The following is a 269,150-nucleotide window of genomic DNA, read 5'->3' as shown; positions in this document are numbered from 1 at the left end:
AAAAGATCCGAGAGAAATTTAATGAGTTTCACCGATTCAATAAATATTTTCGTTCTTTCAACCCATATAAGATTTTATGCAAAAATACACGATATGAGATAAATGCAGTAGTAATGTTTCAATGCAAAATTCATTTATTATTTTCACAATTTTCACATGTTTCTGATCGATTTTTTGAATTTCACTCGAATATCATTCATAATTCTCGAAACATGATCACATACTCTCGAAAGAACACATGTACACTCGAAAAATATACATAAAGAGCAACTTTTTACACGTTTTACTCATCTGACAGTAGTTATACTTTTTCTTTCTCTTCTAAAAAATATCAGGGTAAAATTTAATGAGTTTTACTAACTCAATAAATATTTTCGTTCTTTCAATCCAAATAAAATTTTATGTAAAACACATAATATGAGACAAATGTAATAGTAATATTTCAATGCAAAATTCATTTATTATTTTCACCATTTTCACATGTTTCTGATTGAATTTCTAAATTTAACTTGAATATCATTTACAATTATCAAAATATAATCGCATACTCTCGAAAGAACATATGTACAATCGAAAAATATACATAAATAGGAACCTTTTTACATGTTCTACTCATCTGACAGCGGTTCTGCCTTTTCTTCCTCATCTGAAAAATATCAAGGTGAAATTTAATGAATTTCACCGACTCAATAAGTATTTCTGTTCTTTCAACTCAGATAAGATTTTATGCAAAACACACAATATGAGACAAATACAGTAGTAATGTTTCAATGCAAAATTTATTTATTATTTTCACTATTTCCACATATTTCTAATCAAATTTCTGAATTTCACTCAAATATCATTTACAATTCTAGAAACATAATCATACTATTGAAAGAACATATGTACACTCAAACAATATACATAAACAAGAACCTTTTTACAGGTTCTACTCATCTGACAGCGGTTATGCACTTTCTTTCTTCTCTGAAAAATATCAGGGTGAAATTTAATGAATTTCACCGACTCAATAAGTATTTTCTTTCTTTCAACCCATATAAGATTTTATGCAAAACATATAATATGAGACGAATGCAATAGTAATGTTTCAATGCAAAATTCATTTATTATTTTCACCATTTTCACATGTTTCTGATCGAATTTCTAAATTTAACTCGAATATCATTTATAATTCTCGAAACATAATCGCATACTCTCGAAAGAACATATGTATACTCGAAAAATATACATAAACATGAACTTTTTTACAGATTCTACTTATCTGACAGTGGTTCTACATTTTCTTTCTCATCTGAAAAATATCGGGGGTGAAATTTAATGATTTTTACCGACTCAATAAGTATTTCTACTCTTTCAACCCAGATAAGATATTATGCAAAACACACAATATGAGACAAATGCAGTAACAATATTTCAATGCAAAATTCATTTATTATTTTCACTATTTTCACATGTTTCTGATCGAATTTCTGAATTTCACTCGAATATCATTTATAATTCTCGAAATATAATCACATACTCTCGAAAGAACATACGTACACTCGAAAAATATACATAAATATGAACTTTTTTACAGTTCTACTAATCTGATAGCGGTTATGCATTTTCTTTATCATCTGAAAAATATCAGGGTGAAATTTAACGAGTCTTACCGACCCAATAAGTATTTGCAACGGCCCCGAAAATATTAAAATGGAGTGAGTATTTAAACACATAAAATGCGGAAGCGAGATCAAAATTTCAGTTAACATCCCTTACACGAAAACCAAAAACGTACTTAAAATATAAAAGATTAAACTAACTAAAAGAGAAACTCGAAAATAAAACTATGAGTATGACTACAGAGTCTCTAGGCATCCCCTTCGTCGTCCTCCTGCAGAACGGGCTCGGGAACCATGTCTTCCTGATCTGAAATGGTTAAATAAGGAGTGAGCTACACTAGCCCAGTAAGAACATCACGATATCTCACCGTCACGGAGGTAAAGGTGGGTAGAAAAACACAAAAGACCAATGGAGCATGATTTACAACAAATTCTTTTATTTATGATAAAACCTTTACCATCCACTTAACTCGGTGGAATTCATGAAACAATATAAGAAAAACAATAACATTATCACAATCATGGAATAATATAAGCTGTAAAACATAGCACTTATCACGCCTTTTGTAATTCAATCATTATACAACATATCCTTTTCTCATTTACCAGCCTACTAGTATCCATGGGGGTCCATAGGGGTCCCGCTACCCGTTAACCTTTAACATTCATAATCAGTTTCCAGGGCCGTCCCCATACCCCGTCCGGTATGGGCGCCAAAACCATAAACCTCAATACCCCGTCCGGTATGAGGGTTAAACGGGCCGTCCCCATACCCCGTCCGGTATGGGCGCCAAAACCATAAACCTCAATACCCCGTCCGGTATGAGGGTGAAACGGGCCGTCCCCATACCCCGTCCGGTATGGGCGCCAAAACATATAAGATCTCCATACCCCGTCCGGCATGTGAGACCACAATCCCGGTAGGGTTCCCTACGGACCCGGTCCGTCCACCATCTCCCGGGATATCTAGTCAGGCTGACCCCATCATACAATTATCAGTCTACACAATCTTTCATTTTTCTCTTCCTCAGTAAGCATTATCAATTCACATTTTAAACAAGCAAATCGTAATTCATGCCAAACAGACAACATACAGTATCAGTTTTTCAGTCATTCAACCCACAATTAATAAAGACGTAATATATGCACACGAAACTATAAAATAAACACATCAAACCTCATACTGCATTTAAAGCTGTAAAACAGGCCAAATAACAGTAAATCATCAATCACACTAGACTCGGGCTCCATTAGCAACCTTAAGCAATTTCACACATTAGTTAATTCAAGAAATACCGTTTTATCATTTTGAACTTTAATACCGTGATAGAAAATAGGGTGAGGGGTCTTTACCTGTTTTCGGAATCCGAATACGATTCACAGTGCACCTACAGGCCGTCCTTAATTTTTCCTGAATTTTTCCTGGGGAACTGAAACACACTAACGGTACCTACACGTGTTCCAAAAAATCTCAAATTAGGCTCAGGGCCCCTTTTTGGCCAATATCGCAACTCCGGCACGGCGGCTACGCCGTGCTCCGGCGACGGCGCCGCCGCTTGCGGCGGCGATTCGCCTCGGGTTGGCTGTTTTTGGCCGTTTCTGGCCGAATTCGGCCACACTCGCATCGGTCCCTGCGAGAAAACAACCCTAGGGCCCTCGGGGGGCCAAAAAATCACGGAGAACCGGAGCTTACCGGCGGCGGCGCTCTCGGGTGCAGCGGCTCTCCGGCGAGGTTCGGGGTTTGGTGATTTGGCTCCGGTCAACCTGTAGAGAAAAGAATGGTGATCACGGTGATATAAAAATTGCATCAAACGGAGGCCGGGAAGGGCCTCGTCGGAGGCAAAAACTGAGAGGGGGCGCGGCGGCGCCGCTGGTCTTCGGCCGTTTGGCTGGGATTTTGGCTTCGATTTGGTCACAGGAGGAATCAGCGTGGAAAAACGAGTCGGGGGTATGAAATTTACCTCGATCGACGGTCGGAAATTTCCCCAGTGCGGCGGCGGGTGGCGGCGGTCGGCCTCTGGTTCGTCTTCTCCGGCGAGCGGCAGGCGGCTAGGGTTTGTGGTCTGGTGTGGGGGTTCTATTTATAACCCCTTGCCTTTTGATCTCAGCCGTCCATTTCGTTTTAATCTGGGCCGTCCGTGCGATTGCATCTGGGCCGTCCGATCGCGCGATTGATCTGGGCCGTCCGATCGCACCCACGCGGATCGCCAACGTGGCCCCTTTTTGGAGCGACGTGGTCTTGCCACGTGGCAGGCCCCGGTTGGCCGGGACTACTGATCGGGCCTGCTGACGTGGCTGCCGACGTGGTTTTTTTTTTTTTTTCTCATTCTCGGTCCGGGCGCTACAACTCTCCCCCCCATAAAGAAATTTGGTCCCCAAATTTGCCTCATTACTCTTGATCAAACAGATGGGGATACTGAGCCCTAAATTCTGATTCCAGTTCCCAAGTCGCCTCCTTGGGCGTGTGGTTCTGCCACATGACTTTTACAAATGATATTTTTCGGTTGCGGAGTATTCTGCTTTCTCGGTCCGTGATACTGACCGGTACTTCTTCATAAGACAAGTCCTCTCGGAGTGGAAGCGGTTCGTGAGCCAAGACATGAGAAGGGTCCGGATTGTACTTACGTAGCATAGATACATGAAACACATTATGAACCCGGGAGAGCTCAGGAGGCAGTGCAAGTCTGTAGGCAGTGGTACCAATCTTGTCTAAGATTTCAAAGGGTCCAATATATATGGGGTTTAATTTTCCCCTCCTGCCGAACCTGCTAATTCCCTTGAGGGGGGTGACTTTAAGAAACACCCGGTCACCTTTCTCAAAGGCCAGGTCCCTTCTCCGGGTATCGGCATAACTCTTCTGCCTACTCTGAGCTGTCTGGAGTTTCTTCTTGATCTTAAATATCTTGGACGTGGTTTCTTCTACCAAATCCGGGCCAAACAATCTTCTATCGCCCACTTCCTCCCAACAGATCGGCGACCTACACGGACGCCCGTATAGCGCCTCGTATAGGGCCATGCCGATGCTTGCTTGGTAGCTGTTGTTGTAAGCAAACTCTATCAGGGGTAGGTGGTCGTCCCAATGGCCCCCGGAGTCAAGGACACAAGCTCGGAGCATATCCTCCAGCGTACGAATTGTCCTCTCTGATTGTCCATCGGTTTGGGGGTGGAAGGCAGTACTAAGAGACAGCTTTATTCCTATAGCTTGCTGGAAACTATTCCAAAACCGAGAAGTGAATCTGGGATCCCTGTCGGATATCACTGTTACTGGAACTCCATGTAGTCTGACTACCTCCCGGATATACATTCTTGCCAACTTGTCCAAGGGATCAGTCATTCTGATGGCCAGAAAGTGGGAAGACTTAGTGAGTCGGTCAACAATTACCCATATAGCATCATGTCCCGATCGTGCCTTGGGTAGTCCCGATACGAAGTCCATGGTGATATGTTCCCACTTCCACTTTGAAATCGGTAAAGGCTGAAGTAACCCGCCCGGGCGTTGATGTTCTGCTTTAACCTGCTGACATACCAAGCATTTAGATACAAAGTCGGCTATATCTCTCTTCATCCCATTCCACCAGAACCGAGGTCGCATAGTTTGGTACATTTTCGTACTTCCTGGATGCATGGCGAACCTTGAACTATGGGACTCTGTCATGATGTCTCTTCTTAACTCACTGTCGTCTGGGACGCACACTCTGTCCCTGAAATGAATCAATCCGTCGGCGGAGATCTGAAATTCTGAGTTCACTCCCTGTCCTGCATCCTTCTTGCGGGTTACTAGGGCGGGGTCGATTGACTGGGCTTCCTTTATTCTTTGGATTAACTCGGGTTGGACTGCTAGGTGGCTCAAACATGTGGCCCTCTTCAGATCTCGCAGTCGAACCTGCTGCGTGGCCCCAATGGACCTGCATTCTGAAACCATCAGATGGGCTAGGGTGCCTGCACTTTTCCTGCTGAGGGCATCGGCTACTACGTTGCCCTTACCTGGATGGTATAGGATGTCACAATCATAGTCCTTGAGGAGTTCCATCCACCTTCTCTGACGCATGTTGAGATCCTTCTGAGTGAAGATGTGCTTCAAACTCTTATGATCGGTGTAGATCTGAAAGGTCTCTCCATACAAATAATGGCGCCAGATTTTCAGGGCGTGTATGATTGCGGCAAGCTCCAAGTCATGGGTAGGATAGTTCTTCTCATGATTCTTTAGCTGTCTAGACCCATATGCTATAACCTTTCCATGCTGCATCAGGACACAACCCAGGCCCAGATAGGAGGCATCACTATAAACTGTATACCCTCCTGATCCACTCGGTAGAGCCAGCACGGGTGCAGTAGTCAGTCGTTTCTTTAATTTTGAAAAACTCCTTTCGCAGTTCTCATTCCAATCAAACCTTGCATTCTTCTTTGTGAGTCGGGTTAGAGGAGCCGCTAGACTGGAGAACCCTTCGACAAACTGGCGGTAATAACCTGCCATCCCTAGGAAACTGCGAATTTCCTTAACTGTTGTCAGCCTTTCCCAACCAAGTACCGTTTCAACCTTTTCGGGGTTCACTGACACCCCTTCCTTCGATATAACATGTCCTAGGAAGGCGGTTTGCTCGAGCCAAAATCCACACTTGCTCAATTTTGCATACAACTTCTTTTCCCTGAGTACTTGTAGGACTTGGGCAAGATGATGAGCATGTTCTTCCCTACTTTTTGAGTAGACTAAGATATCATCGATGAACACGATGACAAATTGGTCCAAGAATTCTCTGAAGATTCTGTTCATTAGATCCATAAAGATGGCCGGGGCGTTGGTTAGCCCAAACGGCATAACCAGGAACTCATAGTGTCCGTACCTGGTTCGTAATGCCGTCTTGGGGATGTCTTCTGCTCTCACTTTTACCTGATGGTAACTTGATCGTAGATCTATTTTAGAAAAGACCTGTGCACCCTGCAACTGATCGAAAAGGTCATCAATCCGGGGAAGAGGGTACTTGTTCTTAATTGTTACCTTGTTTATCCTTCTATAATCAATGCACAGTCTCAACGTTCCATCCCCTTTCTTTGCAAAAGTAACCCCGGCACCCCATGGGGAAATGTTGTGTCTAATGAAGCCACTGTTTTGTAGCTCAGTGATTTGTTTCCTTAGCTCTTCCATCTCGATGCGGCTCATTCGGTAAGGAGCTACCGAGATGGGCTGGGTTCCTGGCTGTAAGTCTATGGTGAACTCGACCTCTCTGTCCCCTGGTAGACCGGGCAGTTCATCCGGAAATACGTCTGAAAAGTCTCGGACTACTGGAATCTCTTGGATACAAACTTCTTTCTTGGGTTTACCTAGTTAGGGAAAAATACAATATTAAGGCACTGGGAATTAAGAAGAAAAGAGTTTGTCATTAGGAAAAATCAGTACCGAATAATTTTATTAACTTGTGAATGGCTCCTCGTTGGGAGGATTAAATACAATCTTTTTATTAAAGCAGTCTATGGTGGCGTGATACGCTGCTAGCCAATCCATTCCTAGGATTACATCAAAATCCCCTATGTCTAACCCTATCAGGTCTACCCTCAGTTTCCTATCTGCTATCTCCACGGCACATGCCCTGTAGACAACCTCTCCTAGCAATGTCTCCCCCCCAGCGGTAGATACAAGCAATAATGAATCAAGTCTATCAGGTGATACACAAATTTTGGAAGCAAGAACATGTGAAATAAAAGAATGTGATGCACCAGTATCAAACAAAATATGAGCAATGTGGCCAGAGATAGTATACATACCATGTACCACGTCCGGGTCTACGTCGGCATCCTTCTGGGTAAGGTTGTAAACTCTGCCCTGGATTGGAGGCCTCCCTTGATTCTGGTTTCTAGGGCACTCCCTCGCATAGTGCTGGGCACTGCCGCATATGCGACAGGTGTTGTTGAGGCGGTAGGAGGGTCGGTCCCCATGATCCCTGCCGCAGTACTGGCAGATCTTCCTACGTGCTGCCCCCATAACCTGAGGAGGGGCCTGAACGGCAGGCCTGGGCCTCTTACTGGGTTGGACAGGCATGGTAGGCGCTGGCCTGCGGAGCGGGGCTGAGGGTCGGAAACTTCCCGCTAGCTGAGGGCGGGTGTCGAAGCTCCTTTCTATGATCTGCGCCTTTGCCAGGACTGCCGAATATGTCTCGAGCTCCATCACCAATAAGTGCTGTCTGATCGCCGGGCGGAGGCCCCACTGGAATTTCCTGGCCTTTCGGCCCTCATCCAACAATGTCTCCGGGGCATGTCGGCCCAGCTCCAGGAACTTGTGGGCATACTCCGACACTGTCATATTACCCTGGACCAATTGAGCAAATTCTATTTCCTTTAAATGTTGGATGTGTTTAGGGAGATACTCCGCATGGAAGGCCGCTAGGAACTGCTCCCAAGTAACTGGTACAGGCAGGGTGGCCCGCTTGAGCTCCCACCAGCGTACCGCTTCCCCTACCAGCATGTAGGAGGCAATGGCAGCCCTCTGCTCAGGAATTACTCCCAGGGTCTCAAAAGCTCTCTCAGTCTCTGCCAGCCAGAATTGGGCCTCTTCGAACGAGGATCCCCCTGAAAAGGTAGAAGGGTTCAGTCTCCTGTACCTCTCTATGAAGCCGGGGTCGATCAAGGAGGGAGCGGGGTCCCGAGGTAGAGGGACTGGGACCGGCTGAGGGTGAACTGGGGGACCCTGTGGTGGCGCCTGCTGATGTGGTGGGGGCACCGGAATGTGCTGTGGCGGCACCTGTTGGTACTGTGGCTGTGGTACCGGATCGTACCGCGGCTGTGGTGCCGGGTGGTATCGTGGAGGAACAGGCTCCTGCCGGGGTGGCTCGGGATCAGCCTGCTGTAGCGGGGGCTCAACCTGCACTAACGGAGGAGGTCCCGGTAACTCCCTTCTCTCCTCTTGCCTTCGCTGGGCAGCTGCGAGAGCCTCCACCATCTCGAATAGTCTATCTAAATCCTCCCGAATTGAATTATCTGGGGCCGCTCGGTTTAGTGGGGGCCTTCCTCTCCTCATTCCTGTGTACCTACATTCACAAGGAATGATTGAGTAACAATATATCGGTGAGTATTTCTCTAAGGCACATTAGTGTAAGTGATGGGTCCGAGGAAACGCGGCTCTGATACCAACTGTAACGGCCCCGGAAATGTTAAAATGGAGTGAGTATTTAAACACATAAAATGCGGAAGCGAGATCAAAATTTCAGTTAACATCCCTTACACGAAAACCAAAAACGTACTTAAAATATAAAATATTAAACTAACTAAAAGAGAAACTCGAAAATAAAACTATGAGTATGACTACAGAGTCTCTAGGCATCCCCTTCGTCGTCCTCCTGCGGAATGGCCTCGGGAACCATGTCTTCCTGATCTGAAATGGTTAAATAAAGAGTGAGCTACACTAGCCCAGTAAGAACATCACGATATCTTACCGTCACGGAGGTAAAGGTGGGTAGAAAAACACAAAAGACCAATGGAGCATGATTTACAACAAATCCTTTTATTTATGATAAAACCTTTACCATCCACTTACCTCGGTGGAACTCATGAAACAATATAAGAAAAACAATAACATTATCACAATCATGGAATAATATAAGCTATAAAACATAGCACTTATCACGCCTTTTGTAATTCAATTATTATACAACATATCATTTTCTCATTTACTAGCCTACTAGTATCCATGGGGGTCCATAGGGGTCCCGCTACCCGTTAACCTTTAACATTCATAATCAGTTTCCAGGGCCGTCCCCATACCCCGTCCGGTATGGGTGCCAAAACCATAAACCTCAATACCCCGTCCGGTATGAGGGTGAAACGGGCCGTCCCCATACCCCGTCCGGTATGGGCGCCAAAACCATAAACCTCAATACCCCGTCCGGTATGAGGGTGAAACGGGTCGTCCCCATACCCCGTCCGGTATGGGCGCCAAAACACATAAGATCTCCATACCCCGTCCGGCATGTGAGACCACAATCCCGGTAAGGTTCCCTACGGACCCGGTCCGTCCACCATCTCCCAGGATATCTAGTCAGGCTGACCCCATCATACAATTATCAGTCTACACAATCTTTCATTTTCCTCTTCCTCAGTAAGCATTATCAATTCACATTTTAAACAAGCAAATCGTAATTCATGCCAAACAGACAACATACAGTATCAGTTTTTCAGTCATTCAACCCATAATTAATAAAGAGGTAATATATGCACACGAAACTATAAAATAAACACATCGAACCTCATACTGCATTTAAAGCTGTAAAACAGGCCAAATAACAGTAAATCATCAATCACACTAGACTCGGGCTCCATTAGCAACCTTAAGCAATTTCACACATTCGTTAACTCAAGAAATACCGTTTTATCACTTTGAACTTTAATACCGTGATAGGAAATAGGGTGAGGGGTCCTTACCTGTTTTCGGGATCCGAATACGATTCACAGTGCGCCTACAGGCCGTCCCTAATTTTCCCTGAATTTTTCTCGGGGAACTGAAACACACTAACAGTACCTGCACGTGTTCCAAAAAATCTCAAATTAGGCTCAGGGCCCCTTTTTGGCCAATATCGCAACTCCGGCACGGCGGCTCTGCCGTGTTCCGGCGACGGCGCCGCCGCAAGCGGCGGCGATTCGCCTCGGGTTGGCTGTTTTCGGCCGTTTCTGGCCGAATTCGGCCACACTCGCATCGGTCCCTGCGAGAAAACAACCCTAGGGCCCTCGGGGGGCCAAAAAATCACGGAGAACCGGAGCTTACCGGCGGCGGCGCTCTCGGGTGCGGCGGCTCTCTGGCGAGGTTCGGGGTTTGGTGATTCGACTCTGGTCAACCTGTGAGAAAAGAATGGTGATCACGGTGATATAAAAATTGCATCAAACGGAGGCCGGGAAGGGCCTCGTCGGAGGCAAAAACCGAGAGGGGGCGCGGCGGCGCCGCTGGTCTTCGGCCGCGTATTTCGGCCGTTTGGCCAGGATTTTGGCTTCGATTTGGCCACATGAGGAATCAGCGTGGAAAAACGAGTCAGGGGTATGAAATTTACCTCGATCGGCGGTCGGAAATTTCCCCGGTGCGGCGGCGGGTGGCGGCGGTCGGCCTCTGGTTCGTCTTCTCCGGCGAGCGGCAGGCGGCTAGGGTTTGTGGTCTGGTGTAGGGGTTCTATTTATAACCCCTTGCCTTTTGATCTCAGCCGTCCATTTCGTTTTAATCTGGGCCGTTCGTTTTTGATTGAATCTGGGCCGTCCGTGCGATTGCATCTGGGCCGTCCGATCGCACGATTGATCTGGGCCATCCGATCGCACCCACGCAGATCGCCAACGTGGCCCCTTTTTGGAGCGATGTGGTCTTGCCACGTGGCAGGCCCCGGTTGGCCGGGACTGCTGACCGGGCCTGCTGACGTGGCTGCCGACGTGGCTTTTTTTTTTTTTTTCTCCTTCTCGGTCCGGGCACTACAGTATTTCCATTCTTTCAACCCAGATAAGATTTTATACAAAACACACAATATGAGACAAATGCAATAGTAATGTTTCAATACAAAATTCGTTTATTATTTCACAATTTTTACATGTTTCTGATCGAATTTCTGATTTTCACTCAAATATCATTTACAATTTTCGAAACATAATCGCATACTCTCGAAAGAACATATGTACATTCAAAAAATATACATAAACAAGAATTTTTTTACATGTTCTATTCATCTAACAACGATTATGTCTTTTCTTTCTCATCTGAAAAATATCATTGTGAAATTTAATGAGTTTTACCAAGTCAATAAGTATTTCTGTTCTTTCAATCCAAAATTCATTTATTATTTTCACCATTTTCACATATTTCTGATCGAATTTCTGAATTACACTCGAATATCGTTTATAATTCTCAAAAGATAATCGCATACTCTCGAAAGAACATATGTACACTTGAAAATATATATAAACAACAATTCTTTTACAAGTTCTACTCATCTGACAGCGGTTATGTCTTTTTTTTTTCATCTAAAAAATATCATGGTGAAAATTAATAACTTTTACCGACTCAATAAGTATTTACATTCTTTCAACCTAAATAAGATTTTATGCAAAACACACAATATGCGACAAATACAGTAGTAATGTTTCAATACAAAATCCATTTATTCACTATTTTCACATATTTTTGATCGAATTTCTAAATTTTACTCGAAGATCATTTACAATTCTCGAAACATAATTGCATACTCTCGAAAGAATATATGTGCACTCGAATATTAATCATAACCTCAAAATATACACCACATACACGAAATATCACATATACCATCGAAAAGTCATTTATAAGGTTTCATTGCGCGGTGTCATTTATGTTGTCATCGATGAGAGGTATAATGAATCCCTCCATCGCATGGATAGCATACACACAAAAAATTTTACAATAGCCACAACAAGTACGTTTGCTAGGTGATCCACACTCACAAATACCTATCCACGCTTGGATTTATTTTTAAACTCTATCCATGTGCAGGTTCACCATGCTCGTTAAGCTTCAATCACACACACACACTCCCTTCCTCAATTCAGACTAAACGAAAAGGACACTCAGAGTCTATACCCTAATCACTCACAAATTTTCGTTTCCAATTCCTTATTTGGTTTCCTCACATTCTATTTTTCTCTTAAATTTTATTTAAATTGATCGTTCCATAATCATAATTATTCATTTTTGTTTTTATTTTTATTTCTATTTCTTTATATTATTTTATTTTCTTTCTCATCCTTTCACTTAATTAAGAATTTCTTTTAGGTTTAAATTCATTTCTCATCACAGTCTAAATATTCCTCAGTTTTTGTGTTTGTTTTCTGATTCCATCTCTTAAATTCCCATAGTTTAGGGTTCATTCATTATAAATCCAGGTTATGTTCTTCATCAAAAATTAGGTCAGTATCCATTCTAATTTTAAAATACATAAAATTAGTAAAATTTGTGCAAATTTCCAAAAATTCTATCTAAGTTCAGAATTGAAAATACTTACACTTCTTTATGCACATTCTTCCCAGATTCGCCTGAACCTCCTAATTTATTGTACATACGATACAGGTTAATTAATATAATTTTAAATATTAAACATAAACTAATTTAATCAAAATCATGGATCTCAATGACAACCGACGGAATACCTGAAAATATCAGGTTCCGTACCCTAGGAAGACTCTTCAGCTTTATGTGTGGTCGATCGGATTTCTGTACTCGAGGAAGACTTTTCAGCTTCCTGAGTGGTGAATCGAATCTTAAGTGGGTGAATCGAGTTCCCATTCCCAAAGAAGGCCCCGCGGCTTTCACTAGTGGGTCGGTTTCCCACACCCGAGGAAGGCTCCTCGGTTCTCGCACGGGTGGATGACCCAGTCGAGCTAGCACAGTCAGCCTGACACCAACACCCCCCCCCCACCCCACCCCCCTCCCCCCGTCGCTCAACAACCAACCAAAACACTAAAAAAAAGTTTATCTTTCTAGCATGGTGCGATTTGACCTCGATTCAGCTCTGGATGATTTCCTCTCAGCAACCCCATGCTTCCTTACTTGCTTGGATTGGAATGATGATTTTCACGCCTAAAAATTTGTTAGTATAAAATAGAAAAATATTGAAGGAAAATAGGGGAAGAAGAGACGAAAAAATGAAACCTTTTTACCGTGCTCGAGTCGGTCTTCGCCGTGGCACGACGTCTTGAGCTGATTCCTCTTCCTCCTTCTTCCTTTCAGCTCGCTTCCACCATTTTCCTTTTTTCCCTTGCGGCGGCCGTTCTCGGCTCCCCCTTCCCTCTCCTGCTCAGCTACTCCCTTTTTTTTCTTTTTTCTTTTATCATTTTCCGTCTTTCTTCTCTGACCTCCCTCTTTTTTTCCTCTGTTTTTTTCTTCCTCTCGACTCCCCCACTCGACACAACTTCTGCCTTCTCTCTCACTCGATCGGCTCCCTTTTGTCGCCCCCTCTTTTTTTCGGCTACTCACCCAAATGAAAACAAATCCTAAACTTTTTTTATACTCGTTCCCCCAGCCGTTGGATCTCACTAACTCGATTTAGGCCGTTCATTTTTCATAAAATCTCAGTCATTTGATATTCTCAAACAGTTCGATCAGGACCGTTCGTTCCCTAATTTCTTTTTACCCCCTTCCACTCCCAGTTATTTATACTTTCACCCCTCATTTTTTCTTATTTGTTTTCATTTAAGTTCTTGAAATTAAATAAACTCCTAAAATTTTTAAAACTCTTTCATTTAAATCTAAATTTTAATTTTTATTTACTTTTCACGTATTTTTATTTATTTATTTTAGGGGTTGGATGTTACAATGTTCATCCAATTTTAAAATAATTATAGTATTTATAGTAATTATATAGTTAAGTAAAGACCATAACTTTGATAATAATGGTATAAGTATAACTTTGATAACAAATAATTTCAAATATTAATAATTAAACATGTGTGACTAGATTTGTCTTATACTTGATTATGTTAGAGAGACTTAACTGATTTAGTTGTTAGGTGTTTTCTTATCACTTAGATCATTTATCATTATTTTTATATTAAGTGCCTCGTAATTTATTACTTATATCACATGTTATTTGTTTATTCGATAATTAATGTGAGTATAATTTAAAAAATTATTCTCTAACCTTATGAGTTATTATTCTTATAAATTTTTTCTTTAGTATCAAATGTATTCTCCAAAAAATTTTTCAAAAATAATATTTTAAATTTTTTTTGGGTTATTTATCAGCCAACCATGGGGAGACAATTGTTGGCTATCTATCCTTGATCGGTCCATCTCTCACTAGGTTTTATCTATAGAAATAGACTAAAGTGGTCCTCAAACTACTCCACTTTTTATTGGAACTAATATTTTATTTTTAGTTAAAGATAATATATATACATGATGATATTACTTTTTTACAGAAATTATATGATTTTTTTAACTTATTTATTCAAATAGTAGGTTTTTAGGTTGTTTTATGAAGTCATTTTATTTTAAAAAATTTTATTTCGTTTTTTGTAAAAATTAGTAGAGTATTTTATACGTCCATCAATAGCATATTTATTTTTGTTAAACCAAAAATGGAGATTGAACTTTTCATATGAATTCAACTATAATATTCTCCTTAAAATTGGTTAGCTTGTGGGTAGAAGAAATAATGTAAAAGTCCAAAACTTAAAAGAAATGAATATATATTGTAAGGTAGAAGCAATTAAGAGTTTAAGGTTTACATTCCTCACACAATAAATCGAAATGCCCAATAGGGTTACGATAATATCCCTTTAAGGAAGTTTTCAATAATGGAATAAATAAATAAAAGAAAATACAACTAAAAATCTTATGGAGTTAGCCTCTGCTGGGCAACCATGATGAGATGCGGGAAGCAACTTTATTCGCAACCTTCTTTTTGCTGTTCAGGATATGAATCTTGGTCTTCCTGATATGAAAATGGTTAAATAATGAATGAACTACACGAGTCCAATAAGAATATCATACTTAACACCGATACAGAAAACTAAATATTGGTAAAAATCGTAAATGAAGCTATTATCTCTTTTAAAATAATTCATTTAACATAAAAATCATTATTCCCATACTTACCCTTATGATTTTTCAAAATTGACCTATGAAAATAATAATCAGTATAGCATTTTACTTCACATTTAAATGAATAATAACAGTAAGTTACCTTCTTACCCGCTCACTAATACCTTTGGGGGTCTATAGTGATCCCCTCTACGCATAGATCCAATATCCAATTTATCATTTAATCGGACATCCCCATATCTCATCCAGTAATGGGCGCCAAATATACTACTGCCTCAATATCCCGTCTGGTATGAGGATGAAGTATACCTTCCAACCCTTTCCAATATGAGAATTTTCAATATGTTCGATTGAAGTAATGTCCAAGGTAGGGTTTTTCTATGCACTGGGTCGTACACCCTTCCCCAGGGTACCCGATAAACCTTTCATGCATATATCCATATCATCAATCAATCAATAATTACATACCAATATTTTATATTTACATATCAACAATAAGTTATGTAAATAGGTAATATGAAAATCAAGAAAATGTTATTAGAGCATTTGCTTCGAATGAGTCGATATGTGAGAATAATCAGCCAAACAAGTAATGAATAAGAAAATAATTAAAATAAATAAACAATAGCAATTTAGACAATATAGGAGGACATAAATAACACAGGTAGGGCAATTATATACTGACTAGTTCTGGCTCTATTGATGACCTATAATTAAATCAGGGATTTCTAAGTTTTTATAAAACACATTGTTATTAGTTATTAGACTTTAATTTACTGTAATGGGAAAAAATGGTGAGGGATTCTTACCCCAGATTAGCATTCAAAATACCATCTTTTTCACTGCGCCTTTTGGCAGTTCTCGAATTTCTTGAGTTTTTTCTGCAGAAATAAAAACATGCGTCACGTATCCCAAAATACCCTAAAAAAAGCCAAATAGAGCATTTTTGAATTTTTTCGGCTGATTTAGGGTTCCGGCACGACGATGCTTCCTCTCGGTTTGGCCGTTTTTGGCCAGTTTGACCGGTTTTACATGAAAACCTACAAAAAATAGGATTATGGGGCCTTTGTCTGTCAAAAAACAGGAAAATCGAGACCCTACTGGTGGAGGAATTTTTTTCGATGTAGCGACTTTCACTGTTCGTCTCTTGCGGTCAGAGTTTTTCTTTGGCTAACATGCACTAAAAAGAGACAATGAACACATTGATCAAAGAATTGAAGGAAACAGGAACCAGGAAGGGGCTCATCGAAGGAGTTTTCGGGTTGCGGCTGCGGTGACTCAGTCGAGCTCCACTCGCGATTTTCGGCTCACCATTTGGCCTTTTAGCTCCGATATGGGTGTGGCGAGGTGTGAAATCCAATTTCGAGTAGAAAAAGAGAAAATTTTACCTTTTCAGCATCGTAGTGGCTCTGGTGCGACGGTGACGGTTGCCGGTCTCCTCCTCTAGTGACCAGTTCACTTTCCAGCCGCCCTTCTTCTTCTTCTTCTTATTCGATCTCCTATCTGGTGGCTAGGGTTAGGATTCCCCGTGAAGAGGAGTTTCAATACTCCTCTTCATTAAATCTGTATCGTTTGTTCGAGGAGACATGGCTCCTCTTCAGCCATTGGATCGTTCTTATTTGAAAAATCAATCTACACCTTTCGATCAAAAATGTGTGGGCCGTCTGATCATGTTTATCCAGGAAATCAATTCGGACCGTTCGTGCGTGCAGGAGTAAGCACGAGCAATTGGATCACCTAGGGACGTGAATCACCCACGTGGAACCCATGTCAGCGTGTCTGCTATGCAGCGCGTTCTGATTTGTCGTGCGACTGACGTGACCATCCCACATGGCCCACATTTCTCCTTTTTGTGATTTGACCCTTTATTTTTAATTTTTCTTTCAAATACACCCCTCTTTATTCACAATTTCACCATATTTTCCAAAATTAATTTTAATTTTATCTAAAAATCCATATTTCTTAAAACATTAATAAAAAAATTAAAAATTAAATTATCTTAATTTATTATTTTAATAATATTAAATTATCCATACCAAATTTTTGGGTCCGAGTATTACAAATCTCTCCCCCTCCTTAAGAAAGAAATTTGCCCCCTCAAATTTATCGTTCTCTCACTAGTCATTTTATTGGAGGTACTGAGTCCTGAAGTTTGATTCTAGCTCCCAAGTGGTCTCGTCCTTCGAGTGATTTTACCATAAGACCTTGACGAAAAGAATTTCTCTATTGTGAAGCACTCTGTTCTTTCGGTCCAAAATATCTACCGATACCTATTCATAGGATAGATCCTCCTGGAGTGGAAGTGGCTCATGAGAGAACATATGCGAGGGGTGTGGGTTGTATTTGCGTAGCATAAACACATGAAATACATCATGGACCCTGTATAACTCTGGAGGTAGGGCTAGTTTGTAGGTGGATGTACTAACCCTATGTAAGATCTGAAACGGTCTAATAAACTGGGGGTTTAACTTTTATCTCTTTCCAAACCTGTTGATACCCTTAAAGGGGGTGATCTTAAGAAATACTCGATCGCTCCTCTCAAATTTCAAGTCTTTCTTTCGGGTGTTCGCATAAATTTTTTGTCTACTCTAGGCTATTTGGATGTTCTTCCTGATTTTAACTATCTTTGTTGTTGTCTCATCTACAAGGTCGGACTAATAAATTTTCTATTATCCACCTCTTCCCAATGGAGCCATGTCGATACTTGCTTGATAATTGTTATTGTATGCGAGCTTTATTAGGGGTAGGTGATCATCCCAATGCCCTCCAAAGTCTAAAACACTGGACCAGAGCATATACTCTAGTGTGTGAATGGTTCATTCTGATTATCCATCTGTTTAAGGGTGAAATGTTGTGCTAAGGGACAATTTTGTTTCCATTACTTGCTGAAAACTTAACCAAAACCGAGAGGTGAACCTGGGATCTTTGTCTGATACCACTATCACTAAAACTCCATGTAGCCTCACTATATCCCATATATTAATTTTTACTACCTTGTTTAAGGGGTCAGTCATTCTGATGGCCAAGAATTGAGAGGACTTGGTGAGTTGTTTAACAATTATCCATATTGCTTCATGCCCCGAGCGTGTATTAGGCAACCCTGTTACAAAATTCATAACAATATGTTCTCATTTCCACTCCGGTATTAGTAAAGACTGAAGTAGTCCATTTGTGCATTCATGTTATGCCTTAACATGTTGACATACAAGACACTTAAAAACGAAATCAGCAATTTCTATTTTCATCTCGCTCCACCAAAATCGGGATTGCATACTTTGATATATCTTAGTACTTTCGAAATGCATAATGAACTTTGAACTGTGAACCTCTGTCATGATATATATTTTTAGTTCACTATTATTTAGAACACACACCTTGTTCTGAAACTTAAGAAACTCATCGACAAAGACTCAAAATTTTGTGTTTGTGCCTTATTCTATATTATTTATGAGAGTTACTAGAGTGGAATCAATCAATTAGGCTTCCTTTATTGTCTGAATTAGTTCGAGTTGAACAGTTAGATGGGTTAGGCATGTGGCCCTTTTCAAATCCTGAATTTATATATGTTGCGCAGCCCTTATTACTCTGCATTTAGAAATAATTATGTGAGCCAATATACATGCATTTTTCCTGCTGAGCGTGTCAGCTACCACATTGCCCTTACCTGAGTGATATAAGATATTACAATCGTAGTCCTTGAAGAGCTCTATCCAACGCCTCTGACTAATGTTGAGATCATTCTGGGTGAATATATACTTGAAGCACTTATGGTCTGTGTAAATATCAAAAGTCTCTCCATACAAGTAATGACGCTAGGTATTTAAGGCGTGGATAATAACAACAAGTTCCAAGTCGTGAGTGGGTTAATTCTTTTTATGATTTTCCAACTAGCTGGACCCATAAGGCATGAGCTTTTTGTGCTATATCAGAACACAGCTCAACCCTAGGTAAGAGGCATCACTGTACATTGTGTATTTATCTGTCCTATTGGTGGAGTTAAAACTTACACGGTAGTCAACTGCTTCTTGAGTTCTGTAAAGCTCATTTTATAATCATCATTCATCTCAAACTTGACGTTTTTCTTCGTAAGTCGGGTCAAGGTGGCGGCTAAGCTCAAAAACCTTTCCATAAATCTGCAGTAATAATCTGTCATCCTTAAAAAGTTATGAATTTTCTTAACCGAAGTCAATTTTTCCCAACCTATTGCTGTCTCAACCTTCTCGGGATTCACTAACACCTCATCCTTTGATATTATGTACTCTAAGAAGGTAGTCTGCTCAAGGTAAAACCCACATTTGCTCAGTTTTGCATAAAGTTTCTTTTCCCTAAGAACTTATAAAACCTAAGTCAAGTACTGAGCGTGTTCCTCTCTGCTCTTCGAATAGACCAAGATATCATCGATAAATATTATGACGAACTGATCTAAGAACTGCCTGAAGATCCTGTTCATCAAGTCCATAAAAATGGCTAGTGTATTGGTTAACCCAAATAGCATGAGTAGGAACTTATAAAACCCGTACCAGATTTTGAAGAACGTCTTGGGGATCTCCTATGTCCTAATTTTTACCTGATGCTAACTCGAACGCAAATTAATCTTGGAGAAATCTTAAGCACCCTGTAACTGATCAAAAATATCATCAATCCTATGGGGGTACTTGCTCTTAATTGTGACATTGTTCAATCCCCTGTAATCAATACACAATCTCAAATATCCATCCTATTTTCTTACAAACATGACTCTAGCACCCCAGGGAGATATACTGTGTCAGATGAACCTATTATCTTGTAACTCTTTGATCTATTTTCTCTGTTCTTCCATCTCAACACGACTTATCTATTTTCTCTTGAAGGCAAATTTATTTCTTAGGCTTGCCTAATGTAAAAAAGAGCAACTGAGTTAAAGTATCATATAAATAATACAGTTACCATGAAGGAATAATGTCTAAAACTTTTATTAATTTGTAAAGAATTCTTCGTTAAGAAGATTGAATACAAGTATCATATGAAAATAATTTACGGTGATGTGATACGCTGCTAGCCAATTCATCTCAAGAATTATATCAAAATCTCTCATGTTTAGTGCTATCAAGTCTACACTCAATTTCATATATGCTATTTCTATAATACAAGTTTTGTATATTACATTTCCTAGTAGTATCTCATTCTCACGAGTAGACACAAACAGCACAGAATCAAGATTTTCAGAATATACATTCAAATTTTTTTACTTTTATAAAATAAATGAATGTGAAGTACTAGTATCAATTAAAATACGTATAAGGTGAATACAGATAGTGTACATATCCTGTATCATGTTCGGGTTGGCTTTAGCTATACTAGGTGAGGATTTAGACTCTACCATAGATTGGAGGTCTAGCTTGATTTTGATTCTGTGGGCACTCTCTCGCATAGTGCTGGGCACTTCTACATATATGCGGTAAGTATTGTTGAGACAATAGCAGGGTCGGTCCTCATGATCTTTACCACAGTGCTGGTAAGTCCTACTGCGTCCAGTTACCGAGATCTGAGAAGGAGCTTGAATCGCGAGTCTAGGTCTCTTGTTCTGCTCAATCAATACAGTAGGTGTTGGTCTGTGGTGTGGAACCGGGGGTCTGAAATTGCTCACTGCTGGAGGAAAGATGCGAAAGCTCTTCTCTATTAGTTTTGCCTTAGCTAGAACTGCTGAGTAGGTGCTGAGCTACCAAGATCCAGATCCTGAACAGCAAGAAAAAGGTTGTGAATAAAGCTGCTCCCGTATCCCATCATATTTGCCCAGCAGAGGTTAACTCCATAAGATCTTTAGTTGTGTTTTCTTTTATTTATTTATTCTGTTATTGAAATCTTACTTAAAGGGACATTCATATAACCTATTGAACATCCCAATTTATTGTATGAGAAATATAAACTTTAAACTCTTAATTGCTTCCTCCTTTACAATATATATTCATCTCCTTTAAGTTTTGGGCTTTTACAATTGGTATTATAGCCAGATTGGATCGTCCAAGCACGCGAATCACCTGCGTGGCTCCTGCGTGGAACCCATGCCAACGTGTCTATTACACGGCGCGTTATGACCCTCTGTTTTAAGCTTTTCTTTCAAATACACACCTTTTTATTCACAATTTCATCCTGTTTTCCAAAATTAATTTCAATTTCATTCAAAAATCCATATTTCTTTAAAAGTTAACAAAAAAATTAAAATTTAATTTAATTTAATTTATTATTTCATTAATATTAAATTATTCCGGACTAAATTTTTTGGTCTGAGTATTACAACTAATATTGTAAGTTAATCCATTTGTTGTGAAATTATTATATGTGAAGTAGAACTGCCGAAACCCTATGTCGAAACCCTGTTCTGGTGCAACCCAATCGAAGTCCGAAACCTTTCTCTGGGCTGGTGTGGAAAAATCAGTTTTTGAAGATGAAAATATGGTGGATGCTATGATTGGGGATGGGTCCTATGGAATGGGCGGAGAGGCAGTGAAGCTTTGGTAAATGACAGGCAAGAAATCACAAACCACACATCTTGAGAAATCTCCTCCGACATAGGGAGCACCGAATGTAAAAGCATTCTTTGGAGATAAACTAATCAATAATCATTAGACTGCTAACAGCTGAGATGAAATTGAGATCAGGGATGGGGATGTTAAGGGAGAATGAAATACCGAGAATCAGTTTTTTTGATAAAGTGCATAACCTCCTAGCGCAAAATATGAAACTTACCGTGATTATTTGACTGCTTCGAAAGTCGATTGGGTATAAATCACTTTAGACAAAACTTCATAGCCTATGGAAGCCTAATGATCGGCTACACCTAATTGCCTAGATGATGATTACTACATGTTCAAGTTCCACTCGATAGAGGACTAATTGTATGTTCTTACGAATGGCTCGTGTGAAGTTATATATGGCCACTACCTCACAATTCACCTTGGTCCCCCAGTTTTTCTACTGAAATCCGGATGTCACTAATGTGGTGGCCTGGGTGCGATTTCCTAGTCTCTCCATCTAGTACTACCACAAGAGTATGCTCAGAGCTATCTTTAGGGTAATAAGGAAGGTGTTTCGCATTAACTACAACATTAAATCTACTGAACGAGGCAAGTTTGCCCGGTTGATGGTTGGAATTGATTTGACCAAACCACTCATCTCTAAGTTCATGTTAGATGGGCGCCTATAGAGAGTGGAATATGAGGGCTTGCCTACCATATGCTTCAACTACGAAGTATATAGACACCTTAAAGACCAGTGTAAAAAAAATGTTGAGACGAAGATTGAGTTAGTCAAGAGCGGAAACACAGATCCCAGTGAACAGGATAAAGTGGCAGTGCTAGATAAAAGTTATGGTCCCTGGATGCAAGTCCAACGCAAGGGGAGGAAAATTGCAAGGAAGGGTCCATGTACTTCGCAAGCAAAGGCTCAGGCATTTCAAGAGAGAATAATAAGAATGGATCAAGATTTAATATAATTGTGGACATAGATTGAGCTTTAGAATGACCAAATTGGCTGGTGGTGAAAATCTCTAAACATGTAGGGGTCTCAAATGAGAGATAACCCCCAAGGAACAAAAGAAAAGTACTGGTGGTGGAAACAATTATCAGAAGACAATGGATGCCCTCCTTGAAATCACGGGTTCTATCATGCTGGCTAATGTTAAGACCACCATTAGACGTGTGATTCCTATGAATAAGATGGCCAGAAAAAATAGCAGGACACATAGATGCATCAGCCCCTGTGGCGCATGAAGGACCTAAAATGAGAAGATTAAAATAAGTCAGGCTACTACTATGCTTAAATCTTCAAAGAATACAGCTGTAATAATTAAAGATAGGGTGGGCCAAGACCACAATCTCAATCAGGCCTCCTCTCCTAGCCCCATGTCACCAACAATCTCTTTTAGGGATCACTTCAGGATGGTAGTCAAACCGTCAGATAGACTTGGTATCAGCAAAGGCATAAAAATCAATAAGACTTTTAAAAAATAAATCGATGCTAAAAAAAGAGATGAGGCACCTATATCCAGTACTTCCTCTATGATCAACCCCCTTATATCTAAAATCTAAGAGCTTATCAACAAGGATGTAAGTCTTGTCTCGAGCACTGTTGAAGCCCTTCAGAAAGAGCAAACATAGTCTTTCCTTTTGAGCATTAGCTCATCTTTTCCTTTATCTAAACCCTATGGATTACTCATTTTTTGTCTGAAACTGTTAAAGTGCAGCAAAAGCTAGTCTCATGTGTGTCCTTAAATCCTTTTTTAATATCGACAACTCAGCATTGGTCGCGTTGTTGAAGCCTAAGACGACAAGCGAAAAAGCGGATAAAGTGATCAAGAACATGGGATTCGACTACTCTCACAGAATTGAGGCGGTGTGATTTTTGAATGCAATTTGGATGATGTAAAAAAAGTTTATCTAGGTAAATGTGAAACACAATCACCATCAGTTTATCCATTCGAGGATTAGCAGGAAAGATGGTCGAGAGGACTTCTCCCTCTCCATTGTCTATGGGAGCCTGAATCCTCAAAAACATAAAGACCTTTGAGAGGAGCTCACCATTATCGGGCATTACATAGATTGCCCTTGGCTCCTTGTTGGGGACTTCAATGTCATCTTGGATGTGGACGATCGAGAGGAGAGGGGGTGGCTAAACAGTCTAAAGATTGCACTCTCTTTAACCACTTTATTAATGTCAATTCCTTGCAGTAGTGTGATTATGTAGAACTGAACTTTACATGGCGATATAGGACCCATTTCAATGGCTTGATAGAGCCATCTATAACCAGAGATGGTTCAACCAATTCCTGGAGGCCATTGTCCACCATCTTCCAAAAGTGCAGTTAGATCATAGGCCTCTCTTAATTATCCCTTACACCTGTCACACTCACAATAAGAACCCCAAGCCTTTTTGATTTTTAGTTGCCTGGTTATCTCATCCTGATTTCCCTAACTTGGTTAAGAGAAATTGGCAAAACCATCTTCCCATCCAGGAGAACATTAATAATTTTAACTAGAATGTGCAAGACTAGAATATAAATGTATTTAGCTATATGACTAAGAGAAAATGCATCCTTTTAGCAAGACTAAATGGGATCCAATGGGCATTAGAAAGACACTACTCTGTTAGGTTCTAAGAGCTAAAGAAATCCTTGAAAAAGAAATTAGATGAGGTGTTACTGTAAGAAGAAATGGTCTAGAAGCAAAAATCCTTGTGTAATTGGATTTCTCTGGGGGATATGAACACCAAATACTTTCATGTTCAAACCATCTCTAAAAGAAAAAAGAACAAAATTAGTATGCTTAAGGATGGGGATGGTAATTGGCGTACCAATGAAGGCCAACTTCGGATTACAGCTTCCACTTTCTTTAAGAACCTTTATACGGGAAAAGAGGGACCCCTATCGCATTACCATGTAAGAGGTTTGCTCCCGAAGTTAACAGCTACAATGATTGCTTAGTTAGACTTTAAGATAACAAACCATGAGATTCATGACGCTTTATTTAGCATGCACCCGCTGAAGGCCCCCGGTGTGGATGGTCTTCACACGACATTCTTCCAAAACTAATAGAAGACTGTAGGCAAGTCGATTTGTGTAATGGTCAAGAGTATCTTTCATGGAAAACAGTTACCTGCTGGGATTAAAAAGACCTTTATTACCCTCATCCCTAAAGTTGCAAGACTATAGACTATTAAAGAATTTCGCCTGATCAGTTTATTAATGTTTTTATATAAGATCATTACTAAACTCATTGCCAATAGACTCAAGAACCTAATGTCTTTTTTTATTGGCCCTACCTAAGCTAGTTTTGTAACCAGTACGAATATTATGGATAACATTATTATTGCCCAAGAAGTGGTCCACTCTATGCAGCATTTGCGAGGGAAAGACAAATTGATGACCATTAAGATGGACTTAAATCTTATTATCACATCCGATGGGAATATGTGGAGGACACTCTGCTTGATGTTGGTCTCCCTCTTAACCTTATCAAAGTCATCATGTATTGTATCTTCTCTTGCTCCATGCAATTGTTATGAAATGGTTATCTCACCCAGGAGTTTCAGCCTACTAGAGATATTCGACAAGGGGACCGGCTTTCACCCTATATATTTGTGTTATGCATAGAACGACTATCCCATTGCATCAACACCTTGGTAAAAAATGATAGATGGAAGCTGATCCGTCTTAGTAAAAAGAGTCCTGCCCTCTCACACCTCTTTTTTACAGATGACCTAGTAATCTTTGGGAAAGTCACTGATGACTAGACTCGAGTTGGCCGTTTTCGGCCGCACTTGCATTGGTCCCTGTGATAAAACAACCCTAGGGCCCTCGGGGGGCCAAAAAATTACGAAAAATCGAAGCTTACCGGCGGCGGTGCTCTCGGGTGCGGCGGCTCTCCGGCGAGGTTCGTGTTTTGGTGATTTGGCTCTGATCAACCTGTAGAGAAAAGAATGGTGATCACGATGATATAAAAATTGTATCAAACGGAGGCCGGGAAGGGCCTCATCGGAGGCAAAAATCGAGGAGGGGCGCGGCAGCACCGCTGGGTTTCGGCCGTTTGGCCGGGATTTTGGCTCCGATTTGGCCACAGGGGAACTCAGCGTTGAAAAATGAACCGGGGGTATGAAATTTACCTTGATCGGCGGTCGAAAAACTCCCCGGCGTCTGGTTCGTCTTCTCTAGCGAGGGCAGGCGGCTAGGATTTTTGTGGTCAGGTGTGGGGGTTCTATTTATACCCTTTTGCCTTTTGATCACAGCCGTCCATTTTGATTAAATCTGGGCCGTCCGTGTGCGTGCATCTGGGTCGTCCGTGCGCTTGCATCTGGGTCGTCCGTGCGCACGCTTAATATGGGTCGTCCGTGCCCGCGGGGACGCATCTGGGCCGTCCGATCGCGCGCACGCGGATCGCCCACGTGGCCCATTCCTGGGTCGACGTGGTCTTGCCACGCGGCAGTTCCTGGTTGGCCAGGGCTGCTGACTGGGCCGCTGACGTGGCTGCTGACGTGGCGCTGACAGGGCACAATTTTTTTTAAATTACATTTTGACCCCCGGTTTCCGATTTTCTTTTCAAAAATACCCCCAGAATCCTAATTTTCACCCCTTTTTCCCAAAATCAATTTCAATTAAGTCCAAATAATATTTTTACCCAATTTAATCATTATTATTATTTTTATTCTTATTAAATTATATTAAATTAAATTAAATAAATCAATTAAAATTCAAAAATTATAAAATAAACACAATAAAATAAATTCAAAAATTAATTAAAAATAATAATAATAAATGGCAAAATTAATGGGTGTTACACATTCAATCTATCTTAAACAAAACCAAGCATTCTTGATGAAATTGGGCTTTGCTATGGTTGCGAAGCTCGACCTCCTATGGGTCCATGTCCTCACCCACAAGTATAGATGACCTGATTTATCATGGAGCTACAAGCCGATGGGACCAATCTCCCATCTTTGCGGCAACCTTAACCATCACTGGATGGACCTTCGAGTTTGCATCAAATGGTCCTTTGGTTAAGGGAGAAATGTTATATTTTGGGAATACTATTGGTTAGAGGATCTGGGGCTACTTAAGTTTTTGGCTTTTGGGCCTATTGAGGAGCGGGATCTCTATAGATGTGTCCAGGACTATGTGGTGCCGTCCGACCAATGGGATTGGGAGGCCCTTCACCAGGTGTTGCCAATGACAATATTTCAGACTCCTGTTTTTGGGGTATGACGAGCTGTGGGTACTTCTTGGTTAGCTCAGTTTACGCCCTCATAGAGAGCAATCATTGACATCTAGTTGATAGGAACTAAAGAGACATTGGGTGTTGGCCAAGTGCTCAATGGGTGCGTACGTTCCTCTGGTTGGCCTCTAAGGGGAAGCTTTTGACGAATTGAGAGAGATACTAATGTCACATGTCCTCTACTGCGGAATGTAGTAAGCGTGGCGGCTCTATTGAGAGTGTGGATCATGTCCTCTGTAATTATAACATGACCAAACTACTATGGTTGAAGATCATATTTGCTAAAGCCCAATCAACTTTTTTCAGTGATGCTATGGATGAGTGGTTAGTGCTGAACCTTAAAAATAATTGGCTCTAGTGCAAGATATTTCAAAATTAGAGAGTGACCTTTGACCTTACTTGCTGGAGCTTATGGAACTATAGAAATAAATTTATTTTTCAAGAGAGTGAGAGCAGTATCGACGAGCTTGCTGAGAATGTGTCTCTCATGATTGATTATATTTTTATGACTAATAATATGAATCTTTGTTTTCTTTCAGGTATGACACACAGATCGGATGAACTTATTGCTTAGCAGAAACCATCCAAGGGTTGGTTGTAAGTGAACACTGATGGTGCTTTTTGTGTTGCAATTAATCTTGCATGCTGTGGCAGACTTATTAGAGATGAAGATGGTGCTTGCCTGAGAAGCTTCAACTGAAAAATTGGTAGATGCTCTGTTCTTCATATCGAGCTTTGAGGTGCCTTCGATGGTCTTCAACCCGCTTGAAATGTCAGGTTCAGTAGTATCATTTTAAAAATGAATAGTGCTCTGACAGTGCAGTTACTCACTAAGGAGGATTACTATACTAATATGCATACCGTTCTCGTTTGTACAATCAAACACTTAATACTGTAGGATTGGCAGGTCCGGATCCAACATGTCTATCGCGAAGGGAATAAATGTGCTGACTAGTTGACGAATGCTGACTTCTCTCTATTGGTAGGTCTATATTCTCACGTTCAAGTACCGAATGATCTCTAACAGCTCCTTACTTACGGTATCATGGGTGTTTCTTAATTCATGATGTGCACGACGATCTCTTGAATTTTTTTTTGTTTTTGACTTTACTTATACCAATATATATATATATATATGTGTGTGTGAAGTAAATGCATTTAATCAAGAAATTAAACTTGTCATGTCTTGACGCGATTGTTAGAGTCAGTTAGAGTTTTAATTCATTATTATTATTTTAAATAGTAATTTTTTTAATACATTAACAAATTAAATTATTTATTTATTTATTTATTTATTTTATATTACTTATTTAATAATTTTATATGTCTCGTTAAATGAAAAAAATAGTTGTATATATATGTACGACTCTTAATTATTATTTCACTAATTCAATAGCTGGTACATAATTATTATAATACAATTTTTAACCAAACACAAAAATAATTTTATTATATCTTGAAGTAGCGTTACTTGCTTTTCCTTCTCTTTCTCAATCTACAATGACCAACTATTTGTAGTTGACACAGAATTTACACCTCTTTTCTGCGTAGCTAAATTGAATACCAATGTTCACTTGTTTTGGATGGATAAATGGCTTAGAAGCGGTTTGCCCGGATTGGAATGTGCAAACAATTTTTGTTGCTCGAAATAGAGTCCCCTGTCAATCTTCTCTTAATATTGCAGAGGCGACCATGCTTGTTCGCCTTAAAATAATAATAATAATAATAAATGGACCGAAACTGCATTTGCCAACTTACCATAATAATATGAACAATCCAAAAACTATCTCCTTTCCCTTCCCGCGTCTATATAAACGCCTCGTACTATAAATCAAATTCAGACGGGCTCAGAACTCCACCACATCCAACCCAAAAGGATTCAGAAATGTCTGACGGCGACAGCACTCACCATCAACACACAAAACCAGAAGAAGAAGAAGAAGAAGAAAATCCGGTTCATGGAGACATACTAGAGTCCGTGCTCTCGCATGTGCCGCTCGTGGATCTACTCCCTGCTTCTCACGTCTCCAAGTCATGGAACGTCGCCGTTTCCTCCTCTCTCCGCAACTTGAACCCAGTCAAGCCGTGGCTGGTCGTCCACGCCCAATCCAGACGGCCACCGTTCGCCACAACCACGCACGCTTACGATCCTCGCTCGCACGTGTGGGTAGAACTCAAGCAACACCCCGTCAAACACCAATCCCCACTTCGATCCTCCCACTCCACCATCCTCTACACACTCTCCACCTCTAAATTCTCTTTCTCCGTTGACCCCCTCCATCTTACCTGGCACCACGTTGACGGCCCGAAAGTCTGGCGAACCGACCCGGTCGTGGCTGCTGTTGGTGAGGTCGTGGTGCTAGCCGGAGGAACGTGCGACTTCGAGGAGAATCCCCTGGCGGTGGAGATCTTTGACTTGCAGACCCGAAGTTGGGAAACTTGCGAGTCAATGCCTGAGATCTTGAAGGACTCGGCCTCCTCGACATGGGTCTCGGTGGCGGTGAAGTCGAGAAAGATGTACGTTGTGGAGAAGAGATCTGGTAAGGGGTTCGCGTTTGATACGGAGACGAAGAGGTGGGAAGGACCGTACGATGTTATAAAACCAGATGATGGGGTGTTCTCGTGCGCGATTACGTTCGTGGAGGAGCGTATGGTGGTGGTGGGGATTATGGGGGAAGAAGGGAATGTGAGAGGCGTTAAGATGTGGGAAGTGAAAGGGAAGTTGTTGGAGGAGATGAGGGAGATGGGGGAGATGCCGGAGGCGTGTTTGGAGACATTGAAGGGAGAGGAAGATGAGTGGAGGGGAATGGCGTCGGTGTCATTGGAGTCGGCGGAGGAAATGGTTTATATTTACAACCCGGCGGAAGGTGAAGAGTTGGTCGTGTGCGAGGTGGTGGGTGGAGTGGTGGGTCGATGGCGGAGCGTACGGAACGCGGTGGTGAAAGATAGGAGTGGCGCGGTGGGGGAGAGGGTTGTGGTTTCGTGTTCGAGCGTCAGCATGGCTGATTTACGGCTGGCTTTGGGCAATGACACCGGCAGATTCTCGGTCAAGGGAATGGAATTCTGATGTCGTTTCTGGTTTATTCTTGCTGCGTTTCGTGGGATTTTATTATTGTTTTTCAATTTAATTGAGTAAGAGAAGTAGGTCGTCCAAACATGCAATCGCTCTTTTAAGTATTTGAAGTAGTTGATTTAACTCCAAATTAAAGCATATAAATTGCATAAAAATAATTATTTAAGTCAAAATATATTTCTATTATGGGTTGAAAAATTACAAAATTAACTAACTTAACGTAGATAGAAACATTATTTATATTTAATTTTTATATCATTGTGTCCATCTCTTCCATTTGCTCCAAAAGATATCTGAGACCGAGGAGCGAGAGAAGAATGATAAAATCTAGTAGAGAAGATAAAGGAAAGAAAATTAAGGCAGTGCAGTTGGTAGAAAGCAACGGCACATAAATGCAGCACCATCCACGCAGAGATACTACATCAATTCCAATTATTTGCTTATACGCTCCCCAAATCATATAATATAATATAATAGCCAAAATTCCTCCCATCACTCGTTCACATTTCGAATTTTCTATTTTCTCTTTTTTTTTTAGAAAATAGAAAATAATAATAATCAGGTGGTCAGAAATTGACAAGAATGGATGATTTTGAAATGGGTAAGTAGATCTTAGTTTCCTTTTTTGTGGAGCCAACAGTTCACATTCACTTCACTACCAGTCTATATGGGTGGCGTAGTTAAGACCCAAATTCTTAAACCAAACTGAACAGGAAACTTTTGTTTTTCAGAAAATATTTTTCATAAAACCATCAGTTTTCCCAAAAGAAAATCATAAACAGGAGGAAAAATCCAGAGATAAATAGACAAGTAAAAGTCATAAGAGAACTTCTGATTTCTCTATTTTGTTTGGATTATAATTGGCCAAAATCATACTACAAATTATTGTTCATTGTCATACATATTGTTTGTCACATAAATTTAACTTTTTATGAGATTCCCTATCTCTGGGCCTTTATTGTACATCCCATGACCCAACAACCAAATATCTCGTTTTCTACTAAATAGTATAGTAAAACTGAGTAGATTAATTATTAGCAAAAATAAATTTAAAATCTAGTCCGATTTTAGAATAATAAAAATTAAATTTCTAAATATTTTCACAATTTTAGAATTAAAATAAGTAGGGATTTCCGAATGAGTTACGCAAATAAATTATTTTGTGAGAAAACCACAAATTTGGAACTTTATAAGTAATTAGAATTCATTTGTTATAGTTTTTAATTAATAGAAATTTAAATATATTTTTTTTTTTTAAAAAAAAAATGGTGATTCTTTTTAATTATGGCCTTAAAAAGATAGAATCTGTACACGGGCAATTTAAGACGTACCTCACTAATTAAAACAAAAGACAACAATTCCATGTGATTTTCAACAAGTATTTGGTCGGCGGAGTGGTTTGGTTTTTGGTCTTACACAACTACCCACCCCAAAGAAGAAGAAGAAGAAGAAGAAGAAGAAGAAAAAAAAAAACCTATATTAGTTGAGACTAACATCAGCTTAAAATAAATAAATACGAGTGCTGAAAAGAAGATAATTTAAGGCCCAGTTGGTATGGGGCTGGCGGTCCGGAGAAGGACCCACAGCCCCATAAAAAATAGGAAACATGTCCTTAACCCTGGCCCCATATCCTTTTAAAAAAAAAAGAAGCCCTTTTTGGTCAAAGAAAAGTTGAAAGAGGAATAACTATCATATTTGTACCAATAAGAATTTGCCACGTCATTGGTAGGCAGTAAGTAGAATGATGATTTATTCAGTCAAAATTCTCTTTTAATCTTCTCGGATTTGGTATTTTGCTGGGTCCCCTCCAGTTTCATCACTTCCGGCTTTTGCTTTTTTTTTTTTTTTAATTTTTTTCTTTCATCCTGTTCATGATAACAAACAGGCGTCAGATATCTTCTTACTTTTGAAAATACTAGCACTAATTTTCCCGTAAAAATTAACATTTGTTTAATATAATAGAGTGGATGAGAGAGTCCATGTTCATCTGGCATTAACAGTCCAATAAAACTACAAATTGAAGTCGTGAATTTTGACTTTTAATAATATCAAACACCAATAATTTATCTTGTTTTCTAATGATGGTCTTTTGTTTGAGTAAAAAAATAAAGTTACTCGACCCATGCCTTCCCCACTCAATCATTTAGGTGGAATCATTCGGATTCTTTTACCACTATTCTTTTTTTTTTTTACAAATAAAGGGTCGGTAAAAGTTTCTCCCGTAATCATTTCTAATGAGTTAAAAAAAAAAAAAAAAAAAAAAAAAAAAAAAGGTACAAATTTAATTAAAAATGTGGAATTTAAAATGTTTTTAAGTTAATATTTTGAAAAATTATTATATATGAATAATTTAATTAAAGATATGAGGTGGAGGAATATTTCAGTTCTCCCAGAAACGACAAAAATACTCATATGGCATTGGGTTTGGGATTTCCAGTTTCCCAAACACAACCAAATCAAGGCATTATTCTTATTAAACTCCACAAACACTCACACTTGCCTCTTTAAATCAACCATTAATCACATCCCAAATTTTCTTTTCCACTTTTACCCCTACTTTTTATATATATAAATAAAATAAATATGTTGGTAATTACGATAAGTAGAAAAAGTATATAAATAAATTCCTCATTCACTTGAATTTTTTAAAAAATTGAAAGAATATTCTCCATTCAGCAAGCCGTTAAGCAGAAAGAACATCTTACAATTTGTGTAGAGGATTAAAAAAAAAAAAAAAAGAGAAAGAGAGAGAGGGTAAACTTCAGTTTCATCTCACGTTGGTATTTTATATTTTAATATATTATTTCTTTTTACAAATCTTAGTACACATAGTTTGGTATTTTATATTAATTACTAGTCGGACAATGACTTGTATTTTTTTTTTTTAAATCTTTATTAATTTTATAAGTTTTCGAATATAATCTAAATTTGAAGTTATTTATATTAAAAAATAAAAAATTAAATATTTGAAACAAATAAAAAATATTAAAAATTAAATTATATATTTTTTGAAGACTAAAGTAAAAAAGTTCCATTACATACGTAAAATATACATAGTAAGAAACAATGCTACAAAATATTGTATGTAAAAACTATTATTAAGCTAAAAAATATAAGAAAATGGAGGAAAGTTTATTTGAAATTAGAGTGAGAAGATAAATAAAATTGGAAAAAGCATATTATACCTTTTTTGTAAAAAATAAAAAATAGAGAAAAGAACATGTCTGAATAAAGAGAAAACAGGCAAAAAGGCATCTTTTATGATTTTTGAAACTTAATAACCTTATATTAATAAATGACAAAATAATATAAATATCTTTTTTTCAGCTTTCTAAAATTATTTTCTATTTTTTGACAAATTACAAAAAAAAAAAAACAGAAGTACTATTATTTTAACAAATTAATTTTGATTTTATTAATTTATTTCTTGTCAGAATGATTGGTTTTTCTTGTTCACTATAAAAATTAAAGTATGTAAAAAGAAATTATATTTGTCAATTAAATTTAAATTTATTATTATTTTTTTTTTTATTAAAAAAAAAAATTTCGGTTGAGAGAGAAAGGCAAAACCCAACAAGAGGATGGCCAATACACAGTAAGGCACGTGACCTGCCAAAAGCTCAACCTGCAAATCTCTTCTTTTTTCAAAGACATCCGGCTCTCCTTCTCTCTTATCAACTCCTTCAGTCCAATCACTGAAATTTCGAATATCTTTGCTATTCCTTAAAACAAAAAAATTATATTGCTTTTGGGTTTCTAAAATTAATTTCCCCCCCCCCCCCCTAAATTATATCTTTTCTTTTCGTTACAGTGTCTGCATCTGTATCTGTGTCCAGTGTCCACTTTGGCATTTTGTCTTCGCCTTGGCTTGTATGGTTCCTTCTTGCGTGAGTGATTTCATTCATCTTTTTGGTTTGTTTATGTACTATAAACAGCAAAAGAAAAGAGAGAGAAAGAGGTGAAGAAGATAATGGTGGTATGGAATCGCAGTGAAGCAACTAGGCAAAGGTAGAAACCAACAACAAGTCCACATGGAATTTGTTGGGATCATCCAAACACATTTGGAAATCAGACACCGACATTCTCAGATCTCTAGGATCTCAGAATTTTAAGCTCCTCGCTGCTTGTTTCTCGAGAAAACTCTCTCCTTCTTGCTATTGCTATTTCTCTTACCTCATTTGGTCCTCATCCTCCCTACTTCCGTTAAAATTCTCTGCATTTGAGTTGGGTATCCTCTGAGACGTTAGTTTAAGCTTCTGGGTCTTTGTTTATCACTCGGTTTAGTTGGAAAGCGACACGGTTTTGTTCTTTTGAGGCTAAAAAGTAGGGAAGAAAAGGAACCCTTCCTGTTATGGTAATTCTGGTTCTGATTCTGGGAACGAATCTTTTCTGGATAAGGCACAGTTAACAGGCAACTTATGTGAGAATGGGTTACGGAATTATTAGTTGTAATGGCGTTGATAAGCTGATACTGATTTTGCAAAGTAAAAGCTATTAAAAGTGAGAAAATGGAATATAATTGCTCCATGGTGCTGAGAGTGGGATTAGTGGTTTTGGCATTCATTGGGTCTTCTCTCGCTACTCTTTCTCCATCTGGTATCAACTATGAAGGTTGGGTCTTCTGGAGATCTTTACTCATCTCTGTCTCTCTCGCAAATTTATTCTCTGTCATGTATCTTCAATTCACTTCCACAACAAAAATGCATCTGTTACTTTGTTCTCTTCCACAGTTTATTTTTAGCTTTTAAAAACATTTCTTAAAAAGTCTCACTTCATTGTTCCTATTATCTCTGTTATACCATTCAGTTTTGTCTGCAAAAGTTAAGTCCATTCTTTTTAGCTTGAGGACAGCTTCTTTATATACTTTATGGGTTCAGAAGAAGTTTTCTCAGTTTTTTTTCTTCTTTTGAATTGAGTGCTTTAATGCCCTGCAAACATATTTCAACTCTTATGGATAAAAATTCTACTGCAACTGTTAAAACTTTGTGTTTGGGGTCCATGTCTTTGGATTCTTCTCTTTTACTCCTGCAACAAATTCAATGGAATTATCTGATTTTTCTCAAATGGAATTGGAGCAGTGGTAGCTCTAATGGCCATTAAAAACGCGTTAAACGACCAACACAATCTTTTGGAGAACTGGGATAGCAATTCTGTGGACCCTTGTAGCTGGAGTATGGTTACTTGTTCGGCTGATGGCTATGTTTCCGCTTTGTAAGTTTCTTAGCTCTCTCTATCTGTTTCTTGTGTTTAATCTTGCATGAAGGTGAAGGCTTCATGAAAACCATCTGCTTAGTGTTTGAAGCCTATTTTTTGAGTGGATGATTCTTTACCCCATAAACAGGGGACTTCCTAGTCTGAGCTTGTCCGGGACTCTTTCTCCAGGGATTGGAAACCTTACAAACTTGCAGTCAGTGTAAGCGATCATCTCATTTCTGCTTCTTGTTTTAAGTTGGCTTTGTTGTCTCCTCTGTTTATTAATTTGTTGACAAGGATTGCCTTTATTTTGCAGTAGTGATAAGTTAGAAGTTTCAAGTTCACTTAATATTCTTTATATATGATTCTGTTAACATCTATTTGTAGATTGCTCCAAAATAATACTATTTCTGGTCCTATTCCGGATACAATTGGGAAGTTAGAAAAACTTCAAACGCTTGATGTCTCGAACAATTTATTTACTGGAGAAATACCAACCTCCTTGGGAGCACTACAGAACCTTAATTATTTGTAAGTTTCAGGGTGTTTGCCGCTTACCAAAGATTCTGCAAGCTGCTTTCTCATTGTAGGAAACATATCTTGCCATAGACATTGTTCTTATTGATTTATATTGACTGTCCAGCGCAAAATCTAAGCCTTTCTTGTTACTTTGTTGTACTAAGTCAGGCGTTTAAATAACAACAGCCTTACTGGATCCTGCCCTGAGTCTCTGTCCAACATTGAAGGTCTCACACTTGTGTATGTTTTCCATCTTTTTGTCCATGGTTTACCATGTAACTAGAAGTAATATGTAAATTGCTGGTGATTTTATCTAATTCTTATTCACCATTAGAAGTAAAATATGCACACAGGGATCTTTCATACAATAATCTGAGTGGTACCATTCCGAAAATATCAGCAAGAACATTCAAGTAAGATATTTCTTTTATCTTAAATCTGCCATGCAAATAAAGTCTTTTGTTTTTTGAGAGAAGCCATCCATGTAAATTATTACTATATTATTTATTGAAAAGTGGTGCATTCTTTTTCCCCCAGAGTTGTTGGTAATCCTTTAATCTGTGGGCCCAAGGCCGGCGACAACTGTTCTGCTGTCTTCCCGGAGCCTCTTTCACTCCCACCAGATGGTAAGAGGTTTTTCTCTTTGCAGGTTTAATTTTTTGTTCTCAAAGTTCTATGCTTGGAAATTTGATGACATTTATGAACTTTTATCTTTGTTTTCTTAGCTGCATCAGATTCTGGAACAAATGGCCATCATGTTGTTGTTGCTTTTGGTGCAAGTTTTGGTGCTGCTTTTTTCGTCATACTTCTTATTGGTTTATTTTTTTGGTGGCGATATAGACACAATCAGCAGATATTCTTTGATGTCAATGGTTAGTCCTTTAAATTTAGTCTTCTTTTTATATTTGGTATTTTTTTCTTGCTTTGAAATGAGAGTTTTATGGTGTAAGCAGTAGTTGTTTTCATCTTTGAGAGTTGGGAGTTCTAGTTCATTTGTTGTGCTATGGTTGTCTTTGTGGGTTTTTTCTTGAGTATCCTGCTTGGTTTGAAATTTTAATTTCTAGATTCTGCAGGTATGCACATGAATAATTAGACATGCTTTTCTTTTGGCAAACATTCTACAGTTCCAGAAGTTTTTCTCGCATTTTAGTGATGGTACTAACATTTATATGGGACAAGAAGAGGAAATAATAACGGAGAATGGGAGACAAAGAGAAGTATGAGAGAGGAAAGAGAAGAAAAAAGTTAGAATGGAAGAGAATGCCAGGAGGAGAAATGTACTGAAGCCAGTAGTAAAATTAACAATGCAGGCAAAGTAGCAATCAAATAAGGAAAGGAAATGAAACTGAAAATCCTCAAATTCCTAGAAAGAATCAGATCCTAGATAACGTTAATTCTATTTGACCTACTATCAGAATACTTCTTGATGTTTTTCCCTTTTAATTTGTTTAAAATTGGATTGCTAATTGGCAGTTGGATTCTGCTTGAAAGTTTTTAAATTCAGTAAGAACAATATTTGAAGAAGCTGACTTTAGTTTCGTACAGATACTTCTGATTTCAGAAGAATAAATAATTTAGTTATCAATAAGATGGACAAAGAAATATATGTTACTTCTGGATAAGTCATGAAAGGGTGCATTTGATTGTTTTAAGGTTGAAGGCAAAAGCATTATTTTTAATTTGTTACTTTCCTTGTTTTGCTTCTATTATCCCTGCTTTCTGAGTCTTGATTCTTGGGCAGATCAATATGACCCTGATGTAAGATTGGGCCATTTGAAGAGGTATACATTTAAGGAGCTTCGGGCTGCAACAGACCATTTCAACTCAAAAAACATTCTTGGAAGAGGTGGGTTTGGCATTGTATACAAAGGGTGCTTGAATGATGGAAATTTGGTGGCTGTTAAAAGGTTGAAGGACTTCAATATAGCAGGTGGTGAAATCCAATTTCAGACAGAAGTGGAGACTATAAGTTTAGCAGTTCATCGCAACCTTCTTAGGCTCAGTGGCTTTTGCTCTACTGAGAATGAAAGGCTGCTTGTTTACCCTTATATGCCAAATGGAAGTGTAGCTTCCCGCTTACGAGGTTTGTCAATGCACTTCTAGCTGCTAATAATTCTTACTAGTCCAAAAATCTGGGAATTTTTTCTCTCACCCAAAATTTATCCAAACCTCCATAACTTCCTACAAGTCTGCAGATTCCATCCTCAGAAATCTATAGACATAAAAGTAAAGGAATATTAGTCACTTCATGACCATCTCATAACTTTATGCTAATAACCCAAATGAAAAGACTCCTGCTTGTTTGACATGGATGGTTTTAGTTGACTCCTTCCATCATTCTTGTTAACTTGTTGATGCCCGTTTCTGTTTTGGCCAAACTCAAAATCTTACAAGCACTCAGATATTCGAGTTTCCTACAGCTTGCAAATGAATTAAAATATTTTGTCTGCTAGTATGATTTCTTTTTCATACTCAAATCATACTACCTCAAATTCGGTTCATATAATAACATGGCCATTCTTTGGCTTTTTTCTTTTGGCATCAGATCATATCAATAGTAGGCCAGCTTTAGACTGGACAAGGCGTAAGAGGATTGCCTTGGGTACAGCTAGAGGTCTACTTTATCTGCATGAACAGTGTGACCCCAAGATTATCCACCGTGATGTCAAAGCAGCCAACATCTTGTTGGATGAAGATTTTGAGGCAGTTGTCGGAGATTTTGGGTTAGCCAAGCTCTTGGATCACAGAGATTCCCATGTGACTACAGCTGTGCGTGGCACTGTTGGCCACATTGCCCCTGAGTACTTGTCGACAGGTCAGTCATCAGAAAAAACTGATGTCTTTGGTTTTGGGATCTTGCTTCTTGAGCTGATAACTGGTCAGAGAGCCTTAGATTTTGGACGAGCAGCAAACCAGAAAGGTGTTATGCTTGATTGGGTACATTCTCTTGCTCCAAACTTTGCACAAACCAGCAACTTGATTTGCTAATACGTTATTATACAGTTTCCTATTTACCAAGAGACTGAAGAAAGTTATTCAATCAACATAGAGGAATGTTCTAATTCACATTTACGATTAACTTTTCTCTTCCATTTTTATGCAGGTAAAGAAGCTCCATCATGAAGGAAAGTTGAACCTTCTGGTGGACAAGGATCTAATGGGCAATTTTGACGAGGTTGAATTGGAAGAAATGGTTCAGGTTGCCCTGTTATGTACACAATTTAATCCTTCCCATCGACCGAAGATGTGTGAAGTCTTAAGGATGTTAGAAGGTGATGGTTTAGCTGAAAAATGGGAGGCCTCACAGAAGGTTGAGACACCCAGATTCCGATCCTTAGAAAACCCTCCTCAAAGATACTTAGATTTCATAGAAGAGTCTTCACTTGTGGTGGAAGCCATGGAACTTTCTGGCCCTAGGTGACATTAATCTATAACTACTATCATCACTTCACATCATTTAGTTGTAGAGCTTTAAAACAAGCAATCTGCCATTGTCAAATGCACGTATTCATCTGTAAAGAGTAAAAAGAAAAGAGGGGAAAGCCATGTATAAGTATTTTTGTGGAAAGAAATGTAATTCAGTTGATTGTTGTGGTTCTACAAAAAAATTTTGAGGAATTTTCATAAAGAAATTTTAATGAAGTAGAGATACAATTTTTATTAATAAAGATGACTACAAAAAAACTAAAAAGAAGAATATTTTGAATGAAGTAGAAACGACGTAGTTTTGATGCATGTGGATGAATGATTGCTTGAGCTGCACGCTATAGGCATCATTAGGCAAAAATATGAAAGGGAAAAGACGGAAGCATTCAATGTAAGCAAAGTAGCATGCTCCTGCCACCGATATTATTATCAAATCATCTATCTCTATAAATGTTGACACGTGGTGAAATTAGAATAAATCTATTAGCAGTGTATGTCGAATGTGTTTTATAAGGGAAAGAGTAGTGCGTGCCCTGAGACTCATCACTCGTAATTAGAGTTAGATGCGTGCTTATGTCACGTGTCTAACAATCATTTTGTTGGCAGCAGGCGGCTACATTTTTTATTACAGTTCGCGAGATGTTGCAAAATTGCCGAAGAAAAAGATATGTATCTGAAAGTCTTTATTAAAAAGAATTAATAATCACCTCCGAAATTTTTTTTAGATTTAAATTTAGTTCAAACTGACGCTTTATTATAAAAATTTGTTTGGAATTTAGTTCAGATTTACTATTTATTTATTAAAAATATCAAAAGATTTATTCCATATGCCATTTCTTAGGTTATAAGAGGTTGACTCGCCGGATTTTTTCTGCTGATTCATCACCGAAGGAAGTCACGTCGGTGGCACTGATGTCGACTGACGTGCGGGAGGATCCATGATATATTCATTGACTTGAGTGTCTAAAACTATTTTAGTAGAGAAAGCCTTTATAAAATATTATTTTTGTTGCACTTTAAAACTTAACAATGTTCTTATAATAGTTTACTTGTTATGTGAAATTTTTCGCCTCCATATAAATATTTAGATATGACAACTAAATTTTATATTGAATATACTCTTCCGTTAAATTCCAAAGAAAGAGGATTAATTGCTATATTTTAGATTATATAGATCACTGTCAATAAGCTCGGTCTCAAGCTCACAACTCTTGTTCTTGGTTGCACTACCCAGTCTTGGTAGTCTTGTTGAGGTTGGTCAATTTATTTTCCATTTTTCAACCTTCTTCTTAACACTACCTCGTTATTATTACTATTCACATGTCACCAAATATTGCTTTAGGTGTCTACCTTCAAGTGTCTTGACATCACTAGCATGGTCTTGGTTGAGATAATCATGCACTAGGATGTTGCTCGTCCTTTTTTTAAGGTTTGATCTTGATTAATGAGTGGTAATATTTATCTCTTGATATTTAATAATTGTTGTTTAAATGAATCAATATATTGATCGACTTCTTTAATAACTCGAATAATATCATCATATACTTTTTTAAAGAATAATAATTTATTTGAGTAAATCTTTATTCTTTATTCTTTATACTTTAAAAATATTTTTTCTATAGAATCTCATGCATTTCTCCTGGTTGTCATGATCATTTCTTCATTTGTCACTTTTCAAGTGAAGATATAAGTTTATAAGATTAGTTTTTAATGAGATGATGACAAAGTGATAGAAAAAATTATTAATTATGTTGATTAAACTATCTAGTGTAGTGTTGATATATTTATTAATTTGGAGAGTTATTAAGTAAAGTTGTAACATATTATAATTCAAAATATATGTTTAGAGATGATCGAAGATTCACTAAAATGTTTAAATTAATGAATGTATTAATAATAAATAAAATAGCATAATGAATATTGAAAATTTAAGTTGCAAGATAAGAGATGATCTCTCATTGTAGGTATATATACATATAACTTATGCATATTGGTCAAGAGTAATAATTGTTGGAGTAATAGCTTCGAAATATTTATTAGTAGTGGTTCAATTTATTTATAATAGTGTTATTATTTGTTACTATTAAAATAATAATTAAATTTTATTAAATTTTATATTATCAAATAATTTATATAAAAAAATATATTATTTTTTTCAAAAATTTTCACATATCTTATCAGATATTTTTCATAACGATCTACTTATTATCTTTTTATATATTTAACTATTGTCATCTAATATAGATCTACGTATATAATAAAATTTTTAACTAAAATTTTTAATTTTTAAATAATAATAATTTTTTAATACTTATTATGACTTTTGTGTTAGATCCTAAATTTTTTTTTTTTCATATAATCTTTTAACTCATATGGTTCTGAATTTTTACTTTGATTTTGTAGATTATTTTGGAGGTCATAGGAAGAAAAGATGTGTCATTCAGCTAGTTAACTCTAGCCTTAATATTTGTTGATGAATTTAATTAAATTGACACGAAAATCTAGGAAATTGGAACTGAATTGTGAATAGATCAATTATAACTGTACCAAAAATAAAATATCCTACATAATAATGGAAGCTTATATATATATATATATATGAATGAATGATAGTATACTTAATGGTTTTGACTGTCGTTTAATGGATTTCAATTAGCATTGTTATTAAAAAGAAGGACAAACAAGAAATTGTAATAAGTGAAAAGTGAATTTCCATGCCATCAATTTCTTAACCCAAAAAAAAAAAAAGAAAAAAACATGCTCATCCCACAATATGGATAATTGTTTTGTCAGGTCATTAAATTTGTAAAATGAAATATACTTCGTCCTAAATTACCATTCCATGGATGTTTCTACTAACCAAGAAGATCTATATTTATTCATAATAATCACTAGACGTTTAGAATTCTTTTTTTAAAAAAATAAAATAAAATCTGAAATTTAAGATTCCTAAAAAGAAAAACATTCCTACTACCAACAAAAATCCAGTCTTTCATGCGAATCACTCTGGATAATTTTTTTAATCTAAATTATTAATGGCTTAACCTTGAATTCCCAAAAGTGCTTCTGTTCAGAAACTGATAGATTCCCAAAACCGCGGCCGGCTACTTTTAACCCTACTTCCGTTGCTCACTGTCTTCCTCTCTCTCTCTCTCTCTCTTTTCCCTACCCACCGCTCTCTAGTACCTCACAGATTTTATATGCTCCTGGCTTTTTTATTTTTTATTTTTTATTTGTCTCGAATCAAGAATGATCTAAGTTTTGGTCTACATAAGTGTACAAGAACATATATATTTTTCTTATAATTTTAAAGTTTTTTCACTTGGAAATGATTAACTGTTTGGTTTAGGATTGAAAAGGGTTGGTTTTCTTTAGTGTTATTCATATATGCTTGGCCATGGATTCTTCAAAGAAGCATTCATCTTCCGATCAGATTCTGCCGTCGAAGAGCAAGGTGTTAACTAGATTTGGTTTGGGAATTGGGGTTTCTCTCATCTTCCTCACTCTGCTTTTCTTCAGTAACTCTCTCAAGACTCCTTTGGTTGTGCCTTTGTTTCGGGGATTTTATAATGCTGGTGTTGGTTCCTCTAATGCTTCATGGAGTTTCCCTTTTTCTGTTCCCTCTTCCTCTTCTTCTTCTTCTACTAATGCCACTGATGCCATGCAAGTTCAGACGATCCAAGAGGTCAATACATCAATGGTTGCTCAAATGCAAGATTTCGAGGGCAATAACGGACAAGGGATTGTTTTGGGAAACACCCATCCGGGAAATTTCTCTCAAGAGGTTAAACATGAAACTTCTCGTGTTGAAGGCGGCATTGAGCCGAATACCCATGAAGGAAACGATTTAGTTATTGCTAAAAATGGAAGTCCCGTGGGCTCTGACGGGAATACACTGATAGCTGACGAGAATATCCGCTTTGGAAATTCCTCTGAGATAACAAATAATGGAACCTTACTTGTTGCCACTGAAGAGGCACACGCGAAGGGGAAAACTGAAGGGAAATCTATGGAGAATTCGCTTGATGGTGATAATACGATTGCCGTAAACAACAATGGAGGCAATTTTACGAACAGAGAAAAGGTGGGTGGAGATGAAACATCCAGCAATACGAGTTATCAAGCGGATTCTTTGGAGAAGAATCACACTGACAAAAATATCAGTTCATGTGATATATTTGATGGTGAATGGGTGAGGGATGATTCAAAGCCATACTATCCAGCAGGCTCTTGTCCTTACATCGATCGGGACTTTGATTGCCATCTTAATGGGAGGCCTGATGATGGATTTGCTAAATGGAAGTGGCAATCAAATGGTTGCGACATCCCTAGGTAATCATCTCTATCTGATTTCTGAAACCTTAGTGTATTCTCCTCAAGCAGAAGCGAAACCTGATAATGAGTTCATGAAATTTTATGCCAAGGATATAGTTCTTTTGTATCTGAGGTTAGGCATATAACGTCTGTTCTCGATAATCAAATTTTTGTGTTGGCGAAAGGATGACGACGCAGGTGAGTCGTATTTTATTGCAGACCCATGATTGTTTATTATTATTTTGTCTCTTGCAATCTGTAAAAGTTCCAAGTTAGCTTGTTTTTTACTACTAGTCAACGCTGTTCTTTGCTGTTATGGTGTATGAAGTATCACCAGTCTTCCGGTTTTGTTTGATGATTTCTATGGACAAATTTTTGTTCTAGTTATATGTAATATAGTATATTGCATTTGGGTGAAATGCTAACTGTTTCAAGTTAGAAATATATTATTTCCAAAGTTATGACTTGTTTGTTGATTATTGAATGCATCCAGATTTAACGCTACTGATTTTCTGGAGAAATTGAGAGGGAAGAAACTGGTTTTTGTGGGAGATTCCCTAAATCGGAACATGTGGGAGTCTTTGGTGTGTCTTCTCCGCCATAGTAATGAAAACAAGGAAAGAGTTTATGAGATTTCTGGAAGGAGAGAATTTAAGAAGAAGGGTGTTTATGCTTTCCGGTTCGAGGCAAGTTTTGAATTGCAACGTTTTTATTCCTCTGTCTCTTCTCTGATGAGCTTTCCATTTCCCATTCTGATAGGATTACGATTGTTCGGTGGACTTTGTGGCTGCTCCCTTTCTTGTCAGAGAATCCGTTTTCAAAGGAAAAAATGGATCTATAGAAACCCTGAGATTGGATTTGATGGACCAGACAACGTCTATGTATCAGGATGCTGATATCATAGTCTTCAATACAGGTCATTGGTGGACTCATGAGAAAACATCTAGAGGGTAAATGTTTCTTCAAATATCTGATTACATCTTATCAGGCCTTACATTTTGGTTGTGCATAACCATGAAAAATCATTAGTTAGTTACTTGCATTTATAAGTATTTAAATTGTGTTACTTGGAAAGGGCAGATTATTTATGAGAAGGAAAGAACAGACATCATTGTTATGTTGACAACTTTAATTTTCATGCATTGTTTTCTACCTTTCAGTTTCTCTAGTCAGACAATTAAAATTTTTCGTTTTCTTTGGAAAATTTTTGGTATTCTAGAGAAGACTATTATCAAGAAGGTAACCATGTCTACCCAAGGCTCAAGGTTCTGGAAGCATATAAGAAAGCACTCGCCACTTGGGCAAGATGGGTTGACAAGAACATTGACAACAGCCGAACCCAGGTCATTTTTCGGGGATATTCAGTCACGCATTTCAGGTACAGGACTGTTTTTTTTTAAACCACCTGCTTTATAACCCCCGGCATGGCTCATGAATACTGCATTTTAGATGCTCTTAGAATGAATTAGGTTGGCTCCGTCCTCAAAGTTAAGCAAAATCAATCAGGATATGTTGATTTTCACTTTCTAATTGTAATATGGCTTGGCTATATTGTAGGAAGCTTGAGATTTGTTAATCAATCGATATAATATCTTCTAAAAAGTTGGGAACATGCACCTATGAATTATTTGAAAAGTTGCATATGCTGGTGAATTGAAAAGTTGAATTAATCACTCCCTGACAAAAAAGGGGCGGCGGGTACTCCTAAAATAATTTTAAAATGGTGATAGAACAAGTTTTGCTTGTACTCCTAAAATATTTTAGTACTCTACTAGGGACAAGATAAGATACCCTGTTTTTTCCCCGTATCTCACTGCTTCTATATGATATTAATCTGTAGAACTTGGATAGAAAACCAGTTATGAACTTCAAGACAAACTGCCCGAATTTTCTCATGAGCAATGCTACAAGATCCTGATTAACTTTGAATATTCAGATCTATTCTTTTTTGCAAAGTTTTCTTCTTAAAAACAGACACCATAAGAATGATTTCTGCCCAGATGCATATCCTTCCGGGGATGGGCAAGAGCAAAGGCTCGTAAATAAATTTTGTGATAGGTTCATTATCCCCTTACTTGGATTTAAGTTGTTCGATGTTTGAGACTAAAACACTTCTTTCAATGTCTGATGCACCTTGTTAAAAGAATATTTATATCATTGACATGAACTGTTCTCTAATGTTGTTTGCAATGTAGCTAAACCTCAGTAGACTCAGCAAAAGTTATGCCTCGTTCTTCTTTTCTTCTCTTTTTTTTTTTCGTTGTCAGCCAAGGGCCATAGTACGTTTTCTTTGCTGTTGGAATTGAGAGATTTTGAAATAAAAGTAGGATATGAATAGTTTAACATGGTTGCAGAGGGGGTCCGTGGAACTCGGGAGGACAGTGCCACAACGAAACTGAGCCAATCTTCAATGTCAAATATCTAGCAAAATACCCATCAAAAATGAGATCTCTGGAACCCGTTCTTCGAGAAATGAAGACTCCAGTTATATATATGAACATAAGTAGGCTGACTGATTTCCGAAAAGATGGTCACCCTTCTATTTATAGATCAACTTTCAAGTCAACAAAAGAACGGAAAATTGCAGAGAAGTTTCAAGATTGCAGCCACTGGTGCTTGCCGGGAGTACCAGATACATGGAACGAGTTGTTATATGCTTCACTGCTGAAGGCCGGAAGAGGATCGTGGCAAAACTGAGCACGACCATATTGTACATATAGAAGCCTAAAATTTTAGATAATGATTTGTTATTCTTTTTTGGAAATTTCTTAATCTTCCCTGATTAGCGTATGGGCTTTTTGTGAAGAAAGCAATCTGATGTATTTTCTTTCCAAATCATGAATGAATACACGCATATATACATTTCGAGTTGATGAAATGAATCAACAGACAAAATGAGTCCCATTTACTTGCAACAAAGAGAAATGAAAAAAAATTCTGAATTAAGGACTTGGAGAGAGAGTTGAGATTATATAGAAATATTATCCGTTTGATTTGCAGAAGCTGATACAGCAAACACACACACAATATATAAACACAAACCATTTTTATTACGGTCATTCCCATGCAAAAGAAAGTAGAAAAGGAAAAAGAGACAGAAAAGAAAACAAAGGAAAAAATAAAAGCCATTATAAGCTATAAGTTGATGAAGGAGCCATTCGCCGTTCTGTGACTTGCCGGTTTGGCATGCATTAACCTTTCACTCTCTGTCATACCCTTCGCATAAACAAGCAACCTTATGATTCATGCTTCTTTATGCACATGGCAGTCAGCCAAAAAGCAAAACGAGCAAGCACGCGCAAACTGTAATGATATTGGGGAGAAGAAGACGATGAAGATTCCATATCAGTTCTTCAAGCCTCCTCCTCCTCCTCCCCCAGTTGCTTTCATCAAGACCCATGGATTGACTCTTCCCAGATCAAGCATGCCATGGCCGAAATTATCATATATTTGCGATACCCAGTTGGGGTCTTTGAAAAGCAAACTGGGGGATTGTTAAGTCTCTGCCTCTGCGCTTTAAATAGCACCAGCTGCTTATGATTGAGATATGAAAGGAAGAAATGGACAAATAGATCATTCACTATCTTTCTTTAAAATTTTCCACCATTAAAAAATTCGATTCAGCTGGGTGGAAAGTTCCAATTCATTTGTACCATCTTGCCCTTCACCTACATGCATTTAGAGAAATTCAAATTAGACATTGACAAATGGGTAGATTACCCACTAATCCGCTCTGGATAATACCGACAAAAATTTATAAACAATTAGCGTTCAAATATGAATTAGAGAATTATAAACTTAAAAGAGTGAAGATATAGATACTTGCTCCATCCCCATCTCTAATTCAAATTAGTATTTTCTCCAGACTTTGCTAAACCGATGAAAACTATAGTTGGAACAAATTTGAATCTAGTTCAACAAACTAAGTATAAATTTCGAAATATTTCCCTCCCGAACATCTATGAATGTCTCAAATATATTTAATATATCGATATTATTTTTAATAATTAGAATTAAGACTGTATTATCATCACACGATGTTTTACTTCTGTTTTTACATGTGATAATGATATTTTATCAAAAACTAAACATCGACACGAAGGTGAATATATATATACATACACATGTATAACATGTGACGAACTACTTTCGGGGTAGAATAGTAATTTACTCTGCAAATAATCATTTCTCAAACATCTTCGCATTTTTCATTCAAAACCTTTGAAGTTATTTTTTGAAATAAATTTACAAGTCATATAGAATTATGGACACTCATTTAAATTAGAAAATAATAAGTCTAATTTGAATTAAATTTTATCTGAGACTTGAAAAATAAAATGCACATTTTGTCAAATCTTAAAATAAATTATAATTTTTATGTTCTAATACATATATTCATCTTGAATTAATTTTAACCACATATTTAGTATGTGATAAAAGCATGGGTGTTACTGTACATGGTGCTAATTGAGATAATCTATAAAAATAAAAAATACAACACAGTGTTATACTCTTCCCTTTATTTTATTTAAAAAATAAATTATAGTTTTGTGAATTAAAAAAAGAAAAATTCAGACTAGGTTTTACATATTTAGCAAATTATTTTAATTTTATGGCTCAAACCAAATTATAATACTTAATCCTAATCCTCTCAAGAGAGAGGAGAAGAGATAACTACTAACCCACAGCTTAATAGTTGTTTACTAAATTAGTATAAGTTGATATAAAGTCAACTTATGACTTATTTTTATAATTTGCGGCAAAGAAAAACATCAAATTAGAATTTAAGCTAAACGACATGACTTAATTAGGAAACTAACAACACAATAATTTAGTGATTAAAAAAAAATTATATTTTACTTTAAAAGATGCTAACACAATAATAGTAAAAACTATTGTAATTAGTTAAGTCAAATCTTAGCAAGTGGATTATAATTTTTAAGTAAAATAAATATTATCTGATAATTAAATTTTTTTTTTATTTTAATTGAGAAGAACTCGTAATGAATTAAAAACATAACCTAATATTTTGATTCAGAGCATAATCAAACAAGATAAGTAGGGGTTGCAATAGAGAAGCATGTGTTCAATTAAGAAACTAATAAATTTACACTTTTGTCTTTTGATTAGTAGGAAGTGAGAGTCGAGTGAGGGAGGGCCACTTATATTGAGTGGATTGGATTATCTTTTTGAATATCATGACACTACTTGCTTTTTAGATCCACTAACTTCATTTCCCTTTTTTTTCTTTCTAATTTTAACTACTCCTTGTTGTCCATTTTTCTTCTACCCAACTCGAGCCCCCGCCTACCTTTCCTCTAATTCTTACTTCATTACGTACTTTTCCTCTGTCTAAAAAACTTGGTATTTATGGGCACTTGTGAACATTAATTTAACCCCCCAACATTTTTCTGTCGAAGCCCCAAGCCACCATGTTGGAGCCAAGTGTATCTAAGTCTGGCTATGGCTATGGCTATGGCTAAAGCTAAAGTTGACATAATCTTTCACTGCACCTTTTATAATCTTATGGAGATCTCCACTTTTGCCATTAGCGTCAACCCAATTGTAGTCATATTATATTATAATATTATTTTAATTTTTAAATAAGTTTTGTACACAATCACTAAACTAATACATTAAAGAAATAATTATAATGTAATAAAAAATAGCTTTCAAAAAACTTACTTATAACAGAATAGTTAAATTTCAACTCATAGATATACGTATATATTATTTTTACATCTTTCTACTCGTTTATTTTATTATAAGATATGATTTAGATTTTATTAAGAAACATAAGAATTAACCTTATATGTTAACAAATAATTTATATCAAATTATACTAAGCAAAGTTTTTTTTTTTTATTATGTATTTTATTAAATTAAATAAAATGGACAAAAGAAATCATAATTTTAATTTTCATATTAATGTTAATAAATATAATTATCAGAATAATTAAAATTCTTACATAAGGTATTCTTACAAAAGGTAGTGACCTCCTCCTCAGAAATGCACCAAATAGTTTGCAAACGTCAAGGCAACCCACCTTTATGCCTTTTCCCTTCTTTTGCTTTCTCTTTGACGAAAACAAACAATAATTTTTCTTTATAATTTAAATTATTTGAAACTGAAAGCAGAGATTCTTAAGAATTCTCAATCTCTGAAATTCCATATAAAACAGTAGTTTATATAACGATGAAAAAAGATTGAAACCCCTTTTTTGAATGATAATGTATAATAGCCACTTTGGGGAAATTAAAGATATGGAAATGAACTGGTGAATTGTGAAGGGTATTAGTGCGTTTTATAATAATAATAATAATGGTTTAGGTTTTAGAAAAGAAGGCCCCAAATTTAAGCCCTCCAGAATATTTTCGTGTGATGAGTTTAAGATAATTTACACAACTTGTTTCACTACACTAATCATGATTATATTTTGTACTTCACATAAATGAGAGTCAAGTTCTAGCCATGCCCTTCTTTTGCTATTTCTTAAAAAAAAAAAAAAAAGTTATTAACCAATCAATTTTAATCCAATCATTATTTATGCTACTCTTCAATTTTCACCCTTGCATTCTAATACCCGTAATTAATTTTAAAATTGATGTATAAAATATATTTTTTTAATTTATAAATTTTTATTTAATGTAAAAATTTAAAAAAATAAATAGATGATGAAACTGAAAAGAATTTTGAAAAAAATGAGTGAAAATTTAAGTTACATGAGTGTTTTTGAAAAAAAAATCAGAAATTAGATATCAAAACACAATTTAGGAAAAATGTACCACATAGAACCACTTAGTCAGCAGCTTCGAAGAACCGGAGCGCGTCGCGTGGCAAGGCACACTGATGCGGTGCCATGCAGGAGATCACGCTGGCAATCCGCGTGCCTACGATCGAACGGTCCAGATTTATTTATGCGCGCATGGATGGTCCGGATCCGCTTCCTCCTCAAGTGTGATTGTACGGTCCAGATCAAATCGCGATGAACGGTCCAGATTCATTTTCTATTTAAATACGATCGGACGATTGAGATCAAATACGGTGGACAGCCCAGATTAAAGGGAGAATGATATAAATACCTCACTTCACATTGAACCCTAACCCTAGCCATCAGTCCCCCGCCAGAGAAGAAGAACCAGTCGCCGGGAGAGGGAACCGACCGCCGCCTGCCACCGTTCTGGAGTTACCTCCGACTGCCAAAAGAGGTAAAAAAAAATTTTATTCGCTCAAAATTCGATTTTGAACATCCACATGGCATCTGAGCAAAAAAATCAGCGAATGAGCTAAAAATCGTGAGTAAAGCCCAACAGTGCCACCGCGAAAGAAATCAAAAACTGCCTCTGATGAGACCCTTCCTGATTTCCATTTCATGTGATCTTTCCACCATTGTACTCACTATTCTGCTTTTTACAGGTTGACCGAAGAAAAACACTTAACCACGATTGTGAGTCGTCCGAGCCGCCGCACCAAAAAACTCCACCACCGGTAATCTTCTGTTTTTTAACTTTTTTCGGTCAACCGAGTCCCTTTAATGTATTCTCTCGTATGGATGAGTACAAAATCGGCCGAAATTCATCAAAACTGGCTGAAAACGGCCAGTCCGAGGCAAACTGCCGCCACGGGAGTCGATGCGATGCTGGAATTCTGAAATTGGCTGAAAAAGGATTTCAATACTAGTTTTAGATTTTTTTAGGTATTTCTAGGTACTTAGAGCGTGTTCTAATCTCCGAAGAAAAATTTAAGGAACCCGGGGACCGCCAGTAGGCGCAGTTGAAAATTTAGCGTTCGGACATTGATTCGCGTAAGAATCCATCACTCTATTTTTTGTTATGTAATTGAATTTTAATTAAAAATAATGTCGTATTTTGTACAATTTAGAAAATCTCGATAATTAATCACAGGTTACTAATGGAGGTTGAACCGATTATTATTCACTGTTTATCAGAAAACAAGATTTTCACTGCGCCTAAGGGCAGTCCCTGGGTTCCCTAAATTTTTTTTTCTCAGGAATTGAAATGCACTTACGGTACCTACACATGTCCCAAATAACCCAAAAATCAGACCCAGGGCCTATTCGGCTAATTTTGGAATTCCAGCACGGTGACTCCGCCGTGCTCCAGCAGCGGCTATCCGCCTCGGGTTGGCTGTTTTCGATCGTTTTCAGTCAAATTCAGCCAAACTTGCATCGGTTCCTATGAGAAAACACCCTTAGGGCCATCGGTGGGCCGAAAAAATACAAAAAATTGAAACTTACCGGCAATGGGGCTCTCCGGTGCAGCGGCTCCTCCGGTTCACGTCGCGGTTTGGTATTTTGCTCCAGTCAAACTGTAGATGAGGAAATGGTAATCACAAAGGTGGAAAAATCACATCGAACGGGAATCGGGAAGGGCCTCATCGGAGATACGCTGGGCTTCGGTGGCGTTTCTCGGCCAATTGGCCGGTGCTTTCACTCCGATTTGGCCATAGATGGGTTTAGAATTGAATTCTGAGCAAAGAGTAGAATTTTTACCTAGTTTGGCGGCCGAAAATTGCTCCGGTACGGCGGCGGGCGGCAGCGGTCGACTCCCCGGCAGCTGGGCTGTCTTCTCCGGCGAAGGGCTCTAGCGGCTAGGGTTAGGGTTGGGGTGCGAATGAGATTATTTATAACCATCCGCTTTTGATATGAGTCGTGCATCGCATTTAATCTGGACCGTCCGATCGTGATTAAATAAAAAATGAATATGGATCGTTCATCACGATTCAATCTGGGCCGTCCGTGCACGATTCAATCTAGGCCATCCGTACGCGATACAATCTGGACCGTCCGTGCGCATTTTTGATCTGGGTCGTCCGTGCGCGCGGGAACGGATCTCAGCCGTTCGATCACACGCACGCGGATCGCTCACATGGCTCCCTTCCGCGTGTCTCCCGCATCAGCGTCTCTGCCACGCAGCGCGTCCTGGTTGGCCAGTGTTGCTAACCGTGCAGCTGACGTAGCGCAATTTTTTTAAATTGTATTTTGACCATCAATTTTAAATTTTTCTTTCAAAAATACCCCCAAAATCTAAATTTTCACCTTTTTTCCCAAAATTATTTTCAATTAAATTCCTAAATAAATTTTACCCCTTTTTATTATTATTATTATTATTATTATTTCTATTTAAATAAATTAAATTAAATTAAATTAATAATAATGAAATTTAAAAAAAAAATTCTTGGGTGTTACAACTCTCTCCCCCTTAAAGAAATTTGGTCCCTCAAATTTGTCTCTTACTCTCGATCGAATAACTGGGGGTACTGGCTCTAAAGTCTGATTCTAACTCCCACGTAGCCTCCCTTTGTGTGTGGTTCTTCTATACGACCTTTACAAAGGACATTTCCCGGTTTCGAAGTAATCTACTCTTTCGATCCGTAATGCCGACTGGTACTTCCTCGTAGGATAAGTCTTCCTGGAGTGGGAGGGGTTCGTGGGCCAAGACATGAGAGGGGTCCGAGTTGTACTTGCATAGCATGGTCACATGAAATACATTGTGGACCTTGGAAAGCTCTGGAGGTAGTGCTAGTCTGTAGGCGGCGGTACCAATCTTGTCTAAGACTTCAAATGGTCCAATAAATATGGGGGTTCAATTTTTTCCTCATGCCGAAACTGCTAATTCCCTTTAAATGAGTGACCTTAAGGAACAGTTGTTCACCTTTCTCAAACGATAAATCTCTCATCCGAGTGTCCGCGTTACTCTTCGGTCTGCTCTGAGCCGTCTGAATATTTCTCCTGATCTTAACTATCTTGGATGTGGTCTCCTCTACTAGCTCCGGACCGAACAATTTTCTATCGTCCACTTCTTCCCAACAAATCGGCGATCTGCATGGGTGTCCATATAACGCCTCATACAGAACCATGCCAATACTCGCTTGGTAGTTGTTGTTGTAGGCAAACTCTATCAGGGGCAGATGGTCGTCCCAATGGCCCTAAAACTCAAGGACACAAGCTCGAAGTATATCCTCAAGTGTACGGATTATCATTTCTGATTGTCCATCAGTCTAAGGGTGGAAGGCAGTACTGAGGGACAGCTTCATTCCCATGGCTTGCTGAAAACTACTCAAAAACCGAGAAGTGAACCTGAGATCCCTGTCGGACACCACTGTCACTAGGACTCCATGCAATTTGACTATTTTTTGGATATAAATTCTTACCAACTTGTCCAAGAGATCGGTCATCCTGATAGCTAAGAAGTGGGAGGACTTGGTAAGCCGGTCAAAAATTACCCAGATGGCGTCATGTCCTGAGTGTGCCTTAGGTAACATTGTCATGAAGTCCATGGTGATATGTTTCCACTTCCATTCTGGGATTGGTAAAGACTGAAATAACCCGTCTGGGCGCTGATGCTTTGCCTTGACCTGCTGACATACCAAGATTTAGACACATAGTCAGTTATGTCCCTTTTTATCTCATTCCACCAAAATCGGAGTCGCATGCTTTGGTACATTTTGGTGCTTCCGGGATGCATGGCATACTTTGAGCTATGGACCTCTGTCATGATGTCTCTCTTTAACTCACTGTCACTTGGAACACACACTCTGTCCTGAAATCGGAGTAACCCATCGGCAGAGACTCAGAATTCTGAGCTAACTCCCTGTTCTGCACTGCTCTTGAGGGTTACTAGGGCGGGATCAGCTGACTGAGTTTCCCTTATCTTCTGGATTAACTCAGACTGAAAGGTCAAATGGCCCAAACATGTGACTCTCCTCAAGTCCTGAACTCGAACCTGTTGTGTAGCCCTAATTTGCCTGCATTCTGAGACCATCAAGTGGGCTAAGATACCTGCACTTTTTCTCCTAAGCGCATCGGCTACCATGTTGCTCTTACCCGGATGATACAAGATATCACAATCATAGTCCTTAAGAAGTTCTATCCACCTTCTCTTATGCATGTTGAGATCCTTCTGAGTGAATATGTATTTCAAACTCTTGTGATCGGTATAAATCTAAAAGGTCTCTCCATATAAATAATGGCGTCCAGTCTTCAAGGCATATATGATTGCGACAAGCTCTAAGTCATGGGTGGGATAACTTTTTTCATGACTCTTTAACTGTCTATACCCATAGGTTATGACCTTCACATGCTGCATTAGAACACAACCCAGGCTTAGATAGGAGGCATTACTGTAAACTATATATCCCCCCGATCCACTTGTAAGGCCAGCATAGGTGCAGTAGTCAGCCGCTTCTTTAGTTCTAAAAAACTTCTTTCACAGTTCTCATTCCACTCAAACTTAGCATTCTTCTTTGTAATAGCCCGCCATTCCCAGAAAGCTACGAACTTCTTTAAATGATGTAAATTTCTCCCAGCCGAGCGCCGCTTCAACCTTCTCAGGATTCACAGATACTCAATTCTTTGATATGATGTGCCCCAAGAAGGCGGTCTGCTCAAGCCAAAATCCACACTCAACTTTGCATGCAGCTTCTTTCTTCTGAGAACCTGCAGAACCTGGGCTAGATGGTGAACATGTTCTTCTCTGCTTTTTGAGTAGACCAAGATGTTATCGATGAACACGATAACAAATTGATCTAAGAATTGTCTGAAGACCCTGTTCATCAAATCCATGAAGATGGATGGGGCGTTGATTAGCCCAAATGGCATGACCAGGAACTCATAGTGTCCGTACCTGGTTCGAAAATCCGTTTTGGGGATGTCTTCTGTCCTTATTTTTACCTGATGGTAACCTGATCGCATGTCTATTTTGGAGAAGACCTGCGCACCCTGCAACTGATCGAATAGGTCATCAATTCTGGGAAGGAGATAATTGTTCTTGATTGTAACCCTATTCAATCCCCTGTAATCAATACATAATCTCAACGTTTCATCCCCCTTCTTGGCAAAAGTGACCCCAGCACCCCAAGGGGACACACTATGTCTGATAAAACCACTTTCTTACAATTCAATGATCTGTTTTCTCAGTTCTTCCATCTCAATGCGGCTCATGCGGTAAGGAGCAACCGAAATAGGATGGGTGTCGGGTTGTAGATCTATGGTGAACTCGACTTCCCTATCCACTGGTAGTCCGGATAGTTCATCCGAAAACACATTTAGAAAGTCTCAGACTATCGAAATCTCTTGAATACAATTCTCTTTCTTCGGTTTGCCTAGTTAGAGAAAATAGTAAGGTTAAGGTACTCGACAAATAAGAAAATTTGTCATTAAGGAATAACTACTAAATGATTTTATTAATCTGTAAATGGCGCCTCATTGAGAAGATTAAATATAACCTTCTTGCTAAAACAATCTACGGTGGCGTGATATGCCACTAGTCAATTCATCCCTAAAATTACATCAAAATCTCTCGTGTCTAATTCTATCAGGTTTACACTCAATTTTTTATTTGCTATCTCTACATCATAAGCCCTATAGACAACTTCTTCCAATAGTGTTACACTCCCAGCAGTAGATACAAATAACATTGAATCAAGTTTATCAGGTAATACATTAAATTTGGATGCAAAAAAGGTGAAACAAATGAATGCGATGCACTAGTGTCAAAAAAAAACATGAACATGATGGTTACAGATAGTGTACATACCTTGTACCACGTCCGGATCGGCGTCGGCATCCTGCTGGGTGAGGTTGTAAGTCCTGCCCTGAAATAGGAGGTCTTCCCTGATTCTGTTTCCTTTGGCACTCTCTCGCATAGTGTTGGCACTACCACATATGCGACAAGTGTTGTTCAGGTTGTAGCATGGTCGGTCCCCGTGATCCCTGCCGCAATGCTGACAGATCTTACCACGTCCTGCCACTGTAGCCTGAGGGGGGGCCTGGATCACTGGGCTAGGCCTCTTGTTCTATTGGACAGGCGCAGTAGGTGCTGGTCTGTAGGGTAGAGCTGAGAGTCTATGGTTTCCTGATGACTGAGGAAGGATGTGGAGCCTCCTCTCTACTAACTGTGCCTTGGCCAGAACAACTGAGTACGTCTTGAGCTCCAGTACAAATAAATGCTGTTTGATCTCTGGGTGGAGGCCCCACTGGAACCTCCTATCCTTCCTGCCCTCATCCATCAATGTCTCAGGGGAGTATCAGCCCAACTCTAGGAACTTACGAGCATATTTTGACACCGTCATGTTTCCCTGGACCAACTGGACAAACTCCATCTCCTTCAGATGTCGGATATGCTCTGGGAGGTACTCTGCATGAAAGGCTGCTAAAAACTGTTTTCAAGTTACTGGAACAGGTAAAGTGGTCTGCTTGAGTTCCCACCAGCGGTCTGCTTCTCCTACCAGCATGTAGGTAGCAAGGGTGACCCTCTACTCGGGAGTCACTCCTAGGTTCTTGAAGGCTTTCTCCATCTCCGCCAACTAGTACTGGGCATCTCCAAAAGAGGATTCCCCTACAAAAGTGGATGGGTTCAGTCTCCTGTACCTCTCGACGTAGCCTGGGTCAATCATGGAAGGAGCTGGGTCTCGCAGAAGAGGGATTGGGCTGAGCTGAGGATAGACTGGGGGGCCCTGTGGTGGTACTTGCTGATATAGTGGGGGCACTGGAATATACTGTGACGGTGTCAGGCAGTACTGTGGTTGGGGCACCGGATTATACTGTGGTGGTGGCACTAGGTGGTACTGTGGAGGAGTAGGCTCATACTGGGGTGGCTCGGGATCCTCTAGCTGCAGGGGTGGCTCAACCTGTGGCAGCGAGGGAGGGTCGGGTAGCTTCCTTATCTCCTCTCGACCCTGCTGAGCAATAATGAGTCTCTCACGCATCTCAAATATCTTGTCAACGTCTTCCCAAAGCGAACAATTCTGGGCTGCTCGGTTTAGTGGGGGTCTTCCTCTTCTTATCTCTCTGTAACTGTATTTCACAATGAAGGGTTGAGTAATGATTCCTTAGTTTGGTTCCTCTAAGTATCATTGTGTAAGGGACGAGTCCGATGAACGCGACTCTGATACCAATTATAACGACCCTGAAAATTCAAAAGGAAATACATATAATAATCTAAGTGCGTAAACGAAATAAAAGATTAAGGTTAATATCCCTTACACAATAACTTAAAAGTACTAAACAATATCATGAAATAAGTTCTCTCAAAGACATACGAGAAATATGAAAAATAAAGGAAATTATAAGGTATCTAGCATCTACTCGCCGTCTTCTTGTGGATCGGGCTCGGGAACCAGGTCCTCCTGATCTGAAATGGTTAAATAAGCAATGAGCTACATTAACCTAGTAAGGACATCATACTATTCACCCTCACAAAAGTAAAAGTTAGTAGAAAACCAAAAACAACCAATGGAGCACAGACTTTAAATAAATTCATTTATCAATAATCAAATCATTTACCGTCCACTTACTGCAGTGAGATTTATAAAAACAACCTATGGAAACAATAACATTATAAAGATCATAAATTAATATATAATAGGTAATATAGCACATATCATACTTTTATATTTAAATCATCAAACAACAATTGCCTCTTTTTATCAGTCTACTAGTATCCATGGGGATCCATAGGGGTCCTCGCTACACTTTAACCATTCCCCTTAACAAACTTAATTCCAGGGCCGTCCCCATATCTCGTCCGGTATGAGCGCCAAAACAATAAATCTCAATACCTCGTCTGGTATGAAGGTGAAGCAGGTCGTCCCCATACCTTGTCCGGTATGGCGCCAAATGACCAAGTCTCCATACCCCGTCTGGTATGAGACAACGTTCACGGTAGGGTTCTCTATGAACCCGGTCCATCCACCATCTCCCAGGATATCTAGTGAGGCTGTCATCTTATCCATTTATCAAATCTGATCCCGTTCCTATTTGTCCTTAGTCTCTGTTACTAACTCAACATGAATGCATACACAAGTAACGTGCATCCAACAAAGCAAGCATATCTTAAATTTCCAAAATCAAATAGTAGTGAAGTAAGTAGTGATACATGCATTCAAAATCATAGAATAAATAAACCAGATACCATAATGCATTTAAACTGTAAAATAAATCAAAAAGGAATTGACAGAGAAATATATCCGGTTCGGGCTCCATTAGCAACTGTAATTAATTATGCATATCTATTTAATTTGTACAAAATACAGTATTATTATTTATTCAGACTTCAATTCCATGATAAGAAATAGGGTAAGGGATTTTTACGTGATTTAACGCGGAAAACTAGATTTTCACTGCGCCTACGGGCGGTTCTTAGGTTCCCTAAATTTTTTTTCTCGGGAACTGAAACACGCTTACGGTACCTACACATGTCTCAAATAACCCAAAAATTAGATCCAGTGCCTATTCAGCCAATTTTGAAATTCTGGCACAGTGGCTCCGCCGTGCTCCGGCGACGGCGCCGCTGCCCACTGCAGTGATCCACCTCGGGTTGGCTGTTTTCTGTCGTTTTGAGCCAAATTCAGCCAAACTTGCATCGGTTCCTGTGAGAAAACACCCTTAGGGCCCTCAGTAGGCCGAAAAAATACAGAAAACTGAAACTTACTGACGGTGGGGCTCTCCGATGCGGCAGCTCCTTCGGCTCACGTCGCGGTTTGATGTTTTGCTCCTGTCAACCTGTAGATGAGGCAATGGTGATCACAAAGGTGGAAAAATCACGTCGAACGGGAATCGAGAAGGGCCTCATCGGAGGCAAAAACAGAGACACCCTGTAGAAGCGCCGCTGGGCTTCGGCGGCGTTTTCCAGCCAATTGGCCAGTGCTTTCGCTCCGATTTGGCCGTAGGTGGGTTTAGAATTGAATTCTGGGCAAAGGGTAGAATTTTTACCTCGTTTGGTGGTCGAAAATTGCTCCGGTACAGCGTCGGGTAGCGGCGGTCGGCTCACCGGCGACTGGGCTATCTTCAACGGCGAGGGGCTCTAGCGGCTAGGGGTAGGGTTTGGGTGCGGATGAGATTATTTATAACCATCTGCTTTTGATCTAAGTCGTCCATCGCATTTAATCTAAACCGTTAGATCGCGATTAAATAGGAAATGAATCTGGATCGTTCATCGCGATTCAATCTAGGTCGTCCGTGCGCGATGCAATCTGGGCTGTCCGTGCGCATTTTTTATCTGGGTCGTCTGTGCGCGTCGGAACGAATCTCAGCCGTTCAATCGCGCACAGGCGGATCGCCCACGTGGCTCCCTTCCACGTGGCTTCCTGCGTCAGCGTCTCTGCCACGTGGCGCATCCTAGTTGGGCGTGGCTGCTGACCGGGCAGCTGACGTTGCGCAATTTTTTTAAATTACGTTTTGACCCCCCGATTTTTAATTTTTTTTTCAAAAATACCTAATAATCCAAATTCTTACCTTTTTTTTTCCAAAATTATTTTCAATTAAATCCTTAAATAAATTTTTATCCTATATTATTATTATTATTATTTCTATTTGAATAAATTAAATTAAATTACATTAATTATAATAAAATGTAAACCCTAACGCAATTATTTCACTTTCGCATTCAATTTATAATTTTTTTTTTTTTTAGTTTCAGGCTGTTACATATTTTATATAAATTCTATATATATTGTTAAAAAATAAAAATGATCATATAATATGAAGCTAAATTCACACATATTAATTAGATTACTTGCAGTCTTACATATTCACTTAATTATGTAAAATATTGTAGATTTAAGATGTATTTTGCCTCATATATATTTTTATTGAAATTATATCCTTTTATTTGATGATTGATGTTTCTGAATCATTTTATATACAATTTTATTTTCAAAAAAAAAATACATAAAATTTTTAGTGCAATGAATTTCATTTAGTAATATAGTCAGTTTATTATATAATAGAAAGAATATAGATTTTTGGGAGTAAATTGATAATCCAATTGATAATAAACAAAAGTAATAATATATCTAATTAATTTGTAATAGTTTAAAAATATTCTCAAATTAATTTTTTGTTTTTGATATATATAATTTAATTTTTATATATGTTTAAAAATATATAATAAAATTAAAAATATAATTTAAAATTAAACGAAAAGAAAAATCTAAGAGATATAGAGAGGTTTATAATAGATTGCTATTTGGGTCTTATGAACGTAGGTGGGCCTAATATACCTGGTTTACTAGTTTCACCAATTTCACAAAATTCATTTTTTTTTCCCCCTTTTTGAAGGATCGATTGTACAATAACTTTAAAAATTACAAATAAATCATTAAAATTCTAGCCCTTGGAATATATTGGACAATACATACTATATATATATATATATATAAATGTACACATTATACTGTACTGTGAAGCATTCGATCCAGTGGCAGAACCAGAATTTTTTATTGGTGAGCAAAAAAATTTTGTCAATAAAAATGTGTGTGTGTTGCGGGAGCCAAGCCCCACGGCATGGTAAAATTTAAGGGAGTATCAACTTTTATGTTTATATTTTTTATTTAAATAAATTTAAACATTAATTAATTAAATTATACAGATATATTTTTATTATAATATGATATAAATAATTTATGGATAACGATATATACATAACTATATGCTTATATTTATATATTTATTGACTTATAAATTTATATCTTCTTTATATTTAAAATTTTAATATTTATGTAAACTTATGTCGTTATTTATAATAAAAAAACATAACCTTTATATTATAATAATTAAATTATCACGTTAATTTAGATTGAATATATTAATTTAGTCATTGTCTGCATAAAATATTATGTATAAAATGAAATAGAATCTGACATGTCATTTTTTAATAATTATAACATAAAAACTAGTCCAAATAAAAAATAAAAAAAACCCAAGCCAAACTAGCCTCTAATTTATCATAAGTCTCACAATCACACGCTTCTTTTTATTTAAACTAAATATTCTCTCCGAATTTGATATAAAACCAATAAATTTACAAACACCATTGTGGCTAATGATGTAACACCCAAACCTTTTATTATTTTTTTTATTAGAATTATTTTGGTTTTATTTTATTTTAATAACTAATTTATTTTGTAATAATTATATATTTTAATTTAATTTAATAGAAATAGAAATAATAATAAAAAGTAAAATGGAGTAAAATTATTTTTGAAAATTAATTAAAAATTATTTTGGAAAAAATGGATGAAATTTTGGATTCTGTTGGTGTTTTTGAAAAGAAAATCAAAAACTGGGGGTCAAAATGTAATTTAAAAAAATAACGTCACGTCAGCAGCCCGGACAGCAGCCCCGGCCAACTATGACACGACACGTGGCAGGGACGCTGACGCGGGGAGCCACGCGGGACAGAGCTACGTGGGCGATCCGCGTGCACGCGATCGGACGTCCCAGATCCGTTCCCGCGCGCACGGACGGTCCATATCAAAAGCGCGTGCGGACGGCCTAGATCACACGCGTGCGGACGGCCCAGATTGCATTCTCAATTTAATCGCGATCAAACGGTCCAAATTAAATCATGATGGGAGACTCAAACTAAAAGGAGAAGGTTATAAATAACCTCACTCACACACAATCCCAAACCCTAACCGCCAGAGCCCTCGCCGGAGAAGACGACCCAGCCACCCGCCGCCGTACTTGAGCACTTTTCGGCCGCCAAACGAGGTAAAATTTCTCCCCTTGGCTCGGTTTTCGATGCTGAATCCACCTGCGGTTAAATCGGAGCCAAACCACCTGCCAATTGGCCGAAAAATATCGCCGAACCCCAGCGATGCCACCACGGGCTTCCTCAATATTTGCCTCCGATGAGGCTCTTTTCGATTCCCGTTCGATGAAATTTTTATACCACTGTGACCACCGTCCTTTTCTCTACAGGTTGACCGGAACAAAATATCAAATCACGACTCGCGCCGGAGGAGCTACTGCACACGAGAGCCCCGCCGCTGGTAAGTCTCGATTTTCTGTAATTTTTTGGCCCACCGAGGGCCCTAGGGGTTATTTATCACAGGAATCAATGCAAGTTTGGCCGAATACGGCCAGAAACTTCCAACCCGAGGCGGATCGCCCCCGCTGCTGCCGCTGCCATGCCGGAATTTTGAAATTGGCCGAGTAGGCCCTTGGTCTGATTTTAAGTTTCTTCGGGACACATGCAGGTATTGGAAGTGGGTTTCAATTTCTGGAAAAAAATTCAGGGAATCGAGGGACTGCCCGTAGGCGCAATGAGAACCCGATTTCAGACGCCGAAGCAAGTAATGATCTCTCACCATATTTCCTATTACGGCATTAAAGCTTAATAAATGATAAAATTGTATGTTGTGAATTAATAGATATGTATAATTAATTAAGGTTGCTAATGGAGCCCGACTCTAATGTGTTTTTCGGTCAGTTGTTGTTTGATTTATTTTACCGTTTTAAATGCAATATGGTGTCTGATGTGTTTATTCTATGATTTCGTATGCATGAATCACGGTTTTATTTATTATGGTTTGAATTATTGTGAACTCAATGTTGTGTTGCATTGTTTGGTGTCCATTACTGGTTTACGTGTTTATGTTTGATTGGATAATTGAGACTAAGAAAAAATGAAAAAAGGTATGTGAATTGATAAATAGATAATGTCGACAGCCTAACTAGATATCCTGGGAGATGGTGGACGGACCAAATCCATAGAGAACCCTACCAGGATCTCATATCAGACGGGGTATGGAGACTTTATATGTTTTGACGCCCATACCGGACGGGTTATAGGGACGGCCCGAAAGGAAAGAAGGGAGTTACCCGACCCTCCCCCACTACCACAGGTTGAGCCACTACTATAGTGAGCGGATCCCGAGGCACCCCGGAACGAGCTTGCTCCTCCACAGTACCCTCCGGCACCACCGCCACAGTATAATCCGGTGTCCCAGCCATAGTACTGCCCGGCACCGCCACAGTACAATCCAGTGCCCCCATTATATCAGGAGGTGCCACCATAGAGCCCCTTAGTCTATCCTCAGCTCGGCCCAGTCCATCTTCCACGGGACCCAGCTCCTTCCATGATTGACCCGAGCTACGTAGAGAGGTACAGGAGACTGAACCCTTCCACCTTTGCAGGGGAGTCCTCTTTCGAAGATGCCCAGTACTGGTTGGCAGAGACAGAGAAAGCTTTCAAGACATTAGGAGTGGTTCCCGAGCAGAGGGTTACCCGTGCTTCCTACATGCTGGTGGGGGAAATAGGTCATTGGTGGGAGCTCAAGCAGACCACCCTCCCTACACCAGTCACTTTGGAGCAGTTCTTAGCAGCCTTTCATGCGGAGTAACTCCCCAGCACATCCAACATCTAAAAGAGATGGAGTTTGTCCAGCTGGTCCAAGGAAACATGACGGTATCAGAATATGCTTGGAAGTTCCTAGAGCTGGGCCGATACTCCCCTAAGACATTGATAGATGAGGGCAGGAAGGCTAGGAGATTCCAGTGGGGCCTTCGCACAGAGATCAAGCAGCACTTATTGGTATTAGAGCTCAAGACATATTCGGCCGTTCTAGTAAAGACGCAGATCGTGAAGAGAAGTTTCAACACCCTCTCTCAGCCAGCAGGGAGTCACAGACCCTCAACTCCACCCCGCAGACAAGCCTTTTATTATTATTTTTTATTGAAATTATTTTGGTTTTATTTCATTTTAATAATTAATTTTTTTTGTAATAATTATATGTTTAAATTTAATTTAATTTAATTCAATAGAAAATAGAAATAATAATAAAAGGTAAAATGGGGTAAAATTATTTTTGAGAATTGATTGAAAATGATTTTGGAAAAAATGGGTGAAATTTTACATTCTGGGGGTGTTTTTGAAAAGAAAATCGAAAACTAGGAGTCAAAACGTAATTTAGAAAAATAGTGTCATGTCAGCAGCCACGTCAGTAGCCCCGGCCAACCAGGACATGCCGCATGGCAGGGACATTGATGCGGGGAGCCACACGGGACGGAGCCACGTGGGCGATCCGCGTGTGCACGATCGAACGGCCCAGATCTGTTCCCGCGTGCACGGACTGTAGCGCCCGGACAGAGGGAAAAAAAAAAGCCACGTCGGCAGCCACGTCAGCAGGCCCGGTCAGCAGTCCCGGCCAACCGGGGCCTGCCACGTGGCAAGACCACGTCGCTCCTGAACGGGCCACGTTGGCGATCCGCGTGGGCGGGATCGGACGGTCCAGATCAATCGCGCGATCAGACGGCCCAGATACAATCGCACGGACGGCCCAGATTAAAATAAAATTGACGGCTGAGATCAAAGGGCAAGGGGTTATAAATAGAACCCCCACACCAGACCACAAACCCTAGCCGCCTGCCGCTCGCCGGAGAAGACGAACCAGAGGCCGACCGCCGCCACCCGTCGCCGCACCGGGGAAATTTCCGACCGCCGATCGAGGTAAATTTCATACCCCTGACTCGTTTTTCCACGCTGATTCCTCCTATGGCCAAATCGAAGCCAAAATCCCGGCCAAACGGCCAGAATACGCGGCTGAAGACCAGCGGTGCCGCCGCTCCCCCTCTCGATTTTTGCCTCCGACGAGGCCCTTCCTGGCCTCCGTTTGATGCAATTTTTATATCACCGTGATCACCATTCTTTTCTCTACAGGTTGACCGGAGCTGAATCACCAAAACACAAACCTCGCCGGAGAGCCGCCGCACCCGAGAGCGTCGCCGCCGGTAAGCTTCGTTTTTCTGTGATTTTTTGGCCCCTCGAGGGCCCTAGGGTTGTTTTCTCACAGAGACCGATGCGAGTGTGGCCGAATTCGGCCGAAAACAGCCAACCCGAGGTGACTCGCCGCCGCCGGAGCACGGCGGAGCCGCCGTCGCCGGAGCACGGCGGAGCCGCCGTCGCCGGAGCACGGCGGAGCCGCCGTCGCCGGAGCACGGCGGAGCCGCCGTGCCAGAGTTGCGATTTGGGCCGAAAGAGGCCCTGGGCCTAATTTGGGTTTTTTTCGAACACGTGCAGGTACCGTTAGTGTGTTTCAGTTCCCCGAGAAAAATTCAGGGAAAATTAGGGACGGCCTGTAGGCGCACTGTGAATCGTATTCGGATCCCGAAAACAAGTAAGGACCCCTCACCCTATTTCCTATCACGGTTTTAAAGTCCAATAAATGATAAAACGGTATTTCATGAATCAACGAATGTATGAAATTGCTTAAGGTCGCTAATGGAGCCCGAGTCTAGTGTGTTTGTCGGTTAACTGTTATTTAGCCTGTTTTACAGCTTTAAATGCATTATGGGGTTTGATGTGTTCATTTTATAGTTTCGAGTGCATATATTACTGTTTTATTAATTATGGGTTGAATGACTGAAGAACTGATACTGTCTGTTGTCTGTTCGGCATGAATTACGATTTGCTTGTTTAAATGTGAATTGATGATGCTTATTGAGGAAAAGGAAAATGAAATATTGTGTAGACTGATAATTGTATGATGGGGTCAGCCTGACTAGATATCCTGGGAGATGGTGGACGGACCGGGTCCATAGGGAACCCTACCGGGATTGTGGTCTCACATGCCGGACGGGGTATGGAGATCTTATGATTTTGGCGCCCATACCGGACGGGGTATGGGGACGGCCCGTTTCACCCTCATACCGGACGGGGTATTGAGGTTTATGGTTTTGGCGCCCATACCGGACGGGGTATGGGGACGGCCCTGGAAACTGATTATGAATGTTAAAGGTTAACGGGTAGCGGGACCCCCATGGATACTAGTAGGCTGGTAAATGAGAAAAGGATATGTTGTATAATGATTGAATTACAAAAGGCGTGATAAGTGCTATGTTTTACAGCTTATATTATTCCATGATTGTGATAATGTTATTGTTTTCTTATATTGTTTCATGAATTCTACCGAGGTAAGTGGATGGTAAAGGTTTTATCATAAATAAAAGGATTTGTTGCAAATCATGCTCCATTGGTCTTTTGTGTTTTTCTACCCACCTTTACCTCCGTGACGGTGAGATATCGTGATGTTCTTACTGGGCTAGTGTAGCTCACTCCTTATTTAACCATTTCAGATCAGGAAGACATGGTTCCCGAGCCCGTTCCGCAGGAGGACGACGAAGGGGATGCCTAGAGACTCTGTAGTCACACTCATAGTTTTATTTTCGAGTTTCTCTCTTAGTTAGTTTAATCTTTTATATTTTAACTACGTTTTTGGTTTTCGTGTAAGGGATGTTAACTGAAATTTTGATCTCGCTTCCGCATTTTATGTGTTTAAATATTCATTTCATTTTCACATTTCCGGGGTCGTTACACGGACGGCCCAGATCGAAAGTGCGTGCAGAAGGCCCAGATCTCACGTGTGCAAACGGCCAAGATTGAATCACGCATGGATGGCCCAAATCGCATCGCGATGGACGGCTTAGATTCATTCCCAATTTAATCGAGATCAGACGGTCCAGATTAAATCATGATGAACGGCTCATATTAAAAGGAGAAGGTTATAAATAACCTCACTCACACCCAACCCCAAACCCTAGCTGCCAGAGCCCTCGCCGGAGAAGATGACCCAGCAACCGGAGGAACCGGCCGCCGCCACCCGCTGCCGTACTGGAGCACTTTTCGGCCGCCAAACGAGGTAAAATTTCTCCCCTTGACTCGATTTTTGATGCTGAATCCACCTGTGGCCAAATCGGAGCCAAACCACCAGTCAATTGGCCGAAAAATACTGCCGAACCCCAGTGACGCTGCCGCAGGCTTCCTCGATTTTTGCCTCCGATGAGGCTCTTCCTGATTCCCGTTCGATGAAATTTTTATACCACTGTGACCACCGTCCTTTTCTCTACAGGTTGACCGGAACAAAACACCAAATCATGACTCGCGCCGGAGGAGCCGCTGCACCCGAGAGCCCCGCCGCCGGTAAGTCTCGATTTTCTGTAATTTTTTGGCCCACCGAGGGCCCTAGGGGTGTTTTATCACAGGAATCAATGCAAGTTTGGCCGAATACGGCCAGAAACTGCCAACCTGAGGCGGATCGCCGTCGCCGGAGCACGGTAAAGCCGCCGTACTAAAATTTTGAAATTGGCCGAGTAGGCCCTGGGTCTGATTTTAAGTTATGTGCAGGTATTGGAAGTGGGTTTCAATTCCTGGAAAAAAATTCAGGGAATCGGGTTCTCATTGCCCGTAGGCGCAATGAGAACCCGATTTCAGACGCCGAAACAAGTAAGGATCTCTCACCCTATTTCTTATTACGGTATTAAAGCTTAATAAATGATAAAATGGTATGTTGTGAATTAATAGATATGTATAATTAATTAAGATTGCTAATGAAGCCCAAATCTGATGTGTTTTTCGGTCAGTTGTTGTTTGATTTATTTTACAGTTTTAAATGCAGTATGGTGCCTGATGTGTTTATTCTATGGTTTTGTATGCATGAATCACAATTTCATTTATTATGGTTTGAATTATTGTGAACCCGATGTTGTGTTGCATTGTTTGGTGTCCATTACTGGTTTACGTGTTTATGTTTGATTAGAAAATTGAGACTAAGAAAAAATGAAAAAAGGTATGTGAATTGATAAATAAATAATGTCGCAGCCTAATTAGATATCCTGGGAGATGATAGACGGACTGAGTCCATGGGGAACCCTACCGGGAACGTGGTCTCTCATATCGGACGGGGTATGGAGACTTTATGTGTTTTGGCACCCATACCAGACGGGTTATGGAGACGGCCCGTTTCACCCTCATACCGGACGGGGTATTGAGGTTTATGATTTTGGTGCCCATACCGGACAGGATATGGGGATGGCCCTGGAATTAAGTTATTAATGTGAATGGTTCACGTGTAGCGGGGACCCTCTTTGGATCCTCATAGATACTAATAGGCTGATAAAAGAGAAAATTTGTTGTCTTATGATTGAAATACAAAAGTATGATATGTGTTATGTTACAGAGTGTGCATGATATTATGATGTTTATAATATTATTGTTTCTCATAAATTGTTTTCATGAATATCACCGAGATAAGTGGACAGTAAATGTTTTTATTATTGATAAATAAGTTTGTTATAAATTATACTCCATTGGTCATTTTTGTTTTATACCAACTTTTACTTCTGTGACAGTGAGATAGTGTGATGTCTTTACTGGGCTAGTGTAGCTCATTCCTTACGTAACCATTTCAGATCAGGAAGACTTGGTTCCCGAGCCCGTCTCGCAGGAAGACGGCGAGTATCTGTCTAAAGATTTTATAGTTTTATTTATAACATTCATCTCTAGTATTTACTTTATTTAGTTTATTCTTTCATACGTTTAGTACATTTGGATTATTGTATAAGGGATATTAATCAAAAAATTTATTTCTCTTCTGCACTTAGAATTTTTCTTATATATACATTTTCTTTTAAAATTTCGGGACCGTTACAGTTGGTATCAGAGCCGCGTTCCTCGGACTCGTCCCTTACACAATAATATTTAGAGAAATACCAACTCAACCCTTCCTTGTGAAATGCAGGTGTAGAGAGATGAGGAGAGGAAGACCCCTACTAAACCGAGCAGTCCGGGATGATTCACTTCGGGAATATGTGGACAGAATATTTGAGATGCTAGAAAGGATCATTGTTACCCAACAAGGCCGAGAGGAGAGAAGGGAGTTACCTGACCCTCCCCCACTACCACAGGTTGAGCCACCGCTACAGCGAGTGGATCCCGAGCTACCCCGGCACGAGCTTGCTCCTCCACAGTACCCCCTGGCACCACCGCCACAGTATAATCCGGTACCCCAGCCACAGTACTGCCCGACACTACCACAGTACAATCTAGTGCCCCATTATATCAGCAAGTGCCACCACAGGGCCCCCCAGTCTATCCTCAACCCGGCCCAGTCCCTCTTCCACGGGTCCCAGTTCCTTCCCTGATTGACCTGGACTACGTAGAGAGGTACATAAAACTAAATTCTTCCATCTTTGCAGGGGAGTCCTCTTTCGAAGATGCCCAGTACTGGTTGGCGGAGACAGAAAAGACTTTCAAGACATTATGAGTGGTTCCCGAGCAGAGGGTTACCCTTGCTTTCTACATTTTTCAAAACGACAAAGTTATCTTCTCGATTTCCGTTGAGGAAGTTGTTGGGCAAAGACTAAGAGTTGCCGATGTCTTTGTATTCTTTCTCAAAAACAACATAACTTAATAGCATTGAAGCTTGTAAATTTAGAGATTTTGAGTTTTGCAGTCCAATCTACATTTTTTTTTAATTTAGATTAATTTATTTTTATAATAATTAAAAAAATTTATATTAAATATCACATCATATATTATATTATTAGATATGTGATATATGATATAGACAATAGTTTAATTAGAATATAATGTCTTTAAATTAAGTGCACGTGACACTCCATCAGTTGAAAGTAATAATTACTAACTTAAATAAATAAATAAATAAACTTTGAAAGTAGAAGAATTGTAAAAAAAAATAAAAATAATATAATAACTAATATAAATATTTTAAATAATATAAAAATTAATTTAATATTTTGGGGATTTGAGAATAAAGTTATACCTGATTTGTTTAGAGATTCATCCTCTTTTTTTAACTCCAACTTCAACCGGACAAGGCAAGCAGCGAGGTGAGCATGCTTCATGCCTAAATTTATTTGTATTTTAATATCGTAAAAATAAAGAGGCATCTTACTGTACAAATACGTTACACAAATATATAAATATATGAAAATACAAATAAATTACACGAATAAGAATGTCAGATATATGTTATATATATTAAATTTAACTTAAAAGTCACGTATCCGGTAACTAATTTTTAAAATTATAATTTTGTATGTAATAGAAAATAGTCATTTTTTAGTTAAACATATCCGCTCATGGCCTTCTGATTAAGGTGTTATATATATATATATATATATATATATATATATATTTGGTTTTTATTTTTAATTATTTTAAAAAATAAATTGAAATTTGAACCAAGTGGGTATAAATCTATAAATTTGAAACAGTACTGTAAACAAGTAATAAATATATATATATATATATAGGGAGGGACTAGTTAAGAGTTAGGTGAAACTTCATCAAGCTATTCCAAAGTTGAAGGCATATAATTAAGAATGTTGTCTGCCAATCAGAATCTTCCATATCTTTTGTCTATAAACCTTCCTTTCTTAGCTCACCACCTGGACTTGTATTTATTTTTATCAACTAGGCCCTTCTTGTTTGGGCTTTTTTAACTCTTTTTTCATAAAATAAATAATAATAATAATAATCAAAAATAATATTTTCCCAAATAAACATTAATTTGTTTATCCTATCCTTATATTTGGTAGTCAAATGAACTTGATTCTTTCTCAACTTACACAAAAATTTCTCCATTACAATATAATATCTACATCTTTTTTGACAAATAAAAGTCCACTTTTTACTACATCATATGGTGTAAATGTAACAGTGAATAAATGAATTTAACCTTTCGGTAGATCAATAATCTAAAAGTTTATTCGACATATAGTATGAAAATTCGTCGTATATAAACATGTCAAATTAAAATCCACACCAACAATCATATCTCCAAAAGAAAAAAAAGAAAGGCAAAAAAAAAAATAAATAAATAAAAAATAAAGAGTGGCATTAATAATGCAAAGATTCAAATAAAGAATTGAAAAGAAAAAGATGTACAACATTTCCAGGGAAAAGAACATGTTCATTGTCTCCTATATGTTTTGGGTTATAATAAAGAGTAGTCTACCTCAAAGTATATATATAAAACATTTTCTTTCTTTTGTTTTGACCATTCCATCGACAATATATATTATATGTTCAGTTTCCTCCAGTGGGCTTAAGCCCCCCCTCACCTTCATTGTCCAATAAACCCCTTCTGACTTGTTCAATTAAAATTCCATAATGCCAATGATCAGCATTTTCCTTTTTATCACCTTGCTTATTAATAGAAAATTTATAACACTTAGATGATTAAATTCCTAAAGTCAGAAGGATTATTTTGTCTGGAACATGATATGATCCGTTATGATATCGTTATGATGATTTTTATAGTAATTTCAGCTTAATTAATCTTGTGGGGCTAATGACTGACTCTATCTTCCCACAGAGCGTAAAAAAATTTGAAGGACCAATCATGTGATTAGCACAAACATAATGTCGGGTTAAGGTTCCAAGAAGACACCTTTTTAAATTTGTTACGTGGCCTAAAGTAAATCGTGATATGTGCCTTATATTCCGTATTAAAATTAATTTAACCTCTCTCAAGTCAATTACGCAACATACTATTATTTATATATATATATGTCTTCACATGGGTATCTGTTGATGAGGCATGTTAAATTAAGGGTGTCCATTAATCTCGAAGATGATGTAGCGGTCACTAGAGATATATCATACTGGTTTATATAAAGATGGGACACTAATTGAGCCTTTTAGGGGTGGTGATTGGAACTGGTTTTTTTTTTTGACTAAATCAAGTATTTACTTCTTTTAATTCCCAATAAAGAGGGTCTTGTTATCTACACGTGTCAGTATTAACTTTTTTAGAAATCATGTCTCTCTCTCTCTATTCTTTTATTTGGATTATCATTTAATCTCAGGTTTAATTGGATTTATCATTGTATTTGTTGTCATTAATGTAATTATCATTGATAATTAATTAAATTATTGTAACTGAAAAATTAATTACGTAGAAGAAATGCATATTAGGAGAGGAAGAGTCGAGATGGAAATAGACGCATCAGAAAAAGGAGAGGGAAAACTTTTTGTTTGATGGGCGTGTTTCAACCCATGAAACTGAATTAAATACAACATGACGACGGCCATGGACCACATGCTGCTGCCCGCCTTGACCTCTAATTGCAACGCCACAAGGGAGATACATATATAATCACACAAGACAAAGTGGTGAAATTTCACGGACCACATCGATTATATTATTATGTACGCGTACATGCAAATCCATTTGTTTGTTTTATCACACACGTGCACACTTTTATTGATTATTACCATAATAAGAAAGCTAAAACACCGTATATGTTATAATGTTTTCTTTTTCCTTCTTCTCTTGTCATTTATTAAATAAACCCCTTTTGTCAAACTAACAAAATGATGTGAGAATAGTAAATATTTTTTGTTCTAAAATAATTTTCATGTCGTATTGTTGATTAGAGTCAAAATAAATTTAGACGCAGAAAAATTCAACTCAAAATTCTCTGACCCCCAAAAAAAGAAAAAGAGTAAGGAGGATATTATTTTTTTTTTGAGGGACTAAGACGATTGACTTGATTCCTGGAGATAATCTAAACTAATAATACGATCATCCCACAAATAAAGTTCTGTTTGCCACAAAACCAATGTCGTTTTGTGCAACACGCTGACCATGAAAATCTATATAAATCGGCAAATGTACAAAACCCTTTTGAGCATTTACGTAGTGGTTTTTGTGTATCACGTGAGTTCAAAAGCCTTTTAATGCAAACAAAACAGAGCGCGCCCTCATTATTTAATTATAATTTGATTGAGCGTTAATCCCGTTTGGCGGTGGGTCGAAGTTGGAATTGCGAAAGGAGAGAAGTTCTGTCCTGAACTGATGAATCAGATCAGAGTATGAGACGATGTCGTTTCGGGCTAACAGGTACTTCAGCTCGACTTACCTACCATTAATGCTAATTGTCTCTGGTTACGTAAAGTCGTGTTTCATATAAAAAAAAAAAAAAAAAAGATCAAACTAGTAGTAAGAGAAAAAGTAGGGAAACTGGGTTTTGTACAGCAAGTAATGGGAAGCAAAATGCAGGGGTCAATCAATCAATCAATCAAATCAATCGATCGATCAGATAATTTTTTTTTTTTCCAAAAAGAAAAAATCCAAACAGGGACTAGAAAATTACAAGCAACCCTAAAACAAGTTTCTGGCATTCCATTTGAAGAAGATGATTCTGGACACCTTTTTTCTTTTGGAATATGAATATGAATATGATCGTTAATGGAAAAGATATCAGTTACAGATTTGTTGCATAATACAACCGACAAATTTATTTTTCATTAGCCCATTTTGCTGTATTATGGGCTTCAAAGTTGATTCCATTAAATAAATTTTGTGAATTTAATTGCGTAGAGAGTGGAGGGTGCAGCGTAAGCAAATATGGGAAGGAAGCAGGGAAAGAAAACCCAATAGTAGTTTAATAGGAGGAAGGTGTTACAGAAACCAGAATCGTGTCGGCCATGGCTAAAAAGGCCAAGAGACTGCATTACCAGTTTCCCTCACACTTCGAATATTATTATTTTTTTAATTATAAAATAATTCCTTTACCACCCTAATTACTTCAAATTTAAATCAAATTTGGCAATTGGCATTTGTACTTACCATCTTTTTTTTTTATAAGTAGAAATTTGAGAATATGCCATTTCTATTTTAGTTTTCTTTTAAATATATAACATGTAAATATTCGGCACAATTAATTTATAGTTTAATTATTTCCTTGTAAAGAGAGAAAGACACATGAATTGATCCGTTAATTTTAATAAATAGTATTACAATTTTAATTTTTTACTATTCTTTTCTTCAAAAGAACAATTCAGATCATTTTTATGTTAAAATAAATTAATTTTCAGACGTATTATATTATTACATTAACCACACGATACATAAATAAATTTGTATATTAAAATTATAATAACTTTAAATAAAAATAAAAATAAAGTATGTTTTACGCTCGTTTGAAATGTAGAGAAAATATAAATAATAATTCGAATTCAACATGTTCTAAGAAAACATAAATTTATATTAAAATCATTTAAAAAACGTCTTTATTTTATTTGTAATATTTTTTTATTATACGACAAAAAAACAAAATCAACTAAATTGAAAATATGTTTTCACATTCCCTAATTTTATATTCTTCTTATTGGTTAGACACGCGTTATAATTTAATAATTTTATTTTCTATCACCATTTGTAAATTTATGGGCAACTCCAAAATTTTGAAAGATAAATAGAGAGACTAGTGTGAGATTCAAATGAGAAAAAACAATAAAGAGTTTTCTAGTTTCTAATGATAAAAAATAAGAAATCAATAGATTTCAAAATCAATGAGAATATAAGCTTGATTACTTATTTTTATACACAAAAGATATTTAGATTTTTGTATAAATTATGATAATGCGAGTTTTGTTGTTGCCAACAACCAAAGAAGAAGTGAAGTTTGATTAATTGTAGCAATCAAATAAGTAGATAAAGGAATAATAGAAAATTGTTAAACTATATAAAAAAAAATTGAGTTTATAAAATATTTTTGATAAATAAAAGAAAATTAAAAATAATATTGACGTACAATTAGTATTTTATGTATATTTTGATGATTTAGCATCACGCATTGCTCTTTGTTATAAGAATTATAAATTCCAAATATACATTTAAGATATATAACTTAACTCTTTTATTAATACGAATGAACAAATATTTAATTTTACGAAAGATTAATCTTTAAAATTGAATTAATTTCTAAATATTGTAGAGTCCTCACTAGAGTGACAAGCTCATGGCACTAAACTCAATAATATTGTTGGTGAGGTTTTGTAAAAATTTAATATAATATTTAATTCATTTTAATCGAATACTTAATTTATTTTTACATTAGTAAAATTGTATTGATAAATATAAATTAAGTCTTAATAAACTTATTATATTATAAACAAAAATAATATTCAATCACATTTATATTTTTATAAGTAGGATAGTTACAATAAATTAAAAATTAGAATAAATATTTTTATATTTAATTTAATAAAGTATTTTGTTACTTAATGCTTAAATATAATGTAATCATATTTTTATGTAGTTTTAATAAAATCTTAAATTTTTAGTAAAAATATTTTTAGAATTTATTTAAAAAAAAAAGGAATTTAAACAGAAAAATGGTCATATAAATATTAATTTCCTGACAGTAATTTTTTACCCCTAAAGTAATGGACAATTATTGTGCAAAACTTAGGCTTTACGTCTAGTAAAAAGTGTGATGATGTTCGCGTAACCAAATGTCCGTACATACCCAAGTAGGTTAGTAAAAAAAAAATCTATTGGGAAATTGAATGAAAACTTAATTTAAGAAAATTAAAATTTAATGTTTTTTTATTTATTTCTTAACAAGTTAATATATAAAATAATGATGATGAAATTGATTTTTTGCTAATTATAGGAGGATGATATAAATTTCTTATAATATCATAAAATAACAGTGTAATTTTAAATTGAATTAGTTAAATAATATATTTTAAATTTTATAAATTTAAAAAAATTTATAATTTATCGTCTCAGTTTCAGTTAAATATGATAATTTATCGTTATTTCATTAATAATATTATTATATTTATTTTTTGAAAATTCTTCAATGAAAAAATTAGTTTTTATTATGTTATAAATAATTTGTATCTCGTATAATTAAATAAATATATTTTTAAATATTTACTTTACAAAATAGATTTCATATGTTTCATTTAAAAATAATTAGATAGAGATTGTGTTTCACAATATGAATTCTTATTTTTATTTATAAAAAAATATCTAATTCGATTTCATTAAAGATGTTACTCAGATTGATTATAAACATAATTGATTCTCAATAGGGAAAAAAAAAACAATAAATTGAAGAAACGACAAAAAATTATTGTTTATTGGCTATAAACATTTTGTAATAATTTAAAAAGAAAAATATTGATAAGTTTACCATATTGTGGAGATTATCCAACTTATAAGAAAATTTATTGTGAATTTAAATATAAATTGCTTGTATTTATAGATATAAATCTTTTATTTGTTGGGTGAAAGATGTTCAATAAAAACTTTTTTATAAACAAAGATTTTAGAAGATGACGAAACTTTAAAAACGAGTAAGTTTATTTTTTTATCTCATTTTTTTATTTTGATTATAAAGTCGTTATATATATTCTTTATAATATTTTTGTTATCTTATTTTATATAATGATAAAAAAATTTATTTATAAAAATAATTATAATTATTACATTGACAATTAGTAAAGTTTTCATATGATTTTTACAAATCTAAACCCAACTCTTAATTTTGATTTTAAAATTGAATTAGCTATCCGAACTTATGATGATATGTTGAAATTTCACAATCTTTTATATCATTTAATATTTTTTTTTTAAGAATTAGACCAGATTTTATAGCATTCTGTCATTATATTATTATTTTATCACCATTCACAATTTCTCATTTTTTCATTTTATAATAATTGAATACAATAATTTACAATCTTTTATATATATATATATATATTTATAATAATATATATTAAATACACATTAATAGATGTAGGTTAATTTAGAGTAATTTTTAGTATCTGAAACTCAATTTCTACGATCGCATTTGTCTTAATCTCAATTCCAGCTAGCATAAAACTATGTATTGAAATGTTTTAAACATCTTGCAAACAAATAATTTACTGAAGTTAAAAATAAACTCATATAAAACAAGAGTAAATTAGTACAATAATTCCAAGAGATTATAAAATTTTAATTCCTATTTATTCATAAAAAAACAACTAACTGAATATAAAAGTTAATATATATATATATATAAATTATAGTAAATTAAATATACACTTACTAAATTTCTTTACTCAGATAGTGTAATTAATATTCCTCACGACCATCGTACGTACACACAATTTATAAAATTGAGAACTTCCACAATCGATGGCTATGATTATATACAATTAATTATCGTTTCCAAAAAATATGTCATTGTTACATTATATATGATGTGTGTGTGTGTGTGTATTACTTTTTTTTTTTTTTTGTTGCAAATTTTCTTTAATATTGAAAAAATTGATTATTCAATTTATTATGGCTGAATGTCTATATTTTAATTTTCTTCTTATATTTATTTAAGAATGTATATTCCCTATTCCTTTTTCTTTTATACCCTTGTAGGATCTTTATATGCTTTGTTATTAATTATGGGTAATTAGTGATCATGATTGTCCTCAAATTACCCTTCTAATTATGGTTATGAATTTAATTTAATCACGTTGATCATGTATTTTGGATTAACACGACAGCATTACCTCTTTTTTTTTTTTTTTTTTTTAATAATAAAAAGCGCACTGATTTTTTTAAATGTTTAGAATTATTTTTTTTTATTTTTTTTTTCCTTTCAAAGAATTTATCTAAACCATTAAATTATTTTTTGCTTTCGTCTCGGTTTGTGCATTCCCACATAAGATGTTTCCGTAAAAGAAAAATATGAAAGTACATTTTTAGATATATAAATAACTTTAAAAATAAAGTTTTTCAAAAATAATAATTATGAATTTTTAATAACAATTTTATTTTATTTTTAGGTAAAATTTGTATTTTTATTATAAAAAATAAGAATACAAAAGAAAAGTTATTATGAGGTGAAAAATTGAGCATCTGCCGTGGATTATTTTCGTCAAAAAACTCACAGTCCCCAACACCACTTCCAGTTCTCCTCTGCTTCTCCATTTCCAGCAAATCCCTTCTCTCTCCTTCTACTGCAACTAACACTAACACTCTGCTACTGCAAATTAAACCCCGGTTTTATTTACTTTAATCCATACATAATCATTGTTATAACCACAGCTTTTTCCAGTATATTTCATCGTCTCATCATCATGGATGGAATGTACGGTTACCATTCAACGGGAGACTACTCCGACAAGCCCAGTTTCCTCATGTCACCTGACTCTCTCATCTTGCCTTCCGATTACCAGGCCTTGCTTTGCTCCTCTGACGATCGCTTTCCTGTTTTTGGATCCGAATACTTGCTATCCGCCACCCCCTCCGCGATTTCCTCCGATGGTGCCTCCATTGAAGATGACGTCTCCGCCGCCATCAAGGCTAAAATCGCCTCCCACCCTTGTTATCCTCGTTTGCTCCGTGCGTACATCGATTGTCAGAAGGTGATTAACCCATATACGCGGCTCCCTCTTTTTGTTTTCTGGCTACAAACACAGCTGAGCTGGAACGAAAGGGATCACTTCCTTTTTTCTTTTGAAAAACAATTTTTTTTTTCCTTTTTGGTTCTTAAATGGTCTACCGCAGTTTTGAGCTTTGAGGTGCAACGTGAGGAGGGTTATCGGACCTGACTCTTGACCTTCTAATTGCATGTTTTTATGAGGGAAAATTTTTCTTTTGTTTCTAAAGATCCGGGACTCTTGGTATGGTTGTCGTTTTGAGACAAAACTTGTCAACGTGATCTTCTTTGTTGACTTGTTAATTATGTCGAAAATCTCCATAATTTCATGGGAAAGCATGTAAAGATATTGGCAAAGTTTAATTAATTTGTTTGGTTCTTTTTTTCTTTTTCTGGGTACCTAAAAGCTCCTTGATTTCTTGGCTTCTTGGTTCAAAGGTTGGAGCGCCTCCGGAGATAGCATGTCTGTTAGATGAGATGCAACGAGGGAGCGATATTTGCAAGCGAGATACATCTACATGCATAGGAGCAGACCCTGAACTTGACGAGTTCATGGTCTCTTTTTCTCTCTCTTACTCTAGCTAATACATGTTGGGTTTCGGTGTTCTTTGATTTCTTTTTATACAATGATTTTTTGTAAATTTCTTTTTTTGGGTTGGTTTTATGCAGGAGACTTACTGCGATATGTTAGTCAAATACAAATCTGATCTTGCTAGGCCCTTTGATGAAGCAACCACTTTCTTGAACAAGATTGAAATGCAGCTGCGCAATCTTAGCACAGGTGCTTCCATTAGAGGCCTGTCCGGTCAGTTTATTTTCCTTATTTCTATGTTAATTTTCTTCAAGTAATCGTTTCTTTTATTCCTTTTTCTTGGCTTCTGTGCAATTTGAACCTTCCATCTCTTCCATCTAAAATTAAAACCTTTTTTATTTCTTAACCCAAATTCAACTTAATATGGGAAGGAAAACACAATACGAAATAAAGCTCCAAACATATATATAAGATTCTCCTCGCTGGGTCTATTTTTATTAGGCATTCTCTTACATCTATGACTAAGTTTTCCTCATAGCCATCATCCCGCGAAGTTACAGAAGCGACGACAACCATTCATTCCCATACCTTTTATCCTTTTCCTTTCTTCTTTTTCTGTTTCTGCGAAGAATTCCACCAATTGAGAGCACTCGTTGCCCCCTCGAAAAGAAGAAAGAAAGATGGCAGTCAATACTTGGCAATAGCAATGCATATATATAAATAAATGTATGTATTTACAAATAACCAAAACCCTAGAGATGAATAAACAAGAGGCACCCATATGATCTTACGATTATTAATGTTTGTATCGCAACTGTTTCTTGATGGGTTTTGAACCTAAATACTGGCCTCAAAAATATGTTGTGCATTTAATCTCTTTTCTTTCTCTTTGTAGGATAACCCAAAGCAATAGTAAAAAGAAAAATAAAAGCAAAAAGGGTTATTTATCGTGCTGTAATTCATGGACCTTGTAATAGTGTTGATAATTTTCTTGTTTTCTTCCCCCCCCCCCCCCAGTTGAATCGATGTTAACTGGGGGTTTTGCTTTAGTCTACTGAATATTTCCCACATCTTGTGTTTCTTTCAACTCCTTTTTTCCCCTTCCTTTTGGGGTGTCAGGTGAAAAAAAAAAGGAGAGTTTTTTGAGATTCTGATTTAGACGTTTCGGAGTCCAGTAACATGCTGAATAGTCGAATCAGTTTTTCCTTTCCAGTGCATATGATGGTATAGAAGAAACCTAGTTACAGCTTCTAACAGTACAACTCAGTGTAGTTCCATGAAATTTTACACACAGCTGATTTTTAGATCATTTGTATTTTTTCCTTCTAAAATTTGCCTTTTTTTTAATTACCTATTTTCAAGTTGTACATATTTATTTAGGCTATATATATATATAATGGTGCCCCCGGTTAAGCTTTTTTTTTATTGGATGGTCAGGGTATGAAGTTTTGCTGAAGACTAAATCTCCAAATCATCTTTTTGATAGAAAAAGAAGACTAAATCTCCAATTAACATTTAATTTAGATTGGGGAACCAAAGACTTACTCATAAAATATATATATTTTAGATTAGGGAACCAAAGAATTACCCATAAAATCATCAACTATTCACATCCTACTAAACCACATGCAATTCATTATGAAACAAATACATTGAATGCTATCCCTCCATTTTCAAGGTTTTGATTTATCAATCATGAATTGTTTATGGGGCTTGAATTTGGCATTTGACTAGATTAAGATATCACTGAAGTTATACACTGAGATTTAGTATTTGACTAGATTGAGATATCTAGTGCTTTTATTGCATGCTTTCAATCAAACCCATTGTAAGAAATAAATAGGGCAACTGCCTGATTTAAATGGCAGTGGCACTTCATAATTGCCTGTGTTCCTTATAATGCTGTTGGTACTTTCAAATGCTTCAAGTTCCAATGCTATAACCACTGAGTGGGTAGATATGGTGGGAGGGGAAGAAATAGACATTGGGAATTGTCTATGGGGCTCGTGGCTGGTTCGATCTGCAGCTAAAGTAACCTTTTTTTTTCCTCTTTCAGGTATATATCTAGTTGAAAATTGTTTCGGATATTAAATTTGAAAAGCAACTTAAGCCAGAGATGTAGTTGATTTTTCAGTGGTCTTTGATTTGAAATGCCTATAAAATTTGCACACAAATCCACCCATCACGTGCTCATCATATTGGCTCTGTAAAAGAACCGATTGGGTTGAGGCTAGCTAGACGATGTTATCTCTGAAATCTGCTTTTTATTCTTTTAAAACAATTTGGTTAATACGTTCTTATCTTCTCAGATGTTTGCTTTGCTTTACATGGTAGCTAGAAACAATTAAGGGAGAACTGCAACAAATCTTGTTTGCTATATAATAAATTAAAGTAGTGTATAATGCAAATTAATCTACCGGTAAATTTTTAAGCATGTGGGTGCAGAAAGCTGCTGTCTTTTTCTATTTGCACTGGGTTGAAGGTTGTGCAACTGGCATGGCTATAGCAGCCTTAAAGTTTAAAGGATATATACATATATGAGATGAATAAAATAAATTATAGCCTTTTGCGTAAGAAACCTGAACTGAAAAGGGTTTGTAGATATCTGCAATCAGGTTGTTTTTGGTTGGCGACTATTATTGTTTTTGCTTGAAAGTACAGATTACCTTTTGTGCAATATTCTCGCCTCTTTTTTTTTTTATATATTAAATTAGCTTCGAGTTTTTCTTTTTTTGCATGTCAGTTTGTTGTCCTTAATCTTTTTTTATTGAGCGAAATTAAGATTCTCTAACGTTACATTATGTTGTTGTATATATATACATGGTATGGTTTGAGTTATCCAATGGAACATATTGCTATAAATCCACATGCTTTCGAGCAATAATAACTTTGGTTGCATGAGTTTTTTTAAGCGCTACATCAATCTCTGAGGTCCAGTATTCATCCGGAATTGAAAAATTAATCTTGAGGTAATGCTGCATGCAAACTACCAACTAATTAATTAGGATTTGAATGTTTAAGGCTACTTTCTCACTTTTGATTCATACAAACTGCTTGAGGGAAAAAATAAGTTTAAGTTTGTTCAAATATTTTCTCTTTTAACAGACATTTTCACAGTGAGCTAACTAGTGTTATAACTCATGCTATGTTTCAAACAAATGAATTCTACTAAAGTGTACCGAAATTTATCGTTAAAACTTTACTCTTATTGATATTGGGAAGGTAGATTTACAAATGATCATTGCCATAATATCTTCCTTGCCGGACTCTTCCGGACTCTTCCGGACATCAGTATATAGTTGATGTTCTTACTGCAATCATTTCTATATTTGACCAGCTGTTTCCTGCGGTTTTTCTTTTAAATCTAGCTAATACATGGTAGGGATGGATTGTTGACAAAAATAAGCAAATTTGTTATTATTGCTGGATATAGTGATTGTGCTTCTATATGGCATGCTATGGGGCACAACATGCAAATTGCTTGAATTTCAATGTTAGGTCTCCGAGTTTTCTTGGATATCTTTTTTCTTGCTTCTGCATTGACCTTGGTTGGTAGGTTAGTGGGTTTACGGATGAATCTTTGGGATTGTTATTGATATAAATAGCAAGGGGTTTGCATGGATGAAGTAAGTCTGAGTTGCTATTAGTGTCTGGAAGTGAACTTCTGGTTTTCTAAATTGTAGTAATGATTTGGACATGTTGATATACATATAGATGTTTGTGTTTATGGGCGCATAAATAGGAAGTTGATAGTAAACCTTGTTCATGGTCTGTGTTTCTTTAGGCAATGTAAAACTTTACTTTGAATTTTCTCCAATTGAAATTGCTATGTGTATATATGTTTTGTTTTGAGGGCCTTAGCCCATATATATATATATATATTGTATGTTTGGGGAGAGGCCTAGGGTGATCTGAGGTAGGCAGCACATGGGTATTCGTATGTGATGTTAAGAAGACAGGACATGGTCAGTTGTCTTCACACTCAAAAGAATCATAAGAATGAAAAGGATTTTTGTAAGAGGCAGCTGCATGGGGCATCTGTAAACAGATGAGTGGTCTTCTATTTTTTTCCCCTTAAAAGAGGGAAAAAACAAAAAATTTCTTTAAACAGGATGATGAAAATTCACATGGTCTCCCGCAGATTTCGCTGTGAGCCAATAAATCAATCATCATCCATCAGCTGTTTCTTTTTCATTTTCATATATATATATATATATATATATATAGGAGGCATTTTGAAGGGTGTGGAGATTATTAGGTTAGTGGGTGAGTGTTATTTGGGTGGGGTTATGCATCACACGTGTTTGCATTATTAGTAGGGTTTAGTTTATATCCAGTGAAAGCCTAACCATTAACTTGGCGATGCTTGGGTGGGTGGGGGTATAGTAGTATAAATTTCATGTTTTGAATGCTGGGCAGTGTGTTATTTTGATGGGTTGGGAAGTAATCCAACATGATAGACACATATATATACATAAATACATATATATGAAAACATATATAGTTTGATTGAGATTGTGAGTGGCAGGTGGGGTTTAGTATAAGAGAGAGGGGAAATGGAAAGTGGGCTTATTAGTGAGTGGGACATGGAAATGGGTCTTTCTGTTCGAAAAGCCGTAGGCTTTAAAAGCATTTCTGTGTGTTTATATATATAAAATATGCATGGAGATGGAGATGGAGATGGGAGATTTTGGGGGAGTGTGCAAGAAGAGGACTGCAGGGAGCGTGGGATGCGGGGGGTTAATCAGGGTGGTCCACGTGGCATGTTCTTATTTGATGGTCTTACTGAGTTGTCAACTCAGACTGCAAACTTTCACTGACAGCCAATATTACACGACGCTGCTGGGCTCAGATGTTTTAATACTAAATAAATCCTGGATTGAGTATTTTTTTCCCATTTCCAGCTCTCTGTGTTTCGTCAGCTTCTTCCTGGGTCCAGTCTTTTCCTTTCTCCTAAAACCCTTACTCTCTTTACTCAATAAATTCAGAAAATAAAAAATGAAAAATCCAGTCGTTTCTTATTGAAGTAAATTCTTCTAGAGGAATAAAATGTTTTCTATGTTACTATATATAACAAGCCATTTGGAAAAGCTCTTGCATTTATACACATAAAATTGAAGGATGTTATATAAGTTGATGATTGGATTTTTTGAACTGTCAGTTACTAAAGTAATTTCATTTCCAAAATCTAAGAGACTATTAAGACAGTTTAACTTGATAAAATGAAAACTCTTGGTTTATTTTCTTTTCTGGAGAAGTGGCCACTTTAAATGATCCTCTCATTACATCCAACTCATCATCCATCTTAACTCGCAATCAATGTATGTGTGTGCATATATATATGGTGAGAGAGAGGGAGAGAGAGAGAGAGAGATTAATCTTGTCTTTGAATTTTATACAAGTTTACCGATTATCAAGAACGTAATAATACCATTATAATGAGGAAAACAATGCCGTTTTTAACTTGGTTTGACATTTTATATGAATAGCAAGAATATGTTTTTGACTATATGTTATTCAGTGAGTAATGTAGTTGTTATACATCGGTTATGTAAGCTAATATTTGTTGTATGAAAATTGAAAATGATAAAGTGGTGTCAGAGGATGGTGCAGCATCATCGGAGGATGAGTTTAGCGGAGGGGAGATTGAAGTTCAAGAAGGGCAACCTAGAAGCGACGACCAGGATATCAAAGATAAACTTCTGCGTAGATTCGGTAGCCATATTAGCAGTTTAAAGCTCGAATTTTCCAAGAAGAAAAAGAAAGGGAAGCTGCCAAGAGAAGCCCGGCAAATTCTTCTCAGCTGGTGGAATGTTCACTACAAGTGGCCGTACCCAACTGTAAATTTATTTTTCTTCCCCATCCAATTCTCTTTCAATATGACATAGCTTTCTTACCAGGATGAAAACTTTGCATATTTTAGTTTAACTGTTTTTAATCCCTCAAAAATTAGGAAGCAGATAAGAATGCGCTGGCTGATTCGACGGGTTTGGATCAGAAACAAATCAACAACTGGTTTATAAACCAGCGAAAGCGGCACTGGAAGCCATCGGAGAACATGCCATTTGGGTTGATGGATAATATATCAGGTCAATTCTTTACAGGTGACTAAAATGGTGCATTTCAAATGTATATGTCTTCCGTCCTAAACTAATTAGTTAATATTTTATGGTGGTTAATTTTATGTATATTCTCTAATGGAAAACCCTACTCTATTGCTTACTTCTCTGGGAAAGTGGAAATAATTATTCTACTCGGCTTCATGTATATTAATTATTCATAAAAAAAATTGCTTACATAATTTAAATTACTAATCTTTGTAAGTAGGTGGAGTTATTTATTTATTGTGTTGTTGCAAATCAATCTTTTTATTGTAATTATTCCTTTTGGGTTTATTTTTGGTAATTTTGGTAAGATAGCTACCAATTACAATTTGTATTTCGAACAAATTAATTTTTTCTATTTATGTAAATTTCATTGGGAACTGACGTGACAAAAATATCTTGTTATATGCATGAGTGAAGATCGAAAGTTAAACAAAATTTTGATCCATAGAATCAACTTGGCCCGGGCTCATGTCATCGTGGGCTGGGCATATGTCATGGATGGAAAACAGAAGAACCTTCATGCATATGCATACGTGTGCGTATATACATATGCATACATTAGCCATGCTTGGTGCGTGCAATCTATCTCGGAACCCATCGCGGATTATTTCCAAGATCATGTACAGCATGCCAAAGCACCATAATAAAGAAGGGCAAATAGTCACCACCAATAATTGACCAACCAATCGCGTTTCTATATAATCTAAAACAGATTTAATTTTATAAATGCAACAAGAATCATGGGTTGAAGATTATCTCCATTGGTTTGATTTCAAATGCACTCTATCATAATTCTAGAGTTCCCGTTTGAAATTTCTTTTTCCCCAGTTATTGTAACTTAATATAATGATTTGCCTCGTAACAAAAAGAGAACAATGATGTGAATAAGAAACCATGGTAACATTTTACCAAACATGTCGTGGGCATTTATCTTAACCAGCATATTTGAATCTTTCTTGCCTCTTCGGCCAAATCAAAACTTGCGTTACACATAAACAATGCTCGTTAATCATTCCAACCCAACAAAAATGTTTGAATTAACTCAAAACAATTAGATTCCGCCTAAATTTCCGTAATACATGAAAATTAAGAAGCATACGCCTATGTCGATGCCTCCCATACTCAATCCCTGTATGGTGGAGCTCCACCTTCTTTTTAAATGGATTTTTTTTTCTTTAGAAGGAAGAAGAAAAAACGAAGACGAGTGCTTTCAGATTTTGGGCGTCGATTTCTTGCGAGTGTTGATGGGAGAAACAATGTTAGGTTTTGTGGGATATTTGTGAAAATAAATCCTTTTAAGGGTAAAATTGGGAAGTAAATATTTTAGATGGCACAGTTCATTCTTACCAGTTTTATAAAAGCGATCCCCGCGAGTTTAGTACACTGGTTCTGCTATCAACAAAAGCTTCCAGGAATGGCTTCTATGCCTCTCTTTCTTGGGAGCCCCTCCGCTCCATACCAGCTACATTCTGGGTCCAGAAAGCTGCCGGTTCGATGCGCCGATGAGCGCCAGGCGCTCTTTAGCCGGATTGCTCCTGTCTACGATAATGTGAGTTAACTCTCTTTCTCCCTTCAATTTCTCTCTGTCATCTTCTCAACTTTCTTATTGCTATTTAACCTAATGGGACCGTATATTTGGTTTGAGTACCATGTAAATCTAGTTAAATGATTTGTTGAGTTTGGGCCAGCATCGAATCTGGAAACGTATGGCTGTATCCTGGAGTGGGTGGGTAGATTTACTTCTTTTCAATGTGGGAACCTTTTTTTTTTTTTTTTTTTTTAATGCTGTTGTGGAATGAAATATGTTGAATATTGGAATTCTTGAAACAGAGCTAAAATGGGAGACCGTGTGCTGGATTTGTGTTGTGGAAGTGGGGACTTGACATTTCTTTTGTCTCGGAAAGTTGGACCTGACGGCAAGGTTAGCTCCCTTCTTTCCTCTTCATCCCCTGCTACCATTAGTGCTTGATTTCTTTTCACTACCCTTAATTATTTGGTTTTCTTTGATACCTGGAGGCTGGAGTTGGTAAAAGGAGAAAAACAGAATATTTTCATCTTATCAATTTACAGTACCATACGTTTAATTCAAGATAATGAAATAAAGAATTTAAATTGCAGGTTAGTGGTCTAGATTTCTCAGGGGAGCAATTAGCAATTGCATCATCCCGGCAACTCCTACTTCCAAAGCCCTGCAATGAAAATATTGAGTGAGTATTGGTAAAGCTTAGCTTGTTACATTTACGTGTTAACTAGAACATATTCGGTGTTAATGATGGGAGGATAAACCCTGGATTTTGACATGGTATAATTCATGGATAAAAGTCAAGCCTGTATGATGGCTATTGTAACTTATCTGGGAGTTGGGACTGTGAGTTCTAAGCTGATTTAACTCTATGTAGCAAGAAGTATGGTAATATTTTTTACTATATAACAGGTGGATTGAAGGTGATGCCCTCAATTTGCCATTTTCGGATGGTTACTTTGATGCTATTACAATGGGTTATGGGCTACGCAATGTGATTGATAGGCCTAAAGCCATGGGAGAAATGTTTCGAGTTCTGAAGCTAGGTGCTCTATTTTTTCTCAATGATTCTCTGGAAATTTAGTATCTGCAGAACTTCAAATGTTGACTTGGCTAGAAAATCTCAGTCTTCCCCTCGCTTTCAGGTTCAAAAGTATCCATCCTTGACTTCAATAAAAGCAATGAGCAATTTACCACCTCGGTTCAGGTAATTGTTATGAGTTTCAATGATGTCATTATTTATATGAAGTACATGTTGAAACCCAAAGAAATAGACTCTTCTAGCTGTTTTCCTTTACACATGTTTTAGACTCTAGACTGTAATTAGTAACCCCATGAAACTGTTAAGGAGCTAGTTATCTATCGAATATCATCATATATTTGGTTATTGTTGTGTCATTATGCACCATGTTTGTCAATAGCATTTACTTATACCTGCCGTGCACTCTCATTAGTACTTGGAAAATGAAATTTTCATTTTTTATTTCGCCAGGATTGGATGATTGACAATGTAGTTGTCCCAGTGGCAGCGCTCTATGGTCTTTCAAAGGAGTATGAATATTTGAAAACTTCAATCAAGTCTTTTTTAACAGGTTACCTCTCCTTCAATAAATTGTAACTCATGCTTTTCTAGATAAATCGAGAATTAACTGGTGCATATGGTCTTGACAAGCTTAAGTTTAGAGATCCTATTCAATTCTTGCATAATTCTATTATTCATGGATGTTTGTCAGTTTAATTTCCGTGGCCTTGGTTAGATTCTCGATATTTCTATTCAGGATAATTTATTTTCATTGCAAAACCAGTGGCACTACATCTGTACTTCACTTTGTTAAAACTACTCAAAGAAGGAGCTTTATTCTGGAAATATGAAGTTAATGTGGAAGGCCTAAACTGAAATCAATAGTTTTAACACAAGGAGGGTCTATTGCTATAATAATTGGTTGCTTGTTGGGCATGCTTCTTTTTCAGGGAAAGAGTTGGAGGAGTTGGCTTTGGAAGCAGGGTTTTCTGATGCCAGACATTTCGTGATTGGTGGAGGTCTCATGGGAAACTTAGTGGCCACTCGGTAGGACAGAGTTCAGGATTGTAACTATACAAGTAACACAATTAATTTATGGAGTCTCATGTGTTGGCAGGATGTTGCAAAACTGAGTTTTCAATATGAATCCATGAGTTAAGGATTGTGTTGAGTGCCTGTAGATAGAGTAGTGAATATTGATTAATGAATCAAAGTAAATTTTTGAAGTTTATTCTGTAGGTTACGACCTATCCTTGTACCCCTCCAAACTCAACATATAGAAAATGAAATTTCTATAGATTTTGGGTCAGACTAAGATAACAAAGGATCTGAATAATCTATTTTTTTATGGTCTCCCTTCCTTCCTGATTTTAAATCGAAGTTAACATAAAAAAAAAAGAAAAAATAATTAGGATTAGTTGGACTGGGTTCAAAGTTTTAAATTCCTGACAGAAGATCAAAGCACATTTTCAGATCAAACCAATCCAGTTTTATGGTCTGGACTCAAAATTGAACCCCTTTAGTTTGATTGTGGCAACTCAAGAGAAAATGGTTGTGCTGATAATCAGCTGCATTTTTCATATGTATGGATTACCCCTTTTTCTTGGTTAAGGGTAAGTCAAACTGATGACAGAAAAATTTATGACAAATGTTTAGAAATGATAACACCTGTTTACACTATCATCTATATTCGCAAGTTCCTCATCTGACAGCAGCTTGTAGCTATGTCACAAAACATTTTTTAATGAGACTAGACAACTCAAGTTTGATTTCTTAAACCCCCTTTGGGAGAACAAAAAAGGATCCTCATCTTAATTTCCATGCTAGACTTACAAAATTTATCTTAACTATTCTCTATAGATATGTACGAATTCCTGGATTATAACAGTTACAACCACCTCGCAATCATAAATGTAAAGCAACAAGATGCTTCATCAAGGTTGGTTTTACCTTCACCCTATCCTGTACAGAGGTCATCTGGGGTAAAAGGAGCTGTAAGAGACATTGGCAATGGATGCATAAACAGCAGAATCGTGGGGTTGAGATGGGTTGTCCAATGCATGGTTAAGTTCCATGGTCCTTTCGTCCATGAAAGGGGGATTGGTAGGTGCAGGGAGATTTTCATCCTTCTTTGTTAACATCTGCAGTGCCTTTGACATTGATGGTCGCAGTGATGGTATCTCTTGAGCGCACAGAAGTCCTATATGCACCGCTCTTAATATCTCATCTTTAATGTTGTTTCCATTGTGGAAGTTATTTAACATTAGATTTGGGTCATAGAGTTCCTCAACTCTGCCTGCTTGAAAATGCTTCCACGTCTGTTTTAACCCAGAAAGTTTAGATCAAGAACGAAAGCATAGGTATTCATTTCTAGCTAATAAAAAGACAGTCACTTGTTGAAAAGATGATGAAGTGTCTGACTTACTAATGCCACAAGGCTGTCGGTATAATCTGAGGTTTTGCTACCGTTGTTTTGCTTTGCTGTGATAATCTCCAACAGAAGGACACCAAAGCTATAGACGTCTGCCTTTTCCGTTAATTGGCCATGGGCTAGGTACTCTGGAGCCATATATCCTCTGCATATCCATTACAGAAATTTTCAGGATAATATAAGAGATGGAGTTCTAAATCAATTGCAAGACCATTAAAGGGGAATATACATATACTCACAGGGTGCCGGCAATAGCTGTGCTGATGTGACTCTTGTCCTCCTGGAAAGATCTCGCCAACCCAAAATCAGCAATCCTAGCCCGGAGTTTTGAGTCTAACAAGATATTACTGGCTTTTATGTCCCTGTGAATGATTCTAACATTGGAGTTCTCATGAAGGTAAACTAGACCTTCTGCAGTCCCAATAATAATCTGGTATCTCTGCTCCCAGTTAAGTGTTTTACCTCTGGTTGCATCTGCCATTATCAAGAAAAAAATACCGTAAACAAGCAGACTAAGATGAATGATCTGGACCTGAGAAATACATAGTAGTTTAACAAAGAAAAGCTTCTGAAATTACCAAAGATGAAACGATCAAGACTCTTATTAGGCAGGTATTCATAAACAAGAAGGCTTTCAGGTCCTGAACAACTGCATCCCAACAGCCTGACCAGATTCTTGTGTTCCACGCTGCTGATGATGTTTACTTCATTGTAGAAATCTGCTGCTCTATGTCTGTTGTTAAAGAAAAGCCTCTTAACGGCAATCTCTCTTCCATCAGGAAGGATTCCCTAAAACATGGATATGAAACTAATTATACATCCAGACCAAGTATGGTGTAAGAATTTCTCAACACTAGCTAACTGCTAAAGAGAAAAAAATACAAGAATTGTTATACTTTATAGACTGTCCCAAATCCTCCTTGTCCAAGCTTGTTGGCCTCGGCAAATGATCCTGTAGCCTTCTCTAGTATAGAGTACTTGAAGTTCAAGCTACTGTCACTTAGGGTTTTCACCAAATTTTTAGCATCATTTGAGCCTGGAAGCCAGATAAAGAAGAATTTAGTCCATGTTTCCTGTTATCCTTTATACAATCTTGGAGTTTGAATGCTTGGAAGCAAAAATTTCTTTTTACCTCTTCTTTTCTTTTGTATGTATCTATGCTTCCAGATATAAGCTCCAACAGTTATTCCAACCACCAAAACAACAACGGAACTGATAACTGAAACTACTATCACTATTATGGAACCTGACAAATTAATCAATAAAAAATCATTATATTTAGAGTTAATCTTTTCCTTTTCCAATCCTTCAAACAATATGCTGGCATGGAGGAGATAATGGCAAAGGTTTTTTGGTTCTTTACCTCTTGAACTTCCATTTCCTGGTTCCTTGTTGAGGAAATCTTTATCAGAATACCTCATAAAACACCCAGTAAAGAGTGCTCGTCCCTCTGATGAAGGCAAGCATCCCAATACAGACGCAGAGGCATTCTCCAGACAGGCCCTGCAGGAGCTTGCATTCAGAGTTCTCCAGCAATCAGCCAAAACATGAACCGATTCATTTCTTGTCCCTGGAATTGCAACTTGACTCCGAGCATATAGTCCATTATGTGGTGCTGCTGCAACTGCTCGCATCACAGCCTGCCTTGCTGCTTCTTCAAAGGTTGAATTCTTTCTTGTGATATTTCCACAAACTGACGTGTCTTGAGGTCCTTTATACTCTTCAAAGAAGCTATAATTCTCAGATCTCATGAAGCAGCCATCAAGAAAAATGCGACCACTGTTATTTGGGTAGCACTGGGGAAGAACCGTACGTGCCTCAGCGTAGCATAATACACAGTCCAACAGTGAGAGGTCCCCATAACATTGAGCAAGACCATAGTTAGTGTCAGGTCCTGAACCTGTAACTGCTTTTCCAAAACCAGAAGTCCGCATTTGTTCACTTATTTTTTCCATAGTGGCAACAAAGTTTGGAACAAAGATTGTTGCGTTGTTCTCACGCTGGTGTCCGCACATGATTTGCACTGTCTGCGTTCTTGCGTCTCCTCCAACTCTTTCAAGTATTAATAAGTAACCAACAAGAAACAGGAAAGCATGGGGAGAACGGACCACTCGGGTTGCTTTCTCCATTTTCATATTTGAAGATGAAATTGAGTTAGACTCTTTGTTGTTTTGATCAGAAGCTGTTGGAGAAGCGAAAGATGGTTAAGAAATTTAGAATACCATCAAATAGCAAGAAGATAAGAGCATTGAAACCAGGTGAAATTAGATACGAAATTGTGCAAAAAATCAATCAAAATAGTGAGCAATAAGATGGTAAAGAAGATTATATTTAGGACTACTACCCTCTGTCCTGTTGGTGACATGTCAACATCTCCTACCATAAATGGTAGTGAAATGAAAAATGAAAGGCACCCTGTGGTCAAAACAATCCTCAGATCAAGATGGATGTTCAAAATCAAAGCAATTGGGATTCAATCCGTGGCACGGTCTTTCAACATATAAGTTTTTTTCATGCCAAGTATGCCTGAAAGTCAAAAAGGCAGGTCTCAGATTGGTAATAAACCGTGTGACAGTTAGCCGCACTCTTGAGTTCACACTAAAACGAATATCCTCTTAAATAGATCTGAAAACCCGCTGGTCTCCATTAACCAATTCTCTCTTTTTCTGATCAAAATCAGAGCCAGGGAGATCAACCCTGTTCATTCTTCATAATCTGAAATAACTACAATCTATTCAACTTTCGATAATTACCTTAAGGAGAAACACTGGTTGTCTTAATCACTTAAATTGGTTACTGTATTTAAAATTCTGAATTCAGAATGCATTTCTAAATTTTTTTTCTCAATTTGATTTTAACATATGAAAATAACGAACGGGAAGCAATTAACGGAAAACAAAAGAAAAAAGAAAAAGAAAGAGAAATAGGTACAATCACTCATATTAATGTAGCGTAGCCCACCCTAAACTACAACCAAACACTGCAATAAACATTGATTTAATAATTGACAACACTACCAAAATAAATTACTCTGAACCGTAAAGTAAGCCCCAGCCAGTAAGAACAGGATGCAGGGGTCCACCTTCAATTTTTTATTTAATGACGAAAGGAAAAACCTGTTTGATGAAAAAAAGACAAATTAAAATTGTCTAGAACAAATTCGGCATAAAATAATAAATAGCCCTGCGTGGTCCAACCAAACCCCATTAATCAGTACCAAGAGAATGGACCCGCCCAGTTAAAGTAAGCACTACTTCTTCAGATTGTAACAGAACCACAAATTATAGAACACAGAAATATAATTCTGGTTATAAATCCATCGGAGCCAATTAGTAAGGGACATCTATGAGCAATTTTAGAATGTGATTCATACTTCCAGTACCACGTGGTCCACTAAGTTGGTTACTCTGTTTAGCATGCTGCTAGAAGATGCATCGGAAGAAGCAGACAAAAGCCTAAAATGTATTTGGACTTGCGTTTTCAGAAAGTTCGTAGTTCGACTTATTACGAAGGTTAAATGTATCTAAACGTCGGAACTTCAATTTCGCCCTTCTTACTCTATCGGAGAAATGAAGCAGATAGTAGTGAGATTTCCTGATTACTATCCGTGAAAGGCAGTTGATGATGAACTTGGAGATTCGTTAGGACATAAATCAAACGGATAAGAACGTCGATCCAAAATTTAGAGATTGTTTTAGGAGATAGGCGGAAAATAAGATGCAGCAAAAAAGGATAGAGAATTGAATCAACAGAAGCTTAAAACCAGCAATTGAAGATCGGGAAACTTACCTTTTTCTGAATGAGTAGCTAACAATCCTTGATTCAGTGCATGAGAAGGAGATGGATTGGAAGTCAAGGAAGTAGAAAGGTGCGGACGTTGGAGTCAAAGTGAGAAGTAAATTTTATGGCTGGAAAATTTGAATGGTAGAGAGAAGTGGATTCTTGAGACCTCAAAAGCAGTCGTCAAAAAAATGCAAACGCGGTAATCAACAAACTTTGCCAACCGAATTAAACCGCATGTTAAGTTACATTTATACCCTTTATTTGTGGAGCGTGTCGTCAATTAGTTACTGCTTAAATGTGTTTTTACTCAAATCTACTAATTTTTGTTGTTGTTTGATTTGATATCTATTTTGATTTTGTGGCAATTTCATCTTTGTGTTTTAGAAAACATGCAAATTAATTCCTCTCAATTAATGAATTTTAATTGCTGTGGTCACAGGACGTCACGTAATGACCACGTGACTTAAAATAGATAATATAATTTATAATTTATTAAAAAAATAAAAATAATTTTTTCTTTTTCTTCTTTGTTCCAACTTTTCTTTCTCTATAAATTTTTCTTTTTTCTTCTCTCTTCTATTTTCTTTCTCTATAACTTCCCTTTTATCTCTCTGGTGTTTTTTGTTATCGGAGAAAACATGCGACAAAATCCCTAAATACATTATCCTTTACTTCTACACTGCCATTCATGATATATCCTTTTTTCCCTCACTTCTCCACGTCCACCACCATTATTGTAAAGTTTCTAGCCCTAGATCTAGACAAAAATCTTATGAAAGTGTAAGGAAAAGAGCAAATAGAACTTATTTGTACTGTATGACTAAAGAACATGAGATGGGCGAAAACTCTAATCATCATCTCCAAAATTTTCTTCTCATCTCTTATTCCATAAGTGTAATGAATTGCTATTTATGTGCCTTATGATTTTCACGTGCACCATTCACACATACACACACAATCAATCCCATATCAATCGTAATTGTAAACGATATTGTTTGCATAAATATATATATATATATATACACACACACACACACATGCACACATATATCTCCATATGTCACGTCTATCATTTCTTAACGACTCCATGTGTCTCGATCTTCAACACACCCATGCAAAATGGAGAGTACAAGTTTCTTAATCTCATTTTGGATAGGTGCAAATGGAATGATGCTACAAGCAATGCTTTAGTAAGCACGTCAGCTACTTGCTCACCACTTATGACATACTCTATTATTAGAACCTCTTCTTATATTTTTTTTCAAATTAAATGACAATCCAGTTCAATATGTTTTATTCTCTCATAATACACTGGGTTGGCTGTAATGTACAATGCAACCTTGTTATCACAATATAGGGTAACAGTCTTACTATATCCCATATTTAGATATGTCAACAAGTACTTCAACCAAGTTATTTCTCTCCACTTTACTTCCTGCATTGTTTATCCTCAATTCATCATTAATCTGGCTTGCTTCTTGATTATTCTACATCTCAGGGATTGTCTGATTTTGGTTCCTTATGTTCTCCTCTCTAGCCTTATATACTTTATATAACATTTACCCATTTATGAAGTATAATATTTCTCAATACAAATACTTGTCCACTTTCCATATCCAATATATTATACCCTTGCATTTTAAAGGGATAGTAAAAAAAGACTCACTTCCTTACTCTTGAGTCAAATTTGTGTCTATTACTTGTCAATGTTTAGTCAAATGTTACACAATCAAATAATTTCATAAGGCTTGTTAATGTACGATATTTTAAAGGGAGTTTTGTATTGAATCTGATAAGAACACTCTGTTCATGTTGTACACTACAGTTAATGTAAACTCATTTCATTTCTTTAGCTCTAGCCCACTTTGAAATCTTAATATCTTGGATATGTTTAACATCTGTTTGTGCTTTTCTTCACTTTTTCATTTTGTTGTGGTATCTCTATATAGTTTTTCAGATGCACTATCTATTTCTTTAAATAGAAGTACTACATGTAAAACTCCCTTCCATTGTCACTCTATATGACGTTAATCTTTACACCAAATTGTGTTTCTACCCAAACACGAACATTTTATAGTAGGACCTATTTCAAACTTGTTCTTGAATAGAAATAACCAAGTACACATGTTATAATCATCAATGAAAGACAAAAATGTATATATATATATATATATATTGTATGAGACCTCATAAAAGGGTGTTTGATCTTCGAAAATATTCTAATCTTACTTGTGTGAACTAAGGTAGTCACAAAATTAATTCACCGTATCCAATTTACAATTCATAGCCAACCAATAATGTAAATATGTATCAATACAAATAAAGAATCAATCACAAAAATAAATAAACACAAGATTTATGTGAAAAACTCTTTAGTGTTAAAAAAAAATTATGGGTCAAACTCTGAATCAATTCCACTGTCAAAGTAAATATGTACAGAATATTCTCAAATAATTCATGCTTGAGATCATCAATAATACAGAAAATACATCAATGTCAATTCCTTCTTGAATGATCACACCAAAAAATTTAGAGGATAAATCTTTAAAATTGTTCCAAAATAATACACTATAATAAAGTAAAATAAAGATTACTGCACTTTGCAACTTTTCTCTGGTCCTGTGCGTGAGAGAGGGGATAAAACAGAACTAAAGCCCTCTGTCTTTCTTTACTTGGTTTACATGAGAGAGTGTGAGATGAAAAAAAGGAAGTTGCAGCCACCACTTTTTTTTTTCATTTCTGTGTGTGTGTGTGTGTATGTATATATAGGAGAGAGAGGAAACTATTTCCCTCAAACTTGGCAACCTTATTTTTTTTTTAATTTATTTGCGACGTGGGCTAGACACAAAAACAAACATAAGGTCCCCAAATATCACAATGTATAAGATAAAATAACATTCATATTTATGTTCACTAACAGTAAATGACAATCTATTCAATCTATCAAGTAGATATACATCACATTGTTTGAGTTCCACATTACTAAACAATTTCAAAAATAAACCTAATTTGGGTAATGCTGAATGCCCTAAATGAGATTGTAGGAGTTCAAACTCCTTCATTCAGTTATCATGTTGTGCCCCATCTACCACAAAAGCTTGCTGATTCTCACAAAAATAATATCTTCTTTGCTGCAAAATATACAAACCATACTCCTCCTTACCTACTCAAATCGTCTTCTATGTCAATGTTTCATGTATCACACAAATTTCAAATAAAAAATCAAGCAGTATTAATGATCTTTGGCCAATCTTCTAGCCGATATTAGATTAAAATTAAAAGTGGCTAACATGTGATATTATTAAAGATAAAATCATATGATACCTTTACGTCCCTGTATAAATAACTTTTAGCTCTTTTTCCAATTGACAACCCTACAGTGTAGGTTTTGTTAATTGCATTATCTATCTACAAATAATGTGGTCTCTGCACCAATTATCTAGGGGATTATTACTAATCCTTATGACATTACTTTATATGAACTGGGACAAAAACACATTAGAGAGTCTCAGTCGGATGTTGTATGTGGATGATAAAGGTTGTATTCTTACCATGTGAATAGAGGCATTATTTTGCTGTAGTAGTGTTATCAACCGTGCATACTGTTTATGGGTGATCATGTTGCAATTCCCCAGTCCATTATCCTTAGCCACAGAAGGGGAGGATACTTGTTTGGCGACTGATACTTTGCTTCTCCCATGCTACTTGTTTCCTTTAGGGTACCCATAAAGTTTATAGTATGTTTCTATATCGTGTCTAAACATCCCATACTGTGCACACATTGTCTTCTTTGAATTAGGTTTCAAACATCTCTCCACAATATGACCTGCTACCTTATAGTATGAGTAGTAATACTTGTCTCTATGAGCACCAATAACTTTAACATTTCTATTTGACTCTTCAATGTTAAAGACCAGTGTGTTGTTTGAGGCAACATCAATAAATATTTTTTTCTGTTTTATTCTTGCTGCACTATTGAGTACACCTCATTTAAGCTAGTGAAGAGTTTTATCATCAAAATATGTGTCTTATTGTCATTATATGTTTCATTTAGCCCATCAAAAACTTCTTCACCCAATCCTTTAGTTGGTACTCTATCATAGACTTCAATCCCCTGCATGTATAATTAGGGACCACCTCATAGTTGAGTAATTCATTAAAGATGGCTTTAAGTTTGGAAAAGTAAATGTTGACGGTTTTGCTTCATAAATTCAAGTGGTATTATGTTCTGCATGCCTTTATTCAAGTTCATTACAAAGTTGATAGCCAATTTTAGCATAAAGATACAAATAGACACTGCAGTTTGTATCCAGGTTATATGATGTCATTGCAACACAGGTAGTGTTCCATGAATGGCTGTTTAAATATGTGGGTTCTCTAATACTTCCATCGTTAAACTCTAATTTGTTTTTTATTATAAAAGCACACTTCATAGATTTAGCATAAGAGTGGTAATTGCTTAGAATCCAGCAACTGTGTGACTAACAAGGCACCGGAGCTTTGATTAGCTCCAATGTAATAAGAGCAACTATTAAAACATTTAGTTGTTGGGTTACGTTCGAAATAGAGTTTTTATTCTCCATTGTTTGCTTCGAGACCATGTAAAGTTTCTAACCCTAGATTTAGACAAAAAACTTAAGGAATTGTAAGGAAAAAAGTAAACATAATATAATACCCGGATCTGAAATTTGGTCAGGGATTAATTTTAAAATTAAAAAAAAATAAATATAATAAAAAAAATATAAAAATATAATTTTTAAATTTATAAATTTTTATTTAATATAAAATTAGGAAAAAAATAGGTGGAGGATGAAATTGAAAATAATTTTGAAAAAAAAGGGTGAAAATTCGGGTTCGGAGGATATTTTTTTTAAAAAAATCAGAAATTGGAGGTCAAAACGAAATTAATAAAAATTACGCCACGTAGGACCGTTCAGTCAACTGTTCTGACGAATTGGAGCGCGTTGTGTGGTAAGGCACATAGACTCGGTGCCACGCTGGGGGTCAGACTAGCAATCTACGTGCCCATAATCGAACGACTCGGATACGTTCCAGCGTGGGTGGATGGTCCGGATTCGTTCCCCATTCAGACGCAATCAGACAGTCGTGATTAAATGCGACGAACGGTCCAGATTCGTTCTCTCTTTAAATGCGATCGTACGGTCCAGATTAAATCGCGATGAATGGACTAGTTTCATTTCCTCTTTAAACGTGATTAGATGGTCGATATCAAACGCGATGAACGATCCAAATTTAAGAGAGACGAGTATAAATATCTCATATCACACCGAACATAAACCTTAGCTGCTAGCCCTCTGCCGGAGAAGAAGGACCAGTCGTCGGATAAGGGAGCCGACCACCACTGGCCGTCACGCTGGAGCCGCATTCGACTGTCAAAAAAAGTAAAAATTCTCCTATCTGCTCGAAATTTGATTTTAAAACACCCCTATGACTAAATTGGAGCAAAAACAATGGCGGATGAACCGAAAACTGCGGGTAAAGCCCGGTGGCACCGCTACGGGTAAAACCCAAAATCACCTCCGATGAACCCTTTCTTTTTTCCCGTTTCATGCAATTTTTTCACTATTATGTTCACCATTCTATTTTCTACAGGTTGACTGAAGAAAAACACACAGCCGCAAATGTGAGTTGACGGAGCCGCCACACTGAAAAATTTTACCGCCGGTAAGTTTTTATTTTTCGACCTTTTTCTGGTTAACCGAGCTCCCATAACGTATTTTCTTGCAGGGATGGGTATAAAACCGACAAAAACCGGCCAAAATGGGTTGAAAAAGGTTTTTAATACTTATTTTAGATTTTTTAGGGATATTTTTAGGTACGTGAAGCGTGTTTTAATCTCTGTAGAAAAATTTAAGAAACCCGGGAACTGCCAGTAGGCACAGTAGAAAGTTCAGTGTTTCGAACACCGATTCGAATAAGAATCCATCACCTTATTTCTTATTATGAAACTGAAGTTTAATTATCAATAATACGGTATTTTGCGTAATTTAAAAAATTTTGAGAATTAATTATAGGTTATTAATGGAGTTAGAACTGTTTATTTATTATTGTTATCCTGTTTAACTAACTGATTGATTTTATAGCTTTAAATGCATGATAATATACTGGAATTGGTAAAATGATTCAGTTGTATTTTCTTGATGCATGTACTGTTTGTCTTGCTTTAATTTACGGTTAAATTGTGAAACAAAAAATTTAATGTAAACAGAAAATTAATTGATTAAGTGAATGAATGAATGATAGCTTTACTGGATATCCTGAAAGATGGTGGATGAACTGGGTACATAGGGAACCCTACCGTGAACATCGCCTCATACCAAATATGGTATCGATGATTGATATTTTGACACTCATACTGGGCGGGGTATGAAGACGACCCGTTTCACCCTCATACCGGATGGGGTATTGAGAGATGGTATTTTTGACGCTCATACCGGATGGGGTATGGGAACGACCAGTTAATTGATAAGGTTGGATGTTGGTTCACGCGTAGTAGGATATCCCTATGGATACTAGTAAATAAATAAAAAAGAAAAGTTGTTATTCTTACTTACTTGAATACGAGATTATGATGTTGTTGAGTTATTGTCTCTATAGGTCCGTTTTAAAAATCTCGCAACGGTAAGTATGCAATAAGTAATTTTACTTATGATAAATAAATTTACTTAAATTAAGAGTTCCATTAGTTATTTTTATGATTTTTACCAACCTTCAGTTCCTGTATCGGTGAGTAATATGATATTCTTACTGGGGTAGTATAACTCATCCATTCATTAACTATTTTATATCAAGAGTACCAAGATCCAGATCTTGATTAATAAGGGAGTTGTGAATAGTTCACCACCCGAACTACTTCAAAAATTAGTGAAGGTCGTCCTAAAATGCTCGATTGTTTACTTTTTATTTATTTCTTTAATTTTTATTTGTTCGTTTAGAAGGGATATTCTCGTAGTCCTATTGAATATTTTAAACTATTGTGGAAAGAATATAAATCATAACTCTATTATTTATGTACTGGTGAGATTTGTGTGCACCACCCATAGACACACACAATTAATCCCACACCTAACCCATACTTATACGTATGCACACATATACCTCTAGATTTACTATTGAGCCATGTTTATCATTTCTCAGTGTCTCCATGTTTCTCGATCTTCAGAAGTTACTATCGTGCTGAAATAATAAGACCATCTCCCTCCAAAAGTGGCCAACATTAACGCTAAACATAATAATTTCGTGAAGTTGTCACAGAGCTTAGCAATTTGTTGAAGACAAGGAGGTTGAAGTCTAGATAGATCACGCGCTTAATATCATCAAGGAGGATGTCAGAGAGATAGATACATGTGCAGCTTAAAGGCTTGTCTGTAGCTTCATAGGTGTACTTGGAGATTTTCTTAGGATCTAGTCCAGGATGAATTGGTAAACCTAAAATAAAGTCAAGGTAAGGTGTTGTTAATGGCGAAGAAGACATAGTTGCTCTCCAGGTTGAAACAAAGAAAATGGAAGGCCATGTTTGTAGACAAGCCGAATATTGCAGAGTGGAAAACATGGTTACTGTGTGCTTCTAAGGTATTTCTCTACCTGAACTAGTAAACGTTGAAATAAAGTTAAAGGAATGTGGTATTAATATTAGAGAAGACATAGTTGCTTTCAAGGTTGGCCCAGAGAAAATGGGAAGATACGTTTTTGGACAAGCCGAATGTTGTAAAGTGGAAAACATGGTGTCTCTCAAGTAATTCTCTCTATGGATGCCTACTTATATTTTTTTCCCCCAAAACAGAAAACACTTTAGAGAGAAAGAAAAAAAATAAAAGGAGAAGTGTAGAGAGAAAAAAGACTGAGAGAGGAGGAAGAAGAGAGATCTCTAGAGAGAAAACTCCAAAGGAAAAGTTGAAAAAAGAAAGAAAAAATTGCAATTGTTTTCTAATAAATTAATCATTATTTTATAAATTAAAATTATATATGTGTTATATGACACACATCAATTACGTGGTAAGTTATGTATTTTGCTTTTAAAAAGTAGTTGACATCAATAGCCATGCAAAATAAATGCAAATAACATTAAAGTTGGTTAATTAACCAAAAAAAAAAAAAGAATTAATTATACATCACTTTATAAATTTGTAAGAAACTGAGAGTAGAAGGGCAAAACGGAAAATTTGATCCTTCCTTTTTTGGCTGATTGTTGATTTTGTGAAACTTTATAATTTGTTAAAAAGACTTTTCTAAGTAGATCTGCATAAAGTCATAAATTCAGAAATAAAATGAGACACTCAACTTTATTTTTCTTCATGGTAAAATTTTAATAATTATGTACTTAAAATATTTGGTCGGTGAAATCCTGGCATAATATTTAAATATTTTAACTCTGTTGAATTATATTTAATTGTTAAAAAAAATAATTTAAATATTTTCTATTTATCTCAAACTTCTAATTTTCTTCAATTTCTTATCTTAAAAACCTTGAAATTTTTATGCTAATTTTGAATACTTTGGAAAACTAACTTAATTAATTAAAATAAAAAACTAATAATAATAAGAGTTGATTTAATATTTTTTTAATTTATCAGTTTAATTAATTAATTAGAATTATTTTTTTGAATTATTTGTTTAAAAAATACATATAATTTAATTAGTTTAGATTTTTTATTAAATAATAGAAGAAAATTTAAACACTAAATACAATGGAGAAAATATCAACAACAACCTATAAAACTGTTACATTCAGAAAACTTACGGTAAAAAAAAAAAAAAAAAAAGTGAATTTCCTTTTCTGGGAGGGCTGTAAAATTGTTTGATGTAAAATTACTGTTTTCAGAACATATTTATGTTAAATTTTGTATTTTTTTTTTATTTTGTTTTTTATTTTATTATGATTGTGTTCAGTTTAAGAATTAATTTCTCCAAAAATTATTTTTCTAATAACAAAGTTCTATATTTTATAAATTGAAATTACAAGTTGATATTGGTGTATATCCCAGACGGGAGAATTCTCTTGTAAACAAAAAGAAAAAAAAAAAAAAAAGATACAAAATTTATCATATTATAACAGTTCTCATACATACATATGTGTGTGTATGTCCGCCTCTACATCTAAATTTACAAAAGAGCAGCCTGCTTCATAAAACTCCTCCAACATTTACAAGAATCTGATCATATTGACAGGCATCCAACAAATGTCTAACCCCTGAAATTAGCAGAAGATCCATGGAAGGAAATGCCACTAAGTCAGAGAACTAAAAAACCAACTACCCAACAAACAACAAGCAAGGGATCATCTAGGATAAAGTAAGCTTTGAGTCATGCTATTTCCTGAAGATCCTGTCTGGGAATCCGGCTGAGAAGTTTTCTCCATTGCAGTGGGATTCACTAGCCTAGTCTCCAAGGTGCCTGGTTTGAGAAATGGTGGTTGTGTCGGCTGATGAACTTCGTGTTCATCTTTAAGCATTCTCACCACAATTGACATTGATGGCCGTAGCTCAGCAGAAGCTTGCACACAGAGTAGGCCTATTTGGAGTAATTTCGATGCCTCTTCTTCTTTGAAGTTATCCTCTAACACGGGATCAACTGCCTCGAATACTCTCCCACTTCCATATAGGTTCCAAACCTTCATTTGTTTTTCAATTAGAATGTTTTAATATTTGATATTAATGAAAAGTATTCACTTAAGAATATGAATGCTTTATGACATGAGAATAAGAAAGAATCACCATTTGTAGAATAGAGACTGAATCTAGTGATGAGAAGGAATTATTCCTCTTCCCAGTGATGACTTCAATTACAAGAACCCCAAAACCATAAACATCTGCCTTCTCAGTCAGCTTACCGGAAACAACATATTCAGGAGCCATGTAACCTCTATGAAAGTAAAAAATATCAAAACAATATACATTAGTTTCCAATATTGTAATGGACTGAGTTGTGTATTTAGGAGGATAGACAACAACCCTCTTAAGGTATTGACTTACAGTGTTCCAGCAATGGCAGTTGAGATGTGAGTCTTATCCTCTGGAAAAAATCTGGCAAGTCCAAAATCTGCAATTTTCGGTGTGAAGTCGTCATCGAGCAGAATATTGCTAAGTTTTATGTCTCTGTGAATGATTCTTAACTTGGATTCATGAAGGTAGGACAAGCCCTCAGCGGTACCCAATACAATTTTATACCTCATCTCCCATGTAAGTGGTTGGATATTCCTTCCAACTGAGACCAACCAAATTAACGAACTAAATCAGTTCAAAAAAGAAAAGAGTAAGCAATTGCAAGAGCAGAAATTACTAGCTAATATGATGAGATAACAACCAAAGAGGTGATTGTGAAGGCTCTGATTCGGCACATATTCGTAGACGAGAAGGCTTTCAGGTCCTGTGATGCTGCATCCCAACAATTTCACAAGATTCTTCTGATGGATGCCGCTGATCAAGTTGACTTCATTAAAGAAATGATCCACCCATTGTCTTGTGTTGAAAAACAGCCTCTTTACGGCAATGATAGTACCATCTGGTAGAATTCCCTAATATTATTTGGAACAAAAAATAAAAATTGTCACAGTTAATTTCTAATGATTTTCTGACCGTCTAATGAAGACATTACAAGTTTAGATGTTGAGACATTACTTTGTAAACTGAACCTGATCCTCCTTGTCCTAGCTTATTAGAGGAGGCAAAGTAATTTGTGGCCTTTTCAAGGGTATCATATGAGAAATTCAGATTGGATTTATTAACAGTAGCTAATAAGGGCCCTAATTGCTCCTCTGCACCAAATCCAGATTGGAACATACAAGTTTAGGTATCAATTAAGTATGTAGAAGAAGGTTTAAACATTTGAATAAGCAGAAACAAAAGGGTACCTCTCCTTTTCTTCAACAATTTCTTCCTTACCGAGTAAAAAGCCGCTGCTAAAATAAGCCCAGAAGCCATACCAGATGATACACCCGCCAAAATAACAGCCAAATGGCGACGTCCTGATTACAAGTAACACCATTTATTCCTCATCAGAAATGAAGCATTTGTTTGACAAACCAACAGATCACTAATCTGGGTTAACCTACCGATGAGAAAAACTTTTCAAGTTCTCAATCAAATCGAATGTTCAAATCCAAAACAGAAGGAATTAAGAGAAATCCAACGACTCACCTCCATTGCTTCCAATCGAAGAAGAAGCAGGGTCTGAATTATTATAAAATTTTCGAGTAGAGTACCTCAAGTAACAACCAGCATTCAACACCCTGCCTTCTTCCTTAGGAGGACAAGAAGCAATTCTAGACGCCGCATTCGTCAAGCAATCCTCGCAAGCGCTGCCGTTTACCAATTCCCAACACTGAGCCAACCCATAAACAGTCACGTTCCCTCTTTCCACCTTCCCTGTAGAGAACCCATCGTTCTTCGGTGCTCGCGAGCTCAAGTTCCTCGTCAACTCGAGCGCATTAGCCCTAAACAGCGTTTGGTTGAAGCCGACGTCTTTAATAGCGCAGACAGCTCGATCTGCTGGACTCAGGGTCTCGTTAAAGAAATCATAATCGTCGTACCTTATGTAGCAGCCATCAAAGAAGAGTCTTCCCCCACGCGTGGCTAATTGAAAAGGAAGGCACTTGAGGATCTGGGTCTTGCACCGAGCGAAACAGAGGTTACAGTCCTTTTGATCAAGATCCTTCATGCACTCACCGAAGGAGTAGACGGTGGTGTTACCGGTGCCGTTGATGACAGCCGCAAATCGTTGGGTGGCGACGAGTGGTGTAAGTATGTCAAACGTAGCTAAGAAATTTGAGATAAAAGTTTGTCTGTCTAGCAGGGAAGCGGTCCTGTTAGTACATATTAAAGCTGCCTGCGTTGCTCTTGGATCAGAAACAGAGGGATTGAGGCAGAAAGAAAAGAAGAAGAAGAAAAGAAAAAGTGAAGGCTGAAGATGAGAGAAAACCATAAAGATAAGATGGGATTCTACGGAGGCTTACTCTGTTTGCTTGGCAAGCAAAGAGATTGAATGAGGGAAAGAGAAGGAAGGAAGGAAGGAAGGAAGAGGAAAAGTATCATAATGCAACCGAGTTTCAGTTTTTCAGCTGGAGGATTGGTAAACGCGGGACCAGCATGTCTGGACAAACAGTCTTGAAGATGACTCGAGTCGGTTTAAATGCTTGCTTTGAGTACTAGAATTATAAATTAATAATTTATGTTAAGAAAATAAGAATTTATTTCTTTACGTATAAGTCGTAATAAATTAATTTTATTTTTATCAAAACATATTTTATATTGTATTAAATACTTTTCTTAATTTTTTTAATGAACAGTTATTATTTATGTATAAATTATAATTTAGGTTTAAAACATATGCAGTTTATATATTTATAAATTAAAAAAATAAAGCCAAACAAGGTCAAAGAACTTTGCCGGGTTGCGTTGCCTGTTGATTTTGACTTTTGAAGCCATCGTGATTTGTCCTTTCTGGGGAAGTCAAAGTGTTTTAGGCATTTACTTTTCCCCGCAACATATCTTCGAAAAAGCAAATAAAGTCCATTTCTCTTAACATAATTTTTTATTTATTTAACACAATTGAATGACTAAATTAATTCACAGTTTATTTATTTGTTTACTTAATTTGATGATAATTATAAATTTATTTTCATTAAAATGTTTATATATATGCATGTATATCTTTGTGTGTGTGTATATATATATATATATATATTTATTAATTACATTTATGGAAAAGAGTCCATGGATGTGGGCCGGGCTCTGACGTAAAATTGAAGCAGGAATTAGAATCGGTGGTGGTTTACCAAGTCAATGGTGGAGCATATGCAACTTGGTAACTTCACGTCATCACAGTCTTTTTCGTACCCGACAAAAATATTGTATATAAATTCATATTTATTTAGGTAGAAGAAGATGAAATTTATTGCTCTAAATCAAATTAAATACTATACATATTTAATTTCTTTGTCCTCCTAATATAATTTTTTTACTTTCCCTTAATCAGTATAAAAATGAATTTATATATTAATTCCATATCATTTATGGATTTATTCTAACCGTATCTATAATATAAAAATAATTTTAATAATATCTATTTAGAATTTTTAAGTATAAACATTGAATTTAATTTTTAATTATTTGCAATTAATTTATAAAATTATAACTCGTATACAATTCAAAATAGAAATTTAGTATAATTTAATAATGAATTTTTTATTAATAACAATATTTTTAATTTTTTTCTCTTTGTGACCTAAAAAATATTATCTACTATATTGGTATGATATATTTATAATTTTACTCTTGAAAAATTACTAATAAAAATTAAATTCAAGTATTAAAACAAGGAGCATATCTTTGTGTTAACTAAATTAATTTTTATTTTTTCAGCAATAATAAAAGAGTAAAAGATAATATCATTTTTTGGATACAAAGATCATAAATCAGTAGAGCTCAAGAGCTTCTCAATTCTATAGAAGAGTTCGTAATATGGGTTTTATGAGTAATGACATCAGCACAACGTATTAGGAAATATATTATAATATAATATATTATAGTTAGTTGACTTTTCTATATTAGTATAGATTTCATGTATTATAGGTATATCGCTAATTCTTAACCTTAGAAAAGGGAGAAATTCACTCTTATATGTAATTATATATTATGTACATTATTTCTCGGTAATACATATTGAAGAAGCAATACCTTCATTATAGATACCCGAAATCTTAAAGGAAATAAATTTATAATTTAAATTCGAAAGCGATTAATAGAGTTAAAGTTTACATTCCTTACACAATAATTTAGAATAGCCAATAGAGTTATGAGAATGTCCACGCTAAAAGACAAACGGTAATTATGAAAATAAAAAGAAGAGCGAATAAATAAGTCTTATAGAACAACCTTCACTAGTACTTGAATGAAGTCCGAGTGATGAACTTATCACAACTCTCTTACTGATTGGGATCTGGATCTGGATCTTGATCTTCTTGATCTGAAATGGTTAATGAAAGGGTGAACTAAACTAACCCACTAAGAATCACTAGTCACATATGCAGAAAATTGAAGATTGGTAAAAATCATAAAATAACTAATTGAGCCCTTAATTTGAGTAAATTCATTCAATACAAAGAAAACCTTTTATTCCGTACTTACCGTAATAAGTTTTTCAAAAATAACTTATGAAGACACATATTCATACCATTTTTTATTTTCACCCATATGAGAACAAGATATGATAATTTTCTTTCTTACCTATTTACTGGTACTCTTGGAGGTCCATAGGGATGTCCTCATACTTGTGAATCCAATCTTCAATTTAAATAATAAAACTGGCCATCCCATACCCCGTCTGTTAATAGGCACCAAACATTTCATCGTCTCGATACCTCATCCGGTATGAGTGTAATACCCAGCTGGGTAAAAAAAAAAAGACAAAAAAAAACAAAAAAAAACCTATGGAATATATATATATGTCTATGTGTATATATATATAATTAAATAAGAAAAATTAAAGAAAGAAAGAAAAGAAGAACCCAGAGTGTACTCTGGGAGCAGAAAAAGAAAACATGTGGCCATAAATAATATATATATAATTAAGTAATAGAAAAAGAAAAAAAAGGAAAAAAAAGAAATAAAATGAAAGAAGAAAAATAGAAGTGTGGCGACCAAATATGATGTTGGTGCGCCGCATGCAACGACGCACGCTAATTCGATCACCAGTGCCTGATATTTTCGGTAACATGTGTATAATGGTGCGTTGTGACGTTGGCGATCGGGATCACATGTCCCAAGGTAAAATTCGTTCCTAATTTTGCATAATATAATTTCTAAAATTATTCATAATTTAATTTATATGTTTTCTATTATAAACGAGAAAAATTATTCAAATAGTATTTGAATTTTTGAGAGGACCGTAGACCGAGGTAGAAAAGATTTTCAAAGCTTTTCTGATCACACCATAGGTAAGAATTATGTGTATTCCGTATGGAGACATAAATGATATGTTTATATAAATGTATATATGTATAGTTCATTGTGTGTAAATGTTTAAATGTATGTGTAGTGTAATAGGAATATAATTAGTATGTCTAATTTGTATTTGTTTGTGTTCATGTGTGTGTGTATATATATGTTGTTACGCATGTGTGTGTGTATATATATAAAAATATATGATGAATATGATATGAATTGATAAGAGCAAATACGTAAATAAATAAATAAATAAATACATATATATATATGATATGTTGTGTGTGATTGTGTGTACGTATTTAAGTATGAACATATGCCATATATTTTAGTAGAGATTATGTGTGTGTGAATATAAATATATATTTTGTGTCAGATATGTAGTAAGGGTACATGTCTGTATTATAATATGTGTGTGTATATTAATATGTGTGTACACACGCTATGCGTGTGAAATGTACAACCAGTGTGTGTATGTGTGAAATTTGGGTGCACTGCACTGGTTGTGTGATATAGTGCAGATGTACGGTGCACTGTACTTATTGTGTGATCTGGTACAGTTGTGCGAGAAATCTGAGTATCTTGTGTTGGCTGTGTGATGTACATGATGATTCAGAAAGTGTTTTGAAACGTATGACACTTATGTGCACGATGATATCGTGTATTTTGTGTGTGTGTCTTTGTGTTTAATTATGTATAGAAATTAAGATCTTAGGTAGAAAATAAGTGAATTAGAAATGAGTGATATTTAGAAAGAGTGTAGAGTGTAGGACCCTGGATACCTACTCGTTTAGTCTGAATCGAGGAGGGAAAGGTGCGTGTGTTGCTGAAGTTCAGCGGGTATGATGAACCTGTATATAGATAGAGTTTGAAACCTAGTCCAGACGTGGATAGGTGTTTGTGAATGGGTTACCTAGTAAACGTAACTGCTGTGGCCAATGTGAGATTTTGTGTGTGTGTTATCCATGCGACGGAGGGATCCATTTCGCTTCTTCTCGACAACGATATAAACGACATTGCACGATGATAACCTAATTAAGCTTTAAAGGACTAAATAATGTGAAATTATAAATCTGAGTGGAGTGATATGTGTGTGTAAATAAATACGTTTTGGTTTGAGGAATTTATGAATCCATAAATATGATTAGAAAGGAGAACAAGAATTAAGTTAGAAGAGTGAGTATTAGAATATATTTCGTATGATAATTTATTTTGTTGTATATTTTAATTGTGATGTTTGTTAAATATTTTCTTTGATTATAAGTACTATTATATTTTATATATTGCGTGAATGTATATACGTAAGTCTCCATTATAAAATCATTTTTCTTATTGGGCTCGTGAAGCTCAACCCAATTCACCCCCATCCAAGTAAAAGGAAGTCAAAGATTAAAGGAAGATGACGAAGAAAACTTTATTAGTATTTATTTTAATATTGTAAATTAATTTAGATGTCTCAGTTATGTGTAAATAAATAATTATCCACTCACAAGAAATGTGTATTAAAGTGTAGTTCTACTGTATATTTAATATTTATCTGTTTCACTAGTTAGAAATGTTGTGCTAACATCCGTACCTGCCAACATTAGAGTTCAAGATATTATAATAAGGTGAACCATATCTCCTAAACCTTCCCAGTAAGGGACTTCCTAGCCCCGTTCGACTAAGGTAACGTTCATGTTAGGGTTCCTTATATACTTGACCCGTCCGCCCTTTTCCTGGGTACCCAGTAAGTCTTTCACATAAAGATTTCTATTAACAAAATAACCAACCACACATACTAATATCTCATATTACATTTACAGATCAATTAAACTATACTTATGGTGACGGTATATAACCGAATAAACTAGATAAATTGATAAGGCTATAGAAAATATAATTTAAGAACATGCACCATATAATAACAAGCAAATAGAGCAGTACATAAAAATAAATAGGAAATCAGAACAATCATGAACTAACCGGTTCTGCCTCCACTAGTGACTTGTAATTATTTTTAGGGTTCTCTAATTTTTCATAAAAATAAAAAATTATACAACGTTGAGCTTCAGTTAATCGTAACGAAGAATAGAGCGGGGGATCCTTACCCGGATTGGTATTTCGAGATGTCGCGTTGTCTACTAAGCCTTCCAACGGGTACCGCATTTCTTAAATTTTTTCTATGAAAATTCAAAATACTCATTTCATACCTAAAAATACTCTAAAAATTTAAAATCGGTGTCCAAAACTATTTCTAGCCAATTTTGGGGTTCTGGCATGGTGGCATCGCCGTGCTCCGGCATCGGCTTCACAACCCACGGTGGCAGTTCGTCTCGGCTTGGCTAGTGTTGGCTGATTTTGGCCAGTTTTACACGTATCCTTGTAGAAAAATATGTTAGGGGATTTTGGTTGGTAGAAAAATCACAAAAATCGAACCTATCGGCAGGTGGACCTCTGAATGCGGTGGCTCCGTTTGTCCTCTTTCGCGATTGAGGTTCTTTCTTTGGCTAACCTACACAGAAAATGATGGTGAATACAGTAACCAGAAAATCACGTAAAATGGGAAGCAGGGAGGTGCTCATTGGAGGAATTTTTGGGTTTTGGCAACAGCGGCTCTGCCGAATTTTACCCGCAGTTTTTGGCTCACCTGCCGTCTCTCTTGCTCTGACTTGGCCACAGGGATGATATAAATCAAATTTCGAGTGGGTAAGGAGAATTTTTACCCTTTTTGGAGGCCGACGGTGGCTTCAGTGCTGCGGTGGTCGGCGATCGGTGATTGACCTCCTTCTCCCGCGCTTGGTTTTTCTTTTCCAGCGGGGGCAAACAACTAGGTTTTGGGTTCCCATATGATGCAAAGTATTTATATTCATCCCGTGTCAATCTAGACCATTCATTGCGATTGACCTCGTCTGTCCGATCGCACCTAAGGAGGGAATGAATCCGAGCCGTCCACACGCGCGAGATCGATCCTGTGTCGTTCAATCGCTGGGCACGTAGATCACTTGTGTGGCTTCTCGTGTGGCACCGATATCAGCGTGTCTTGTCACACAGTATACGCCAGTTCATCGGGGCTGCTGATTGGGTTGTCTTATATGGACAAATTTTTCTTTTTTTTTTTTGTACTTTGACCCCTGTTTCTAATTTGTTTTTTCAAAAACACCATTCGAACTCAAATTTCTATCCATTTTTTCTAAAATTATTTTTGATTACATCCATAACCTATTTTTTTCAATAATTTAACAAAACTAAATTAAATTAGTTTATAAATAATATATTTATTTATTTTTAAATTGCCAAAATTGATCCCTAGCCAATTTTTGGGCTCGGGTATTACAACTCTCTTCCCCTTAAGAAGAAATTTGGTCCCTTAAATTTATCACTCTCTCACTTAGTTAAATAGTTGGGGATACTGAGCTCTGAAGCCCGATTCTAGCTCCCATGTGGCCTCTTTATGTGTGTTATTCTGTGATAGGATATTGATGAAGAAAATTTCTCTATTATAGAGTACTATGCTTTTCCGGTCTACAATGCCCACTAATTCCTCCTCATAGGATAGATCCTCCTAAAGTGAAGAGGGCTCATGGGGTAGGATGTATGAGGAGTACGTGTTGTACTTGCATAGCATGAATACGTGGAACACATTATAAATTCTGGATAGCTCTTGAGGTAGTGTCAGTCTGTAGGCATTCGTACCAATCTGGTCTAAGATCTTAGATGGCCCAATGAACCGGGGATATAATTTTTTCCTCTTGCCAAATCTACTGATCCCCTTGAAAGGAGTGACCTTAAGAAATACTCGATCACCTTTCTCAAATTCTAAATCCATCATTCGAGTGTCTGCATAACTTTTTTACCTGCTCTGAGTTGTCTGGATGTTTTTCATGTTTTAACTATCTTGGCTGTAGTCTTCTCCATAAGATTTGGACCGAATAATTTTCTATCACCCATCTTTTTCTAACAGATCGACGATCTGCATGGGCGACCATACAATGCCTAGTACGGAACCATGCCGATACTTGTCTGATAGTTATTGTTATAGGCGAACTCTATCAAAGATAGGTGATAATCCTAATGGCCCTCAAAATCTAGAACACAAGCTCAGAGCATATCCTCCAATATACGAATTGTCCTCTCTGATTATCCATTAGTTTGAAGGTGGAATATGGTGCTAAGGGAAAGTTTTTTTCCCACGGCTTGCTAAAAACTAGACCAAATTCGAGAAGTGAACCTGAGGTCTCTGTCGGATACCATTGACACTAGAACTCTATGTAACCTGACTATCTCTCGGATGTACATTCTTATTAAGTTGTCCAAAGGGTCGGTCATCTTGATACCCATGAAGTGCGAAGACTTGGTTAGTTGGTCGACAATTACCCAAAGGACATCATGTCCTAGGCGTGCTTTAGATAACCCTGTTATGAAATCTATTGTGATATGTTCCAACTTCCACTTCGAAATTGATAATGGCTAAAGTAGCCTAGCTGGGCGTTAATGCTCTGGCTTAACCTGTTGGCATACTAAACACTTGGTAACAAAGTTGGCTACCTCCCTTTTAATCCCACTTCACCAAAACTAGGGTCGCATACTTTAATACATTTTAGTACTCCTAGGATGTATGACGAACTTGGAGCTGTGAGCCTCTATCATGATGTCTCTTTTTAGTTCACTGTCATTTAGAACACACACCCTGTCCTGAAACCTGACAATCCATCGGCAAAGATTCAAAAATCTGGACGTACTCCTTATTATGCATCTTTATTGAGGGCGACTATGGCAGAATCGGTTAATTGTGCTTCTCTTATTCTCTAGATTAATTCGGGTAAGACAATCAGGTGGGTCAAGCATGCAACTCTCTTTAAGTCCTGAAATCGTCTATGTTGTGCGACCCCTATTACTCTGCATTCAGAAACCATTAGGTGATGTAACATATTTGCACTTTTTATACTTAGCGCGTTAGCTACTACGTTGCTCTTGCTCGGGTGATACAAGATAATATAATCATAATCCTTGAAGAGCTCTATCCAATGCCTCTGACGCATGCTCAGATCCTTCTGAGTGAATATGTATTTCAAGCTCTTATGGTCAGTAAAATTCTCAAAAGTATCCCCACACTGGTAGTGGCGCTAGGTTTTCAAGGTGTGGATAATGACAACAAGTTTCAAGTCATGGGTGGAGTAATTTTTCTCATGATTCTTTAATTACCTGGACCTATAGGCTATGATCTTGTCATGTTGCATTGGGACACAACCCAAACCCAGGTAGGAGGCATCACTGTACACTGTATAACTCCTTGTCCCACTCGGTAAGGCCAACATGGGTGCAGTAGTCAATCGCTTCTTGAGTTCTATAAAGCTCCTTTCGCAGTCTACGTTCAATTCAAACTTAACATTTTTTTTTGTGAGTCGGGTCAATGGAGCGGCTAGATTGAAAAATCCTTCTATAAACATGCGGTAATAGCCTATTATTCCCAAAAAGCTACGAATCTCGTTAACCGATATCAATTTTCTCCCATCCAAGCACAGCCTTAACTTTTTCAGGATTTACTGATACTCTATCTCTTGATACGATGTGTCCTAGAAAGATAGTATGCTTGACCCAGAAACCACACTTACTCAATTTAGCATACAATTTCTTTTCACTAAGAACCTGTAAAACATGAGTCAGGTAGTGAGTATGTTCCTTTCTACTCTTTGAATAGAGTAGGATATCATCGATAAACACAATAACGAACTGATCCAAAAATTTTCTGAAAACTCTGTTCATCAAGTCCATAAAAATAGCTGGTGCGTTGGTTAGTCCAAATAGCATGACCAGGAACTCATAATGTTCATACCTGCTTCTGAAAGCTGTCTTGGGAATGTCCTCTACCCTAATCTTTATCTGGTGATAACCCAAACGCAAATCTATTTTGGAGAAGACCTGGGCACCATGCAACTTATCACAGAGATCATCAATTCTGGAAAGGAGGTATTTGTACTTGATTGTGACCTTATTTAATCCCTTGTAGTCAATACACAATTATAACATCCTATTCCCTTTCTTTACAAATATGACTCTGGTACCCCAAAGAAATACACTATGCCAGATGAACCCACTGTCCTGCAACTCATTGATCTTTTTCCTCAGTTCTTCCATCTCAATATACCTCATGCGGTAAGGGGCTATCGAGATAGATCTATAGTGAACTCAACTTCCCTATCCATCAGCAGTTTAGATAATTCGTTAGAGAACATATTAGAGAAGTCTTGGACTACTTGAATATCTTGAATGTAGACTTTTTTCTTAGATTTACCTAATGTAGAGAAGACAACAGAGTTAAAACACTATGAAATGAGGAAATTACATTTAAAATTTTTATTAACTGGTAAACATGTAATGGCCCCGAAAATTTAAAAGAAAATGTATGTATTAAAAATTCTAAGTGCGGAAGCGAAATAAATATTCTGATTAACATCCCTGAAACAATAACAAAAAACGTATTCAATGTGTGAAAGAATAAACTAACTAAGGTAAATACTAATAATGAATACTATAAATAAAACTATGAAATCCTTAGGCGTCTACTCGCCGTCTTCCTGCGGGACGGGCTCGGGAACTAAATCCTCATGATCTGAAATGGTTAAATAAGGAATGAGCTACACTAGCCCAGCAAATGTATCACACTATCTCACTGTCACAGAAGTAAAGGTTGGTAGAAAACAAAAACAACCAATGGAGCATAATTCATGATAAATTCATTTATCAATAATAAAACCTTTTACTGTCCACTTACCTCAGTGAGCTTCATGAAAACAACATAAAAAAATAATAACATTATAATATCATGAAATCATACACGCTTTACAACATAACACATATCATACATTTGTATTTCAATCATCAGACAACAAATTTTCCTAATTTATCAGCCTACTAGTATCCATGAGGATCCATAGGGGTTCCCGCTACACGTGAACCATTCACATTGATAACTTGATTTAGGGTCATCCCCATACCCCGTCCGGTATGGGCGCCAAAAACCATAAACCTCAATACCCCGTTCAGTATGAGAGTGAAACGGATCGTCCCCATACCCCGTCCGGTATAAGAGACCACATTCCTGGTAGAGTTCCTTACGGACCCGGTCCGTCCACAATCTCCCAAGATATCTAATTAGGCTGTCGACATAATCCATTTATCAATTCACATACATTTTTCTATTTTTCTCGGTCTTAATTATCCAATCAAACATAAACACGTAAACCAGTAATGAACACCAAATAAAACAACAACAGGTTCTCAATAATTCAAACCATAATAAACGAAACCGTGATTCATGCATACGAAACCATAAAATAAATACATCAGATACCATGCTGCATTTTAAATTGTAAAATAGATCAAACAACAACTGACCGAAAAATACATCAGATTCGGGCTCCATTAGCAACCTTAATTAATTATACACAATTCACGAATCTGTTTTATCATTTATTGAGCTTTAATACCGTGATGGAAAATAGGGTGAGAAATTCTTACTTATTTTGGGGTCTGAAATCGAATTCTCACTGCGCCTATGGGCTGTCCCTAAATTCCTTAAATTTTTTTCGGGAAACTGAAACACACTTCTGGTACTTGCACGTGTCCCAAAAAACTCCAAATTAGACCCAGGCCCCTTTTCGGCCAATATTGAAATTCTAGCACAGCGACTCTGCCGTCCTCCAACGTCGGCACCGTCGCCCGCAGCGGCGATCCGCCTCGGGTTGGCCGTTTTCGGCCAAATTTGGCCAAAATTGCATTGGTTCATGCTATAAAACAACCATAGGGCCCTCGGTGGGCCAAAAAATCATGAAAAACTAAGACTTACTGGCGGCGAAGCTTTCGGGTGCGGTGGCTTCTCCGGCGCGAGTCGCGATTTAATGTTTTACTCCGGTCAACCTGTAGAGAAAAGGACGGTAATCACAGTGGTGTAAAAATTGCATTGAACGGGAACTGGGAAAGGCCTCATCGGAGGCAAAAATCGAGGGAAGCCATGGCGGCGCCGCTGGACTTCGGCGGTGTTTTTCAACCGATTGGCCGGTGGTTTGGCTCCGATTTGGCCATAGGTGGATTCAACATCGAAAAATGAGCCAAGGAGAGAAAATTTACCTTGTTTTGGTGGTCGAAAAATCCTCTGGTGCGGCGGCGGGTAGCGGCGGCCGGCTCCTCCGGTGACTGGTTCTTCTTTTCCGGCGAGGGTACTGGCGGCTAGGGTTTGGAGTTGGGTGTGGGTGAAGTTATTTATAACCTTCTCATTTTAATCTCAGCCGTCCATCATGAATAAATCTGGGCCGTCCATCGCTGTAACGGCCCCGGAAATATTAAAATGAAATGAGTATTTAAATATATCAAATGCGGAAGCGAGATCAAAATTTCAGTTAACATCCCTTACACGAAAAACCAGAAACGTACTTAAAATATAAAAGATTAAACTAACTAAGAGAGAAACTCGAAAATAAAACTATGAATATGACTACAGAGTCTCTAGGTATCCCCTTCGTCGTCCTCCTGCGGAACGGGCTCGGGAACCATGTCTTCCTGATCTGAAATGGTTAAATAAGGAGTGAGCTACACTAGCCCAGTAAGAACATCACGATATCTCACTGTCACGGAGGTAAAGGTGGGTAGAAAAACACAAAAAGACCAATGGAGCATAATTTACAATAAACTCGTTTATTAACATGAAAACCTTTACCATCCACTTACCTCGGTGGAATTTATGAAAACAATATAAGAAAAATAATAACATTACCACAATCATGGAATAATATAAGCTGTACAACATAGCACTTATCATGCCTTTTGTAATTCAATCATTATACAACATATCTTTTTCTCATTTACCAGCCTACTAGTATCCATGGGGGTCCCTAGGGGTCCCGCTACCCGTTAACCTTTAACATTCATAATCAGTTTCCAGGGCCGTCCCCATACCCCGTCCGGTATGGGCGCCAAAACCATAAACCTCAATACCCCGTCCGGTATGAGGGTGAAACGGGCCGTCCCCATACCCCGTCCGGTATGGGCGCCAAAACCATAAGATCTCCATACCCCGTCCGGCATGTGAGACCACAATCCCGGTAGGGTTCCCTACGGACCCGGTCCGTCCACCATCTCCCAGGATATCTAGTCAGGCTGACCCCATCATACAATTATCAGTCTATACAATGTTTCATTTCCCTTTTTCCTCAATAAGCATCATCAATTCACATTTAAACAAGCAAATCGTAATTCATGCCGAACAGACAACATACAGTATCAGTTCTTCAGTCATTCAACCCATAATTAATAAAACAGTAATATATGCATTCGAAACTATAAAATGAACACATCAAACCCCATAATGCATTTAAAGCTGTAAAACAGTGTAAAACAGGCCAAATAACAGTAAATCATCAATCACACTAGACTCGGGCTCCATTAGCAACCTTAAGCAATTTCACACATGCGTTAATTCAAGAAATACCGTTTTATCATTTTGAACTTTAATACCGTGATAGGAAATAGGGTGAGGGGTCCTTACTTGTTTTCGGGATCCGAATACGATTCACAGTGCGCCTGCAGGCCGTCCCTAATTTTCCCTGAATTTTTTCCGGGGAACTGAAACACACTAACAGTACCTGCACGTGTTCCAAAAAAATCCAAATTAGGCCCAGGGCCCCTTTCGGACCAAATCGCAACTCCGGCACGGCGGCTCCGCCGTGCTCCGGCGACGGCGCCGCCGCTGGCGGCGGCGAGTCGCCTCGGGTTGGCTGTTTTCGGCCGTTTTCGGCCGAATTCGGCCACACTCGCATTGGTCCTTGTCAGAAAACAACCCTAGGGCCCCCGGGGGGGCCAAAAATCACGGAAAAGCGGAGCTTACCGGCGGCGGCGCTCTCGGGTACGGCGGCTCTCCGGCGAGGTTCGTGTTTTGGTGATTCGGCTTCGGTCAACCTGTAGAGAAAAGAATGGTGATCACGGTGATATAAAAATTGCATCGAACGGAGGCCGGGAAGGACCTCGTCGGAGGCAAAAACCGAGAGGGGCACGGCGGCGCCGCTGGGTTTCGGCCGCGTATTCCGGCCGTTTGGCCGGGATTTCGACCTCAATTTGGCCATAGGAGGAATCAGCGGAGAAAAACGAGTCGGGGGTATGAAATTTACCTCGATCGGCGGTCGGAAATTTCCCCGGTGCGGCGGCGGGTGGCGGCGGTCGGCCTCTGGTTCGTCTTCTCCGGCGAGCGGCGGGCGGCTAGGGTTTGTGGTCTGGTGTGGGGGTTCTATTTATAACCCCTTGCCTTTTGATCACAGCCGTTCATTTCGTTTTAATCTGGGCCGTTCGTTTTTGATTGAATCTGGGCCGTCCGTGCGATTGAATCTGGGCCGTCCGATCGCGCGATTGATCTGGGCCGTCGGATCGCACCCACGCGGATCGCCAACGTGGCTCCTTTCGGAGTGACGCGGTCTTGCCACGTGGCAGGCCCCGGTTGGCCGGGACTGCTGACCGGGCCTGCTGACGTGGCTGCTGACGTGGCCCCTTTTTTTTTTTTTTTTTTTTTTTTTCCTCCTTTCCGGGTGCTACAACTCTCCCCCCCATAAAGAAATTTGGTCCCCAAATTTGCCTCATTACTCTTGATCAAACAGATGAGGATATTGGGCCCTAAATTCTGATTCCAGCTCCCAAGTCGCCTCCCTAGGCGTGTGGTTCTGCCACAAGACTTTTACAAATGATATTTCCCGGTTACGGAGTATTCTGCTTTCTCGGTCCGTGATACTGACCGGTACTTCTTCATAAGACAAGTCCTCTCGGAGTGAAAGCGGTTCATGAGCCACGACATGAGAAGGGTCCGGATTGTACTTGCGCAGCATAGATACATGAAACACATTGTGAACCCGGGAGAGCTCAGGGGGCAGTGCAAGTCTGTAGGCAGTGGTACCAATCTTGTCTAAGATTTCAAAGGGTCCAATGTATCTGGGGTTTAATTTTCCCCTTCTGCCGAACCTACTAATTCCCTTGAAGGGGGTGACCTTAAGAAACACCCGGTCACCTTTCTCAAAGGCCAGGTCTCTCCTCCGGGTATCAGCATAGCTCTTCTGCCTACTCTGAGCTGTCTGGATGTTCTTCTTGATCTTAACTATCTTGGACGTGGTTTCTTCCACCAAATCCGGGCCAAACAATCTTCTATCGCCCACTTCCTCCCAACAAATCGGTGACCTGCACGGACGCCCGTATAGCGCCTCGTATGGGGCCATGCCGATGCTTGCTTGGTAACTGTTGTTGTAGGCAAACTCTATCAGGGGTAGATGGTCGTCCCAATGGCCTCCGGAGTCAAGGACACAAGCTCGGAGCATATCCTCCAGCGTACGGATTGTCCTCTCTGATTGTCCATCGGTTTGGGGGTGGAAGGCAGTACTAAGGGACAGCTTTGTTCCCATAGCTTGCTGGAAACTATTCCAGAACCGAGAAGTGAATCTGGGATCCCTGTCGGACACCACTGTTACTGGGACCCCATGCAGTCTGACTATTTCCCGGACATACATTCTTGCCAACTTGTCCAACGAATCAGTCATTCTGATGGCCAGGAAGTGGGAAGACTTAGTGAGTCGGTCAACAATTACCCATATGGCATCGTGTCCCGATCGTGCCTTGGGTAGTCCCGATACGAAGTCCATGGTGATGTGTTCTCACTTCCATTCTGGAATCGGTAAAGGCTGAAGCAACCCCCCTGGGCGTTGATGTTCTGCCTTGACCTGCTGACATACCAAGCACTTAGATACAAAGTCGGCTATATCTCTCTTCATCCCATTCCACCAGAATCGGGGTCGCATAGTTTGGTACATTTTTGTACTTCCTGGATGCATGGCGAACCTTGAACTATGGGACTCTGTCATGATGTCTCTTTTTAATTCATTGTCGTCTGGGACACACATTCTGTCCTTGAAACGAATCAATCTGTCGGCAGAGATCTGAAATTCTGAGTTCACTCCCTGTTCTGCATCCTTCTTGCGGTTTACTAGGGCGGGGTCGATTGACTGGGCTTCCTTTATTCTTTGGATTAACTCGGGTTGGACTGCTAGGTGGCTCAAACATGTGGCCCTCTTCAGATCTTGCAGTCGAACCTGCTGCGTAGCCCCAATGGACCTGCATTCCGAAACCATCAGATGGGCTAGGGTGCCTGCACTCTTCCTACTGAGGGCATCGGCTACTACGTTGCCCTTACCTGGATGGTACAGGATGTCACAATCATAGTCCTTGAGGAGTTCCATCCACCTTCTCTGACGCATGTTGAGATCCTTCTGAGTGAAGATGTGCTTCAAGCTCTTATGATCGGTGTAGATCTGAAAGGTCTCTCCATACAAATAATGGCGCCAGATTTTCAAGGCGTGTATGATTGCGGCAAGCTCCAAGTCATGGGTAGGATAGTTCTTCTCATGATTCTTTAGCTGTCTAGACCCATATGCTATAACCTTTCCATGCTGCATCAGGACACAACCCAGGCCCAGATAGGAGGCATCACTATAGACTGTATACCCTCCTGATCCACTCGGTAGAGCCAGCACGGGTGCAGTAGTCAGTCGCTTCTTCAATTCGGAAAAACTCCTTTCGCAGTTCTCATTCCAATCAAACTTTGCATTCTTCTTTGTGAGTCGGGTTAGAGGGGCCGCTAGACTGGAGAACCCTTCGACAAATCGGCAGTAATAACCCGCCATCCCTAGGAAACTGCGAATTTCCTTAACTGTTGTCAGCCTTTCCCAACCAAGTACCGCTTCAACCTTTTCGGGGTTCACCGACACCCCTTCCTTCGATATAACATGTCCTAGGAAGGCGGTTTGCTCGAGCCAAAATCCACACTTGCTCAACTTTGCATACAACTTCTTTTCCCTGAGTACCTGGAGGACTTGGGCAAGATGATGAGCATGTTCTTCTCTACTTTTTGAGTAGACTAAGATATCATCGATGAACACGATGACAAATTTATCCAAAAACTCTCTGAAGATTCTGTTCATTAGATCCATAAAGATGGCCGGGGCGTTGGTTAGCCCAAACGGCATAACCAGGAACTCATAGTGTCCGTACCTGGTTCGGAATGCCGTCTTGGGGATGTCTTCAGCTCTCACTTTCACCTGATGGTAACCTGATCGTAGATCTATTTTAGAAAAGACCTGTGCACCCTGCAACTGATCGAAAAGGTCATCAATCCGGGGGAGAGGGTACTTGTTTTTAATTGTTACCTTGTTTATCCTTCTATAATCAATACACAGTCTCAACGTTCCATCTCCTTTCTTTGCAAAAGTAACCCCGGCACCCCATGGGGAAATGCTGTGTCTAATGAAGCCACTGTTTTGTAGCTCAGTGATTTGTTTCCTTAGCTCTTCCATCTCGATGCGGCTCATTCGGTAAGGAACTACCGAGATGGGTTGGGTTCCTGGCTGTAAGTCTATGGTGAACTCGACCTCTCTGTCCCCTGGTAGACCGGGCAGTTCATCCGAAAATACGTCTGGAAAGTCTCGGACTACTGGAATCTCTTGGATACAAACTTCCTTCTTGGGTTTACCTAGTTAGGGAAAATACAATATCAACGCACTGGGAATTAAGAAGAAAAGAATTTGTCATTAGGGAAAATCAGTACCGAATAATTTTATTAACTTGTAAATGGCTCCTCGTTGGGAGGATTAAATACAATCTTTTTATTAAAGCAGTCTATGGTGGCGTGATACGCCGCCAGCCAATCCATTCCTAGGATTACATCAAAATCCCCTGTGTCTAACCCTATCAGGTCTACCCTCAATTTCTTATCTGCTATCTCCACGGCACATGCCCTGTAGACAACCTCTCCTAGTAATGTCTCCCCCCCAGCGGTAGATACCAACAATAGTGAATCAAGTCTATCAGGTGATACACAAATTTTGGAAGCAAGAACATGTGAAATAAAAGAATGTGATGCACCAGTATCAAACAAAATATGAGCAATGTGGTCAGAGATAGTATACATACCATGTACCACGTCCGGGTCTGCATCGGCATCCTTCTGGGTAAGGTTGTAAACTCTGCCCTGGATTGGAGGCCTCCATTGATTCTGGTTCCTAGGGCACTCCCTCGCATAGTGCTGGGCACTGCCGCATATGCGACAGGTGTTGTTGAGGCGGTAGCTGGGTCGGTCCCCATGATCCCTGCCGCAGTACTGGCAGGTCTTCCCACGAGCTGCCCCCATAGCCTGAGGAGGGCCCTGAACGGCAGGCCTGGGTCTCTTACTGGGTTGGACAAGCATGGTAGGCGCTGGCCTGCGGAGCGGGGCTGAAGGTCGGGAACTTCCCGTTAGCTGAGGGCGGGTGTCGAAGCTCCTTTCTATGATCTGCGCCTTTGCCAGGACTGCCGAATATGTCTCGAGCTCCATCACCAACAAGTGCTGTCTGATCGCCGGGCGGAGACCCCACTGGAATTTCCTGGCCTTTCGGCCCTCATCCAACAATGTCTCCGGGGCATGTCGGCCCAGCTCCAGGAACTTGCGGGCATACTCCGACACTGTCATATTACCCTGGACCAACTGAGCAAATTCCATTTCCTTTAAATGTTGGATGTGCTTAGGGAGATACTCCGCATGGAAAGCCGCTAGGAACTGCTCCCAAGTAACTGGTACAGGCAGGGTGGCCCGCTTGAGCTCCCACCAGCGTACTGCTTCCCCTACCAGCATGTAGGAGGCAATGGCAGCCCCCTGCTCAGGAATTACTCCCAAGGTCTCAAAGGCTCTCTCAGTCTCCGCCAGCCAGTATTGGGCCTCTTCGAAAGAGGATCCCCCTGAAAAAGTAGAAGGGTTCAGTCTCCTGTACCTCTCTATGAAGCCGGGGTCGATCAAGGAGGGAGCGGGGTCCCGAGGTAAAGGGACTGGGGCCGGCTGAGGGTGAACTGGGGGACCCTGTGGTGGCGCCTGCTGATGGGGTGGGGGCACTGGAATATGCTGTGGCGGTACCTGTTGGTACTGTGGCTGTGGTACCGGGTCGTACCGCGGCTGTGGTGCCGGGTGGTACTGTGGAGGAACAGGCTCCTGCCGGGGTGGCTCGGGATCAGCCTGCTGTAACGGGGACTCAACCTGCGCTAGCGGAGGAGGTCCGGGTAACTCCCTTCTCTCCTCTTGCCTTCGCTGGGCAGCTACGAGAGCTTCCACCATCTCATATAATCTGTCCAAATCCTCCCGAAGCGAATTATCTTGGGCCGCTCGGTTTAGTGGGGGCCTTCCTCTCCTCATTTCTGTGTACCTCCATTTACAAGGAATGGTTGAGTAACGACCAATCGGTGAGTATTTCTTTAAAGGACTACAGTGTAAGGGATGGGTCCGAGGAAATGCGGCTCTGATACCAACTGTAACGGCCCCAGAAATATTAAAATGAAATGAGTATTTAAATATATCAAATGCGGAAGCGAGATCAAAATTTCAGTTAACATCCCTTACACGAAAAACCAGAAACGTACTTAAAATATAAAAGATTAAACTAACTAAGAGAGAAACTCGAAAATAAAACTATGAGTATGACTACAGAGTCTCTAGGTATCCCCTTCGTCGTCCTCCTGCGGAACGGGCTCGGGAACCATGTCTTCCTGATCTGAAATGGTTAAATAAGGAGTGAGCTACACTAGCCCAGTAAGAACATCACGATATCTCACCGTCACGGAGGTAAAGGTGGGTAGAAAAACACAAAAAGACCAATGGAGCATAATTTACAATAAACTCGTTTATTAACATGAAAACCTTTACCATCCACTTACCTCGGTGGAATTTATGAAAACAATATAAGAAAAATAATAACATTACCACAATCATGGAATAATATAAGCTGTACAACATAGCACTTATCACGCCTTTTGTAATTCAATCATTATACAACATATCTTTTTCTCATTTACCAGCCTACTAGTATCCATGGGGGTCCCTAGGGGTCCCGCTACCCGTTAACCTTTAACATTCATAATCAGTTTCCAGGGCCGTCCCCATACCCCGTCCGGTATGGGCGCCAAAACCATAAACCTCAATACCCCGTCCGGTATGAGGGTGAAACGGGCCGTCCCCATACCCCGTCCGGTATGGGCGCCAAAACCATAAGATCTCCATACCCCGTCCGGCATGTGAGACCACAATCCCGGTAGGGTTCCCTACGGACCCGGTCCGTCCACCATCTCCCAGGATATCTAGTCAGGCTGACCCCATCATACAATTATCAGTCTATACAATGTTTCATTTCCCTTTTTCCTCAATAAGCATCATCAATTCACATTTAAACAAGCAAATCGTAATTCATGCCGAACAGACAACATACAGTATCAGTTCTTCAGTCATTCAACCCATAATTAATAAAACAGTAATATATGCATTCGAAACTATAAAATGAACACATCAAACCCCATAATGCATTTAAAGCTGTAAAACAGTGTAAAACAGGCCAAATAACAGTAAATCATCAATCACACTAGACTCGGGCTCCATTAGCAACCTTAAGCAATTTCACACATGCGTTAATTCAAGAAATACCGTTTTATCATTTTGAACTTTAATACCGTGATAGGAAATAGGGTGAGGGGTCCTTACTTGTTTTCGGGATCCGAATACGATTCACAGTGCGCCTGCAGGCCGTCCCTAATTTTCTCTGAATTTTTCCCGGGGAACTGAAACACACTAACAGTACCTGCACGTGTTCCAAAAAAATCCAAATTAGGCCCAGGGCCCCTTTCGGACCAAATCGCAACTCCGGCACGGCGGCTCCGCCGTGCTCCGGCGACGGCGCCGCCGCTGGCGGCGGCGAGTCGCCTCGGGTTGGCTGTTTTCGGCCGTTTTCGGCCGAATTCGGCCACACTCGCATTGGTCCTTGTCAGAAAACAACCCTAGGGCCCCCGGGGGGGCCAAAAATCACGGAAAAGCGGAGCTTACCGGCGGCGGCGCTCTCGGGTACGGCGGCTCTCCGGCGAGGTTCGTGTTTTGGTGATTCGGCTTCGGTCAACCTGTAGAGAAAAGAATGTTGATCACGGTGATATAAAAATTGCATCGAACGGAGGCCGGGAAGGACCTCGTCGGAGGCAAAAACCGAGAGGGGCACGGCGGCGCCGCTGGGTTTCGGCCGCGTATTCCGGCCATTTGGCCAGGATTTCGACCTCAATTTGGCCATAGGAGGAATCAGCGGAGAAAAACGAGTCGGGGGTATGAAATTTACCTCGATCGGCGGTCAAAAATTTCCCCGGTGCGGCGGCGGGTGGCGGCGGTCGGCCTCTGGTTCGTCTTCTCCGGCGAGCGGCGGGCGGCTAGGGTTTGTGGTCTGGTGTGGGGGTTCTATTTATAACCCCTTGCCTTTTGATCACAGCCGTTCATTTCGTTTTATTCTGGGCCGTTCGTTTTTGATTGAATCTGGGCCGTCCGTGCGATTGAATCTGGGCCGTCCGATCGCGCGATTGATCTGGGCCGTTGGATCGCACCCACGCGGATCGCCAACGTGGCTCCTTTTGGAGTGACGCGGTCTTGCCACGTGGCAGGCCCCGGTTGGCCGGGACTGCTGACCGGGCCTGCTGACGTGGCTGCTGACGTGGCCCCTTTTTTTTTTTTTTTTTTTCCTCCTTTCCGGGTGCTACAATCGCGATGCGATCTAGGCCATCCGTGCGTGATTCAATCTAGGTCGTCCGCAAGTGTGAGATCTAGGTCGTCCGTGCGCGTGAGATCTGGGCCGTCCGTATACGTAAGATCTGGATCGTTCGATTGCGTGCACGTGGATCGCCCACGTGGCTCCGTCCCGCGTCAGCTTCCTTGCCACGCGGCGTGTTCTGGTTGGCCGGGGCTGCTGACGTGGCACAACTTTTTTAAATTACGTTTTGACCCCCGGTTTTTGATTTTCTTTTCAAAAATACCTGCAGAATCTAAATTTTCACCCCTTTTTTCCAAAATCAATTTCAATTAAATCCCAAAAATAATTTTACCATATTTTATTATTATTATTATTTTTATTTCTATTAAATTAAATTAAATTAAAACCTTATAAATTAAATATTAAAATAGAATAAAATTAAATAAAAATTCTAATAAAAATTAAAATAAATTAAAAAATAAAAATACAAATTTTGGGTGTTACAACTCTCCCCCCTTAAAGATATTTGGTCCCTCAAATTTGCCTTTTACTCTTGGTCGAATAAATGGGGATACTGAGCTCTAAAGTCTGATTCTAGCTCTCAGGTAGCCTCCCTTGGCGTGTGGTTCTGCCACACGACCTTTACAAATGATATTTCCTGATTGCAGAGTATCTTGCTCTTTCGGTCTGTGATACCGACTGGTACTTCTTCATAAGATAAGTCCTCTTGGAGTGGAAGTGGTTCATGAGCCAAGACATGAGAGGGGTCCGGGTTATACTTATGTAGCATTGATACGTGGAACACATTGTGGACATTGGAGAGCTCCGGAGGCAGTGCTAGTTTGTAGGCAGCAGTACCAATCCTGTTTAAGATTTCAAAAGACCCTATAAATCAGGGGTTCAGTTTTCCTCTCCTGCCGAACCTACTAATTCCTTTAAAAGGAGTGACCTTAAGGAACACCTGGTCGCCTTTCTCAAACGCTAGATCTCTCCTTCGGGTGTCCGCATAACTTTTCTGCCTGCTCTGAGCCGTCTGAATGTTCTTTCTGATTTTAACTATTTTAGACGTGGTCTCCTCTACCAACTCCGGGCCGAACAATCTTCTATCACCCACTTCTTTCCAATAAATCGGTGATCTGAATGGGCGCCCATATAACGCCTCATATGGAGCCATGCCGATGCTTGCTTGGTAGCTGTTGTTGTAGGCAAACTCCATCAGGGGTAGATGGTCGTCCCAATAGCCACCAGAGTCAAGGACACATGCTCGGAGCATATCCTCAAGTGTACGAATTGTCCTTTCTGATTGTCCATCAGTCTAAGGATGGAAGGCAGTACTGAGAGACAGCTTTGTTCCCATGGCTTGTTGAAAGCTACTCCAAAACCGAGAAGTGAACCTAGGGTCCCTGTCGGATACCACTGTCACTGGAACTCCGTGCAATCTGACTATTTTTCGGATATACATTCTTGCCAACTTGTCTAAGGGGTCGGTCATCCTGATGGCCAAGAAGTGAGAATATTTGGTAAGCTGGTCAACGATTACCCAGATGGCGTCATGTCTTGAAGGTGCCTTGGGTAATCCCGTTACGAAGTCTATGGTGATGTGTTCCCACTTCCACTCCGGGATCGGTAAATGCTGAAGTAGCCTACCTGGGCGCAGATGCTCTACCTTGACCTACTGACATACCAAGCAATTGGATACAAAGTCGGCTATGTCTCTCTTAATCTCATTCCACCAAAATTGGGGTTGCATACTTTGGTACATTTTGGTGCTTCCGGGATGCATGACAAACTTCGAGCTATAGGACTCTGTCATAATGTCTCTCTTTAACTCACTGTCATTTGAGACACACACCCTGTCTTAAAAACGGAGTAACCCATCGGCAGAAATTCAGAATTCTGAGCTCAGTCCCTGTTCTGCATCATTCTTACGGGCTACCAGGGCAGGGTCGACTGACTAGGCTTCCCTTATTCTCTGGATTAACTCGAGCTGGACAGTCAGGCGGCCCAAACATGTGACTCTCCTCATGTCCTGAAGTCGAACTTATTGTGTGGCCTCAATTTGCCTGCATTATGAAACCATCAAATGGACTAAGATACCTGCACTTTTACTGCTGAGAGCGTCTTCTACCACGTTGCCCTTACCCGGATGGTATAAGATGTCACAATCATAGTTTTTAAGGAGTTCCATCCACCTTCTCTGATGCATGTTGAGATCCTTCTGAGTGAATATGTATTTCAAACTCTTATGATTGGTATAGATCTGAAAAGTCTCTCTGTATAAGTAGTGGCGCCAGGTTTTCAAAGCGTGTATGATTGCGGCAAGCTCCAAGTCATGGATGGGATAATTCTTCTCATGATTCTTTATTTGTCTGGACCCATATGATATGACCTTCCCATGCTGCATCAAGACATAACCTAAGCCTAGATAGGAGGCATCACTATAAACTGTATATCCTCCCGATCCACTCGGTAAAGCCAGCACGGGTGCAGTAGTCAGCCGCTTCTTTAATTCTGAAAAACTTCTTTCGCAGTCCTCATTCCACTCAAACTTGGTATTCTTCTTAGTGAGTCAAGTTAGAGGAACTGCTAGGCTGGAGAATCCTTCAACGAACTTGCGGTAATAACCTGCCATCCCCAGGAAGCTCCGGATTTCCTTAACTGATGTCAACTTCTCCAAGCCAAGTACCGCTTCAACCTTTTCAGGATTCACTGATACTCCTTCCTTCGATATGATGTGTCATAGGAAGGCGGTCTGCTCAAGCCAGAATCCACACTTACTTAACTTTGCATATAACTTCTTTTTTCTGAGGACCTGCAAAACTTGGGCAAGATGGTGAACATGTTCTTCTCTACTTTTTGAGTAGACTAAGATGTCATCAATGAACAGGATAACAAATTGATCCAAGAACTCTCTAAAGACCCTATTCATCAGATCCATAAAGATTGTCGGGGCATTGGTTAGCCCAAATGGCATGACCAAGAACTCATAGTGTCCGTACCTGGTTCCAAAGGCCGTCTTGGGGATGTCTTTTATTCTTATCTTCACCTGATGGTAACCTGATCGCAGGTCTATTTTAGAAAAGACCTGTGCACCCTGCAGCTGATCGAAGAGGTCATCAATCCTGGGAAGGGGATATTTGTTTTTAATTGTAACCTTGTTCAATCTTCTGTAATCAATATACAGTCTCAATGTTCCATCTCCCTTCCTAAAAAAAGTGACTCCGGCACCCCAAGGGGACACACTATGTCTAATAAAACCACTGTCTTGCAATTCAGTGATATGTTTCCTCAGCTCTTCCATCTCAATGCGGTTCATGCGGTAAGGAGCAACCGAAATGGGCTGGGTGCCTGGCTGTAGGTTTATAGTGAACTCAACTTCCATGTCCACTGGCAGTCTGGGTAGTTCGTCCGGAAACACATCTGGAAAGTCTCGGACTACCGGAATCTCTTGGATATAAATTTCCTTCTTGAGCTTGCCTAGTTAGAGAAAACAGCAAGATTAAGGTACTAGAAAATTAAGAAAACTTGCCATCAAGGAATAAGTACTAAATGATTTTATTAATTTGTAAATGGCTCCTCATTGGGAGGATTAAATACAACCTTCTTGTTAAAGCAATCTATGGTGGCGTGATGCGCTACTAGCCAATCCATTCCTAAGATTACATCAAAATCCTCCGTGTCTAACCCTATCAGGTCTACACTCAGTTTTATATTTGCTATCTCCACAGCACAAGCCCTGTAGACAACTTTCCTTAATAGTGTTTCACCCCTAGTAGTAGACACAAACAATATTGAATCAAGTTTATCAGGTGATATATTAAGTTAGGATGCAAAAACATGTGAAACAAATGAATGCGATGTACCAGTATCAAATAAAACATGAGCAATATGGTCACAGATAGTGTACATACCCTGTACCATGTCCGGGTCGGCGTTGGCATCCTGTTGGGTGAGGTTGTAAACCCTGCCCTGAAAAGGAGGTCTTCCTTGGTTCTGGTTCCTCGGGCACTCTCTCGCATAGTGCTGGGCACTACCACATATGCAACAGGTGTTGTTGAGGCGGTAGCATGGTCGGTCCCTATGATCCCTGCCACAGTGCTGGCAGATCTTTCTACGTGTTGCCCCTAGAGCCTGAGGAGGGGCCTGGATCACTGGTCTGGGCCTCTTATTTGGTTGGACTGACGCAGTAGGTGTTGGTCTGCGGGGTGGAGCTGAGGGTCGGTGACTCCCTGCTGACTGAGGACGGGTGTTGAAACTCCTCTCCACAATCTGTGCCTTTGCTAGTACGACTGAGTATGTCTTGAGCTCCAGTACCAATCAGTGTTGCTTGATCTCTGGGCGGAGGCCCCACTAGAATCTCCTGGCCTTCCTGCCCTCACCCATCAATGTCTCTAGGGAGTATCGGCCCAGTTCTAGGAACTTACTAGCATATTCCAATACCGTCATGTTTTCCTGGACCAGCTGAACAAACTCCATCTCCTTTAGGTGTTGGATGTGCTCAGGGAGATACTCCGCATGGAAGGCCGTTAAGAACTGCTCCCAAGTGGCTAGTGTAGGTAAGGTGGTCTGCTTGAGCTCCCACCAACGACCTACTTCCCCTACCAGCACGTAGGAAGCAAGGGCAGCTCTCTGCTCGGGAACCACTTCCAAGGTCTTGAAAGCTCTCTTAGTCTCTGCCAACCAGTACTGGGCATCTTTGAAAGAGGATCCCCCTGCAAAAGTGGAAGGGTTCAGTCTCATGTACCTCTCTATGTACCCTGAGTCGATCAAGGAAGGAACTGGGTCTCGTGGAAAAGGGACTGGGCCCGGCTGGGGGTAGACTGGGGGGCCCTGTGGTGGCACCTGATGATATAGTGGGGGCATCGGATTGTACTGTGGCGGTGCCGGGCAGTACGATGGCTGGGGCACCGGTTCACACTGCGGCGGTGGTGCCGGGTGGTACTGTGGTGGAGCAGGCTCATGCCGGGGTGGCTGGGGATCCGCTTGCTATAGCGGTGGCTCAACCTGTGGTAGTGGGGGAGGTTCGGGTAACTCCCTTCTCTCCTGTCGACCTTTCTGGGCAACCATGATCCTTTCCAGCATCTTAAATATTCTGTCCACATCTTCCCGAAGTGAATCATCTTGTTTGCTCGGTTTAGTGGGGGTCTTCATCTCATCATTTCTTTGCACCTGCATTTCACAAGGAAGAGTTGAGTAACGATTTATCGGTGGGTATTTCTCTAAGCATTATTGTGTAAGGATAAACTAACTAAGGTAAATACTAGTAATGAATGATATAAATAAAACTATGAAATCCTTAAGTACTCGCCGTCTTCATGCGGGATGGGCTCGGGAACCAAATCCTCATGATCTGAAATGGTTAAATAAGGAATGAGCTACACTAGCCCAGTAAAGACATCACACTATCTCACTGTCACAGAAGTAAAGGTTGGTAGAAAACAAAAACAACCAATTGAGCATAATTCATGATAAATTCATTTATCAATAATAAAATCCTTTACTGTCTACTTATCTCGGTGAGCTTCATGAAAAAAATATAAGAAAACAATAACATTATAGTATCATGAAATCATACACGCTTTACAACATAACACATATCATACCTTTGCATTTCAATCATCAGACAACATATTTTCCTCTTTTATAAGCCTACTAGTATCCATGGAGATCCATAGGACTCCCCGCTACACGTGAACCATTCACATTGGTAACTTGATTCAGGGCCGTCCCCATACCCCGTCCGGTATGGGCGTCAAAACACATACGGTCTCCATACCCCGTCCGATATGAGAGACCACGTTCCTGATATGGTTCCCTACGGACCTGATCTGTCCACCATCTCCCAAGATATCTAGTTAGGCTGTCGACATCATCCATTTATCAATTCACATACCTTTTTCTATTTTTTCCAGTCTCAATTATCCAATCAAACATAAACACGTAAACCAGTAATGAACACCAAATAACACAACAACGGGTTCCCAATAATTCAAACCATAATAAACGAAACCATGATTCATGTATACGAAACGATAAAATAAATACATCAGATACCATGCTGCATTTTAAACTGTAAAATAGATCAAACAATAACTGACCGAAAAATACATCAGATTCGGGCTCCATTAGCAACCTTAATTAATTATACACAATTCACAAAATACTGTTTTATCATTTATTGAGCTTTAAAACCGTGATAAAAAATAGGGTGAGAAATCCTTACTTGTTTCGGGGTCTGAAATCGGGTTCTCACTACGTCTACGGGTTGTCCCTAAATTCTTTGAATTTTTTTTCGGGAAACTGAAATACACTTTCGGTTCCTGCACGTGTCCTAAAAAACCCTAAATCAGACCCAGACCCCTTTTCGGCCAATATCGAAATTCTGGCACGGCAGCTTCGCCGTGCTCCGGTGACGGCACCGCCGCATTGGTTCCTGTGATAAAACAACCCTAGGGCCCTTGGTGGGCCAAGAAATCACAAAAAATCGAGACTTACCGACGGTAGAGCTCTCGGGTGCGGTGGCTTCTCCGACGCGGGTCATGATTTGATGTTTTGCTCTGGTCAACCTGTAGAGAAAAAGACGGTGATCACAGTAGTGTAAAAATTGCATCGAACGGGAACTGAAAAGGGCTTCATCGGAGGCAAAAACTGAGAGAAGCCGTGACATCGCTGCTCAACTTCGGCGATATTTTTCGACCGATTGGCCGATGGTTTGGCTCCGATTTGGCCATAGGCGAATTTAACATCGAAAAACGAGCCAAAGGGAGAAAATTTACCTTGTTTTGGCGGTCAAAAAATCTTCCGGTGCGGCAGCAGGTGGCGACGACCAGCTTCTCTAGTGACTGGTTCTTCTTTTCCGACAAGGGTACTGGCGACTAGGGTTTGGGGTTGGGTGTGGGTGAGGTTATTTATAACTTTTCCCTTTTAATTTCAGCCATCCATCATAAATAAATCTGGATCGTCCATCGCAATGCAATCTGGACTGTCCGTGCTTGATTCAATCTGGGCCGTCCGCACGCGTGAGATCTGGACCGTTTGATCGCGTGCGCGCGGATTGCCCACGTGGCTCCGTCCCGCGTGGCCTCCCGCATAAGCTTCCTTGCCACGCGTCGTGTTCTGGTTGGCTGGGTTAATGACTGGGTTGCTGACGTGGTAAAATTTTTTTAAATTGTGTTTTGACCTCCGGTTTTCGATTTTTTTTCAAAAACACTCACAGAATCCAAATTTTCACCCATTTTTTTCAAAATCAATTTTAATTAAATTCTAAAAATAATTTTACTCTATTTTATTATTATTATTATTTTTATTTCTATTAAATTAAATTAAATTAAATTAAAACCTTATAAATTAAATATTAAAATAGAATAAAATTAAACAAAAATTCTAATAAAAATTAAAATAAATTAAAAAATAAAAATACAAATTTTGGGTGTTACAAAACAACTCTTTGTTAGGGTTGAATACAAGTTTTTTGTAGAAACAATTTATAGTGGCGTGGTACACCGCTAACCAGTTCATCTCTAGGATTATATCAAAGTCCTCCGTATCAATCTCTATCAGATCTACACTTAATTTCCTATGTACTATGTCTATGATACAAGTTTTATATATACCCTTCCCTAATAGTGTCCTACTTTTAGAAGTAGACACAAACAACAGAAAAACTAGTCTTTCCAGTGACATATTTAATTTTTATGTAAAAGTGTATGAGACAAACGAATGTAAAGCACTAGTATCAATCAAAACATGTGTAAGGTGATTACAGATAATGTACGTACCCTGTATCACGTTTGAATTGACTTTAGCATCCTGTTGAGTGATGTTGTAAGCTCTGGCCTGGATAGGAGGTCTAGCCTGATTCTGGTTCTGCAAGTACTCTCTCACGTAGTGTTGGGTACTCTCACATATGCGATAGGTATTATTGAGACGATAAGATGGTCGGTCCCTATAATACTTGCCATAGTGCTGACAAGTCCTACCGCGTCCTGTTACTGGAGTTTGAGGATAAGCCTAAGTCACTGGCCTAAGCCTCTTGTTCTGCTGAGCCGATGCAGTAGATGCTGGTCTACGGTGTGAAAGGGTTGTACCAAGGTGGCTCCAGATCTTCCTGCTGCAAGGGTGGCTCAAATTATGACAGCAGGGGAGGGTCAGACAGCTCCCTCCTTTTCTCCCGGACCTACTGGGTAGAGATGAGTCTCTCCAACATCTCAAAGAGTCAGTCGACATCCTCTCGAAGGGAGCCATCTCGAACTGCTCGGTTTAGTAGGGGTCTTCCTCTTCTCGTATTCTTGTACCTGCATTTCACAATAAAAGGTTGAACGATGGTTTTTGTTTGATGTTTTTAAGTCTTTGTGTAAGGAATAATTCCGAATAACGCGACTCTGACACCAACTATAGAGACCCGAAATCTTAAAGGAAATGAATTTATAATTTAAATCTGAAAGCGATTAATATAATTAGGGTTTACATTCCTTACATAATAATTTAGAATGCCCAATAGGGTTACAGGAATGTCCCTACTAAAAGACAAATGGTAATTAAGAAAATAAAAAGAAAAGCGAATAAATAAGCTTTCTAGAACAACCTTCACTAGTACTTGAAAGGAATCCGAGTAATGAACTTCTCACAACTCTCTAGCTGATCGAGATATGGATCTTGATCTGAAATGGTTAATGAAAGGGTGAGTTACACTAGCGTAGTGAGAATATCACACTAATCACAGATACGAAAAATTGAAGATTGGTAAAAATCATAAAACAACTAATGGAGCCCTTAATTTGATTAAATTCATTCAATATAAAGAAAATCGTTTATTCCGTACTTACCATAATGAGTTTTTCAAAAACAACCTATGAAGACCCATATTCATACTATTTTTTATTTTCACACATAAGAGAATAAGAAACGATAACTTTTCTTTCTTACTTACTTACTGATACCCCTGGGGGTCCATAGGGATGTTTTCCTACTCGTGAATCCAATATCCAATTTAAATAATTAACCGGTCGTCCCCATACCCCGTTTAGTAATGACCGCCAAACAGTCCATCATCTCGATGCCCTATCCAGTATGAGGGTGGACTATATATCCCAAACCTTTCTAGTAAGGGACTTCCCAGCTCCGTTCGACTGAGGTAACGTTCATGGTAGGGTTTTCTATGTATTAGGTCTGTCTGCTCTTTCCTTGGGTACCCACTAAGTCTTTCACATAAAGATTCCATCAACAAAGTAACTAAATACGTATATCAATGTCTCATATTATATTTACAGATCACTTAAACTATATTCATACTGACGGTATATAACCGAATAAACCAGATAAATTAATAAGGCTATAGAAAATATAATTTAAGAACATGCACTATATAATAACAAAAAAATAGAGCAATACATAAAAATAAACAAGAAATCTGAATAATCATGAACTAACCGGTTCCGGCTCCACTAGTGACCTGTAATTATTTTTAGGGTACTCTAATTTTTCATAAAAATACGAAATTATACATCGTTGAGCCTTAGTTTACCATGATAGAGAATAAGGTAACAGATCTTTATCCGGATCGGTGTTTTGAGACATTGCATTGTCTGTTATGCCTCTCAATGGGTTACCGAGTTTTCTGAATTTTTCCTGTAAAAATTCAAAACTCTCGTCACATACTTAAAAATACCATAAAAATCCAAAATCAGTGTCCAAAACTCTTTCTGGCAAATTTTAGGATTCTGGCACGACGATGCCACCGTGCTCTAGTGCCGGCTTCGTCGCCCATAGCGGCGGTTCACCTTGGCCTGGTCGATTTTTGTCGGTTTCAGTCGATTTTGGCTCGTTTTGCACGTATCCCTATAGAAAAACATGTTAGGGGGCATTGGTTGGCCAGAAAATCACAAAAATTGAATCTACCGACCGGGGGGAGGGGGGGGGGAGGAGGGGGAACTCCGGTTGCAACGACTCCACCGGTCCTCCTTCACGGCTAGGATTCTTTCTTCAGCTAACTTGCACAAAAAAAGACGGTGAACACAATGACAAAAAAATTACGTGAAATGGAAAGTGGGAAAGGGTTTGTAACGCCCTGATTTTAGCTTCAGCGGCGTTACAACTACCCTGTTAGCATATGTGGCATAACATGTATCATCCCATAAATAAATTCGGCCATACACATAGAAAATGTTCAAATCCAATCATTCAAATTTCTAAAGTTTTTCCATTGTATATCCATCAATACAGTAGCTTACGAATTCACAATTTCTCGTTTCAAAATGAGTTACTTGCTACTAACTATGTAATTATTCTGTTTTATTATTCATACTCCCTGCTCCGTCTCCTCTACATGCTAAGTTTGGAAGCACGCAGCTCTGGTCCAGTTTTCGGTATTACATCATCTGTAAGTGATAGATAATGAGCATACACAAACTCAATAAAGTAAATTTAAATCATAAACATAGCATGAAAATTCAATTAAATGCCTAATCTTCTAGTTCTCTACTTCCATTAGTCACGCCATCTTTCCCACCAACACTCTTCTCCTCTTACTCACATACCCTTACTGTAATTACCACTTCTCCTCGATGAAAAATCATCAATCCTCCCATGTGAAGTCATCACATTAGACCACCCCAACATTTTCAACGTACTTGTCCCCTCGACCTTGACCCGACCACTCACTCACACTATTACTGTCAGATAAAATCCCCCAGCCGTCACCAATATTGGCGACCCCTTTTTGTCACAACTCGACCCCCAACTGGCCACCCACTCACTCCGTTACTGTTTCCTTCCATCACCAGTATCAGTGACTCAACTCGTCCCTAAATTTTTTCAATCCTCGGTCATAAATTGTCTACACACTCACACTGTTACCCTGCTGGCAACCCCTTAACCGTCACCAACATTGGCGACTCCACCCACCTCCAGTACCAAACAATCATCAATAGCTAACATCGGCATATTCATCCAACCAAAAAGACCACCAGTAGAGTTATACAATTTCTACAGTCATAGTCAAACATCATACATGCATGCGTATTTAGTAAATATAGAGAACAGCTCATACAGGCATACATATTCAACAAGCACATAAACTAGCTCATACTAATATCCACATGCATGTGCAATCAACATAATTCCCACACATACTCGTCAGCCCTATCCTATAACATATACACATACTTCCTCTCACTGATATCTCTCTCTCTTAACTCCCTCAATTGTTCCCCTCGGACTATACACACACACACTTCCTCTCACGAGGTATTTCTCACTCTTATCTCCCTCAAATGTCCCTCTTGGGCCACTCCCTCTCTTTGGTATCTCTCTCTCTCATCTCTCGCAAGGATCACTCCCAGACCACTCCCTTTTCACTGATATCTCTCTATCTCATTTCCCTCATGTACCCCTCTCAGACTATTTCCTCTTACTAGTATTTCTCTCTATTTTATCTCTCCTAATGGTCCATCTTAATTGTTCCCACATTCATAATCCCTTGCACTAATTCGCTCCCAGCCTAACCTCAGAGGCCTCCCAATATCCTCTCTCATTGGCAACAAGTATTCACCTACATGTTTTCACATTTACTATCTCAATTCCTACGTAATCGGACTTCTTCTCCCTTTGTTGACACTCTGATACATATATTTATACACACACACACACACACACACACACACCGATGTATAGAGCTATATAGCTTTTTCTTTCACACTCCCATTCGTACCTCCCGCATGGTTCCACCACACTTTTGCCTATTCGATCTTCCCCTCCCTATTCACTCCTCTACCTATTCTCTACGAGTCATTCCTCCTTCTACAGCTCCCTATCCTCTCTGTTGATCCTCTCACTCTCGACTAGAGTTTAATCCACCGGTATGCATCTCCAGGTAAAAGTTTAACTACAATTTACCATTTTAATGTTTGAAATTAAAATTTACACTACCTCCGATCTCCATCATCCTCAACACCGCCACAGCTCACTCAGTCATCTTAATCATCTCCTCTTTCTCCAGCTATCTCTCAAGTCCTCGACTGACTGCCTCATTTCCTATCTTCTCGCCTCTTCCTTCTCCGGCTCTCTCTCTCGAATTTTTTATCGACAATCTCCTTTTTTCTCTTCATGTTCTCTTTTTATTTCTTCATCTTATTTATACCCCACCTGTTAATCATCCTAGCCGTCCATTCCCATCCCATAATCTGAACCGTTCCGTCTTATCCTTCCCCTCTGCCATACATATATATATATATATATTATTATTATCATTTTTTTATAACCCAAAAAGTCAGTTATTACAGGGCTCATCGGAGGAATTTTTGGGTTTTGGCCGCAGCGGCTCTGCCAGTCTTTGTTCGCAGTTTCTAACTCACTCGCCGTCCTTCTTGCTCCAATTTGGCTACAGGGACGCTCAGAATCAAATTTCAAGCGGGTAGGGGAAATGTTTACGTTTTTTGACAGCTGGTGGTGGCTCTGGTGCGGCGGCTCTTGGCGGTTGGCCTCCTTATCTGACACTTGCTTCTTTTTCTCATGCGGGAGCTGGCGAGAATCTGGGCCATTCATTGTAATTGATCTCGTCTGTTCGATCGCGCCTAAGGAATGAACGAATCCGAGCCGTCCACGAGCACGGGATAGATCTTAGGTCGTCCTATCGTTGGGCACGCGGATCGCTTGCGTGGTCTCCTGCATGGTGCCGATGTCAGCGTGTCTTGCCACGAGGCGTGCTTCGGTTTGTCGGGGCTGCTGACTGGACCGTCCTATGTGACCAAATTTTTTTTTTGCACTTTGACCAAGTTTCTAATTTTTCTTTCAAAAACATCCCCCCGAACTCAAATTTTTATCCATTTTTTCTAAAAATATTTTCGATTACATCCCTAACATATTTTTTTCAATAATTTAATAAAATAAAGTTAAATTAATTTATAAATAATATTTTTATTTATTTTTAAATTGTCAAAATTAATTTCGAGCCAATTTTTGGGCTCGAGTATAACATCTAAACTCTTATGTTTTTATTTGCTCACTATATTTTTTATGGTATCAAGACATCTTTTGTGGTGCCTTATTATTTTTATATCATCTTAGCAAAAACCATATTAAATGAAAACAAACACCATTTCAACAATCCATTTCCAAACATTCAAATATAAGCAAAGATTGATCCTAGTATGTATACGTTAAATTCATACTTTGATCATCATTCAGACTAATCCAAACATATGCTCGTTACAATAAAACTAAATGAAGCCAATTATCCATCATGGAGTAAATTTATGATTCATGCTCTCACAACTAAAAATAGACTTGGATTTACTGATAACACAATTCAGTACCTTCAGAAGATGAACAACCAACAAAATTTACTCTATAGAATGAGTGCAAGAGTTAATTTTATTACGGCTAACCCACTCTAGTAAATATGACATACTTAGTAGAGTAGTTCATAAAAAAGTTGTTTAGCAAGTCTCGGAGGATTTTAAATTTACTATTAAATGTAACCATATATTTTGTAAATTATTCTTTACTGATACAAGTTGAAGAAACAATTTACTCATACTCCTCAGTTTGTTTTTTTTACTTACCATGTTTTTCACAAGAGTTGTCTTTTTTTATTAATAATTCATGCAAGAATTAGACCTCTTTGTTTTTCTTTTTTTTTTTTTAAAAGGACCTTTTAAAATAATTTACGAAATAGAGTAGACGAAAAGTTTCACTACAAAAGTCGATGAAGTGATTATTTACAAATAAAGAAAGATGATATCATAACAATATATGATCAATTGTATACACTAATTCTCCTTATATACTATTACTGAAACAAACAATTACGTCTAGAGGTGTATTAAATTGATAAATAAATATCTTCTTGTGGTTTTGTATTTGCTAAAAATGTTTTAGGAAAATATACTTATTTTAGGTACTATATAACAGTGTACTACATGAATTTACCTTAAGAATTTTATAAACACAAAACCCTAATGCCTTTCAGAATGATGCTTTTGGTTTTAGGTAACTTCATTTTCGTTAATATATGTTGGTGACCAACTTTCATTTGTCTGCAACTCAAACCTAGGACTTAACTTTGTTTTTCCTCAATTAACAGTTCGAAGGATTATGAGGGGGCACAGATTCTTCCTTTTTTTTTTATTATAATGTACAAAAGCCAAGTTTAATTATTGGAAATACCATAATATTGAATTCAAAATAAAAAAAAAATATTTATTCAAACTAGATAATTTATTTGAGTTTGAGCTGAGATATATATTTCTATATGTCTCTATTAGAAGGAAGGTTGTGTCATTATTGATATATATATATATATATATATATATATTATCTAATTAACAAAATTTATAAACTTTTACTCAAAAAATAATATAATTAAAATACCATATTAGAAGGTTGTCTCATTCTCCATGTTAATTTACTAATTACCTTCTCTTAGTAATATTTTTTATTGTACTAAAAATAATAGGATTTTTTTTTAATCATACATTAATTAAAATTTAAAATTTGGGTTAAAATTACAAACATTCCTCAATTATGGAACTAAATGGGTGTGTTATTCTTTGAAAATTATATATGTGAGGCTTTAGAAAGCTAATTATTATTATCCAAAACCTTAGTCTAATCTAACTTTTCTTCATCCGAAACTTCCACTAAGCCAAATAATGGATTCTCATTAGAAAAGAACAAAAAAAGTATCCAATAACAGTGTCATAGATATAACAAGCTCCTCATTCCTATTCTTATAATATAAGATTCCTCTTTGGAATATTAAACTTATCTAATTATATATATATATATATATGTTCCCCACCAAATTAGTTAATTAAAAGAAAAATATTGCTAACAACATATAACTCAAATTACATATATATTTTTATAGACCAATTAACAAATTAAGTTCGAGTTTTATCATTTCTTATTAAAAAAATTTAGAAAAATGTTAAAACTTTAAAGTATTTTTTTACGATAGTTTTCATAAAATCTAATGTAATAATTCAAATGTGTAAAAAAATTAAATAATTTAACTATGCAACCGCATAAATATTGTGTTACAATTTTCTTTTGGTTATTGTATGCATGAGCGGGACTAGAGGGGTGCCGAAGAACCACAATCCCCCGCAATTTCACACGAATAATGCTTATATAATATATCTAGTTATATTTTAGCTCTCTTTCCAATTAAAAATTAAAAGGGCGTAGCCACCTCCCAAATTTAGAAAATTAAAACACTTCAAAATTAAAAATAATTATAATAAATTCAAGAAGTATTAGAAACATAATTAACTAATATCACGATTTAAATTTATATTCTTGTGAGTATTTTTAATAATTGTAAGTATTTATAAATACTATATGGAGATATATAAATTTAAAGTAAATAAATTTTAGAAAAATTTAGATAATAGGAAGTTATAATACATAATAACAGAAATATAAGAGTGAACAATAACTAAAATTATATTATAACTTAAGTTATATGTTTGTGACATTCTTCATGTTATATAAAATAATTAAAGTTATATAATTAATTTTGTAAATATTAAAATAGATTAAAGAAAATCTAATCTATTTATTTAATCATATTATATCGTATGTTTGATTTAAACGGTTAATCCCTTTAATATATACGAGTTATATTTTTATTAATTTTCAAAGCTTGAAGTTAACTAAGAGATTAACAAAATCAAGAGATTTAGCTTAGAAAATGAAATAATGCTCTTCCTACAAAATTAATTAATGACTTCGAATTTAAGTATTATTTCCTCCCTTATTATTATTATTATTTTTTTTTAAAAAAAAGGAAAAGAATGAAACTAGCCGATGCTTCAGCGAAAAAGACAAAGCAAAATATGGTTTAGTTGTCATTTAGCATTTAATTAAACTCTAGAAAGCTGGATAAAAGGGACATAATCATTCTGGATAATTTACAGGGTCTTTTTGCAAATTAGGTAGAAAAGAAGCCTCTTTTGGCAAAACTTGATGACTATATAAACTGTCTATAACTACCTCTCTCTCACTCCCCTGTTTCCCAAACTCTCTCATTGGCTACGCTTCTCCCTTGCTCTTTCCTTCTGCAAAACAAGATTATGAAGATGACAACAAACAAGAATTCAGCTCTTCTTCCTCTCTTCCTTTTCATGGTAATTATGTTTGTGACATTCTCGATAATTTCGGTCGAGGCCAGAAAGCATCACACCAATAAAAGCAGAGCTCATAAGCATAAAAAAGACAGGGGTGGCAACAATAATGCTCATGTTTTGCCCCCTGCACCAGCTCCTCTTCCTCATCCAACTCACTCTCTCATTTTCAATATTTTATCTTTTGAAGCAAAGGGTGATGGAGTTTCCGATGATTCCCTGGTAAAACATGTGAAATTAAAAGAAACTGGTTTTATGTTGTTTGCTTTTGTGTGTGTAGAAAAGAGAAAAATTAGAATTAATTGTCGAGAATATTGATTTTAACAGGCTCTTTTAGCAGCATGGAGAGCTGCCTGCAAAGTTACAGGGGCTTCAGTTGTAATTCCTTCAAAGTTCAAGTTCCTTATCAAGCCTATAACTCTTCAAGGTCCTTGTATGCCTCACCTTGTTCTTCAGGTTAGCTTTCTCTTCTTCTTCTTCTTCTTCTTCTTCTTTTTCTTTTCCTTTTCTTTTCTTTGTTTAATAATTTTCACATAATATTACTTTTCTGTTTTTAAAAGTTAATCTGAGTGGATTTTCAACAGATCGATGGAACTGTATTAGCTTCTTCAAAAGTGAGTTCATGGCCAAAATCCAGCTTGTTTCAGTGGATAAACTTCAAATGGATTCATAACTTCACCATTCAGGGTGCTGGAATTGTTGATGGCCAAGGTTCTGATTGGTGGACTCTCTCTCACGCCTATGATCTTCAGGTAATTAACTACTATCACCTAATTAACATCTTTAAATCTCAGCTGAAAGTTTTAAAGCAGCAGCTTAATCTTCATTAGAATGCAAAAATCTTTTGCAGAAAAGATCCAAACATATATCAAACATGAAACCAACTGTAAGACATCATCTGCTTTCACTTCTCATAATTCTTGCTTGCTTTTTCAATATATTTGCATATAACCAATTTGTTTGTATCCACAGGCTTTAAGATTTTACGATAGTCACAATGTTACAGTTCGCGAGATCACAATCATAAACAGTCCTCAGTGTCATCTAAAATTTGACAGCTCTAACGCGATTCGAGTTAACAACATAACAATTTCTTCTCCAGAAAGTAGCCCCAACACTGATGGAATTCACCTGCAAAACACAAGAGATGTAGAAATTCAGAATAGCAATATTGGCTGTGGTAAAAATGATAGTCCATTCACTTGATATTTTTACATAAAATTTGAAAATAAGAAAATAATAATGTAAGAAAGAAAGATAGAGCAGGTATGGTGAATTTTATATTAGGCAGGGCCCAGATAGTGCATGGCATGTTAGGGTTGCAGGGTAAAAAGTTATCTGATGTGAGGAAATATGATTGGTTTAGAGACCCTTTAAAAATTTAAGGCTATTAACTGTCACTAAACTAACTTTTGCAAGAAGCATGAACAAAAAGTATCAATACAACTAACTTTTTCTGTATATGGGTATTAACTAATCAAGTCCTAATATTCATATTTATCTTTCTTTTTGACAGGAGATGACTGTGTATCCATACAAACTGGTTGCTCTAATGTTCATATTCATCATATCAATTGTGGCCCTGGTCATGGCATAAGGTAATAAAAACAAAACATTGTTTTATCCCACAATTCTAACCTTTTCCCAATTCCAATTTTGCATCTCTTACCTCCGGTTTCCGGTTTAGTTATGTTAGTGATGTGATTAGAGTTTTGTACTGTAAGATCGGAAATTAAAATTTACCAATGTTTGTTTTACAGTTTAGGAGGATTGGGGAAAGACAAAAGTGTTGCTTGTGTATCTGATATCATTGTTGAGAAGATCTCAATGAAGAATACTATGGCTGGAGTTAGAATAAAGACATGGCAGGTAGAATTCAGTGGTTAAATTTAGAAATTCTTTGTTTAAAATTTCGAGTTCAAGTATGAAATTAATTTGGTGGGGGAATTAAACAGGGTGGAATTGGATCTGTGAAGAATGTAACATTCTCTAATATCAATGTGGATGATGTTAAGGTGCCAATAGTGATTGACCAATACTACTGTGACAAGCATTTTTGCAAGAATCAAACAGGAGCAGTGGGAATATCTGGAGTGAGATATGATAAGATAATTGGAAGTTATTCGGTGCAGCCAGTGCATATAGCCTGCAGCAATGATGTTCCGTGCACCGACGTTGATTTGATTGACATTCAGCTGAAACCCTCCTGTGATTATGGACGATCAGTCAAACAGGCTCTGTGCTGGAACTCTTATGGAAGATCAGAGGCTCCTCTCTTCCCTTCAAGTATTGATTATTGCTTGAGAAGGGATAGAGGTGGATCAGTCAACAGAATAGCTAAATCCCATGAGAATGTTTGTCACTGAACTGGGTTTCATTAGGTCTTGATGTACTAACCTTTTACTTTCCTTTTCTTGGGTGTTTTAGTGCGCTTCCCTTGTGCAAATTTTTAACTGTGTCAAGGTGATGATGGTTGAGAAATCTTTTGCAAAGTAACGGGATTGATCTACTTTGATCTTCTTTTTCTAAGTAAAAAATTGTAAGGAAAATCTAAAATAATAATTAATAGAAGTTATTAATATAAATTATTTCATGATTGATATATATATATATATTTTATAAAAATGTATTGAATTTGAGTTGAAATGTATATTTTGTGTCTCTTTATTAATAAATTATATTATTATTGATGTGTTTGTATTCCTTAATAAATGAAATTTATGAATTTATAATTAAAAAATTTTGTTTTTTTTTAAAAAAAATAAAATAAAATAAAAGTTTAGTGTGTTAACTTATAAATAAATGAAAATTTGTAAATTAAGTTTAACATTTAATTTCAATGGGTTTTAGTAACTAAATTTTCGTCATGAATTTTCTAGTGGTGATACCAAATCTGAGAGATATTTACTTTAATTTCAATTCATACAGATTGCTAAACAAAACAAAACAAATAAAAAAAGGGGGGGATATTATAATCTCAGCAAAACCAGAATCAAACCCTTAGACTTTATAAATTAATTACCATATTCATCTTCTTCGGCATGGATAAAAAAAAGGGTATCTTATTTGAAAGATGCACATTTACCAATAATCCAACTCAAAAATTTAACCATTTTCCTTCTCTTTATTCTATCAAATAAGAAAAGTGGCAGGAAACCCACGTCGGAGATCCACACAGTCCCTCCTCCTACGTTGTTATATATATATATATATATATATATATAATTACATGTACCTACCTGTATGCATATATGTTAAGCTTTCAAAATCTATGCTACAATATATATATATATATATATTTATATAGATAACAGTATAATTAAGTAGTATATCATTTTATAATTGTATGATTAGTGAATATTCTTCTTAGTCATTCTAGTTGTTAGTCTGTCATAAATAAATCAATTTTATATGTATGTATATATATATATGCAGAAGAGAGTGAGTATTTAGTTGGGTTTTTGCTTTTATTTTAAAGAAGAAAAGGAGACCAAAAGGTAGGTTAGTGGGGAGACCAAAAGTAGGGTTGTGGAGGAGAATATAGGGCTCCATTCCATGACTGAAAAGGAAGCAGAGAAAGTTTAATATTTACTTATTAAATGGCACACGCATGAGAATTCAGATTATATATATATATATATATAAACACATACATACGGTCTATGCTTGTATTGCTCTTGGAAGCAATGGGGCTAAAACATACACCTGCGGAGTACTGCAGAGTTGTTGCTGGAGATAAAAGATTTCTGATCAACATAACCTTGTCCATAGAAATTGACAATTTTTTTTATTTAAAAAAAATATTTAGTACGATGAGATGAGAGTATGGAATAATTTGGATGCGGCTTATCGATGTTTTCATTAGATTTCATATATATATATATATATATATATATAGATATACTAACTAGAGCTGAAAGAGCAGTATTTTTGAGTTATACATATATATATATATATATACCCAATACCATGCATTTGTTTTTTTGGTAAAATAATATTCTAAAAAAGTATAAAATATATATAGCTAGCCATCATTTTCCTTGAGTACTTTACCAGAAAACTATATACAATATATATTTCCAAAGATAGTCGAGAAAAGGTGGGATGTTGTTTGTCTAGAATAGTGATCATGGCCAATATTTTCCTTCAGCTGTACCACAAGTGTATACATATATATATATATATGTATGTGAATATGATGGATGTATATATGTGGGCGTGGACATAAATTTTCTTACTTTGAATTTTTATATTGGAAGGAGAGGTTGACGTTAGCTGCTGGTAATATAATTAGCCTTTTGGTTGGTTCGTAATGGTGTAGGTTTTGGATGCGCGCACCGCCCAACGTAGGCTGCCTGCTGGTCGATGGAGAATCTCAGTTAAGCTATTGCACGCGCATGGCCTACCATAAACATTTCATTTTTATAATTATTTTCAGCCACTGAATTGAAATTGAAGAGTAAAGCAAACAACTTCAAAAGAAATGAAAATAAAAATAAATAAACAAAAATAAATTAGATTTCCCTTCTACTTTAAGTGTGGGCATGTAGAAAATGTATAGCACCTGGGGTGTGCTTATAAGCCAAGCCATATAGCTAGCCTTAAAACCCTTAACTAATCTCTGCGTATATAAATTTAAACTCAATTCTCTTCAATAGATTATATACAAATCAATCTTGGTGTAAAGATATGTATAAAAAGATGGGTAAGCTCTTGATGGTAATTTACATTTTGGGTTTGTTGATGATAGCAGCAACTTATGGAGTTGCAGGGAACTTGTTGCATGACGACATTGAAATGCTGTGGGAGCTTGAAAATCTGGAGATAGTAGAAGATGAAGAGGTGGAATTGTTTGACATCCCAGCTTGGATCAGTGGACGTGGTAATAAGGTTCTTGTAAATGTTGATAGTTTTGGCGCAGTAGGAGACGGAGTTTCTGATGACACCCAGGTGCACATCATTTTAATATTTTATTCTCAACATTAATATTTTCCCGTTAAATAATTTTCAAAAAAAAAAAAATACTATTAGTAGAATTAGCCTATATATACGACTTATAAAAAAGTTATTTATTATTTACTAAACATGTAACAAGACATTGTTTGGCAGCACTTTTGTTTCTTATCAAAATAAATTATAACTAAAATTGTCTTGGACTCGAAACAGTTGTATCAATCTGATTAAACGTACGAGACTAACAAAGATGATCTTTCTTGTGTAAATTTGTTACTACAGGCCTTTGAAAAAGCATGGAAAACAGCATGTAGCATATCGAAATCAGTGTTCTTAGTTCCTCCAGGACGTCGTTACTTAGTTAACGCAACACGTTTTAAGGGTCCATGCGAAGACAGGCTAGTCGTTCAAGTAAATCCCAATATCCATCTGAATTCATAATTAACATAAATTCAGTACATTTGATTTATAATACTAGTCTTGATCATTATCAGATTGATGGAACAATCGTAGCACCAGATGAACCTGAAAACTGGGATCCAAAGTTCTCAAGGAACTGGCTTGATTTTTCTAATCTGCAACGGGTCATCTTCCAAGGAAATGGAGTTATTGATGGTTCTGGGAGTAAATGGTGGGCAGATTCTTGCAAAACAAACAAATCTAATGTAATTCTTTTATCGATCAAATTATTTATTCTTCATTTCACCAAATAGAAGGTAACTTACTATACTTGTTCTCACTGTTTTACAGCCTTGCAGAGGAGCACCCACGGTAAGATTCAACTTACCCCTTAATTTCATTCATACATACATACATACATATATATAGAAACACCATATTAGGAAGTGAGAAGAAGATTTAATACATATGCAAGAGTATTTTAATATGCAGGCGTTAACAATAGACTCAAGCTCAGCTATAAAAGTAAAAGGGCTGACCATCCAAAACAGCCAGCAAATGCATTTTGTGATTTCTCGGTCCGCAGCTGTGCGAGTGTCCGGAGTAAAAGTCTCAGCTCCAGGCAACAGTCCCAATACGGATGGAATTCATATCACTGCTTCCACTGGAATAACTCTTCAGGACTGCAAAATTGGAACAGGTCCTCAATGTTTTCCCTTTTGTTTTCTAAATTTCTAATCTCATTTTGTGAATTAACAAAAAACATATATTGATATTTATCTTGATTTATTAGGGGACGATTGCATTTCGATTGTAAATGGTAGCTCTGCTATTAAGATGAAGAGAATTTATTGCGGGCCAGGACATGGTGTTAGGTACAATCTTCATTTCCACTCCATTGTCTTAATTCCATTATTATATATATCTCGTTAACATGAATTCATTTCTGTGGCAAATTTCTATATACAGCATTGGTAGTCTTGGGAAGGATAACTCCACCGGCATAGTCACAAAAGTGGTTTTGGACACAGCATTTCTCCGAGAGACTACTAATGGTCTCAGGATCAAGACTTGGCAGGTAATATATATACACATAATATTAATGTTAAATCAACATAGCATACATATATACACGCTGATGGGTATCTGATGTAGGGTGGTTCTGGTTATGTTCGTGGAGTAAGATTTGAAAATGTGAGGATGGATGATGTTGCCAATCCAATCATCATTGATCAGTTCTATTGTGATTCACCAAAATCTTGTGAAAATCGGGTAAGTAATTGTATTCCATCATACCCTTATGGCAAGCTTTTAATCTAATCAAAACTCTGACATTTTGAATCTTATAATTGTGATTTTTTACAGACATCAGCAGTGGAAATAAGCCAGATAATGTATCGGAATATTAGTGGGACTACGAGTAGTTCAAAAGCAATGAAATTTGCGTGCAGTGACACTGTTCCTTGCAGTAATATAGTCCTTACAAATATCAACTTAGAGAGGAAAGATGGTACAGTTGAGACCTACTGTAATTCTGCTCAAGGTTTTGGATATGGCGTCGTCCGTCCTACAGCAGACTGCTTAAATTCTCATGATAACAAAGACAAAACATATTATTCTGTAACTCAACAATTTGAAAATGATTATCAGCTCATAAAACCAGTGGAAGAGGACACTCTTTTATCCAGCAGCAAAGATGAAATTATTCACACTGAGCTCTGACCTGGCTTCTTACATATACATAAATAAGTCTGATATAGTTTACTGTACTGGCTAAACTGGATTGTAGAGTTACTAGTTGAGAGGGATGGAGTGAGGTTACCATGTCAAATTTTATGGGGAGACTAGGAATGTTATATAGATATAGATATAGATACATACAAATTACACAAAGTTCATTAATTGAACACAAGCATATGATTGATATTGAGAAAAAAGTTGCTATAACTTTAATGAGATTGCATGTTATTAATGATTTTCCATGTTTATTATTTGTTCTGACTGAATATGAAAGTTTCCTGCATTGTAAATTTTTCTTTCCTCTTTTGAAGCTGTGTATAGAATATCGAAAACTAATTTTTATAAATTCAGTCCAATAATGCAGCCTTGGAAAAATAGAATTTGTTAATAGATTTTGATTTTGGATTGTTCTGAATTTTAAAACTTTCCAGTATTTACTATTTGAATTTTACTAAAACAATATTTCTTTATTTAAATTTTTTTGGAAATATATTGTTTAAGGTTACATTTGAACTTTCCAAACTACACAAAATCTTCCAAAGCTGTTTGGGAGAGTCAATAATACCATGAAGATAAAATGCCTCTGAATATACAAAGATGAATAATTTTGGAAGTAAAACCTCGGACCCAACAGAAAGAGAAGAAAAAAAAAAGAACCCTTAAATCTCAATGAAACGTGATGTTCAAACATTATACCAGACAACCGCCTAGATGATGAAGCATCTGTCTTCCAATATCACAGAACTATCTCAGCAGGACTTGACACTCCTATCTAATTTAAGATGCAACTAAAACAAAAACTACGTTGCTCAGATGATAAATTTATTACATCATCACATTATCTAATAAATTTTTGAGATAAACTCTTTAAAGTGATTTAAGAATTCCAACCACTCAGCTTCTCTCACTGCAACAATCAAAGAACCAAAACTGCCATGACAGTAGCTAGAAATATATGTCGAGGTTGAAACCTACTATTTATTTACCCCGGATTTTAACTTTAAGAGTCCAGTTAAGCCTTCCTTCTGGCAAAGGAAGGGATTTGGGCAATCTAAGGGGTACCTCAAACTCCCCAAAAGTTGTCAAAGGTGATGGTAGATGAACGTTTTCAGGCTGTATCTGCACACAAAGCTGTCTCGCTACCTGAAAGAACAAAATGACTATCAATAGATCTATTTATCAAAAGGGAAACTCATTAAAATAAGTGAACTTCAAATGAATTTTATATCTTTTGATGAAACAACAGCAGGACTGCTACAATCTTTATTACCAGCTAGCTTTGTAAATTCCAGGGCAGCATAAGATCAAAAGCCCATAAAAAAAATTGTAGTGAGAACCCCAGTAGAAGAGGCTAGCAAAATATTGATGAAGCAAAAACCAATTTATCATTTACTTTGGCTTGTGATACCTTTAAACTCATTTTAACAAAAAAAAATCAAATTTATCATCACTATGGCCTATGATTAGATACAATTCGTGTCAGCTTGGATACCACAAGATTACCTTAGACTGCATCTCAACAGCCAAAAAGTTTAAGCTGAGTTAGTTAACTATTCCTATGTACCATATCTGAGACTATATAGGTCAAGTGTCCAAAAATGTTTTCACCATTTGAAATTATGATCAGAACTAACTAACAATAGCTCCACCATCCTGTTTAGAAGTTAAGAATTGTATGATAAAAACTACACTTTCACTAAAGTTAGATGTAGAAGTAGAAAAAAATATGAGTGGCAGAGAAGTAAAAATCTTCAACTTAAGAAGTAAGAATAATTTGTACTGGCAATCTCCATTAAGAACACCACCTAGTACCAAGTTTTCATTCTCTAATCACCACGATCACTTCATTTATCAAGTAAAATATACTTGGAAACCCCTTTTGCCAATCCACACAGATGTTTGTAGTTTCCATCTTCACGAACAAATAAAGAGGAATTTATTAACTTCATAAAAAAAAAAGAGGAATTATTAAATATAGACATCTACGGGAAACAACTAATGCCTCACATGGGATTATGTAAATGTGATGACACATGAATAAATGGAAAGGTGAGGAACAGAAGTTGCAACTGCAATATGGCCTGTGAGATGGCAGTATTCTTCATTCTACTGTACTAATTCGTGGGCCATTAAGACAATTGTAGACCAAATGTATCACAAGTTTGAAGATCTTACAATGTATTAACTTGTTGATCTAGTAGAAAACACTATTAACAAAATATACAAAGTCAACTATTAAATATTACAGAGATTGCTAGCAGAACACCATGTATTAAAAATTTCACAGCAAACAGCTGTTGGAAACAAAAAGCAAAACAATACCTCAGAAATAAGCTCATCTGCAGTCACAGGCGAATGCAGTTCAATGGGATCATCTTTCATGGAGCGAGCACGAAATTTTTCAACATTGATGAACCTTCTCAATACCTACAAAGAGAAATACATTCAGTTATGTCCAAATAGGAGAAAGACACATCAAATTCTTGTTTCATAGCTTCTTGGAACTTTCTGAACAACAACTCTTGGTATTACTCTTGAACAATAACTAGTTGGATAAACTTAGTTGCTGTTTCAAAATCTTACAAGTTTCATTTCCATCTTTTTTGGAATGACTATTGAATTTCAATGGGAAGCTGAGCATGGAAAAAGATGAAAAATAATCGCAAAGATAAGTCAAAGATTCTTAAATATAGGTCACAAACCAGCTGAGCATTAGCTAAACGTTTTGCCGCCTTTTCATATTCTTTTGTCTTATCTTCCTCAACCTTCGTAACTACTTTGACCTCCTCCTCTTCCTCGGGTTGGTAAATCTGATCAAAATGCATTCACCCACAACATTAATAAGATCTCAGTGAACTTCTTCCGTAAGAGGGAGAGAAGGAAAGAACAAGGGTTAATGAAAATAATAATCTAGCCAGCTAATTATACATTCATGTTCCATTATTGAAACAAATAAATTGATTCTTTTCACTTTTTAAGACTATGTTTGGAATAAAAGAATTATTTTGTGGAATTCATCGCAAAATTATAGCTGTAATCTCATTCTATCTAGCATACTTTTAAATGATTTTGTGAAAATAAAAAACAAACAAACGAATAATTTTTTTTAAACAATCATAATTCACTTCCAAAATGAATCAATTTTGTAAAATTCGAAAAATCTATTATTTCAGTTCCACTTACCATTAATTTGAAATATATAGTTTCAGTATCACTTACCATTCATTTGGGGTTGATTTTTCATGTTTTCATGGTTCACTAAGCATAAAAAATCCAAATAAATTCTTAACAAAATAATTCTTTTTCCAAACAAACACTAAAACTTGGATCTACAAACCATCTATGGTCCATCATAAAAAAGAAACACTAACAGTCCCAGACCCAAAAAAAAAACGATTAACACTTAAGCAAAAGATATCACCAACAGAACGATCAAAGGTATACAAAAAACGAGTTTAAAGAGTTTTGGTTGAAAACAATCAGAAAGGAGGCCAGAAAAGTGATTCAGAACCTTGCGTTGCTCTCTGATGAGATAAGCAAACTTGTCAATATTTGGGACCGCGAGCAATTTGGGCATCAGATGGTTCCGGAAATACCCAGGAGCAACCTTCACTGTCTCACCAGCCTTGCCAAGCTTTTGTATATTCTGTGCACACACAAGAAATTGAAATGGAGCAGGGAAAAAGAATACTGCAGATGACAAAATAACCAAAACAAAAAGAACAAAGGAGAAATGAACTTACCGTTGTAAGAATCACCTCTAACTTCCTGTATCGAACTCCATGACAAGCATACAGTAGCCGGTGATGCATCACGTGGTCGGAGCTGTGTAAACTATTTTGTTTAATTATATGGCAAAGGGCATTCCTCGCGTGTTGCATGTAAGCCATATCTCACCTTCTTTAAGACACTCTGTATATCTCTCTTTTTTTTTCTAATTGACTCAAAACTGAAAATTTCAAAATTTTAACCCCAACAGATTGATGCCTGTTAACACCAAACTTTTCTGTCACATATACAATTTGCATGCATGGAAGATAAATACAATTAGAGCCGCCACTATTAAGATAAGATTAGAACACCATAAAATGACTACCTCTGGAAAAAAAAAAAACAAGAGAAGAAAAGGAAAATAAAGGAAATTAAAATAATGGGAACTAATGGGACACTTACAATAACATTGTCACCATCAGCCTAAAGAAGTTGGTCTGAGAAGAATAAATTGAAACATATAACAAACAATGTAAACCCGAAAATAAATCAAATAAATAAATATATGACTAGATATATTGACTTATCTTTATTTATATATATATATATATATATATAGTGACTCATTTTCATGCATCCTTCATCCATAAATATTATTTGAAAGAGTCAAATCCGATGCTAAATTCTCAAAATTCATATGAAATGCAATGAAATAAACAAAACCTGATGAAATAGATCAAAACATAAGAAATCTTCCAAATCAAGATTAATAAAATATTCTCGCAAATATACCAATCCAGATAATTTATTCAAACTAAAAGATTATGTAAATAAGCACATAGAAGGTAACCAAGACAAACAAGACAAAAATTTTTATTTCAAAAACCCAAGCACTCATGAAAAACTGTCTTTCAATCAAACATATTCTAGAATCCCATAAGGATGCAATAAATCCAACTGTCTACCTAAACCTAGAACACCATCTGCATAGTGAGAAGAATCATTCCAAGTATGTCAAAGCCAAAGTACATAAGAAAATATGTACCATCAGTTATTCAATGACAAGGAAAACCGATAGGAAAATGTTAGATTGCAATTTTCAATCACCAAGAAATGGGCAACAGTTAAGATATCAGATGACCACAAATCTGTCATCTCTAACAATTTCACGATCATATGCACAAGGTTGTATTTCTGGGACAGCACCAATTCGTTTCACCAGGTACATTTTACATGTGAAAGAAAAAATGCCTAAAGATCTCAGGCCATGTCCAATTTGAAACTTAAGCTAACATCAAAACGAACTCATAAAGAGAAAAACACAAAAACTATGACACGTGTCCCGAAACTACAGCAGTAAATTTCCGATAAGAAGTAGTAATTCGGTATAATAGGCATTTCATGAGCATTTTTTCATACAGTTAATAGGCAACCACGCTCCTGGGTTTTGTCCAGAGTGCAGTCTCCACACAATCCACAAATACAACCATCATATTGTTTGCATTACTATGATACGGATACTTAATACTAGTAAGAAAATTGGATAAGGAAAATAGAGAATGTGTAGCAAAATGAAAGAGGCAAAGAAGAGGAGAATTTACTCATTAGTTGCAGTATCCCAAATCGAGCAAGAATAAAATGGAGGGGGCAGCTTGTTGCGCGTGACCAGTAAACAACTTGTGCTGCTTGCAGTCACCAATGAGCGACTGAGAGATGGCGATTGAATGCGGAAATGGAAACGAAGGCCGAGACACAAACTTGCGTTGTTCAAGAGACGGTTTCTGCTTGATGATTATTTTGAGAGTTCGGGTTCAGCTTAACCGATTTTGAACAATAGATTACCCAGGGTGACGAGAGGAAGAGGAGGACCTTCGGCTTTGTTTAATAAGGAGCAAAGTGAAACAGATACAGAAGAAGCAGACAGGGTTGATTTGGCATGGTGTGCGGCAAAAAGAGCAGGGCGTAAGGGAGAGAAAGCTCCTAGTTTGTGTGTTTAAAATCTCCCTGGTGGCTGGAGGGAGATAGAGACAATGAAGACGGAAAACAAAAAGAAAAAGCTTTCAGATGGTCATTGCGTGAATGAGCTACACTATTTTTGGGGAGGAAGCCGACCACGGAGAAGAAGTTTGGGTTTTTACAGTATGAGAGCGTGTTTAAATTAGGGATTAAGGGGTGGAGATGGGTTGGGCCTTTAGCAGCGTCATTAAAAATATGTTGGCCTGGATTTTTGGACGGTGGTATAGATTTAAGGAACTAATTCAGGTCTTTAAATATTTGATAAACATCAGTTCTTCTTTTAGAATAGGAGGTCTTATCCAATGTTGAATAATCAAAATGTTTTACTCTGATCATGTTAGGTGAGAGAAGATTGGCACTTAATAATTGTAACTCCCTTCTCTATCAGCCTCTGCAGGCTAGTTGCTTTAGGGAGGATAACTTTTTATCTTCACAACTTGGCTCTAGACCTAGTTCGTGGAAAAATATTGTTGTTATGAGAGTTTTTAATTGATGGCCTTAGGCGAAAGAGTTAACAATGGTCATAGTGTTCAAATTCTATTAGATAAGTGAGTTCCTTTAGAATTAAGATAGTATATTTAGAATTCTCACATTCATGATTTTTTTTTTATGCAAGTGTCAGACTTTTACATGATAATAGTATTTTTAATTTTTTGGAAGGTGAACAATTTTTAAACATCCCATTGAGTAAAAGACTTTTACATGATAAAATCATCTTAAGTTCATTTAAAATATGGTAATTGTTAAGTGAAGTTAGGTTAAATGAAAGATATTATGGTATACTCTTGTTTGTTCATGTGTCAAACATTTAGTTTGGTGCTTATGTAAGAATATCCTACTAGTAATGATCAGGTTGGAATAAAAAGAGATATTTGTTGATAATCGTGCATAGTTGTTTACTCCAAAATATTGAGAACTTATTCAAGAAATGTGAGTATTTTAAGAAATTTAGCAAATTAGTTTAATTTACGGTACCTTTTTTCATTCTCTCCTTCTTTATGAATGGATCGAAATTGGTTTATCTTATTCGTCTTTAGATTTTTTAGAGTTTGATGGACGAAAAATTTATGATTGTATAAAAAAATATTGATGAATTCTTATATGTTGATTAACAAACTCTATGACATGTTTTTTCATATAATTACCAATGATGAAAAATGGGGATTCTCCTTTAGTTATGCCTACTTACACTATTTATAGGTGGTCTCCTCCATGTCATGCTTGAATTGTAACAAAAGAAAGAAGAGACTTTGAGTTATTTGTATTATGAATTGATCTTTGCTGGAAGAAACATATTTGTAATTTAAGAAATATAAATATTGTTGAAAATTTAATATTGTTATGTGGTTTAAAGTTTTCAATTCATTAGGGATTGTGTCATGTTGTGGTAGAAGACGACTCTTAAGTTGTCATAAAGGTCCTTCCTACACCAAATGTTTACTATATATATTGAGTAGGATTGTTTGCGTATGATATTTTTGTTTATAATTTTTTTTCTTCATTTATTTTTATATTTCGTGAATTTCTAAATTTTAGAATCAGATAATTCAGAAGTTAGCGAAAAAAAAGTCCAACAATTACCTCACAGTGAACTTATTATTTTGAAGTATTATTTTCTTTGATTCCCTGCTTTTGTGGGATTTGTTTTTGTAATTCTATGTGGATATCAGCTTCCTTAAAAAAGAAAAAATTAATGTTGAAGGGTCAAGTTTTAATTATTACTCTATGTAAGTTCTTTTTATATAAAAATGTCTCCTCCTTTGTATTGTCATCTATTTTCAAAACTTATTTAGAAAAAAATTCAACATATATTAATTATTGTGCATCACTATTCAATTGAATTTGTTTTTAGATAATTGCATGAAAATTTTTCTTACATGACATTAGCCTTGTTGAAAGGCTTTCATCTTGATTATCTTTAAAAATAATATTACACATTTCACGAAAGTAAAAAACAAACCATCAATTTATGGTTGTATAAAATAATTATGAAATTCAAATAATTTCAACAATTATGTTGTCGTTTATTTCTTTTATATTTCCAAGCTTAAACTTATCACGTATTATATTATGAATAACTTATGTTTTGGTTCATCTCATAGCTTACTTACTTGACTAGGCCCACCATAAAGCAATTGTTGCATATTGCAATGAGCTCGTGTAAGGTAACAAAGTTTATTATCTGTCCTAACGTGAGGAAGAGAGTAAAGGGACGACCTTTCCAATGGCCCAGAGGCTAAAACAACTACCCTATTGGAATAGAAAGCTCGAAGACCCGCTTAAGAAAAATCTATTTAAAAATGATAAGTTGACGAAGTCAAAACCATGGCTATCTCATATAGATGTTGGTGCGGCAAGGCATAAAGCTTTTATCTCAATTCATATAGAGTCGCGAGTAATTCCATTTCTACTTTTTAAAGGGTTTACGATGTCGATAGGAGAGGAGATTTTTGTAACGCCATCTATGAGCACTCTTTATTATTTTTTTATTTTTTCTTCTATTATTCAATCATATAAAATAAAATAAAAAATAGTCTCTTTCGTGTGCTACAAATATTTTTTGCATATCTTATAATGACTTTTTGACTAAAATTATGTTTATTTGAATAGATTTTTTTTATAATTTAATATAATAGAGATCTTATACCCATATTACGAAGATTGGATAATTTCATATTGTTGATATTTGAAATCAGATTAGGACAAAGAAGTGAATGGAAGCTACCCTTTAAGCTTAGGACTCAAACCTGGCTAAAACAAGAAACTAGGCAAGGGCTACGGTGGGCAAGCTGCCAATTTTGTCTAGAAAAGCAATAGGGATCCTCCCTTTTGAAAGAAACAAGCTTGAAATGAAGGTTAGTGATCATAACTTACTTTACTTGAGACTTCCAACTTTAAGTCAACTAAAGAAGGAAGGAGAGTGATTGGCATGAATTAAACACAACATTGAGAAGTCATAAAAGGACTATATTATTTGTGCTACAACTAATGATTAAAATGTATAAATTTTTAAATAAAAAATTTAGTCATCTAACTTAAATTTTTATTATCAGTATAGTTTTCTGATGATTAATATTCTTATACTCTGTTTAAAAATTAAAAATTTAAAAAATATAACTATTTATAATCGTATTATGGATTGACAGTAATTAATAAATTATTTTTTATTCAGTAGAGTTAAGAGTTTAAATCATTAGTATATCAACGGTAATAAGTAAGTTAATATTTATTATAACAAACCATAATATGTTGAGACAAAATAATTTTATAGCGCATAGGTTCATTGAAGAACAAAAAATCAACATAACTCTTTTAGATTCCAACCAAAAAAAAAAAAACTTTAACTTTTGGTATTGAGGTCTCTTGGGTTTGGCAGAGTTTGAAGAACAAAATCTAGCAAGAAAGCACTTGAGCTTCATTATCAGATTTTGTATGGAAACAAAAAAAAAATACCTTAGGAGAACCGGAAAGAAAGAGATCACAAAATTACAAACATGATAAAAAGGAACAGTCCCAACGCGTACAAGTATAAAGATCCTAGCTCTTATACAATCTGCAAAGCGACTAGCTTGCAAACACAAAAGCTTGAATATTGTTCATCCAATCCGACAACCATTTTAGAGACTAGAAGTTGTAATGTCATCAGCCGGCGCTGCAGTTGCAGACTTGGATCTTGCAGACATTCCCCTTTCACTTTTACTGGTGTCTGCAAATTTCAAGCTTGTATAGTGCAAGCCAATCTCTTTTTCTTTAGAATTCCATTCAGACAAGTAATAGTCTTCTTCTGTAAAATTTTTATTAGAGGGACCGCAAAACATCCCTCCCCATTGTGGGAAATACATTAAACAGATTGGGAGTGTGCAGATTATAATCATGATACCCATTAGGGTTATCCCTGTTTCCTTTGAATATTTCGACCCTTTGAAGAAAATTAGCTGAGTCAAAACTGCACCCACATTTCCACCTCCTCCTGTCATCCCAGATATTACGCCCAGTGACCTGAACATCAACATAATCATCTCTCTGTTTGGTTGATAGTGTTAAGTGATACAAAAAATTCAAGAAGAAAATCAACTAAGTGTAGAGAATTTACCTTCTGGAGATAAAAGGAACAACCCCAAATGTAAGCCCGCATGCAGCTTGAACGAACATAGAGAAGACGAGCATAACGGCGATGGATGCGCTTAGAGATCTGACCCGACCCAGAATCACGCAGAATACACCTCCTAATGTCTGCACCACCCATAAAGACCATAGTCTGCCCCTCATGCCAAACCTCTTAGACATCATATCGGAGAGAATTCCTCCGGCCGGCCGAGAAACCACGTTCGCTAATCCAAAACTTGCGGCAATGATGCCTGCTGTGTGGAGTTTCAGATTGAATCTGTCATAAAAGTACTCTGCAATTATGTTGTCAACTGCAAGTTCCACTCCGAAGCAATATCCATAAGTCAATGCCAAAATCCATCCTCTGTAATTCGTTATCCCGTGATACATTACCTTGGAGAATTTATCTTTCTGTTTATCCCCAGATTTCTGCAGCACTAGGTAGTTTCCATCCGGCAAATCTTGGCCAAACAGGAGAATGGCAAATGCTGATAATGTTTGAAACAAGGCAGGGACGAAGAATGCGATCCGCCAAGCTGTGAATTTTACAGAACCAATGTCACGAATGATGGCAAACACAACAGGCATGATGAGCTGCGTTGCACCACCACCGAGATTTCCCCACCCACCTGAAAGGCCATTAGCAGTACCAACGACTCGACCAGAGAACATTGAACTCATCCAGAACTGAGTTGATACAAAAGTGGCTAATGAGAATCCTGTGAAAAAGCGTACCAGGAGGAAAGACAGAGGTGATGAAGCTATAGAAGTGAAGTAAACAGCAGGTGCAGTGAGGAGGATGAGTGAAGCAGAAGCAAGACGAGGACCGAACAAGTCGCAGGTAGTGCCCATGGCTATACGGGCAAAAACTGCACCGGAGACTGATGCAATCCCAGCATTGCCAATGTCGGTTGCTGTGAGATTAAGGTTGTCACGGATGATGGGAAGGAGCGGTGGAGCTGCAAACGTGGAAACAAAGCAAGAAAAAAAGGATATCCATGATAGATGAAACGCTCGCATGTGAGGTGCTGCAGCTGAGAATACTCTGAACTCAGTTGCTTTGTTTTCTGAATCCACTGGAAGAGCAAATCTTGTTTGCTGCGATTCAACTCTGCTGCCTTCCATTTCCATCTCTATACACTCTTCCTCTTTTTGCAGGATGTGATTGAAGCTTTGCATTTATTTATAAAATGCTTAAAATTTTTCTTAGGTTTGGCAAATTTTTCTTTGTTTCTTTACCATGGAAAACTGATTGGCCGACTTTAGAAACTTGGGTTAAAATATTGAATTCAGAGGGTTTGAATTGGAGGATAGCCATGGCCTTTTGTTGGTGAAAAAGGCAAACGCGTGAAGCAAAAAACTCAGAGGTGACGCCGAGTCCCATAATTTACAATGGTTTCATGAGAAGAAAGGACAGAGAGGTTGGCGTAATTCAAAAGCTGTGAGAGGAACGGGATGGTTAGAAGGTAGAAACAAATTTGTACTAAGCATTGACTTTGAATTTGGAGACTAGGCGATAGATTCTCCTTTGAAGTTTCCTCGGCAGAGTGAGAAAGACAAGAATGTCCTCATATACTTCTTCCACTTCATAAATTGAAGACATGAAGGAAGGGTAATTTCGTAATTCGATTGGAGCAATAATTGATGTTTATTAAATGAAAATTGGCCAAAGAATATTCATCTGGGGTATAGGAATCATTTGGATGACTAAGAAGATTCATTTGATTATTATTATTTTTAGAATAAAAAAAGATATAACTTCAAAATAATTGGATTGGAGAAGGGTTTTAAGTCCGGGACAATTTGGTAATAAAGTGCAAGTGTGAGGGCAGTTCTAAAATTGAATTGCCCAAGTTTTTTTTTTTTTTTTTGGGTCATGTTAGTGTAAAGTTGAGGCACATTTAATAGCTACCTGACCTAAATTGCAGTGTTTAAATAGGGAGGCAGTTCCAACGTTTTTGTTTTTTTTTTCTTTCCAGAATTTATATAGGTTGGAATTTAATGTTTTCGTAGTAAATATTGTATTCAAATTTTAGTATTCTACTAAAAAATAAAATAAAATAAAAAGAAAATTATGTAAATTATACAAAAAATTCTCTATTTATTAAATAAATAATAAGAAGGTGACAAGAAAACGATCTCTTAAAGCATTTTTAGAAGATGGTATGAGAATTATTTTCTGAAAATGAGTGATGATGCAATGACGCACTGAATACGTCATTTTTTTTTTGGTATCCTAATTATGTTCGAGGCAATGTTTAAATATATTATAAAAATAAAACTGCGCAATGTTTAATAGGCCATGGTCCGTGAATAGTGAACCCATTTGACTTGCAATTTAATTGATGCAATTTTACAAAAAATAAAAATAAAAATAAAAATACTAGATAATGAATAGCACAAACTAAAACTTAACCAATTAAAAAATAGTGATTTTCTCACGAAAGCAGCCTCAACATTTACTTCGATGCTTCTTAGACCACCCTCCTAAGGTTATTGAGACAGAAGTTCATGCCAATATTCAGTGGGTGTTAAATTGTTTCTAGAAAAAAACTGTATTATTTACTTTCAATTTTTTTTTATTTATCGAATATGGTAATTCAATTTTAAATAAAATTCGATTAAATTTAAACATATACCTTAAAACACAAAACAGGACTATAAAAAAATACCAATAAACTTGAAATGCAATCATTAAGTTGTTCACATAGTTTACGCTCAATTTATTTATAACTAAACTCCTTCTAAATTTCATCTAAAACTAAATTAATCTTAATTGTTACATATTTGAAATTATTTTAAATGATTAATGAATAATAATTTAAAATTTTATGGTAACTATTACAAAGTAAATTTTTTTTTTTAGATCAAAACATATCCATTATCTGTACAAGAAATAAATTTCACTTTTACAGTTCACGCTGCATCTTTTATTTATCTTAAAAGTAAATATATATATATATATATACTAACCAATTGCCAATCAAATTATTCGGCAACTAACAAACTGTTTGTCTCCTCTAACACAAATTATATGGTTAAAGTTGGATCGATTAATAAGGATCCAGATAAGTTCAAAAAGATGAAAGCCAATCCTATATTTAACCATCTAATAATAATAATACGCATTAAACTTTTCCTAATTAACTCGCCACACAAGATAACAACGACTGAACTAATTAGTCCTAAAAATTCCTCAGATAGCGGATTGCCTCTATAAAATTTCTATCAAACTCCCCATTTTACAAGATTCAAAATCATCCATCCTCCTTGGAGATCAAACTTGACACGCACCGGTTGCCAAGATGAACCAAGCCAGATTTACGTCGTTGGCCTTTTTGGCAACCACTGCCATCTTCCTCCTCCTTGCAGGCAAACCGGTGCAAGCCGACTTGTGCTCTAAAACAACTTTTGTTAAACTTTGCAGACCACTTTTGAAAGGAATTAGGAGCCCAGCATACGCCACTGAGGTCGCCACCAAGTCGTTGATTAACGAGATAGGACGAGCCCGCAATGTCTTAGGCCGGAGCTTAACCCCCAAAACTGCCGATATGTGCAGAGAAAACTATGATAATGCCATCGACAGCCTTAAAAAAGCGCTGAAATCTCTTAAGGTCCGCGACCTTTACATCGTGAGTATCAACCTTAGTGCTACACTTACTAATATTGTCACATGCGATGATGCCATTAAAGCGGCAAGCAATCCTGTCAAGCGTATCAACCTCAGGTTGCGAGGTCTGGCTAGTAATTGCTTGGCATTGGCAGAGATGACGCCGAGTCACTGATTTCCATTTTGATCATGCGGTGGTCTTGATTTTTAAAAAAATATTTAATTTCTTTTTGTTTGTTTCTTACACCGACTCTTGTTGTGTTTAATATACTAGAAACTTGGGGACCATCTTCATGTTCATATATATTTATTATGGGTGTCTGTTGTGTATGCTCATGATGACCATGCAGCTAAACTAAATTCATACTTGGTTATCGTAACTATTTCTTTTAAGCTCTTACTTATGTTGTATATGTAAACCCATTGAATAGCTCTGTGTGTTTGTTTTAATTGATCCACATATTGTTTGAGAGGTAAGAATTAGGATGAAGAATTGCAGTTAATTAATATCTCTCGTAAATCAAAAGGGCATGAAGAACAATCTAAAAACTTTGTTACATCAAACCTCATCTTAAACAAAAACAACTCAGATACAACAAAACCGTCAGCAAGAAATTATTTATTCAAATTCAGACAATGCTAAAAACCACAAATCTACAAACATCATAAGATTTGTTCAAATTATCAAAATTTCCATTTACAACAATTTTACTTGTTCATATTTAATTAATTAAAACTTTTACTTTAGAAAACTCGGTCCTATAACACATATTAATGCCATTTGTTAGGTTTACATGTATGGACTACATGCATGTATATATATATATATATGTTTACTACTAACATGGCCCCCATGTTTTTTTCAAATTTTGTTTTCTTTCTTTTTTCTTAGATTCTTTCTCTCATTTGCAACTCTCCATCTCCCAATTCACTTGCCGACCACTTTTTTTATATGCAAGTCTTAGATTACTACTTCCATTCTTTTGTTTTCCAAAAAAAAAAAAAAGGAATCATACATATTCTTTCCTACTAATGTTATTTTCCTTATTTTTATTTTCTTGTTCATATTTCTGTATAGATAAAAACTACGCCTTGAAAAACTAAAATATTTGATCCCCTTTCTAAGTATTTCGCTATTATTATGGTCATTTTATTATCTGCTCTTTTTTGTTTGTGACGAGAATTTAAGGTGTATATAAAAATTTGTACGTTGAAGAAGTATAAATTTTCATTTGGGTGGATTTTTAATAAATTCTTATTTGATTTTGAGAACTGTATCAAAAATAATTTTACTTGATTTTAAACATCTTCTATGTATATCACTTTTTTGTGAAAAAAATTTTAAAAATGCTTAATAACTGGTTGATAAAATAACTACAAAATACTTATTAATTTGCTCGTTAAGGATGATTTATCTTACTATACAACACAACTATGATTTATTTCAATTCTTAAAAATGAACATATCATATTATTTGCTTGCCGTCCAAGAATGCTTTATATTAACAAAATTAGGTTACGAGTTCTTAATATGGGAAAAGACCTATTTTATGTTTGATTTCTTGTCTACCTTGATGCTAATAAATAGTTAGTAGGAAAGACAACAAAATGTTAGATTAAAGCCCTTAATCATAATCCATACTTATAATACAACACTTTAAGACCTTAGATTTGTTAAATTTGGCATATTAATTTGGGTGATTTTTCTTGGATCGCTTTCATTTTTTTTTTCTTTTTTTATTAATCATCATTTTTATTTTTTTCTTTTTCATTTTGGTTTTAGATAAAAAATTTACATTAAAATTTATAAGTGTATATTTAGAACAAGTGTTTTAAACTTTTTTTCATGGTTCAAATACTAAGATAACTTCAAAAAAAATTGAATTGAGTGTTTCAAATTTTTCTTATGCAAATACTTAAACAATACAAGGTATAATCTTAAAACTTTAATAAACAATACAGCAAATAAATTCAAGAGTAGACAAGGAAAAATAATGCAAACTTAAATTTGTGAAGGTTTTACCCCAACTTGTGCATGCATCTTTTTTCCTCAAGTCAATTGAGCTAGAGTTTCTACTATTTTCATAAACTCTAAAAAATATTTTTCCAGAACTTTTAACTACCAATGAAATATACACTCCTCTCTTAAAATAACTAATGAAATTACAAGTATTTATCTAATAAAAAATATATTTATAATCTAAAACTTACTTGGGACTCAATTAAAAAAAAAATAATATATATATATATATATATGAAGATTTTCGTTTGATGCTTTGAAAATTATTCCCTAAAAATTTCAAAAATTATGGATTGAGCAATATATAATAATTAAAAAAAAATTTGAAAGATTTTTTGAAAAAAAATTATTCTTAAAAACGTACTGTACAAATAAAAATACTATAAATGATTCAAAAAGGGCTTAAGAAAGAAACATGAAAATGTTTTACTTTAATTTCCAAATGATCCCACAAAAGTTATTTAAAAATAATGTAGATGGAATATATTTATAGTTCCAAAAGAAAACTAGTCTTCGAAGACAATAAAATTTGATTCATCATGTGATTCATTATGTGATCGACAAAAAAACACCACATGACCCATTAATTTAAAAACGTTTTACGTATGATTTATTATGTGATTTTTATTATCACATTATGTAACAAACTAACTATTTCAGTTATCTCTTTGTATGCTCAAGAATGTTATACGTACAATCACATTCTAAAATAAATTTATTATTTTAAAGTAATTTTTAGTGTGTTCAGAAATGTAATGCATTAGTTATTTGATACATTACTGTAGAAAAAAATTATTTGTTTAAAAACTTTCATTCACTTTGAGATTCCTTTCAAATTCATTTCTTAAATAAATTTGTATTTAAACACATAAATAAAATAACTCAAACACATTTTTAATATTTAAGAGAATTAATTAAAAATTTCTAAAATTTTTGCTTTTTCTCCAATAATCTATTTTTGAAATAAATAGCTTCTTTAAATCAAGGATGCATTTTTCGAAGAAAAATATTTTTAAGTAAATTAACAAAAAAAAAACTTTAAATAATTATATCTTGAATCTTCAAAATTGAAACATCTAACTATATGAAAGATAAACAATAAAATGAAAATTTTCAATTTTAAATCTTCAATGGTTTTTTTTTATTGATTTATTAACAATATGATTAGTTAAAATCTCAGTACTCTACTTAAAAATCACTGACTTTAAAACTATTGAGAATATAGAACTTACTAAATATATATATATATATATATCTTAAACTTATAACGACCACCTTATAATATTTAATTAAATAGATTTAAAATTTAACTTGTTAGTATTTTAATAGAATTGATGATTATTAAGTTAAGTTTTTTTTTTTTTTCCCGAATGAGTTATTACAGATTTGGTAAAAGTAACATTTTATTGTGGTAACCTATTCTTAGTTATAATAAGTTAATATCCGATAATATTTCTTAATTTCTAAAAATATTTCTATCAAATTAAATTTTCGTTAATTATCAAAACCAATGAATATAGTTCAAACATTTTTCGCTTGAAATTATCTTTTAAATACAATTTCTCGTTAATTAATATCAAATTAAAGTTTCTTCCCAAATTAGGGATAGAGGGAGACTGATAGAACAAAGATGAACTGAAAATTTAATATGAGCAACAGAATAATTTGCTGATTTTTTTTTTTTTAATTGTGATATCTATAAATAAAAAGATTATGAACAGTGTCTTTTTTATACTAGATAATTTTACATTTCATCATCTCTGACCTCCTCCTATTCTACCTCTCAAACAAAAGTTAAGTATTGTCTCCAAAAAACATTTCTAAGATGTCAAATTCAAAATCCTGATATTTAACCACTTAAAATCATGCATGGGGTGTTCAAATACTCGTGAGGTTAATTTATATATACATATATATATAATATATATAGTAATAACCTTCAATTGTGCATTTATAATCACACATAGCCCGTATATGAATGAATCACATTCCAATGAATACAAATCTTGTAAAACTCCACATAAATTTTAACAGAAACAAACTTTATTTGTCTCCATTTAATTTGATTTATACTTATCAAATGGCTGTCAAATTTTCATCAATGAATCTTCAAAAAAATTACCTTATACATGCCACGTGAATATATATATATATATGTGTGTGTGTGTGTGTGTGTTACATTTTCTTTACCAGCAGGAGTAATTTCTAGAAACTGAATCTGAACCCAGAAAAAAGAGAGAGACAGAGAATTGCTCGCATGGTTGGATTATCGACCTCTCTCTGCCTTGTTCTAAGACAGCCTTAAATAATTTCCTTCGTTTTTGTAGCTTTTGTTTTGTGGTCTCCTTTTCTGAACAGAACTTTCAAACTTAGATATTTCGTAATTCTCACACATACCTCCTCTCCAATTTGACGATATTTTTTCTTGTTTGGAATATCATATTTGTTTTGGCGTATTTCTTTATATGCAAATCAAAATAAAATAAAATAAAATAAATAAATAAATTTCTAAATTTATAAAATAGATATTTATAATAATAACCATCCCACTCTGCCACTTCAAACATTACGGGTCTCACTTCACGTACCCATATAACACTATTATTATATAATATCTACCTATACATAATATATATTCACATATATTTTATATATATATATTTGCATGCTGCATCTTGGATCCATCAATGAATCAAATCAACTGCATCTAGTCTCCTAAGTTGAATGCCACTACTCTAATTCGCAATTTCAGAATATCTAAAATTTATTTTTCTTATTTTGTCAGTTTATATAATTATTTTTCTAAAATGTTCTATGGAAATGACCAACGATTGGAGCAAAAAGAAAATGAAAAAAAAAAAAAAATCTAACATGTGAAAATATCCGAAGGGAAATTAAAGGGGCAGATCTATAAGTACCCACTTCTTCACGGACCCTCTCCACACATTTCTCCCGCTCTCACATCTCGCACGTGACCAGTTCTCTTTCCCGAGCTTTTCTTCCCGACCTGGCCCAATCAAAACTCGCCACGTGTCCACCGATCATGATAAAGCGCTACCTATGCCAAACGTTGTCTCGCTTCCCTGTTTGATTTCTTTCTATGATTGGCGCTTCTTCACTGACTTAGAGCTGATCCACTGCCAGTTTCTATTTTCTCAGCTGAAACCTCTTCTTCAGAACAATCTGATCGTATATTCTCGCTAATTATAGTTCAAGCTCCAACCGAGGTATTAGTTTCATTAATCTTATACCTTTGGTTATATAACTATCTCCTCCCTTCATGACATTCTAGATCAGAATTTTGATTTGCATTTGTTTGCTTTTTTTTTTTTTTTTGGGAATTTATTTTTTCATTTGAGCGCTATGGAGAGGATTTTATTGCGTATGGTCTAATTTGATGGTTAATTCATGATCGTTTCATTTCTAAAAAAATATGGGAAAAACGAGTATCTATCAGTTAAGATACTGGAGTATTCTTTAATATTCCATACTTTTTGGGATGGAGAATGGTATTTTTTCTCATTTCATGTCAATTAGTTTTCGTAGGCGAATTCTTCCGTTTCCATTTCCATTTTCCGGGCAGCCAAACAAGTTTTAGGTATAGAGTTCTATTACTTTGACTATACTGAATCTTGGAAATTATTGTAAGTAACCGCATTTTCAACGAATCTTGTTGGAATTTAACTTTTGCTTTTAACGTTACATAATCTGCTCTGTTTTGATTCTTTTTTCCTCCCTCCTCCCCGCTTACCCCGCCTCCTTTGTCGAGTAACTATTTACTGATACTTGGATTTCCTTCAGGGTAAAGAAGTGCATCAAGGAATATGAGCAATACCGTAGGACATAATTTACTTCAACAGAGCTTGCTTCGTCCTGTGGTTTTAGAACATCAGAGCAAGCTCCATTCATCTGGCACTCACCCTTACTCTTTATATCGACCTGGGTCTGTGACTAACTCAGCAGCCCAGATAGGCAAATCATTTCTATCTAAAAAATTTTATGGGAACAGTCTGAATAAGCAGAAAGCAAGACTAACCACTGGAACAGGAGGACAAGTGAAAATTGTCCCACAAGCTGTATTAGCCATGGATCCAGCTTCTGAGGTAATCCTCACTAAAATAATAAACCTGATTGGCTTTGAGTTTTCCAAAATACAGGGCAAACATGTTTTTTTTTTTTCTTTAATTATTTCTGTAAGTCAATAAGAAGATTACAACCAAGTTCATATGGTGACTCTCACATCTTTGGTCTTATCATCTCTATTATCACATTGTTGGGCCTATAATGGTCTATTTTTCCCTTAAAGAGAGTATTGGTTACACTATGATTGCAGTTTTACTATTTAGTCTTACAGAAAATGGGTGGCTAGTATATCTTATGGAAGAGGGATTACAGAGGTGTAACATAGACTAGATGTTTTACTAAACTCATAAGTGGGTGTCTTTCTCAGAGATACGTGCTTGAGAGTTTATCAACATTTTTCGTTAGATTGTCATTTCTGGAAAGTTGGTCTGGATGATGTTCAGTCTTAAGGATTATTCATCAAATTATTTCCCATGTGTGAAAAGATCCCAACTCCCAAGTTTTCTAAAATACTTCTTTGTTGTGTTGCAGTCTACGCCCATTGACGGGCCAGTCTATTCTATTTTGTGTTATAAATGCTTTTGTACCATCTCTTTATATCTTTTCCACATAAGTCATTTCTTCAAAGTGGAGATTCATTATCAAGATCAAGGAATTTTTATCCACTCGTAACTCTCAGAGTTAGGATTCGCGTACTGAAAACTGATATTAACTTTGAAAGCCTGTAGAAATAGTTGTCTCATTTCACTTGAAGATTTTTAGACCCTGATTAATAGTTTTTTTTTCTCCTTGGCAGTCTCAAGATTTATTGACTTCCAATATTTAATTTGTTCTTGAACTTTACATATGTGCAATATGACTTTTATCTAGCATATTACTAGTCCATATCTTATCTTGAAATAATTTCTCGTAATACCTTTAGACGGACTTTGAGTTATGCAAACAATTGTACTCCATGCAAATTTGCAGGCATTAGCTGAGTGATGTATGAGAGAGATGGACTTTGAGTGTGCATATGAGCTACTCTTATCTGATGATATTGAGTGTTAATGTAGTTCATATTTCCTTTTTTTTTGGTCGAAAAATGTATTTTAGATTTCTGCATGCATGAAAGTGCATCTTGCAAATGAATTAGTGGTTCAGATTTTTTTAACTTGATTAAATTGAATTTTAAAAAATGTAACAAATTCATTCCCTTGGTCAGCGTGCAGGAAAATTCAACCTTGATGGCAATATTGAATTGCAGGTAGCTACAGCCTTAGGAATTCTTGGCTAGCTTTTGGTCTATAGATAACACTTTCTAGAATTTTTCTGATCATAAATACTATATTAACACATCAACCTTGTAATTGAGCAGGTTGATGTTAAGCTTGTCACACCAGGCTCAGTCAGAGAAGTTAATATTCAAATTGCACACAGTAGCAACTCATTACTTCTACATTGGGGTGCAATTCGTGATAGGAAGGAGTAAGTTCACTTGTAGTAGCAGCTATATTTATGCTAAGCTCTGGTTTGATTCGTTTGCTTTAATTTCAAATATTCCTTATTACACTTAAAGATATTTGGGACGCTTCTTTTCCTTATGTCCTTTCTTCCTTATCACTAGAAAGTGGGTACTTCCTTCCCGTCATCCTGATGAAACTAAAAATTACAAAAACAGAGCCCTCAGAACTCCCTTTATGAAGGTAACTTTCTAAAATGAACACATATAATTAACTTGTCCTTCTCTTTTTGGGGGAGTTATATTTTTTAGATGAACTGTGATAAAAGTTGGATGTTTGATGATTGTGAAATGTTCCTCTATAGTCTGGTTCCAATTCCTACCTTAAAATTGAGATTGACGATCCAGCAATACAAGCTATTGAGTTTCTTATTTTTGATGAAGCCCAAAATAAATGGTGAGCTATTGTTCTTTCTTCTTCTTCTTTTACTAAAAGGAATCCACTAGGTTTATTTTGTGAGAGATTAAATCATCTACTTCTTTTTTCTTTGACTTTTATATTGAAGGTTTAAAAATAAAGGGCAGAACTTTCATATAAAATTACCCATGGGAGAGAAGTTGCTTCCTAAGGTTTCTGTTCCTGAAGATCTGGTTCAGGTGCAAGCTTATCTTAGGTGGGAACGAAAGGGAAAAAGGATTTACACCCCTGAGCAAGAGAAGGCATGTGAAAACTTCTATATAAATATATTTTTTCTTTCTTTTCCATTTCTTGCATTATCCTGCCTTTTTCTGCTTCTGGAAGAAGACAATTTTCTATGGCATCATTTTTATTCTCTTTTTATGTGCAGCTTCAAACTATTTTTCAGTATTAAAGTTTCGCTTATTTTTATGTAATGATGCTTGATCTATTCTTCTCTGTTTTCTGGAATAAAATATACATTTAAATTGGTCATCACCATGTGCTCTAATTAGTGATCACAGTGATATTTCTTATATTGATTGCAGCCACTTCTTATGTGACATCAGATAAATTTTGAATTTATATCTATGTGGCATTATTTGCATTTGGATGCTTGCAGACACAGTATATTGACATCAGAGTGAAGTACTCACCTATCTATAGTTTAAGGGTTCAGAAATTGAATGTACTTGTTTATGCACTCATTGCTTTTCTGCGGAACAATCATTACGTGGAATAATCAAAAAGTTCATCTCATGATTGAAAATAATTCATCCCAACAAATGCAAATAGCTTCATGATTTTTCTGGCTTTCCATTTTTCTATACACTTAAGAAACAATTTTTGTCTGTCATAGGAGGAATACGAAGCAGCTCGTATGGAGCTATTGGAGGAAGTTGCCCGGGGTACTTCTCTGGATGACCTTCGGGCAAAGCTTATGAAAAAAAATGATGTATCGGAAACCAAGGAGCATCCTGTCCATCAAGCAAAGAACAAGATACCTGATGAACTTGTACAAATACAAGCTTATATACGGTGGGAGAGAGCAAGAAAACCCAATTACTCCAGAGAGCAACAACTTGTAAATTTCTCTAACCTTAATGCTACCTGCTATTTTAGGATTTTTTTTTTTTAAATTTATGCTAGTATTCTATACGAAACATGGTTGCTTATATTTGTTTTTTTCAAGAGGTTCTTGGTTACTTGCACTTAACCTTGATATCAGTGATGTTTCCATAATTAGAGGGAGTTTGAGGAAGCCAGAAAAGAATTACAATCTGAACTAGAAAAGGGTATTTCTCTTGATGAAATACGTCAGAAGATAACCAAAGGGGAGATACAGACCAAGATTTTGAAGCAGCCAGATCAGAAAAAATATTTTCATGCAGAGAGAATTCAGCGCAAGAAAAGGGAGCCAACACAGCTTCTTAACAAGCAAGTGGCTAAATCTGTTGAGAAGAACTCAGAAATTTCAGTTGAACAAAGAGCAATATCAGCAGTTGAGCATTTTTTGAAGTCTAAGGAAGAACAGAATGGAAAGTCTGTTTTCAGTAAGAAAGTCTTCAAGCTTGGTGATAATCAACTTATGGTGAGTTAAGAATGTGCTTGCAACATGCTCCTTCATCTCTGATTTTCTTCTGTATGGATGTTTTGCTCTCAGTAACAATCTTAATTGAACTCCTCTTACATTTTCAAGGTACTTGTTTCCAAGCCTGCTGGGAAGACAAAGATTTATCTTGCTACGGATTTCAAAGAGCCAGTTATTCTTCACTGGGCTTTATCTAAAAAGGCTGGAGAGTGGTTGGTAAGGTTCTTCAAACTCTTCACTGTAGTGTCCTAATGAACAACTTGGATGATGAATGACCCTTTTTTATTTTGATATATGGTCATGGCTGCCTCCTTTTACGTTAAATTTACTTAGATATATGGAAATTTTGCAGGTACCCCCTCCAGCTGTGCTGCCTCCAGGTTCGGTTTCTCTAAAAGAGGCTGCAGAAACACAGTTTTCAATTAACTCTTCCACTGGTCTTCCTGGTCAGGTCTGTCAAATAAAATACAATTTAGCTCCCCATAATTTAGGATGAGATCTTATGATGTATTACAAGTTTATTGAGTGAAAAAAAATGTCTTTAAGATGTTAATATTATAGTATGTGATAACTAGACATTAAAAGAACAATCTTCATATTTCCAATCTGAATTTCAGGTCCAATCCTGCGAGATAGAAATTCAAGAGGATGCTTATGTGGGGATGCCATTTGTCCTCTTCTCTGGTGGAAGCTGGATAAAGAACAAGGGCTCTGACTTCTATATAGATATTGGCCATGGATCAAAGCAAGTCCAGAAGGTTTCTTTCTGTTTGATATTTCAATGGAACCAGCTGCTTGACATCATCTATAGAAAATTTTCGCTTTTCTGGATATAAACTTGTATTTTCTCGTGAAGGTTTCTGGTGATGGCAAAGGTACTGCCAAGACTTTGCTTGATAAAATAGCAGGGTTGGAGAGTGAAGCACAGAAATCCTTCATGCATCGGTCAGTAATCTGCTGGAACTTTAGAGATTCCTTAGCTTATTTATTTCCAATTGCTTTTCGTGCCATTGTTATCATAAAATATATTTTGTATTATGGTATTGAGGTGCTGCAGTTTTTCTTCTAAGAATGTAAAATGGCTCTGCTGTCAGTTTTGTGTAAAACCTACTTGTTTCTTTCTGCTCTGTGTTTGTGTTTCCTTTTTAATTAGCTTTTAGGGCAATTAAGAATATGTTTTAAGTTTCTTTCCTTTTTGGTAACACTGTATTATGCACACATGATATTGGGTGGCATGGGATAATTTTGCATGTGCATTTCTTCAAAATTCAAGCTTTTCTGTTGGTAAGCTACTAGCTTTTGGGTATCAATATTGGTAAAGGAATGAGGATGTTTATCACAGTGGACACTTCAAAACCATAACATTTTTAACACATGATCAAGGATGTTACGAGGTGTTATTTGGTTTGCTACTGGAACTGTATAAAGTCGTTGAAAACAAGGATACTTTGTTATTAGAGAAAATTAAACTAATATCCTCTCGCATAGGCTATTCTACATTTGCTTTAGTTTCTTTGAAAGTATATGCTTCCTCCCCCTTTATTAACTGAAGAAATTACAATGTAACAGAAATTAAATTATTTAACTGCCCTTGTATCTACACTAAAAAACGAAGATTTACATGTAATAAAATTAAAGTTATAATATATCATTTTTTTACCAAATAAATCTTTTCATGTCAAAAACAATTTAATTTATCTACTATTAGAGAATTGGAAAGAAGTAGAATTTTTTATTTTTTACAAAGTATGTATTAATATTAATAAAATAGTAAGTTAAGTAAAAAAATTAAATTATAATTTTTTAAATACTTGATAATAATAAATACAAAAGAAGTACATAATTTTATAAAAAAAATGTGATTGGGAGAACAAAAAGTAAGATACTTCTTAAATAACTACGTGCAAACATTCTACTTTTTTTAGAAGATCCAACATATATTTTCACTGAGAAGTTGAGATTCTTTTCCTTGACCTAGCAATTTCCATTCTAAATAAATATTTGAGATTTACTAGGTCTTTAATCTCAAATGCTTTAACTATGACATTGTTTTTTGAATTTGATTATCTCCTCTATGTCATTCCTTTTAATTATTATATCATTTACATGTATGATGGGGATTTTTTTTTTTCTTGAAGGATCATGTTTGACAAATATAGTATGATTTGTTTGAAATTGATCATATCCAAATCTCTTGATTATTTTAGTGAATTTATCGAACTACGCTCTTGGATATTATTTGAGTAGTGCATATAAGGACTTTTTGAGTTTGTAAACCTTTCTGTTAGTGAGTTGATTTTCAAAGTCTAGTGGTAACTTTGTATGGACTTTTTCCTCTAGTTCTCTATTAAAAAAAATATTCTTCATATGTAATTAGAATATTGATCAATTCAGATTGGCAGCTAAGGATATTAGTATTCGGACTGTGTTTAAGCATTGTTATGGTACAAATGTTTCTTGATAATCGATTTTTTAGGATTGAATAAGGTCTTTAGCTACTAATCGAGTTTTGAACATGTTGATACTACCATCAATATTATACTTGATTGTGAACACCCATTTATAGCAGACTGGATATTTCCCAAGTGGTAATTCTAGTATTTTCCAAGTCTCATTCTTTTCTAAAACTTGGATTTCCTCCACAATTGTAATTTTTCAGTCGGATACTTTTGATCTTCATGTCTCATTCATCGTATATGTATTTTATCAATATTGTTATAAAACATCTGGTGAGTTGATGACAAACATTTGTATAAAATAAAATTGTGAATTAGATGATCAGTACATGCTCTTTTTTGTTTTCTTAAAACAATAAGCCTATCATTATACAGATTATCAAGGGAGAGATCTGAATTTGGATTACCTGAAGTATTTAGTGATGTTAGATTTAGATTCGGATTGGATTGATGACTCTAGTCAGATAGTTGTGGCTCTTTGTCTTCTTGGTTCTTGTTCCATTTGGTATAGAAGTTTAGATTTTTCAATAGGGTAGACAGGTTCATGTCTAGATGTCTTATCTCAATCTATCTATTCTGAAGGCTAAATAGGTTTAATCGGAGGAGGATGAAGATATTAAGTGGTAGAGTCCCAATATTGGGATTCTTCTGTATTCTTCTCTCCCTGAATACTAATTTTGTAATATGGTTGGTTTTCACAAAAGGTGATACCCATGGAGTTACAAACTTCTTTATGACTAGTGAATAACTTATATCTCTTTTGGTTTAATGAATATCCAACAAAGATACATTTTATTAATTTCGAGTCTAGTTTGCTTATGTGATAATGTGCATGTGAACAGAAATTGAACAACTAAAGACTTTGATAACTAGAGTAGATAGAAGTCGAGTGGTAGAAAATTGGAGAATTACTTTGTAAGGTACTTGAAACTCAAGACCTGAGGGGATATTTTATTGACAAAGTTAGTTACAGTTAGAACAGTTTCTCCCCATAAAAATTTTGGAACTTGATTTGTGAACATGAGGGAGAGGATGACTTCCAAAAAATGTATATTCTTCTTTTTGGCTATCTGATCTTGTTGGTAGGTATCAACACATAAACTTTGATGAACAATCCCCTCGTTTTCAAGATGAATTCTCAACTCTTTCAAAATTTTCTTTTGCATTGTTTGTCTTCAACACTTACATTTTTTTCTTGAAATTAAGTTTTACTATGTTGTTAAATTTTTTTGAATATATGACCAACTTTTGATTTTTTTTTTTTATGAGAAATTAACCATGTAATTCTTGCATGATCATTTACGAAAGATATAAATTATTTAGTACCGGTAATATTGTTGATTATAGATGACCCTCTGACATCACAATGTACCATAGCAAATGGTTTAAAGGTTTTGAAGGATATGGGCTATACAATACGAGTACATTTTGACAATTGACATATTTTATAATTAAAGTTTTCTGAACTTTTATTTTTGAATAAAGAAGTGAATAATTTTTCAAGATATATAAAATTTGGATGTCTTGATCAATAAGGCATAATATAATTAATTTTCTAAATAAATTGGATTGTCTTGAGAGTCAACATATATTGCATTATGAGATTGTCTTCTAAAAAATCCATCATCCTTGAAGAGAAAGAGTCTGAAATATAATTTCACATCGCTAATTGTCATCATCGAATACAAATATTGAAATTTACATAAATTTGAGGAAAATTTAGTAATACAGTTATGATTCTAGGTAAATTTGCTTACTGGTAACAAATTGCAATCTATATTGGGTACATGAATTATTTTTTTACGGTTAAGTCCTTTAAGATGGGAATATCAATTATTCCGGCCACTACTGAGTGAGATCCATCCGCTACTTTTACGGTGAGATTTTTTTGCATGGGTTATATTCTTGAAATATTATTTTATTTTCTATCATATGGTTGGATGCCCATCAGTAAATTTGTTTACTGATAACAAATTGCAATCCATATTGGGTACATGAAGTATTTTTTTTACAGTTAAGTCCTTTAAGATGAGAATATCAATTATTCCGGCCACTCTTGATTGAGATCCATCCGCTATTTTTACGGTGAGATTCTCTTTGCATGGGTTATATTCTTGAAACATTATTTTATTTTCTATCATATGGTTGGATACTCATGAGTCAATGATTCAAGTATCTTGACTTCCTGAAATAGCATTGAAAGTACAAAAGTAGTTATCTTTTTAGGTTGTCACAAATCCTATGTTATCATTAATGGAATTTTGATGTAGGAATATTTTTTTGAGAAATTCTCTTTGTTTTTTGCTGAATGGACATGATTTCTTAGTGGAGATACCTTCATCAACAGAAGCATGATTTCTCTTACTTTCTTTGCCTGTAGTTGATTTTTTGGTCCTTCAAATCAGCTGGTTTTTGATGAATTTTGCAGCAACTATCTCAAGTATGACTTGGTTTTCTGTAATGATCATATCAAAACCTTTCCTTTTTTGGTTGGTTGTATGAGTTAGGATGAGGGTCTCAAGTAGCCAAAGCAGAGTTTTGCTCAGTAGTAGGATTTGTAAATCCATCTCCCAATATTACCTTTATTCTGCTTTCTTCTCTCCTTGAAAAATACATCACGAATACCAGGTAATGGTTTGATTCCGATTAATTTTTCCGGATTTTGTCCAAGTGTTTATTCAATCTCATGAGAAATTTGAAATTTCCTTTTCCTTCCAAAATTTTTCTGGATTGTTTTGCATCATTTGAATTGCTCTTTCCAAATTCCTCAAACACATCGAGTTGTAGCCAGTGATGGGTAAACATGTCGTAGACCGAGTTATGGATAGATCTCTTTGTCGCAAGTTATGGAGGTTAGATTTAAGAGTAAAAATTTTTGACGCGTTTTCATCATTTAAGTAGAACTTTTTGGCTGCTTCACAGATTTCGTGTCGTCTCGTACAGTAAGAAATTTTTACTGATATCATTTTTTATGGAGTTAGTCAGCTACGACATGAAATTATTTTCAGCCTTCCAAGTGTGATTTGTTGACTTCTCCGATGAGATATTCTTCTCTCCCTCTTTCACAGATAAACATTTTTACCAGTTGAGCCATTGAATATAGTTGTTTATGTTTACCTTGTAGCTAGTGATCAAAATTTGAGTGGCTTTTCACTCGGATGGTTTGATAGAAATAATTTCATCAAGCAGAGATGTGACTTCAGAAAGGTCATTGGTTCTTACTATAATCATTTCATATTTAGTCATCAGTAAGAAAGAGAAAAAAAAAATTTTAAGGTTAAAAATTTCTGCTCTCATACCATGAAAATTTGTAATTAAATTTTTTATTTATTAAATTTTGATTCATGACACTTAATTTACAACATTTGAATATATATACGAGAAGATTAGAGAAAATTTTAATTAGAAACTAAATGCAAATCAGTCTCATTAAAGGAAAAAGATCCTCCAATTATAAAAGTAAACTAGGATTATGCTTTGTAGGGAGATTTCTCTAAAAATGTCAATCTATATAGAAATTGAACTTTTACAATAAGTCGGATTCTTATATTGAATAAGGAGGGGTAGTGAGTATATAGCCAATATCTAGTAGCCATTGTTCATGCCTTTTTTACCACATGATGTTATAACTGGTGCGGAACCCAGGATCAACTTTGTGATAAAAAAAATTCCACAACTAATCTAGTATTCAGAATTTTTAAAACTTTTAACACATCCTCCCTACTTAATCTACACTCAACCTGTGAGTGTCAACCAAGGTAATAGGAATAAAGATGAATTGATTATATGGCACATTTTAGAATCTTGATAAGTGAAATCAATTCAAAAAAGATTGATAAGACGTCACAAGGAACTTACCTTAATAAGTTGAATCAACCTGGTACTCGGCAAGATGGTTATAGACACCCTCTTAAAAAGCATTCACATAATTAGTAAGAGTTAAAAGCAATTGGAAATTTTATTGAATATTGAACTTATGTTTACATGAGGGGTGATGACCTCAATTTGTAGAGTTTGCCATTCTTATTTGACTTAAACTCTAATTCTTAATTTTAATTCAAATTAAAAACTAAAATTTAATTTAAATTAAAACTCAAACTCTTAATAAAATAATAGAGAAAAATACTAGGAATTAAACATAAACTAAACTTCTTTTCTTGGTGGCTTTAGACTTCTTTTCAGACTTCAATATTTGTAATCTTTTCGGTTTTAACTTCTTTTAGTTCTTTATTGGATTTTTTTTTTTGTTTATAAGGTCACATCATCCCTCCTTATTCGAAAGGATTCGTCCTCAAATCAGAGTCTTCCTTAGGTAGGGATGTTCTTCCGGAATCCTGCCAAATAAACCCACTGGAAAAAGAATGGCTAGTGAATAAACATGGTCTGTTGCTGCCATTCTTTTTGTCAGTTGTCTCTTTTATGGAACTCTTGATTTTCTGCTGATCTTTGAAGACTTTTTTGGGTGATAGTGGTGTGAGGAAAAAGTTTTAATCATTCAGGTTGAAACAATAGTGATTCTGATATCTATCATGGGACACATGCCGATCATATTGCCATGACCTCCCTAGCAACAAATTACTAGTTTGCATCGGTACGACATCGTAACGAACCTCATCAACGTGCCTTTTGATGGCAAAGAGTACCATCATTTGTTTCATTATCTTAACTTCCCCACAATCATTTAATCATTGTGGTCTGTAGGGTTGGGGATGCTTGGTACACGTCAACCCAAGCTTGTCAACTAAGAGGGTACTGGTAACATTTATGTAGTTTCCTCTATCTATGGTGAGATGATAGACTTTTCCATTCACACGACACCATGTATGGAAAAGATTATTTCTTTGGTGGCTACCCTCTTCCTTAACTTAAGTACTCAGTACTCTTCTGATAACCATGAGTTCTCCTTGAATTGGATGCTCCATAATAGCCTCTAGTGGTGTCTTATCAGCACTATCACTGTCAGTATCTTCACTATCACTCTCAATGGCATCATCATCTCTCAACAACATGATTTTCTTATTAAGACATTGCGAGACGATGTGTCCAACTCCAAGGTATCTGAAACACTCAATAGAATTGTGTTTTTTATCATCAGAAGGAGTTTTAGGTGTGTACCTTTAGATTTAATGGTAGAAGATTTATCTTTCTTGTCTTCAAACCTTTATGTCTTCATTGGTTGGCCATCTTGTAGTAGTTTGGGGTGTGGTCTAAAATGTTTCTCAAGTGGGGTCTTGTACTTCAGCTGTCTTTCAATCTTCATAGCCATATGCACATTTTCATCCATATCTATATAGTGATGTAGCTCCACAACATTGGGAATCTCCCCGTTCAAGCCACTCAGAAATCTAGCTATGATGACTTCTGTATTCATAAATTCTGGCCCTGATGATTATCATTTCCATCTCCTTATGGTAATCTTCCACATACATAGATCCCTGAGTCAATTTTTGAAACTTCTTGTGCAACTCACTATCATAATAAGATTGAACAAAATTTTTCTCATAATAGACTTCATCTCTCCTCAGGTAGATACAAGTTGGTCTCCATCTCTTTTTCTGAGAGTGGTCACTAATCTCCATAAACTCGGACCCTGATCATTACCATCTCCATCTCCTTGTTGTAATCTTCCACAGACATGGATCCCTGAGTCAATTTTTAGAACTTCTAATTAACTTCTTGTCATAATAAGATTGAACAAGTCTTTTTCTCATGATAGACTTCATATCTCTCTACGTGGATACAGGTTGTCTTCATCTCTTCTTCTGAGGGCAGTCACTTGATCCCACCAAACAAGTGCATAATCAGTGAACTCGATTGCTGCTAGCTTCACTGTAGTTGTAGTAGTCAAAGATAAACTCTACATTTCGTTTCCACTCGTGATAGGTCTATACATCATTTTTGTCTTTAAACGGGGATATTTGTATCTTGATGAATCTAATGTGATCATCTTCCCTCTGGATTTCTCTTCTATCGACTTCATTATTATCGCCATAGGACTCATCATCATCTTGGTGGTGTCAGCGTCTGGGATGATTATGATTTCTTCCTCTATTTCTCTCATCCATCCTTGTTGTTATGTCTTTAATGGCTAAGCTCAGTCTATTGTACATATCATCTATCCTAGCCTCCATGCGTTCTTCCAAGGTCATAAATCGGTTGACTTCATTAGGTTCTGACATGGTGTTCCTACAAGATAGGTTAGTCTAATAATAACTCTCCCTTATGGTTACTCATGGTTGGAATTCTTACCTAATAGTCTTCCAACCTCAAGCGAGTGTCGGGATTGATGCCCTTAACTCAAGGAATCGTGAGCTTCATTGTAGGATAAGAAATTGTAAAGTAATGTCATATGTAGTGATATACACACACAAAGATGTTGATGAGGTGGGGTAGATGCTATATTTATGTCGTATGGGTGTAGATATTTATGTGATGGATAATGAAAAATTAAAAGCAACACAAGATAGTGAGATTTATTTTGAGCTTGAAGCTCTGATACCAAATGCTGCGGAACTCAGGATCAAGTTTGTGATAAAATAATCCTACAATTAATCTAGTATTCAGAATCTTTAAAACTCTTAATAAATCCTTACTGCTTGATCTATACTCAACCTGTGAGTGTCAACCAAGGTAATAAGGATGAAAGATGAATTGATTAAACACCACGTGGTAGAATCCTGATAAGTGAAATCAATTCAAGAAGGATTGACAAAACACCACAAGGGACTTACCTTGATAAGTTGAATCAACTTGGGACTTGGCAAGATGTTTGTACACACCCTCTTAAAGAGCACTCACACAATTAGAAAGAGTTAAAAGCAACTGAAAATTTTATTGAATATCGAACTTGTGTTTACATAAGGGGTGATGACCTCTATTTATAGAGTTTGTCATCCTTATTTGACTTAAACTCCAATTCTTAATTTTAATTCAAATTAAAAACTAAACTTTAACTTAAATTAAAACTTAAACTCTTAATAAAATAATGCAGAAAAATATTAGAAATTAAACATAAACTAGACTCCTCTTCTTGGTGGCTTTAGATTTCTTTTCGGACTTCAATACTTGTAATCTTTTCGGTTTCAGCTTTTTTTTAGTTCTTTGCTGGATTTTTTTTTCTAGGGTCACATCAATAACACTTCTAACATTACATTCATTTTCTCTTCCATCATCCAATTGGAAGACTTAACATACATTGTAAATAAAATAAATTTGGTTGAAGCACGAACTGACATTAACTTGTCCATATTCTTAATATGCCTAAAAAGTAAGTATAACATATGAATATGATCAAACTAACTTCAAAAGGTGAAAGAGGGCACCCAAAAACCTTAGAGCCAGTTTGAAAGTGTTGAGAACTAATCTAGAGGTGGTTGAACTGAGCAAGTTGAAACAAATCAATTTGAACCAATTTGAACCAGTCAGCAGAAACTTCAAAATGTTGACCTCCGCACCCAGTAATTTGTGTGCGGTAATCACGTGTTGACTTCCTATGGTCCTTTGTTGTTGTTCTTCTATCCCGGGAGTCTTTGGAGGCCCTGCTTCTGGTTCTGGTGTCAATGTTCCTTGATGTTATCGGGAGTAATAGATTCTTCCAAGGCAGCAGCATGAATAACTTCAGGCCGTGGTTGCAGCAGTTTCTGTTTAAGTTAGGGGCTGAGAATTGGTGGGTAGGCCATTTGGTTGCACTGGTGTACATAGCAGTGGCAGTGTTGCATCTCCTACAATGGCCAGCTTATGCTTGTAATCAAAGGCCGCTTTCTGGATTGCAGTCAGTGTTGCAGCTTAGCTTCTGTTGTAGGGTTTGTGAGGTTACTATTTTGGCAGTAGGTTGTGAAGTTCGGAAAAGAATTATGGCGGCGTGATGGATAGAAGTTATGCTCTAATAACAATTGATGTAGGGAAGAGAGAGCTTTAATATAATACAGATACTTAGATAAAATTTATCAAGAATTAAAATTAAAGATCTTAGATCTCACTAATCAAATTAATAACTCAATATTTGTATAATAATCATATAAATAGCATACCAAATAACTAAACTAGGGTGTCTTATTCATAGATACCAGAAAATACAACCAAAATAGAATTCTTAAGCGTATGTAGAAATTGTGCTATGTACAAATAGAAGTTTATTAATTGAATAACCTATAATATAGAATAACTGAATAGGATTTACCTAAACAAAAATAATAAACATATATCAGCAACAATTCCATAAGTACTAGTTCCTAAATAAGTTAAGTAACAATTCCATAAGTACTAGTTCCTAAGTAAGTTAAGTACCTTAATAGTAAATAAGTATACAATTACATAAATATCTCTTAGTATTTAAATATATCTACTTTAAGTTCTTCTCCTACTTGCATCATTAGGCACTGGCAGCTCTTTCTAAACTACTACCTCCACATGGTGGCTACCACTTGTCCTACATAATGAGTGTTGCATGGGCTGCGCTATCAATGCCATTAGCAACAAGGCTTAAGCCAGTTGCTCATCTAAATATTTGAGTGCTAAATTTCTCGATATTTGGCTAGATCTGGTAATTTTTTTGGCTAGAATCAGTAAAATCCAGTTGCGGCATGTCAGATCAAAATATTTAGCGATGCTGGGATCTTTTGGCCGAAGTCCATTGACGCTCTGGTTTTGTTCCATGATACTCCAGTAATGCTGTATTCTTAGAAGAGTTTCACTGCCTTTGTCTTCATATTTAATGCAATGTTTAATTTCAGAAATAAGGGTAAAATTGATCATACAAAACTGAGCACTACTCTGAATAGCAATTTATTACTTAATTCCAAAAGGGATAGCTATTCTTTGAATAAAAATTAAAATATTTAGTGGACAACCAAACTTGGACATAATCATTATTCTTGCAATGGCTATTCATTTCAACCATTATGCAGGGCTTACAGGTGAACGAAGCAGACTTGTAGTTCTCTAGGGGCAATAATGAGTCAGAGAAATCCTGAGCTTTTGTGCTTACTTTTTCCTTACTCATTTTCAGCTCTTGTAAACTTAGGAAAGTAACATTAACTAGGTAAGTTCTTGAAGCACGTCAGACTTCCAAAAGATAGTTGTATTGTTTTGATGTAGTCTTGATTGCTTGTGATAATTCAGCGTTCTCCTGACTAATTTGATTTCTCTTGAACATGATAATTTTATACAGTCAGGAAATTTAAACTAAAGTAAATATTATTTATTATAAGGATATTTTAAGCTTTTGCTGTCATGGGATAACAGATTAATGATTGAAGGCTGAATGGAAAAGATAAATCTGAAAGTCTTAGTGTTTCCTATCCGAGCACATCTCTTATCTTAGTCTCTTGAAAATTTTATGGAACTCAATGTATGGTCTAGCGCTGGCTAAATCTCAACTTATCAACTCTTATTGTGCCTACTTTTACCTTTTGTCAAACTTATCATTGGTTGTCTCATAATATTTCAGTTCCTCAAAGTTCTTGAGGTAACAAGTCATAATTCCTGTCTGTTTTTAGGTTTAACATTGCAGCAGACTTGGTTGATGAAGCCAGACAAGCTGGAGAGTTAGGCCTTGCAGGGATCTTGGTGTGGATGAGGTTTATGGCTACAAGGCAGCTCATATGGAATAAAAATTACAATGTGAAACCACGGTACAACTTTGACTAATAGATACAAAAGTGCTCATTTTGTTTTGAACATGTTAAATTTGTGTTTATAGTTTGACCAAATTGGATGATGACCAAACAATATACTCAAATCTTACTCATTTACAGTGCGATTGCATGCAAAATATAATGCTTAGAATAAATTTTTGCTGAATCCAGCTGATTGGGACATTTTGCTTTTACAAATATCAGGCCCATTCAGTATTATTCTATGAATTCCAGATTTGATTCTAGTTTCTTATTGGTTCAGTGAGATAAGTAAAGCCCAGGATAGGCTTACTGATTCACTCCAGAATGTCTACAAAAGTTATCCACAGTATTGGGAACTTCTGCGAATGATATTGTCTACAGTCGGTCGAGGCGGTGAAGGGGATGTGGGACAACGAATTCGTGATGAAATCCTAGTTATACAAGTTGGTATCAAATGCTCTGTTTCTCTTTTAAAACACAATGGTACTTCTGAAGCTGACATCATAGCATTTTGAATTTTTGCTTGAATGATTGCAGAGAAATAATGATTGCAAGGGTGGAATAATGGAGGAGTGGCATCAAAAATTACATAATAACACTAGTCCCGATGATGTTATTATTTGTCAGGTAATGAAACAATAGGTCCCAATTTAAGCATAATTCTTTCCTAATCTCAAAATTTGAAGTTGCTTACTAATGATGTTTTTGCAGGCATTAATTGATTATATTAAAAGTGACTTTGATGTCAATGTTTACTGGAAGACCTTGAATGACAATGGCATAACAAAGGAACGTCTTTTAAGTTATGACCGTGCTATCCATTCTGAACCAAATTTTAGGAGAGATCAAAAAGATGGTCTTCTTCGGGACCTTGGTAACTATATGAGAACTCTAAAGGTCGGTTTCTTAAACCTCCATTATATGTTCCTTTTTCCTGTAATCTTCAGATTCTCAGTTTCCGTTTAGTTCATGAAAATATTTTTTACATTATTTCTGTACATATATGTATTGTGTAGATATACATGTGTGACTGTGTACGTATATGGATGTCTGCGCATGTGTGTGTGTATGCATGTCCAAATATACATAATAAGTGTACATATAAAAGGTGTGTGTATATATATATATATATAACATACGCAGAATTATATATGCACATGTTTCTATATATTTATATGAAGAAAAATATATAATATGTACATAAAAGGAACAAAATACAATCTTTTAGGAAAAAAATGAATTTTTTATTTTCAATTTCATGCACTATTTTCATTTTTATTTTCTAACAATTCTTTTTGGTCATCTATTTTTTTAAAAAAATTCTTTTCATCTTCAAGTAGCATTGTTTCTTTTTCCAAACATGTTCATCTAAAAAATCTGAAAACAAAATAGTTCATGTATGTATATGTAGATAAATTTATAGGCATATATATACACCTATACATGTACATAGGAAATGAAAGCTAAGAATCTTTTAATTTACCAGACACAGCTTCCGTTTCTAGTAATTGCAAATTACGCATTCACTCATGTAGTTTCATCCTTTAGAAGATAACCATTCTCATTCAATGATCAAAGTATAATGCCTTTAGTGATCAGTGTGTACCGAAAGATGTCTGAACAAAAAGGTGAACGATTTTTCCTTCAGTATAAACTCAATGGTCATAATCACGACTAGATGTACTTATCCTGATTATGATTCAAAATATGAAGAGTGCAAGTGTTTTCTTCTATCATTCACTTACTTCTTTTTTATTCCCATCAATTTTCTCATCAATCATGTTCTTTCATCTGGTAATTCTATCTGGTTGTGGTTTATATGCAGGCTGTTCATTCAGGTGCAGATCTTGAATCTGCTATTTCAAATTGTATGGGCTACAGGTCTGAGGTAATGTTAAATATTGACAGAAGTTGTTTGGTAAATTCGCTTATTCTTAGCATTTCATTAATTTAATAAATCCCTTCAGGGTCAAGGTTTCATGGTCGGGGTGCAGATAAATCCCATTTCAGGCCTGCCATCTGAGTTTCCAGTAACATTTCTGCCTTAGTTTTCTTTTTTCCCCTTCCATTTGATGTGCCCATTGTATTGAATAGATTTATGAAATCCAAGCACATGTTTGACTTGATATATTACAGGAGTTGCTTCACTTTGTCCTTGAGCATGTTGAAGACAAAAATGTTGAACCGCTTCTTGAGGTATGTGAGAAATCTTGTTTAAAAAATTTTAACTGCTATTTTCATTAAGATCTCAACATATGTATCGTCATCTTTCTCTAGTATTTGTGTGTGCTTGAGGTAAGGGTTTAGAAGTGGTTAGTTATATTACGGAATGGCAATTTGTGGCAAATGGATAACCGGGGCAAATAAATTGGCAAAGTTGTGGGTAATGAGCAGCAGGTATGGTAGGGAGAGATTTCATTGCTGGGTAAGAGACAGGTACATGGTTGATATATGGAGTGGGTAAATGGAGTGGGTAATGAAGCAAGTAGTGATGCAGAGAACATCCTTGCAAGATGAGGATGGGTTTACATTCCTACACTCATCAAGCATGGGGATGTCAATTGCCGTCCTGCAGCAGGTGTGAGAAAAAGGAAGTATTTTCTGGCTTGCTCCATATGTTTTACTCCAATAGCAGAATTCCAGCCCCTGCAGCGACCTTTCTGTTTGATATAAGCATATGTAAATTAACTTCTACAGTCTGATTAATGAATTTACTTGGTGATAAGTAGCATTTTCGTATGAGGGTTAATAAGTAAGGCATTAGAGAACCCAATAATTCTTATCAGAGGTTTATCAAAGGAGGATTAAAGCACATGTAAAGAACTTCAATGATATGTTAATGATTTACTTGGTGATACGTTCTATTTGCTTAAGAGGGTTTTAATAAGTAGGGTGTTAGAGAGTCCAATAATTCTTATCTAAGGTTAATCGGAGGATTAAAGCAAATGTAAATTGACTTCAACAGTATGATTGATGAATTTACTTGGTGATGAGTAGCATTTGCTTAAGAGGGTCAATAAGTAGAGTGTTAGAGAACCCAATAATTCTTGTCGAAGATTTATCAGAGGAGAATTAAATGAATCCTGTGTAATTGTTTATTTAAGTACATAACTTTTAATTTTTATTATGTAATATTTATGAGTATTAACTGCATATTAGTGTAGGAAATAAGTCTGTTATAAGACAAAGGCAGTTTAGGAAATTCTGGAAATTCAAATTTACAGAATCAACTGCTCCTCTTGTATATATCATCTGTTGTTTGAAGAAGAAGACATTCTATGTCTGAATTTTTAATGTGAATTAAGAGTGTGTTTTACTCTAGAGATTGTAGGATTCTCTCTGTCCACAAGACTTCAAAGAAAAAAGATAGGAAAAGATAGGAAATCAAAGAAAAAAGAAATTCTACCTACTGATTTCATTGTAAATCGGCTTATAACATGATTTGTCAGCAAGGACTGTAACATAGGCCTATGATGGGAATAGAGCAACTCCGTTGGACATTACATGTTTTCTACTTCTATTTTGTTTGTTACATCAAAAAGTTATTCATCCTTGAAATCTTGAATGCAGGGTTTGCTTGAAGCTCGTCAAGAGCTCCGGCCATTGCTATTAAAGTTCCATGATCGTTTGAAGGATCTGTTATTTTTGGACATTGCTCTTGATTCTACTGTTAGAATAGCAATTGAAAGAGGATACGGGGAACTGAATACCACTGGACCAGAGGTAGATTTAGTTATTCGCACGAAAACAACCATATACAAAATATTTCTTTCCAAGATTTCTATATGATATATGAATGATTCTATTTTCATTATCTAGTATATAAATTTTTTGATTGAAAATTCTGTTGTTGCAGAAACTTATATATTTCATCACACTGGTTCTTGAAAATCTTGCACTTTCATCAGATGACAACGAGGATCTCATTTATTGCTTGAAGGTGAATTTCTCTTGTTAAATTCAATTTTCTTAAGGGCATGACTTGACGGATTTATTCATACTGAGGCTGATCTATGTCAGAGCCTCTGTTGGGGATCAATTACACTATATTCTTCTTTTCTGTGGCTATTGTTTAGAGCTTTAAACTATAGAGCAGTAGTCTGACTATATTTCTAACAAGCAAATATTTTATGGCAAAAGTTCTGATTGCTTGAAGAATTCCCAAGTTAGCCATGACAAAACTCCTATACTATAATTCTGTTTCGTTATATTTTCCCTAAATCAATTCAAGCTTTTGTTATTTCAACCTTTTAAAAAAAGAATTTTTAACCTGAAGTATCCTCCATTGGCTTGACATGACATTTGATATATTCTTCGTTGAACTTCTTTCCAAATGTTACCAACTTTGCTCAGAAAAGGAAAATTAAATTTATTTTATGTTAAGCCTTTATAAGTTCATTCACTAAGGAAAAATAACTAGCGGAATAGGAAAGCGTACTTTGCTTGTCTCTCATAGACTTATGCTCGTTTATTAACGTAATTTTTTAATGATGTTAATTTTCTTACTCTTCTAGGGATGGAATCATGCCCTAAACATGTTCAAGGGTAAAAATGGTCACTGGGCTTTATATGCGAAATCAGTTCTTGACAGAACTCGTCTTGCACTTGCTACTAAGGCTGAGTGGTACCAGCAAGTTTTACAACCATCAGCAGACTATCTTGGATCACTTCTCAATGTGGATCAGTGGGCTGTACGCTTTTACTACTCTAGTTCTTTTAAACACAAAAGTTCCTTTCAAATCATGTCTAGAGACCTTTTTTTCCACCTTCAGTTGAGCAGAGGAGCATGTCTCATTATTCTTTCTTTGTTATCATTTGTTGCAGCTTAATATATTCACAGAAGAAATCATTCGTGCTGGATCAGCCGCAGCTTTATCCTCACTCCTTAATCGACTTGATCCTGTTCTTAGAAAAACTGCGCATTTGGGAAGGTTGGCACTTTATCACTGATAATCAACTGTCTTTTCCTGAATCAGTTAGTTAAATGGTTTATTAGTAGATGATAAGAAAGGCCAATCCAATTTTAGGCTAATTTTTCTGAACCACCGATAAAAAAGAAAATTGTCTGTCTAGAAACATCATTAGGTTAGATATAAAACCTTCTAAAGCAACTTTACCTTGTTTGGAGCAGTTGGCAGGTTATCAGTCCAGTCGAGGTTGTAGGATATGTCTGTGTTGTGGATGAGTTGCTTTCTGTACAGAATGAGTCTTACGACCGACCAACAATATTAGTAGTAAGAAGTGTAAAAGGAGAAGAGGAAATTCCTGATGGTGCAGTTGCCGTGCTGACACCTGACATGCCAGATGTCCTCTCTCACGTCTCTGTGCGTGCCAGAAATTGCAAGGTAATCACTTACTGCATTCTGTGTTTTGAATGTCCAAGGTTTATTGTTCATTGTGGTGGCATCTGTTTCTTGCAGGTCTGCTTTGCTACATGCTTTGATCCCAACATTCTGTCAGATCTCCAGGCAAATGAGGGGAAACTGTTGAGACTAAAACCTACTTCAGCAGATATAGTCTATAGGTATTTCTATTTGTTTCCCGTTTTGAAAGATTGTAGCTCTATATGGGTTTGTAAAATTCTACATATACAAGATCTTTCTCTATCTACAAAAGTTTGCATAGAGTGAAATAAATTGTTTTGATTTCTTCTATCTTTTGGGCTTTATCTCAGGGAGGTAAATGAGGATGAGCTAGCAGATTCAAGTTCAAGTAACTTGAAAGATGTCATTTCATCATCTATTACATTGGTCAGAAAGCAGTTTGGTGGTAGATACGCCATATCATCCGAGGAGTTCACAAGCGAAATGGTAGGCATAAAATTATTCTTTATATATGTAGAAAGTACATTTTTATTTTATTTTCTACTCTCTAGTTCAATCATTTTGGTGTTAGATGATTAAGAAGAAATTAAACTTTTTTAATCATTCTGTTGGAAAACGGAATGTATAATATGTCCATGCATTGTTATCCTAGGTTGGTGCTAAATCACGGAATATCGCTTATCTGAAAGGGAAACTGCCTTCATGGATTGGAATTCCTACCTCTGTTGCTCTGCCATTTGGAGTATTTGAGAAGGTCCTCTCTGATAAGTCAAATCAGGTTGTTATTGTCTTTTTAACTCCCTATTTATTCCAATGAATTCCTTATGCACTTTGCAAGAGAAACTTCACATGATTTCCTTTAGAAGGAACTCGTACTTCAATAGCAAGAATTTATCACAGATGCTTAGCATTTAAATGGAAATCAAACTTCTTAGGTTGTATCTCAATTGAATCAACTTTAACTAGTCATTTCAACTGTGGCATTAATGTGATATGAATTGTTTTACATTTCATAGCCTGGCATGGAACAGGGTTAAAGATTTTTGTTTACTATTCCCAAAGTTTCAAAGAAAAAGAAAGAACTTCAGAAAAAATAAAGAAAAAAAACACGTTTGAAAATAGAATTCATGATGTATCATCATTAGCATCTGATTTATCAGAACTCCGTATACTGCTTTTATCTGTGAAATATTATTGTCAGACTTTACACACACCTTCGCCACTGTATCTCTCTTTGAGTTTTTGCCTTCAACCTGCAGGCAGTGGCTGATAAGTTGCAAATACTGAAGAAAAAATTGGGAGAAGGACAATATAGTGCTCTTGCGGAGATTCGCCAAACAGTGCTGCAGTTGGTAGCACTGCCCGAACTGGTACGCTCATTCTAGGATTTCAGATCATGCTTCTTTATCTTATCCCACCTTCCCCCCAAACCCAAAACGCATATTTCATCGTCTTGTCTTACCTAGGGCTGTGTGCTCATTTAATAGGTCCTGAAATGTAGAAACAATCACAAACACAACCTCGCACACATACACATAATTGTCAACAGCTGTCCTGATCAATATCTTGCTTCCTTCTCCCTTATAACCAGTTATGGTACTCACTTTAGCCTAACAGATCTAGTTTCTTTTTCCTTGCTGGTTCTATGAGACTTCATAACTGTTGAAGCCTCACCCTCTTGGTAAAAAGAGGAGAAGACTACCAACTCAGTTAAGGTGAGTTGGTTAATGGCTTTTGGCTTGAGATTTGTGGTTTAGTTGTATCGTAAACCCTTGGTTACTGAAGGACTGGAGGTAAAGCTATCGATTACTTGGATCTCCCATGTGAAGGAGATTTTATCCAAGAAATTTTAACCTTAATTTTCCTCGTAACTATGTTTTGTCAAGGAAATTGATAGTTAGTGGAAAGCTTATCTCGGGATTGCCAAGTTTTTTGGCATAAAACTTAGAAATGATAGCTTCTCAAGGTTTTATCTTCAGGTGCAAGAACTGAAAACCAAGATGCAAAGTTCTGGCATGCCTTGGCCAGGTGATGAAGGTGAAAAGCGATGGGAGCAAGCATGGATGGCTATAAAGAAGGTAGGAACTGCATGATATTCTAATTGGCATAGATACTTGATCTCTGAATACTTGCCATGTTAAATTTACCTTATGATATTTCATTCATGTTGTCCCAAATTTAAATTTTAAGTTTGGTACTTTTCGATTGCAGACTTTTTAGTTTCTCTATTCATGGCATTAATTGGCTCTGTAATTTCTAGGTTTGGGCTTCAAAATGGAATGAAAGAGCATACTTCAGTACAAAGAAAGTGAAATTGGATCATGATTACCTCTGTATGGCTGTCCTTGTTCAGGAAATAATAAATGCTGATTATGCATTTGTTATCCACACAACTAACCCATCTTCAGGGGATTCATCAGAGATATACGTTGAGGCAAGTTCTGATTTATTATATCGCTATTTTTTCCTTCTGGTACCTAGTCATTTCTCCAGCTGTAAGTAACAAGCATCAATTTGGCATCTTCCTTTTCTGGTTTAGGTGGTGAAGGGACTTGGAGAGACTCTAGTTGGAGCCTATCCAGGCCGTGCATTGAGTTTTATCTGTAAGAAGAGCAACCTGAATTCACCGCAGGTAACATGTTCATCTTGATTGTGTAGGAGGTACAATTTGATATGGATATAAAGGACAATGCTTACTTCTAATACTTTGTACATGCCTACTGGTTTTTCTTCACATCTGTGGACCAACACAGTAGTCCTTTTGGTTTTACATTAATGAAGGAAACACACCAGGCCACTGGTTTGTTGCCATTTGGTCTAATGTAGTTGTGCACTTCACAGTTGCTAGGTTACCCAAGCAAACCCATTGGTCTCTTCATAAGACGTTCCATAATCTTTCGCTCTGACTCTAATGGTGAAGATCTTGAAGGGTATGCTGGTGCAGGCCTTTATGATAGGTAAAGTCCTGCTCTTTTTGAGTTTATATATCTCAACTTTTTGCTGATAAAAACATCTATTTCATGGAAGCAGTCATTCTTGCCTATTCTTTAATTTTGGTACTTCATTGGCATAAGCCAATCTGGGGTTTTCACTAGGTCTTGCCATTTGTTTCCTTCTTGTAGTTTCAGCTGTCTCATTTATCAGTTCTTTCTTTCTATCCATCACTAGAATTGCTTCTAGGATCGTAAACTGCCTCGATTTTTATTATTAAAATTTCTCATAGTCATTCTTCCATGTATCTGTTGTATGAAAAAATGGAAAATAGGAAAATGTTGTATAAAAATAGGAAAGTAGATAGAATAATAACTAACTAATAGAAGTTTGGTTAGGAAAATTGTAACAGAAGTCAACATAAATATCTGGATCAGTTGTAATCAGAATTTATCCGGAGTGATATACCTCTTGAGGATTTCTTCAATGCTGTATTTTCTCCCTTCTCACCCTGTGTGTTCTTCTAAACCTCTCAATCCCCAACACTAGCTTTCTCTTTCTCTTATCTTTTAGACACATCAGTATCTTCTCATCCAGGCTGACCACAGGATCCTTGGTTATGCAGTGACCTGATTCGAGCTCTCGTGAAATAATACTTTCTAAGCTTGGTTGTAGACATTCCTAGCTCACTTCATTGCTTTTGTGTTGCTTTCAAGTCTTAACTCATTTCCAATAAGCTTTAATCTGGGACTGGTTGAAGTCAGCAACTTGAATTTCTTTGAAATCCAACTTACCCAACCTGAAGTAGTGTAAACATCTAGATCTTTTGAAATCCAATTATTTTCTCCTGTAGTTTCTTGAACTGTTTAGTGGTGTGTTCTATAAACTCAAACTGCAGTTAAGGTTGACCTGGAAAGTTAGTTACTTGAGTAGTTTTCTTTCTATCATTAAATTCATTAAAAACAAGTATCAAAAATCAATTACTATAAATAAACTGAACCGATCCAGTTCATGCCATTAAAATGGCATATGGTATCGTCCTATAGTGTGCCTATTGGTGGTGCATGCACATGTCAAGGTCATGGCTACAGAAGTAAGAAGAAAGCTTCTATTTTTGCGTTTTGTCTCCCTGCTTCATAACTGATATAACTCTGTACCCTCTGCAGTGTCCCGATGGATGAGGAAGAGAAAGTCGTGCTTGATTATTCATCTGACCCTTTGATCACTGATGGAAACTTCCAGCAATCAATTCTCTCCAGCATTGCTCGTGCAGGAAGTGAAATTGAGAAGTTGTATGGATCTCCACAAGACATTGAAGGTGTAGTCAGAGATGGGAAAATTTATGTTGTCCAGACAAGACCTCAAATGTGATCTTCAAATTTTCCAGTTTGCACTTTTCCTTGTGGCAGTTGCTGATGGCAGAGATATTACAAGTAGGAGACAGTAAAAAAGAAAGCAGATTGGGAAAGAAAGAAAACTAAATAAGGAAAAAAAAAGGAAAATATAATACAAAGTAGAAGAAAGTTATAGATGTAAGTGGAAGCTTTTCATGTAATTTATCCAGGGCGTCAGACTGTATAGAACAGTTTATTTGGCTGTCCAGTGAGCCAACATAACACTGTTGTATATTCTTTAAAGGCGCCTGTATTAATCTCATAAATAATGCATTGATTTATTAGGTGCTCTTACGGGACTCAGGCATTCATTTGAGCTTATTATACAGGTTCCCATGCCAAGTGAATCTCTCTCAAATTTCTCCAAGTAGATTTTTACGTGGAACATATGAATGCTTAAGTTTATACAGCTCCCCATATCATGTAAAGATGGGGCATATTATTTCCACAAGGTATTTTGTAACTAAACATAAAGCAAATCATTATTTGTTACCCAGAGCGCCGGGGCACCCTTGTTCGGTAAAGCCAGCTGCAACATTGATCCAGACTTCATTCAAACGCCCAGTAAGGCGATGTGGTGAAGTGTACTGCGCAATAGAGTAAAGCGTTGTGGTGCTCCCATTTTGAACTCCTTTTTCCTTTTCACTGAAGTGTGCGTGTCTTCCTATACTCAAAGCAAGAGCTTTTACTTGTTGATCTACATTATCGTCCTTGGCAAACCCTGTAAACTTCCTTACTGCCACACACTGTTTCTTCCATGTCTCAACCTGCAAATTCAGTTCTGGAGACGGCTGAGGAGGGACATTCCCATACTTGGCAGGCACATAATACCTTACCAAATATTCAAACCAGTGTGATGATTGCTTAACGCTGGAGCTGTCATTGGAAGTCCAGTAGAGTTGAGGTTGTCTCCATGGATATATTGATACAACCTGCAGATAGATGGTATAGTTTGTTCCACTGTCATGGAATTAATATATAATTTTAATTTCCTCAGCAACCAAACATGGGTGTAAGGAGAAAAAGCAGGTCATACCTGTGAAAGCCATCTTTGGTCGACTTCTCAAAGGAAGTTCCTTGCACAAGAGCAGTCATCCACCAGGATTCTTTGTAGAGTCTGACCTCAAAGTCTGGTTCTGATTGTAGTAGAGTGTATTCTGGCGGTTCAGCTACTGCGTCACCCAATCTCACTGAATATGATATTGCCGTTATTATTACAAACAGAAAGAAAACCGAGCTCTTCATTTTCTTACACTTGCTATAGATCACTAAAGATTTATTGAAGAAGCAAGAGCCTCTGCTCTGGCCTATATAGCCAACTTAGTCTCCTAAAAGTCATGTCTTTTCTTTCCAAGTTATAATACTTTTTCAATTATTCAGTCAAGTTTTGTCCACTAACATCTTTCTTTTCCCTTAAAAGAGAAAGCCATGTGGCAATTGACAAGATACTTCATGTTTACTGCTCCCACTCTGAATGATTCTTTTAGTTTATTTTGATTTGAATTTTTGATGCCATGGCAGATATAAATAAATCCTTTACAAATTAGATCACGTCACCTCCACTTTGCTGCAGAAAATAATGCGAAAAAGATCTCGTACCCATGAATAATCTCTCAAGTATAATTAACTTGTATCGAAGGAATTAAGAAAATTTGTACGACATAAGAAATCCATTAGAGAAAAAAAAAACAAAGGACCCCCCACCACTTAAACTTTTGCTGAAAATAAACCAAGAAAAATCCCCCTTGAAAAGAAAAGAGAGGGACACAAGATTTTGCATGAGATCACCAATTACTTCGGAGAGCAATCATTCGTCTAATTTAATTCACAGGTGAACAAAATTTGTAAATTAGATAGGAAGAAACCAAGCTGAACTTACTTTAAATTTAAATTCCATAAATTATGACTCTAAAATTTGAATAGAAATAATTTAATAATTATGCATTTTTAAGAGAGAAAAAGGATGCAAAAACTATTTATATATTAACATGTTGGAAGTTAATGGGTTCCTCCATCTCAGCAAATTCAAAACAAGCGGCAGCATCTTGTTTTTTTTTTTTGTCATTTTCTACCTTTTGAGAAGGTTGTTCATATATTAATTGTGGATGGGTAAGCAATTAATTTGAAAATATTGGCTTTCTATATTTCATAAAGGCATGCGTTTGATGTTTAGTTTTATAAATTAAAATTTTATTTTAAAACATTTACAAATTTTACTTTACATTTTTTTTTTTTTACAATTTTTAATTTAAAATCACGTAATATACAATTTAAAATTAATAAAGTTTTAGTTCTTTGACCATTCTACACTAACTTAAATCATTTTAACCTAATAATAATTTTCCGATTGTAGCTCTTAATTAATTTGGTTAATCATAAATATTATATTAATGTTTTTATTATTTTTAAATATTTAAATTTATTTACTTCAAAAAAAAAAATATTTGTATTAGTACAATGTCTGTTAAATACTATCAACACTATTAATAGATTTATTACATGACAGTGCTGTCAAATACGTAATTAATTTTTAATTAATTAAGTTCTTATGTTTGTTTAATATGTATAAAAAGCTTGACCATCATCAATGGTGAGTCCGCAACTTGAGAACCACGAGTGGTGACCTTAGAGAGGGATTCGTTAAAAACATAATCAACTCCAAATACTATTTTCTTTTTGGCAGAAGAAATATTTAATTTTTTTTTTAATTATGATACTCACGTCATATTAAAAATACAATATAATAATTTTTTTATAAATTGGGAATAAAAAGCCACCAATTCATGAATGGTAAGATGTTAGGCCCAGGCCCGATTGTAATGGGCCTCATGGATGGTCCGTTTGGTATTAAAAAAACAAAAAAAAAAAATACAAACAATTTTAAAGACCGTCTTGGGGCAAATGGCATCTGTTGGAAATAATAATCAAAAGTTTTTTGAGTATGATGAAGCTTAATGTAAATTGATGGAATTGGAACATATGAATGTGATTAATCATCATGTGTCTTCTCCATACCAAGCAATGCAAAAGGACATTTCGCCCCCTTCAAATTATATATGTACTTAGTTTGCACTACATCATCATCATCATCATGCATCAGTAAAATGGTATGGTTGGCCCATGTAAACCCATCATGACATGATGCGATTCAGCATGCTTACAACCATCACAAACCCTCAACGCCACCCTCCAAAAGAAAAAAGAAACAGAAGAAGACAATGCCACCCTCCTAAATCATGGTTTACAATTTTAGAGCCCAAATTAAATAATAATAATAATAATAATGGATATATATATATATATATGTGTGTGTGTGTACATAAAGCTTTAAAATGAATTGCTGCAATTAATTAATATTGCGCGTCTGTTTGCCAAAAATCTTTTTAACAAGCATATGAAAGTTTTTTATTGGTTTGTATATATATGTATAAGCCTCTTAAAACTAGGAAAGCTGAGCCTGCAGAGCTTAGACAAAATGATTGCTCTAACACCGCAGTTCCATGCTAGAAAGCCTTCTTTTTCACCTTTCAAGAGACTTTTGTATTTAAATATTCAAACACACACTTTGAGAAAAAAGCAAACCGTATACATGATCCATACACCATACACACGTGTATACATATGTATATACATGTGTGTGTGTGTGTATGTATGGCGTATGTATGTAAATGTGTAGATAGAGGAGAAAGGTATATATATATATATATATATAAAAATATGATATGATTTGAAGTGATAAACTAGGAGTACCCTTCTTTTCTTCTCTCATGATTCTATTCTCTCTTCTTTTGATGTGGGTCTTATAATTCATTCCCCCTTTATTATTATTCCCACTTTTTAACTGCTTACCCTTCCAATTCCAAAGATGCTTTGATCCCATTCTTCCATTTTACAATCACTATTCACCCAACACTTTTTCCTTGGGTTTTCTTGCCAACTTGATCAACTACACGGAATATAATATGTTGAGCCACATCACATATTATAATTAATATTTCTTAATATATATTTGATGAACTGTACATACATATACATACATATATATACATACGCCATAAGTAACGATAATACATAATTAACAATGTGTAATATATCTTAATGTGTTGTTACGTCATTCATTTAAATGGCATGACATAATACTTTATTCCTAGCTAATTAGTAAGGAGGATGTTTATAGATTTATGTTAATAAGTATATATATTAAACGTGTGGAGTTGCGTGTAGGGTTTGAAGGCATGATCTCGTCTGACTAAAATCAGAAGCTGCTCCTAAACAAAATCATGGATTTCAAAACTAATCTCATCATTACCCACCTTAATTCACAACCCACTAATTAATTACTCTCTTCCAGAATCTGCTTACCTCAGTACTAGGTTTCCTAATTGGAATTATTTTATGTTTGTACCCTAAAAAGCTAAACTTTGCTTCTTATCTCAACTCATCACAATTTGCACTTCTAGAAAATTAAAATAAAATATATATAAATGTAAAAAATTAAGTTATCAATATAATCTCTGAATGTGTTTGATTTAATTAAATTATATTGGAGGGCATGCAGTAAAAATGAAAGAAGTCGGTCAGTTTGAAGTTGTAAAAGTGAGGATGAAAAGTGGGGTAGCTGGTCAATTTGGATCCCACCATTCAGATTTTAGGTCCATGAGCATCAAACCATATAATATATGTATGTGTACATGTCTCACATGTTGATGCCGACAGAAAAAGAAGGAAGCAGCCATGGACATTTCTCTTCTCTGGTAATTAAGAATAATATATATATATATACACATCTTTATGTATGGGGGTGACCAAATAGTAAAATGAAATAGTGATAGTTACCAGCACAAATAAATCCTGGTGAAGTGACATTCAAATCATCTTCTTAGAGTCAATGCAACCCAAATGTGCATTTTTGCAAGTCAAAAAGGCACACTTCTCGAGTGTCCAACTTACATATTGTGCAACAAAACCCCACTTTCTAAATTCCTATCAAATTTGGGGACACCATCATTGCATTTCAATACCACACCCAGTAATTTACTTCTATATATATATACACATTTATGAACCAATATTATGTGAACAAACACACACACATAATTTAACATAATTAGAGACCATTACTGTAGTTGATAAGTTCAGCTTTTGTTAGGTCACATTCCAATCACAAAACTAATTTAAAACAAACATACAGAAATAACTATAATTTTCACTTAATTAACTCTGGTAGTCAGTCATCCAATTCTATAATTTCATATGTCTTAGGGTTAAGAATTAAAGTATATATATATATGTAATGGGTTGATTAGTAGACGATTAATTAATTATGTTTTAAAGACATTTGTAGTGGAATATAAGAATTTGATATGTCGATGAGATGAAAAGTGAAACACTGAATTCATTAACGAAGATTCATTCCATGAATGGTAATTTCTTCCAACCCCAAAAAGGGGAATCCTCCTCCAACTCCAACCTCAACATTTCCCTTTACCCTATCAACTAATTGATTAAATAAAATATTTAATTACCGCAAAGGAAATGTCTCTCACTTTATTATTATTATTATTATTATTATTTTTTAATCAATTAATTCATTAGCTATGACAATTAAAACTGCCTGCACTTGTTTAAGATGGTTAATTAATTTTTTGAGACCTAATTAATTAATTAATTGACTTAAGATATACAGTTTATCATTATAATTTTCATGTTGGAAATAGAGATACTAGTTATGTGGAGTAAAAAAAAAAAAAAAAAAGTAATAATAAGTAAATATAGGCTAAATGATGTTTATATATATATATGTATGTATGTATGTAATGCATTAGGGATTATTTTGTAAAATTAAATAATTAGAGCTTCAAATAGCAAATGAATTTAGACATTTTATATAATTAGCAAAATTCATTTTATACAATTATTCGTGCCGTATTTTGCTTGTTACAGACCTCATTGAAGGCTGGTAGTTGAGTTTCCCTACGCGTAATACTTTTAATTTGAGTCTATTACACATCTACATACACATATGATTAAATTCTTCTCACATTTATTTTTAGTACAAAATTATTTAAAAATTTAATAATCAGCAATAATAAAACCATATTTAATTTCTTTTTGTTTTTCATTAGTCTCAATACATCCTTTTTTTTTAAAAAAAAAGAAAATACTAATTAATTGAATATATATCTATATTATTTCATACTTATCAATCATTTTTATGAGATAATTTATAATTTTTTTATCAGTAAAAATTATAAATTCAGATTGGATCTTATTAAATATAATGCTTAAAAATTTTATGTTTAGATTTCAAGGATTAGACCTTAAAGTACGATAGTTAATGCTTTCAATTGCTCACTTCTCTCAACTACCTTCCTTAATTAACACATTTATTGCATTTGCTCAATTTAAATATTTCTCTTCAATTCTGATTTAATAATTTTATACTAAATTTATATTTCTATCGGATTATTAATTATTATTACAGAATAATTTTCATCCATCGCATGCATATACTATTATATTATTGGGTATCCCTCAGGACCACAAAATTTAATTATATTAATTAATATCATCCATGCATTAATGCCTTATATTAGCAACAAATAGTCTACATTAAAAGTACAAAATTTTTAATTAAGAAAAGAAATGTTGCTAGTTTTTTTTAATGGTACTTTTTAAGGAAATACCGAGGGGTAGGGGTCGGAAACGACAAAAGATATTTATCAGGGGTGTAAATGTAATAATAGAAAGTTTAAATTACTTTATGATTTAAATTAAATTAAAATAAAATTAAGTGATAAGATGCAGGCATCATTATGGGCAACCTTATGGATACTTTAGTCCCACTTTTTTTAATTAAATAATTTTTATATATACCGTATAAAATCTAATTGGATTATTATAAATTATAAAATAATCAGCTTCGATAATAAATTATTTAAATTAAATTAAAAAAAATGTACGATGTTATCCTTTTTTTAATTATTTACAAACACAAAATCCATATATCTATTTTTCATTTGTACATTTTCTATCCAGAAGAAGAAGTGAATATAAATACTTTCCTGAATATGATGGTAGAGACTGGACAAGTGGACTGGAGAAGCTCCTGGTGTGAAGTGATGTCACTTATCTCTGACCATGACATCATAATTACGATTTAACAGTCTTATTTTTATATATTTTCTCGTGTTAAAAATTGTGTAATTAATTGGCAACTTTGAGAGATTATGGTATGTTTTTATATTAATGATAACAAAATAATCTAAAAAGGAAATTATATAGTATGTTCAGGAAAATATAATTAAAATAAATTCGTATTTTTAAATTAAAATAATATAAACTTTGTTAATCATAAAATTTATATGTAACTATAATTGTCAAAATTTATAAAAGGGTGCAATATTCTAGAAAATATATTTCTTTAGTATTAGAGATTCTATAAGTATGTGAGACATAATTAGTATATATATGTATATATATTTTGGAAATGGAGACATAATTAATATATTAATCTAAGAATTAAGCATCATATTTTATTACAACACAAGAGGTAGGTTTTTTTTTTTTAAAGAAAAATGAAGAAACGTAAGAGGCAATTGAAAGGATATCTGATATCCATGGTTTTTTTAACGAATAAAATGAGGGAGATTACTATCTTACCCTTTCATTTTGAAATAATTAATTCAAACTATAATTATTTTCTTATGTCCATTCAACTCTTAAAAAATATGTTATTTATTTAAGAAAATATATATTAATCCAAAAGGAAACTTAATGAAATAAAATAATTTAATCGAGTAAATATTCAAAATTTGGAAATAAAATTTACGAATTAACTCGAATCTTATTTAAATATTGATAACGAAACATTAAACCAATAGCTGTTAATGATATTAATAGACGTGTTTAGTGGTAACGGAGGATTAAAAGGTTAGCTAGAAAAATCAAAATTGAGCCACCCAAAATATTATGCTTAATGAATATGCATATGCATGTATAAGCATGCAGCTGGAGGTGCACCTGTACCAACACATTATTAATCCTACACGACAAAAAAAAAAAAAAAAAAAAGAAAAAATTGCTTCACCTTCACTTGTGGAATACGACAGCGTAGAAAAGATGCAGTAGTTTCATGACAACTCCTTGTCGCAAATTAAGACCAGTGATAACGTTGATTTCTTGTTCGCGTTTGACTGTCTCAAAAATCGAACAGCTCTGAATTCATACCTTGCGTAATTACTCTGGTGATGGGTACACCAGATAATTGATTTTATATAATTTTTATGAGAAAAGGAAAAATAATTTTTGAAGGGAAATAAAAAATAAAAATGAGCTGACACAGAGAACATCTAGGGAAGTGAGAAAGAGAAGAGGGCAAAGCAAGGAACTTTGGAAATCCAGAATGGAGTGTAATTCCAATCTGTCCTCATACAACCAAAGTAAAGAATAACAGAACTGTACCATTTTGCCCTATAATCTTCACACCAATAAAGCTAAAGTTTCAGTCCTTGTATTGGAGACTGGAAACACTCTCTTCTTCTCTCACCTCTATTTTTTTATTTTTCTCTTCAAAAAAATTTTAAAATAGCAGCATGATTTCATCACTACCCAGTATTTATATCACCATTACCACATGGGCAAAACTTTAAGAAAATCCAACCAGTTTCTCTGTTTTCTTTAATCACCTCATGCCTGGGAACCTCTGCTTGTCAGAACATAAAAACCAACAAGGTATTAGAAACTGAGGCAGTAGAATTAGAAACAGAGAGAGAGAGAGACTGAAAGTTGAGAGATTGTTCTTCTTCTTCTTCTTCTCATTTTTTTCTTTTTTTTGTGTGTATTCTTATTCTTATTTTGGGGGGTTTGAATTGAATAGCTTTGGAAATGGTGAGAGTGGAACTGGGTTCCTTAGAATGGTGATTATATGCTGGGTGGATTTGATGGGAGATGTGTTTCAATGGGCAAGAACGAGGAATAAACAGTCTTATTTTTTTCATCACACAACAAGACAGAACCAATGTATACGACAATTGCATACAGATTTAGTCGGAGAAACATCAAAAGAAAATTCCTCAAATATGGCGTCTAGCTGGTCTAAGATCTTCCCCCTCATTCCTCTTTTTGTATTCTTTCTTCTTGTTGCTTCTTCATTTTCTCCCGTCTATTCCTTGGAAACAAACAATTCACATGCAACCAATCAAACTTTCCGGCCGGAGAAAGAGTTGCAGAAGTTGAAAAGAATAAGACAACACCTCAGCAGGATCAACAAGCCTGCTGTCAAGACAATTCAGGCAATTCCCTTCATCTTCATCTCTGCTTTCTTATCATAATCTCACATTCCTTTTTCCATCTGTCTTTTGAGACTCACATGTTTGTGTTGTTTTCTCCTTCTTTTCCTTTTTCGGTGTGTTTATGGGATGCAGAGTCCGGATGGTGATATAATCGATTGTGTTTTATCTCATCATCAACCAGCTTTCGATCATCCTCTTTTGAGAGGACAGAAACCCTTGGTGAGTGAATTTTGCTCTGTTTTTTTTTTTTTTTTTTTTTCCCTAATTTTACTGTGCTTTAAATCTCTTTCTGCTCATACATTGGATTTGACCAAATTGAATTTATCATGTTAAAATTGCAGGATCTACCAGAGAGACCAGGAGGCCGTAACCCAACAGGTTCGATGTCTGAAACATTCCAGTTATGGAGTTTGTCAGGGGAAACATGTCCCGGGGGGACAATTCCAATCAGGAGAACAAATGAAGAGGACATGTTAAGGGCAAGTTCTCTTCGACGATTTGGAAGGAAAATAAGACGTGTTAGAAGAGATTCAAGTGGCAATGATCATGAAGTACGTATATACAAATACCCACCAGAAAAAAAAACAAAAATTAACAGTAAACTACTGGGTAAATTAGATTTATTTTTTCTTTTTATTTTTTGTTTTCAATTCTTCAAAATAGTGAAGGAAAGTGGTCAAAGAAAATGGCAGAGGAGGCATGGTAGTTGTTTCTCTTTCTTGGAGTCCCCTTTTTCAAAAGATGACCAGCTTGTTTAGCACATAAAAGAATGAGCGAAGGAGTTGAGATACAAAAGCACTGCTTTCTTCTTGGATGGACCTAAAGAGACATAATTTGCTTCTTCTTTTATGTTCCTTTTTCTTTCAAATCTCTCTTATATTTAAAAAAAAAGAAAAAAGAAAAAAGAAAATTCAGTCTGCAATTTGAAAAAATCAAAAACACCAAACTGGGAGTTTTCTGGTGTTCTCAGTTCTCTTTTTGAAATTTAGTAGTTGGGTTTCATTTACATAACCATTTTCTAGTTGTAGTGATTAAAGACTTCCATGGTTTAAACAATATATATGTGTGTGTTAATCCCAGTGAGTTTGACGATTGGTAATTGTTTATGGGTTGCAGCACGCTGTTGGATACGTGAGTGGAGAGCAATATTTTGGAGCAAAGGCGAGCATAAACGTGTGGGCACCCCGAGTTTCAAATCAAAATGAATTTAGCTTATCACAAATGTGGATCATCTCTGGTTCTTTTGGTAATGATCTTAACACCATTGAAGCTGGTTGGCAGGCAAGTCTGTCATTATATCTCATCTCTATGTCTCTCCTCATATCAATTTTTTTCATTTTCAGAATACAAAAATTCAAATTAAATCAAACACTGTTAAATTCTCTTGCTATTTTCATTGTATTTTTGTAGCCATGGAAGCTAAATATTTTCATTTAATTGTCCGCAGGTAAGCCCAGAGTTGTACGGGGATAGCTATCCTAGGTTCTTTACTTATTGGACGGTGAGTATATTATATATAATTTTATGCATATATATATATATATATATATTCATTTGTTATCCATGAATTGAATTCCTCGCTTGAAGCATAAGAAAATATAATAAGGAATGATGAGTTTTCATGATTATTGTTGCAGAGTGACGCGTATCAAGCTACTGGCTGCTACAATCTGCTGTGCTCCGGTTTTGTTCAGACTAATAATAGAATTGTAATCGGAGCTGCAATTTCTCCAACCTCATCCTATAATGGCGGCCAATTTGATATCAGCTTATTGATTTGGAAGGTAAACATATATATCTATATATATAAATATATATTGTGGATTAAACCAAATGGAAGTAATTAAGATAAGTCAGAAAAAAGAAACTACTGAATTGGCAGTTTTTACGGTTATTTAGTGAAGGTTAAGGGTGGGTCATTGGGAAGAGATGTTTACCCACTCATGTGTGTACACGTGGACTCCTGACCATCCGATCTAAATACTTTTTATCCAAGTTGGAAAAGTCAAAGCAATGGTGATGGTCAAAGTTGATCCTCCGTACACCTGGCATATTATGATTAGATTGGCTGCACCTAAAATGGGTACAGAGAAGAATGGCTAATAAGTAATTATCAATAACTTTAATGATGATGATATACGAATAGAGATATTAGAATACAATATACATGATACATGCTCGCGTGCACTGCTACATCTAAACAATGTGTAATTTCCTATACGCGCGCTTTTGTGCTTTTGAGATTCTCTTTTTTTTTTTAAAATAAAAAATAAAAAATGAAAAATAAAAAAAGAAAAAAAAGGAAAGAGAAAAATTTCCAATTGAGTAGTGACCACTCACTCTTTTATTTTTCATTATTTTCATGAACTTTGTCACCTTATACTTCAACAACCATTGCACTTTTTTTACTCCATGACATTTCTGCAAACCAAGATTGCTTTTTTCTTTCTTTCTTCTTTTTGTTTTTGTTTTTTAAATCTTTTAAAACCCTCCAAGCTTTTTCTTCTTTTTACATATTACTTTGTTATATACATTAACTATACACTTTTTTTTTATAAAAATCTGGATTTAAATTGTGGATTGTGTGTGTGTGTGTGTTTTTTATTTTTATTTTTTTAAAGTTGTTATGGTATGTGTGTCATCTTTTATTAACACGAGTAAAGAGTTTGAAAATGTTCCTTTTATTTGAAATTTGATGTGAAAGGTTAATGGGTAATGCAGGATCCGAAGCATGGAAATTGGTGGCTAGAATTCGGGTCGGGTGTTCTAGTCGGGTACTGGCCATCATTTTTGTTTACCCACTTGAGAGATCATGCAAGCATGGTACAGTTTGGTGGAGAAGTGGTCAACTCCAGGCCGTCTGGTTCGCATACATCCACACAAATGGGAAGCGGCCATTTCGCCGGCGAAGGGTTTGGAAAAGCTTCTTATTTTAGGAACCTGCAGGTTGTTGATTGGGATAATAACTTAATCCCATTATCAAATCTAAGGGTTTTAGCTGACCATCCAAACTGCTACGACATTCAAGGAGGGATCAACAGAGTCTGGGGCAATTATTTTTACTACGGAGGACCTGGAAGAAATGGGAGGTGTCCCTAAACCAAAAATTAATTAAAGGGTATATAATATATATATATATATATATATATATATAGGGCTGCAAAGCTTTTTTTTTTTTTTTCTTTCTTTTTTTAAAAGTAATTAATTATTAATATATTCTTCACTTTTTTTCGACTCCTTTTTTGTTAAATTTTCTGGGTGATTTTGGGTTTTCTTTTCTCCAGATCATTGAGTGAGTTTTTTTTGGGTAATTCTCATAATTATTTCTCCTTATTATTAATCCAATTTTTTTCTTCTCGATTATGTTCTTTTTTTGGGTTAACTAACGGGTGATATTCCATTAATTACACCACCTTTAGAGGACTTATCTGTAAATGTGGAGTAAAGGAAATAGTTAATATACTATGGATTTTTGGTCTCTTTTTCTCCCTTGTCTCAGCTTTCAAGTTAATTTCTTTTCTAAAGGAATGAAAAGGTTGGCAACTTCAGACTTTTGAGTTATCAAAGTTCAGTTCAAATTGGGTAAGGGAAAAAGAAAAGGGGTGAAGAGGAGGGAGGGTTCAGTTTGGGTCTTGATGAATCCCTCACATAAATTCATAATTCTTCCATACTAAAACTTAGGTGTGGTGTTGTCAGTGGTAAATATAGGTGGATCCCATTTTCTGCAAGTACTTTGTTGAAAACTTGAAACCCTCCTGACGCTTGCCTGCCCAATCTTTCACATAATTAGGTCTTCTGCAATCTTTGGTTAATTTAATGGTTTTAATACTTCAACTTTAAAAGTTCTATAAGCTATATATAGCACATGTAATTAGTTGAGCATTATGCATGCAGACCCAATTGGAGAAGAACCAACAGTAAAGAAATTAGTTGAGCATTATCCATATATACAATATATATATATATATATATATATGGAAACAACAAATAAAGAAAAGGAATGGGAATGAGCAAGATCGGAAATGCGTTCCCACGAGAAATTGTTTGAACTTGGAGACTATCTTTTGCTTAAAGCTTACGTTCACAATCACCTAAAGTCAGCCAACAGAACTCGTGTAGTAATAAATGCGAGCCTTACCTAAAACCCAAGAATCTCCTCCAATTAGTGTCAACTACATTAAACCGACCCTATAATCATTTACTCAATCCCATTCACACACGAAACTCTGCGCCGATGAAACTCTGCGCCGATCGAAAAGCCTCTCTCCTAGCTAACTACCTTTAAAACAATATATATGTGTGTGTATATATGTCATCCCTACAATTATTTCAGGTTTCTCGGTAAGAAATTAACTTTGGAATAGTTACTTGTTATTAATTAAGGTGACAAAGAAATGATGATGATGATGATGATGATCAAAATGTGAAAGAAGTCACTTGTGGAAGATGTAGGAAATGGAAAGAGAGAAGAAATAAAGTTGAGTCGGTGCAGTGGCAAGCACTCAAAAACATCATCTTTACTTGAACGGCAAGAGTATTTGGATGAGGTTATAATGGAAGCACCACTGAGAATACAAATACTATGGTGGGATACTTGAATTAAATAGCCGTAGCTATCTCAATTAGCCCCACCAGCCATTGTCGCAACTCCAATCACAAAGGCTAGCAACATTTATCAATTTAAAATCAGATTGAATCCAAGTAGATTAAAGATCAAGGATAATTTATATGTATATTGTTTTTAAAATTTTGATTCATTCTACTCTTCTATGATCTAAATAGTTTTCTTAGTCCCCTATTGTATGGGACAAGGATCGGGCCAAATATTATTTGATGTGGCTTATTTTTTAGTCCAAAACCAGAATAAGACTATTTCTACACGAGAATTAAAAAATAAATTATCATCTAAACAAAATTTAGAATGAAAAAAACAGCTCAAAAATGAATATTGAGTGAGATTTAAGCATGTCTGCTAAAGAATTAAAACAAGAGGATTTTATCCCTTGATTGGAAGGGGGGGTCACTTCCGGGCCTTCGGTAGACCAGCCCACCAGAGATCACTAATGGGCTAAAGTAATCAAATGGGCTAACCCAAGCTTTAAATCCAAAACGAGATAATCTTCTGAACCCACCAAGTATTTAAAATATCTTTACTTTTTATCTTTTATATAAAATCCAATATTGAATGCGCTACGTACAGTGTACTCTTTTTGACTGAATGGAAGTGTTCAAAGATTTACCACGTCTATATGTATATATACATATCATAAGATATTTTGAGTCTCCTTATTAAGTGATTTTATAAATTAGAAGGCGATTGGGATCGGAACCATATATCCCATCTTTAATCACACCCTCCTTGCTGTTGAGCTCATTTAAGGCCTTCCCCGTGTCCCATTCTTAATTGAAAGGGATGGATATCTGCGTATTTTTTTTCTAATAATTAATATGACCAAAGAACTTTTTACACTTCTTTTTTTTAAAAAATTAAATAATTTCTTTTAACGTTAATAATTATTTTCTATTTATGTTAAAAAATTATTTTATCACGTGAAAATTCCCTATAAATTGAGCACGTGTAAAAGCAATTTCGTAAAATTCTAAATAATTTATTATGACGATAAAAAAGCAAATAAAGAAAAAGTAAAAGGGTTCACCAACTACGGCCAATTTTGGATGCGCCGCGTAACCAAGACTTTATTTATTTAATTTTTTAATGTAAGTAAAAAGAAAAATAAATGAACATTTAAATAGTGGCGCGGCACATGCGCCCACAACTCACCGCCCATATCATATCATATTAAACAAAAAAAATAATAATAAACCTGTTTTCTGACGTGCAAATTGTAATTTTTTTAATGAATAATATATTAATTATTTTATAATAAAAAGTAATAAATTATTATTAATAAGCGGACGAGTATCTTCTTGCAAATAGAGTAAAAAACTTTTAAAAAACGTGAACTCCAATTCCCTAACTTTTATTTATTTAATCTTTACTTTGAGGGGTATATTTCCTTATTTCTTTTAAATAAATTAAAGGTTTTTGAAATATATTCTCACAATTCATTTTTTTTATAAAAAAAATCTCCACTTTTTATGGTTAACTTTTCAAAAAATCTTTTATTATTATTATAATAAAAAAATTAATTATAATCTAAACGATAATAAATATAAATTTTATAGTTATATAAATAATTAAAAGTTTTATTTATTGTAATAATTATTTTAAGTTATTAATAAAAATTTAGAATCAAATATCATTATATGCAATGTATCAATATTTATTATAAATAAGTATATGTTTTCATATAAGAAAACATTAATATTAAAGATAACTTTAAGTTCTTGATATAAATAAATTATTGATTGCAAAAATTTATTTTAGTTATTATTAAATGTTTCATACACATATTTATATATATATATAAATAAATGTATAAAATATTTGAAAAGTAGCAATGTGGGTTTTGGAGAACGTAAGTATACATTTATTTTATCAATAAATTGAGTAGGAGCGGAAGATGTAAATTCAACAATAAAAGAAACGTCCGTAGAAATTTTGAGACTTTTCAACTCTACGAAATTCGGAGCTTGCTTGGGATCTTTGAAATTTTGGCACGAGAGAAGGGTAAAAAAATGTATTTAACGCGAAGGAAGGTAAAAGACTAAGCAGTAAAAAAAAAAAAAAAAAAAAAAAAAATAGAGTGGAGGAGAATTGGAAGTATTAAAACACGTGTGTGGGGGAAGGGATAAGGGTTGGTTTTGTTGGCAGCTGAGTCTGACAGAACCTTCCAGCACTTATCCAGAACATCACTGCTGGATGGGTAGATAGAAACTACTAGAATCTTAACTAACCAACCACCTTTTCCTTTTTCATAAATAATTTTTCTTTTAAGACAAAATTTATTACTATATAAAATATATATTTCCAGCAGGGAAAAAAAAAAAAAAAAAGAAGTCTCCACTCACAATTTGTTCAACAACAATCACCCGTTTATTTTTATTTTTATTTTTATCAGTAAAACAGACAGAGAGATGCATTGGGGATTAGATTTTCCCTATGTTTAAGTGGGTCCCGCTTTATTTGGCTCCACATTTTATCGGAGCGGTTCCAACTAGGACAACTGGCACCATTCACAACCAGTTGCACTTTCCTCCTTTTTCTTGCTGAGGGGGTAAAAAAGACCTGGGAGAGAAAGACAACATGGAGAATGAATGAATAGTGTGAGTTATTGATTGGCAGGGAAATTTGTTTGTTTGCTGCTCTCTCTCTCTCTCTCTCTCTCTCTCTCTTCTTATGATTAGGTGGGTGATGAGAAAATTGTGGGAAACCCAATTTCAAAGTTACAAGATATTAAGAGAAGAAGAAAAAAAAAAAAAAAAAAAAACTGTAACGTAAGGTTCTCTTTCCTGTATACAAATACCACCGTTTCTTTTACCCCTTCTATGCAAGGATCATAGAAGGGGATCACAGGAGGAGGAGGGCTTGTTGACTTTTTAAGCAGAGGAGCCTTCTTTGACTTCTTTTTTTTTCTCGGAGAAGAAGGCTCTGGTTTTTCCTTTTTTTTTTTTTTGGCTTCATTTTTGCCTTTTTGGAGTAGTTTGTGTGCGAGGATGATAAGGTGGTGTATGATATCTGCTCTGCAATGGACAGAGCTGTTCGTCAGCTCTTTGGTGCATTTGCTTTATGGGTTTTACATATTCAGCAGCGCTGTCGCTGGCGATCTCTCTCAAGCTTTGAACGAATGCCTTTTCAGGCCTAACATCAATCTTGAGCTTCAGGAGGCAGACCCAACAGCAAAATCAACCAATGTTGTCGGTCTGCCTCCGATCGTGTTAGTTCATGGAATCTTTGGATTTGGCAAAGGGGTAAAATGGATTTTATTGTTCCCCGTCAATTGGGTTTTAATTTTTTTGGCTCCTTTTCCATTTTATGCTGCAAAAATTTATCTGTTCTTCATATTGTTCCTCAATGTGAGTTTTGATTTTGTGTGTTCTCTAAACCTCAGAAATTGGGAGGATTGTCTTATTTCGCCGGGGCAGAGAAGAAAGACGAGAGGGTTCTCGTGCCCGATTTAGGTTCATTAACCAGCATATATGATAGGTATATTTCTGAATAAAGCAGGGATTGCAATTTTCTTTTGCTAATTCTGCCTCTCTGTGATGTTTACTGGTTGTCTTCCAAAAAATGGGGTTTTGGGGGGTTTCAGAGCTCGCGAGTTGTTCTACTATTTGAAAGGCGGACAAGTTGATTACGGTGAAGAACATAGCAACGCCTGCGGACACTCTCAATTTGGACGAATTTATGAAGAGGGTTAGCAAGTTCATCCTGCTTTCGGCATGCTTTGTTGCCTTTTCACTGTTTTATGGGGAATTCTTTTTCATGTAGAATTCTGAAACGGGTTTTTGTTTGTTTACAAAATGGGACACAGGGCATTACCCTGAATGGGACGAGGACCATCCTATTCATTTTATTGGGCACTCAGCCGGAGCACAGGTTGTTCGTGTCTTGCAGCAAATGCTCGCCGATAAGGTTAGTTTCTTTCACTGTGAGATAGCCGTAATTGTCACTATTCTGCCTTTTAACTTTTGCATTCCTCTGGTAAGTCAATTCGTTCCATTTATGTACACAATATGAAACTTTTCAGGCATTCAAAGGTTATGAGAACACGAATGAGAATTGGATATTAAGTGTAACATCGTTATCTGGGGCATTCAATGGGACTACAAGAACCTACTTGGATGGAATGCAGTAAGTTCTTTTTGAACTTTGTTTTCAGGTTTTAGTTGTTTTATCCAGGTTTTAGTTACACGGAAATCCTACGACTGAATGGCGAGGGAGAGATGTAACTTGGTTTTCTTTTGAGAAATATGTAACAAAAGCATTGAACAAATAAAATATTAGAACCAAAACCAAGGTAGAATCCCGAATATGTTACATGCTGAGAAGTCAAGTTGATTATATAAGTTTCAGCCTGGATTTCCATTTCTGTTTTGAATGATGCTTTACTCCTTGAGAATTTCTACCTAGCATATTCATTGGCTACTATTCCCTCAAAAGAAAGGCATTATTGATCACTCGTAGTGCTGAATAGTTGGGAACTTTTCTTTTCCAGGCCAGAGGATGGAAGAACCATGAAACCTATAAGTCTGTTACAGCTGTGCCGTTTAGGAGTGATAATTTATGAATGGTTGGATATTCCTTGGTTAAAGTCCTATTACAATTTCGGGTTTGATCACTTCAACATGTCCTGGAAGAAAATGGGTGTCTGGGGTCTTGTTGATTGCCTCCTTGGAAATGCAGGTCCATTTGCTTCGGGGGATTGGATCCTCCCAGATCTTACAATTCAAGGATCCATGAGACTAAATGCCTATCTGCAGACCTTCCCAAACACATTCTATTTCAGCTATGCTACTAAGAGAACGAGGGAGATACTGGGTGTTACTCTTCCTTCTGGAATCCTCGGAATCCACCCAATGCTGTTTCTCAGAGTGTTGCAGATGACTCAGTGGCGTCATCCTCCCGATGTCACCCCACCATACAAAGGCTACAGGTTTGTGTTTGTACACCATGTATTCTGTTACATCAGTTTCTTGATTGCTCATAGGCTTTTGGTTTGACAAAACTGTAATGACTTGATATGCTTGGATTAGAATATTTATGATATTTGAATGAAGTTTCTTCCTGAATTTTTATTTAAACATTGATTTCTAATCACTATACAGAAGTCTCTGGAACTTAGTGATTCTGGTATTTATTCTATCATATTCTTACCATTTCACTGTAATTTGAAAGAATTCCATATTCATTTTGAACAGCAACTGTGCCTCTTGAAGCTTTCCTGGCCACAAAAATATTCAAAGCACATCATGATTCACGTCGTAATTGCATGTGCAGGGATGAGGATTGGCAGGACAATGATGGAGCATTGAACACCATATCCATGACTCATCCTCGGATCCCAGTTGAACATCCAAGCCGTTTTATTGTGAATGATTCTGAATGCCAACCATTGCAACCAGGCATCTGGTTAGTGTTTTCCTGCTGTAGTTAGCTCTCTCTCTCTCTCTCTCACGTTAATTAACCAAATCATATTTGTAACCTTGAGCTTAAAATTTCATTACCTAGAACTAGGACAATTTTACTTGTATGCTACCTCTCTGTAAATATGCATTTTAATGAAGTTCATAGTTTTTATCATCACAATCATGAGATCTCCTGGAAACTGAGTTTCAAGCTTGTTTAGAATTCTGAAGACCTCAACGGTTGATCACAGTTTTAAACCATGATAATAGACCAACTTCAAGTTACCTTATCAATTAACAGAATTGGAAGTAGGGGTCTATTTTGGGTCAAATTACGAAAGCCATCAGTCATGGTAATGCCATACATATTCCACAAGCAACATGGTAGTCTTAGATAAAATGCTTGTGATGTCTCCTACCCCACAGTGCTATTGTAAGATGAGTGCAATGCAAAGAACTGTTTACAAACAGGACCTTGTCATTAATTTTCACTAGTTCATGTTCCCGTCTTCATCAACTATAATCAAGGGCTTGATATTTTAGCCATAGCTTTGTCTACCTTCATATTAATCTTGAAACTATGAGTTGCCAAAAGGCTGCTGGCTAGCCAAGAAAGAGGAGATTAAAATTTATTGTTATATGAGCTAACATAAAGGATGGCCTTTGGTTAAATGTGCAGGTACTACAAAATTGTTGAAGCAGATCACATATTGTTTATAGTGAACAGGGAAAGAGCAGGAGTTCAATTTGATTTGATATACGACAGCATTTTTCAACGTTGTAGAAAGCATGTATTTAGGAAGAGTCCTCAAACTGTACCAAACGAAGCTCCACACGCGTAGGAAAATGAAGAGAAAATATATATGGGGAAAGGGTTTATTCTGACTCTTTTTTTCCTGGTCAAGCCTATGTTGTAAATATATAAATTGATCGATTTGATCTTGTTCTTTTGCCTTTCTATTTAGTAGTACCAAGGATGGATTAACTTATCTGTGTTAGGTCGTTTTTATATTAGGTGTTGTTATTTACTTGGGAATAGGCATTCTTAGGGAGAAAGTAGAGATGAAACTTCTTTGTTGTGAGAGAGAAATTAAACTGAAATTCCCAGGTAACCCATCTCCCTCTTCTTCTTTTACTTTGTCTGCCTGGAGTATTTGTTTGCTGGATTTTCTTTTATAGCAAAAGAAGAGATATTAAATGGGTGTGATAGAATAATGAACAACATGTTTTAGCCATTTGAAGCCGAATGTGGATTGTTTGAGAGTGACCCAGTTCCATCACTGTCATACTGTTGCAAGAGAAGCAATTTGGAGTTGGGAATTTTCGTAAACAAAAACATAGCTATAGTAGAGTGTTATAGGGCTCGTCAAGAGACAAAATGCCTTCAGAGAAGTGTGAAAGGGGCATGAGTGGTATTGTGATATTGTGTTGCGTTGGAGCCAAACATGCCAGAAGGCAGAACATGTTGGTGCTGAACAAGGGATGTCGGGGGAGAAAAGTGGGAGTTGAGGGAGACATGTCGTTGTGGGTAATGGCTAAGACCGATACTGGGCCCTTTGCCTATTTTTGGTATTTGGATTGGATCGGATCGGACCGGACGGAACCAAAAAGATGTGAACTGACGACAGTCACACAAGTTAACGTGTAAATTTATATTCATGGCATTTAAAATTTGGATTTATCTCATATTTTCCATGTTTTAGTATTTATTTTAATTCTTATGATGTGAGAACGGATTAGAAGTTGAAAAGTTTTGTGTTGAATGTTTGAATTTGGTGTGAACAAATAGAATTTAAAAATAAAAAAACACGTGATTATTGTCCCTTGACGAGACATAAGAAAACTGTTTGTTGTCATAAATTTCTACCCCGACCGACCAAACATTTGCATGTGCTACTGGTTTTTCTCTTCTTTTTATTTTTTAATTTTATGTAGATGAAATTGTTAATACAATTTTTCATTTAAATAGAAAAAGTAACTGATCCATGAGAGAGACGTAGCAGAGTGGAGTTTGGTATGGGCGAGATTAATGTCAAAACTCGTCGGGAAGCTATTAAATTACTGCTGTTTTTATCATTAAATATACACATTCATGATATATACACATATGTGTAGATGAATATATTTTAAATATTATATTATATTATATTACATTATTCTAGAGTGGACCACTTCATAAATTTTATGTAATCTTATTATATTTGTATATAATATAACAATTTTAATTATTTAATAATATACATTATTAAATTATTTTTACTCATATTCTCATTAACATATATAAATAAATAAATAAATTACGAGAACACTTTTAAGGGTATCATATTTTTTTATTTTATTTAATAAAAATTTCAACTAAATTAACTTTTAAAAGTTAATTATTTTAAAAAACACTACATTAAAATATATATTTTACAAGTGGTGTATATATGTGACAGCATCCTAGTATATCAACCATATCAAAACCGGTAATTCAATTTCAACTAGCTTTTGGAAAGCTGCATACGGCGTGTATTTACTGTATACTACTTTCAAGATCTAACTGTATAAAACTTACAAACATATATACATGCATACAAACACATACACACCAAAACAGCAATATGTTTTATTTATATAAAAAATAAATGCACTTGATTTGCTAATACATTTTTTAAAGATGGAACTTGATAATTCATTATTACCATGATACTGTTTCTAAAAAAATATTGAATAAGATTGGAACCATGTACGTATAAATATTTAACGACTAAACAAATCAAATTTATAATTCAAATTAAAAACAAAAATATATCACTAAAAATAAAAAGAATTATATTACAAAAAGATATTTTTGGTACAGCATAATGTTGTTATTGTACACTAACACAAAGTAGGTGAAATGTATATACACATACAATTAATTTTTTTATTAAGTCGTTTACTAATTGTAATTAATATTCTAAGCAGCTAATTAAGCCACCGGTACAAAGTAGTTTTTTGGAAGTTTCATTTTTCCCAATTCCTTGGAGATATATACATGGAGAAGGATTTGTTATGATTTTAATGTAAAATCAAAATCCAACATGCTTATCGCGATCTTAAGTTTTCTTGGAAAAATATATCCAATCAATTAATTACTTCTCCTCTTCCAATTGTTTGGATGCACATCTAACATGGAAGAGGATGGATTTTTTTTTTTTTTTTTTAACCCTTTTTAGGGGGAAATCAAATCCAATATCTTAATCTGGATTTTCTACTCTTCTTAGCTTAAATCAGGATCCCAATAAGTTTTGCAGGATTCTGTACACATTTTTCTAATTACTTTCTCCTCATCAGGAATAAACGAGGTATTTATCTTTCACTTTTCCTGGATAAACACAAACTTCTACGCCTATGGTATACCCCAGAAAGCTTTATTACAAAATCCAATTCATATCCCCCCAGAAAATAGGGGATCACGACGGAAAATATCCAACTCAACTGGTATACATCTCCTGTTTACTTCTTTGCGCCTATAAATATGTGTCCGTCTAATACCCAACCCCGTACATAATTCATCTACTGCAAATAGATACGTACAAGTATTCTCTATAAAGACTTCCTTCTCCTCTTGTTTTTCATTCACACCAATTGATTATTCACTCAAGACGGCCAAGATGGTGACTTTCAGCAATGGCGGCAACACATGCTCATTTTTCTCTGCTCACGGCGAAATACCCATAACAACTCCTACCTTCTCGTCGGATCCAGTTATTAATCTTGATCAGTAAGTCCTTTGCTTTAAACATTTTAATTTGATGTTAGTTTCTTTAAAATCGATGTTGTCAAGTAGGCAATACTGAAAACACTGTAAATATAGACTTGTTTACTGTCTGGCAACAGCATGCATGCATGGCAATTATTAGATAAATCTTATTTTTTTTGGGGGTATGGGCAGAGGTGATCCAACGATCTTCGAAGGGTACTGGAGGAAGCAGGGGGACAAGTGTACGGTGGTGATTTCAGGATGGGATTTGATGAGCTACTTCAGCGACGTTGGGAACATATGCTGGTTTCTGGAGAGTGGACTGGGCGATGCGATCAGGAGATTGCATATGGTGGTGGGAAATGCGGTGGCGGAAGATCGTTATATCGTGGTGGGGACGGGCTCCACCCAACTCTACCAGGCCGCCTTGTACGCCCTCACTTTTGCCGGCGGACCTGATCCCGTCAATGTTGTATCCGCCGCCCCTTGTTACTCGGTGAGCCAATCAGCATATCTTTCCACAGACATTGCTTAGCTCTAATTAATTATACAAGCATTTCAATTTCTTTCTCGGAAAAACAAATTGATCATCATCAAATTCTAAATGAGTTAAATCTACCTGGAGATTACGGTCTCTAAATTTACTCAATTTATTGGGGAGTCTTATTTAAGTCTTAATGAAAAAACTGAAAGATATCTTCTACTCTTTCAAAAAAAAATTACTAATGAATTTATAGATCTAGATTACGCATGTTAGTACTTTTTTTGCTGCATGATTAATACATTTATTTTTATATTAAAAATTATAATTTCAAGTTGGAGTATTTATTTTTATGTATATGAAAAATTTTGTTGTAATAAATATACATATGTTATTTAATTAATAAAATAAATATATATAGATTAAGTACACATAGTGTCCGAGTTGATCACTATAAGATATAAGATAATGAAGGAAAAAGGAAACATAATTAATGGTGGCACGAAGTGAGGAAAACAGCTTTGGATCCTGAGACAAAGGGACAGACATGTTCCTTAATCCTCAAAAACACACACATATTGAGAAACAAGCATATGCATCCGCCTGAATGTGTTATCAATCCTTGGGCGCCATTAATGAATCGTAACATGGGCATGTCTACTTTTGGAACCATGTTGGTCAAACTATCATATCCTTACATTTCAAAAGAAGAACTGTGATTAATCTATTTGACTGACATAGTTAATTATTAACCAGGAATATTAAAGGTAGAAACCTGGAAAGTTTAATTAGTCCAATGAGTTATCTATGTTTGTGTAAGTAATGATTAGATACTATAAAGAAACCATGTTTAATTGGGTTTTATTTTTACAGTCATACTCGGTGGAGACAGACTTGGTGCGTTCAGGGCTGTATAAATGGGCAGGTGATGCAAGAAGTTACGATAAGGAAGGACCGTACATTGAGGTGATCAACTCACCAAACAACCCTGATGGTAGTATCAGAGAATCTGTGGTGAAACGTGAAGGAGGAAAGCTAATCCATGACCTTGCCTACTACTGGCCTCATTATACGCCAATCACCGCCGCTGCTGACCACGATATCATGCTCTTTACTTTATCCAAAGCCACCGGACATGCCGGTTCTCGCATCGGGTGAGCAATATGTACATATATAATACATGTATATGCATATATGCAGGAAATCTGAACTTTTCCTTTTCTTTTTTGGATAAAGATGGGCTCTTGTTAAAGATAAGGAAGTGGCTTCAAAGATGGTAAATTACATTCAGCTGAACTCTATTGGTGTATCAAAAGAGTCTCAAATTCGTGCTGCGAAGATTCTTGAAGTGATCAGTGATGAATGCCAAAATTCTTCTGACAACTTCTTCGAACATGGTCATCGTCTCATGGCTGAAAGATGGAAGAAACTACGAAAACTAGTTAAACACAATGAAGTCTTCAGTTTGCCTAAATACCCTCGAGAGTTCTGCAACTTCAGTAGAACGATCAAAGAATCAAACCCTGGTAATGCATCATATATATATATATATACATACATGTAAAATTGGTATATAAATCAATTATTGTTTGGCCAAAGAAAAAAAGTCTCATGTTTGTTTTAATTTACCAACAGGATTTGCATGGCTGAGAAGCAAGGATGGTAGAGACTCTGGAAGTCTTTTAAAAGCATATAAGATACTGGGAAGGGGTGGATCGTCGTTTGAGAGTGATCCAGAGTACGTTCGGATTAGCATGCTCAGCCGAGACGATGTGTTCAATACTTTCTTGGAAAGGTTATCAGCAATCAAATAACTGGAAATCATAAATCAGTACTCCATGGAAATGTTAATATGTGGTGGATGAATGCTGACATCTCAAGATATTTTTAAACACAGTCAGAGAAGTAGAAAGGGTTTGACTGCAATACAAAAAGTCAAAGACAGTACAGTTGCCTACATTGCATATTGGATTTTGCTTTCCCTTTGTTTAAAAAAAAGAACCGCACAGTTGTTGGATTATTAAAGAATAAACTTATCATCTTTTTAATTTAAAGAGTGTGTAATTACTTGAAGCTTGATCTGGCTATTGACCAAGGACTACTAGAGCTTAGGTTGTTGACTTTTCTCATGTGCCAAAAGAAAATATGCTTAAACTAAAATTCTTAAGCAGGCAACCAGTTACTTTTTGTTTATAATTTTTTTTATTTATAAAAACTAAAAATTATATATTTGTCAAAAATATTTTGTGATTTACATTTACATGTATATATTGTTAAATTTAAGATAATATCAAAATAATAATTAATAAAAAAATAAAGAATTAAAAAATTAAACCAATGATAGTTTTATGTTTATTTTCTAGATTCTTAATTAAGTTATTTTTAAAAACTAAATACCATCTTACTTTTTATATTATTCAATAAAAACATTGGAACAATACACAATTCCAAATTAAAGAACCTCCCATTTGTTTCATAAATACAAATAAAAATTCTGTGGAAATGCAAGATTGCAACCTTATTTAACATGCATAAATATGATATCTACGCACAGTATTGAAAGCATCTCCTTGTCAATCTATTAAGTTTAAATAAAACTAGCTTGCCCTACAAATCATTAGTTATAGTGATGATTTTTTCAAGGGATAATGTCTAGAAGCCTCTAAGGAGTTAGATGCTCTCCAAGAAAATATTCAAAAAGGAGAATTTCTAACTCGCAATTCATTAAAACACAAACATTTCAAGTAATCTCACTGTTATTAATTTCAGTAAATCTCATAAAAGTTTTAATAGTGAAAATTATACATTTGAGTATTTACTTAGAATGCATTTGAAAAGGAGATTAGTGAAAAAAATTTACAAAAATAAAAATAATAAATATAAAACTACCATTTAAATTAAAAAAGAAAGAGGTCAAAACATTCAAAATCACATTATTCACATAATTCTTTAAAAGGTCAATTGTACCAAACTCTCTAAATCCAAAAAGGAGAATACTATGAAAAAATACACATTAATACTCATAGCTAAAAGTTAAATAACATAAATTATGGAATGATAACAATTTCATTATTCAAGGAACCTCTCAGAAAGAGTCACATTGATCCCAAATTATCAGCATATGAGGATTAGTAATCAATTATAAACAACAAAATTAACACTAAAAGAGATATATCTATAGTCTTATTTATACACTATGTGTGTGTGTGTGTGTGTGTATATATATAGAGGAATAAGAAGATTAAGTGAAGAACTAGAATACCCAACTAACTTGGAGAATAATTCAAAATTCAAACACTTTATCAGTGGTAAAACTTTCATACAAATTATTTAATAGATGTTAAATAATGAATTGTGTCTACACTTGGATATTAGTCCTGGATTTTGATGTTCAATCATGTCTTGAATCTTTTTACGAATTTTAAATAACGATCAATTTCTATCTGCTTTATTCTTTTATGAGAGAGTGGAGTGATGAATCAGTTTTATTATCACAACATAGAATCACAACCCGTGGGTGATCAATCTTTAAATATGATAATTAGTATCTTGTCCATATTGTCTTGTAATTTATTGTTGTCATCATTCTATATTCTACCTATGCAAATAAACATGTCAAAATCGGTTGTTTGCTTTTTGTTTTTTTGTTTTATCTCCAAAAAATAAGGGACTCTCAAAGGAAGATATATTAACATGTGACAGATCTATGCTCGCCAGTGCATATAACCCAATGACTATCATAGTAGTCCTTGACTTGAAACTTCAAAAGAGATAAGTAAAAATATCATTGTCTTGATGTCCTTTAACATACTTAAGCACTTTGTAGGTAACATTTAGATGTTAATCATGAGGTTGTTTTATGAACTGGCTGGTTAATTGCACTAAAATGACAAAGCTAGTCTTGGGAGAGATAGATACATCAGCTTGCATATAAGTCTTCTTTACATGACAAGATTAGGGATCAATTCACCAACATCCTTTAATAGCTTTATAGTTTGGTCCAATGGTAACTTTGAAAGTTTTGCACTTATTATACCTGTTTCAATTAACAAATTCAAAGCATATTTTCTTTGGTACATATGAATTATATTCTTGGATCGTGCAACTTCTGTTCTAAGAAAATATTCGAGGTTTTCTAGACCTTTGATTGTACCAAGTATGCTAAAGAGTTATTGTAGCAAAACCATTAATTGTGTATATTGTTCATGTGTGATTACAACTTGTTTTGTTGTCTCTGTCTCCCCAAGAGGATCTTAAAACTTGATTAGCGCCAGACACCTTCATCTTCCCATGTAGTCTAAGCCTTTTGGGATATTCATATAGTTTACAACAACTTTCCACATTGTATATGGGCATGCAACAATGAGAATACATAAGTTTACTTAAATTTGTCTTGAAATACTTTTAAACCAATTGACTTGTCATCTTAAAATATAAACAGTAATATATTTCTTTATTGAAGCTAGGGTCTCTAGTGGTTTTATCCGGGTCCCTAATACTAAAAGCCAAACTTTTGTTAGGTGAACTATCTAATGATATTTCTTTGTATTTTTTTTTATTGTACAATTTAATACACTTAATTAAGGTTAAGAGATATTTAATTAATAATATTTAAACTTTAATATCTTTATATGATTCATTTAATTCCATCAGAATTTTTATCATTAAGTTTCTCTATTGGTACTCTATTATAGATCTTAACCCTTAACATATATAGTTTGGAATCGATTCATAATTAAGTAATTTGTCGAAAAGTACTTCGAATTTTGAGAAGTAAATATTTACAATATCCTACTTTTACACAAGGCTAACTATTAATTGCTTTACCTGATAGATCATGGGAGTATTATGTTATGCATATCTCTGTTCCAACTCACTCAAAAACTGATAGGTTGTCTTGACAGAAAAAATGCTACATTTTATCTCTATAGATAATGTGTTTTATATCCGTGTAATAATAATATCATTATACAACTAATATTTTATAAGTGAACTGGTTGAATTTATAAGTTCTTTTAGACTTTCATCAATGAAACATAATTCATTCTTGATTCTCAAAGCACGCTTTAAGGATTTTGCTCAGATGTAGTAGTTGCTGGAGTCCAACAACTGTATCACAAACAAATCTTATGAGCTTTTGTTAGCTCTAAATAATATGGACTTCTTGGATAAGAGGGATCGCACACCCCTACTCGATGAATCTAGGTTCTACATCGAGTTTGAATGAGAGTTTTCATTCTCTATGGTTTGTTTTGATCCAATACAAGATTTTATCAAATAAATATGATGATAATTAAATTGAAAAACAAGTGAATAAACAATGAAGAATCAAGTAAGATGCAAGGAAGAATATAAAGATGATTTGAAAGGACAAAACTCTAATTGACTATCTCTAGATTCTCTTTTTCTTCTTATTTCAAAACTAGGGAAAAAGAATATATGGGGACTAAAACCAGGTGCACCAAAGCCTCGCATACACACAGATATATCCTTTCCTAACCCTAAATAGAAAGGATGCAGTTTGTTAAATAAATATCTACGCACGTATATGTGCGCATCATATACATGCACATATGCACACCTCTTCCTGGGTACCATCACCCGCTTCTAGGATCTCAGAGCTATGCGATCTAGCTTCCTTCAATATCCTTTACCCTAGGAGAACTGGCCAAAACTTGGCACCATTAATAAAATACCTCATAATAAAGCTAACACTGATCATATGTATCCTTACTAACTGTTAAAGCATGAAAGCTGGCTTGTCATTCGATTAAATACCCTTACATACAACGCAGGTTTTGATACTCGCATGTCACTTATGTCAACGCTTTCTCAAGTGTAATACTGATTCATAAAAAGCCACCTAAACCAACAAGACTCGCTCCCATAGCGACACGTATCTTGACGATCTAGTATATACAAATGCAAAATAAATGCAGCAGATGATACTTTTTTACTACTTTGAAGCTTGTACTATGCTGTTTTATTAATGTTATTTCTTCTAAATCACGATGACTGACCTGCTCATTAGAGGGGTAGCGCCAAAGACATCTTTGGCACCTTAGTGACTATATACATGTGTGTGTGTTTTGTAAGTTGAGAAACTAACAACTTTTACACCATTACATTGTCTTAAGTGCTACACTGCTAGTACTTTTTTGTAAACGCAAATTAATGAAATAAGTATACGTAATGGTTTTCTATAACATTGTTTGATTACCGGTATGCGATAAAATTATGTCAGAAATTTAATATAATGATTCAGTGTCAACTACCAATACATACTTTGAAAAATATCTTAGTGCAAATTTAAATACTCCTCAATCCAAATGCAAATTGTTACTTATTTGCAAGTTCAATTTAGATAACAAAATGCTACATTTTCCGTCTCTACAAATAAAGCCACTAAGAAAGACTCAAATGTATCATGAATCATTTTTCTATGTTTTTTTTCAGAAATGCTTCTGTAGGTAGATGGTTGTCACAGAATCATTGCCGCATCTTGTCCACAATGGATGTTTCAGAGATCCTGAAGAATGAATGCGGGAGTGTCGTAATATTTTATTTTACACTCACAGAAACTGGAAAAGATAGGAACCGCAAGAAGACAAACCCAAAGGGAAGTGTGAAACAAATAATTCCTTAATATGTAATCCCACAAGAAGCACCATTTCCAGAAAAGGAACTGACCATGATTATATTAATCACATAATGGTGCTTAGAGCTAAACACTGAGAGTTTAGTGCAAAATTTTCAATTCAAAATACCTTGTTCTTGATTTGCATAAGATAAAAAACTTCCTGAATATCAACATTACAAGGCTACTTGCCGGATTAACAACCTTTAATGCACAGAATCAAGCACAGCAACGCAAATAAAATTTTCTTACCCAAAATGAAAAATTACAATGACTTCCCATTTGCCCTTGTTCGTCTACCAGTTTTGTTATTTCTGTAAATGTTTTCGGTGATTGGATTTCATAATCATATAGGTGGTGGGATCGTAAGCCAATTAAACCAAGCAGCTTTCACACAAGCCGTAATTCATACTCCCCAGCCATGGTTATGTATCTCACCCATGGCAGAGCCTGGTAGCCACTCTTCTCAATAATCTTCAGATAGCGAACCTACAATATTAAAAAATGCATAAACAAACATGATCAGGTTTACTTAAACTTGATTTATCCAACCAGAATTCATGTTTACAAGGAAATTAAGACACTGAACCTCTTAAGAATCTCACTCTTGACAAGTGCTTCTACCTGATCATCTCTTTCCTCTGAAAATGGAGACCAGGTCTCTTTTGCTTATTAAGTTAAACTTGTGGAACTATACGCATATATATTTGTACTCTACGTTAACAATAGCATCTTCTCTCAAAAGCAGAAACACCAGAACACCCCTCCAGAAAACTTATTTTTTCTGGAATGATATGTAGTATACGTTAATAATAGCATCTCTTCTGTTACAGTATCAAATAACAAATATGTTTGTGCAATATGGGATTGCATGGAATTGATAAATCAAGATATTATCAAAGAATTTTTAGAATTCTATATGTTATATTCAAAATTACCTATATCTAGTTTCTACATATCACCTGTAATGTACTCCTGCAATTCCCTGCAATTCTCTCTATGTTTCTTTACCTTGAGCTTGAATTTCTTCTAGCTTATCTACGTTCTTCAATTTCTCACCAAATTTTCTCTATTTCTAAACCATCCGCAAGACAAGGTAGTTTAACAACTACTTGCCCTACATCAATTGATATCAGAGTCTAACTTCTATTCTTATCTTTCTGTCACTCATTTTATATTACCCAAAAAAAACCTCAAATTTCTCCACCATATCAGATAGGTCAATTTGCACCTTATAATCACTTTGAGAGTAGATCAACTTTAACCTGACATGGAATCCAATAAACTGCAAGTTCAATTCATCAATATGATCTACCAGGTTACATATGATGTGTTATACCAAAATTTTGGCCCTTGTGGATGCATATCCAATATCAACGTATTTAAGATGCTGCTATGCCAAAAACTCTCTTAATGGTCATTCCATATAATAACTGTCATCAGTTAAATATTGACTTTTTTTTTCCCTGAAATAAGTCAGTTAAACATTGACTATGAAATAAACTTATACTCAGAAGCTAGGAAAATATGATATCTTCTGAAAAATTAAAGGCTGAGGTTAAGAGTTGAACTAACAGTCCTTCGGCGTTAGAAGATGAAAAACTTGAAGTTCCTTTAACTACCAGCAACAGTCCAAGAGATATCGGCTCCTGCTGAAGTTGTTTTTGTTCATATTAATCATGTTCAGCAATTTCCTCCTTCCAACAATCTTGTTCTACCTCCTATCACGATAATTCCTATTCATAATGACTACACTGAAGAGACTTCTAAGGATAATTTGATTTCAACTTGTTGATTTAATGATCCTATGGAACTTAGAACTTTAGTTAACATTCAGTTTTTGTGTGAAGATTATCAGAATTCTCAACTTCTTGAAGATTTTGAAGAACATGTTGAAGCTTGTCCTATTTTGATGCTCCACCACTTCAAAACTCGAGATCAAGCTTTCACCAAATGGAATAGAATGATGCAGAAAAAAAGACCGTAATTTAGGATAAATTTTCTATTGAAGTAATATTTGTCCTTATTATTGTTATTTTTTATTTTAAAGTTATTTAGGTTTATTTAGATATTAAAATATTTTAACTTCCTTTTAGGTATATTTTAAATATTACAGGAATTATTAAAATTTTTTCTTTTATACTTTATAATATTCTAATTTCTTTCTGGACATATTTTAAATATTATAGAAACTATAATCATTTACATTTTTACTATTACAATTTTCCCTATTAATTATAACTAATGCCTATATAAAGCGTAGCAGTTACCAACAAAGAGAAGCCAACGATAATTAAGAATTTCACTGTTAGTGTTCTACTCCCTATTATCTACTGTTGTGTTTTTTTTTTTTTGGTTACCATTCTATCTAACGTATCCCCTCCATTATGCTTTTCTCTATATTTTTTACCTTGATCCTGAATTTCCCTTTACCTATCTATATTCTCTATTTTTCACCTAAATTTTCTCTATTTTTGAACTATCTACATAAGAAGGTAGTTTAACTGCTATTTGTCCACATCATCTTTAGAATGTATAACATGAGAATTAATATTCTTATTTTACCTATAAAGGATTCATGTCTTGGATTTCTTCTCATAGAAAAAAGAACAAGACTAAATAGAGCAGAATGTACAAGTAAACAATTATTTTGCAATCCCAGTAATAAATCTAGTAAGTGGTTCAACAGAAGTTCATATCAAAACACCACAACGATTAAATCTACCACATCGAACCTAAATTTAGCATTAATTATATATATTCCCTATCTCCCACACCATAGTCTAAATGCACTGCAGTTTAGGTAACAATAGACCAAATTAACCTTGAAAGCTACAGTACTACTTCCTTACCAAACATGACAAAAATATCTTCAGCACCAGAAGTTACAAAATTTTCAAAGGATTAAGATGGTGATATCTTCATGGCATAGCAATTGGCTTCAGTATTAAAAAGAAGCAGGCATGTAATCTCAACTACTAGTTTATCACACTTATGGACACACCAAATCCACGTATTCATCCTGAGTTTATCCAGCAGACTTATAGACCAAGTCAATCAAATGTGATTCATTTCTTGGACCTCATGACAGGAATGTTTGCATCTAGATTAATATCATGCCATTCAACAAAAACAGGAATGGTTTTGAGAAAAAAAAAAAGAAACAGCATAGAAAAACTCAGCGCACCTGTATTCCAGAAACAGTAAAATATGGTATCTCAAATTTCACACGTATAGGAGCTTTTCTCTCAGGGGTTGCCTCTTCAGCAGCTATACTGGGGAGACTGAGCTCTGCCCTCAACATATACTCCTAGAAAGCGTGAGATTTTGCAATTAGAAAGAATGCTAAAATGTAATTGCATAAAATAGAATATTTCCAGCTCAAAATCCATCATTCCAAGTAGCCAAAATATTAAGAAAATTTTAATCCAAACTTTGAAGTTAGCTCATACCTTGCCCCCGGGAAAGGATTTAATTTTCCAGCTTAAGGCATCTTTTTCAGGTGCATATGATGCAGATCCCATTGATGTCCGCATATTTGGGTTGGAAGCATCAGATGGTACTGGCAACTCAATCTCAACATTTGTAGCAGTACTGTCCAGTAAAAATAACTTTCTTCAGTACTTTGCAAATCTAGACATCAGCCTACCGGACCATGAATGGGGCCATTACAATGTTTAATATAAAAACAAATGTACAGTGGGGTAGACATTCATACCTTCGCTCCTTAAATTGACTCCTTGCCTTTACCAAGACCTCAACACGGCTTCTTGAGTGCCTTTCAACTTGAGCTTCCACCCAGATCAGAGGTTTTACCTGAAAAAATTAATAGAAAAAATAATCAAACATAACCATGCAAAGCAACTTTAAAACAAAATATGGTATGGATCTGATAGAAAGAAACAACACAGTTGAGCATGAGGAGGACCTGGGTACTGAGTCTATATGTCATCAGATCAAAAGATCCATCAGGTGGTATGAAGGATATTGTCCTATCATTTTCAAAACGAGCCAAACGTACACACCTGAACCAAAAATGGGCATTTACTCAAAACGAAATATTCAAGTTTAGATCACAATAATTTATAATTTGTACATCCATCTCAGCACTATTGCACATGGTTTCCGGTACAAAAATAGTTATGCTACATACTGATGAAATTTGATGTCCTCTAAATCAATTGCTTTTCCTTTTGTTGCCCGGCCTTGTGCCTCCAATAATACTCTATCATTCAAGCCAAGCTTACACTCGGGCATGCCACTGCCACAAAATTGTTGAAGGAGTGAAGCATTTAGCAATCAAGCAAAAAAAAAGAAAAAAAATCAAAAGACAGCAATTATCTCTAAATTATGACATTTATTGTAAGTTTTCTCCAGAATGATGCATGAAATTTAGAGAGAAATTCAATTTCTTTTATATTGAAAAGAAGCATATAAATGGGTGTGTGTAGTTTCTGAAAAAAGAAAAAACAGAAAACTAATTACCTATGAATTTCATGAAAAATTGATGTCTGTAGGCAATTTACTAACATAAATAATGAAAAGAGACCAAGTAATAAATTATGATTGTAGTCTTGGCATAACAATATAAAATCAAATTACTTGTTTGCTTGAGAACCAAGGGAATGTTTTACATGAGATACTGAACAATGATATACAACTCCAAGGACCAACACTTAATAGGATTTACTATCGACCTTAAGTGCAGAATTTATGATGACATAGATATTTCTGCAATATATCAACTTACATATCCTCAAAATAGTATTTAACATCTTCAAACCCAAATAGAAATGCGTGCAAAAGACACACAGATTAGTAAGTGAACCATGAATTTGATCATCTTAATGGAACTAAAATATGCCATCTTAACCCTTTATGGAAACTGAAAACCCTAAAAGTCAGTGGAGAATGCACCTCAAATAGGTTCGCATTTTCAGTGCCCCAACGACATCTGACCTAATTATCTGTCCATTGCTGTTGACAAGTATATTAACACTCTCCACCACATCCAAGAAAACCTGAAAAGATAAGCGCAGATCTTATTATGTGGCAGTTCAGACATGTACAAAAAACGTCTTTTTTTGAAATAATGTACAAGACACTTCTAGAAGAAGAAAAAAGCTACCTACTTCATTTTTCTTGTAATTTATACCCTCACTTCGCCAAGACACAGCATTTGTAACAGCCATAGGAGGTCTCTGCGTGACCTCCATCCTATATGCATCTGTCTTGATAAATTCACTAAGAATTCTTGCCTCTGTATATTGAGGGTAGCCAAAGTCCATCATCTCATCAAGCAACTCATACTGCCGAAATAACAGATCCATATGATCTCATGATGTCATGCACTAATTTGAAACATATTAAATAAGCATAAAATGATTCATGTAGCTCTAAGCAAAAGATAAAAAACATACCACTACCACAAAGTTATCCCTAAGTGATTCCTCTTCCAACTCTTCAAAATAATGCTTAAAGACCTGCAAAAACGTTATGACTTGTAACTAATAATCAAAGTTATAAACAGATTTTACCAAATAGTTTATCCAAGTTCCTTTTTTATGTGTAAATAATCCATGTTAAATTAGGTCATATTTTATTAACTTCATTTACATTTACAGATATCATTTCTGTTTTATTGCCAAAATACAACCATGAAGACATGAAATTAGAATTACCAATCGTGCTTACATCAACAACTCGGTGTAGGAAGGAAAGAAGGCTGGCTGCATTGCAATTTTGCCTCGATGCTGTCATCAGGTAAACATTGCTGTGCTGTACAAACATGTATGTTACTCCATTATCATACACAACCGGATCTTGGGACTGAGGATCGCCCTAAAGTACATTAAAACCACAAAACCAACAATAAGCTTTCCATCTTGCTCAAACAAATCCAATCGAGAGGAATTCACGGATAGAACTTGTAAGACACCGGAGTCTGAATTTGTAATGGTAAGATCATCCAGAAAGAAAATATAAACATCAATTGTCAACTTCAAGCTGAAAACATATTGTTTTTAGTTACTAATACAAATAATGCGATTTTGGATCTTGAAGTACTGGAGTTAAGTAAAATGCATCCTCTACTTAACAAAAAGACTAATTCAGTTCCTTTAGATTAGTTACGTGCTTTAGGAAATAGGAAAAAGTACAAAAAAACGAAAAGAAGCTCAAAGTTTTCGTGTTCCTTTCTTCCACCCAGTTTATCAGTAACCAAATCGCACAATTAAGCTTCCACATAAAAGATTATAAAAAAATAGAAAATAAATATACAGTAAGACGATAAGAAAGACAAGAAGCGAACCTCCTTTTCGATGAGCTTGGTGAAGAAGCGCTCTGCTTGAACAGCGGAGACATCCCCCCGGTAGTCGCGCCACACCAGAATGCGCCCCTTGATGTCCAGGAGAAACAGTGCCGAGGCTGCTCCTGCCATTAGTTTCCAGCTTCCTAAGGATCTTCTCGAATTCACAGATCAGATTGGTGTTGGAAATGATTGACGAGATCTAATGGGATCAGAGAGGCGGATTGAAAAGAAGAAGAAATCGAGATCTAACTGAAGGAATTGTATATTTTGCTCCGCCATGGAGTTAGCACCATCTTAACTTGAACTTTCGTCATTGAAGATGCTCATATACCAGTTTAAGAACCAAATAACTTCGTCTCTGATCTTTCCCTTCCCGTCGTCTTTGTTCTGAAACACGAAACACTACGACGTTGTCCAACTGCCCAAAATTCACACAAATAATTAAATAAAAATAACATAATTTGTATATAAAACGACGCTGCTTCGAGTCCGCGAGGAACGAGGTTCGTATAAAATGTGCTTTTCCCATTTTAACCCTTTATTTTGTGATTCATTTGAATAACCCTTGATTTTATAAACTGGAAATCCTCGAGCTCGTACTATATGGAACGTCGCCGTTTAGACTTATAACGAATAAAGCCGAATATCACCGCTGTAACGAGTCCCTTCTCCAGTTTTTTACTACTCCAGGAGCCAGAAGGCAGTTCATGAAGATGTGAAGACCAATTTCATCACATAGCGAGGTAAGTGCTGTAATTTCATAGCTTATTATGATATATGCGATGTGAGAGGAATTGGGGAATTAAGTTTTGTTAAATGTTACCGTTAGTAAATCAAATCAGGAAAGCAGTTAAGATGAAACTGAAGCAGTTTTACTGTTGTACTTACGATCTATAAATACCTGTATAGCCGAAGAAGAATGCATGCATAAATGAGAAGCTGAAGTTCTTTCCTTCGTGATCTCTCTCCCTCTCTCTCTCTCTCTGCTATTCTTAGTGTATCATTGGTATTAGAGCCCGTTCCGGTTTACATGGGAATCTCAGAAGATACCCGGTCTCAGGAATCCAAGAAAATGGAGGAAATAAGGTTGGATCAGAAATGGGAGTAATGAAGCAAGATATGGGGGAAATGGAGCAAGAATTAGGATAAGTCAAGCAAGAAATAGGAGAAGCAGCTGTTGACGACCTCGGTAAATGGACCCAAAACTGCGCTAGTGGTCAAAGAAGAAGTCAGGGAAAATAAGACAGGCCAGAATAAAGATAATGTGGATGAATATGGAGGACTGAGATTTAAGCTGGACATCCCTAGGTTCAATAGGGATAATTTCAAAGGATAGGTCTATAAAGCTGAATGTTATTTTGAGATTGAGATACGGGGCCAGAATGGAAGGTGTTGATCGTAAGTAAATGAGCGTCAAAGGAAGTTCTATGGATGAGCCAACTTAGAGAGAGAAAGTTGATGAGAGAGAGTGACAGCAAAACAGAGCAAAGTTATGTGATATCCTCTGTTTTGCAGTTTTCAGATGGATTGAATTTTTTGGAGAAGAAAAACTTACTTTCTTCTTGTTTCATTCTTGTATATATAAGAATGCAAAAAAAAAAAAAAAAAACAAATTACATCAACCAAGTGATAAGTTCAAAAGAAACCAGAATCCATGCATACACATTGCATGGTGTTTGCGTATCCAACCGTGAAACAATTTCACGGTTGATTTGAATTTAAATTTGAAACTTAAACAGATAAAAATCGTTAAATTTAACATCCCCCTTAATGATTTTTCCACCAATCCCCATCTTTCCGCGCAATTCCTCAAATTTAGCTTTAGACAGGGGCTTGGTTAGAATGTCCGCAAGTTGATCATCAGTGGAGCAATGTATAAGCTTGATTTCTTGATTTCTCTCAGCCTCACGTATAGCATGGTACTTAACATTGATGTGTTTAGTTCTCCCGTGCATCACAGGATTTTTCGCAATGGCAATTGCAGACTTGTTATCTACATACAACACTGTAGGTCCTTGTTTGTCCACCTTTACATCATCGAACACTTTCCTCAACCAAATTGCTTGGTTAGCTGCTGTAGCTGCAGGTACATACTCAGCCTCAGCCGTGGACTGTGCCACAATATCTTGCTTCTTAGATACCCATGAGAAGGCACTGGAGCCAATTTTAAACAAGTACCCACTTGTGCTACGTGCATCTTCCACGCTTCCTGCCCAATCACTGTCACTGTAGCCAACCAATCCACTCTTAGCTCTTGCTTTGTATTGAACACCAAAATTTCAGGTTCCTTTTAGGTACCTAAGCACATGTTTAGCAGCTTGTAAATGTGATTCCCTCGGTGAAATCATGTATCTTGAAAGCAAGTTTATTGCAAACAGGATGTCTGGTCTAGAAGCTGTGAGATACAGGAGGCTCCCAATCAGAATTCTGTAATTCCACTCATCAACTTTGCTACCTTACTCGTCCTTTGACAACTTCAAGTTGGACACCAGTGGTGTAGGTACTGATTTACAGTGATCCATGTTAAATTTATTCTGGATCTCTTTGGCATACTTGCCTTGCGAAAGGAAAATACCCAAGCTACTTTGATGAATTTCTATTCCCAGGAAGTAAGTAGCCTCCCCGAGATCAGACATCTCGAATTCTTTTTCCAATTTCAGCTTAAACTCCATCATCTTCTTTTTGTTGCTGCCTGTCACCAGTATATCATCAACATATACTGCAGTGATTAACTTGTCCTCTTCTCTATTCACGTACAGTGTAGTCTCTGTGCTGCTTCTCTCAAACCCACAGAGAATTAAATATGTATCTAACTTATCATTCCAGGCTTGTGGAGTCTGTTTGAGGCCGTATAAGGCCTTGTGAAGAAGGTAGACATGCTTCTCCTTTCCTGGCTGAATGAATCCTGGTGGCTGCTCTACATAGATTTCTTCATTCAGCTTACCGTTCAAGAAGATCGACTTCACATCCAAATGCATCACGCTCCATCCAAATTGAGCTGCCAAGCCCAGAATGAGTCTAATTGTTTCATGTCTGGCCACAGGAGCAAAGGTCTCTGTGTAGTCGATTCCAGGAAGCTGGGAGTACCCATTTGCCACAAGCCGTGCCTTGTGCTTGTTTGTTGTCCTGTCCGGATTCAGTTTCACCTTGAACACCCACTTGACTCCAATAGGCTCTCTGTCTGCACTTGATTTTACCAGAGACCAGGTATTATTCTTCTCGATCATCCTGATTTCCTCTTCCATGGCAAGCTTCCACTGTTGCTGCTTAAATGCTTCCTCAACATAGGAAGGTTCATTTGAAGTAAAGCTGCACCTTTCATAGATGTGAACTAAGCTTTTTATTTTGGTTCTTCCTTCTGCTTCATCTTCTTCATCTTCATCATCTTCTTCCTCAGCCTGAGTTGGGTTTAATACTGACAGAGGTCTCATTCCTTCTTCCACTGTCACACAGTCTGGTTCGACCTTCTACTTCTCCCAATTCCAGTAGCTCCTTTTGTCCACTGTAACGTCTCTTCGAATCATAAACTTGTTGGTTTTCAAGCTTAGAATTTGATATGTCTTTGCTTCAGTACTGTAACCCAAAAATACTCTCAATTCAGCCTTCTCTTCTAACTTTGATCTCCTGTTTTTCGAGATATGGCAGTAGCATACGGAGGCAAACACCTTCAGGTACTTAGTCGATGGTTTGATGCCACTCCAGGCCTCCGCAGGTGTCATCTCCTTCACAACTTTTGTAGGTAGCATGTTAAGCAGGAACACGGCAATGTTTACTGCCTCAGCCCACAAAGCTTTAGGCAAGTGCTTGTGAGCAAGCATGCTTCTTTCTATTTCCACAATGGTTCTGTTCTTCCTCTCCGAGACACCATTCTGTTGAGGTGAATATGGTGTCGTGAGCTGACTTTTGATTCCATTCTCAGAACAAAAGTCTTTGAATTCTCTGGTATTGAATTCAAGGCCATTGTCTGTTCTTAGGCACTTCAGCACACAACCACTTTCCTTCTCTGTCATAGTCTTAAACTTCTTGAATTCACCAAAGATTTGAGCTTTATTCTGCAGGAAATAAACCCAAATCATTCTTGAAAAATCATCTATGAACAAGCCAAAATACCTGCATCCGCTCATGGAGTTTTCTGTCATCGGACCACAGATGTCGGAGTGTATGAGTGCTAGCCTCTCTTCTACTCTCCAATCTGTTTGCGAAGGGAAAGAATTCATTGTCATCTTCCCCATCTGGCAGACACCACATATTGACTCAGTGATCGTAATGTTTGGAGAAGGCCAGTTGTTGTAGCCCTGCCTCATGAAAATGCTCAAGGTAGCTGTGCCATATCTCACTTTCTGTAACAGTGGCAACCCTGGCCTTCTCGACTACTTCTCTAAGTTTTAAGGAGTAGGCTTGATCTTTTTTTGTGGATGAAGGCAATCAATCTATCCTCAGGGTCATATATCCTGCAACAATTATCCTTGAATGCAACCGAGTAGTCTCGATTAGTCATCTGATTCACACTCAAGAGATTCTGTGAGAGGGTAGGAACAAAATTCACATCAGTGATAAACTTCCTACCTTCTCTGGTTTCAATGGCTATATAACCTTTGCCCTTGATGGTTTCCAACATACCATTTCTAAGCCGTACTTGGCCCGTGACTGTTTTGTCAAGTGACACGAACAGGGCCTTATCCTTGCACATGTGAGAGGTGCACCCACTGTCCACCACCCAGAGGGTATCATCCTCCACTGACAGACCACTTGAAGCAACGAGAATTGTAGCGCATTGCTCACTGGACACCTCGGTGACATTCGCATGCTGCAATTCATGCTTTGGCTGCGATCCTTCCTGTTTCTGTTTCTGCCTGCAGAATTTCTCCTTATGACCAAGCCTTTTGCAGAAGTTGCACCGAACGGTTTTCTTTCCCTTGTACCAGCACTCATTTTCAGGGTGATTTGTCAAGGAACAAATGCTGCATTGAGGATATTTCTTTTGCTTACTGGAATTTTGATTTCCAGTTAGATTCCCTTCACTCATTCTCCCTTGATTCTGTGTTGAAGAGTTTCCTCTGATCTGTGTTGAAATTAATGCTCCCTCGGTATGTTGTCGAACATGCATATTTATCCGCTGCTCACTGGATTGAAGTTTGTTTATTAGCTCAGCCGAGGAGATAGATTCAATGTCGGCAAGCTCCTCCAAGGCTGAGATTTTATATTCGAATTTAGGGGGTAGGCTGATAAGAATCTGCTCTACTACCCTTGATTCCGGAAAATCCTCCCCAAGCAGCCTCATTTTGTTTACTACATCCGAGAGTTTGGAGGCATAGTCCTTCATTGTTTCATTTTCTTGAATTCTGAGTAATGCAAACTCACTTTTCAGTCTCAAGATTTTCAACTTCCTGCTTCTGACTCCCCTATCGAACTCTTCCTTCTGTTTCTCTCAAGCAACCTTTGGTGATTCGAATTTCATAATTCTTGAAAATACTCTATCCGAGATAGCCGAGAAAAGGCAAGCAATAGCCTTCGGTTTCTTGGCCTTGTCTTCCTCGTGCCTTCTGATTTGGTTTAGAGTGGCAGCGTCCCCTAGTGGAGGGGGATCACTGTCATCCATAATTGCATCCCTTAAGACTTTCAGATGGGCTCTCATTTTGATAGTCCATACATGATAATTTTCTCTACTGAAGTGTGGGGGAGGTGAGGTTCTAGTGGATGTCATCGGGTTTTTAAGTGTATGATAATTTTTCGGTCCCTTAAGCACCTTGCTCTGATACCAGTTGTTGATCTTAAGTAAATGAACGTCAAAGGAAGCTCTGTGGATGAGCAAACTTAGAGAGAGAAAGTTGATGAGAGAGAGTGACAGCAAAACAGAGCAAGGTTATGCGATATCCTCTGTTTTGCTGTTTTCAAATGGATTGAATTTTTTGGAGAAGAAAAACTTACTTTCTTCTTGTTTCATTCTTGTATATATAAGAATGTAAAAAAAAAAAAAACAGATTACATCAACCAAGTGATAAGTTGAAAAGAAACCGAAATCCATGCATACACGTTGCATGGTGTTTGCGTATCCAACCGTGAAACAATTTTACGGTTGATTTGAATTTAAATTTGAAACGTAAACAGATAAAAATCGTTAAATTTAACAGAAGGTAAAGGTTGCTTCGTTGCATTTGGAGGGTAGGGCTTTGGAGTGGTGAGAAACCTTGATGAATAAACAGAGATGGAAGGTGACCGAGCTGGGAAGAATATGTAGATAGCTTGGATGTAATGTTTGGGGAAACACAGTACGGTAAATTGGCAACATTAAAAGAGAAGGAATCCTTGGAAAAATTATTCAGACAATTCAACATTTGGTGAGTAGGGTGACCCACACATATGAGTGTCAACTTAGCCTCTTTAGCACTGGATTAAAGCCTGAACTAAGAACTCTGGTAGCGCCGATCATCCCACCACTTTGCAACAGGCCTACCATTTTGCAACATTGCAAGAGGAAGTACTAGCAGCTTTATACCAAAGCCTGAAACCACAATTCTTCAGTATTCAAATGCTAAAAAGATTCCCAAAATAGTCCTCACTTAGTAATACCAATAGACTTCAAACCTCACCCATTTCTACAACACTGCCACTAACAAAGTTAATCCAATGGCCAGATGGCATCCCCTCCAACTTGGGAAGACACATCCAGGATTCTGAAAAATTTCCCCACTTTCTTTGAGGAGGGATCAAAAGTGGGGTTGTGATATGTGTAAAGTGAGAGGAATTGGGAAATCAGGGCTTCGTTAAATGTTATCATTAATAAATCAAATCAGAAAAGTAGTTAGATGAAACTGAAACAGTATACAGCTGTACTAAAGATCTATAGATACCTGTGTAACTGGAGAAGAATTCATGCGTAAATTATAAACCCAAGTTCTTTCCTTCGTGTGTCCCTTTCTCTCTGTGTTTCTCTTTGTCGATCATCTCTCGCTGTATTGTTCTTACTGTATTATATTATAACCTAAGCAAATAGATAATAAGTTGTTTTGCTGATATGACACTTTTAATGCTTTAGCAATGCTAGTAGTTGTAAAACGTTGTTGTTAGTTGTAGTTGTTTTCAGTTTCTATCTGTATTTGGAAATTTCTTTTTCTTCCAAAAATTGTGTGAACTCTTTGTCACCCAACATAGAATGGAACTGCATCTGGCTGTCCCCCCTGGTTCAGGCAGTTCAGAATTTACATTCTTCATCAGGGCATTGTTTGATTTTCTTTTTCTTTTAAAAAAATGAAAAATACAAATCAGTGAATAAGCAAGTTATTACATCATCAGAAAAAAATTACCACACCTATAGCATGTTTTACATGAACTACATCTAAGAAGAACAAGAGTTTTTTTCATCTTCCACTGAATATCCCGCTGAATACTTGGCTGTTTCCCCCCAGTGATGCCTCCCACTCTACTGAGGACATTGCTATTTGAGTTAGTGTCACAACAATCTCACGCATCTCTGGTCTGCTCACTGGGTCTTCACTCAAGCACCACAGGGCGAGCTCTGCCATCTATCACAGTAGAATTTTTATAAAATGACAAACAACCAAGTTAATTTCATACACAAAATCTTCTGTAAGGACAGTCTGCCCTTCAATTTATTTTGAAAATGTGATAAAAACAGTAGCTTCTAGGATCAGATTTGTGGAGCCTTCTCCCAGAATCAAGCTAAATAAGAATGACCTTAATCTCACAATGAATAACTTTAATTCCTTCCCCTTTTATATACATTCTTAATTAGTTTTTTAAGGAGCATGGATATACTAGTTGTGAGAGTGTGAGAGTGAGAGTGTGAGAGCGTGGGAGCGTGAGAGCGTGAGAGCGTGAGAGCGTGAGAGGGAACAGAAGAGGAAGCAGGGGACGGCGGTCGGCCACCTGGGCCGGGCGGTGGATAGGTGATCTAACGATAGCAGCAAGAATGAAGACGTTTTTTCTGATAGACCGAAAGTCCTTCGATGTACTTTGTGATGGGAGGAAAGGGAAGGATGTTCACATTTGTGAAAACGGAAGAGGAATGTGAACTTTTATTCTTCTGGAGGAAGATGACATGACTTGGTTGATGGATTTCTTGGACGATTTTTATTGGAGAAAGGGGGGAAGGAGGGGTGGGGGGTGGGGGGGGGGGGGGGGGGGAACATGGGAGAAAAAAAAGGGCTGGAAAGAATCATCGACTGTTTATTGCCCTATTTCGGAACATAAATGGACACTTTTTGGCATTGTCTGAGAGAGAGGGAAGATGATTAAACGTATTTTTGTTCCAGAAGGAGTAGCAGCTGGTGGATGGTGGAATCTGATGCGGGCAGTTTTGAACTGGCAGAGAGGCCCATTGTTAACCTAGACAAACCTAAATCATGTGAGAAGATGACGAAGGATAGGGAGAGCAAAGAGATTCAAGAAAAGGGGACAGGGAGTAGCTGTTTTCGATATCCGCATTGCAAGGGGGAAATCCGGTTTGAGGCAGCAAAATCGTATGCTGCAGTGACAGGGGGTGGCGGAGATCAGAACTGTCAGGTAGAGGGGACGAGACTCGGATCCGATGTGGATCGGGTTGATTTTGAAATTCAAATTGATAAGAAGGATAACCGGGATGTGACTGGCCCAAACGAGGGGATGAGGAGTCGTTTTGGGTCAAGCTCAATGATTGGGTCCAAGAGAATCGGAGGGTTAATAGCCCGATTTTGGGTAGAAACTATTGTTGGGCTGAGAAAGGAAAATCGGTGAATGTTCCTGGGTTGAGCAGACGAACGAAGAGAAAAAAAAACCCTTGATTTAAATGGGCTTGGAGACCTGTGGAGAAGACCCGGGTTAGTAGACAGGATCTGACCAAGATGGAGCCCTAGAGGGTTGCGGGTCTTGACTAGAGGGGGGAATCGCTCGAAAGTGATGGGAGGCTGAAAATTGAGGAAGAAGGAGAGGGGACGGAGGAGCGGGAAGCGATTGATGGTGAGGTTGACTGCAGGGAAGAACATCATCTTTCCATGCTTAATCTTGAGCGAATTGATGGTGTGTCAGACTCTCGGGGAGATGTAGAAAGGTTCGATGTCGGGTGTCGGCAGCTTGGATAGAGGGGGAACGAATGATTTGGCGTTGGTGGTAGTCGACAATGAGGCTGATGCAGTTCAGATGTTGTGTGTACAGTGGGAAGATAATGTAGATGGCTATATGCTTGAAGCTGTTGGTGGAGAGGGAGGCGATTGATAATGGTTACTCGGCATGGGTTTTGAAGAATATATTGAAGATGAGTAAGATGGTAGAGGTGACTTTGGAGGGGATGGAAAAACAGCTGTTTGATTTGTTTGAAGAGATAGAGAGGAGACGGTTTGAAAAGAAGACGTTCATCTACTTTGAAAGGAAAGAAAAAGCAGGTAGAATGTTGCTACAGAGAGTTGAAGAGATTGAAGACTTCAATAAATTATGATTACAGAGGGAAGGAAGGGAGGAAGAATGGGGAGTGTGGGGAGATGGATGACGAATTCCTTAATGTTTGATAAGATTGTCTCATGGAATATCAGGGATATAAATGACAGGAAAAAAAGGCAAATTATTAAGGGATGCTTCGCTAGATAGAAGCATGTTATTGTCTGCATTTAGGAGTTTAAAATGAAAGATATTAATGTGAAAATCATTCAAACTCAGTGGAAAGAAAGGGAGGTTGGATGGATTGGTATTCCTGCCACTGGTACTCTTGGGGTATCATCATCATGTGGAAAGAAGATAATTTTATCTGCAGGGAGACCCAGGTGGGTGTAACGATGGCCTCTTGTCTGTTGAAATGCAAGAAGAATTGGGATGAATGGGTATTCAATGGTATATATTGCAGAAGATGAAATGACGAGAAAGAGATTATGTGGAGGGAGTTAGGGGGATGCAAACGAAGGTGGGGAGGGATGTGGATTTTTGGGGGTGACTTTAATATGGTGATGAAGAGATTGGAACGATCTGGTGGCACTTTTTTCTAATACCTTAGCTCTGGAGTTTAAATTAACTATGGAGAGTCTAGATTTGGTTGACATTCTTCTGATCTCATTCTTCAATTTGCAGGGCTGTGCCAAAAAGTGTTATCCAGACCCATCTCGGACCACTTTCCAATCTGCCTCGTTGCGGAAGGGATTAAATGGGGTCCTTGCCCTTTCCGTTTGGATAATAAGTGGCTCCATGTGAACAAGCTTAGAGAAATAGTGAAACAGGTTTGGATTGACCATAGTGTCAAAGATAGAGCCAGCTTCAGGTTAGCTTCGAAACTGAAGGCTTTGAAAATTGAAGGTAAGTAGTGGGTTAAAGAAGAGAGTTATGCCGAGGAATTTAGAACTAATGAACTTTCATAGGATCTGGACATTCTGGATAGTAAGGAGAGGGATGGTGGTTTATCTATGGAGGAAGGCAAGGAGAGACGGAGAGTATGAAAGAAGATAACTGATAGGTTGAGCATGGAAGAGGTATCCTGGAGACAGAAAACTAGGCAGAAATGAATTAAGGAAGGGGATAGCAACACTAAATATTGTCATGTCGATGAAATAATCTTTGATGAAATAAATATATAAGGCAATTAGAGACTTAGGGAAATGGCTGAATCCCACTTCAAAAAACTATACAATGAGGATTTTAGATGGAGACTGAAACTTGATGGACTTACTATTTTCCAGAAGATTTTTGAGGTTAGCAGAACTAATTTAAAATTGGAGCTTTCTGAGAACGAGATTCTTGAAAGCCTAAGAGATTGCAATGGGGAGAAAGCTCCGATTCCAGATGGATTTAATATGTATTTTCAAGAATTTTGGCCCGTTGTGAAGAATGATGTATTGGATGTCTTCAATGAATTCCACAAGGCTGAATCTTTTACGAACTCTTTTAATTCCACATTCTTGACCCTTATTGCAAAGGTTGAAGGGGCTAAGCACATTAAGGACTTCAGACCCATTAGTTTAGTGGGTTGCATCTACATGTTAATTGCCAAGGTCCTTGCTAGGAGATTGGTCAATGCTTTGAACCGGATAATTGGTCAAAATTAGCATGCTTTTGTTGGGGGGAGGTAAACTTTGGATGCGGTCATGATTGCTTCGGAAGTTGTGGAGAGTTAAACAGTAATAGAAAAAAAGAGGATCCTGTGTAAACTAGACATGGAAAAAGCTTACAATCATGCGTGTTGGGGTTTCGTGGATTACATGTTTGACTGGTTTGGCTTCGTTATGAAATGGAGGAGATAGATTTCCGGTTGTATCACTTCCCCTTTGTTTGCTGTGATGGTGAATGGCAAGTCATCCTCTTTTTTCAGATTGTCCGATGGTTTGAGACAGGGGGATCCGTTGTCTCCGTTGCTTTTCATTATGGTGATGGAGACATTGAGTAAACTGTTGGAGAAGGTGAAGGAGGTTGGTCTGCTGCATGGTGTCCAGATTGGGAGAGATAACAATCAGATTGAGATAAGAACCCATTCTTTCAGATGACTCCTTAATTTTTTGCCAACCAGAGCATGAAATGTTACTGAATTTAAGATGCATTCTCCTTTGTTTCCAAGCTGTCTGGATTAAATATTAATCTTGCAAAGTCTAAGTGATTTTTGGTGAGGGCAACAAAGGAGCTGGCTGATATTCTGGGGTGCAAATTGGCAAATCTGCCCATCAAATATCTTGGTATTCCAGTGGGAATGAAACATAAAGATGAGTATCTGGGATCCCGTCATGAGCAGATTCGAGAAGAGATTGGGCTGGAAGGAAAATCTACTCTTCAAAAGAGGTTGGCTTGCCCTTGTCAAGAGCACTTTATCAAAGCTGCCTATTTACTACTTTTCATTACTAACAATTCCTATCAAAGTAGCCAAGAGACTTGAGACTATTCAGAATCGGTTCTTATGGAGTGATGTGGAGGATAACAGAAAACACCACGTGGTGATGTGGAGCGAGGTGAAGCTTCCTGTTGAGAGAGGGGGTTTGGGAGTGAGATCCTTATTTGAAATGAACTTGACTCTCCAGGGCAAGTGAATTTGGAGATATATGAGTAATGAGAACTTTCTCTTGAGAAGGGTGATTGATGCGAGATGGGAGCAGGGTGAGGGTGATCTGATTCATGTGGAGTTGGGGAGGCCGTATGGGATGAGTTTATGAAAGGCAATATGGGCTATAAAACATGATTTTTTATTGTGCATCCTGGAAAGTGGATAGAGGGGATAAGATTCTGTTTTGGCACGATAATTGGATTGATAGTGGCTGTCTAAAAGATTGGTCCCCACAGATGTATGCTATTGCACAGACGAAAAACATGAGAGTGGTTGATGCTGGTGAGTGGGGCTTGAATAGAAATGTTTGGGCGGTGAACGTGATTAGAAATTTAAATGGTTGGAAAGTGGAGGAGTACAAATATGTATTAAATAGGCTGGCTAATGTGCAGTTAAATCAGAGCAATGATAAGCTGGTGTAGAAGCTGAACAGAAATGGATTCTTCACAGTGAAATCTCTCTAAGTCCCTGATACATAGAGGGGAGTAGCGGACAAAATTTCCCAGCCAGGAATGGTGGAAAAACAAAAGTCCACCTAAAATTGCTTTCATCACTTAGGAAGCTGGAAGAGACTGTATCTTAACAATGGATAATCTGATGAGGAGAGATTGTATTGGAGTTAACGGGTGCTACTTATGCAAACAGGCTGCGGAATCTTGCAGCCACCTTCTTCTATGGTGGCTGGTGACTTCCAATTTGTGGTCTATGGTGTATAACTTAATCAGGATCTCTTGGATTATTGCAGGTTCTGTTAAAGAGGAAATTTGGGCTTGGGAAAACCTATGTAAACAACAAAACTATTCTTTTAACGATTTTTGGGTGATTTGGAAAAAGAGAAATAATAGGGTTATTGAGGGTATTGAAAATGATATTCATAAATTATGGATAGATAGTTTTATTATTTTGAGTAAAGTGTTTTGGGCCATGATCTATATAGGGATGATAATTTTGGGTACATAGTTGACACACTGACAAACTTGTAAATTTTTATAAATAGATGGTACTCTCTTGGTAGTAAAAAAAAATATATTCATTCTTAAGATAACCTTTTGAATTTTGACTTCTGTTCTTGGCGAAGCAAATATTGTCGTCTTTCTCAGATGTGGTTGGATTTAAAAACTCAAATATGGGTCTCCTTTATAACTTGTGCAATGTGCAGTATACTCATCATTCGTGATCTATGTATTGTATGCATTATTTCTCCCCTCAGTGGTATAATGCTAGCTATGATTGGGAAAGTGCACTTCAGCATAACTTGCTAACCCAGTCTAGTTGTTCATTACAAGCTCCTGGAGTATCTCAGTGGAAATCATTACCCGCCCCAGTGAGCATTTATCTGTTTTGTCAACCAATGACACATGTACCAAGTAAGTCAAGCTAACCTTGTATAAGTCTTCCATGGAATAACTGCTTCGCAGGTTACCATCAACAACAACTTCTAAAGCACTCTCTGGGTTTTCATCTTGGAAGACTCTATAAATCTGGACATGGATAGAAAGAAACATAGCATCATCCGTCATAATTGAACTAAAATATCAATGTGATTGTAATGAACTAATTGCCAATTTATAGGTTTAGATGAAGAATTATTTTCTTGTTTCCACAAACTAGATATTTTTGCATGCAAACCCTGCCCTATGCAGTTCAGGAACAAATTTAATTCATTCTAAATATCTATAGCGGAGTCTACAAGGATAACATATGAATATAAGAGGAGCCAAATTTAATGAAAAAAAATACAAATTCAAGTGTTTTGAAATAGGTTCATTTGCATGGGAAATGGCGTTGGGTCATAACTACATCAGAATTTTCTCAATCTCAGCTAAATGCTATTCCCCATCCATGAAGAGTTAGTTGGCTTACAACTGTAATGAGAGATTTCATCTTGTTGGACTCTCGATTGTCACGTGTAAGTGCACGTTGACCTGTTATGAGCTCTGCAAGAACCACTCCAAATGCAAATACATCTGTTTTGGGGGTCACCTGTAGCTCCTTTAGAGATCTTTTCCATAGACAATAAATATTTAGAATGATGATTAACTGAAAAAGATTGTTTGCATGTGGACATGTGAACATTGGAAGGTAACTTTTTAGAAAAAAAAAATTAACTAAAAGTGACTTCATTCTTTTTCCATCTTAGTGCATTCTAGAGAAGTTGCAATTGGATGATGGTAAAAAAAGCATTGCACTTACTCTGGGGGAAGGTAACCAGGTGTTCCAACTAAACGTGTAGCTATTAGGTCATCTTCATTGGTTCTTTCAACAAGCTTTGCCAATCCAAAGTCTGCAACCTGTTTAAACAAGTGCCAAGCTAATGGCATGAAGTATGTGCTAACATAAAAGTTAATTTTATGGTACTGGTGTAACGTATCTGCTAACTATAGGAATCAAATTTAAGGTGCAAACCACAGGAAATTTGATTGCATATCCATAGCAAATTAAAAAAACTCAATAAAGTAAGTTGCTAACTTGATGTAAAACGAATCATGCTCTGGGTACCTTGGCCCTCAACCCCTCATCAAGTAGAATATTACTGGTCTTTATATCACGGTGTACATATCGTGCTTTTGTGTGGTCATGAATGTATTCAATACCCTTTGCAGCATCTAATGCAATCTGTGTTCTTGCTGTCCAAGAGAGAGGTTGATAACCTTTCAGTAATGGATCATGAAGATGATCACTGAGTGATCCATTTGAAATGTACTCGTAGACTAAGTAGAGGTGGTCATCTCCACTTGCATACCCCAGCAGTTCAACCTAACGCGTGATTAATTGATTATAATCAGCACATGGAAGTAAGAGCTTTATTTTATACAACACAGGAGGCCAGTTATTTTACGCAATTACCGACCACATTGATGTGATGGATCTTGCATAAGACCTTAAGCTCTGCGAAGAACTCTTTGGATTTGTTAGACCTCATCTTCTTTATTGCAACCTCCTATATGGGAAAATGCTTTGACATGTTAGTAACTAGTGTAGGGGAAGAAAAGATGGGTTGCCATTGTTGAGTAGCAGCAATTGAAATTGGCAAAAGCAAGCATACATTCTCTCCTAACACTCCAAAGTACACACTGCCATATCCACCTTCTCCGATTTTCTTAGTTGCTTCAAAATTGCATGTAGCTTCTTCAATCTCCTCCAGATTAAATATTACCGGTCTTTCTGATTCAAAAGCTGTCATATCTGTATCATGTAAATTCACTATCAAGAAGCGAATTTTCTTTTCTTCTCTTGTTCTTTTTTGACAAAAAATGATTAAATAATGTACAATCAGCAGTTTGCAGAATTTTACATTTTGAGTATTGGTTAATTTCAACTGACCTTCAATGTTTTCTATAGGAACATTGCTTTTGGATGCGGCTCTCTGGCTCTGGAAGGAATAGGCTCTATTTGAACTAAGGCTTTTGGTTGTACCTTTTGGATCTTCCTTACTGCTCTTTTGGGTTATTTTCCTCCAGAGGAGGATAGTTATCAATGCAACCATTAAAAGTAATGTCACAGCTGCTAATACACCAACAATTATTGCCCACTTCTGCATTCTCCCTGAGACAAATTGCGGAATAAAAAAAAGGCAGGCAGGAAGAGCAAAAGTTCACAGAAATTTTTTTCTTCTATAATCTATTAAAACAAAGAATTTCCGTGGTTTCCTGCAAAAGATGTTAAGATTTGTTCTCATTTTATCACTGAAGATGCAGAAACTTATTCAGTTCGATTTTCAGAGCTTTGAAAGGGTAAAAAAGAGCATCTACACTTGGAAATGATGGCGAGATTGAGGTCAAATTACTCAAGAAGAATGATGAGATATGTTTTCATATTGATGCACTAGCCTCGTGTATCATCATGCGAAGTGAAAATCTTACGGGCCCTTTTTTTTCTGTGTTTTTTTTTTTTCTAGAATAGTTTGAACCATCAAAATTTCAAAATCCAATATTCCTGAAAAAAAGAAGACCCAGCTCACCTTTCTTTGGTATTCCATTTTTCTCCTTTGGTACAAACAATACCCAACCAACGTCTATGAACCCTGGGTTTGTAGATAAATTCCTGTTCATACTCTCAATAGCACTAACTTCAGCTGATAGCAGGGTAGCTATATCTGATAGCGTGTCACCCCTCTGAACTGTATATGTCACCATAATCTGAGAGTCTCTCTCGACACACCCGCACATCAGATGCATGGAAACAGTATTCCCCACCTCAAATGATTCATTCGTCCAAGTTTGGCCACTATAAATTCTATCCGAAACACCCAGCAACGTGTCTCCTTTCTGCACTTCATAAGAAGCATCATAGAAATATCCTTTGGTTCCGTTGATATCTTTGCAAGAACATGTTACTGTGATGAGGTAATCTTCTTCATTTCCACGACGGATAGGATTGATATTTGATTGGGGAACAGAGTAATAAGATGCAATTTGTTCTTTCTGGAGACCAGTGTTCTCGTGGTACAGCGAGGCATTACATGTGTTGATGCCTTTGGAGCAGGGTAAAGGATCCACAATATATGTTTCATTTGAGGCCTCGTCTGCAGTAGTTGTAAAAATCAAAGTTGCCAATAAACTGAAGATCAAGCAGAAAAGGAGATCAGGGAAGGCCATAGGTTTGGGCTTGAGATATGCCCTTGAAGGAGAGAGAGAGATGAGGAAGACAAATGGTTATTGTGGTATTATCTGTATTAGATAATGGCCGATGTTTACAATGTACTGATCCTGATGATTAGTTTGTCAAGGCTAACCAACAGATGGTGCACTTGTATGCTAGATATCATGACAAATTCCAACCAAACGTAGTGAGTATTATTATATTTATAATTTGCCTTGGTTTTGCCCTTATACATAGGTCAGGAACCCGGTGCACAGTGCATTGTCCTATGTCTCCTGCGTATTATGCCTTTCATATGGAACTCAGATCAGCGTGCGGTTATGGTCAAGCATATTTCGTATTTTAGGTGACATCTTGATCGTCAGCTAAGGTGGAGAAACTGACATGTAAGAGGACTGTGTTTCTAAGCTCCATAGCATGATTTGCCGCAATAAGGTTTATTTTTCGACAAATGTCTCTCGGGTTGAAACATAATACAGGTTGCTTTTTTTGTTGTTGAATCTTGTTTGGAAAATTTTGGGGGAAAGATACTATGCCGTCCACATATTAAATAATTGTTACTTAGTTGTTTTGCTTTTCCTTTGCAAGTTATTTAATGGCTAATGCCAGGTAAACATTGTAGATAAAAAAGTCCAAACTGTATCGTTCTGTTGAATGATTCTATAACCATAGGAACTGCAACCAGTGCTCAGAGTATCAATATTACGACCAGATGGCGGAAAATTCCACCCTGCTTAAAAGAAACATTTGTTGTCTCCGGGGAGTTTTAGTTTGAAATTTTTCTCTTGCTTTCTTCATTCCGAAGGTAACAATATATACACATACATATTCTTTGTAACTTATTCTAAGCTCAGAGCTATGTCCATATTGAGCTTTCCCTACAGCATCTTTGTGATACAAAAAAAAACGACAGTCAAAATAAGAAGTAAGTGAAGCTTTGTGGTTAAACTAATTTAAAACATATCTGTTTTAGATGTTCTCCCTTGTAAGCGCTTGGGACCCACATAAGCATTTGCCGCCTAATTCTAAATTACTTGGACCAAATCATGTACCCGGAGAGATGCCGGCCATCACCTACTTTATGAGATTTTGACTGGAAGAACTCATTTCTTTGGGGCTACCACTTAAAACGCATACTAACAGGTCCCCACACCACGAGGCATCTTTGTCCGGATCTGATTCTCAAACGGCTCAATTTTTGCCCTCTCATGACTCTCGAGTTCCGACGCTTGCCCATGTTCAATCAGGTTCGGAAAAACAAATAGTAGTAAAAAACTGTTCTCTTTGTGCTGTTCATGTATACAGATGACAAAGAGCAATAATCTATTGTACTATGAAAGAAAAATTTAAAAGAAACCAATTATAATTTGGAAATGCATCAAATTATTTCGAGCCCAATACTCTCTCCATATTCATATTGTCATTCAAAGTTTTCGTACACCTTCTGACAGTTTAGTTAGTCAAAATAATACTATACTACTACTCAAACCCCAAATCAGAGGCTCGGCTATTTATGAGGGCCAAGTAAAGATTGAATTCTGGAGCTACATGTCATTTAGCTGTTAATGTCTTACAAAGCAATTAGAGTTCCTAACAAAAATATCGAGCATTGTTTAAAGGAGCACGAAAATGTGCACAATGTTTACTATGAACGTGGATTAAGCTGCTTGTAATGGGATCAATTAATGACAAGCACTACCGGGGGCCTAAAAACTGTTTTTGCAGAAAATACATATATCTAGAAAACACCTTCCATTTCGTTGATGATTTCCTCCACTTTTAGCAACATATCTGGAAAGATAAAGTAAAAGCCTAATGTTACAGAAAAATAGGAGGCAGGAAACAGAATTCTCCAGAAGAGCAATTAATCATTATCAAATAGTTGCTTCTTGGATGACTCATTTCAGTTGAAAATATTTTATTTAAGAGTAAATGTTAGTCCTTGATAAATTTACAGGAAAAAGGAACATGCACATATAAATTGATGAAGTAGCATGGTAAATGGGTATGTTAACATCAAGCGGCCTTTGCATATAAGGGATAAGCAAAAAAGGAGCCACTATACGGTGGCCTTGAATGAAAGGGTTAAGTGCACCTAGAACATAGGGGTACCTTGAAATGAAGAATCTTCCATGTATTTCTGCTAAAAAGAGGAAAAGTATCAATAAAAAGGAAAAAATGTCAAGCCATCTATAATATAAGCATAATTATAGGCCTACTGGGGCTGTTTGTTCCTAAAAAGTGCTTAATCCGTTGAATTGTTGGAAACTTCCAAAAACGTTTTTATTAAGAATTGGAAATGTTTTCGGATCTTTTATAAGAAAAAAACAAGAGAAAACGGAAATATATTGAAAAATGAATTTATTTCATTCTTAAAAGAATGATAATGTTTTATGGTTCTCAAAAAAAAAAATCTGTAAAAGTGTTATCATTCTTGAAAGACTGATAATTACTTCAACAAGTAAACTGGGACATTAATTTGATTAATAGATAAATTCGGAGGCATACCGCTATTTGGGATTTGAGATCAACTTCCTCAGTTCTACTTGATTGAGCTGCAGATATCATGTCCAATAAGGAAAATGTGTTATCAAATAGAATCAAGAAGGATTTCAAAATATGTCCATATTCCGTGCAAGAAATTCACCTTGTTGATTCTGAGAAAAGCAGTTAGTCAGCAACGATGTGAAACTGGGTGGCAAGGAGTGAGAGATGCCTTTGGAGCTCTGGTTATGCCTGGTTTCTTGGCTACATGAGGATTGATCAACTCTATGGTTCAAACTCGGCGGCATTTGAGGAATATAAGCACAGACGGGAGACAAAATACTTGGATCCTCACAAGGTCTGCAGTACCACATCCCAAAGTCAGCATCTCTTTGATGTCTAATGCAACTTACAATTCATGATGTTTTCAGATAATTATTATCTTATGCAAATCAAATAATGAAGCAAATTAGGTAGTGATTCCACCTAGCACGTAGTCTATTAGAAGACATGATCTCAGACTGTGAAGATAGTCCGGATCCAAACTCAACTTCGTCCATATCATTTGGGTCGTCCTGTAAAAGGAAAAGGACTATTGGAGCATGGAAACACAAATATTTTCAAAAAGGAAAGGCAGAACTGCTCGAGTATGTGAAGACAATCTATTTGGATATAAACTCAGTGTTCGCACCTTCAAAGCATTTATGAACGCCTCTGATTCACAAATTGTAGAAAACCGCAAAGCAAACTTCTGAACCTGAAAAGAAAAAGTGCAAGGTTACTGGAGTTCAAGAAAATAACGAAATTTGATAAGATTCTGGTCTTATCAAGCATATAACAAATTGGAAAGTGTTAGCAGCTTGCCTTACTAGCGGAATCTTTATAGCTAACAATCACAACTCTGCAACCCCTGGCAGGAAAGCCAGAGAAACATGACACCTGGGGCCACGAGAAGTTCAACTTGGAAACGTAGTGCTCTTCCTGCAGCATTTTGACTATATAACTCAGAAGTATAAGGAGACTGGAAGCCGTACATAGATTAATCAATACATGAGCTGTATCAGTAACCACCGTACAATATGCTTCAAGAGCTTAAGGATATCAAGCTAGCTCAACAAAATTGGAAATGATATTAAAGCAGGAACAACCACACTTACAAAAAGATAGATTCAGCTCAAACAATAAATTTAATAAATTATCCACCAAACGGTAGAACTATTAAAGGAGCTAATCCATGAAATACGAATTAGGCATGCAATTTTTACAAACTAAGCTATTGAAAAACTAAAGAAGAAGCTAGCACAGGCCTATGAAATTGGAACTCATTATACATATTTTGCAGGCTTGAAAGAACTACAAAATAAATTAATGCTTGATACTAATTGTCCGATTCTCCAAGAAATCAATCTTCAGAAATCTGTTAGGCACGAAGTTAATAGACCTTAAAGTCTGGATCCCTGCGTCCTGTCTTATTTCTGTCAAAAAATGTGAGGAGAGAACGAAGTCGATCAAACTCTCCATCTCCTGTAAGTTACCTCAGGCTAAAAGAACTCTAATGCGTACTCGGTGTTGGTTTCAGTTATTTCAGAGCTTGGCAACCAAGCTATCTTTCTTTATACTTTCAACATATTCTCCAAAGTCTTCCCGACGACAAAAAGGAATTAATAAATCTGAACGCTCAAAATTCCGATCAGATAAAACGAAACTCGAGGGGAAAAAGGCATCCAAAACAATCTAAGCCAGGAGCTCCGCCAAAAATCCAGAAAGAAAGACTCACAAGGATCTTATCGCGGAAACAGATGATGAGGATCGCATCAGAGGTGAACTGGTCCTTTATTATCTGCAGAGAAGCAGCTGCTGAAGAAGTGGAGAGCCAAGTGCCTTGTTTCTGGCGAGAACTATTGTAAGTGTGGAGAGAAACGAGAGATTTATGAGTAGAAGAAAGAGAAGGATAGGTGAAGAAGCGCGCAAAGTCGACCAGCCACTGGTTTCCATTAACAGCCACCGGCGGATTGTCGAGAGGCTCGCTCGCTACTATTGCCAGGGATCCCGCCATTTCTAGCTGTTATGATTTCCTTTATTCTTCAAATTGTATTTAGCACCAGCCTACAAATTACAAGGGTAATTGAATTAGAATTTAAAAAGTTTTTTTTATTCAATCTTATTACAAAAATATCTTTATTTTATTAATCTATTAAAAAAATTTAAGATTTTCAGATGATTGTTATATTATATTTTTATTAAATGATTAATGATTTAATGTATAATGAACTATTAAAATTACATAAGAAAATATTTTGGTAACTATATTTAAGAAGATATTTTTGTAAATTACCTCAAATTACAGAATGTCTACTGTACAACTCTCTGCTTGATGCCAAATGCAAACAAATAAGGAAGAGTGCCAATGACCAACATCTTCTCCTTTAAGCTATATCTTGAGTAAATAAACAGTGTCGAGAGAAAATTAATTTTAAGTGACAAACTTATTTAAAATTTTAAAGATATAAATTATATATATATATTATTAGAAAATCATAAAAATTATTATACATTTAAATTAATAAAAGATAATTCAAACAAAATTCCGCACTTGATGATTTAGCAGCAAAACAGAATTATTTTCTAAATCCATTCTTTTATATTTGCACCCTTTCGCATTTAAAAGCTTCCTTCGACTTTTTAATGGAGGCTTCGTAGCTTCGTATAATCAGAGCAAACACGAAAAACATTAGTTTTCATTTTTATTTTCCTTTTCGAAACAAAACAAGACACCTGCATTTAGCCTTCCAACTAGCAACAAGAAGCAAAATAGGAGCTTAGTTTTCAGAGGCAGGGAAAGAAAGCATCGTCATGAAAGCTCTCATCAATTTCGAACCGTCTCTATCTTCAATATATTCAATTCGAACCGAAAATTCTCAAAATTTTTACGGTTTAAGTTCCTTTCTCAAATTTTCAACTTACAATCATAAATGTTCTTTTCGACGGAAGCCTGGTTGTTTGACCGTTAAGGCTTCACTGGATTCCGCGACGATCGATCAAATAGGACTAAAAGAGTCCGATATTAGGAATCCGGCGATTTCTTCTTCCTATCGGAGCTCCAAGTTCACGAAGCCTAACCAGACAGTACTCGAAGCTCAAACTAGGGTTTGCACGGGACCCACGCAGACCAAACCTCTTAGTGAAGAGCAAGCTTTCAAGGTGTTGGATACCATTTTAAGATCAGGTTATCCTTGCATCTTTGTTTTTGTTTTTCATTAACCCTTACGTTAATCGATATTTAGAAAGAGATATCGATGTATGCTGCTTGTCATTACATCCGGCATTTATTTTCAGATTTTTCGGTAATTGATACTAAATTTTAATGAGTTATATGTGGCTCCATTATCATTATGCTAAATGATACTATTAAGTGTATGTTTGTCAGAGGGAGAGAAGATGGGATAGAATGACAAGTAAAATGAGAGAAATATTTTCCCATGTCAGGGAGAGTACTAAATGAATGAAACAGAGATAAGGGAGAATCATTTTCGCCCATTCTCCCTCCTCGCCAAAAAATTTTGTCCCTAAAGTGAAGGATAATGGGTGGAATGTGAATGAATATAAAATTTATTTTGTGTGATTGACTAAATTATCTTCATTTTTGTCTATAAATAACAGGGTTATGCCCATTAACAATTGAAATTTCTCCCTCTCTCCTTTCTATCTAAACAAGGTAAACTTAACGCTCATTTGCATTACTATCTTATCCAAATAGATAAAAGATTTTTCATTCCGTTCCATTCCATTAACTTTTGTTCCGTTCTATTTCATTCCATTACTCAGCATTCTCTCACAGCCAAAGCCTTAAGGACCAAATTATTGTTATGTTCTTGTCCAGATACAAGAGATATATGCCTTATGCTTGTTAGCAAATGGTTAAATATTTTTCAGATAATCTACCAAATGTAGACTTTGATTAGTCTATTTACTTCAGAAGAGCATAGGTTGGATCATTTTTTCCATTTCCTTGGTGATTCCTGGTCCTAACTTTTATGTCATTGGGTGTGCTTACTTAGAAACAGTGAAAGAGTTTAATTCTTGCATCTAATGAATCTAGAAGTTTAATTTCCACTCCTAAGAAATTTAAGGTGGGTACAGTTCAACTCAAACACAAAAGATACTATTCTAAAGCTAACATAAGAATAAGAAAATCTCTTAACAAACAATAAAATTAAAAATAAAATCAACTAGGAATAATGAACGAAGCAGAATCATGTAATTGCTAAGGTCTTCAGCTCTTGGGGTTTGAAGTTATTATAGCACCTAGTAGATAGCAAGGTGTCCTAGCTCCTTGTTGCTGGCTGACTGGGGTTTCCAGTGTGGAGATATTGTTATAGATCATGATGAGGAGGAAAGTAGAAAATACCATCTAATTAGGTGGGAGGAGGTGAAGAAACCAGTTAGTGAGGGGGGGCTGGGTTTGAGGTCCATTAGGGAGTTAAACTGTGCATTTCAAAGGAAATGGTTATGGAGGTCGCTTGTTGAAAAGGGGAGGATGTGGAGGGAGTTGGTGAGGGTGAGGTGGGTAATTGGGACAAGGAGAGAGGTGGGAGGGGAAGAATCAAATTGCATGGAAGGAGCCTGTGGAAGAAAATTTGTGATGCCAGTGGGTCTTTTATGGAGTATATCAGGTGGCAGCTGGGGAATGGGGGAGATATCAGTTTCTGGCATGATGAGTGGGTGGGCTGTTACAAACTTAAAGACTGCTATCCCAGAATTTATGAAATTGCTTGTGATAAAGAGGCCAAGGTGAGGGATAATTGTGTTAAGGTGGGGGGAGGGGTGGATTTGGAATGTAAAGACTGTTAGAAATTTGCAGGATTGGGAAATTCATGAGTTTTGTAATCTATTACAGTGCCTGGACAGCAGAAAACTAAATGATATGAGAGATATGAGAGTGTGGAAACCTGATGAGAGGAAAGGCTTCTCAGTGAGGTCTATGTACACGATACTGTGTAAAAGGGATAAACGCAGATCTAGCAATGGTGCACCCTTAACAGATCTGGAAGAGTAGTGCTCTGCCTAGAGTGGCTTTTTTTACATGGGAAGCTACGAAAGAGAGCATTTTGACTATTGATATGCTTAAAAGAAGAGAAATCACTATGGTTAACAGATGTTACTTGTGCAAGTCGGATGAGAAAACCTGTAACCACTTACTACTGCGGTGTCCGAAAACCCATAGCTTATGGATTTCTGTGTTTGGGGTGTTGGGGTTGAATTGGGTTATGACTGAGGATGTGAGTAGTGAATTGTGGGCTTGGGCGGGTTTCTGTAAAAAAAATAAGTATTTATTTCTTATTCCACTTACTATTTTTTGGGTTGTGTGGAAGGAAAGGAACGCTAGAGTTTTTGAGAGCATTGAGACTAAGTTTATATATGTTAAAGATAGATAGATACATATTTTTGAATCTATTTTGTTAGGTCATGACATTAATGCTTGGGAGGATCTTGGAATGGTCATGGACCATTAATTGGCTTGTAACTAGTTGGTGTATTTGGGTGATACTCCTTTGGTATCTTTGTGAATAATATTTCTTCTCTTTTCTTTCAAAAAAAAAAAGATATATCATGATTTTCCCTTTGATCGCTTAGAAAAACAAGTACTTCAAGGCACCTCAAGGCAAAAATTTTAATCACAAGCTCTCAGGCTTCACATTTCACATTCTTTACCCTTGTTAGTTGGTTTATAAATTGTAGTCTTCGGATCCAAAAATGGAACTAGACCTGGATAGTGGTGGCAGCTGCTCCATATAAAATCTGAAATCAAATATAAATTGTATTTATAAAACTATTTATTATTTCAGTTAAGTTACTAAAATAGAAAGATAATGTTAAGAGTAAGAAATGTGTGAAGAACAACATTGATTTATAAAAATAAAAGGATGAGATGCTCCTTCTATGATTTTATTAGTTGAGTTCTATAACTAATTAACTAAATGTGAACCAATAGATCATTTTTGGAAAAATTAATAGTAAGATCTATAAAAAAATCGTCTGATAGTAAAAATTATTAGACCGGTCCCTCTTGGATTTTAACCATCTCATATCCTCTTGTGATGCACCTTGCTTCAGTGGTTTGCACTAACAATGAATTATATATTTTAAAGTAGGAGGACTAAATACAGTAAAGATGGTTTGAAGTCCTGATATCAAATCCGCTCATGATTATGCACGCACAAGGTCGTAATTGGTCCTTAATAACCTTATGCCTTTCAGGTGAGAATTGGAAGAACTGCAAAGGGGTCCTTTCTGGCTTAATAAAAGAACCACAGGAATAGCAAGAACCTGGGCTTATTAAAAGTCCAGTGAACTTGTAAGTGTATGAAAATGACAAATGGGATCTACATATAGGCTTATCATGTTTTCGAAGTAGCAGTTTGATAAACTATTTCATTGTCTTTTCTTTTCCCTTTCCCCTGCTCACTTTGGAAAAGCAATCTCTTTGTCTTGGCTATAATTTGCTAGTTTTTTCATCTGTGTATGTTTGCATGTCTTGTCAGCTAGGGGGGAATTCAAAGATGAAGAAGTTGTCTCTAATTCCCAACTTGGGGCTTTTTTTGCTGCAATGACAATTCGTGCAAATGCTTTTCCGGAGGCAACTCAATGGAGTGAAGGAGAAAGGCGGGCGATGAACATTTTCTGGCCACTTCTCGCTCGTGCATTACCACCAGATGTAATTTTCATTGCAGATCCTGAAGGCTCAATTATGGGAACCAGAAGTTCAATTGGACCTCAATATGTTGGCAATGGAACCAGTGAAATGAGATTGGTTGGTGCCTTGAGAGAAGTTCTGGCTGGAGGTCACCTTGGATATGAGGAAGTCCAGGCTGTCCTGAGAGATGTTCTTCCACTGACAACAGAAGACAGCGAATCCATTGGAGTAAGTGACTCATTGCTTTCAGCATTTTTGATTGGTCAACGTATGAACAGAGAAACAGATCGTGAACTTAAAGCCTACTGCCTTGCATTTGATGATGAACTCGGTATAGGATTACATCCAGTACTCAATAACATTACCTTAAGTGAATGAACATTTAAGTTTGACCATATGAAGTATTTTTTGTTTGATATGCTTATATATTACATTATCAGGTCCGCCACCGGTTGCTGATGTTCAATCATTGACTCATTATGGTGACCCTTATGATGGAAACACACGTTACTTTAGAAGCACATTATTTGTTGCTACTGTTAGATCTTGCTGTGGTGAATCTTCATTGCTTCATGGTGTGGAGTGGATGCCACCTAAGGTCAGTTACTGATCTTATTTATTGTTTTGGCAAATGAAATATTCCTTTGGTCTCATTGATCCTGGTCCCTAGGAATATAGCTACCGGGAGGGGCTAGTTTGTGATATTGGTATTATGCATCTGAGCTTCCCAAGCGAAGTTCATAGAGAACTAACTCCAACATCATTTATCTTTTTTATTGTTTTGGCAGATGAAATATTCCTTTGTTCTCATTTTTCCTAATCCTTGATAATAACTGTTGGGAGGGGTAGGTCTCTGATATTGGCATTATATATTTGAGCTTCCAGAGAGAAGATCATACAGAACAAACATCAACATTGTGAAAAAGCATCTCTTGACTTGTGCTTGTTTTGACTTATTGTCTTCCAGCAGTGGAATATTAGCTCCAACATAAATCTCCCCTGCATTCTGAAATGTCAATGTTGGGAACATCTACTATTGTATATTTTTTAGTCCCAATATTTTAATATTTCCTCTAAGTTATTTGAGTAGTCTTGTCTCTCCAGGGGGGTGTGACTGAAGAGCAGATGCTTAAGTTTATGGGAGCAAACACAAGCTTGTCAGTGTTGCAGGCAAAGAAACTCCTTGAGGTATTTGTGAACCACAAGTTGCTGAACCGCTTCCCTCCTTAACAATATTGGTATATTTAAATTCAATTTTTTTTCTCAGGATGAGGAGGTAGGTTTTGCCTATATAAGTCAACGTGAAGCTCGACCATCTATGTATGAAAAATCTATCCAAACTTGTTGAACAAAGCTGGATGTGACGAGTTATATTTACCTCATACAAATATACTGAAGCTTCTAAATGTTTACTAACATATGCAGATATTCATTAATTGGGTTGAGGGAACATATAAAAAAACGTCCTCCATTGGCAACAACGGAGAAGGTTCAACAGTTTGTCCGGGTGAGCCTTCTCATGGTTCAGCTTAGGGTTACGAGTTAATAGATCTTGATTTTTTTTCTATTTTTTGATAGATTTCTCATAGTCATTTGTCAGGATGAGCCTTCTTATCATTCAGCTTAAGGTGGTTAGTTTTTTGTTTTTTCTTCTGAAGGAATTCTCTGAGTCATTTGTCAGGGTGAGCATTCTCATGGTTCAGCTTAGGGTTACCGGCACTATATCTGGATTGTTTTCTTTTGCTTCTGAAAGAATTCACCATATCAGGATTAGAGTAATAGTTGATACAAGTGAACTTTGTTTAAATACTTTACTATTTCTTGTATGATAAGTTTCCCCCAAACTACATAGCTGAAAACTTGTGGATGAATACTACTTGGTGAATATTTTAGGATTTTAAAATGAGAACTTGGTTTGTGATTTTCTTTTGTCTCACCACAGGCTCGGGGAAAAGAAGCAATTGTGGCTGGGTTCTATCATGAAGGTTATGAGCAGCCATTACTAATGCTTATGAAGAGAAGAGGTGTTCATTCTGGTTTAGTGGTGAAGGTTGTCCTTTCCTCTTCTAACAGAATTTCATTGCAAGATTTCTCAGATAATAATATTTATCCTGGTCTGGGAATTTTGTAACTTAAGACTTGAAATCTGATTCGAATAGCCCTGACACATATTTAAAGGGGGATGTCAGTATCCACAGTAAAGTACAAAGAACACACGTATTAATTGCCTCTTTGTTCTGATAATTTAGGGTGAAGAAGGGTCCCTGTCGATGACAACAAGATTGCGATCAATAAATTCATCGAAAGGACTTCCTGTAAACTACTGTTCAGGATTTCGTTCTTCAAGTGTTGAGTCTGCACTTGAAGCTGATGGTTTGTAGAGTTCAATTATATTTTTCTTGTATCCTGATAGTTTTATTTTACTAGCATTCATGATGTCAGTATGTTTGTACATCTGATCATTTAATATTTTGTAATTATCATTAACACGTCAAACCTGGGCTTGAAATTCTGGAATTGCAGGGGTGTCGCGTCAAAACTTTAGTATTGAGGTGAATGCTAGCGACTATGGGTTTGAACCCACTGATACTCCAAGAACTGATAGATCGGTAAAATTCTTATATCCCTTGTGATTCTCTTCCGTGTTTTCCTTTGCCGGATTTACCATTCTCAGTTGAATTCCGTAGTAATCTATGTCTTGGCACCGTATTGGGCCCAACATTTTGTATTAGCTTCCTCACTTTCCAATAATACTTCTTATTTTCTCTAAAGAAAGAAGGAAGGGGCAAAGGAAAGAGAAGAAGCTCAACATTCTGAGTAGAAAATTTCTTACAAAAAGTCTTCAATTAGTTTTATGTTAAAATATGGTTCCTATAATTACTAATGAAGCCTGATTTTGTATCTTCTGAAAGAAATACAACCTGACATGTTTCTTCATTTCCTGCTTTCGAGGATTTTTGAGATATTTATGGTAATATAAGGATGCGCTTCCAGAACACTGTGGTCCATGACAACAAAATTTGTAATGCATATGCATTTCCCCTGTTGAAGCTTGGTGGGGCAAAGTTTCATAACCATGCTTTGCGGAAACACCTATCTGGAAAAATAATAATAATAGTAATAATTGTAACAAACATCTGCCTTTACGTTTGCAATCAAAACTATTGATTGGTTTCTTTATCACAATACCAAATCCCATAGTGCACTAGAAGGATCCCAATTTGTGATTTTCTACACATACTGGATATTATATAACTCTGTTTTTCTGATAAAAACATCGTCTAGAAATCTTGTTTGGCTGGAAGATGTCTCTTTTACTCTTTGAGTGTTTGTAGATCAGTTATGTGTATATCAATGTAAACATCTATTACCTACTTTGACTGCAATCCCAGATTTCAAAGAATATAGAGCTTGGTTTGGCTGCACTCCGGGGTGAGAAAGGACCAGCATATGATCGAATTGTCTTAAATGCTGGAATGGTGGATCACTTGTTGAGATGTGAAGGCGCGGAAGATGTATCTTCAGCCATGGATAGAGCCCGAGAGGCCATTGATAGTGGTAGGGCACTCAAAAGGTTATTAGACTACATAAAGATCTCACACAAAGTGAAGTAGTTGAAAATTGAGCAAGCTTCATTTTACATACCATACTTGTAGGTTCTGTAATTTTGTCATTAACGAATTAGTAACCAGTTTGGTCAAGGTCTGTTTTCTTTTTTTTTTTTTAAATATTCTTTTCAGAATTTGTTGTGTAAAGTTTGGTATGACACTCACGCCATATATAAAGAGAGTGTAATTTTGTGGAGTCATACATAAAAACTATGTTTGGTTCAATTTGTATGTTATAGAGCATTGTTAGTTAGTATAAAATTATATTCTTAATATGTGAAATTTAATCATAACCTTTATATTTAATTTATGATTCCTTAACCAGAATTTTTGAAGATGAACGTCTAATTTCTTTACGAATTTTATCGGCTTCCTACTGGGGGAATGCTGACAGGTTCTAAATAGAGTTTTTCTTATGCATGAGCCAAAATTTGGTTTCAACATCATCCTACGTTTGCAATCTGCCATACTTTTTGCATTGCGAGGGATTCGGTTTTGTAGATAACTTTGATTTTGACTAATAAAGTACAAATTAAAATTTTGATACTTATTTAGCCTAAATGAAAATGTGTTTCTATTGAGTAAGAAGACGAAAATAGAAATTGTTTTAAGCATGTTTATTCGATTAATATTTTAAAACTTAAAAATAGAAAAAAATTTCGTTCTGTTAATTCTTTTATGTGAATTTGCTTTATTTTAGTTTAATCCATCTTTTTTAAATTCTTAGGTTTTTGCATTGGTCATTGTTTTCATCTTTCTTTATCTTTAGCTTTGAGAACTTGAAAGTTAACAAATATCTCACACCTTCCTGCCTTATATAACTTTGACCCATACTTTTTTATTTTGAGACTAGTTATAGTATTAGAGTTTAATTTTATTTCTAATAAAATTATCGATGACTCATATTTAAAATTTCTTTATGCATAAAAAAAATAAATTTAAAAAAATAATAAATCAAATTTAATGGAAACTTAATTTTTAAGAGGTCGCTCTCTATAGACATTTTGCATATCACAACCACATTGGCTAAAAAGGTATACAAATTGGCCAAATATGTCTTTTGCATGGAGAGAAGAAGAGGAGACAATTGGTAATATGTTTTGAGTTTACGAGATAAGCACAAAAACATTGAAAATACTCCCTACTTAAAAAAGGAGGACCTTAGCTTTTACAAAGTTTTTATGTTTGACTAAAAGATTATTTATAATAAAGAGGAAGAAAATCATAATACTCAAGATGAAGGAAATCAATGTATTAAAAGTGTGTTAAAAAAAGAAAAAAAATCGTGGTACTAAAAAGAAATAAAGTTAGGGAGTCAAAAGATGAAATAAATATGGGTACTAGAAATGAGACAATCAAACTAAAGAATAAAATTCTATTATTTGTAGTTAATTATTTGTTTCATTTCCGCTTTATAAAACATGTATATAAAAGCTTTAATATTTAATAGAAAACACATTAATTAAAATTATTCTGAATATCATAGTTTTAGGGTAAGAAATACAAAAAAAAAATTATAAATCTTATTAAATCTTCATTGTCAAAATTTTAAAAAAAAAGTTGGTCAATCTTCATAGCCGACCACCATCCTACTATCTTCGATCACCACAAGTATTGGTTGGATTTGGAGGTAATTACTTGAAGCTCAAAGGGTGAACTATTGTTTGTAGATATGCTGATAGATTTCCAATACAAAATGATTAGAGAATGTTAGAAAATTAGGACTAACCTTAAAAAATTGTTGATACCTTTTATTTTATCCCAGATGCTACTAGAGTTCTAGATAATCTTCACACCCTAAGACCCAAGTCTGCTTATGATTTAACTTAATGTGAGTGAGAGAATGGTAATATATTTTTTTCTAAATGTTATTTGTTTTTTTAAGTGTGAAAAAATAATTTTTTCTCCCTTATATACTTACTAAGAGTCATACATTTTTACAAGAAGAGTTTCTATCTTATAGACTTACGAATGGTCATGTCTTTGTGGATATTTCTAATTTTATACAACATCTCTCACTCGACCACACAAGCTACACTAACTACAATATATTACCACATCAACATATCTCTCATGTTTCATACAAGATATGAGGTGTGCGACTAAAAGGCAACAAGTAGTGTTATATTAAGTCACCATATAACTAATATAACACTTTCATATTTATAATACCTCAGATCATTTGAACATCACCATTAGCATACACTACCCCTCTATTTTATAATTATATTTCTTGATTATATATAAAATATAACTATTCGGGCTTATGTGATGATGTCAGAAAAATTCTTCCTTAGACACTCATAATTATCCATCTCAACTTGATTTCTTTCCTAACATGCTCGGCTAAACCGTGTAGGTCGTGAACCTTGGAAACATATTAAAATAGCAACATCAAATCTTGACTTCATGTGATAGCTCTAAGTCGAAAGGTATCATACAATGAGGACATAAGAGTCCATAAGTTTCACACATTGACAAAGTAGGGAATTATTTTGTCACTCCCTATATCGGTCATCACATAGTACATACAGTATGATATGAATGTCACAATGTAGCTCTCACTAAGTTGGGCACGTCACTCTTCTATGTTGTGCGAATCATAAGTCCAGATACTACTCAAGTATCTAACTCGAGCCACTTGATCAACGTACTCAATGTATGATCTGTTACTCGATATTCGACTCTAGGACTTTAGTATGAAATCAGATATATTTCATACTCGACTCTCTACAGTCTCATCTTAGACATACTAAGGCAACTATAAAATTTTAATATTTGTTATTAATACAACACAAGTATAAAGACAGTCTATATTGCACATAAAATTTTAATATTTGTTATTAATACAACATAAGTATAAAGACGGTCTATATTGCACATACTTAACGTCAATATGATTTAGTCTTGTCCTACCTGCTACTCAAGAGTTAGGGAGATCACCCATGTGATAAGGTCAATCATAAAACACGGTAACCTTATTATGTGTCTAATCACGCAATTATGTTCATGAACATTTCATAAGAAAATAACAACTTTTATTTCATGAATGATCAATACACAAAAACATATGTCCATTACGTATCAAATCCCACTCAAAAATTAAAGCCTACACAAACCTAGACTCTTCACATGACCCTAAAAAGCATCTCTAGATATAGGCTTAGTCAAAGGATCAACAACCATTTTGCTATTGGATATATACTTAATAACAACTTCTCCATTTTTTATGGCACCTCGAACGAAGTGATAACACCTCTTAATATGCTTGGTTTTTCTATGAAATTTTGGATCCCGAGCATGTTAGATAGCAGTAGTATTATCACAATACATTTTTACAAGTTCATCAACTTTAGGGGTGATGTTGAGATCTTGTAGAAAGCTTCTCAACCAAATTGTCTCTTGTACAGCAAAACAACTTGCAACATACTCCGTTTCTATTGTAGATAAAACAATGCAGTCTTATTTTTTACTACACTAAGATATGACACCTCCACCAAGGACAAAAACATATCCTGAGGTCGACTTAGACTCATCACAGTCGCCACTCCAATCTGCATATGAATATCCTTTCAACCTTAAGTCCCCTCCTTGATAATAGAGGACTAGGTCACTTGTACCACGAAGGTAGCGTAAGACTCTCTTGACTGCTTGCCAATGAGCAGGTCCAATATTATTTTGATAACGACTTATCAAACCAACCACAAAATAAATGGTCGGTTGTGTACACAACATGACATACATCAAACTGCTTATTACACTAGTATAAGGAACGTTGCTCATTTTCTTTTTCTCTTCATCTGCCTTTGGGTACTGGTCAAGACTTAAGGTTAGACCCTTCTCAATAGGAGTGTCAACGGGTTTGAAGTAATGCATCTGAAATCGTTCCAAGACTTCTTTAATATATGTTTATTGGTACAGTCCTAGAAACATCTTGGGATGGTCTCTCATCATTTCCATGCCAAGGATAAACCTGGCTTCACCCATGTCCTTTATCTTCAAAATGGAGGACAACCACTAGTTAGTGGCATTGATCATCTCCATGTTATTTACAGCTAATAGTATGTCATTAACGTATAAAGAGATAAACATAATGCCTCATATGGTTTTCTTGACATACACACAGTGGTCTTCATCTCAAGCAAAACGAAGTAGTGACTTCATGGAATTTGGAATACTATTGTCTGGAAGACTGTTTGAGACTATATATGGATCTTTTAAGACGACAAACTTTATTTTCTTGACCTTTTGAGACAAACCCAATAAGTATATCCATATATATTTCTTCCTCAAGTGTATCATTAAGGAAAGCAGTTTTAATATCAATTTAAAATAACTTCATGTCTAAATGGGCAACCAGGGCTAGAAGGAGGCGAATAGAGGTAAATCTCACCACGGGAGAAAAAGTCTCTTCATAGTCTATACTCTCAATTTGGGTAAAACCTTTCGCCACTAGTTGGGCCTTAAACTTTTCAATTGATTTATCTGTTCTATGTTTTATCTTAAAAATCCACTTGTTTTTAACTAATTTATGTCGAGGTGGGAGATCAACTAGTTCCCAAATCTTATTTCTCGTCATTGAGTCTATCTCATCCCTCATGGCATCAATCCACTCTTTACTGTTTGGTGAATTCACAGTCTCTTTAAAGGAGGTGGGTTCCTCAATTTCTAAAGAAGTGTAAAAGAAAATTTCTCATTTGATTTGAAAATGTCATCAGAAAATTTTTCCAGGTTCACTCCTTCGAATTCTAAGACCTTCATCACCTGCCTTACTAGATAACAAATCTCTCTCATTGTTCTTTAGCATGGGATTTGGAACTTGAAAACTAAGCTCATGTTCCATGCTTGGATCTTAAGGACTAATCCCATTTTCTGGTGGATTATCATTTGTAAGTAAGTTTTCACCATTTAAAATAGTAGGATCACTCCCATTATCTCTTTCCTTTGGTGGAATGTCACTATCCTTGGGGACTTGGTAAGTTCTCAATACCTCCCTTTCACTAATAGATAGTTGCATGTCCTCTTGTAACTCCAATAGTTCGAGATTCTCCTTTATTTCACTAATACTTAGGAACTCATCCTCAAGAGAATCAACATTGCAGGAGTCTATTTCAGTCATATCACTATTTGGATATTTTTCAAACATTACATATCCTTTTAAATGTTTAGAATATCTGATGAACACCATCTTAGTTATTTTTGGACCTAGTTTTTCGTGCTTGTGAGTTGGGTTATGCACATAGTATGCCGACCCTCAATGACGTAAATGATCCAAAATGGGTTTCTTGTCATTCTATAACTCATATGGAGTGATAGGTACACTTTTACTTGATACACGATTAAAGATGTAGGTTGCCATAAGCAATCCATCTCCCTAAAAATTATTAGAGAGGTTAGCATGTGTCATCATTGATCTAACCATGTCTAGTAATGTATGATTCCTTCACTCTATAACACTATTTTGTTGCGGAGTATGGAGAATTGTAAGTTACTTATATATATATCATTTTTCTCACAATATTCTTTAAAAATATCATAAAGGTATTCACGATCATGATTGGTTCAAAGAATCTTTACTCTTCGATTCATTTGATTTTTTACTTCCGCTACAAAATATTTGAACATATCTAACACTTCATAGTAGTAAAAAATTAGATACATATATCCGTATCGTGAATAGTCATCTATAAAATGAGAAAGTATATGGTACCATGACGTGCTTTGATATTTAAAGGCCTGCAAATAGCCATCTAAAGGACTTAACACCCTTGAAGCCTTACAAAAATGCTTTTTACTTGCGTTACCAGCTAAGCATGGCTCACATTTAGGCAACTTAACCTTAGTAAGCCGATCTAAAAGACCTTCTTTAACTAATCTACTCATTCGGTCTTGACCAATATGGCCAAGTTTAGCATGCCAGTTAACATATTTAAAATCACAATTAAAGTGAGAAACATAAACAAACATAGAATTATTATATATTATCTTCCAAGTCAAGAACAAAGAAATTGTTTCTTAAAGACTCATGACCAAATACATAATCTTGATATAAAATATCTAAAGTATCAGGCTTAAAGTTAAAAGAAAAACTCAATCTCGATAAGAAAACAATTGAAAATAAATAACATCGCACCCCCAGGTACATAGAGAATATCATGAAGGAGTAAAGTATTTCCTCCATGTAGCTTGAGCTGGTATGTTCCGATTCCAAGGATATCCTTTTTGCTGTCATTGCCAATACAACAGTTTAAGAACCCACCGGGACACGATGGTATCCACGAATCCAGCTCGATCTTGAACTACATGTTTGGTTACTCCCGTGTCTATAATCCAATTAAGAAAAGAATTAGTAACTAATTCTTGAGAATAAATAAATCAATCAAAAGACAAAATAGAGAAAGTACATTCTTTGGCTCGGAACTGTAATGACTTCGGAAATCCAAAAGGAAATATATAATAATTTAAGTCTGGAAGCGAAACAAAATATTAAGATTTATATCCCTTACACAATAACTTAAACGTACTGAATAACATTACGGAATGAATTCTCTAAAAGAAATACGAAAAATAAGAAAAATAATAGAAAATAGAAAGTATTTAGCATCTACTCGCAATCTTTTTGCGAATCGGGCTCTGGAACTAGCTCCTCTTGATTTGAAATAGTTAAATAAAGGATGAGCTACACTAGCCCAGTAATGATATCACACTATATCATCGACACAGAAGTAAAGATTGATATAAAATTAAAAAATACTGATGGAGCATTAAATTTAGTAAATTCATTTATCAATCATAGAATCATTTCTCATTCACTTGTCATAGTGAAATTTATGAAAACAACTTATAAAAACAATAATATCATACAGATCATAATTTTATGGACCATCAGCAACATAGAACGTATTATAAATCCATATTTATTAACAATAAATCAAACCATAACTGTTTCTCTTTTCACCAGCCTACTAGTATCCATAAGGTTTCATAGGGATGTCTCTACTACACGTGAATTCTTTCCTTTAACAATCTCAATTACAGGGCTATCCCCATACCACATCCGGTATGAGGGTGAAGTGGGCCGTCCTCATACCCCGTCCGGTACGGGCGCTAAATTATCATGTCTTCATACTCCGTCTGGTATGAGACAGCGTCCATGGTAGGGTTCCCTATGTATCTGGTCTATTCACCATCTCCCAGAATATCTAGTAAGACTATCGTTTCATCTATTCATTTAAATCACACAATTTCCTTACCGTTTAACATTTTCTTTTTCCTGATTCAGCAGTAAATACATTAATTAAACATACATGCATTCAAGGTCATAAAATAAATTAGATACCATCATGCATATAAACTGTAAAATCAATCAATAAACGGCAGTAAATAATTTCCAGTTCCGGCTCCATTAGCAACCCGTAATTAATTATGCATGTTTACTAAAATCGCATAAAATACCACATTATTATTTATTTAAACTTCAATTCTATGATAGGGAATAGAGTGAGGGATCCTTACTCGATTTGATGCCAAAAAGCTAAACGGTTTACTGCACCTCTGGGCCGCCGCCTAGGTTCCCTAATTTTTTTTCTAGAAACTGAAATACGCTTATAATACCTACAAATGTTCTAAATAAACCCAAAATCAGTCCCAGGGCCTGCTCGGCCAATTTCAAAAATCCAGCACGGCGGCTCCACCGTTCTTCGGCGACGGTGTCGCCGCTCGCGACGGCGATAGACCTTGGGTCGGCTGTTTTCGGCCAATTTTGCATCAATTCATGCTAGTACACATGCTAAAGGACCTCGGTGGGTTGAAAAAATACGAAAAATCGAAACTTACCGGCGGCAGGGCTCTCCGGTGCGGCGGCTCCTCCTGCTCACGTTGCGGTTAGGTGTTTAGCTTCGGTCAACCTATAGAGAAGAAAACGGTGATTACATCGGTGAAAAAATTACGCAAAATGGGAATCAAGAAGGGCCTCATTGGAGGCGGTTTGTGAAATTTTCTGTGGCGGTGCCACCGGGCTTCATCAGTGTTTTTCAACCAACTGGCCAGGTTTTTCACTTCGTTCATCCTTTGGCGATCAGAAATGGTTCCGGTGTGGCGGCGGGTGGTGGCAGTCGGCTCCCTGGCAGCTGGGTTGTCTTCTCCGACGAGGGGTTCTGGTGACTAGGGTTAGGATTTGGGTGCTGATGCGGTTATTTATATCCATCCGCTTTTGATCTAGACCGTTCATCACGTTTGATCTGAACCGTCCATCGTGATTCACTCTAGGCCGTCTGTGCGTGGGGCAACGAACCTCAACCGTTTGATAGCACGCACGTAGATCGCCCACGTGGCTCCCCCCGCGTGGCCTCCCGCGTCAGCGCCTCTGCCACTTGGCGCGTCCTGGTTGGTCGAAGTTGCTGACCGGGCGTATGACGTGGCAATTTTTTTTTAAATTGCATTTTGAATCCAGATTTTTATTTTTCTTTCAAAAATACCCCCCAAATCCAATTTTTCACCCATTTTTCCTAAAATTATTTTCAATTTAATCCTTAATAAATTTTACTCTATTTTTTTATTAAATTAAAATAAAATATAATATAATAAATTAAATAAATTATTATATATATTAATAAAAAATGAAAAAAAAAAGTTTTGGTGGGTGTTACAACTCTCCCCCCTTAAAAAAAATTTTGTCCCTCAAATTTGTCTCTCACTCTCAATCAAACAGCTGATGATACTGGACTCTAAAATCTGATTCTATCTCCCATGTAGCCTCCATCGGTGTGTGGTTCTGCCATATGACCTTTACAAAGGAAATTTTTCGGTTGCAGAGTAATCTGCTCTTTCGATCAACAATGCCGACCGGTACTTTCTCGTAAGATAGATCCTCCTGGAGTGGAAGAGACTCGTGGGCCATGACATTAGAGGAGTCCGAGTTGTATTTGCGTAGCATGGACACATGAAACATATTGTGAACCTTGAAAAGTTCTGGAGGCAGTGCTAGTCTGTAGGCGGCGGTATCAATTCTGTCTAAAACTTCAAATGATCCAATAAATTGAGGGTTCAGTTTACCCCTCCTGCCGAACCTACTAATTCCCTTGAAATGAGTGACCTTAAAGAACACTCGATCACGTTTCTTAAATTTTAAATCTCTCATCCGGGTGTCCGCATAACTCTTCTATCTGCTCTGAGCCGTCTGAATGTTCTTCCT

The 269,150-nt window shown here is 36.2% G+C and overlaps 20 protein-coding genes, 3 long non-coding RNA genes and 2 pseudogenes across 43 annotated transcripts; 14 read left to right on the top strand and 11 right to left on the bottom strand.

The window, feature by feature from the left end:
* Positions 1 to 28,494: 28,494 nt before the first annotated feature.
* Positions 28,495 to 30,125, top strand: LOC110813143 (Kelch repeat-containing F-box family protein). Its single transcript, XM_022040169.2, has one exon. The coding sequence runs from the start codon at positions 28,765 to 28,767 to the stop codon at positions 29,944 to 29,946; it is 1,182 nt and encodes a 393-aa protein (XP_021895861.2). The 5' UTR covers positions 28,495 to 28,764; the 3' UTR covers positions 29,947 to 30,125.
* A 3,593-nt stretch (positions 30,126 to 33,718) lies between these two features.
* NIK3 (NSP-interacting kinase 3) lies at positions 33,719 to 39,250 on the top strand. Of its 3 annotated transcripts, none has more exons than XM_022040143.2 (11): positions 33,719 to 34,563; positions 35,031 to 35,163; positions 35,294 to 35,365; positions 35,533 to 35,676; positions 35,833 to 35,904; positions 36,018 to 36,077; positions 36,202 to 36,290; positions 36,399 to 36,536; positions 37,406 to 37,747; positions 38,210 to 38,601; positions 38,768 to 39,250. In XM_022040143.2, exons 1-11 carry the CDS (start codon positions 34,461 to 34,463, stop codon positions 39,083 to 39,085), a joined length of 1,863 nt encoding a protein of 620 aa, XP_021895835.2. In that variant the 5' UTR covers positions 33,719 to 34,460; the 3' UTR covers positions 39,086 to 39,250. The 3 variants fall into 3 exon arrangements, with proteins under 3 accessions (XP_021895835.2, XP_088065168.1, XP_021895834.2); XM_022040142.2 differs by having other exon boundaries at positions 33,721 to 34,563; positions 36,390 to 36,536; XM_088209042.1 differs by lacking the exon at positions 36,399 to 36,536.
* A 2,879-nt stretch (positions 39,251 to 42,129) lies between these two features.
* Positions 42,130 to 46,286, top strand: TBL2 (trichome birefringence-like protein (DUF828)). Its single transcript, XM_022040180.2, has 5 exons — positions 42,130 to 43,422; positions 43,898 to 44,090; positions 44,164 to 44,354; positions 44,624 to 44,782; positions 45,759 to 46,286. Exons 1-5 carry the CDS (start codon positions 42,488 to 42,490, stop codon positions 46,099 to 46,101), a joined length of 1,821 nt encoding a protein of 606 aa, XP_021895872.1. The 5' UTR covers positions 42,130 to 42,487; the 3' UTR covers positions 46,102 to 46,286.
* Positions 46,287 to 77,657: 31,371 nt separating this feature from the next.
* KNAT6 (homeobox protein knotted-1-like 6) lies at positions 77,658 to 85,034 on the top strand. 6 transcript variants are annotated; one of them, XM_088209368.1, is made up of 5 exons: positions 77,658 to 78,165; positions 78,618 to 78,734; positions 78,849 to 78,960; positions 84,325 to 84,551; positions 84,665 to 85,034. In XM_088209368.1, exons 1-5 carry the CDS (start codon positions 77,878 to 77,880, stop codon positions 84,821 to 84,823), a joined length of 903 nt encoding a protein of 300 aa, XP_088065494.1. In that variant the 5' UTR covers positions 77,658 to 77,877; the 3' UTR covers positions 84,824 to 85,034. The 6 variants fall into 6 exon arrangements, with proteins under 6 accessions (XP_088065494.1, XP_088065493.1, XP_088065492.1 ...); XM_088209367.1 differs by having other exon boundaries at positions 84,313 to 84,551; XM_088209366.1 differs by having other exon boundaries at positions 84,304 to 84,551.
* On the bottom strand, positions 79,083 to 79,597 carry LOC148252776 (uncharacterized). Its single transcript, XR_015813935.1, has 2 exons — positions 79,503 to 79,597; positions 79,083 to 79,371 (listed from the first exon to the last, which is right to left on the bottom strand). It is a non-coding gene; the product is annotated as an uncharacterized LOC148252776 (long non-coding RNA).
* Positions 85,035 to 85,745: 711 nt separating the features above from the next.
* Positions 85,746 to 88,592, top strand: MENG (S-adenosyl-L-methionine-dependent methyltransferases superfamily protein). Of its 4 annotated transcripts, none has more exons than XM_088209357.1 (8): positions 85,746 to 86,367; positions 86,507 to 86,544; positions 86,649 to 86,739; positions 86,937 to 87,025; positions 87,253 to 87,386; positions 87,468 to 87,547; positions 87,833 to 87,932; positions 88,312 to 88,592. In XM_088209357.1, exons 1-8 carry the CDS (start codon positions 86,146 to 86,148, stop codon positions 88,410 to 88,412), a joined length of 855 nt encoding a protein of 284 aa, XP_088065483.1. In that variant the 5' UTR covers positions 85,746 to 86,145; the 3' UTR covers positions 88,413 to 88,592. The 4 variants fall into 4 exon arrangements, with proteins under 4 accessions (XP_088065483.1, XP_088065482.1, XP_021895848.1 ...); XM_088209356.1 differs by having other exon boundaries at positions 85,751 to 86,367; positions 86,480 to 86,544; XM_022040156.2 differs by having other exon boundaries at positions 85,770 to 86,367; positions 87,486 to 87,547.
* Positions 88,593 to 88,988: 396 nt separating this feature from the next.
* CRK2 (cysteine-rich RLK (RECEPTOR-like protein kinase) 2) lies at positions 88,989 to 93,771 on the bottom strand. 3 transcript variants are annotated; one of them, XM_022040182.2, is made up of 9 exons: positions 93,582 to 93,771; positions 92,137 to 92,318; positions 91,156 to 91,974; positions 90,925 to 91,038; positions 90,689 to 90,828; positions 90,371 to 90,581; positions 90,032 to 90,266; positions 89,787 to 89,937; positions 88,989 to 89,679 (listed from the first exon to the last, which is right to left on the bottom strand). In XM_022040182.2, the coding sequence occupies exons 3-9, from the start codon at positions 91,925 to 91,927 to the stop codon at positions 89,335 to 89,337; spliced, it is 1,968 nt and encodes a 655-aa protein (XP_021895874.1). In that variant the 5' UTR covers positions 91,928 to 91,974; positions 92,137 to 92,318; positions 93,582 to 93,771; the 3' UTR covers positions 88,989 to 89,334. The 3 variants fall into 3 exon arrangements, with proteins under 3 accessions (XP_021895874.1, XP_088065481.1, XP_021895873.1); XM_088209355.1 differs by lacking the exon at positions 93,582 to 93,771 and adding an exon at positions 92,546 to 92,908; XM_022040181.2 differs by lacking the exon at positions 92,137 to 92,318.
* An 8,943-nt stretch (positions 93,772 to 102,714) lies between these two features.
* Positions 102,715 to 105,662, bottom strand: LOC110813153 (cysteine-rich RLK (RECEPTOR-like protein kinase) 3). The gene is made up of 7 exons (XM_022040183.2): positions 104,732 to 105,662; positions 104,446 to 104,559; positions 104,213 to 104,349; positions 103,899 to 104,109; positions 103,568 to 103,799; positions 103,310 to 103,457; positions 102,715 to 103,206 (listed from the first exon to the last, which is right to left on the bottom strand). Exons 1-7 carry the CDS (start codon positions 105,513 to 105,515, stop codon positions 102,874 to 102,876), a joined length of 1,959 nt encoding a protein of 652 aa, XP_021895875.1. The 5' UTR covers positions 105,516 to 105,662; the 3' UTR covers positions 102,715 to 102,873.
* A 36,399-nt stretch (positions 105,663 to 142,061) lies between these two features.
* LOC110813113 (Pectin lyase-like superfamily protein) lies at positions 142,062 to 144,738 on the top strand. Its single transcript, XM_022040124.2, has 8 exons — positions 142,062 to 142,460; positions 142,566 to 142,694; positions 142,823 to 142,990; positions 143,089 to 143,124; positions 143,211 to 143,418; positions 143,755 to 143,836; positions 143,999 to 144,107; positions 144,194 to 144,738. The coding sequence occupies exons 1-8, from the start codon at positions 142,188 to 142,190 to the stop codon at positions 144,602 to 144,604; spliced, it is 1,416 nt and encodes a 471-aa protein (XP_021895816.2). The 5' UTR covers positions 142,062 to 142,187; the 3' UTR covers positions 144,605 to 144,738.
* Positions 144,739 to 146,828: 2,090 nt separating this feature from the next.
* On the top strand, positions 146,829 to 149,620 carry LOC110813144 (putative polygalacturonase At1g80170). Its single transcript, XM_022040170.2, has 9 exons — positions 146,829 to 147,188; positions 147,474 to 147,602; positions 147,686 to 147,856; positions 147,942 to 147,962; positions 148,083 to 148,290; positions 148,384 to 148,465; positions 148,560 to 148,668; positions 148,746 to 148,862; positions 148,956 to 149,620. The coding sequence occupies exons 1-9, from the start codon at positions 146,928 to 146,930 to the stop codon at positions 149,310 to 149,312; spliced, it is 1,455 nt and encodes a 484-aa protein (XP_021895862.1). The 5' UTR covers positions 146,829 to 146,927; the 3' UTR covers positions 149,313 to 149,620.
* Positions 149,621 to 149,996: 376 nt separating this feature from the next.
* Positions 149,997 to 155,180, bottom strand: LOC110813158 (Ribosomal protein L9/RNase H1). The gene is made up of 6 exons (XM_022040188.2): positions 154,643 to 155,180; positions 153,074 to 153,317; positions 152,842 to 152,976; positions 152,033 to 152,140; positions 151,653 to 151,757; positions 149,997 to 150,473 (listed from the first exon to the last, which is right to left on the bottom strand). The coding sequence occupies exons 2-6, from the start codon at positions 153,218 to 153,220 to the stop codon at positions 150,309 to 150,311; spliced, it is 660 nt and encodes a 219-aa protein (XP_021895880.1). The 5' UTR covers positions 153,221 to 153,317; positions 154,643 to 155,180; the 3' UTR covers positions 149,997 to 150,308.
* On the bottom strand, positions 150,922 to 151,646 carry LOC148252775 (uncharacterized). Its single transcript, XR_015813895.1, has 2 exons — positions 151,338 to 151,646; positions 150,922 to 151,242 (listed from the first exon to the last, which is right to left on the bottom strand). It is a non-coding gene; the product is annotated as an uncharacterized LOC148252775 (long non-coding RNA).
* A 3,271-nt stretch (positions 155,181 to 158,451) lies between the features above and the next one.
* On the bottom strand, positions 158,452 to 160,611 carry NRT2.5 (nitrate transporter2.5). The gene is made up of 2 exons (XM_022040092.2): positions 159,151 to 160,611; positions 158,452 to 159,056 (listed from the first exon to the last, which is right to left on the bottom strand). Exons 1-2 carry the CDS (start codon positions 160,341 to 160,343, stop codon positions 158,675 to 158,677), a joined length of 1,575 nt encoding a protein of 524 aa, XP_021895784.1. The 5' UTR covers positions 160,344 to 160,611; the 3' UTR covers positions 158,452 to 158,674.
* A 1,781-nt stretch (positions 160,612 to 162,392) lies between these two features.
* On the top strand, positions 162,393 to 163,174 carry LOC110813114 (uncharacterized). The gene has a single exon (XM_022040125.2). The coding sequence runs from the start codon at positions 162,470 to 162,472 to the stop codon at positions 162,947 to 162,949; it is 480 nt and encodes a 159-aa protein (XP_021895817.1). The 5' UTR covers positions 162,393 to 162,469; the 3' UTR covers positions 162,950 to 163,174.
* Positions 163,175 to 167,741: 4,567 nt separating this feature from the next.
* SEX1 (Pyruvate phosphate dikinase, PEP/pyruvate binding domain-containing protein) lies at positions 167,742 to 194,378 on the top strand. Of its 3 annotated transcripts, XM_088209842.1 has the most exons (35): positions 167,742 to 168,021; positions 168,332 to 168,392; positions 168,596 to 168,897; positions 170,082 to 170,123; positions 170,235 to 170,344; positions 170,484 to 170,562; positions 170,684 to 170,775; positions 170,885 to 171,038; positions 171,635 to 171,859; positions 172,022 to 172,366; positions 172,475 to 172,582; positions 172,719 to 172,817; positions 172,984 to 173,124; positions 173,223 to 173,311; positions 184,320 to 184,454; positions 184,720 to 184,882; positions 184,977 to 185,066; positions 185,151 to 185,336; positions 186,265 to 186,327; positions 186,407 to 186,469; positions 186,576 to 186,635; positions 188,010 to 188,162; positions 188,296 to 188,379; positions 188,954 to 189,130; positions 189,264 to 189,370; positions 189,571 to 189,784; positions 189,860 to 189,963; positions 190,114 to 190,249; positions 190,416 to 190,541; positions 191,023 to 191,133; positions 191,743 to 191,841; positions 192,024 to 192,197; positions 192,303 to 192,395; positions 192,605 to 192,720; positions 193,861 to 194,378. In XM_088209842.1, the coding sequence occupies exons 3-35, from the start codon at positions 168,619 to 168,621 to the stop codon at positions 194,063 to 194,065; spliced, it is 4,422 nt and encodes a 1,473-aa protein (XP_088065968.1). In that variant the 5' UTR covers positions 167,742 to 168,021; positions 168,332 to 168,392; positions 168,596 to 168,618; the 3' UTR covers positions 194,066 to 194,378. The 3 variants fall into 3 exon arrangements, with proteins under 3 accessions (XP_088065968.1, XP_021895819.1, XP_088065970.1); XM_022040127.2 differs by lacking the exon at positions 168,332 to 168,392; XM_088209844.1 differs by lacking the exons at positions 168,332 to 168,392; positions 170,082 to 170,123.
* Positions 194,379 to 194,418: 40 nt separating this feature from the next.
* On the bottom strand, positions 194,419 to 195,443 carry LOC110813118 (uncharacterized; annotated as a pseudogene). Its single transcript, XR_015814089.1, has 2 exons — positions 195,125 to 195,443; positions 194,419 to 195,020 (listed from the first exon to the last, which is right to left on the bottom strand). The product of XR_015814089.1 is annotated as an uncharacterized LOC110813118 (transcript).
* Positions 195,444 to 202,444: 7,001 nt separating this feature from the next.
* Positions 202,445 to 206,861, top strand: LOC110813166 (carboxyl-terminal proteinase, putative (DUF239)). The gene is made up of 7 exons (XM_022040195.2): positions 202,445 to 203,381; positions 203,514 to 203,600; positions 203,723 to 203,932; positions 204,498 to 204,662; positions 204,829 to 204,882; positions 205,019 to 205,165; positions 206,103 to 206,861. Exons 1-7 carry the CDS (start codon positions 203,004 to 203,006, stop codon positions 206,478 to 206,480), a joined length of 1,419 nt encoding a protein of 472 aa, XP_021895887.1. The 5' UTR covers positions 202,445 to 203,003; the 3' UTR covers positions 206,481 to 206,861.
* Positions 206,862 to 210,610: 3,749 nt separating this feature from the next.
* Positions 210,611 to 214,545, top strand: LOC110813145 (alpha/beta-Hydrolases superfamily protein). 2 transcript variants are annotated; one of them, XM_022040171.2, is made up of 8 exons: positions 210,618 to 211,253; positions 211,394 to 211,488; positions 211,595 to 211,698; positions 211,817 to 211,917; positions 212,033 to 212,136; positions 212,501 to 212,938; positions 213,283 to 213,414; positions 214,090 to 214,545. In XM_022040171.2, the coding sequence occupies exons 1-8, from the start codon at positions 210,999 to 211,001 to the stop codon at positions 214,250 to 214,252; spliced, it is 1,392 nt and encodes a 463-aa protein (XP_021895863.2). In that variant the 5' UTR covers positions 210,618 to 210,998; the 3' UTR covers positions 214,253 to 214,545. The 2 variants fall into 2 exon arrangements, with proteins under 2 accessions (XP_088066560.1, XP_021895863.2); XM_088210434.1 differs by lacking the exon at positions 214,090 to 214,545 and having other exon boundaries at positions 210,611 to 211,253; positions 213,204 to 213,341.
* A 2,161-nt stretch (positions 214,546 to 216,706) lies between these two features.
* LOC110813115 (L-tryptophan--pyruvate aminotransferase 1) lies at positions 216,707 to 219,619 on the top strand. The gene is made up of 5 exons (XM_022040126.2): positions 216,707 to 217,158; positions 217,330 to 217,633; positions 218,492 to 218,772; positions 218,855 to 219,144; positions 219,254 to 219,619. Exons 1-5 carry the CDS (start codon positions 217,049 to 217,051, stop codon positions 219,430 to 219,432), a joined length of 1,164 nt encoding a protein of 387 aa, XP_021895818.2. The 5' UTR covers positions 216,707 to 217,048; the 3' UTR covers positions 219,433 to 219,619.
* A 4,737-nt stretch (positions 219,620 to 224,356) lies between these two features.
* LOC110813139 (AP-1 complex subunit mu-2) lies at positions 224,357 to 230,978 on the bottom strand. Of its 2 annotated transcripts, XM_022040163.2 has the most exons (12): positions 230,566 to 230,978; positions 229,950 to 230,096; positions 229,676 to 229,738; positions 229,388 to 229,564; positions 229,173 to 229,276; positions 228,409 to 228,516; positions 228,184 to 228,280; positions 227,974 to 228,071; positions 227,708 to 227,849; positions 227,443 to 227,565; positions 224,845 to 224,896; positions 224,357 to 224,744 (listed from the first exon to the last, which is right to left on the bottom strand). In XM_022040163.2, exons 1-11 carry the CDS (start codon positions 230,692 to 230,694, stop codon positions 224,876 to 224,878), a joined length of 1,209 nt encoding a protein of 402 aa, XP_021895855.1. In that variant the 5' UTR covers positions 230,695 to 230,978; the 3' UTR covers positions 224,357 to 224,744; positions 224,845 to 224,875. The 2 variants fall into 2 exon arrangements, with proteins under 2 accessions (XP_021895855.1, XP_021895854.1); XM_022040162.2 differs by lacking the exon at positions 224,845 to 224,896 and having other exon boundaries at positions 230,566 to 230,976.
* A 132-nt stretch (positions 230,979 to 231,110) lies between these two features.
* LOC148252774 (uncharacterized) lies at positions 231,111 to 247,746 on the top strand. The gene is made up of 2 exons (XR_015814090.1): positions 231,111 to 231,308; positions 245,912 to 247,746. It is a non-coding gene; the product is annotated as an uncharacterized LOC148252774 (long non-coding RNA).
* On the bottom strand, positions 237,425 to 247,167 carry LOC110817055 (lysM domain receptor-like kinase 3). Of its 2 annotated transcripts, XM_088209860.1 has the most exons (9): positions 246,531 to 247,167; positions 245,894 to 246,115; positions 245,616 to 245,755; positions 245,421 to 245,510; positions 245,069 to 245,326; positions 244,763 to 244,860; positions 244,433 to 244,571; positions 243,952 to 244,050; positions 237,425 to 238,088 (listed from the first exon to the last, which is right to left on the bottom strand). In XM_088209860.1, exons 1-9 carry the CDS (start codon positions 247,165 to 247,167, stop codon positions 237,924 to 237,926), a joined length of 1,848 nt encoding a protein of 615 aa, XP_088065986.1. In that variant the 3' UTR covers positions 237,425 to 237,923. The 2 variants fall into 2 exon arrangements, with proteins under 2 accessions (XP_088065986.1, XP_088065987.1); XM_088209861.1 differs by lacking the exon at positions 237,425 to 238,088 and having other exon boundaries at positions 244,433 to 244,536.
* A 950-nt stretch (positions 247,747 to 248,696) lies between the features above and the next one.
* Positions 248,697 to 251,763, bottom strand: LOC110817202 (poor homologous synapsis 1). 2 transcript variants are annotated; one of them, XM_022045636.2, is made up of 8 exons: positions 251,433 to 251,763; positions 250,520 to 250,636; positions 250,347 to 250,412; positions 250,142 to 250,230; positions 249,819 to 250,015; positions 249,680 to 249,726; positions 249,284 to 249,311; positions 248,697 to 248,962 (listed from the first exon to the last, which is right to left on the bottom strand). In XM_022045636.2, exons 1-8 carry the CDS (start codon positions 251,709 to 251,711, stop codon positions 248,910 to 248,912), a joined length of 876 nt encoding a protein of 291 aa, XP_021901328.1. In that variant the 5' UTR covers positions 251,712 to 251,763; the 3' UTR covers positions 248,697 to 248,909. The 2 variants fall into 2 exon arrangements, with proteins under 2 accessions (XP_021901328.1, XP_088065989.1); XM_088209863.1 differs by lacking the exon at positions 249,284 to 249,311.
* Positions 251,764 to 252,273: 510 nt separating this feature from the next.
* On the top strand, positions 252,274 to 260,182 carry LOC110817158 (anthranilate phosphoribosyltransferase). 2 transcript variants are annotated; one of them, XM_022045580.2, is made up of 10 exons: positions 252,274 to 252,881; positions 256,198 to 256,680; positions 256,790 to 256,947; positions 257,454 to 257,537; positions 257,617 to 257,669; positions 257,775 to 257,856; positions 258,292 to 258,399; positions 258,599 to 258,722; positions 258,873 to 258,958; positions 259,742 to 260,182. In XM_022045580.2, exons 1-10 carry the CDS (start codon positions 252,509 to 252,511, stop codon positions 259,961 to 259,963), a joined length of 1,773 nt encoding a protein of 590 aa, XP_021901272.1. In that variant the 5' UTR covers positions 252,274 to 252,508; the 3' UTR covers positions 259,964 to 260,182. The 2 variants fall into 2 exon arrangements, with proteins under 2 accessions (XP_021901272.1, XP_088065600.1); XM_088209474.1 differs by lacking the exon at positions 252,274 to 252,881 and adding an exon at positions 255,915 to 256,010.
* A 3,252-nt stretch (positions 260,183 to 263,434) lies between these two features.
* On the bottom strand, positions 263,435 to 263,833 carry LOC148252773 (secreted RxLR effector protein 161 pseudogene; annotated as a pseudogene).
* Between the last annotated feature and the right edge of the window lie 5,317 nt (positions 263,834 to 269,150).

This window comes from Carica papaya, chromosome 8, assembly GCF_054855325.1.
Source record: "Carica papaya isolate Zhongbai chromosome 8, ASM5485532v1, whole genome shotgun sequence".
Lineage (NCBI taxonomy): Eukaryota > Viridiplantae > Streptophyta > Magnoliopsida > Brassicales > Caricaceae > Carica > Carica papaya.
Note: the sequence above shows the minus strand (reverse complement) of the source record. Positions and strands in the feature narration are given on the sequence as shown.

Coding starts and splice junctions, on each gene's coding strand:
- LOC110813143 (XM_022040169.2), top strand. CDS start 28,765: ATGTCTGACGGCGACAGCACTCACCATCAACACACAAAACCAGAAGAA.
- NIK3 (XM_022040142.2), top strand. CDS start 34,461: ATGGAATATAATTGCTCCATGGTGCTGAGAGTGGGATTAGTGGTTTTG. Junction 34,564..35,030: donor ATCTGGTATCAACTATGAAG/GTTGGGTCTTCT, acceptor GAATTGGAGCAG/TGGTAGCTCTAATGGCCATT. Junction 36,537..37,405: donor GATATTCTTTGATGTCAATG/GTTAGTCCTTTA, acceptor ATTCTTGGGCAG/ATCAATATGACCCTGATGTA.
- TBL2 (XM_022040180.2), top strand. CDS start 42,488: ATGGATTCTTCAAAGAAGCATTCATCTTCCGATCAGATTCTGCCGTCG. Junction 43,423..43,897: donor AATGGTTGCGACATCCCTAG/GTAATCATCTCT, acceptor GAATGCATCCAG/ATTTAACGCTACTGATTTTC. Junction 44,783..45,758: donor TATTCAGTCACGCATTTCAG/GTACAGGACTGT, acceptor ACATGGTTGCAG/AGGGGGTCCGTGGAACTCGG.
- KNAT6 (XM_088209363.1), top strand. CDS start 77,878: ATGGATGGAATGTACGGTTACCATTCAACGGGAGACTACTCCGACAAG. Junction 78,166..78,617: donor CGTACATCGATTGTCAGAAG/GTGATTAACCCA, acceptor CTTGGTTCAAAG/GTTGGAGCGCCTCCGGAGAT. Junction 84,552..84,664: donor ACAAGTGGCCGTACCCAACT/GTAAATTTATTT, acceptor CTCAAAAATTAG/GAAGCAGATAAGAATGCGCT.
- MENG (XM_088209356.1), top strand. CDS start 86,146: ATGGCACAGTTCATTCTTACCAGTTTTATAAAAGCGATCCCCGCGAGT. Junction 87,026..87,252: donor CCCTGCAATGAAAATATTGA/GTGAGTATTGGT, acceptor ACTATATAACAG/GTGGATTGAAGGTGATGCCC. Junction 87,387..87,467: donor GTTTCGAGTTCTGAAGCTAG/GTGCTCTATTTT, acceptor AGAAAATCTCAG/TCTTCCCCTCGCTTTCAGGT.
- CRK2 (XM_022040182.2), bottom strand. CDS start 91,927: ATGAAAATGGAGAAAGCAACCCGAGTGGTCCGTTCTCCCCATGCTTTC. Junction 90,582..90,688: donor GATTTGGGACAGTCTATAAA/GTATAACAATTC, acceptor TCCATGTTTTAG/GGAATCCTTCCTGATGGAAG. Junction 90,267..90,370: donor TCTTGATCGTTTCATCTTTG/GTAATTTCAGAA, acceptor TGATAATGGCAG/ATGCAACCAGAGGTAAAACA.
- LOC110813153 (XM_022040183.2), bottom strand. CDS start 105,515: ATGGTTTTCTCTCATCTTCAGCCTTCACTTTTTCTTTTCTTCTTCTTC. Junction 104,110..104,212: donor GATCAGGTTCAGTTTACAAA/GTAATGTCTCAA, acceptor AAATAATATTAG/GGAATTCTACCAGATGGTAC. Junction 103,207..103,309: donor CAGTCTCTATTCTACAAATG/GTGATTCTTTCT, acceptor AAACAAATGAAG/GTTTGGAACCTATATGGAAG.
- LOC110813113 (XM_022040124.2), top strand. CDS start 142,188: ATGAAGATGACAACAAACAAGAATTCAGCTCTTCTTCCTCTCTTCCTT. Junction 142,461..142,565: donor GAGTTTCCGATGATTCCCTG/GTAAAACATGTG, acceptor TGATTTTAACAG/GCTCTTTTAGCAGCATGGAG. Junction 143,837..143,998: donor GGCCCTGGTCATGGCATAAG/GTAATAAAAACA, acceptor TTTGTTTTACAG/TTTAGGAGGATTGGGGAAAG.
- LOC110813144 (XM_022040170.2), top strand. CDS start 146,928: ATGTATAAAAAGATGGGTAAGCTCTTGATGGTAATTTACATTTTGGGT. Junction 147,963..148,082: donor CTTGCAGAGGAGCACCCACG/GTAAGATTCAAC, acceptor TTTAATATGCAG/GCGTTAACAATAGACTCAAG. Junction 148,291..148,383: donor GGACTGCAAAATTGGAACAG/GTCCTCAATGTT, acceptor TTGATTTATTAG/GGGACGATTGCATTTCGATT.
- LOC110813158 (XM_022040188.2), bottom strand. CDS start 153,220: ATGGCTTACATGCAACACGCGAGGAATGCCCTTTGCCATATAATTAAA. Junction 152,977..153,073: donor TAGAGGTGATTCTTACAACG/GTAAGTTCATTT, acceptor GTGTGTGCACAG/AATATACAAAAGCTTGGCAA. Junction 152,141..152,841: donor TCATCAGAGAGCAACGCAAG/GTTCTGAATCAC, acceptor CATTTTGATCAG/ATTTACCAACCCGAGGAAGA.
- NRT2.5 (XM_022040092.2), bottom strand. CDS start 160,343: ATGCAAAGCTTCAATCACATCCTGCAAAAAGAGGAAGAGTGTATAGAG. Junction 159,057..159,150: donor GTTCCTTTTATCTCCAGAAG/GTAAATTCTCTA, acceptor GTTGATGTTCAG/GTCACTGGGCGTAATATCTG.
- LOC110813114 (XM_022040125.2), top strand. CDS start 162,470: ATGAACCAAGCCAGATTTACGTCGTTGGCCTTTTTGGCAACCACTGCC.
- SEX1 (XM_022040127.2), top strand. CDS start 168,619: ATGAGCAATACCGTAGGACATAATTTACTTCAACAGAGCTTGCTTCGT. Junction 186,636..188,009: donor ATGTTGAACCGCTTCTTGAG/GTATGTGAGAAA, acceptor TCTTGAATGCAG/GGTTTGCTTGAAGCTCGTCA. Junction 192,396..192,604: donor GCAACCTGAATTCACCGCAG/GTAACATGTTCA, acceptor TGCACTTCACAG/TTGCTAGGTTACCCAAGCAA.
- LOC110813166 (XM_022040195.2), top strand. CDS start 203,004: ATGGTGATTATATGCTGGGTGGATTTGATGGGAGATGTGTTTCAATGG. Junction 203,382..203,513: donor CTGCTGTCAAGACAATTCAG/GCAATTCCCTTC, acceptor TATGGGATGCAG/AGTCCGGATGGTGATATAAT. Junction 205,166..206,102: donor TCAGCTTATTGATTTGGAAG/GTAAACATATAT, acceptor TGGGTAATGCAG/GATCCGAAGCATGGAAATTG.
- LOC110813145 (XM_022040171.2), top strand. CDS start 210,999: ATGATAAGGTGGTGTATGATATCTGCTCTGCAATGGACAGAGCTGTTC. Junction 212,939..213,282: donor CCACCATACAAAGGCTACAG/GTTTGTGTTTGT, acceptor TTGCATGTGCAG/GGATGAGGATTGGCAGGACA. Junction 213,415..214,089: donor CCATTGCAACCAGGCATCTG/GTTAGTGTTTTC, acceptor TTAAATGTGCAG/GTACTACAAAATTGTTGAAG.
- LOC110813115 (XM_022040126.2), top strand. CDS start 217,049: ATGGTGACTTTCAGCAATGGCGGCAACACATGCTCATTTTTCTCTGCT. Junction 217,159..217,329: donor CCAGTTATTAATCTTGATCA/GTAAGTCCTTTG, acceptor GGGTATGGGCAG/AGGTGATCCAACGATCTTCG. Junction 219,145..219,253: donor GATCAAAGAATCAAACCCTG/GTAATGCATCAT, acceptor ATTTACCAACAG/GATTTGCATGGCTGAGAAGC.
- LOC110813139 (XM_022040162.2), bottom strand. CDS start 230,694: ATGGCAGGAGCAGCCTCGGCACTGTTTCTCCTGGACATCAAGGGGCGC. Junction 229,565..229,675: donor GGGATAACTTTGTGGTAGTG/GTATGTTTTTTA, acceptor TTATTTCGGCAG/TATGAGTTGCTTGATGAGAT. Junction 228,517..229,172: donor AAAATGCGAACCTATTTGAG/GTGCATTCTCCA, acceptor ATTTTGTGGCAG/TGGCATGCCCGAGTGTAAGC.
- LOC110817055 (XM_088209860.1), bottom strand. CDS start 247,167: ATGGCCTTCCCTGATCTCCTTTTCTGCTTGATCTTCAGTTTATTGGCA. Junction 244,572..244,762: donor CCTGGTTACCTTCCCCCAGA/GTAAGTGCAATG, acceptor TCTATGGAAAAG/ATCTCTAAAGGAGCTACAGG. Junction 238,089..243,951: donor CCATGGAAGACTTATACAAG/GTTAGCTTGACT, acceptor CTACTGTGATAG/ATGGCAGAGCTCGCCCTGTG.
- LOC110817202 (XM_022045636.2), bottom strand. CDS start 251,711: ATGGCGGGATCCCTGGCAATAGTAGCGAGCGAGCCTCTCGACAATCCG. Junction 250,637..251,432: donor GTTTCCGCGATAAGATCCTT/GTGAGTCTTTCT, acceptor AAAATGCTGCAG/GAAGAGCACTACGTTTCCAA. Junction 250,016..250,141: donor TCTAATAGACTACGTGCTAG/GTGGAATCACTA, acceptor GTGGTACTGCAG/ACCTTGTGAGGATCCAAGTA.
- LOC110817158 (XM_022045580.2), top strand. CDS start 252,509: ATGAAAGCTCTCATCAATTTCGAACCGTCTCTATCTTCAATATATTCA. Junction 252,882..256,197: donor GGATACCATTTTAAGATCAG/GTTATCCTTGCA, acceptor ATGTCTTGTCAG/CTAGGGGGGAATTCAAAGAT. Junction 256,681..256,789: donor TGCATTTGATGATGAACTCG/GTATAGGATTAC, acceptor TTACATTATCAG/GTCCGCCACCGGTTGCTGAT.